Source organism: Simochromis diagramma, unplaced genomic scaffold, assembly GCF_900408965.1.
Source record: "Simochromis diagramma unplaced genomic scaffold, fSimDia1.1 OVJJ01000293.1, whole genome shotgun sequence".
Classification (NCBI taxonomy): Eukaryota; Metazoa; Chordata; class Actinopteri; order Cichliformes; family Cichlidae; genus Simochromis; species Simochromis diagramma.
In genome coordinates this window covers 23,726,444-24,014,801 of record NW_024386801.1, presented here as the reverse complement: position 1 = coordinate 24,014,801, position 288,358 = coordinate 23,726,444, and the positions used below count along the sequence as shown (strand labels likewise).

General features: G+C 39.5%; 9 protein-coding genes, 2 long non-coding RNA genes, 3 other non-coding genes and 1 pseudogene across 20 annotated transcripts in view; 7 read left to right on the top strand and 8 right to left on the bottom strand.

Annotated features, from left to right (window-relative positions):
- The window catches only part of LOC120730345 (aminopeptidase Ey-like), a 20,329-nt gene extending 1,955 nt beyond the window's left edge, over window positions 1-18,374 (bottom strand). Inside the window, exons 1-20 of the mRNA XM_040026693.1 lie at window positions 17,835-18,374; window positions 15,857-16,157; window positions 14,194-14,336; window positions 13,852-13,988; window positions 11,689-11,815; window positions 10,281-10,435; window positions 9,746-9,859; window positions 9,510-9,653; window positions 9,361-9,426; window positions 7,807-7,872; window positions 7,382-7,554; window positions 7,113-7,189; window positions 5,850-5,983; window positions 5,704-5,759; window positions 4,231-4,378; window positions 4,050-4,141; window positions 3,589-3,696; window positions 1,327-1,494; window positions 1,098-1,238; window positions 141-222 (exon numbers count right to left, since the gene is read on the bottom strand). Coding sequence (XP_039882627.1) covers window positions 141-222; window positions 1,098-1,238; window positions 1,327-1,494; window positions 3,589-3,696; window positions 4,050-4,141; window positions 4,231-4,378; window positions 5,704-5,759; window positions 5,850-5,983; window positions 7,113-7,189; window positions 7,382-7,554; window positions 7,807-7,872; window positions 9,361-9,426; window positions 9,510-9,653; window positions 9,746-9,859; window positions 10,281-10,435; window positions 11,689-11,815; window positions 13,852-13,988; window positions 14,194-14,336; window positions 15,857-16,157; window positions 17,835-18,129 — 2,727 coding nt within the window. The 5' untranslated portion in view covers window positions 18,130-18,374. The remainder of the gene's footprint in view (window positions 1-140; window positions 223-1,097; window positions 1,239-1,326; window positions 1,495-3,588; window positions 3,697-4,049; window positions 4,142-4,230; window positions 4,379-5,703; window positions 5,760-5,849; window positions 5,984-7,112; window positions 7,190-7,381; window positions 7,555-7,806; window positions 7,873-9,360; window positions 9,427-9,509; window positions 9,654-9,745; window positions 9,860-10,280; window positions 10,436-11,688; window positions 11,816-13,851; window positions 13,989-14,193; window positions 14,337-15,856; window positions 16,158-17,834) is intronic.
- A 16,444-nt stretch (window positions 18,375-34,818) lies between these two features.
- LOC120730487 lies at window positions 34,819-57,581 on the top strand (annotated as a pseudogene).
- A 3,852-nt stretch (window positions 57,582-61,433) lies between these two features.
- LOC120730344 (synaptic vesicle glycoprotein 2B-like) lies at window positions 61,434-101,873 on the bottom strand. The gene is made up of 16 exons (XM_040026692.1): window positions 101,614-101,873; window positions 95,477-95,687; window positions 95,102-95,313; window positions 93,695-93,921; window positions 90,773-90,953; window positions 88,016-88,167; window positions 86,816-86,949; window positions 86,481-86,570; window positions 83,314-83,427; window positions 80,967-81,055; window positions 76,719-76,794; window positions 76,270-76,358; window positions 68,858-68,991; window positions 66,387-66,587; window positions 65,636-65,795; window positions 61,434-61,719 (listed from the first exon to the last, which is right to left on the bottom strand). Exons 3-16 carry the CDS (start codon window positions 95,272-95,274, stop codon window positions 61,536-61,538), a joined length of 2,004 nt encoding a protein of 667 aa, XP_039882626.1. The 5' UTR covers window positions 95,275-95,313; window positions 95,477-95,687; window positions 101,614-101,873; the 3' UTR covers window positions 61,434-61,535.
- A 4,521-nt stretch (window positions 101,874-106,394) lies between these two features.
- cunh15orf40 (chromosome unknown C15orf40 homolog) lies at window positions 106,395-110,721 on the top strand. Its single transcript, XM_040026691.1, has 4 exons — window positions 106,395-106,645; window positions 108,056-108,188; window positions 108,267-108,394; window positions 110,426-110,721. The coding sequence occupies exons 1-4, from the start codon at window positions 106,442-106,444 to the stop codon at window positions 110,513-110,515; spliced, it is 555 nt and encodes a 184-aa protein (XP_039882625.1). The 5' UTR covers window positions 106,395-106,441; the 3' UTR covers window positions 110,516-110,721.
- Window positions 110,722-121,669: 10,948 nt separating this feature from the next.
- LOC120730342 (cocaine- and amphetamine-regulated transcript protein-like) lies at window positions 121,670-124,250 on the top strand. Its single transcript, XM_040026690.1, has 3 exons — window positions 121,670-122,098; window positions 123,500-123,583; window positions 124,015-124,250. The coding sequence occupies exons 1-3, from the start codon at window positions 121,982-121,984 to the stop codon at window positions 124,120-124,122; spliced, it is 309 nt and encodes a 102-aa protein (XP_039882624.1). The 5' UTR covers window positions 121,670-121,981; the 3' UTR covers window positions 124,123-124,250.
- Window positions 124,251-125,037: 787 nt separating this feature from the next.
- Window positions 125,038-137,223, bottom strand: LOC120730341 (40S ribosomal protein S17). 3 transcript variants are annotated; one of them, XM_040026687.1, is made up of 5 exons: window positions 137,211-137,223; window positions 131,337-131,512; window positions 130,189-130,294; window positions 127,888-127,953; window positions 125,038-125,486 (listed from the first exon to the last, which is right to left on the bottom strand). In XM_040026687.1, exons 2-5 carry the CDS (start codon window positions 131,492-131,494, stop codon window positions 125,409-125,411), a joined length of 408 nt encoding a protein of 135 aa, XP_039882621.1. In that variant the 5' UTR covers window positions 131,495-131,512; window positions 137,211-137,223; the 3' UTR covers window positions 125,038-125,408. The 3 variants fall into 3 exon arrangements, with proteins under 3 accessions (XP_039882621.1, XP_039882622.1, XP_039882623.1); XM_040026688.1 differs by lacking the exon at window positions 137,211-137,223 and adding an exon at window positions 132,871-132,881 and having other exon boundaries at window positions 131,337-131,522; XM_040026689.1 differs by lacking the exon at window positions 137,211-137,223 and adding an exon at window positions 132,734-132,862 and having other exon boundaries at window positions 131,337-131,488.
- Window positions 125,568-125,697, bottom strand: LOC120730545. The gene has a single exon (XR_005695123.1). It is a non-coding gene; the product is annotated as a small nucleolar RNA SNORA71 (small nucleolar RNA).
- Window positions 131,149-131,277, bottom strand: LOC120730561. Its single transcript, XR_005695139.1, has one exon. It is a non-coding gene; the product is annotated as a small nucleolar RNA SNORA71 (small nucleolar RNA).
- commd9 (COMM domain containing 9) lies at window positions 136,441-142,831 on the top strand. Its single transcript, XM_040026685.1, has 7 exons — window positions 136,441-136,462; window positions 136,982-137,047; window positions 137,350-137,466; window positions 138,730-138,869; window positions 139,147-139,181; window positions 139,649-139,752; window positions 142,110-142,831. The coding sequence occupies exons 2-7, from the start codon at window positions 136,994-136,996 to the stop codon at window positions 142,245-142,247; spliced, it is 588 nt and encodes a 195-aa protein (XP_039882619.1). The 5' UTR covers window positions 136,441-136,462; window positions 136,982-136,993; the 3' UTR covers window positions 142,248-142,831.
- A 1,651-nt stretch (window positions 142,832-144,482) lies between these two features.
- Window positions 144,483-189,444, bottom strand: LOC120730339 (proline-rich protein 5-like). 5 transcript variants are annotated; one of them, XM_040026682.1, is made up of 9 exons: window positions 189,204-189,444; window positions 174,067-174,197; window positions 161,819-161,899; window positions 161,546-161,594; window positions 157,609-157,675; window positions 156,183-156,274; window positions 154,469-154,606; window positions 152,909-153,026; window positions 144,483-146,876 (listed from the first exon to the last, which is right to left on the bottom strand). In XM_040026682.1, exons 2-9 carry the CDS (start codon window positions 174,183-174,185, stop codon window positions 146,437-146,439), a joined length of 1,104 nt encoding a protein of 367 aa, XP_039882616.1. In that variant the 5' UTR covers window positions 174,186-174,197; window positions 189,204-189,444; the 3' UTR covers window positions 144,483-146,436. The 5 variants fall into 5 exon arrangements, with proteins under 5 accessions (XP_039882616.1, XP_039882615.1, XP_039882617.1 ...); XM_040026681.1 differs by having other exon boundaries at window positions 174,067-174,200; window positions 189,204-189,443; XM_040026683.1 differs by lacking the exons at window positions 174,067-174,197; window positions 189,204-189,444 and adding exons at window positions 162,987-163,121; window positions 163,230-163,797.
- A 4,094-nt stretch (window positions 189,445-193,538) lies between these two features.
- LOC120730338 (G1/S-specific cyclin-D1-like) lies at window positions 193,539-203,570 on the bottom strand. The gene is made up of 5 exons (XM_040026679.1): window positions 202,917-203,570; window positions 199,532-199,747; window positions 198,884-199,043; window positions 197,706-197,854; window positions 193,539-195,421 (listed from the first exon to the last, which is right to left on the bottom strand). Exons 1-5 carry the CDS (start codon window positions 203,118-203,120, stop codon window positions 195,269-195,271), a joined length of 882 nt encoding a protein of 293 aa, XP_039882613.1. The 5' UTR covers window positions 203,121-203,570; the 3' UTR covers window positions 193,539-195,268.
- A 1,038-nt stretch (window positions 203,571-204,608) lies between these two features.
- On the top strand, window positions 204,609-219,041 carry LOC120730336. Its single transcript, XR_005695087.1, has 3 exons — window positions 204,609-204,710; window positions 218,927-218,934; window positions 218,999-219,041. It is a non-coding gene; the product is annotated as an uncharacterized LOC120730336 (long non-coding RNA).
- On the top strand, window positions 210,190-213,020 carry LOC120730337. Its single transcript, XR_005695088.1, has 2 exons — window positions 210,190-210,320; window positions 211,265-213,020. It is a non-coding gene; the product is annotated as an uncharacterized LOC120730337 (long non-coding RNA).
- Window positions 219,042-229,174: 10,133 nt separating the features above from the next.
- Window positions 229,175-229,246, top strand: trnap-ugg. The gene has a single exon. It is a non-coding gene; the product is annotated as a tRNA-Pro (tRNA).
- A 552-nt stretch (window positions 229,247-229,798) lies between these two features.
- Window positions 229,799-281,689, bottom strand: lrp5 (low density lipoprotein receptor-related protein 5). Its single transcript, XM_040026677.1, has 29 exons — window positions 281,426-281,689; window positions 269,123-269,323; window positions 268,743-268,959; window positions 265,725-265,793; window positions 265,428-265,556; window positions 262,569-262,765; window positions 262,294-262,425; window positions 258,869-258,957; window positions 258,565-258,783; window positions 258,128-258,216; window positions 257,605-257,776; window positions 246,321-246,537; window positions 246,061-246,214; window positions 244,645-244,780; window positions 244,240-244,484; window positions 243,339-243,523; window positions 242,244-242,392; window positions 241,479-241,656; window positions 240,871-241,067; window positions 240,448-240,653; window positions 238,736-238,926; window positions 237,686-237,895; window positions 237,472-237,597; window positions 236,779-237,015; window positions 233,464-233,574; window positions 233,122-233,361; window positions 232,890-233,032; window positions 232,711-232,808; window positions 229,799-232,428 (listed from the first exon to the last, which is right to left on the bottom strand). Exons 1-29 carry the CDS (start codon window positions 281,508-281,510, stop codon window positions 232,107-232,109), a joined length of 4,944 nt encoding a protein of 1,647 aa, XP_039882611.1. The 5' UTR covers window positions 281,511-281,689; the 3' UTR covers window positions 229,799-232,106.
- Window positions 281,690-288,358: the final 6,669 nt, after the last annotated feature.

Sequence of the window (288,358 nt, the reverse complement as noted above, 5' to 3'; positions counted from 1 at the left end):
ACTTGAAATTTGAGATTTTGAGACCAGAGGATGACTTGAGATTTGATAACGCTTAAAGTATCTACATTTAAAAGTAGTATAACAAAATGAACAAAAGGGAAACCACATTGTGGTAAAGTCATTTCAAAGAAATATCTAACCTGCTGAAGCTCAAATTCAGTGGAGAAACGTTTGGTGACACCGTTTACGAGGTTGGAGAATGAGAATGAGCCACCACCATACCTGTGAGAGGGAAGCACAGTTGAAGGCAAACATCAGTTAGCAGAAATTAAAGTCCAAGTCACTTAAGAACGGTCTTCTCTTTCATTGAGAACGTGATTATCATCTGTGAAATTACTGAATTTCTACATGCTTTCATAAATTACATATAATTCATTACAAATGTATATATACTGTATATTTAATGAGTATACAATAGATTATATTTTTTAAATACTCTGATCATTTAAGAGTGTAGTTCTATCCAAACTGTAACATATACAAGCTATTTGTGAGAAAAGAAAAGAAGAGAAGAAAAAAAAGAAAAGAAAAGAAAGTTAAGAAAACCGTACTAATGATTTTGCGGGATGAAATCTATTTATCTGAAATTATTTATAAAAATCTTGCTTAGAGTAATGGTTCTTATGAAGCCCTACAAACTGAAGTATGAGACATGTTACTCCTTTTTTGCTTATGAGAGAAATAAATTATTTGCTTTCCCTTTGGCATTTTAAGCAACTTTAATAAAATATCTGGCGATGTTTCTCCTAATGTCTCCTAGTCAGTTCAGGCTCTGCTTTAAATCCAAAACTTGGAATCACATGGAAAACAAAACCATCATCAGTCCCACACCAGCATAACACTGTGCACTAACCACAGTGCATCCACAACTGATGGTTGCATCAGTTATGGGTCCAATCATATAAAGATTATGTTATGATTATGCTGTAAGTGTTCTTTGGTTCATATAGATATGACACACAACACTTCATATATGTGTTGCAACCTTTTTTAAATTGTCACTTTGAAGATAAACTGTAATTCTTGTTTCATATTAAAAACTATCCTTCCTAAACTGAAACTCTGGTGCCTTTTTAGAGTTATCATGTTGTACTCACTGACTGAAGATGTATGACCATCGAGCCCTGACAAAGTCCCATGCCAGAGACTGACCAACCACATTACTGGCAATGTCGACAATGGTGGCGGTGGCATCCTGCTTTCGGATCATGTTTGGATCCAGAGTGTATTCCAGATACCTGAACAGTCACAGAGTAAATATGTGTGCTAGATAGTAACTTTAAGTTACGTAGTGTGGCATATTTATTAATAAAGCAATGAATGTACCTGTTGAGCAGCCAAGGTTGTTTGGTGCAGGACAGAGCATAGCGAAGTTTATCAGATTCAATAGCAGTACTGGCATTCTTAAACTGTGACCAAGCAAAATCCCATTCTTTCTTGCCACCTGCTGCAATAGCATTGCAGTACACAGTGGAGCGCAGGTTAGGGTGGATCCTAGAAAAAGAGCATATTGTTAGACTTCAGTACACCATAGATTATACAGAGTATTACTTTAAACTATAGGGGAATAATTATTTGATCCCCCTGCCAAATTTATAAGGTTGCTTAATTACAAGGAAAGGAAATGAACTGTCTGAAATTTTTATAGTTTCATTTTAAGTGATATTATTGGCTGCTGCTTCAGAACTTGAAACTTCAACTCCCTCCCAAGATTTTCTTTAGGATTAAAGTGTGGACACTTCCAAAGTCACTACATGACCTTATTCATGTGCTTCTACGTGTGCTCCTTCAGATTATTAACAAGCTCATCCCTGGCTCTATTGGATTAATGTCAGGCAAACATGAGGCCTAATCATGGGTATCGATTCCTTGATCCTCCTGGTACTGCTTGCATACGTACTCGGGCATTGTTGTCCACCAGGAGGAACCCAGGACTCACTGCACCACTGTAGACTCTGACAGCTGGACCAAGGATTTCATCCCAGTATACTCATATGACATGTATGACTCTATGTTGTACGAGTGAACATCTCATAATCCTGTCTTTATGTTTTTAATATGTGCTCAAGGTGAATGTTCATAGAGGGGATCTCTGCAGAGACCTCAGACTGGGTCTGCTGGCACCAGCTGGCTAGCTTGTCTATGCTTTTCTCTGCTCTCTCTCCAAAGATCGTGGTAGCTCTTATACCACCAGCTCCACAAACTGTGCCTGCTCTCCAGGGGCCCAGGTTGCAGCCACTGTGCACCAACGGCTCCAGTAATTCACTCCACAGGAGATTTCCCATTAGAGCAGTCTCATGAAAAAACTCTACACCCAGCCTTTGACCAAGTGATAAAAAGTGATCTTCATATGGTGCACCCTAATGCAGCGCTTATCTATCTGCATTTTGTATTGATTAAAGATTAAAGATGGGCTGACGCTCACACAAAAGAGGAACACACCCAGTTGTTGGTGCCAAAAAGCCACCAAGAAATTATTTTCCTGGTGGCTCATCATAACCCCATGGCAGAGCATATGGGATATGATAAAACTGGAGTGAATCATGGCCTGATATTATTGGCCTGGATGTGGATGTGTTCAAATGGTGTGCATCCTACCTGGAGTGTTAGCTGTTATTTCAAAAGTGCCCTTGTGCCCACTAGTGCCTACCTTAAAGGAGGTGCCATTTGAGTGCATTGGGATGGATCTCATCAGTTTACCAACTGACACTTTGTTCATGTCTCACACACTAAAAGAACTGTACCAATTACTGCTATTACATCTATTCAGACCAGGTTCTACCACCGTCAGACTGAAAGGCTGGCAGAGTGGCTGAATAAGACTTCTATTCATGAGGATGAACCCAGTTGAGATCACTGGTTAGACCCTATTTTGTTTGTAGTGGGAGATTTTCTCCCTTTAAGTAACTGTTTGTCAGGAACTTGTGTGGGTGTGTTGGACCTTATTAAAGAAAACTGTGAGCAAGGTCCAAGCCGAGCTAAAAATGAAATTCATTATGTTCTAGACCTGAGAGCAAAGCTATACACATTGGGGAGTAACACAAGAGCTCCAGGCCCAGGAACGTCATTAGTCCCTGTACAACAGAGGGGCAAAACTCATCTCGAGGTAAAGTGCTTGTATTGCTCCCTTCTTTTAGCTCAAGGTTACTTGCCAAGTGCCAAGGACCCTTTGTGGTCAAACATGGGGTGGCTGACACTGACTATGAAAAGGGAGGAGCCACACTGGTATATCACCTCAATCTCCTAAAAGTATGGCGAGAAGCTGGAACTGTTTCTCTGATGAGCCTGGTTAGGGAAAGAGATGAGTTAAGGTGCCAAATTCAACCATTCCCACCTTCCTCCATTATGATGACTATCTCACAAAGGTCTAGAGAGCAGATGTTGCTTGCATTGCAACACCAGCTCTACTTGAGGAACTGCCAGTATTCTGGAATCACCTCCATATATATATATATATATATATATATATATATATATATATATATATATATATATATACATACACATACACATACATACATACATGTACGTATATATATACAAACCCGAAGAAATCTTCTTGGCCCCAAAATTGACATGGACACACACCTGTTGCTGTCAGTATCCATCCACTCTTGAAACCATGTGGTGACCAGGTTTTGGCATTCCTCCAACCCTGTCCTGCAAGCCAGGCTAATTGCATTCACCTGATTATACCTGCAGGATAGACAAATAGAAAACAGAAGTATTGACAAGAACTTTTAGGGAAAAACTGGGGAGAGCAAAGAATAATGAATACAGATATTTCGGAGTTCAACATCATATAAGCTGAGTAGCAGAGTTTCTAAGTTCCAGCTATCACGTGTGCTGAACTGAATTTGTAGAATTACACATTTTAAATAATTCATTTAAAAACTGTATCCTGGGTCCAGAAAAGAACAACTTCTACAATTACATCACAACATAAATTATTTTTTATTGAAAAAGTCTAACCTATCTATCTGATTTATGAATGCAGTTTAGACTGGTGGCAGCTTTATGTTGAAAACTTAAAATGTGTTTTCACTCACTGGTCCATGTGTCCATCAGGAACTTTGCTCCAGTTGTCTGTCATTTGCTTGTAGTATTCAAACAGAGGGGAGACTTTTTTCACGAGATAATCCTGAAACAACAAAGACAGAACTCAGATAATGTGACAACTTATTTGTGTATTGTTTCTTTTGTATGTATATGTCGTTGGAAGAAGTTCACCTGCATGGGGCCATAGACTTCGCTGCGGTCAAACATGAGGTAGAAAAAGTCCAGGTTGTTAAGGGCTGCCTTCCATGGAATGTATTCTCTCTCATTATTCAGGTATTTGGTGGTATTAAGCGCCTGCACTGTAGAAATGATCTTGGCTCTAAGAGGTAGAATATAGTAAAAATTTATCAGATACTTCATGTTTATGTTTTCCATTGTTATAATTTTAAGATATTACCACAAGTACTATTAATTAATATCTGATAGGTAAGTATTTAAGCCCACAGCCTACCAACATATTTAAAATACATGGACAACTGGCTGGGATCCCTGGGGACCCCAAGAGAATTCGTAATATCAGAATAAGAATAATAGTAAGGCTTAATTCTTCTCATAGTATCGCTGTTACCACTTTAATGTCACCATATGAAAAATAGATTACAATTATTATTATAGTTATAAAATGTGCACAAGTTTTATTGTTTAATCAACTTGCAGATTTCATCCAAAGTACAATTACATAACAGCCTGATTCTGGTATTCAATTCAGTAATTTCAAGAAAATATTATTTTTTAATATTGTAGATAATTAAGCCATACTGAGGTCATATTGATCCCGGTATAAAAAAGCTGAAATAAATAAAATGGTAAATGGACTGGTTCTTATAAAGTGGTTTCATACTCTACATCAGCACTCAAAGCACTTTAAGCAACTTAACTCATTCACAAAGCACTTTTTCTATGCCTTTTCTATGTAGGTGCTTTCTATCTAATATTCACATACTCGAATGAATGCAGTGGAGAGCAACTTGAGGTTAGTACCTTGCCCAAGAATATTATGCATGCAGGGTGGCAAGGGATCAAACCACCAACCCTTTGATTACTAGATGACCTGTTATACTCTATTTATAGCCTGGTGATGGCTAACTGATTAGAAATAGTTGTGTCAGACAAGCAGAAATGGCTGTAGTGATAGATGTAGCTATTCCAGCAACATTAGGAAGACTGAACACGAGAAGCTCAAGAAATAGCAAGAGCTGAGAGAATGTGGAAGGCAAAAGCAACAGTGGTCTCCATGGTGATGGACTGAGGGAAGTGTCCCTCACATATATCAAACATTCCCTTTAGAAAAGACAATTATTCATGTCTTCTCCATTTGCGGGTAATGGCTCTCCCAGTGATTCACTGGAGTCCCAAAGCCTTAGAAACGGTTTTGTAACTCTTTTTAGAGTAACAAAGTCGGATGCAAATGACATCTGACATCTGTCTAATTGATATATCATTTAAACATGTCTGTTAATAATCAGGCTAGTGAAATTGAACTTATAATAATAATGTATTTAATCAAAGTATCGCAGTTGATTCACGTTTTAATGATCATGAAGTGACAAAGCTGGGACAGAAGTAAATAGTTTTTCACAGCAGTGTACATTTCGTAATTATAACAGTTATCATGTACATGTGAGACAACACTTGCAAACTTACCTGGCCAGATTGAAGGCATCATCCAATATCTGAGCTCTGTTGATCCGTGGAATGAGCTTAAAGAAACATCAGGAAACATCAAGAAACACGTTTACAATCACTGATAATCACTGATAATGACTGTGTGTTGGGCTCCTCTGTCTCACCTGATGATTACTCTCCAGAACATCTAAGAGTTTGGCCCAGTTGCCATCATCATAGTTGACCCTGTAGTAACCAACCATGTTGACATTGGCTAGCACCCACTGATCTTGTGTTGCTTTCATAGCTTCAGATGTTTCTAGAAAGCGAAGAAATAGAACTCAAAGTTGGTGCACAAGAATAAAATAAATGTAAGCTTTTCTTAAAAAGTTGCCTTAGTTTATTGAGGGTTGCAGGTATTCATGATCCACAGTTCTCTTAAGATCCTGCAAGAGCTAATGGTGGCAAAAGGACAGCTATTCTGCACTTAAGTAGAAGTACAGATACCAGTGTTAAAAATACTCCAGTAAAAGTTGAAGTAGTGATTCAACTACTTTACTCAAGTAAAAGTAAAAAAGTACAGGCTTTGAAATTTGCTCAACATAAGAAAGTAAAAATCAGCTTTTTGGAGGATGGTTCTACCCGCTATTTTTGTGAATAGCTAAGCTAAGTCTTGTGCTATAATAATGTAATAATCAAATAATATTAGACAACGGAAATACAAACTTTAGTCTAATTTTTAATTCTAATAGTCCTCAGGTTGAATCAGTACAAAAAGAAGGAAAATAAAAAAAATCTTGATTTTCTTAGGCCTACATTATAGAGTGTGACTACCTTAAAATGAAGGGAGTAATAGTAAAAAGAAAAACAAACTACTTAATTAAAGTACAGAGTGGTGCTGTGCTTTGGACAATTGTCCAGTTATATAGCTCAGTTTTGGCCAAGTTTCAGCTGTTGTCAGTGCGCTGGGTCTTTTGACCCAGCAGTTTGAGCTTGAATTGTGTTTTTTGTGACCTTTGTGTATTTGAAATGAAGTTCAAGTTTTAACTCTCTAAACTGTCAACAGACTGCAACTGTTTTATTTATGAACACAAAATCACCATCATGTTGTTTGCTCTATCTCAGGGACATTAAGGTACTATAGAGAGACCACAAGAATTTAAAGGTAATATATTTTTAAAAATACAAAATTTTGAGTCAATGTAAATATTTACATGTAAAAAAGAAACAGAACCAATTATTCAGTGGTTTCTGCTAACAGAGAATCAACTCCAACAAGCAAATTGTTAGAAGTTGAACATAAATCAGTGAAAACACAAAGATGAAAAAATACTTAGAAAATGCTTGTGTGATAATTGAAAGATTGTGATTAAAAGATTGGTGGACTGCAGAGGACCACCACATTTTGAAAATGATGTGCAGTCTTAAGCTGGGAATGGATTATCTACCTGATTTGGATGTTAGCCACAGTGGATTCTGCGTAACTCCAGTCATCGTCCATTTGATTGGAATGATCCATTGATAACTATGGCAGAACATTTGAAACATTATTTCTGCAGTTTCTTTTTCTTTATTTTGCTTTTCATTAACTAAAAACCGCCTGTAACCATTTTGCCATTTAAAAATTTAAAAATAATAAAAATTGAAGAACTGCATAAAGAATATGGTCTTCACTTGATATATTAGGAGGAAAAGATAAAAAAGGCAATGCAAATACTTGAAGGGGGATGGAGTTGTGACTACAGCTTCTGGATCCAGAAGGAAGTGCTGCTGGGAAACACTTCCAGTCGCAGTGTTAATGGTAACCACAGGAAAGCCCATCTGCAGCACCCAGGTGTTCATTATGTTATCGAGAGTATCAGGAAGCTCTAACTTGCTAGAATCAGCAGCCTGTGAAGGTCCCAAAAAATCCAAAAAGATAAAAAAGTAAATATGGTTTGTGTGTGTGTGTGTGTGTGTGTGTGTGTGTGTGTGTGTGTGTGTGTGTGTGTGTGCGTGCGTGCGTGCGTGTGTGTGTGTGTGTGTGTGTGTATGAATATATATATACAGCTGATCCTTTCTGATGTTTCGAAAGCACTAGAAAAAAAAAAGAGATCTTAAACTAAATATTCAAATAAAAAGAGCAGAGAGATGATAACATGCCTTTTGCAGATGATACCAAAGGTCTGTGTAGACTGCATTCCCAAAGCTAAATGCACTCAGATAGGACTGCAGAAAAAAACAGTGAACAGAGATATGTCAGACACACTGCTTTGGATAAATGAGGGATTACTGTGTTAGCAAAAGTTTCCAAAAAATTGTACAAGTGTTCAACATTTCGCTACAATGTCCTCCAAGTTCTTTCATTGAAAGGGATATCCTTTTCACAGATGACAGGATATGATTTCTTAGTTTATTTATATTTCTCACTCATCATTGGACAAATTGTAATTTGTAATTTGAGAAAGATAACTGGTGTATGAATGGGTTGTTTAAGAATATATAAAAGCATTTCACTAAGGAGAGATTGCTTGGAAGAATTAAACATGATTTACTGAGATATAAACATTCATGTATTTGGTGATTAGACTCTGAAGACCCATCATGGCAGAATGGAAACCCAGCGATGATAAGATTTAGGACAGGGCCCCCCAGAGTTGACACGCTGGAGGTGGTGAAGATGAAGACTGATGCTTGGATTGGACTATTACTGAAGTGTCCATAAGTTGCCCCTCCATATTAGACTGGCCCAAATTCTTGAAAATTTCAAATCACTTTTAAAAACACACCTTTTTTTTCCAAGGCATTTTAGGAGTAGTACCAGAGTCGGCTTGTAGTCAGTTTTAGTCAGTTTTTGGTCGCTTTTAATCTTCTTTACTTTACTGATTCATTTCTATCATTTTTTTTTCATTTATTTGTTTATTTATTCTATTGTTATTTAATTTTCTTTGTGTGTTTAATGTAAGATTTTAAACTTTTTTCACTGTTTTTTACTGGAAAGCATTTTGGTCAACCATGTTGTTTTTAAAGTGCTCTATAAATAAAGTTGGATTGGAAAGTTGGAGTGTCTGTGAGGTGGAGATGGGGAGTAGGTGGGCTGAACAGATACAACTCCACATGTGGCTGCACAAAACAAAACCTTTATAGAGGTTTGGCAGACATGTGACGGCTTACCACATACCATTAAGTTGTTACCCATTTTGGACACACAGATTTCCTAAATCATACTCAAAAACCTACTAAACCTCATGTAGATAAGATAAATTATGGAAACTATGGTTAAAGAAACAAGTGTATATACTCTCTCAGAGGAAGTAAAAAGCTTTCATCACTAGTATCTTGCTTGTTATGTGCAGAAACTGGACAAGGGACTTTCACTATTGCAGTGAACGTTTAAATAATTATTTGAGCGAGAAGTTTTGTGCTTTTGCAACAATCGTGGTAACCAGCATGACTGAGCTGGTGATCACCTTCTGCATACAGCGGTCTTCTGCAAGATGTTTAACTGTTGATATGGTGTTTATTTACTCCTTCTTGTTGATCCATGAACACTGACCTTAACTGAGGCAGTGCAGTTCTTTTAGTCTTCTTCTGGTACATTTTTAAAACAATGTAGATACTGTCCTGTTGTTACAGCAAAAACCTCTGCAAGGATGACTGGCTGGTGGACTCACCTTCATAGTAGCACACTGTGTTCTGTTATATTGTGGTCCTTACCCTCAGTCCCAGCTGGAAGACATCTTCAGTGAGGAAATCTGACAACATCCTGAGGACAGATGCTCCCTGATGAGGAAAAAACACACTGTTAGGTTTTTTTGTTTTTTGCTTTTTGTTTTCATGGTTTTGAGAGTCTATGCATGCTTTACCTTGCTGTATGAAATAGCATCAAACAGCTCACTAATCTGTGCTGGCGTCTGGATATCTTCTTCTTTAGATGACAGAGGGTGAGAAGAAGCCAGAGCATCAATAGCAAACACCCTATGAATGTCACCAAGCACGATGAGGTCTGTCTATTATAAAACAAATGAGACTGTATACTTAACAACTTTGTCGAGCACCAACACTTACATTCAAAACAATTTGGTGTTAATGAAATTCTTACCACAGTCCACTCAGGTTCAGCATTATTTGCTCCCAAGTACTCAACATAGGATGCAAAGCCTTCATTCAGCCACAAGTCATTCCACCATCTGAGTGTCACCAGATTACCAAACCACTAGAGGGACAGTTCAGAAAAAAAATGTGAGAATTGACTTGCGCATTTGAACTAGTTTACAAAGAAGTGAATAGAATTTGTTTTTTGAAGTTTTTTATTCACTTAAGTCTCATCTTGAAGTTATTTTCTGGGACTTCAACCCTTTTCTATGACATATGAATGGGTGTGAATGGGTGAATCAGCCAAGCTGTATGTGCTCAGGTAGAGTAGAAAAGTATGTAAAAAGTAAAACTATATATCCAGAATATCAACTATATAATATATATCCAGTTACCAGTTACTTGGAACTATATCTGAAATTGCTTTCGGGGGCCCTGAGAGTTGACATGAATGTTTTCCAAAGCACTTAAAACTTAATTACTGCCTATATTCAGCATCTCAAGAATCCTCTTAAACTTTATTTCCAGGACTTGAAACTCACCATGTGAGCCAGTTCATGAGCAATGATTGTAGCGATCCTTTCCTTGTTGGAGTTGGAGGAGAATGCTTCATCGTACAGTAGAGCCGTCTCCCGGTATGTGATCAGACCCCAGTTTTCCATGGCCCCTGCATTAAAGTCTGGGATTGCTATCTGATCTGTGTTAGGACAGAGATTATGTTAATGTGGCTGATTAGTTGCTTGAAGTGAAAGAGGTTACCAGTTTAAAACAGACGAAGTGCTTAAAACCTTTACCCAGTCACAGTGCAACAGTGTCAATTTAATCCACTATGGGTAAAAAAAAATCATTGATTAACATCCTACTTAATTAAAAGTACCTATAATCACGTAAATAAAAGTTTCAAAGGTGTCATAAATATCAGTTTATATATGCATAATAAAATGTCAAATAAAATAAGTGCGAGTACATCAAATCTTGGCCTGCAACATAGGACAGGCTAAGATTATATAACAATGAAGAATCACATTTTACCTGTTAATAATTGATAATGAAGATGACCTTCTCATAACAGGTCATAAAAAGTCACAACTGAAAGATGTGCATATGATAAGAACATAATGGAGCTGACTGGATGCTGCAGCCAAGGTCTTGTGCAATAAAACTATATATTTTACAGTTTTGCCATAAACATACACATGATGCCAATAAACATGAGACCAAAAACTGATCTGAGATCTAAGATTAGATCAGTACACTGAGTAGACACATGTCCCCACTTTACATGTGAGCAGAGACTTAGGTGCATTTATTAATGAACAAAATGAACTTCAGTCAGGACACCATAAAGATAAGGCATTTTTATGGTGTGTTTTTTTGTACACTAACAGAAACTGTGATGCTGCTGAAGTCTATCATATCAACTGGTAAAGGAAAAAGTATAGCATTTTTTGTACACTGTTTTTTAATTGCTTTGTCATTTTGTGGTAGTTTTTTGAAGAAATATAATCTCTTCCAAATGTTGTCCCATTTGCATAAAAGCAGCAAACAAAAAATAAAATCTTGATGTTATTTTGCATCTTTTTAATGAAATTTTGCATTTTGCTTATGGTCATTTAATGTCACTATAGGATAGGGTTTTCTTGCCCTCACAGTCTTTGATTTGAGTTTAGTCACTTATGACAAGCAAGAAATATAAAGTCACTTCATGACAAGGCCTCAGATCAGGTATTCACTTAGTACTTGATATGTTAGTATTGTTACTTATTAAATATAGACTTTTATCAAATTAAATGTACATAATAGATATAAGATTAAGATTTCATAGACTTGAGAAATCCATGCTGGTGCATCAGGACAGCTGTACTGACTCATGATACAGTGAAGCTAAAAAGTGTGCAGTAGTAAACGTGCAGGCATGTAGATGTCTAGCTAATTGTGTGGTGGTCTTACCAGACTTGGGTAGAGGGTACGTGGCATTGTAATACTGCTCAAAGAATTTAAGGATTGGTCCAGTTTTGTTAAGGGCATACTGTCCTTGACCAGCTGCAATGGCGGACCTCCGGGCGAAAATGCGGATCTAAACCCAGATTACACAAAATAAAATAAAATTGAAAAACACTTTACACCACTTTGCAAAATAACATTATTCTATACACTTGTATTTCAAATAGTTTAAATCTATAGAAAGAGTACAGGGTACAGTCTAGGCACCATGATCTTAAAAGTACAGTCAATCATCTCCAAAAGTTGATTCTGTTCATCTGGACGTAATGTTTTCAGTGGGAGAAATGTTTCGTCACTGATCCAAGTGACTTCTTCACTTGCTGACTGCAGGTTTCATCTTATAAACAGTACATCTGCATCATGACTGAAACCAGCCCAATGAAGGAACAAAGGGCTGGGAGGTCAGTTCCTTCATCATAATTATGCAAATTCTCATGACTATTGATCAACAACCACTGATCAAAGACCACTAATCAATGGCCATGAGTCCCATTCACAGAGAGTTGGGGAATGTCTGCAATCACAGCATTGTAAGATGGTGAAAGATGGACCCTTAGGCCCCCTCCTCGACTCAGAGATGGTCTTTCGCTTCTTAATGTAAATGGCCTCCTTGACTCAGCGCTCAAACCAGCGTTCCTCCCTGTCCAGCATGTGTACATCCTCATCCTGGACAGGGAGTCCACTGGCCTGTAGGTGTGAATAGACTGCAGAGTCCTGGCCTGACGAGGTAGCTCTTCTGTGTTGTGCCATCCACTTAGCCAGAGGTTGTTTGGTTTCCCAGATTTAGTGGTCTTTGATCAGTAGGGCTTGGTCAGTTGTTGTTGATCAATGGTCATGAGAATTTGCATAATTATGATGAAGGAACTGACCTCCGAGCCCTTTGTTCCTTCAGTGGGCTGGTTTCAGTCATGATGCAAATGTACTGTTTATAACACTGGGGAAACCTGCAGTCAGCTGAGACTGAAGAAGTCACTTGGATGAGTGACGAAACGTTTTTCCCACTGAAAACGCTACGTACAGATGAACAGAATCAACTTTTGGAGATTTACTTACCTGGATGATTGAGCATGCATCAAGACGTACAGTCAATATTTTTTTTTGCAGTTATAAGAAAAAAATAATAATGTTGAACTGACAAATATGCATTATTAGTCTGACTTATGTCTTATGTGTTCACTTATGTGAACTTAGAATGAGTCCATTAAAAAACAGGTGTGGGCACTGGTTTGTGGAAGCCACCAGGTTGCCCCGCCACTCTGGAATACAGTCCTCAAGATGGACATCGCTGTTCTGTCTAATTGTATTTTATGTATGCGGGTAGAGACCAACCTGACACTGGCCCGGTGGCGCCAGTGTCAGGCAGCCTCACCTCTGTCAGTGCGCCCCAGGGCGGCTGTGGCTACAATGTAGCTTGCCATCACCAGTGTGTGAATGACTGAATGTGTAAAGCGCTTTGGGGTCCTTAGGGACTGGTAAAGCGCTATACAAATACAGGCCATTTACCATTTTACCATTTATTAGTTGATGCTTTCCATCTCAGTCTTTTATTTCTGAGCATGTCTTTGTTTGTTGGGATTCTGTATCAGGCCCTGATTGTTTTGTGTCCCAGCCAGCTAATACTGCCAGGAAAAATCTGATTTTAGTGAGCTGACTCCCAAGACTCCTAAGACTGTGTGTTTCAAGACTGTTTATTCTGGGACTGTTTGTTGTTCGGCTGAACAGGGCTCCCTTGAGACAGAAACCCTGCCCGGATCATGGCCAGAGACCAAGTTTAAGGTCTTAGTTGACCCCCAGAGGTTCTCATTCCTGCCTTGCTCCGGGCTCAGCCAAGCCTGCCCAGCCTCTGGGGCCTCCTGGGGGCCAGATGTTAAATTGACTTGATGCTATTTACTTGATTAAAGTGTTCCTTTAAAGTTTCTGTATCTTCAGTTGGATGAGCACAAGAAACTTTTACTAATTAGTTTTCCGTTTTACTAATAACATATTTGCTCTACTTGATCGGAAGAAAAGGCAACTGTGAAAATTACTGAAATCCACGTGTGAAAGTTTCTTGGAAATTCAAACCACTTTGATTAAAGAATGTCAAAATTACTATGGGACAACAATTACCTCAACGCCATCAATGCTGTTACCAATACTGTCGTAGTCACTGACAATGAATGCCAGCAAGTAAGTCGACATTTTCTCTGTTCGCTCAAAAACTGTCTTAAGCAGATCCTGGCCATCAAGGTTGATTTCAGTTTTTTCTGAAAATAAATAAAATAAAGAGGTAACATTTTTATTTGATTGCTTTCCACTTCTTACCATTTTACTGACTAGACACAAAGTGTTTTTATACTTTATTGTTGTTGTCATATTTTATTGTTTAACTATGTGTTACATCCTCAATATTTAACTATGTAGTGACATCAATTTTTAAAACAAAAATATCTGCTCTGTTCTCAAACTAACCTATGTCCTTGCCATTGGACAGGGCTGTAGTTCCACGGTCATGGATCAGCGTAATGAAGAAGTAAGCTTTCATAGCTGGCTCATCAAAGCAAGGGAAAGATTTCCTAGCATCTGTAGGCTGCATCTGGGTGGTAGCCATGACCCTGACAAGAAGCAGATAAATTAGCTTTGTGTGTAAAGAAAGTGCTACACAATTTAAACAAAATGGTTGGATGAAGGTTCTCCAAAATCCAGAAGATGTAATAGCTATATGCCCAAAACCTAGTTGGGCTATATAAGCAAAATAACAACAACAACAAAAAAAACAAGTAATTTCAACCAAATCCCACTTTTTTTTTTAAGTCCTCAACTTTTCTTATCTTGTAAGCAGTGAGGGTCAAGTTACTTGAAAAAAGTAATCAGTAACTAATTACTGATTACTTTCCCCCAAAAGTAATCCCATTACTTTACTGATTACTTATTTTCAAAAGTAATTAATTACTTAGTTACTTAGTTACTTTTTAAAAACACATTTTCAACCTGAAGAGGTGATAAAGCGATAGATCTTCAGCCCAATTCTACTTTTTCTACATAATCCATCATACAAAATGTAATCAAATGGAAAAGTCTATTTTTAAAACTTATTTTATTAGTTTTAATCTTTTAACTTTATGCATCAAGCAAAAATTTAATTATATGCAACATTCTCTGACTGGAAGAAATTAGTTTAACATTTAAACCTATTTTCTACACATTCCAGCACATAACATAAAATATTCTTTGTGTTTACACTCACTCTTTCAAATAGATGCCAGTAAAACACAGCAGAAAATAAATAAAGTCAAAGACTAGCGGTCCTTTTGCTCTATTTTCACCTGTAAAGCAAGAGTGGGGTAGGCGGAGGTTTACCCTGGTGCAGGTGTGCCGCGGCGGTCAGTTGAAGAATCCGCGAGTTTCTCTGTGAGTTTCCCATTACGTCGTAGCGCACTCAGTGCTTGTTTAGGGGTTTTTTTTGCTGTAAAAATAAGTTTTCTTCCCACACACAACGGACGCTAATGTTTTTGTCACTTTTTATGGAAACAAACTCAAAGTAAGGTCAGTACTTCCACGTTTTAAACGCTGCACGCTCATACTCTCTCCCGCACTCGATATATTATCCATTGTTGATCTGCACACAGCTGTTGCCACGAATGTCGCACTTGCTTACGTCACTGTTGTGAGACACTCTCGCAAAAAAATCACGGTTTTAGTAACGCAGTAACGCAGCGTTCCTACGGGAAAGTAACGGTAATCTAATTACCGTTTTTGCAATAGTAATCCCTTACTTTACTCGTTACTCAAAAAAAGTAATCAGATTACAGTAACTGCCCATCTCTGCTTGTAAGACAGTAAAATTCTTATTTTCAGACACTTTGTCAAACAAAAGATATAAAAGTATGTACTGTGGGAATTTTCCGCTAATTTATGATAGTATTCATCAATTCATTATTGAAATAATTGTCAAACTGTAACCGTTGATTTTAACAACTATTTTGTAGTTGTTCTAGATGTGGTTGAAGTTTGGACAGAGATTAACTAAATGATTCAAACAAAAATGTAATTATTAAAGACATACTCTTTTTTGCTATTTTCATTGTTACCTATGTTGATATGTTCCAGGTTTGTTGACACTATATACACTTACCTTTTCTTTCCATCCTCCATGTATTCGCTCCTGTAGAAGCCTCCAAGGTCATCAGCTAGTTCTCCAATGAATTCAGTGTAGAGGCGATACTTGTGTCCCTTTTTCAGTGTACCATCCAGCTCCAGGACCAGGTACTGTGTGACACCTTGGAGCCAGGAGGACTTGATTGTGGGGGCTTCAACACTACTCACTGACATGAGTCTTGCCAACTGGTTCTCAAACTTGGTGTAATTCAATTTATTAGAATGGATAAGAATCAGGTCAGTGTCCTCCACACATTCAAAGTCCACAACGGAATTGCCTGAAACACCAAGAAATAATGTGCAGTTTAATCAGTTGTTTAAACGTAGAAACCTTCACATTATTTGGAGTCACATTAGGATATGTGACCAGTTTATCCAATCCATGATTTTGTTGCCAAAAAATATAAAAATGTCAACTCAGTTGCATCAGGTAATGCTATTAGCAACCCATAGCTAATACACTTTAGTCCAACTTTAAAAACACCATAACTCTCGTGCCACTAGAGAATATTTAAAAAGCACACTGAAAAAAAAAAACCAATTGACTGCACACCTAAAAAGGACTTTAAGTTTCAGATGCTTTATTTATTTTTCTTCATTCTCTGTTGTTTACTATTGTTACATTTAATTTTCTCACTTGTGTGATCAGATCTAAACTTTTATAAGAGATGAGAACTGTTTTTCAGTAACAGTTTTTAATATCATAGGTGTGATAGTTATAAGGTCAAACTCAAGCTTTTAATGTGTTTTTAATTTTTGCAAATACACATGTAAGAGTAATTTAAAAAATAGCAGCACTGAGTTGGTGTCATATAAATTCAAACTAATTTAGTTTTTAATACTTTTTAAAAAAATTTTTTAACTTCAAACTGTATTTGTCTTTTGTGTTTCTAAAGGACAGCATAATGTAAGACAAATAGTTTTGTGGCTTAAAAACTATCCATTCGCTTCTGCTTATCCTATTCAGAGTTGGGGGGAGGGGGGGTCTTAGGAAAAGAAGCAGGGTACGCCCTGGACAGGTCACCAGTCTGTCGCAGGATACAGACAACCATTCGCACTCATATTCACTCCCGCATTCATACCTACGGGCAATTTAAAGATTCCAGTTAACCTGTCCCTACTACCTGCATGTATTTGGTCTGTGGGAGGAAGCCAGGGTACGCAAACACGGGGAGAACATGCAAACACCACACAGAAAGACTCCGGCCTGATGGTGGAATTTAACTCAGGACCATCTTACTGTGAGGCAACAGTGCTCATGACCATGCCACCGTGCTTAAAAACTATTTCTGATTAATTCAAGTCCACATTTAGATTCACGTTCAGCACATTTATTTTTGACAATTTCTGACAATTCATTGTTGGAGCACCACAGGCTGAAAGTGTTGAGCTTAAGTTGAAATCTGATGTTAAAAGAAGCCAAATTTCCCCTCCATTGACTTGGTTTTGTAGTTTTAAATTAAAAGCCACCTGGACTTACCATTGCTTTAACTATATCAAAACTGCATGCATATTTCACTATACCATTCTAAGCCTTTCCACCTCAAATGTTCCTGTTACTGTAAGCATTGCTGTCTCTGTTGTTTAACTGCAACCTGTTTTTCCAACACAGTTTACCATTAAAATGTGCTTCATTTGTGCTTAACAATATTTTGCTTAATTTCTGTTCCATATAGTGCGCAACTGTTAGTTGGGCTTAGAATGGATTCAACAACTCTCATTAACTCTTCAAAGACATTTCAAGTGTGATCAGTGTTATTCATTCTATTGTCTGTTCTACATTATACATTTTCAGTCATCCCTTGGAAAACTAATAAAAAGCATTACAATCATACTTCTCTACCTCTGAGAACAATGCTGGTAAACACCCTTTGGCTTTAGTTCTTGCTGATACCGGAAGGGTCTATTATATGAACATTACAGAGAAAGAGAGAAAAGTACTCATAAAGCCTTACCTAAGAAGGTGTAAAGACCAGTTGTTGGGTCTGGAGTCAGTCTTGGCCATAAGGTGACATTATATGTCTCTGGCATCAGGTTCTTGGGCAGCCGATACTTGTCCCAAGGTTTATTGGATGGAATGGGTGTTGTGGTAGGGGGTTTGGAGGTTGTTTGTTTTCCATTTTGATTATTGTTTTTCCCCTTTTCCTGTGAGTAAACAACTGACAAAGCTATGATAGTGGCTAAGGCTCCCACACCTACGATGATCCCCAAAATCCCAACAGTTTTACTAATAAAGAAACCTTTCCCCATGTTGCCTGCCTACCCAGGAGCCCCACACTCAGACACTGAATTCAGAGGTGGAAGGTGAACTTGGATATATAGCTGTGGGTACCATTTCTCCTCCCATTTACAATAACAGGTGATACATTAACAATAGCATTGTAAATACCTATGTGATCTGCTGAGGATAGAGCAGACTTTTCTTGGAAGAAACAAAACTCAAGAAAGCCTGCCAGTTACCTCAGGATGATTACATTTGATTGTTGCTCACTCAGTCATATTTAAAATATTACTGTTCCTTTCTGATGAGAATTGATTTTGATATTTGCTCTTTCATTTAATGAAAAGAAAGAACATATTGAAATTTTTACATTTTTATTCTGAGTATGTCAAATCCATGTTAGAACATAAAGTTCATAAAGATCACTGAAATGCACTATTTGTTGGTATTGATATTTTACCATGATTCAACATAACTTTACCGCACTTCTAACTTAAAGCCCAGAACATATTACCGAGGCATGCAAAATAAGGTTAGATGTTTAAAGCTACATTTGCATTACTTACAAATAAAAGACAGACATAGTACACTAAGCCATACTACATACTACAAGAAAGTTTGCTAACTTCTCACTTGACTAAGAATCTCATAAACTACTGCATTTATGGTTTCATACCTAAAGTGCAGCATGATTTTTGTTATTTATGGTCCCATTTAGAGAAAACAGAAAACAAAACAAAATATAATTTAGGGCCTGGGTGCCTTGTCATCAGAGATGGGCAGTAACGCGTTACTTGTAACGCGTTACTGTAATCTGATTACTTTTTTCAAGTAACGAGTAAAGTAAGGGATTACTATTGCAAAAACGGTAATTAGATTACCGTTACTTTCCCGTAGGAATGCTGCGTTACTGCGTTACTAAAACCGTAATTTTTTGCGAGAATGTCTCATGACAGTGACGTAAGCAAGTGCGCCGTTGGTGACAACAGCTGTGTGCAGATCAACAATGGATCACATGTCGAGTGCGGGAGAGAGTATGAGCATGCAGCGTTTAAAACGTGGAAGTACTGACCTTACTTTGAGTTTGATTCCATAAAAAGTGACAAAAACATTAGCGTCCGTTGTGTGTGGGAAGAAAACTTATTTTTACAGCGAAAAAAAACCCTAAACTTCCAAGCAAGCACCGAGTGCGCAACGAGGTAATGGGAAACTCACAGAGAAACTCGCGGATTCTTCAACTGACCGCTGCGGCACACCTGCACCAGGGTAAACCTCCACCTACCCCAGTCCTTCTTTACAGGTGAAAATAGAGCAACAGGACCGCTGAGTCTTTGACTTTATTTATTTTCTGCTGTGTTTTACTGGCATCTATTTGAAAGAGTGAGTGTAAACACAAAAAATATTTTATGTGCTGGAATGTGCAGAAAATAGGTTTAAATGTTAAACAAATTTCTTCAAGTCAGAGAATGGTGCATATAATTAAATTTTTGCTTGATGCATAAAGTTAAAAGATTAAAATTAATAAAATAAGTTTTAAAAATAGACTTTTCCATTTGATTACATTTTGTATGATGGATTATGCAGAAAAAGTAGAATTGGGCTGAAGATCTATCGCTTTATCACCTCTTCAGGTTGTAAATCGTGTTTTTAAAAAGTAACTAAGTAATTAATTACTTTTGAAAATAAGTAATCAGTAAAGTAACGGGATTACTTTTTTGGGGAAGTAATCAGTAATTAGTTACTGATTACTTTTTTCAAGTAACTTGACCAACACTGCTTGTCATTGACAAGTGGCTATATTTTGGGTGGCCCTGGGCACTTCACTACCATGTTTCGGGGTCTCTAAACATAAATGGACAGTGTCTGTATTCTAACAACCTTTAAAGTCACAATTTGTTATACCTACTTATATTCTTCAACACATCCATAACTCTCTTTCTTCTTGATTCAAATTATTTTTTAATTCAATTCAGTTCAGTTTTTATTCATAGCGTCCTCAAGGTGCTTTATATTGTAAGATAAAGTCCCCACAATTATAGAGAAATCTGCTACACCTGTAAGAAAAAACAAACATACAGCATCCGGAATACAAAAAATAGAAAATACACAATACACAGATACATAAATCCAAACTTTTGTCGTAGTGTGAATCAGTGACAAAGAAAGAGATAGAGATAGAGTGCCTTTGTCACAAATGTACTTGATAATGAGGCAGACATAGATGGAACCAGGACAACCATCCGCAGCTCCCAAGAGTACCGAAGACCTGGGGCCACATGTCTCAGCAACATCCGTGCGTTCCTCCATTTCTTTACTAACTTTAACCTGTTAGCAAAGAATTTCCAGATTTATTACCATGTTCAACGTTCTCCAAATGCAGCCTTTGCATCAGACATTTTGTTCTCTCATTAATGATGTCATTTTATTCTAGTTTTAGTTTTCTCAGGTTGTTAATTATAGGTTCTTGAGGTGAGGCAACATAGGCTGATTCCAATTATTTATTTTTTGTCCTAGTTCTGATACAAGCATTTTTTCCTTCTTTTTCTTATATGAACATTAAATTTTGCTCTACATTCCTACCTTTCCCGTTTCCCATAGAACACATGGGGGTATTTATTGAATTCATTATTATCTAACTACATTATCTGCTTCTTTTTGAAATAATTAATGAAATCTTGTTTTTTTTAGCAATGATGTATTAAATCTCCAGCTCCTAATTGGTGATGTGACTCTTTGCTATGTCAGTGGAAAGATAGCAGTGCATGATCGCTGACAGTTGAAGGAATGTGTCTTTGACAAGTGTTATTGTTGATTTTCCCAGCAGCTTTCCTGGCAGCCCACTTAGCCAAATGGGGGCAGCTGCCCTGCCAGCCACCCTGGCATTGATCCATGAGCCCACTGCACCATCCCGCCTCTGCAGTGGAGCAGCAGACCGCACCTCTGTAACAAAAACAAAAACAGGTACACAGGCTTTGCTGGCTATTGCTAATTGTTTTATGTAGTCAATTCCATTAGATTAGTGGAAAAGGAGAGTGAAAACAAAAAGTGAAAAGAGAAAAGCAAAAGACAATCGTGTAAATACATGTCACCTGAGTCATAGCCATAGGGTGTTGTTTTGGTCCTGATAAAGCTGCCTGTTGACATACAGATTATTGACTGTGACAAAAGCTCAAGACCCTTCTTGGATAAAGTTTTTTTCAGATTGGGAAGGACCTTGTGTCTCTCCAGGATCTCCTTGGGAAACTGACTGTTTACACTGACGTCCGTTCCTCTGAACGTCTGGCTTCAGCTCTTCACCAGATGTTTTTTTTAAGTGTTTAAATTGGTTCAAGATTGGTCTGGGCCTGCACAGACAGACAGACAGACAGACAGACAGACAGATAGATATAACTTTATTAATCCCTTGAATAGGTTCCTATAGGAAATTAAGTTTTACTGAGAATAAGATAAAACAAAATGCTATGTAATTTGTATTTGGTAGCAAACCAAATTTTCTTTTCACTACAGTTTTATGGAAGAAAAACTATTCAGAAGAAATCTATGTAAGTTTTGTTTCAATACATTTCTTAATAAGTAAATTATAAAATTTTTATTTCATCATGTGTGGTCTCCAAGTGATTTGTCTTATATTTGAACCTTTAGTTATAGTTTAACAGAAACAATTTTTCATAACACTTTTACTTTATGAGTGCCATTTTATTGTCACACAGCTATAAAGCACAGTGATTATGAACAGGAGAGTTAAACACTTATCACATCCATGACATCCATTTGCAACCTTTGTACTTTCCAGTTTTCCAAGCACTATCTCTAAATCAACCTTCTGTTCTTCTTCTTAGTTTGAATAATTTAATAATTTACAACCTCTCGTGATCCTACCTGTGTATTTTAGTTCTCGGTGTTCCCCTGCTTGTTGTCACATTGCACCACCCTCTATGTTTTTTTTCCCTCGGTGCTCCTCATAGTTTCCTAGGTGTTTCCCAGTTTAGTTCCTTAGCTTCCCAGTGTCATAGTGTATTGATTTTTGTCCGTATTTCTAGTTCCTCACTTTCGGTTTGGTTTTCTGTATGTTTGAAGAGTTTTTTACAGCCTAAATAAAGCTGCCTCCTTTAGTTCACTCTTTCATTTTCTGTGAGTCCTGCATTTGGGTCCTGCATCCTGCCACACAGCAAACATGACACTACCTGCTGTACAGTAAAAAATTAGATACAGTTTAGTTATTTCTACATTTTACACGCCTCACTTAGGCATTTCCATTGTTATGGAAATGGCACGGGATGTTTCTCTCTGAAACTAGATGACAGAAATCAATTAGTTTTAACCCAAATAAAATATATCTTAGATGTACTCCAACAGGCATATGCTAAAGATATAAGAGGCCTGGATATCCTATAAAAAGAGATAGCTGATGCAGTTTAGCTAAGTTACAAATAAATGGCTAATCTTAGCTTGCTTGAATACTTTAAACCTCTAAGGTCAAAGTCAGCCTCAGTAATGACTTAATGACTACACTAACATAGTCTATGCAATATAATTTTGTCTTTACTAAATTATTCTACCAAAACTTGGCACTTACGATGATATGGAGGCAGTTGGTCTGCTGTGGTGTCCCCTACAGACAGTGACCAAAAGAAGTAGCTGTTCCCTATCCCCAATATCCTCCTCTGTTATCCTAGCCCTTCTTCAATAAATCTATAAATCTTCTCAGTGGTCTTCCTCCTTTCCTCCGGTCTTACATTTCTGTATACAGCCTCCTTTGTCCAATATATCCACTATACCCCTGCTATGTATGTGGAGAGACAAGACTACAGCTGACCACCCCCATTAAGCAATGGAACTGTTCAGTGGGGACCAAGTCTAAAAATCTAGTCTAAAAATTAGTAATATACAAATTGTGTTTTGATTTTAAATTTTAAATTATTTAAGATCTAGTGACCTACACCAATCAACAGAGGGTTTATTTGGGATCAGTAAAAACAAGTAGTTGATTATAGTCATAACCATCATTTTAATTTTGGCTACCCTCTCTGTGATTCATACAAGTATTCCAACGTGTGAGATCATCCCCTACTATTTGCAGTTGAGGAATGTGATTCAACCCTGACAAATCTGAAAACCAGGCAGAAAAATTTATACGTATTCCAGTTGATGGAGTATTCTGATATAGATGAGAACTTATCTATAAGTGTGATCATCTTCAGAAGAAAGATTTGTGAGTTCCCAAGGAAAAGTATTACATCATCAGCATATAGGGTTATCTTATGGTCTGCATTTTCAGTTTGAATTTAATGTTGTAGAAATATTTGAAACCAGAGGATTCTAAGGCAAATTCGGAAGCCTCTGCAATGATGTCCCATTAATCTGTTCAGTATTACATAGCTTCTATGATTTAAAAAAAAAAAAAAAAAAACCCAAAAATCTCAAAACGAGAATCAGAAAAGGAAATGCACGTCAGAATCTGGCAATTATAACTTTGGCCAAATTACTGACAATAAAACCTCCCAACAAAAAGTTGTCCAGTCTGCAGCAAACACATATAACTGCACATACACGACTGAATGGGAGTGCTTCAAAACATGCTCTAGAATTCTTGAATGTTGTTTAGTATTAAAGTGAAGCTTAGTGATAAATCAGCACATCCACCGCTGCACAATAGAAATAACAGCTGTAGGTAAACGGCAATTTCAAAAAGACTGATGTGTGGCACAGATGAGTTCTTTCATATTTAGAAATAAAAAATAACTACATAAATGGAAATATTTGATTATTGTTTGATTATTGTACAAAAAAATATTTAGGCAATGAGAACAAACAGCAGATAGATGTGTGATGTTTCCCTGTGGTCTTAAGACCCAAGAAGGGAGACCAGAGCGATGGATCTACAAAAGACATAACTGAACTTAAGCCAGTGATTAGCTGCAAAGAGATAACCACAAAGCATAAAAATGTAGCACACAGCAACTAAAAGTATGGTGCGTAATATAGTCAAAAAGAGCCTTTAGATTTACACACATTATAGCAACAACCTGAACTATTTATTAGACACTAGTTCAGACAAATCAGCTACTTACCAAAGACAGCCTGTCATATAATCTTCTCCTGTGCACCTCACAGACTGTCTGTTCAGAGAACCTGACACATTATCTGGATGAAATATTACAGTCTAGCCTGAACCCACAGTGAGTGGAGCTCTGCAGCTGTGTACAGCTGTACACCAGTGAGTGATGCGCACTCACTGCCAACAACATAAAGGCATTTTATATTGGTGCACATTTTGTAAAATTAAGTTTACTCAATTGAATAAGAAACAATTTTATTTTTTTCTTAGGAATGATGTGTGCTTCTCATTATGATGATTTTTTTAAATCATAGAAGCTATGTGATACTGCAAAATCCACTTCCCTGGATCCAACATTTTACAGGGTGCGCAAGGACAAGAGAAAAGACATGAAAAGTGACAAATGATGCCACCTGAGAGCCATTCCTAAGTGACCAAAATCAATAACAATAACAACAAAAAGAAAACATGCTTTTTAAGCCAGCATTACTTGTTCTATGTAGACATGTGTCTAAATCAGTGTCACTACTGAGAACAGGAAGGCTGTGCAGAGGGTAATTTACTGCCAAAAAATGAGTGGCTACTACCCCTGGAGGCAGCCCATGATCACAAGCTCCTCCAGTCTCAGGAAAACCAGGGCCATCACGGGTGACACCTTGCACCCTGCCAAACACCTGTTTTATGTTTGACCCGCTACCTCGTGTCAGCACCTCAGGTCACTCAGGTCCTGCACCTCCAGACTCACAAACAGCTTCTTTGACCATACATTTTATACAGCTTAAGCACATTATCTACCTCACATTTATGATGAGTTAAGAATTAATAGTTAAGCTAACATGTATGTCTTTGGGAGGAAGCTGGGGTGGCTACCAGCTGTGAGGCAGTATACTGCACCATCTCGCCGTTCAAATTTCCCAACTCTAAATGTCAGCCTTGACAACCAAGAGATAGGGCTAAAAGTGATGACTGGTAATGGGCCTTTGAGTTGTCAGTATCTTACAAGGTTTGACCTCTGAACACTGAGTCAAAGATGATAAGAGTCTTTATGTTATCCAATGAGTGAATTCTCATTGGACATGCAGTGTTTTATGACTGATATGTAAACAGGCAGTAAAACATTATTGTGCAGTTTACTACTACAAAATAGAAAGTCATCGTCAACAGCAGCACAATTCCCACAAGTGCCAACCTAATTTATAATCCATTTATTTAACACATTGAGAGGACTTGATTGTGGCAGAAGGGGAGGTCGTAGTTAAATGCTGATAGTCACCTCTCTTTGTCATTCACAGGAGATTCAGTTTAAACAGGGCTTTGCTAATTCACAACTGAACTGCCACTGAAGACTGAGATCAGGGTTTATTCAACAACTGGACTTGTTCCACTCTGCCATTTTGTTCACATCTATCTGTAGGACATCTTTGCAATGGGAAAAACCTGCAGAGTCAGTACTCTGTGTGTTTTGTGTGTAATCTTAGCCTTGGTCTCCATAGCAACCATTGTCACATTGTGGACTCTTGCCCTGACCGATCATGGTGATGTTACAGCTCCTTGGGACAGGTAGGATATTAATTGGCAAAAACATACCTTTTATTGTTTTTATTACCATTTTATAACCAGGGACCTTATAATTACTGCAACCTAGTCTAGCTGAATTAATGATTTCTGAAATGGAAGAACTAAAAAAAATGGTTTGATGTAAACAAATTATCTTTGAACTTGACAAAAACGAAATTTATGATTTTTGGAAATTGGGTAAAAGACGAGGAAGTAACTCTGTCCATTGATGGAGTTCCGATTGAGAGAGTTACCGTTTTTTGGGGGTAGTATTGAATGATGAATTAACATGGAAATCTCATATTGAACATTTTAGAAAAAAGATGTTTAAAAATATTTATATTTTGGATAATGTCAGATATATACTAGATTATAAGGCAATGCGTATTTTATATTTCTCACTAATTTTCCCCTATCTCAGTTATTGTGCTGAAGTGTGGGGGAATACATATGCAACTAATATAAATCCTCTATACTTGTTACAGAAGAAAAGTGGTACGAATGGTTCATAATGTTAAATATAGAGAACATACAAATAATCTGTTTATAAAATCGAATTTGTTGAAATTTGAAGACTTAGTGAAATTACAAACATTATTATTTATGTTCAAGGCAAGAAATAATACATTACCTCTTAAGTTACAAAGTTTGTCTGTATTGTGTTCAGGAAGTGGGGATAGCAGAAGGAAGTTTGACTTGAAGCATCAGTTTGCTAGGACCACACAAAGGCAAATGTGTCCGACAGTTAAGGGTATAAGAATATGGAATTCTCTTCAAGATAATCTTAGGAGTTGTACAAATATGCACCGTTTTAAAATGTGTTACATACTTAAAAGGGTAAATCAATATGAAGAACATGAAAGTAATTTGGGCTAAATGTGGAAGGAAAATTTTTCATTGCCATTTAGTGCTGTATATTGTGATTATACTGATTTGTTGTTAGTTTTGCATTGTTAAATAAAGATACATATTAGAGGGTTTTTTGGGTTGTTGGCGCCCTCTTGTAAGAATAATTAGATTGCAGATAGGGGGCAGGTGCTAATAAGAATTTATTCTTCTGCTCCTTTTTACCCATGGGTGCAGTGTTATATCAATGGGAAGGAGGATTTGTATGAAGGAAATGAAACACTGTTGAACCATGTGTGAAATAAATAAATAAATGAAATGGAATAAATGAAATTTAAATGTTTGTTTACGGTCCTGTACTGTTTGAGGTGTTTATATATATTTTTAATATTTCTGTTATTTAGACATACTGAACAGGCATAATATCATGGTCACTTCCCTAATATTGCATTGGTTCCCTTTTTGCTACAAAAATAGGAACACAACTGTGATGCACCATGTATTCTAACACCTTTCTATCAGAACCAGCATTAACCTTTTGGTAATTTGAGCCTACTGGATCAGACAACAAGGGCCAGCCTTCACAGCATGGATTAAATAGCCTTGACCAACCATGACCCTGTCACTAGTTCACCACTGTTCCTTCCTTGGACCACTTTTGATAGATACCACTGCAGACTGGGAACATCACAAGAGCTGCAGTTTTGGAGATACTCTGACCCAGTCGTCTCCCTATCATAATTTGGCATTTTTAAACTTGCTCAAATATTGATGCACAATCCTTTTTTCTGCTTGTAACACATCAACTTCAAGGACAAACATTTGTAAATGATCAAATATAAATAAAACAAGCTGGATAGCAATGTCTGAAATAAGTCCTATTATTTTTGTGCTTATTCTCCTAAGCTACCGTCTCTCCATGGATGTGATTCCTGAGTACTACAACATCACCATATGGCCTCGTCTCAGTCCTGACCCAAACAATGGTCTCTACATTTTCACGGGTGAGTAAAACCTTACTGTACAAATAGTTCCCTGTGACCTAAAGTAAGGTGTATAATATGAAGAGTGACAGTGCATTGACTATCATTTTGTATTAATTATCTGTTCTTCATAGTGGTTGAAATGGTGTTTAGGTCCTTTATTTCAGCAAAAGTAGGATAGGGAATATCAATCTGTATTGAAATTCAAATCCTACTTCAGCAAAAACATTTTAATTATGACACACATTGGATGTTCAGAATGTCATTCCCATCATGCATGTCTAGCAAGAGGACCCTAGAGTGTGTTGTAATCAGCACCAAAAGAACCAAGCCACATCAGATAAGCTGTCTGAGTATGTTTTTCTTATGCACTGTATGAAGTTGATATGTCAGTATGTGGTTATAAAGTGACAATGATTATGTGCATTATTCACACAAATATGTATAGCATCTGAGCACATGGTAGTATGCTTAGCAAGCTAGCAAACTAGACCATTAAAACAATGCTGACAAGGGAAATACATTATCATAGAAAAAAAAACTTGCTGAATTAGAACCCCTCTGAAAGTATTCAAAGTGAATGACCAAGCACTTTTGATACAAGAAGTCACATAGTTAAAACAGCAGCAGCAGAGATGGTTGTGGTGTATGACTGGCATGTTTATTTTGAAAAACAAGGCTTATCTGTTCTTGCATATAGTCATTAATGTGTGTAATTATAAATGCTGATTTGTAGTTATCTTCACTCACATGTAACATTGTGTTTTACAGTTATCTCCAGTAAGCATCACAAGGTTATACTATGGTAATAATAGGTTGAGATGTGATGTTTGAGATAAAATTAAAGGGTAAATTTGAAGATAATATTTTTTTTTATTGGATGAGAAAATTGTGCCGTTTTCTTAAGAGGGAAAATATATCAAAATAGCCTGTATTTGTATAGCGCTTTACTAGTCCCAAAGGACCCCAAAGCGCTTTACACATTCAGTCATCCACCCATTCATACACACATTCACACACTGGTGATGGCAAGCTACATTGTAGCCACAGCCGCCCTGGGGCGCACTGAGAGAGTTCAGAGCTGTGTTGAAGGCTGATGCTTAATGGGTAAATGGGTCTAACGGCAGAGATGATATAGACACATGTCATCCTTAAAATACTCAGTGCTGTAGATCAATTTACCCTAAAATATATAAAGCTCATACAAATCTAAAACAGTAATGTGCAGACAGTAATGTAGCAGTAATATTCATAAAATTTAAACCAAAAAGTAAGGCAACACATCTTTGCAACATCCCTGAACCCATCCCAGCAGAAGAAGGAGGACACCCAGATGGGTTGTCATGGAAGGCGCAGCAAACGATTGGCTCAGTAGGCATCCCCACTCCCCACATCCCACCACGGTGCGGAAGAAGTCGGCCTGGGGCCCACAATGTCATCGCCCTGGAAGACCAAGTAGTCCGGGGCAGAACCCTCAACACAAAGAGTAGACTGGAGTGTGCAGATGAGTTCCAAGGCTCATCTGTACACTGCGTCACAACACCAGACATTTCTTCAGTTACAGACAGTAAAGGGACTGGTCTGGGTCCAAGACAAGCTGCACCCGGCAACAGGTGCTTCCTTTCCTGGACACCCCACCCCACCCAATTGGCCTACGGGCACCCATGAGTCCTGGAGGCACAGATCAGACATCTCAACGTGAGCTGACCCACACCACATGGTGAGGTGGCCAGACCAACTCATCACAAGGAGAGACCCAGCCAGAGACTAGACAACCACGGGCACCGGGGCCTCAGACCTATCACCTGGCCCTGCCCAGATCAGGCCAGCCACCCTGGCCAGGAGCCAACCTCTGCCACCACAAGCACCCCAGCCCCACTACCTTACTAATGTTTAATAGTCTTGATATATGATCAATCATCCAGGTAAAGAAATCCCAAAAAGTTGATTCTGGACGTCCAGATGAACAGAAGAAACTTTTAGGGAATGCCTTAATAGTGTGTCATTATTATAAAGGGTTACCTTCAAATGTTTTATTCACTGTTATTAGTGATTTATTTTCTCTGTATCTGCATTTAGGTTTCTCTACTATACTTTTATTTCCGCAGAGATTTCATTGGTGCCTGTGTTAAACTACCGCTGCAATGGAGGTTGCATTAATATAAGTTAGCATTTTTATTTTTTTCATGTGTTTCAGGCCAGTCCACTGTGCAGTTTGAGTGTGTGAAAGAAACAAATTTGATACTGATTCATTCCAGTCAACTGAGCTACACCAGGCAAGACAACAAACACATGGCCAGTGTCACCACTGCAGGTACCATCAAAGTCTTGATACAAAGTAAAGTAACAATTCTTAATTTTATTAGGATCTCAGAAATCATTTTACTAGTTCTGCAGTTAATACTATTGCATACATAAAACTGTGAGAGCAGCAGAAGATGTATTGAGTTACAGATGTTTTCAAAGATATTATTACCTTTCTGATATTAACAAATTAAGTATTGCTGTAGGATAACACATTTTAAAAAATCAAAATTTTGAAGAAAAAACTCATTTATGCATGTTTAGCTTTTGTTTGTGAAGGTTCTCAGTCATCCAGGTCATTGTAGTCTAAGGAGCTGCGTCTGGACTTCTTTAAGTTTCTTGAAGACGTTTCAGCTCTCATCCGAGAAGCTTCTTCAGATCTAAGAGCAAGCCCTATTGGGAGTGTCCCTAAGAGGGCTGTGGACCCCCTATTGATCCTCTGCCTAATCACAAGAGCCAAAGTGTGCAAATGGGTGCGTGTGTGTGTGTGTGTCCAAGAACGGGTCTCCAGCACCAGGCACCGACGTGGTCCACGCCTAATGGCTGAAGAAGCTGACTGCACTCCATAAGCATCTGGCAGTACAAATAAACCAGCTGCTAGTCGATGATAGACACCCAGAATGGCTAACTGTAGGGCGGACAGTCCTGATCCCCAAGGACACCAGAAGGGACTGGTCCCATCCAACTACCAGCCAATAACCCGTCTCAGTACCACATGGATGCTCCTCTCAGGCATCATAGCGGCTAAGATGAATAGGCACATGGCACAATACATGAGAGGGGCACAGAAAGGGATTGGCAAGAATACCAGAGGAGCAAAACACCAGCTACTAGTAGATAGAGCAGTTGCCTGAGACTGCAAGACTAGGCTGACCAACCTTGCACTGCCTGGATTGATTAGGCCTATGACTCGATGCCCCACACCTGGATCCTGGAATTCCTAGAATTGTACTAGATCAACAGGAACATAAGAGGCTACGTTAGCAACTCTATGGGGATGTGGTATACAACACTAGAGGCCAACTTCAAGCCCATAGCACAGGTTGCAAACAAGTGCGGGATCTACCAAGGAGATCCTCTGTCCCCACTGCTGTACTGCAAAGACCTGAATAGGGATGGGTACCGGTATCCGGTGCCATCATGGCACCGGTTCTGACATAAACGGTAGTAACCAGACCGAAAAGCAGCGCACATTTCGGTGCTTTATTTCGGTGCTTTTTTTTCCTGAGCTGTGATACACTTTAGATTCTAGCCAATAATTTTACATTTCCGAGGATAGTAAGCGGGTCCAGGTACGTACGTTCTTTTAGAGCAGAGCTACAGATTAAAAATGCCCAAGGCAAAGCGGTCAAAACTCTGGCTGTACTTCACAGCAAAATATGCAAACTCAGCAGCCTGCAACAAGTGCTTTAAGGTGATACTGTGATACTGTCAAAGGAGGTAACACCTCAAATCCGATGAAACACCTGGCGACGCATAGCGTTTTTTTTAAAAGCCGAGAAATGCGCCGTATTTGATAGCTTGCTGTGAGACCTCACACCGAGCGCATCTACTGCGGGTGTGGTGCCTGTTATCGGACCCGGAGTTAGCAACATCCCCCCAAAAACCCAAAGAGGAGAGTCCTGGCCCCTAGCCCTGCCAGTGTAGCAGAAATGATGAGGATGATGATGGCAGCAGCAGCCGTTCTTCTCTGCGTGAGTAGCTTAATGTTGTTCGTGTGTAATTTACGTTGAGTAGGCTAACCACGTTATTAAATTAATGCAGTAAGGTGAACTAGCAAACACCATCATAGCTACATGCGGCTGTCTTCTTGTTTGATGGCAGATACTCCCTTCACCCTGGCCAACAAGGCTAAAATGACCAAAGAAAAACTGGAAAACAGTTAAACATGAAAGGTTTTTGGACAAAGTTTGTGTTTTTTCCATTGATTAAGCACTGCTTCCAGCCAAGAGTGATGCCATAAATCCCCTATAGCTGCAGAAAAGGCTAACATTGTTATCTTTTTACAAAAAAACAGCTGAACATGAGAGGTTTTTGGACCAATTTTGTGTTCTCCATTCTTTAAGCACCGGTTTGAGCACCGTTTAAGCACCGGCACCGTTTCAAAAGTACCCGTTTGGCACCGGTATCGGATAAAACCTAAACGATACCCATCCCTAGGCCTGAACCTATATATATATATATATGTATATATATATATATATATATATATATATATATATATATATATATATATATATATATATATATATATATATATATGTGTGTGTGTGTGTGTGCGTGTGTGTTGTTGTTACATTCTTGGAGATTATACAGAGAGGCCGTTAAAGATGTTTTGTTTTTTTCTCTCCAGATGATGCAGCTGCTCTGATTATAGAATCAACATGGCTGCAGCCAGAAACACAGTATCTGGTTATCAACTTAAAAAGTAAATTACGTCAAGGACAGAAGTATCAGCTGTACACTGAGTTCACTGGAGAACTAGCTGATGACTTGTCAGGGTTTTACAGGAGTGAGTATGAAGAAGATGGATTACAAAAGTAAGTCCTCTTTGTGTCCTTCTATGGCTGGATTTGTTTCACTGGTGTCATTTTAAACCTCTACACTCTCACTATTTGCATGTGTGGAATTTTTGATCATTTACAGGATAGTTGCCACCTCTCAGATGCATCCAACTTATGCCAGGAAGACCTTTCCTTGTTTTGATGAGCCAGCTTTGAAAGCCATTTTCCATATAACGCTCATTCACCCGCCTGGAACAGTAGCCCTTTCAAATGGCATGGAAAGAGGTCAGTGCACCTAAACACAGTGTCAAGATCTGCAACAGCAGATCATAAGGAGCACAGAAGAGGATCCAAATAAAGACACATAGACACAGGAGACAACAGAAGCTGAGTCGTTTATTTAGGCTGGTAGACAACTGTGACAATACAAAAACATGAGGGCGATTAGGGAAAGTAGAGAGACATGGGAACAGAGCTGGAGCAAACTACACATAACGAGACAGGGAGAACAACACTGAATACAATACATATGAGACAAGGAATACCAAAGTAAAACAGTAAACACGGCAGAGATGGAGACGAGGAGCCAAGATCCACAAAAATGTCCATGGAAGAAAACACAAAGCACATGATAGACAGACATGTCCAAGTGCCAGGGGACTAGAGATGGTAAAGACGTGAGAGACAGAGAGAGAGAGAACAAACAGAGACACGACTGAGGAAAAAGGTAAATAACTAGAGGGCACGACTAACTCTCACTGGAGACACCGGACAAGACAAAGACAAAAGGAACCTAAAAGAAAGGAAACCAGAAATACAAATAAACTAAGAGACAACAAAGGAACTAAACTCAAGACTAAATGGTACAAAACTTGGACTTAAATCATCTTTATCATGCAAGGAAAGAGTCATGAAACCAAAATAAACTCAAAACACTGGATTAAAGACCCAGGACCATGACACACAGTTCAAATAACACAGTTCTAAGTGTTTTTAGTTTTAATTCTGTTGAATGCATGTGATGCATTTGGCGTTAGCATAAACCCTTTAGATTCAAACTAATTTAGACGACTGCCAGACACAACCTAGACCTGGTGCTACAATTTGTGCTACGGAGAAATTTGCAGTCATGTGTTTAACTAAATGTCAATTATGAAAAAAGTTAATATCTTAAAGCTCTGTCATAATGACCAAATGCTGTAGCCAAAACAAGTCCGTTTTCTTAATACAGCTTCGCTCTTTAACTCTAAAACTTAAAAATAAAAAATCTTCGTGCTGCATGTGTTGATCAGATTAATTATGAGCTTCAGAATCAATAACCTATAACCTTACTAAATAGTAATTTAACAGAATAGCTCATATAAATATTCATGAATTTTTAGGAAATTTGACTAGCTGCTGGAAAAAGGTTCCTCAGCTAGACTACTTTAGTTTTAATTCTGTTGGATTCACATGATGTAGCTATAAAAGACTAATATGGTATTTTTGTCACCCTGATGGGCAGGGTGTGTGTCTATTTTAAAGTTTGTATGTCTCATATGGACAGTCATCATCGTGTTTAACAAAAAAAAAAAGTTGCACACAGTAGCATTACCAAAACCTTGTCTTCTATTACTTCATTCATAGTCACTGATAACTTTAGTTGTGTTCTTCAGATATTGCTAACATCACCATTGATGGAGTAAGTTGGACAAAAACCAAGTTTGAACCCACCAAGAAAATGTCCACCTATCTGTTGGCCATCATTGTCTCTGACTACACATATATCAATACCACACAAAAAGACCCTCAGGTAATTCTCTGTGTGCTTTGGTTGACTTGCTCCAAAACTGGAAGAACTGTGTCAAAAACGTTTGTGAAAGAGTTGGTTGCTGTTTTGTTTTTGTTTTCAGATTCGTATCTGGGCTCGAAGGAAGGCCATTGACCTAGGACAGGGAAACTATGCTCTCAATGTAACTGGACCCATACTGGACTTCTTCCAGTCATACTATAACATTGCCTACCCTCTAACTAAATCAGGTGACCCTGCTTTTATAACAGGTGTTGTTATAACATGATGTTAGTGTTTTAGCTTTTCCAATTATTGGATAGATATTGGGTGGGTGGGTGGGGAGTTCTTTTACCTATCCAGATTACTGAGAGAGAGTCTGTCTGAACAATTTCAGATGAATTGATATGATTGTTTATTAACCCCTTGTATGAAAGTGAATTAAAAGTCTTGTTGCAAATGGTAAACATACTGAGACCCGATTTGCATAAATTAATAGAAGCATTAAAAGAGGTTTCATCAAAAGATGACATTCAAAAACAAGTGTCTTTTTCATACATTGTTCATATTTATAATGAAGATAAATCCAGTTTCCACTTAATCTCTAGGCAAATCAGCACAACCTGGATTTTAATGAATGAATCAATTAATTCATTAATTAATTACCAAAGGTTTTGGTTGAAACCACAAGGTTTCACATGAAGGGTGGAAGCATAAGGGTAACAAGACACAGAAGAAACTAATCAAGTGCAGTGACACAAACGAAGTAAAACTACAAGAAGAGAGGCAAAAGAACCAAAATCAAAAACCATTAGAGTTCTTACTATAATTATAGAAATAAAGAAAATCAGAAAGCTATAAACTAAAAACTCTCATCAATAAAACTCACAGACCACAACAGTTTATACCAGGTGAGGGAATTAAGGAATTGTGTGGCTTATAACAAATTGTTTAATTACATTCTTAAGATAACTTGAAGCAATTCCTTAAACCTATATTAAATCTGCTCTCTTCCGCACAGACCAAATTGCTCTACCAGACTTTTATTATGGTGCAATGGAGAATTGGGGTTTGGTGACCTACAGGGAAACCAATCTTCTTTATGACCCTGAAACTTCCTCCAGTAGGAATAAAGAGAAGACTGCCACCATTATTGCCCATGAATTAGCACACATGGTAAGCTGTTTTGCCTTTTGATTTGTTCGCTCCTTGATAAATCAACAAATTAATTCATGCCATGTCTGGTACAGTGGTTTGGTAACCTGGTGACCCTGCGCTGGTGGAATGAAGTCTGGCTCAATGAAGGCTTTGCTTCATATGTGGCTTACCTAGGAGCAGACCATGCTGAGCCCACATGGAATGTTGTGAGAACAGACTTTTGCATTTGGACCTGATCTTACATGCATTCTTGTCATAGTGTAAAATCCTCTTAAAACATTCCTGTTTGTCTGTTTGCCCAGAGAGACCTGATAGTACTTGACGAAATTCATAAAGTTTTTGCTGTCGATGCCTTGACTTCTTCTCATCCTCTGTCCTCTAACGAAGACAGTATTGTCCTACCTAACCAAATCAGTGAACAATTTGATGTCATCTCATACAGCAAGGTACAGAAGCTGCAACACCGTACAGTATCACTACTCATCAACTGCTAATTATCCTTAATTGAATAAGATTTATGTATGCAAACATGCCCAAATTGTCTTTATCTGGCCTTTTGAGTTTATAAAACCTAAGTAGTTTAAACAAGATTAATTGTAGGAGATTAATTGAGATCTCTTTTAATTTAACATATCTCACCCTACTGAATAACTACGGTCCAGAGAGGATTTGGCCTCAGATTTGGAGGTGTTGATTCTCATTCCCACTGCTTTACACTTGGCTGTGAACCATTCCAGTGTGAGTCAGAGGCCATCACCCGATTAAGCCAACAGAACCACATCATCTGTGAAATCAGAGAGGAGATTCTGAGACCACCGAAGTGAAAGCCTTCCTCCATTTGGCTACGCCTAGAAATTCTGTCCATATATATTACAAAAAGAATTGGTGCCAAAGGGCAGCCCTGGCCATCACCCACCTGGAATTAGTCTGATTCATTGCCAGCTATGTGGACCAACCTCATGGAATGGTTGTATAAGGATCAAATGGCTCATAGCTCATAGCAGAAAACCCTATACTCCCGAAGGACCTCCCAACGGACACTCCCAGGGATACGGTCGAATGCCTTCTTCAAGTCCACAAAGCACATATAGACTGGTTGGGCAAACTCCCGTGTACCCTTTATCCCCTCGAGTATCCCCGAGAGGATAAAGAGCTTCTCCAGTGTTCCACGACCAGGACAAAAACCACCCCAGTCTGCCAATCCAGAGTTACGCCCCCGCCCCGATCTCTACACAACATTGTAGAGGTGTGTCAACCAAGACAGCCATGCAATATCCAAAGCCTTCAGGAACTCAGGGCAAACCTCATTCACCACAGGGGCCCTGGCACCAAGGAGTTGTTTAACTGCCTCAGTGACCTCCCCCCTAGAGATAAACGAGTCATCCCCCTTGTCCCCAGGCTCTGCTTTCTCCACGGAAGACCTCTCAGTGGGAGTAAGGAGGTCCTCAAAGTATTCCTTCCACCCTGACAATGCTCTCAGCTGAAGAACCTTAACACCACTAGGGTTCAGATCCGAGAGGTTGTTCCTCCCAATCACCCCCCCCCCCTCCAGGTCTCACTGTCACAGACATGAGTGTTGAAGTATCACAGTAGGACAACAGAGTCCACAGGTGGAGCACCATCAAGCACCCCACCCAGGGACTCAAAGAAGGCTGGGTACTCTGAACTTTCATTCACTGCATAAGCGCAGATGACAGTCAGGACCCATTTCCCGACCCAAAGGCACTGGGAACAAGCCCTCTCACCCACCAGGTTAAACTCTGACATACAGGCAGCTAGCCAAGGGGACACAATGGGATACCCACCCCAGCCTGCCATTTCTCATCAAGTGCAAATCCAGACTGAGACAGTCCCCTCTCCAGGAGACTGGTACCAGAGGCCAAGCCATGTGTTGAGGAGCGCCCAACTATATCTAGCCGGTAACTCTCAACCTCACACACTAACTCAGGCTCCTTCCCCATCAGGGAGGTGACATTCCATGTCCCAATCACTAGTTTAGGTAGTCAGAGATCGGTCTGCCTGGGCCTCTGCTCCTGGCCGCTGTCCAACACACATTGCAACCGACTCCTAGGGCGCCTCCTGTGGGTAGCGGCCCTACAGGAGGATGGGCCCATGTCCCTTTTTCAGGCTGTGCCCGGCCGGGCCCCGTGGAAGGTCTGGCCACCAGAAGCTCGACCTTAGGCACCTTACCTGGGCCTGGCTCCAGGGCAGGGCCCTGGTAACCCTGTCGTGGGCAGGGTGAACTGTTTCCTCGATGTTCTACTCATAAGAGTCTTTTGAATGGCTCTTTGTCTGGTCCCTCACCCAGGACCAGTTTGTTATGGGTAACCCTACCAGGGGGCAACCCCACCCAACAATATAGCCCCTGGAATCTCTGGGACACACAAACCCCTCCAGGACAATAAGGTAGCGATTCACGGAGAGGGGTAGCGATTCCATAATGATTGAATACAAAATAAGTAATAGCCCTGAAGATACTGACACTGTAGATGTGAAAGATCAGGAATAGTACCACTTTGAGATAAATGTACATGTCCTGAATAACTAGTGTTTTTCAGCTGCTGTACACTCTTCGATATATTGTGTTAATTTTTTTTATTATTATAAACTGAGTAACTGATAGAAACTTTTACCTCCTCAGGGTGCAGCAGTGTTGAGGATGCTTTCAGACTTTCTCTCAGAGCCAGTCTTCATCCAGGGACTGAGTGTATGTTTTTGTATATTTCTTTTAGTTAGTTAATGAGATACATCACCTTATCCAATATTGTTCAGCCACAGATAATTAAGAATTTTGGATTGTTTTCCTTTTTTCTGCAGACTTACCTCAATTACTTTGGATACAGTAATACAGTAGGGAATGACTTGTGGCATCATCTGCAGATGGTAAACTGATGATTTCTTTTTTTTATTTACAAAGGTTGTATGTGACTTTGGCATTTTGTTACAGTTACAAAACATGATTGTTTGGTATATTCTCTAAAAAAGGGATAGTTACATTACCATAATTTTTTTTTAACATTTTATGGCATTTTGAAATTTCTCACACTACCAGACTGTGCAGCCAGACACAAAATCATCTGCATGTATTGCCATATGATTCTGCAAAGGACTGAGGTTCTATTAAAACACACAGTACAAAAAATTTCACAAATTTTAAATTTCACAATAGCTGACAAATGTTATTACTGCAAACTTCTTATATTTTATTTTCATTTTGTCTTAAAGTTATTATCATTATGCCTCTGGTGTTTTTTTTTAACTAAATTCTTTTTGGTACTTTTTTTAATCTACAGGCTGTGAAAGAATATAATGGTTCACTTCCTCATTCAGTTGATCGAATTATGAGTCCCTGGGTGCTTCAGATGGGATTCCCTGTGGTTACTATAAATACAGCCATAGGGAAAGTATCCCAGAAGCACTTCCTGCTGGATGCAGATTCTAACGTCACAGTCAAATCACCTTACAAGTATGCAGAACTACAGCTTTTGAAATGCAAATATGCTTTGACTCATTGTGGCAGTATTGAGAAATATGTCATTTTTTTATATGTGCTTCCCACAGTGTTTAGATTTAGTCTAAAGTCAACTTAGATTTAGTTACGTTTTGTTTTCATAGCACAAGTTCACAGCAATAGTTATTTCAAAAAGCTTTGTATAGTAATAAAAAATACCTGGCAATCTGAAAATCTCAAATAGCCCTTTGCAATAGCAGGAAGAAAGAACTCCCTTTTAACAGGAAGAGATCTCTGGTAGAATCAGGCTCATGGAGGAACTATAAACACATCAGGAAAGTGTTTGCTTGTTTAGGGTTGTTCACCACATCCGAATCAAATTCCTGATGAAGGCTCTTAGGATCCTGTTGCATCCTTCTCTGACAGAACAATTTTTAGAGGGTATAGCAGACGTGGCAGTTGGTTGACTTGAAACTACAACGTAAATCTCCACATTTCTCAAAATAGTATTTCAGCTTTTTTTTCTCGAAATGGCCTTTTGGGTTTAAACTTTAAATTGTGCCAGCTCAAAATGGACAATAATAATGAAAGAAAATCTGAAATAACTGGCACAGGTAATGATACAGGGAGAAATCTAGACAGCAACGTTTGGTTAAATGAGAAATCAAAATGTATTCTTATAGTTAGGGATGGGAATTGATAAGATTTTCACGATTCCAATTCCATTTTCGATTCTGTTTAACGATTCGATTCTTTATCGATTCTCTTATCGATTTTCTTATCGATTCTTGTTTTTAAAAAAGGAGAACACACAGGTCGATTAGCTTAGAACTTTGTTTTATATCGTCTCTTTGAACAAGATAGAAATTTAGCAGTAACATGGCCTTACAAACCCAACTGTGAGATCTTAAGAGATCCAGCCTATGGCTCTTCCATGGGGTGTCACGGGGTCCCCAGAAAAAAACATTGTAAATGTAAAATAATAAAATAAATATTATTCTGTAGCAATAACAAAGTATAACATAAATTATTCTGTAGCAATTACACAAGAATATCCAGTAATGTCCCTGCCTACAATTAAACACATTCACTTACCGAAAATCGGGGCATCTGCTGTAGCAAATGGGTGCAAGCCTTTGACCACAAACTTAGTCCCTGCTCTGTGACATTCGTCTATCCTGGACTAAAAGGAGATGCTACCGGTAGACTGCAGCGAGAACTGCCAGCATCTGAGCCAGACTCTGTCTGTCTCTCTCATCATGGTCACCTAAATGCACAGTAATGGCAGGTTTTGTAATAAGGCAGATCGTGCTGACATAATATGCACTGTTAGTTGATTATTTACCTGCCGTATTAACGGGAGAGGACGTGCAAACGTTACCGCTGCTGCTGGGTTCGTCCAGAGCAGAATTAAAAACACGACATTCATTTAAGATTATCGCGTGTTTTATGAGCAAATGCTTTTGCATATTCATAGTGTTTCCTCCCTTAAATGAAAGATCTACTTTGCAAGTATTGCAAGTTGCCCTGTTGTCATCTGTTCTCGTAAAGTACAACCAAACTTTTGAGCGGTTGTGCCGCTTAGGCGCCGTGTTTCCTGCCAGGTAAATGACGCTCAACAACATGGTGCCGTCATTTGAGGCGACTGGAATCGATAAGGGAATCGTTGCAAAAATGACAAACAATTCCAATTAATTGAAACAGTGGGAACCGGTTCTCAACAAGAACCGGTTTTCGATTCCCATCCCTACTTATAGTATTTATAGAAAGTTAGACCCTTTCTAACTCTCTATTTTGTTCAAACACTTGACACATGTAATCACATAACATTATTGGATCACCTTATTTAAGGTCCATTTAAACAGTGAATTGCTAAACCGAATTAAATAGAAATATTAAATTCACTAGTATTTCTCAGAGCTGCACCTGTTAGTAACTTGTTTGGTATATGAATGACGCTAAATGTGTTGCCTTCCCCAGCTATGAGTGGCTGATTCCTATTCGATGGATAAGGGGTGGTACGGTCCAGAAAGATATCTGGTGGCTCATGGAAAAGGAAGGTAAAGCTGGTACACAGTTTTAATGTTTTTAAAGTACAATACAAATGTAATTAAACTTTTTGAAAATTTAAGCATGTGGGGTTTTTTTTCTTTTCCTCCATCAGTGATAAACTTAGAAATGAGGAGTGATGGTTTTTGGGTACTGGCCAACATTAATGTAACTGGATATTACCGGGTAAACTATGACTTGGGAAACTGGGAACGCCTTTTCACCCAGCTTAATACAAATCACAAGGTACACAGACACTCTCTGACATGATTCACATTTTCTCGTTTAATGGATGCAGGACATCAATTTCGTTATTTTCTGTTATCAGTATTTATGCATATGCATAATGAGATATGCATATGTACATATAAAAAATTCCCCTCTCATCCCTGTGGGCAGTCTTTATCCTTCAAATTCAGGTCCTCAACCAGATCTTGGATGTTGTTCCTGGGATTTGGTGAAGCCACACCTAGCTTGGTGGGAGTTTCTGAACCAAGTGCTCCGATTACCACTGGAACCACTGTTACTTTCACCCTCCACATCTTCTCGAGCTCTTCTCTGTGTCACAGCGGGGAACGCCTATGTATTTATGAAACGGACCCAAATGCAGACACAGGAGAGATGAACTGAGGTTTAAAGAAAAAGTGAGCCTTTATTGTGGCGGATGGCAAAACTAAACTAAGACCTACACTGGGAAATACTAAAATAGCCATGAAAACAATTTTCTTGGGGATAAATAAAGTATTATCAATCAACCAGTCAATCAACCAATCAAAACAGTTTCGATGGATAAGAACATGAAACTGAAAAGGAACATGCGACTATGGAGCTATGAAATGAACCAAACATGAACATGAACCTGAACAGTAGAGAAAACTCTGTGACTTGACCTGATTCAACATGAACGCAAACAGACGACCCAACAAAGACTGCATGGATCACACAGATCAGGGAAAGTGGAAACACATAGGGAAACAGCTGACACAAATGAACGTCATGACACCACAGGGAAGAGAAACACTAAGCACGTTGAACATAGAAACAGACTTTCAAAATAAACCAGGAAACATGGAGAGACAGAGACGTTACAACACTGGCTTGACAACATGAAACACACAGACAAGAAATACAAGTCATACTGACACAGAGGAAAAGAACAGACTCACACAAGGGAACATAGATGAAAACCTAAACTGGAATAACACTTAACTTAATCCTAACTGATAATACCAACACAAGACTTTTATTTTCACATATTTTCAATATAATATAAGAAATAAAAATTACAAAATGAACTCAAAATGCTGAGTCACAGACCCATCCCCTGAGACTCTGAGCCCCTGGTACTTCTCCAGCTTCTCATGTTCCTTCTTCCTGATGTTGTTATCATTCCGTATTGCTAAGGCTGTCACTACGGCTGTCTTCTTCTGCTTGTCCACCACTACTATGTCCGGTTGGTACATACCAAGCAGGAGCCCATCCTTCCATGATGGTTCCTCCTTGTTCTTGGGTTTCTGCTGCCTGAGGTATTTTTACCAATTACCTAGTGGTTAGTGGTAAGGAGAAATGACAGCCCCAATTTGACAACTGTAAGAATTTATATGATGGCAAGGACCAATCAGCTAAGTAAAGACAAATGACAGCCCATAATTATTTTAAGAACTGAAGGTCAGTCAGTCTGGAAAATTGCTAAAACTTTGATTGTGTCCCCGAGTGCAGTTGCAAAAACCATCAAGCGCTACAACAAAACTGGCTCATAACAGGACCACAACAGGAAAGGAAGGCCAAGAGTCACCTCTGTTGATAAATTCATCCAAGTCATCAACCCTTTAAAAACTGCAAGTTAACAACACCTCAGATTAGAGCCCAGATAAATGCCGCACAGAGTTCCAGTAGCAGACACATCTCTACATCAACTGTTCAGAGGAGGCCGCATGAATCAGGCCTTTATGGTCAAATAGCTGCTAAGAAACCACTACTAAGGAAAAGCAACAAGCAGAAGAGATTTCTTTGGGCCAAGAAACACAAGGAATGGACATTAGACCAGTGGAAATCTGTGCATTAGTCTGATGAGTCCAAATGTGAGATCTTTGGTTCCACTCGCCGTGTCTTTGTGTGATGCAGAAAAGGTGAACGAATGGTCTCTGCATGTGTGGTTCCCACTATGAAGCATGAAGGTGGTGTGATGGTCTGGGGGTGCTTTGCTGGTGACACTGTTGGGGATTTCTTGAAAATTGAAGGCACACTGAACCAGCATGCCTACCACAGCATCCTGTGGCAACATGCCATCCCATCCTGTTTGTGTTTAGTTGGACCATCATTTATTTTTCAACAGGACAGTGACCCCAAACACACCTCCAGACTGTGTGAACGCTATTTGACCAAGAAGGAGAGAGATGGAGTGCTGCACCAGATGGCCTCCACAGTCACCGTACCTTAACCCAATCGAGATGGTTTGGGATGAGATGGACCCCAGAGTGAAGGCAAAAGGGCCAACAAGTGCTCAGAATCTCTGGGAACCCCTTCAAGACTGTTGAAAAAAACATTTTAGGTGACTACATCATGAAGCTCATCGAGAGAATGCCAAGAGTGTGCAAAGAAGTAATCAAAGTAAAGGGGAATTATTTAGGAGAAACTAAAATATAAAACATGTTTTGAGTTATTTCACACTTTTTGTTTACTATACAAGTCCATATGTGTTCGTTCATAGTTTTGATGTCTTCAGCGAGAATCTATATCATTCCAGGTTATACCAGTGATAAACAGAGCACAACTTGTGGATGATGCATTCAGTCTGGCCAGGTAGGTCCATTAAGTTGCAGTTTTTCACTAATTTCCAGTTATAATAATTCTGGTGTCTTTTATATATACCCACTGATAAAAAAGTAACTATATAACTTTTCCTATTTGAGACAATGAAGTACTGACTCAAGTGCAAGCTTTAGGTTTTTACGCAGATCTTTTCTTTTGATGCCACCTTTTGCTTTTCAGTAACTACATTTTCCCCCCAGACTTAGTTAATTGCTGTTTTTCAATTTAAAGTTTTGGAAGCTTACATTTCTATTATTTATAATCAGGAAATACAGATGATTAGTAATGAAGAAATAAGGGCAGCTATGAAGAGAATGAAAAGTGGAAAGGAAGCTGGTGCCATGGTCCTGGATCTTTGAGCCAGTTTTTTTGTTGTGGACTCCTGGGCCTTTCTTTTGGATTTCAGAGATGATTTAAGTTCATGCTCAGTATTTTTCATTCCAAGTTTAGTATTTCCTTGTGCTTCTGAGTTTCTTATGTATATTTTCTCAGGATGTCTTGTTTGATTATGTTAGTTCCTTTAATGTCCTAGAGTCTGTGTTCTGTCCTCAGTGTAAAACCCTACAATTCCAAAGGAACTACAAGTAAGCCTGCAGTCTGAGAGCAAAGTGTTCTCTAGTGGCAGCATGGGACACTAAGGACTTTAAGATAAAATGGGGCCTGCTCATTCAAGACCTTTTATGTGAGGAGAAGGATTTTAAATTTGATTTTTGGATTTATAAAGGAGCCAATGAAGAAAATCCAGTATGGGTGAAATATGCTCTCCCTTTCTAGACTATGTAAGTACTCCTGCTGCAGCATTTTGGATCAACTGAAGGCTTTTTGTTGAGTTCTTAGGACAGCCTGATAAAAATGAATTACAATAGCCAAGCCTAGAAGTAATCAACGCATGAACTAGTTTTTCAACATCACTTTAAAAAAACAGGATGTTCCTACTTTTAGAAATTTTGCACAAATAGAAGAAAGCAGTCCTACATATTTGTTTAATATGTGCATTGACGGACATAGCCTGGTAAAAAAACACCAACTCCAGGACTTGTCACAGTCTTACTTGAGCAGAGGAAAAGCAAACTCTTTGCGTTTTGCGGGACGGCATCATGGTGGGGGCGGCATCAAAAAATTTTTTTTTTTTTTTTTTAAATAGCTCGTTCTCATGCTGCCCCGACGTCATGCCAGCGCATATTGTGAATGGCATAGATACCGATCGGCTTTTCTATCGCCCATTTGCTGGGAGTAAGGGCGCCCTCCGTTTGCGAGGTGCGCCTGCTGCTTGAGGCGCAGACAGGAGAGGGCGGGGCGGCGGGGGATTCTCTGGCTGGCTGGAGCAGCATCTAATAACCAACCCGCAAAATAACACAAAATAAAAAGAAACCAACAAACACGAAAACACCAGACATTATGATACAGACTTAAAATTTGCACCGATGTTTTTTCAAAATTCTATACGCGAAAAGTGAGCGCGAGAGCCCTCGGTGCGCGTGCTCGCTGCTGAAGTCAAAGTAAACTTTATTGTCATCTCCGCTACATACAGTCCAGTATATAGAGAGACGAGACGACGAGGCTCCAGTTACAGCAGTGCAAGTAAACGAACAATATATATAAGAAGAGTAATAAAATAAATATACACTTTAGGACCAGGGGTAAAGGGATCAATAACAATTTAAAATTTACAGTTTGATGATTTAAAGTCTCACACACAAGCCGTTGAAAGGGGAGGGGGGGCCGGCTCCTTCCAAATAGAGCACATTTCATTTATAATGTTGTAAATCCAAGTCCATTATGTATTCATGATTTGAATCCTGGGTTGTGCGAAAATCCCAGAAATAAACCCTAGACAAAGCGAATCTGTGAACTAAGGTTTAGGTCTATTAGGTTATGTGTTGTGGTGATCCTCGGGTTGGGGGATTTGTGTTCATACTGGAGGGCAAAATTAAAACCAATGGAAGATGGACGAGAAACGTTCAAAGCCATCAGGTCCTCAGTTTAGAAAAAAGAGAAAAGAAGAGGAGGAGAAACGAGCAAAAAATACAGGTAAGCAGATGTGTCATTGGATAATGGCAGGTCATGTATCCTGAAACAATCAGAATCAGAATACTTTATTAATCCTTAAGGAAATTATGTGGGTTACAGTTGCTCCAAAAAGAAATGGTAAAAATAGTAACAGTAACAGTTACTGCCATAAACATACAGCAATGTGCATAAACAAACTTATTTTAATGCAGATATTGTCACAATTAATTATCAGCATATTAGACATGCAACCCTCCTATCTGCAGACAGATGTCAAGCCAGCTGCACAACAACAACAGATTATGAGCTAACATTACACCGACTAATTTGAGGTTCAAGTGTTCTAAAAATCACACTCTCCCTTTAATACACAGTTTTATTACCTTCTCACATTGTATGAGAGTTTATTTGCTAAGTGTCATAGGCAGAATCTGGGCTCATCACTGAACATAATATTCCTCCACATGTTCATGATGCACCAGTGCACATGTTGTCAACATCAGTTCAAATGGGCCTGGTGGTGAAGGGCACCCATGGCAGGCTTCCTGGCAGTACTGTAAGGCCAGAGTTCGGCTGTGTCCAGTCTGTTCTGGGTAGAGAGCCACCGGCTTCATCATCCTGCAAACTTTGACTGCAAATCTGTTGAAGACTAACTGCGGTCCCTGGCCTTCTTGCAGTGTCATCTTCTTGGGGTGCCCTGTGTCTGAAATTCCCTGTTATATGGAATTTTGTGTTCAATTTGGAGATGATACTAGGGCTCATTATAAATACGCTGGAAGCTGGGTTTGGAGAACACCACCTTAAAGTTGCTTTATGGCATGGGCCATATCCAGATCAGTGAAATAGGGTACGCTTAGAGCAGACATCAACTGACAAGAATCAGAATCGCATTTATTGGCAAAGTATCTGCACAAACACATACAAGGAATTTGGTTCCGGTCGATGGTGTCTTTCAAGCACAACAATGTAAAAGCACACAATATGTGAGCAACACAATGAACAATATACATAAACCACAATATAAAAACATCTAAATCCTTATATACAAAAACTACAGGATTACAAAAATGAATACCACAGAATGTACATAAGGTGCAGTTGCAGTATGGCAGTGTGAAGCAATGTGACAGTTCAACTATTTAGGAGGGAAATAGCAAGGGGAAAGAAACTGTTCCTGTGTCGGGTGGTCCTGGTCTGCAGGCTTCTATACCGTCTGCCAGGAGGCAGCAGGTCCAAAACTCTGTGTCCAGGGTGTGAGGGATCTGTAAAGACCACTGTAGAAGGGTCCATGCTCACTGGTCCTGTTAATCAGATACCTGATTGGCACCTGATCGTCAGCACCTGGGGTACCAGAAATTCAAAACAAAGAGTCGGTAGCAAAATAAGTTATTTGGCAATGTCAAAAAAGAGATGGCAAGTTTTCATGGGCGCAATCCACATACTCAATTCCGCTGCTCAAACCACAAATGTATTTTTCTCACAAATGTGGTGAAAAGAGGTTTTCCAGTGTTACAAGATTTATTGAATAAAGAAATTTGTTTGTGGTCAATTCTTTGCTGTAATATTGTTTCTTAGCAATAAGTTATTTATTCCCATGTATTCTTTCTGCAGGGCTCAGCTGCTCTCCACCTCTCTAGCCCTCAGGACAACCTCTTACTTGTCAAAGGAAACAGAGTACATGCCCTGGCAATCTGCTCTCAATAATCTGGACTATTATTACCTCATGTTAGACCGTACGGATGTCTATCAGCCTATGCAGGTGAATACTTTCCAAAGTTTAGCTTTTTAAGAAAGGTTCCTTTACTCTCTATGACTGTTTACCCAACTGTGACTTTAGACCCATTTGGAGGAAAACATTTTCTGCAGATAAACTCTCCTTAACTCTTGATTTTTAGGACTACATAAGAAAGCAGGTGACTCCACTATTCCTATACTTCAAGAACATGACCTTAGACTGGAGCAGTGTTCCTGTACAACACACCGATCAGTAAGTATACTCACCAGGATACATAGTCCACCTATAAACGCAAACAAAATATAAAGATGAGTATAGGTTACAAGACATCAGAGAAACAGCAGCTTATATAGATATAGAAAAATAAATAAATAAAGAGTTGAACCACAATCCAAATGGGTTATTATAGTCTAAAAATCACTTTCCCATCTTATTCCTACAAAATAATCAGCAATCCACAAATGACATATATTGACATATATTCCACCTTGTAATCAGTGTGTCAAAACAAAAAAAGAGATCTGATTTAGCAGTTGGCTTGAGTGCTGGATAGTAGTTTCATTTATTTTTTGTACTTAAGTTTTGCTAACCACAATTTCCATTAGTTTTAGATTTCTCCTAGACTGCATTGTAGTGTTAGTCTAGTTCTTACTCTAATATAGTAATGTATCACAGATCAATCTTGGTCCTTGTTCCAAGAACAAAGTACTTTTATTTATAAATGCATGGCCGCATGAAAACATTAAAAAAAATTCTAAACATGTACTGAGAAAGTGGGTACAGAAAGTATTCAGACCCCCTTAAATTTTTCACTCTTTGTTATAATGCAGCCATTTGCTAAAAGTTCATTTTTTTTCCCTCATTAATGTACATACAGCACCCCATATTGACAGAAAAACATAGAATTGAAAAACTGAAATATTATATGGTCCTAAGTATTTTAGAATTTTGAAGTTACCTGGATGAGCCTGCTTTGTAGTGCAAACCTCAGCTGGGGTAAACAGCAGACTGACAGCCTACATTCACTACAGATGAACGGCACCCAGAAATAGTTGTCCTTCAGTGGCCACTGTAGGTGAACTGTGGAATGAGAGTGGTAAGAAAACAGAACTCAGTTGACTGCAATCTACAGTCTACTGACATCTAGCAGTTGTATTTTATACACTTTAATGTAGAACTTTCCAGTTCTGTTATGACTCGTCTGCCTCAGTTTGAGCATCACTCTTGTGGCAAAACTCTTAGTGCTCTTGTCCTTTTGTAAAACAAATATATATATTATATGGTATAGAAATCAGTTAGACAGTAAAAAATGCTTGTATGAATGTGTGTGAATAGGTGATTGAGACATGTTGTATAAAGTGCTTTGAGTGCTCAAGTAGAGTGAAAAAGTGCTATATAAGAACAATTTCATGAAATTATTATTATTTTTTATCTAGCCTTTTTTTATATTAGCAAAAAGCTAGTAATTTGCTAAGATTTCAGTGCTTTTTCAAAGTCTTCATTCCTTATTTAGTGCTGTTCAAAGAAAATTCCATGGTGGATACAAATTTTGGTGACCACACAGGCAATGTACAATGAATGAAACACGTGAAACTACTTATGAGATAAATAATCTATATGAAAATCAAAAGAATTGACACTTTTGACAGTGGTTATGCTAAGTTTTGTGTAGATTGGCTTACCCATTAAGGAGGTGATGGGCTATATACACTACTTTACACCAGTCCAATGTGTCTCTGAAACTGACTCTAGTTTTATGAAGACAAAGAGAAAACAAAGAAAAATTCACTTAAGTTAATAAGAAGAACCTGGGAATATAAAATAGTTATTAGTCTATATGTCATGGCTGAGCGGCCAATGAGTTTTAGAAGCGGTCCCAAAAGCAGACACGGAGGAGAGGAAACTAAGTGTAACAAAAAGCAGTTTATTTGGCTAACAAACATCAGCACAAAGCAAGATGAACAGGGCCCGAGAATTAAAACCTAAACTGGGAGAAACTAAAACATGAAAACTGTGACATGAGCGTGGCCTGAACAAAAACATGAGATAAACAGGACATGAACCTGAACAGGAGCTTGAGGGGAAAAACCTGAGACATGAAGAGCCGAAACTCACAGAAACATGTAGCCAGACAAACAAATAACCCAACACTGATCAGAGGAAGACAGAGGACTTAAATACACAGAAGGGTAATGAGAGGATGGGGAACCAGTGGGAACACAGCTGGGACAAATCAGACCTAACGAGACGAGGGGAAGCAAAATTAGACACACTGCACACAGGACAGGGATTATCACAATAAACAGGAAACAGCATGGAACGTAGACATGACAACACAAACTTACAATTAAAACATGGAACATGCAGACCACGCAGCTCACAGACCCAGCCCCTGACACTATCAACACCAGCAGTTGTTTCTGGGATTTTTTTTTTACCTTTAACTAATTGTATCTAGTCTTAAATCAGTAAAGAGGAAGATGGAAGGACATAAAGGGAAACAGCCAAAAATTTCTACAAGAGTCATGATAAACAATATATACACGCCGTTTTTTCCTCAATAGTTTCGCCACATTTACTGTCTAAGGACAGCGCTAGCAAGCACTCTCTGCTTATGACCAACAAATAAAAAACAAAAACAAAAAAACTGCCCTTTCATTTTGGTGGGAAAATGCACCATGTCAACCAATCAAAAAATGATATGGCAACATGACATTTGGTTGTTTAGGAAGAGGGGGAAGTTTTAGGAGTGACGGCGAGAGAGAGAGAGAGAGGAAAGAAAGACAGCAGTAAAAGAGAGAGAGTGAGTTTTGAGATGTGAGAGATTTGTGACGTTTAGCGTGTTTGGAGTGTGTAGTTAATGTGTTGTCTTGTGTTGTGTGTCAGAACAATGAGGCGACTGCTGTCTCCAGGTAAAAAATAGGAGTGATACACCTGCTGCTGTCAGACTTGCAGGTATCAGGCTGTGATGTTCTCCTTTATAGTGGACAGAATTTTTTTTTTTTTGGAGTGGCACAAATAATTTGTGTGGCATCTTATTGAATGCAGAACAGCTGATTGTTCTGTAAATAGTTTGAAATAGTTATTTTAAAAAGGGGTAAAAGGTAAATGGCTGCAAATAACTTTGTTGTTTGCAAAACTTTGTGGTTGTTACAGTAAAAATGTAACTTTCTACTTGGATTTTGTGTTTTTTGTCTGACTTTAGATCAATTGTGTTAATACAGTATGTCAAAATGAAAACTTAATGGTAAATTCAAACACGTGAGGTTGTGCTGAAAAGGATGAGACCAAACAAGGCAAAGTAAATAGTTTTTAAAGGTAAAATGTAGAGGAAACATCAAAAGTAGTTAAAAATGGCCAATTATACCCTGGACCCCAGAGGGTTAAAGATTTTTTTTTTTTTAAGTAACGCAATAGTTACTTTTCAAGTAATTAATTACTTTTAGAATATTGTAAGTCAGTTACTAACTCAGTTACCTTTTTGAAGAAGTAACAAGTAACTATAATTAATTACTTTTTCAAAGTAACTTGACCAACACTGCTGATGTTTCAGATGTAACGATGCCTGTCTCTTCTTGCAGATATAACCAGGAGAATGCCATTCGTATGGCGTGCAGAAGTGGGGTACCAGAATGCAACAGCTTGACAACCACATGGTTCAAAAAATGGATGGAGGAACCTCAACAAAATATGTGGGTCAACTTTATAAACTACTTTTCAATCACTGCGCTTGAATGAGATAGTTTTTTTTTACATTGTAGAAATTCTGGGCAACAAGGAAATTCATATATGGCATATTCCATAGAGCAGGGGTCTCGAACTCCAGTCCTCGAGGGCCGGTGTCTTGAAACTTTTCCATCTGTCCCTGTTGCAAAACATGTGAAAAAGAGCAGTAGGTCATTAGCAAGACTCGAAAGAACTTGACTGCATGCTGAAGTGGCAACCCCTAACCCTACTCAAGTCAATTTAAGTAAATGTAAACATTTGTTTGGGAAAATGTAGTTCTAAAGTTACTTTTATTGCACCATGTTCATTCACTCATGAGCTGCTGTAACATGAATCAAATGGCTGAATTGCCAGCTCAGCATACAGTCAAGTTCTACAGAGTCTTGCTAATGACCTACCAATTGTATTCACTTGTGTTGCAGCACGGACACATTGAAAAGTTTCAGGACAGGCCCCCTTGAGGACTAGAGTTCAAGACCCCTGCCATAGAGGTTATCAAGGCAAAAAGCACACATGTCCAGGACCTTTTCAAAAACACAATATTTATATGAGCCATCTTAAACATTTATTTTTAATCTAACTGAAAAGAATTAGCCTGTTAACTTGGTAATGCTAGCTTTGTTTCCATGTGCACTGTTTCCACACAATGCACACATTCTTAGTATTAAGAGAAACTTTAAACGGTGCATATGTCTGTGAAGGTTCTCAGTCATCCAGGTCATCGTAGTCAAAGGAGCTTGCAAAGAAAAGCGTCTGGACTTCTTTAAGTTACTTGAAGACGTTTCACCTCTCATTCGAGAAGCTTCTTCAGTTCTAAGGTCAAATGGTGGAGAGTCCCAGATATAAACCTAGTGGGAGTATCCCCCCACAGAGGGACAAAAGGACCCCCTGATGATCCTCTAATCGCCTGAGCCAAGGTGTGAAACTGGGTGTGGGTCCCAATCAGCCAGAGTTTCGGGTGAGTTCATTGTGAACTCACATATTGCCGTACATTTTGGGAGGAACACCCTTCAACTGGTGCGGGAGTATGAAACGGAATCAAGGAAACTAGCGAATTATAGAAACCATCTCCGTTTCAACCTAAGACGTAGACAAAGCAGAGTTGTTCCTAAAAACCTGCGCCTTGGATCCACTGTCAGGGGATACAGAGCAGACTTGATTCTACAGAGAGCACAAAATCACCTTTTAGGTGAAAGGATAAGACAGGTCCATTTCACTATAGATGCCCTCCAGATCAAGATCAGCCAGACCCTGCAGGAACTGGAAACCCTTCTACCCTCTCCAATCTTAGAAGAGGTTTACAAGTTTGTGGACAAGGCTCAGCGGGCCCAACACTCTAAAGGAAAAGAAAGACAACGCAGGAAATTTCACACCTTGCTTTCAAAAACACACACTCCTCATCCTGAACCTACACAACCCAGAGAAGACACAATGAACTCACCCGAAACTCTGGCTGATTGGGACCCACACCCAGTTTCACACCTTGGCTCAGGCGATTAGAGGATCATCAGGGGGTCCTTTTGTCCCTCTGTGGGGGGATACTCCCACTAGGTTTATATCTGGGACTCTCCACCATTTGACCTTAGAACTGAAGAAGCTTCTCAGATGAGAGGTGAAACGTCTTCAAGTAACTTAAAGAAGTCCAGACGCTTTTCTTTGCAAGCTCCTTTGACTATTTAAACGGTGCAGTAATGCCTGCAGCTGTTGGAAGGCAGCCCCAAGCTCTTTAACAGCCTGACTCACAGTAGAACTAGACAACTGCTGTCTTATTTACATTAAGGTGTAGTGTAACTGCCAGCATAGTATTCCCAATATTATTAATAAAAATAGAAAATAAAACAAAGCTTAAAATTGAATTTTGAACCTGAACTACCCAATTCCCATTACTCAACCCAATATCACCGAGTCTAAGAGCAGGTCATATTCAACTGAATCAAATGCCTTGGACATATCAACAAACAGCTGCACAATACCGCTTCTTGTCCAAGGCAAAAATGAACTAAATGATATAAAGATCTTAATTAAATGTCCTATCCGCAATGGTACCATTATACTTACCCATACACCTATATTTCTAGCTGATGAAACCTATTACAGCCTGCAACAGTAAAGAACCTTGGATGTATTCACTTTAACAGCAAGCAATTCAGAGTGCTGTTGTGATTGGTGTGGGGGTAGGGATAGGCTTGGGACCCTCCCCTAGCCCCGCTGCGGAGGGTCTGTGCTGATGGACGTGGGTTACTGACCTGAACTGCTGCTGAACGGTGGGCCTGGGCCCCCTTTCCCTGGCGGGTTGCGGAGTATGGGGGTGCCTACTGGGGTGGCTGCCGGTGGAGCTCACGGGCACGTCACTGCAACCCCCCCTGGCTTCTGCTCCGCGGCTGCTGAGTGACCCCTCATCTGGGGATTTGTAAATATTGTAGCTATCAATTACAATCACACAATTGGGCATTAACTTTTTAAACTGCATCTCTGATAGAACCATGATATTATTATCAGTTGTGATAATGTAGATATTTATCATGTCAGTTTTAGGGACAAGACTTCTAACATTAAAATGTAAAAGGCAAAGACCTAATCTATTTTTAAAATCTGCTGGTCTGAGAATGTTTTTTATTGGACCAGGGTTTGGTTGCATGTTCCCAGATAACGGCAGAGCAGCATAACAGACTTGAATCTATTAGTTTTATAATCAGCATCTCTGGCAGCAGAGTACAAAAGCTCTTTTTGCACTTTGAGGATGTCATTCAGAGCTTTCAGAGATTGTAAATATAGCAGAATCCTCTTGTGATCTTGTGACTTGTGATTGTGTGATGTAAGTCTTTTTCTTTTGCATAGGATGAATTTCTCAATGAAGAATAAATGAATCACTGACAAATATTCAAAAACATAAAAAAGGAGACGGTAAATGCCCTCTTGCAATTGAGTTCAGATCATCCAAAGAGGCAAATATTAATGAACCAACAGATGCGAGTGGCCAGCTTTTCCTGAAAAGTCAGTCACTCTGCTACTTGTGGACAAAATTCAAGGAAGTAGGTTCAACAAACTCTGAGTTTAAAAATAAACCAAGTTAAATAACTCTGAAATCATTCAAATTTAAATAATTCACCATATTGAGTGGCAGCAAGTATGAGTAGCTCTTGAGAGAGTGTTCAGTTTTAAATGTGTATTTTCCAAATATCGTGATGTGCACAACTCTGGGAAAAGTAATGTCCGCAAGAGATAATCTTCTTGGCTTTTTAAAGGACCGGATATGGGGTTAGTTTAGCCTTTACCTTAGCCCTTGTTCGTCACCCTCAGAATGGCTTCCTCAACTTCAGTAATATGTGGTGTCTAAAGGCTAGTAAGTAGAAGTACACGCCATTTTTGCCATCAGTTCTGATGGGAAATGTCAACTCACTAGTCGACAAGTGTGACGAGTTGGGTTAGACTGGTTGGGAAGCACTGGTGAGAAATCAGTGAGTCTAACAGCGAGTCTTTTTAAGAGGATGCATTTTAAGATACTTACTCAGCAGTGTGTTAACTGTAACCTTTTCAGGATCCACCCCAACCTGCGTTCAGTGGTGTACTGCAGTGCCATTGCAGCAGGTGATGAGGCTGAGTGGGAGTTTGGATGGTCACAATTTAAGATTGCTTCTGTAGCAAATGAGGCCAACAAACTCATGTTTGCATTGGCCTGCACAAACAACACAGAGCTCCTAAACAGGTATGTGTGTCCTTCCTGTGCACAAATAAATGGAACATATAGTGATGTAACAAGTCAGTAAGAAAATCCCTTATGTGGCCCATAAATCAAGTCAGGGAATTTGCAAACAAACAAAGCAGATTTTTTTTTAAGCCCCTTGGGTTAAAGCCTTAGAATTAACAAACTGATATAATGAAAAGAACTGTTTTTTAAAGCAGTATTGTCTCCCATAAAAAAAAAGTTATAGAGGAACTCATTATAAAAACTGAAACTATTTTTGCAATCTATTGTAGCTTTAAACCTTTTAAGAAACACTGAGTTGAGTGTGGATACAGCAGAGACTCCAAGAATAAACACAGGTGAAGGAGCTTTAGTAACTGCATTTCTTGTTTTAACTGTTTTCACAGGTATCTGTCTTACACTTTAAACTCCACTATCATCCGGAAGCAGGATGCCACCAGTGTCATCACATCTGTCGCCAGCAACAGAGCAGGACAAAAGCTGGCTTGGGACTTTGTCAGAAACCATTGGGAATACATGTTCACAGAGTTAGTATCACACTGATAAAAATAATTTGCATGTGTGAGGTGGAGCAATAACTGAAAGTACAGAAAACATCAACATGGAGTGTGAATTTTAGTACAGTAGCATAAGGTTGTTAAAATATAATTTTACCCTTTTTTGATTGACAAAATAATAATCAGCACTTCTTTTATTCTGAAAGCATTTATCAACCATCAGTTTAAGTCTTGAATGAATATTTTAATACGGTCAATTGAAGTCAGAATGGATTGTTATATGCCAAGTAAAGGAGGGTTCAAAACTTGAGCTGGTACAGGTGTGGTCAGAAGTCTACAGGGGCATGATTATTATGGTAATTTTTCAGCTCTTGATGATTTCTATTAACTTTATTTTTCCAGGAAATGGTTGTACAGCATAGCTCTATAATGACTTTTAAAAAGGGTATACAAGTTTGAATTTACTTTGGATTTTCTCTAATGCCATAATGGCACCGGATACCGGTACCCATCCCTATTCTTCAGTGACCTTTTTCACTCACTATGTGTTTATCCAGCACTCCATTTTAATCTGTGGCGCTCTTCCACAGCATGTCTTTGTCCCGTCTTCCCCCTTTCACCCCAGCTGGTGATAGTAAATGGACCAGGCTCAGCTCCTTCCTTAACCTGGTTCTGCTAGAACTTTCTTCCTGTTAAAAGGAAGTTTTTCGACCTTATAATATAAAGTGCTTTAAGGCAACTTTCGTTGTGCTTTGGTGCCATATAAATAAAACTGAACTGAATTGATAATTGTTTTATCATTTGTTCCTTTGTGCTTTTGAGTTTTGTTATTTCATGCTTTAGGCCCTTGCCTAGCTTTTGTTATAGTTCGTTAGTTCCCTTTTCTGATTCCTCTCTATTTCCGCATGTCCGTCTGGTTGTCTCTGTGTTCTGTCTCTGTGGTTTCTGGTCTCTCCCTGTTTAGTTGTGTCAGATGGTCTTTTCTCTCTAGTCTCCGTGTTTCTTTCCCTTTTTTCTGTCAAGTTTGTATATCTTTGTCTCTGTCTCAGTGTTATGTTTCCTGTTTTATTTAGACAGTCCCCTGTCTTGTGTGCATTCTGTTCACCTTTCTCCCTGCTGTCTCATTAGTCAGTTTCTGTTCAGGTGTGTTCCCTAGGTGTATCTAGTCTGCTTTGTAACCTCCTGTGTCTGTTTTAGTCTTCCATTTGCCTCAGTTCATTTCCCTCATTTCTCCTCATGCTGTTTTTTCACTCGTCCTGTGTGTTTCCTAGTTTCCATGTTCCTGGTTTCATCTGTGCCTGAGTATTTAGTATTTTTGATTTCGAGTACTAGCAGTAAAGCTGGCCTTTAAGTTTATGTTTAGTCTGTGGAGTCCTGCATTTCGGTTTATTCCCTGCTTACCACACTGATGATCGTAATGTATACAGTTGTAACTTGGCTTTGGTTTAATAAAACTAAAAAATAAACCATAAATAAACCATGATATTCATTCCCATGAATGTATGTTAATTTCTGACCACAACTGTAAATATGCCAAATTTTATGTGTGCAAGCCGAGACCATCATATCAAAGCTTCCAAGAATCTGTGAAATAAAGCATTCTCGTGTTCTTTCAGATATGGCGTGGGCTCTTTCTCCTTTGCTTCTATGGTCACTGGGGTAACAGCGAGGTTCTCCACACCTGCTGAACTACAGGAGGTATACATTGATTAGGTACAATACAAAACCAATTTTTAAATGTTAAGCTTTTGTCTGAAGTCTTTTCCTATGATTTCTCTCACAGCTGAAGGAGTTTGTCGAGGCGCACAGTGCAACAGGGTTTGGTTCTGCCACACTGGCTGTAGATCAGGCCCTGGAGAGGACCAGAATGAACATCAAGTGGCTGCAGACAAACAAACAGGAAATCCTGAACTGGTTCAACAGTCAGAACAGAGATCAAATGCAGTAACAAAGGTGTGTTTGGAGATTTAGTGTTGTTTTGGTTTTTTTCTGGAAAAAAAAGAGTGACAATTTTATAAACTACTGGTGTTAAAAATGAAAAACAGCATGCAGTAATAAAGTAGTGAAAGATGTCTGTCCAAATTAAATTTGATTTGACTGTATATGAGATGTGTTTTAATAAATAATAAACTCAGATGATCCCTTTATTAAACTGACTGACAAATGCAAATAAACTAAAATGTAACCAAACTGTAAAAACATTTTACCCATTTTATTTTAGATAGATATCAGATTTGATGATATCCTCACATTAAAAACTAAAAAAATGTATTTCATAGATGTGTTATGGGATCTGACAAAGTCTGATTTTAATGGTGAACAAGTCTTCCTTACTTTTTATAAACTTCAAAACCTCTGTCAGTGCGCCCCAGGGCAGCTGTGGCTACAATGTAGCTTACCATCACCAGTGTGTGAATGTGTGTGTGAATGGGTGGATGCCTGAATGTAGTGTAAAGCGCTTTGGGGTCCATAGGGACTAAGTAAAGCGCTATACAAATACAGGCCATAGGGTCTTTGCCTCAGTCTGTCCTTCTGTCTCGTTAATCTCTTAGATCATCAATTTTCTTTTTTCAGTAGCTGATGCAGGGAACCTCTTATAAGCAATACTTTTTCCACTGCGAGATTTCTGCTGCGTATTCAGAGAAGGACAAAATTTGCTGTGACTTTTGCCTTCTCTCACAACATGTTGTTGTAATGCTGTTCATTTCAATGCCTTCATTCATTTTAAGTCCAGAATACGTATGAGTGAAAAAAAAATAACTAGGAAGGTGAAAATTGTAAGAAAGAGAAGTCAACCAGCAGATTAGATTTTACCTAACAAAGTGTCTTCAGGTCAGAGAGAGAGAGAAATAAAAGTACACAACTTTGGTCACATATATTTTGTACTCCACTGTATTGATTTTGTCAAGGTCTGCATTGGCAGACCATGTGGAGTAGAGAATTGAGGACCCAACATAGGACAATTTTAACTGAAAGTAAGACATTTATTGTGTTTGATAAAAAGTATGAAACAAAGGGCTAGGCAAACCAATACGACACTAAACAAAAACCTAAACTGTGGAAACAAGAAAGTAAACATGAAACCTGGTGAGAATTCGTAAATACCTGGAAGCATGAAACCTTGATAACATGGCATAAACATAACAGACGACTTGACAATGAATGCATGACAGTTCATACAGACAGGACTACACAAGAGGGTGACGAGGGAAAAGGAAGCACACGGGCAACACAGCTGGGACGAATAAACATAATAACAAGTCAGGAGGAAGCAAACTGAACACACTGAACATAAGACGCGAGAATGTCAAAGTAAAACAGGAAACACGCAGACCAAGACACACACACTTGACATGGCAATAGGGAAATAGAAACTGGAGATGAGACATGGAAATAAATAAGCAACAAATACAGAGAACATGATGGCTAGGGAGAACACACATGACAGATGGAATGGGAGACAAGGGGAAACATGTAAATAAGAGGTGGAGACAGAGGGAGAGAGGGAGCGAGACACGAAGGGAGACAAAGACATCGCTGAGACACACAAAGGGCGAGGGAGACTTAAACACAAGGGACATGACAGACTCACACGCTGAAGGCACGGCACTATAACCAACATAGTGGGAGAGACACCTACGTGGGAGGAACCTTAACAAGGAAACAGAGAACTCAAACAGAACTAACTGAAGCCTAAACTATACAAACAACATCATAATACAAAAAGGCATGAAACTCAAAATGCTGGGTCAAAAGACCCAGCACATGACAGTAATCCAGTAGAGTCCAGTACAGTACTCATGCGGAAACATCAAAAAGGACAAAATGTTGGACTTCAATACACAGATAAATATTCTGTTAACTTTAAATAATGTGACTGCAATATTCACTGATCATAAGCATCTCTGTCAGGAACCGGCTGTGTGCTGGCAGGAGAGGACCCAAAGGCAGGACTAACAACATGCAGGGATAAATTCAAAACACAGCTTTATTAACAGAATGGCAAAGGGCAATATAAAACTACACTGGGATGAACTAAGGCACAGGGAGGCCACGGGGAAACACACACAACACTGATGGATGACGCACAGAAGGTAATGAGAGACGTGGGAACACACGGGCAGCACAGCTGAGGACAAACACATAACAAGACAGGGAGGACACGGAACTGAAAATACTGACCCAAGACGCGGGCCTTAAACGTAACACAGGAAGGACACAGAGGCAGACCGGAGGGGAGAGAGAGCACAGGGAGAGCATAATGGGCTGTGGAAACATGGAATAAAACTCAAGGGGAAACAAGCCACAGGAACTGAGAACTATATGAACACAGATACACAGAGGGAACACAGGAGCAACGACACGGGGAAATCTAACAACCAAAAGCTAAACATAACAACCTAGGGACTAGAACTAAACTTTAAACTAACAAGGTGGACTAAAACCATAATACAAAATGACAAAACACAAGAAACTGAAACCGCTGGGTCAGAAAACCCAGGATCGTGACAATCTCAGTTAATTGCAATGAGCTGTTAAAAACTGCAGGTGAATTGATGCTGCAAGAATGACCATCCAACAATAACAATCATCCAATTTTTTTTAAAAAGAGGTTAGTGCAAAGAGGTGTCCAAGCAGAATGCTTGAAGAACCATTTTCCTAAATATTACATTTTCAGTATGACCAATATATCTCTTGTTAGGATCCTATTAAAGGTTATGTATTTCTTCAGTCTAGGGGATGTAAGTTCAAATGTTCTCTGTCCCGCAGGTCAATAAAATAAATTTGTCTGCTTCATCCAGTCTCACAATTACTGTTTGCTAATGATTAATCTCTTAAAAACAACAAGTTTACGATGAGGGTTATATTTAAAGGCTGTATTTTATCCTTATAATAAACAAGTACATTTTCAGAAACTGGAAGGTACTACATTTCATATAATGTTGCATACATTTGTGCCATACAGTTATTCACTTAATTCTGTTTACAGGTGTTGGTGGGCCAAAGAGGCAACAGTTCTTAAAAAACATGCAAGTTACCAAAGTCTACTCCTGTCCTTGACCCTAATCCTAGATGGTTCTTCATTAATATACTGGATGTTAAGAGGTTGATCTGAAGGTTATTTTCACAATGAATCAGTCAAACATCTGGTTAAAAATATTTGAAAATAGTGATCCCCATATCCCACTGCCTTAAAACTGACACCAACAGTTCAAAACAAAATAAACTTTCAGAAAAGGGGATTTCACTTATGTTGCTAATATTTTCAGTTGAACTAAGAATCACCAGTGAATTAACTGATTGTGTATTACAGATGACATATACAGACAAGTGCAGTATTATCAGATGTGAAAATCCAAACTAGAACAGTATTAACATTACAAGACATAAAGACACATGGGAACTGGAATGAGTGAGATCACCCCTGCAAAACTTCACAGAGCAACAGCATCACATTTCTGTCATCAAAACCTAATCTTGACGTTAATATGTAGAAGTATGTGATTTAATCACACTGATCACATAAAATCTGTTACAGTCCGGGGCTAGTTTGTTAAGCTAGGTTATTTAGCCACTGTTTACAAGGACTAGCTTATTTATTTAGTATAAAGAAAAGCTAAAGCAGATTTTTAAGCTATGAAATATTGATAACAGAGCTTACCCAAGTCTGTCTTTGCTGCCTTAAGTCACTACAGTTTTAACCACATGTAGTCACAAATGTGAAGTCACTGTGTATAAGCTTTAAGGCATGGTGTAAACAGTTTGGGTTACATGTTTGTAAGTAGAGTTTGTTGAAATCGGAAAATCTTTATTCAGCTTTTTGTCCCATGATTTCAAGCAGGTTATTTGCTAAAAGTGTTGGAAAAACTTTTAAGGTGCAAATTACAGATAACACTTTTTTTACCCTGACATGCATGTAAATAGTGGTAGGAAGACAGAATATATTACAGCGCGTGCTTTAAACATTCAAAAAACATCTGTCCACGTAAGTCAAACAAATCATTAAATGGTTAGTATGCCAACTGCCTTAGTGGATTCATGGCATCAATAAAGACTCATACAGAAATACAGAAAAACATAAACCTGCTTTTTCCTGGTCTAAAACCTCCAACCTGAAAAAAATTGTTCTAATGAACAGTTGTGAGTTGTTCCAAGTCTTGTCTTTTTTCAAGTTCAGAGTCAAGGTAAACTCATTAGCCTCCAACAAGAAGTAGATGTGTTTTGGCCTCTTCCTTACCCCCTCATTCCCACCTCAGCACACTCGTATCACTTCACTGGAGAATTTTCTGTTGCGTGTCAGGCAGGTTGAGGGCCACAAGGCCGCCGCACACCAGCGCAGTAAAGGATAGTAGAATAGGGATGGCTTTGGTGATTCCCACACAGCTAGCAAAGATGGAGCTGCCGAGAACAGCAGCCAGTTTACACAGAGCATTCAGCACACCAGAAGCTGTTGCTCTAAGAGAAAAGATTGACAACAGAATGACATTTTGAAGCAGCCTTATTGAAAATAAAGCTGTCACCAGGACTTTTCATTTCTTAACATTTTAATGTCCAAACAGAAAAAATATGGTTTTGTGTTTTTTCAAGACTGCTGTGCAATCTTTTTCACACATAAACAATATTATACATAAATCATCCTTAAAAAATTAAAGAAATGTGAACAAGGATCCAATGATGAATCACATAAATAATAAATAAATACTGAATTATTGATCTATGGTTTAATACAGCGGTCCCCAACCTTTTTTGCGGCACGGACCGGTTTATGCCCGACAATATTTTCATGGACCGGCCTTTAAGGTGTCGCGGATAAATACAACAAAATAAAACTAGTACCGGTACCGAAAAAAAGACAATTTATTCATAACACACGTGAAAAGACCCAGGAAAACCGAGTAAACGATAAAAACGATAACAAAATAACGCTGAAAACCGATAAAAACCCTGAAAACCATACATTTCACACCTGAGCCTCAACTCTCGCGGCCCCGGTACCAAACGACTCACGGACCGGTACCGGTCCAAGGCCCGGGGGTTGGGGACCGCTGGTTTAATAGGTGGAGATCAGGAACTTTTTGATCTCAAAACTTAAAGTTCACATACAGTTTTTAGTTGCAAGTAAAAAAAAAAGTGATTAAAAAACACAGGCTTATTTTAAATCTGATCCCAGTAGCATATTTGAGCAACAACAACAAAAAAAGAAGAAATAAAAGATTTAAAAAAAGAAGTCTTTGGAATAAAGAAACTTTCAAAATTAAATATTTTAATGTTTTATGTTTACCTATTGAATTTAATATAATGTGTTCAAGTGGTCAGGGATATGTGATATGAGGATATTGTAATCTGCGGTTTTAGGAATGGGAATTTCTCATCAGAAGCACTGATCCATATTTTGTTTGTCCCAAAACAAAATATATATATATTAGGGGTGCAACGATACACAAAATTCACGGTTCGGTTCGATACTTTGGTGTCACGGTTCGATATTTTTTCGATACAAAATAAAATGTTCATGCCTTTTTAATTTGTCATTTATTAAAATTATAAATATATATTTTAACTCAAAAGTACAGTTTTTAAATTTAACCCTAACCCTTGTGCGTGTTTTTTATTTTGACAGCGAATGCGCACCTGCGGACCACTTATGTGCAGCCCTGGTTATTTAGCTCATCATATCGCAGCCACAGAAATTATTTTGTCCATGAAACCATAAAGCTGCACTTTCTTTTTGCCTTATAGTCTGATTTGTCATAACTTTTGTTTTGTGGTAAGCTTTTCTTTGGCTGTCACTTCTTCACCCTGACCTGTCTTATTTGGCTCAGCAGAACTGAAATGCTTTTACACGCTCACTCACATAAGCTCAGCGATTCTCTGCGCGATCAACCTCTCACATGTTTAAGCTTGCTGCGGGAGATTTCACTTGTCATGTTTGCGTAGTAAGCTAACGATTAATAAGACGATGTCAGAGGAATTGGTGCACAAATTATCATCACTCACCAATCAGTACTGTCGCTCTCTATACACAGTTCACGCGATTGCAAAGTGAAAGCAAAAAAACAAGCGCAAATTCAAACGCGATTTATAGAATTGCACCCCTAACATATATATATATATTAGGGGTGCAACGATACTCGTATCGATATTGAACCGTTCGATACAGTGCTTTCGGTTTGGTACGCATGTGTATCGAACAATACAACATTTTTAATTTATTTTATCAACTTTCCTTCTGACGATGCTGTCTGTGTTGAGCGCTCAGTGGATCTGCGCTTGACAGTGCAGCCTAGGCGGAGTAATCGAACGCAGATTCAGTGAGCGCAGGGCAAGCTAGCGAGACAGAAGTTAAGCTCTCCTTGCAACATGGCAAATTGAACCTCCCCCACCCTCATTCAGATCTGGCGTTTGGAACTATTTTGGTTTTCATGTGACGTATGACCCTGAAGGTAAGCGCGTCATGGACTAAAGTCAGACAGTATGTTGGATGTGCCACGCAATGCTCAATTACATGGGTGGGAACTAGTGTGTTAGCGCAGTTAGCTCGTTAACGTGTTGGCCGTCCAGCCCCACGCACGGGGCGATCCGTGGTAGCTCGTTAACGAAGATTTGCCGTGTTGTGGCGTCAACGTCATTTCAACGAGATTAACGCTGACAGCACTAGTGGGAACACAACGAATATGACTGCACATTTACGCCGACATCATCCTAGTGCAAAGACAAGTGGAAGCAGACAAAAACAACAAACACGCATGCTACAAACTTTACCCGAGTCATTTAGACAGCTGTTAGCACATGATTCTCCTTATGGGGACCTGATATGTTTAATATGCTGCTGAGAATATAGCCCAGAAGAAGCGTATAGTATAGCTTTTATTTTGGAAAGAGCCATTTCTCTGTAATAAACTCTCTTTTCCAAAGATGAGTGATTTAAAATATATATTTATAATTTTAATAAATGACAAATTAAAAAGGCATGAACATTTTTTTGTATCGAAAAAATATCGAACCGTGACACCAAAGTATCGAACCGAAACCGAACCGTGAATTTTGTGTATCGTTGCACCCCTAATATATATATATATATATATATATATATATATATATATATATATATATATATATATATATATATATATATATATGTATGCATACATACACTACCATTTTCACTGGTACTGTATGTATGGTTTTTCTTTTTTTTCATGAGTATTTACATTGTAGATTATTACTGAAGACATCAAAACTATGAATGAACACATATGGAATTATGCACTAAACAAAAAAGTGCAAAATAACTCAAAACATGTTTTATATTTTAGATTCTTCAAATTGCCCCCCTTTGCTTTGATTGCTGCTTTGCACACTCTTCTCTCAATGAGCTTCATGAGGTAGTCACTTGAAATGGTTTTTCCAACAGTCTTGAAGGGAGTTCCTAGAACTGGCTCCGGGAGCACTTGTTGGCCCTTTTGCCTCCATCTCATCCCAAATCATCTTGATTGCATTTAGGTCAGGTGACTGTGGAGGCCAGGCAGCCTAGCACAGCACTCCATGACTCTCCTTCTTGGTCAAATAGCCCTTACACAGCCTGGAGGTGTGTTCGGGGTCACTGTCCTGTTGGAAAATAAATAATGGTCCAACTAAACGCAAACTGGATGGGATGGAAATTCGCTGCAGGATGCTGTGGTAGCCATGCTTCAGTGTGCCTTCAATTTTCAAGAAATCCCCAACAGTGTCACCAGCAAAGCACCCCCAGACCATCACACCTCCTCCTCCATGCTTCACGGTGGCAACCATGCATGTAGAGACCATCAGTTCACCTTTTGCATCACACAAAGACACGATAAAAGCCTGATTTGTGCAGTCTTTTCTGAACAATTAAAGTAGAGATGGGTCTGCTACTGGAACTCTGTGTGGCATTTATCTGGACTCTAATCTAAGGTGCTGTTAACTTGAGATTTCTGGGGCTGGTGACTCACATGAATGTATCCTTAGCAGCAGAGGTGACTCAAGAAGTGACATTCAAAGTTTTAGAAATTTTCCAGAGCGACTGATTTTCAGTTCTATCACTTCTGTCAACAGAGCAAATGGTGGCTACTTTCAGGAATCTAATCTTGCTACATAATTCCATATATCTTGCTTCATATATTTGATGTCTTCAGTTTTTAGCTACAATGTAAAAAGTAGTAAAAATAAAGTAAACCATTAAATGAGAGGGTGTGTCCAAACTTTTGGGCTGGTAGTGTCAAAAGCAAGACACTTGTAGTGTGTGTCACACTTTTGACACACACACACACACACACACACACACACACACACACACACACACACACACACGTATATGTGTGTGTATATATAAGAAGAAAAATACTGGTACCTCTTTGAAGCTGGATACAGTTCCACAGTCACCACTTCAATTCCATTCCATGCAGCTGCACTAACACCACAGAACAGACACTGTAGTGCAATGATTGCTGATTGGCTGAAGCTTAGAAACAGGAAGAATGTACAGCCTGCTGAAATCAGCATGGAGCCACCTAAGGAGATCAGAGTTTTGTAATGAGTCCTGTAGAATCAGTATTTTAAATAAATTGATACATATTTATAGAATGCATTAAGAGTTCATTATAACACAAGTTCTAAAATAATGTAATGTGAAGTTATGGCCTATATAAGATAATCAAATATAGATGTGAAGCTAGGTGATATTATGTCCAGAAATGTTTGGACAGTGACACAACATTGTTTCTGAATGCCACCACAGGTATGCAATGAAACAATGAACTGAAATGCAGACTCATAGATTTACGCTCCCTGTAAAAAGAAAATACCCTCTTTAAATTTAAAGTTTAATGTATCAGGATATAATAAAAAAAAAAAGAATCTGGTCCTTAGGAGGTCTTAAAATTGGGTAAACGCAATCTCAGATGACAACTAAAACACCTTATTATTACCTTTATTTAACCAGGAAGCCCCTTTGAGACTCTCAGAAACTTTCAGAAATGCAATAAATACAACACAAAATACAAGCTCTACAACATTACATACGGTACGAAAATATGAAAGATATACATAGTATTCCTTGACTGCATTCCTAACTCCTTTACAAACAAACTTCCATAATTTACCTATGATCTTTACTCTGCCAATCTTCTCCATGTAGAGAGCTGAGATGATGTTGCCTGGCAGCACTGCCAGACTGCCTAGGAAGCTGACCAGGTAGATGAGGACATCATTCTCCTTAGCAGTATCTAGGTGGCAGCCATGCTTGTTGTGTTCAAAGGTGGTGTTCTCCATCTTACAGTCAATAAACTTTGCCTCCCACAGGTCTACAGAGAGCAGAAAGGCTATTATATAATATACTTTACTTATTAGTGTTAATATACTTTAAATGGCTTTTGTGTTTGCAGATGTTTTCGAAACTAAATTACAAGAGCCATTAACTGACACCTCATCATATCTCTAAAAGGTTTATTGACTTGTTTTTACATTTGAATACTGCTATAAATACAATAAATAAACAAACAAAAACCGGAAAAACTGTCTATAACTTTGGGATTTATCAGTCATATTAGTAGTCTCAGATACACGGTTCTACACTATACAGATATAGGAAAACAGTTTTACAATACACAACTGGTAAAAAGTTTTAGCCATTCTGGGTGTGTCTCATTGACTAGCAGCTGGTTCATTTGTGCTGCTAGACACTAATGGAGTGCAGTCAGCTTCTTCAGCCAGTAGGTGGGAATCATGTCAGGGCCTGGTGCTGTCCAACTGTTTCTTGGATCTCTGGATCCTGTTCAGGCAGGTTGCTATGGTCTGCTCTTGGATCCATTACCCCCAATACTCTTGCAGTGCTCGTCACTTCATACCTTGAGTGTATACCTTGAATAGTTTTGTGGAGAACACCAGGTTTATTCTCCTGCCTTCAGTACCTCTTCAGGTGAGTCTTTGCTTGGCAGTTCACAAGGCCTCAGGTATGGACAGCTTGCCGTACTTCTATGGCACCTTCTTCATTGCACCTTTCTGCAACTCCCTTTGTGCTACCTTGATTTTTTTATCTAGTCTCCTTCTCCATGGAGGGTACTGCTCCTTCTGGCTGTTCGTCTTGTATTCAAGCATCTCACTGATTACTGCTGCCGTGGTGTAGATCAGCTGATTAGTCTTGATGATGGTCACAGTAGGAATTGTCCATAGTGCTGCATTCACATCATCTAGTAGACCTTCAGAGGTACTTCACATAATCTACCAGCTGTGGAGGGTCCAGGTTTTAAGCTTCTCCACGATCCTATAATTCAGGTCAATTTCTCTCACATTCAACGATCCTTCTTCCATCGTACTTGGCCCTTGGTACACAATCTCGGGTGGGGGTGATGATGTTATCTCCCCCTGTTGTCCTGGCTCCCTCTTGCCATAGAATATGTGTTGTAACCCATCATTTTCTAGCCATGACAACAGTTCCTTCTTCTGAATGTTGGAACACAGAGCTACATATATTCATTCTTTGCATGTTGTTCTGGGGTCTTTTGTGACATCTTGGATAAGTTCATGGGGTAAATTTCTGTGTCACTTCTGGGAATGTTCACCACTGTTCTATGTTTTACAACAGTGCTCACTCTGGTTTGCCGGAGTCCCACAGCTTCAGAAATGGCTTTGTAACCTTTTTCTGACTCAGAGATTTAGAAACTATATTCTGTGTTTACTTGTATTATCTTTGTCTAATATTTACATTTGTTTGATGACCTGTGTGACAAACATACACAAAAAATAGAAAATCAGGAAGGGGGCAAACACTGTAGTTATGAACTGCGGCTTGAATGACAGGGACATAGAACCTCACAGTTTTAATTACTGTAATTATTATATACATTTTGGTGATAAAAGATTAAAATGTTTAGCTGAAGCCTGTGACTGTTCTCAAACTAATGAAAAATGTGGAACCACATTTCTAAATGAAAATCACTGGAGGCAGACAATTGGAAAGCAGTAGAGTAAACCCTGGTTTAATATTTTCAAAATCGCTGGGATTTCTGTCATCCAAAAAACAAATATTGAAATTATAAATTGACTGGTTCTTACATAGCACTTTTCTACTCCCTCTGAGCACTCAAAGTGCTTTACACATTTTCCTCATTCAACCACACAAGCATTTTTTTTCTATGCAAGTGCTTTCTATCTAACATTCATACTCTGATAGATGCATCAGAGAGTAACTTAAGGTAGGTTTCTCACCCAAGGATATTTGGCATGGAGACTGAAGCAGACAGGGATTGAACCACCAACCTTCCCATTAGTAGGTGACCTGCTGTTCTTCCTGAGCTACAGCCCTCCCAAAAGATTAACATTATATTAAAAGAAAGAAAATGTAGGTATAACGTTCAATAAAGACACCCTTTATAAAAATGTAAAGTTCTCTAGTTATTGCATTGACGAACTTGGATGACGGTGCTGCCTATCCACCTGCCCGCCCAGCAGAGTGACGATAATGCCCTATCAGCCTTTCATACCTGAGGGGTAGAAACCATTTTCACTCACATTCACATTCGTTTCTATACCAAAGCTGCAACCAGTTCCAACAAATTGTCCCATTCAAACTTACCTGTGTTGTAGAAGACAGTGGAGTGGATGGTGCAGTTCTCAAACACTGTTTCAGAGGACCTGATGTTCTCAAAGTGACAGTCTTCAAACAGAGAGTCTTTAAATTTCACTGACTTCATCTCTATATTGATGAACCTATGAGAATGGGATGGACAAAGAGCCTTTCTCAAATCAAAGCACTGACTTGTGTTCTTGAGTTCAAATTTACCTCAGAAATATAAATCCTTAGGGACAGAAGGGCAATTTCAAAATAGAACCACAGCTTTCTTGGTAAATGTTACATATCAACACGTCAGTACCTGACTGCACCGAAACAAAATTATCTACAATCAAAAACTCCACTACAGGTATGTTTCCTTAACAGGTACTTAAACGAGGGAGAAGAAACTATTTAAGGGACTCATTTTATCAGTTTCTGTTTAAGCTGAATAACTAAATAACTAAGTGGAATAACTAAAGCAGAGTTTTGTCTCCAGAGGGTCCCTGCATACAGGGTAGTGTTTCTGAAGTTTCAGGAAGTAAGAAGTAAGCATACATTTTATGTGCCTAGTTTTTTAAGTGTGTTGTTTGTAGGTGACAACAATTTAGAAAGTGCTGGAAAAGAGTTTTTAAAGGGATGAAATGATGACCATAAAGTCAATTTTTGAAGAAGACAATATTCACATAGGGTGTAGGTATGGTTTCAAGCAGCATTGTAAATACATAATGCACCATACTAACGTTGTATTTTCCTGCCTAACCCTAACCCAAATCCATGAGCATCACAGCAAAATTTATTCTAGTTTGCATTTCATCTGTTCCTGTTTCAGGTAGGTCATGACCAGTCGTTCCTCAAGCTTAGCTGTTGGCAGATTTCTCATATTTGAATCAGAAGAAGATAATGATTTAATTAGAACTTGGCTATATATAAGTTTTAAAGGATGCTATATAAAGGATGCTCAATAATCTACAAGAACACAAGTACAGGTGAGAATACAGATTGAGAAATGGAAAACATGGACTCTCACTTCTATTGCTATCAGCACAGAATCAGAATGGACAGTGGGCATAAATCCAAAACTGACACAAGTTGAAGCATGCAAAAGCATGTTGGAGTGAAAATGGTGGAACAATCTTCATGGCAATACAATGTATGAAAAAAGAAGCCCTGTTATAATCATGTGGTTCATGTCAAACTGAAAGTTAAACCCGATTCTGTGCATTTTATTCTAAAAGAGCATAGAAGTTTGTAAAATATATAACAAAATATACATTATATCTGTACTTAAAACTTGAAGATGCATTCCCTTATTTGGGAATGCTAAGGTTCAGCTGTGAATGGTACCTGCACAAGTGTAGAGCTCTAGCTCTAACCCCTATGTTAAAATACCCAGAGTTAGAGTATTAAGTATAGGTGAATATTGGTTTGCTGTTGTTGTTGTTTGTTTTTTAATATATATTTGGTAATACGAACAAATTGCAGCGATATGTTTTGGCAACAGCTGTATTTGAAGCTTTAGCTCAACTCTGAAGACAGATAAAAACATCCGATGCCTGTGGATGTCCTTTTTAATAACTTGTCCTTCAGAGTCAGAGGTACAGCCCAAATCACAAATTGCCCTTAATTTAACCAAAACATATTACATCTCAATCCCTGTCCATTCCAAGCTATTTTTATTCAGTCAAATACCAACTCACCCTTTTTAGTTTTCACCTGTAGGAACTATTTTATGACAAACTGAGCCAGGAATCACACGGTACAGCAAGGGTTCTGTGGTTCTTTAGGCTTATGCCAAGAAAGCATACCAGTAACAAGCCAGAAAAATTTCAAGACTAAATCATATTCTTATATTTATCGCTGTGCAGGAGGATATTAATACTTATCTATCTGAATCATTGTAGGGTCTTTACCTTACAATAATAAAGCACTTTGAGGCAACTGTTGTTGTGATTTGGTGTTTAAAAAAAATAAAATTGAACTGAATGTTATTGAATTGATTTGAAAGTGTGTCAAATAAATATCTAAACGAATCACAAGCTGACCCTCATCCTTACTAGCAGAACTAGCTATTGCCACACTGGTGCTTAAGGTATCCACTAGATGACATCTGAGTAATAAATGGTGCAGCCAGTAGCATCACTGGTGCAAATGTTAGCTGAAATGGCTGTGTGGGACCCAGAGCAAGCATGGGTTGAAGCACCTAGAGTCGCTGCAGGCTTTGTTGGACAAGTAGACCAAGCTGCTGCAGAGCCTGCTGTCCCGGTTGGGAATGGCAACCTCTCCACCTTCGGTCTTCAAGGTCATAGTAGTAAAAGGTGCTTTGGTTGTTCACTTAGAGTAGAAAAGGGCTATATAAATACCAGTACATTTACCATTTTCAAAGCAGACAGGACTGTGCGTTTTTCGCCCTACTGAAGGATGCTGCCAAGGTGACTGGAGCTGGGGGAGTCTGAATGAGAAAAATGGCTGCTGGAGCTGATGGTGACAGATATTCATTTATATGCTTCCACTGCAGACATCAGAATAGGTGAGGATGTGGCCATCATGCTAGCTACCATGTACCCGTACCCAACCTGCAGAACAAACACCTGCCACCCGTCCCAGGCATTTCCAGAATGAGTGTACACTCAAAGAGGTTGGTCAGGTGGTCTGGGCCACCAGCTCTCCAAGGCTCAGGATGAACATACACCATCCAGTAAGAATGCAATGAGGTATATGGGGTATACACCAAATCTGAAGAAATCTCTGGAGATCTACCTTTGGCGGCCCATACCCTGGGAGGGGTGACGGGCAGTAGTAGTATACGCCAGGCATGAGTGGATTCAGGCTGTACACAGTCACTAATCCACCAGAGCCTGGTTCAGAACCTGAGCTATGGTGGAGTTATTGTGTGTGGATTTTAAGCATGAACATAATAATGTTCACAGTTGTCCCATAGTGCCGGTGAAAATTAAATAGAGGGCCAAAACAGAATCAAGGCCGCAAATAGTTCCTGCCTTGCGCAGCTGCTGATTTTGTAAATAGACTGGCTGGGGTCTACCGGTAGCGTCTCCTTTCAGGCCAGGATAGACGAATGTCACCGAGCAGTGACTAAGTTTGTGGTCAAAGGCTTGCACCCATTTGCCACAGCAGATGCCCCGATTTTCGGTAAGTGAATGTGTTTAATTGTAGGCAGGGACATTACTGGATATTCTTGTGTAATTGCTACAGAATAATTTATGTTATACTTTGTTATTGCTACAGAAGAATGTTTATTTTATTATTTTACATTTGCAATTTTTTTTCCTGGGGACCCTGTGACACCCCATTGAAGAGCCATAGGCTGGGGGGCTGGGAGGAGGTGCTGGCCGTTAGATTGGGGTCTGGGATGCGGGGCCTCCCTGCTACTGCAGATAAGGAGGTGGTCCGCTTGCCTCCACCCCAGAGAGAAGGGTTACATCTCCTGGGTCTAGGTGCGGCTTGCCCCTCTGGGGGCGGTGGTACCTGGACCTGGGATATAGAGTATGTTTGGGGAGTGTGACTGTCTGTGCAGTGTCTATTTGTGTCTGTCTACACGTTGGGTGAGTGCCGAGTATTTGGTTGTGCATATGGGGGTAGGAATGCACGTCTGTGTCCGCGTGTGCCTGTTCGTCTGTTCGTCTGTGTCTATATGTCAGGTTGGGTCTTAGACTCAACCTCTCTGGGTACATCTCAGGCCCTCTAAAGTACGGAGGCCTATCTCCCCTCACCACACTCCCTTCAGGTGGCTGATGCCCTCAGACGTTGGTGTGTTGGTGGTTCTTGTCGACTGGGGCTGGGCGCTCATGTATGTACCGGCTCACTCCTGGTGGCTGATTGGCAGGGCCTGGCGCCTGTGACCCGGCTGGGCCCCTTCCGGGGGGTGGGGTGCCCTCAGGCCTCTGGGCCTGAAGCTCGGTCCTCTCTGGCACAGCTGGCTGCCGGCAGAGCCTGCGGGCACGCCACTGCAACCCCCTCTGGCCTCTGCTCCGTAGCTGCGGGGTGACCTCTCATTTGGGGCTCTACTCAGCTCTTCCCAGGAGGGTGGCACGGTTCCCCCCCCCCCCCCCCTTTTTGGTGGTCCTCCTCGGGTCCTTGTACTCTGGGGCCTCTGGATATCTGGGGCCTGGATCTCCTCCATACCTGCTTCATACCCTGGTGGACGGGGCTATGGCTCCCCACACTCCCTAGCAGATCGTTACATGGAGAAACCTTTGGAATACAAGCATGCTGATCCACACAGGTGTGCACACAGGTGTACACACGGGTGTTCACAGACGCGGACTACACCTTTCTTGGCTGCTGCCTCAAAGCATATTGTGCGCTGTCTATCTTGCGTACTGCACAATAGCGTTTAATATTTAGTATCTACTGTTATCTACTGCTAGCTAGTTTATTGTGATGGTGTTATATTTATTATGTTGCTCTTTTTTTGTTTGCTTTGTCTTCTGTTTTTTTTTCTCCATACAGGTGATCCAGGTGTTTTGTTTGTTTTTCTTTCTTTCTTCCTGTTAGGATGCCTGGGTCGTTGACCCAGGGTTTTGAGTTTATATATTATTTATCATTTCTATGCTTTGGTTTCTTTGTTAGAGTCATGTCTTATGGGTTGTCTTTGTGTAATCCTTAGTTGCTGTCTCCCCTGTCCGCTATATCCCCATGTCCAGTCAGTGTCTGTGTCTGCCCTGGTCCCACGTCTCTGTTCCCTCTGTTGTAGTGCCTGCATGTGAGTCTGTGTCTTTGGTTCAGTCTGTGTTATGTGTTTCCTGTTTTACTTTGAAAGTCCATGTCTGATGTTAATGTATCTGGTTTTGCTTCCCCTTGTCTTGTTAGGCCTGATTTGCCCCAGCTGTGTTTCCCTCCTGTTACCCATTCCCTGATTGCTCCCTCTGTGTATTTAAGCCCTGTGTTTCTCTGTGTCTGTGTTGTGATCTACCGTTTACCTAGCTGTGTGTTCTGTCAGTCCTCTGGTGTAAGTTTATGTTGATTTTTTCCAGTTATGTTATATTTGAGTTTAACATTAAAGCTGTTTTGAGTTCACATCTGTCTCCGGAGTCTGCACCTTGGGTCCTTTTCCTGTCTGCACACAGCCACTCATAACACTTCCCCCCCTTTCTCACCGTCTCTTCTCCCCTCTGGTTTTCTCTCTCTCCCTCTCTTTCTTTCATTCTTTCTCCCTGTCCTATCCCCCAGTCATGTCTGTCCCGTTTGTAGCAACCGAAAATAAAATAAATACATAATTATAATAAAGGTCAATCAAATGGACCAATGTGGCAAGGCCATGACAATCCACTTGGTAAAATAAATCCGCTTGGCATCTTTCTTGGTCTTAAGACAACAATTCTGATGGCTAAAGATCCAAACGGGACACAAAAAAAAAAAAAAAAGAAGAGCCATAGGCTGGATCTCTTAAGATCTCACTGTTGGGTTTGTAAGGCCATGTTACTCCTAAATTTCTATCTTGTTCAAAGAGAAGATATAAAACAAAGTTCTAAGGTATTCGACCTGTGTGTTCTCCTTTTTTAAAAAGAATCGTTAAGAGAATCGATAAGAGAATCGATAAAGAATCGAATCGTTAAACAGAATCGAAAATGGAATCGCAATCGTGAAAATCTTATCAATACCCACCCATTATTTCCTCTCATAGGAATCCTGAAAGAGATTCTGATGGACCAGAGCACATCATTCATGTTCCACACACTGAGAGAGCTTTATGAATTCCTGTGTATTATGTCTATTCTGACCAGTGGATATCACCCCTACACAGATGGCCTGTTGAAGCAGCTGAATAAGACTCTAAAACCCACAATTCATAAGTTCATTAGTGATGATGAACACTACTAGGACCATTGATTGTATTGGTGATTGGATCTTCTGTTGCTTGCAGTGCAGAAGGTACTGCAGGCCTCCAATTCCCTTTCCCTGTGAAATGCTATTTGCCTGGATACCACAAGATAAAGTGCTTATGTTACTCCATTACTCCACCACTAAATTATTTGCCAAGTGGCAAGGGCCCTTCAAAGTCACATGGCAAATGAATGATGAAGATTATGAGGTGATGCCAACTGACAGGGCAGGAGCAAGGCAAATTTATTATCCCAATCATGGAGACTGGTGAAGACTGTCTAATGAGCCTGGCGAATGATAGATTGATCGATTTACAGGCAGACAAACAAATTCTATCAGTCTTGCTATGCTCCTTTGTGATGGCCTACAGAACAGATGTTTCTGAATTGCAGCAGCCCTTTGCTGATGTGTTCTCCCCTCTACCAGATTGCACTAACCTCATACACATCATTGTGAGACTGCCTGGGTGCTTTTTCACATCACTGGATTTAAGGGCTACTGGTAGATTCCCTTGTCTCTAGAGTTTGCTTTTACCTATACCTAAGTAGTTTTATCTAAAATTCACACACTTGCACTCCGATGGATGAATCAGGGGAAGCTCGGGCTTCAGTATCTGTCCAGAAGGAAGTGAGGATAACATCACCAAGCCTCTGATTGTTAGGTTACTGGCTCGATCACTTTAAGCACAGATGACACAGGCAGTGTCCACATGGACCGTCATGCACACAGTCTCTATGACTATGCATGTGAATTATTTAGAATTTAGTGATTCTGATTTCCTTATCGATCACTTAACAATTTCCTCCCAGGAGAAAGTAAGTTGTTGCACTACTCATTACATCACTTTGCATTTCTCCATAAAATGATCTAAAATGCATTGTCTCATATTTACCATTTAACAATATAAACTTATCAGCTACAGTCCCACACACCAACACAAATCCCTATTTTAATGAAGATCTTTCTCTTAGACCGGACAGGACAAAAGAAACCATTCTTTCCTTAGTTCAGACAGGAGATCATCTTAGAAGAGCCACCTCGACGGGACAAGTCTCGGCTGTCCATCTGCATCTAAACGACAAAGGTCACTCTTTTGAGGACGTCAATGTTCACATTTTGGACAGAGAAGACAGTGAAAGAGGAGTGAAAGAAGCCATCTATGTCCACTGTGAACAACCATCTTTGAACAGAGGTGGTGGTTTACAACACCAACTGTCTGCCATCTATAATCCAGTTTTGAGATCCCTTCCCAGACGGAATAACGCCCACTCACATCCTGGGCCATTTGACCTCAGTACATCCCATGATAAGGTGGGGCCAGGTTTCACAATGGGTTCACACGAAACCTTGGCTGATTGTGACCCACACCCGTTTTCACATCTTGATTAGGTAGAGGGTCAATAGGGGGTCCATGTCCCTGTTGGAGACACTCCCATAGGCCTTAAAATCTGGGACTCTCCACCAGTTGCTCTTAGAACTGAAGAAGCTTCTCAGATGAGAGGTGAAACAGCAGCGAATGAATATTAAATTACAGCATATTTAAGTAGATAAACCTCAAGCCAGCAGTGAATTTAAGCAGCATTAAAGCTTACTTGTCACGGATGTATTCTACTTCTTCATGGATCTGGTTCTCCAAAGGAAAGTCAAAAATCATGTTCTCCACTCGTTTTTTATGGATAACCTAGAGAGAAACAAAACAATGAAAATCTGTTTTCTGTGCTCAAATCTTGTTTGATTCATTTTGACTTAACCCTTTAAAGCCAAGTTTATTATATTCAATATGTGAGTTTTTGTAAGTGGTTTGCCTTCTGTGTCATCAGGGTGAATTTTTGTTGTTGTTGTTTTTACCCCCAAAAAGCTGAAATAAATGTTAAAATATATTTTGCAAAAAATACACATAGCTAAAAAAAAACAAAAAAAAAAACGCCTGATGTAGCATATATGGTACAAATTAATATATAAAACACATATACAAAATAATACATCAACCAGATTTGAAATGATATTGTATTAAGACTCTTTTATGAGTAGATGACATTACCTGGACCTTAGACACATACTCTTCATGCTGAAGGTGTTTGATCATGTCAGGGAACCACACAGACAAGCCATAAAAGCTGTAAAAAAACATGAGACGCTGAATTAACAAAAGGTTAAGAATAAAAGTGACTCGTCCTCATATCACTTTAGACTCTAGACTCTATTTTGGATTCTGACATGTGTGTGTGCAATGTTGCCATATTTCATTCCCATATCTGTTGTGAGGTAATACCGTATACAATTCATGTTAGGGTAATTATTTCCTCAGTGATCTAAAAACCAGGGAGCAAATATTTAGAACGAATTCTCTGCTTCGCTGACCCACCTGTGGGTGGAGTTTCTCCTGGAGGCTGTCCTTTCTATACCTGCTCATCAAGCTCTTGGTAGACAACTATTTAAAGATTTCCCAAATTATAACTCTATTAAGAAACCGTGCAGGTAAGCTACCTGAACCCTACTCCCACAATAGTATTACATCTTTACTGTGACTCTGAATCCTGCTGCTCCTCTGAAAAAGAAAGTCTCTAGTAAGAAGTACTTGACTCCCTGGTGTAACTCTAAGATGTGCACCTTAAAGCAGATAACCATAAGCTGGAGATGAAATGGTGTATCACTTATTTATCAGATCTTCATTTAGTCTGGAAAAATGGATCGCTGCTCTTTAAAACAGCCCTAAACCTGGAAAATCTTACTATTCTCAGTAATTGTCAATAGCATAAATCTTACTAATCTTACTATTGAAGAAAAAACAACACCAGATTTTTCTTCAGCATTGTAGCCATGGTGACAAAATGTCAAAGGTCTGTTGAGCGAACCATTCCTTTAACTTCCTAGGACCTGGCGTCCACATATGTGGACATCACATTTTGGGTTGTTTAGACCAAAATACTATATTTTGCTCTACAAGGGCCTGATATCCGCTTACAAGGACATCATGCTGCCACTGTTCTATTGAAATTTTAAACAAATATCCTCATATGTGGATCTCATTTTTGCCAGAAACAAAAATCAGGTAAAAAAAAAAATCTGGCAATTCTTTGTTTTTACATTCATCAGGTCCCAATCAGCCCAAATATCAAAGAGAATTAAAAGATGCATGCCATTGGAAGAGTTCGGATCTTAGGAGATTAACCTTAATTAGTAACAACTTAATGAATTTCTTTACAAATAACTTATTATCACACCTTTGGCAGTTTTAGCCATTTTGACCACGTGTCTCTGTCTTATCTGGGGCAAATTGTTACCCAAATCAAGTCTGGCTCTCCCAGTGATGTCCTTCGCCATCGCTTTTTTAAAAGAAGTTTGGGACACTATTGGACCTTATATTCAAAGGCTTATGAACAGCAGCCTGACTTTAGGTGATGTACCTGTAACTTTTAAACAGGCAGTGGTCCAGCTTCTGCTGAAACGCCCTGGCCTGGATGCCTCTTTGTTGTATAATTTCAGAACTATTTCAAAGCTTCCTTTTGTTCCTAAAATTTTGGAAACGTAGTGTCTTCACAGCTGCAGACTTTTTTAAACAGTCAAAAAAAAAATTGCAGTATTTCAATCAGGTTTTAAAGCACTTCACACCACAGAGTCTGCACTTTTGAGAGTTTTTAATGATATTTTACTAACTGCTGACTCTGGGAATTCCGTGTTATTTGTGCTTTTGAATCTCACAGCAGCTTTTGATGCCGTAGATCACAACATTTTAATTTCTCGTGTAGAACATCATGTTGGAATTAGAGGCACAGCCTTGGAGTGGTTCAGGTCATATCTGTTTGACAGAAGTTTCTCAGTCTCACTTGGTAAATTTTATTCATCCTCTGCCCCCCTCCCATGTGGTGTACCTCAAGGATCCATCCTCGGGCCCCTTCTTTTTAGCATTTATTTACTTCCTTTTGGCCATATTATTAAAAACAAACAAACATAAAGTGTCATTTTATTGTTATGCAGATGACTGTCAGATTTATCTACCCCTGAAACTGTCATGGTCCCCGTGTCTCTCTGGCTGGCTCACACTGGCTACAGGTTTTGTTTTTGTTTTTCTCTTCCTCTCTGCCTCTCCCTCGCTCCTCTCTGCCTGGGCAGAGCTGGTTACAGGCTCTCGCGCTTGGCCCACACACCTGTGTGATTGTCACCACTTGCTGCTGATCTGGCTGATTTCCCAAGCTACTATTTAAGGCAGTGGCACAGAGCAGTTCGCCGCTGGAACGTTGAATCTCCTGAATATCCCCCTCCTGGACCAGATTACGGACCCTTCCTGTGTGTGGTGGTGTGAGTGAAGATTTGGGAGCCAGTGTGGCTGATGAGGAGTGAGTGTGTGGATTACCCCCTCTCCCTGGAGCCCTGGACCCCCCTCCCAGTTCACTGTACATATATATAGCACTGAGGTGTTCCCCGTTGTTAATAAACTGTCTTCTTTTGACTGTCTTCAAAAAACTCTGTCTGCTTGTAAGTCTGTCTGGTAGCCATGACAGAAACATAATGACCCTAACTCCCTCAGGCCTATTTTAGAATGCCTCAGAGCATGGCTGGCTCTGAATTTTTTTTAAATTTTAATGAAAAGAAGACTGAGGTCATTATATTTGGGCCGAGTGGCCCTGGTGTCCCACCACCTAACTTAGGTCCTCTTACATCCTGTGTCAAACCAATTGCCAGCAACCTTGGAGTAAAAATTGACACAGCACTTAAAATGGCCAAACAGATAAGTAGAGCGGTGAGAAATGGCTTTTTTCAGCTGAGGCAGCTCTCTAAAGTCAAACCTATTATCTCTTTTTGTGACTTAGAGTTTTACATGCATTTGTGACCACTCACCACTTGATTATTGTAATGCACTTTATATTGGTATTGATCAGGCTTCACTATCCCACTTGCAAATGGTCCAGAATGCTGCTGCTCGCCTGCTGACAGGTACACACAAACACGAGCACATTAGCCCTGTTCTTGCCTCTTTACACTGGTTTCCTGTCCATTTTAAAATTCATTTAAAAATTTTATTGTTTGCTTTTAAAGTTTTGAATGGCCTGGCTCCTACTTACCTGTCAGACCTTCTACACCTATACACTCCACAAATGTCTCTCAGATTAACTGACCAGCCACTCCTTGCTGTCGAGACTGAAACACCGGGGGGACTGAGCATTCCCATATGGAAAAGATATATATAAATCTTATAAAGTTTGTATCTGTCTTGTGTGAAACTTGTATGAAAAGCATATAAGAGTGAAAACAGATATAAGATCCCTTGAAAAATTATATAAATGAAACTTGTATGTTTTGGATACTTCCTAAAACAATATATGAAAGTAATGAGAAAATGGCCACTTTCACGAGTAAATCATATAAGCCTTATATGATTCACTATATGAAGTAGGCCAAATCTGATGCAAGTCTTTTATAAGTTTTTTTCTATTTCTTTTCCACATGGGTTCGCTGTTGTGGCCCCCAAATTATGGAATAAGTTGCCCCTCCATATTTGACTGGCCCCAACACTTGAAATCTTCAAATCACTTTTAAAAACACACCTTTTTTCTAAGGTTTTTAAGGAGAAGAACCACAGTCAGCTTGTAGTCAGTTTTAGTCAGCTTTTGGTTGCTCTTAGTCTTTTTTTACTTTGTTAATTTTATTTATTGTATATTTTATTGTCTATTTTACTCCTGTTTTAATATTTAATATTTACTGATTTATTTTATCCCTTTTTTAATTTATGTATTTATTTTATTGTTATTTAACTTTCTTTGTCTGTTTAATGTATGGTTTTTAACTTTTATCTGTTTTTCTTTTACTGGAAAGCACTTTGGTCAGCCATGTTGTTTTTAAAGTGCTCTATAAATAAAGTTGGATTGGATTGGAAATAAGAATTTAACCATTAGAAAACATGTTTTCCATGAGTTTCTTCTTCATTCACCTTTTTCCACTTACTATGCATCTATACACCACTGCTTTCATTATGCATAAATTATTATTCATCTCTAGCTGTCATCCACAGTGTGCCTTTTATCCTGTCTTCCTCCCCTCAGCCCAACCAGTTGTGGCAGATGGCTGCCCGCCTGGTTCTGACTGAGGTTTCTTCCTGTTGAAGGGAATTTTCCCTCCCCACTGTTGTCAAGTGCTTGCTCAAAGGGGGTTGTGTGATAGTTGGAGTTTTCTCCCTTTTATTTTTGGGTCTTTACCTTACAATATAAAGTGCTTTGAGGCAACTGTTGTTGTGATTTGGCAGCATATAAATAAAATTGAATCAAAAGTTGAATTGAAATTGGGAACTTACCTGAAAGCCATGCAGAACCAGATGACAGCCATGAAGAGTGTAGCAAATCTCAGCTCTGCAGAAAGGAGAGATGCCACGTTCCTCAACACCTGGTTTACATATACAAACACAGAATGAGCCTAGAACCATGCAGTTTTTATTTATTACCACTGACTGCTTTGTTTCCAAAACAAGGAAGTTTTCCCTCACATCACCTAATTGCCTCGTCTTTATAAGTGGCGACTGAAGACAAGGAATGTGGAGCTTGTTTTCAGCACCACTTGCTTTTCCACATTTTTGTTAACCCATTTCCACTTTTTCAAAAAAGAAAATTTTGATGATCAAACACAGTCGGATGAGCATGTATCTTGCGTGGCTGAGAGTGGACAGCCTGAGTTCGAGTATGACCCGAAATCTTTAAAAAAAAATTTCCATCTGGGATTAATACAATTTCTCTGATTCTGAAACAAAACAAACAAAACACATAATAAGAGGCTCTAATGTAATCGTCCTGTTAATGTTGGTGGCGCCAGTTATACAATGGACCCAGAGCCAACAGTGCACGGGCAGGAAAGCATTCCGACACCTAACCTTTACCCACTCTTCCTCCAACAATGCCCAGGGCCCAACCAGGTTTTGGTGGTGCAGGATCTGCACACATACAAGCCAACCACAGCCTCATGTACACCCTGAACCCATTCCTCGGCCACACACACCTGTAGCTCATTTACTCTGGTCTGAATCAGTTAATGAGTTTGTAAACTTGTAGCTTTTGTCTTGGTTTGTTTCATTTTCACACAACAAAAAATCCAATTGAACTCCAAATAAGCCAAAATCCATAATTACAAACCACACAATAATGTTCAGTAAACTCATTGGCCAGATGTGTTTGGGGAAAGAGAAACAAAAGTAAGTACAGGAAGAAAGTGCAGTGTTCTGTACTGCTGAACACAGAGAATTTATAGTTATTTCATGGCTAGCTGCTAGCCCGTAGAGACACAACTATAGTTCCCGCATTGAGAATACAAAGCATACAGCAGGATGTTTTTTTAGCTCAAACCTGCAACACACATGATAGTTGGCTGGGATCGGGGTCAGCACATGCTCAGACATTAAACAAACTGCTCTGGAGGGTTTTTTTTAACCGTACCGAGACCAGCCTGTCCAAAGGATCTCGGTGCGGTTATTTTGGTTTAGGACACTTAAGGACACTTAAGGACACTTTCTCTGTTTTTTGTTTTTGTTTGTTTGTTTTTCCATAACTTGTGTATCTGCAAATATACACATTCTGTATTTTTCATATGAAAGAAACTATACTGTGGTGGGGCTTGCTAATTTCTTGTTTTTGATTTATGTATGTTTTGTTTTGTTTTGCTTTACTTTTGTTTCATATGTTGTTTGTTTAATTTAAGACTTAAAAAAAAATTAAATGAATGAGAGGTAAAACTTGAGGGGGTAGGGACAAATAAGTAAATACTTCTGCCTACTCCTTTTCAAACAAATAATGGAATGATATTTTGTAATGATTGTGAAGGCACATGTTTGAAATGTTTGAAATAAAAATGAACTGAACTGAACACCTGCACAAACAAACTTCACCAAATGGGAGAATACAGCAGAGTCCCATTTGAATGGACTAAACACTACAGGTGTGAAAAAAGACTCTTTTTAAACCATGTGGATCAAATCTCACCAGTAAAAACATGACAAACTTTTACACTTTATATTTTAGTCTATTAAATCAACTTTAGATTTAGTCTACTAAAAGTATAACTAAACTAAAAGACTTAAGATGTGTAAATTATGTTTAATAAAATTTTTTAGTCAAAATTTGCTGTCAAAATTAACACTGGAGGTTTGTGTCAAGCAAATTCGAGCTCTGGTGCCAGAGTGTCATTCTCTTTATAGTGTGTGCTGTTTGCTTGTAACTTTCCTCCTAGTCAGCGGAGAAGAGTGTGTTTTGATCATTTATAATTGTTTTGACCAAACTACGTGTTTTGTGTTCTTCCTTGTTGGTGGTGATAGTAGCTTCTGTCTCTTTTAGTTAGGTTATTAACAAATAAATAATTAAAGTAATAAAAATAACAATAATAAATTCATTTGTGTCATGTCCTTTGACACTTTCAACCTGGAGAGTTTTATTGTTATTTCTTGACATCCCTTGAACTATCTGGGGGAACATAACATTTAACTAGGACAAACCCACATTCACCCTTCTCTGACCCCTCAGTAAATTCAATTTTATTTATATAGCGCCAAATCACAATAGGCACCTTATATTGTAAGGTAAAAAACCTACAATAATACAAAATAAGTCCAAGCCAGATTCTGAGCTAGAGATGGTGCTCCAGTCTGTGTTCCTACATACCAGTTTACAGAGTGTCAGTGAGCGTACAGCCCATCGTTGTACAGGTGTTCTTGTTGCACTCTGAACCTCGAAAAAACCATCTTCAGTTGTTTTCGGTGTCTTGATGTGCACCACCTATAAAAAAAAACAAAACAGGAAACTTTTTGAAAAACACTGCGAAGTAGCTTTTTCTTAACATAACAGAATTAGGTGTATTTACTTTACTTTATACATAAATTTATAGCAGAACAGACTTGGTTTCTCTCTCCTCATTTAATGCTTTTTCTTTATTTTCATGACTATATACACTGTAAAACTACAAATGAACACATGTGGAATTATTTATGAAATAAAAAAGCGTGAAATAACTCAAAACATGTTTTATATTTCAGATTCCTCAAAACAGCCCCCCTTTGCTTTGATTACTGCTTTGCACACTCTTGGCATTCTCTCCATGAGCTTCATGAGGTCATCACTTGAAATGATTTTCCAACAGTCTTGAAGGAGTTCCCAGAGATGCTGAGCACTGACGCTTTTGTCTTCACTCTGCGGTCCATCTCCGTCTTGATTGGTTTTAGGTCAGGTGACTGTGGAGGCCAGGCCATCTGGCGCAGCACTCCATCTCTCTCCTTCTTGGTCAAATAGCCCTTACTCAGCCAGGAGGTGTGTTTGGGGTCACTGTCCTGTTGAAAAATAAATGATGGACCAACTAAACGCAAACTGGATGGGATGGCATGTTGCACAGGATGCTGTGATAGCCATGCTGGTTCAGTGTGTCTTCAATTTTCAATAAATCCCCAACAGTGTCACTAGCAAAGCACCATCATACCTCTTCTTCCATGCTTCATGGTGGGAACCATGCATCTAGAGACCTTTTCTGCATCGCACAAAGACATGGCGAGTGGAACCAAAGATCTTAAATTTGGACTCATCAGACCAAAGCACAGATTTCCACTGGTCTAATGTCCATTCCTTGTGTTTCTTGGCCCAAACAGATCTATGCTGCTTGTTGCTTTTCCTTAGTAGTGGTTTCTTAGCAGCTATTTGACCATAAAATCCTGATTAACACAGTCTCCTCTGAACAGTTGATGTAGAGATGAGTGCTACTGGAACTGAGTGTGGCATTTATCTGGGCTCTAACCTGCGGCACCACAGGGAACTGGGCTGTCCCCTCTTCTCTTCACCCTGTACACCTCTGACTTCTGCTACAACTCTGAATCATGCCTTCAGAAGTTTGCAGACAACACAGCCATCATGGGGTGTATCTGGGGTGATTAGGAAGAGGAGTACAGGAGTCTGGTGAGGAACTTTGTTACATGGAGTCGCACAAACCACCTGCAACTCAACACCTCAAAGACCAAGGAACTGGTTGTGGACATCAGGAGGTCCAGACCAGGTCCACTGCCAGTTCAGATAGAGGGAGAGGAGGTGGAGGTGGTCAACAAGTACAAGTACCTTGGATTGTGGGTGAACAACAAACTGCATTGGTCATGCAACATGCAGCACCTGTACGTCCTCAGGAGACTGAGTTCTTTCAACATCTGCAGGAAGCTCCTGAGGATGTTTTACCGGGTCGGTGGTTGCCGGAGTACTATTCTATGCTGTGGTGTGCTGGAGGAGCAGCACAGTAAAGAAGGACTCATCCAGACTGAAAAAACTAATCAGGAAGGCTAGCTCTGTGGTTGACATGAAGCTGGACACTCTGGTGACAGTGGCAGAGCAGAGGATTAAAGAAACTGCAGGACATTATGGAGAAAGCCGGGCATCCTCTGCATATGGTCATAAACAACCAGAGGAGTCTGCTCAGCAACAGGTTGCTTCTCCTAAAGTCTTGGACCAACAGACTTAAAAACTGCTTTGTCCCACATGCCATCAAATTGTTTAACTCCTCGCTGGAGGGGAGAGGGAGGGGAAACAGGAGGATAAAGGAGGGCGACTAAGCTGTAGTGTTTTTTCACTGTGCAATAATCACTGTGCAATAGTCTTGCAATAGTTGAAATGTACATTAGACTTTGGCTGTCTACATCTCAATAATGAGTATATTTCACTAGTATTCCTATTTATTTCTATTATATATTCTGTATTTATTAGTGCTGTCAGTGTTAATCTTGTTAAAATGACGTTAATGCCATAACCGCATTAACGTGACAAATCTCCGTTAGCTCATTAACGCGGATCGTCCCGTGCGTGGGGCTGCACGGAGTCAACGTGTTAGCGTGGTTAGCTCATCAACGCATTAGCATTGTGCAGCCCCACGTACGGGGCAATAATGCGTTTATGGCGTTAACATCATTTTAACAAGATTAACGCTGACAGCACTAGTATTTATATATGTGTATATATGCTATATTTTTATACTTATGTTCGCACTCCCTCATTCCCCTTTATTTGATATTCTAACTCTGTAATATGCAACTTCTGTTGGTGTTCTGCAACTGGAAACTGAATTTCCCAGAGAAACCCACCAGATGGGTTAACAAAGCTCTATCTCATCTAATCTAATCTAAAACTGAAGAACAGATTGTGGGTCTGGATTCACCGCTTTCAATGTCTGAATGATGAAGCCCAACAGCATCTCATGAGAAATAAAGCCCCAGGTCAAGATAGTTTTCAGCATCATTTTTCAAAGAATTTTGGCCTACACCGGCTCCTACTTTTTTCAGAATGGTCACTCAAATTCAGAACGATTAGACTCTATCTGCAAACATCATTAGTCTACTACTTAAACCCGGCAAAGATCCTATGCTCCCATTCAGCTAGAAAAAATCACTCCATTCACAATATATTCTGACCAAACAGTTTTTTTTTATCAAGGGCAGACACTCAGCCAATAATACAAGCAGATTGATAAATATAATAGATTATTGCTCCATCAACAAATTAGAAGCCACAGATGTCTCTTTAGACACACACACACACAAAAAGAAGAAGCAGGAAACCATGACAGTACCATAATATATTTACATGTCAGTGCATGGGTAAGTAAAGGTAAATTCAGATATGACACTTATAAAAAAGTGGAAAATCTTCACTTAACATTAATGCGTGCCGTAAGCTGTTAGTTATCCTTGAGCGGTTTCGTTTTATTGTTGAAAATAAAAATTTAAAAAGTTACCATCAAATAAGAAAATCAGTTTATTCGAAAGTGCAATAAGAATCATTATTATTAATTAAAATCATTTACTTACAGTGAAGACTTTTTCCGGCTGCCCCTTGGCTCTCCAGTTAGTGTCATGGACCTGTTTTAGGATCATCCACGCGTCATCATGTTTGCCATTCTGCTCCATAAACAAACACAGGCAGATGTATTCAAACTTACACACAGCCATGGAAAAACGTTACAAAGAAAAAAAAACTGTTGTCAGTGTTCATCTATAGTGAATGTGAACTATCTCGGTGATCTCCAACAACACTTTCATCGTCTCTTTTAAATTGATTAACAATTGATTAACAGCTATGTTCTTTCCACATGTGTACACTTTGCAGGCAGGTGTACAAAGAAACACTATGCTAACAGTCTCACCTCCAGGAGGAAACGTGGGCTCTCGGGCATAAAGGTAAGTCCAACCAGAGAAGCAATTGCAGGGAGAGCCGCAACCAGGACGAACACTCGCCAGGCGTGGAACTGAAATTCTGTGCCCATACTGAAGCCCCAGCCTACACACACACACACACACACACACACACACACACACACACACACACACACACACACACACACACACACACACACAAATCACTGTTTACAAGTTTCGAGAAAAATACTAAGGTTTTACTTCAAACTGTCAGAAGTAGAAATGTATCATAAACAGTGATTCAGAGCAGCATTAAGCAATGCAGGTGGTAAATGATGCATGTTTCCTCTCTGAGTTTACCGTAATTGTATGTATTTGCAGCTGAGACTGTTCAGGGTATTTAGTCCAGACAGAACAGAGGAAATCTTTTGTTTTGGTTTGTTTTTCAACAGCTAGCTCAACTCAGAAACTACAGGATAACGTTGTGCATTACTTTGAGGTTTGAATGAGCCCCAGCACTAAAAACCTGCAGAAAGCCATAATCTACAGAATCGTATTGGTGTGAAATTGTAGAGCCATTCAAAATAGAGACTCCTATTGCACCTTTAGTAGCACAGTGCCTTGTCACTGGGATAGTTCTCTTAACAAGTACTAGCCATAATGCTAACCACTGCACTACTGTGCTGCTGATATGTAAGACTGATAGAAAATAAAACTTAACAGGTTGCACCTCTAACAATGAGGTTAGGTCACTGAGATTAATTTCATCCATCTTCATTATCCTATAAATAAAAAGTCTCATTGAGATTAAAATGTCTTTCCAAAGGAGACCTGGCCAAGAGGGCAGCAAAAGTTACAACTGATTAGCTTTTTATGGCTGACAAAACAAAACTATTGATTCACTATTGAATAGACAGTTGTGAATAGATTCACAACTATCTATTCACAAGTGTGTCAAAAATCTATCTAAAGAGCAATGAATATATCAATATTTTTCCACTCTTATTCAGAGGTTGCAACCAGTATTTAAAAATATACATGGCATGTAGACTGGCATAGTAAGGGGCTGAACCACAGCTCTTCAATAAGAAGTCTAGCTCCATTTTCTCCTAAACCACATCCACCAAAGGTGTGAATGCACTCACTGGTCAGTATTGCTCACGAGCAAGAATGTAAAGTATCCTTTTTCATTTTTAAAACAGTCTTACCATATCTGGGTATAATTCCCCAGGCAGTGAATGAAGCATAGATCCCACCAATCATCCAGAACATACACAACCAGGACAGATGCTCTCCTCTCTTGTTCATCTGAAGAAACTCTGAGAAGTATGAGTACACGATCGGTGCTGTGCCACCAATACTGAGAGCAAAGACAGAAAAGAAGATAGTAAGGATTATTATTTAAATAATAATCATCCACAACATTATTTTAAAGATTATTATATTCCCCCAGAGCAAAAAAATGAAGAAAACAGATGCTACACAAAAGCAGGTTGTGTTTTAGAAAACGTCCACTGAAAATCACAGAGCAAAGATATGTAAAGATATTCTGAGCAAAGCTGACGTTTTCTTGGAGGCAACAAGAGTTCATTTGAAATTTGTATCACATTCTAAACCGCAACAAGGTGACATTTGATGGCACTGCCACCCCAGAATTCAGTTTGGCCTCCTTCAGCGTCACTGGACTTGAAGTGCTGTCAGTCTGAAAACATGACCAACATCACTGTAATGGAACATGGATGCAAGTCGTGTGGCGAGAGTCCGTGTGGAGACTTTGTCCTTGGAGGTTATGTGCGTATATGTGTATGTAAGAAGATTGGGGTGGGTTGTCCGACTCTAAGGTAACTCTAAAATAATTCTTGACTTTGAGGTGAATGATTTAATAAAATAAATTATATTTACAGAGTTTTGAAGAGAAAAATTATTCCCAAGCATTTGAAATAAAAAGATGTGCAGATGGATGTTCATGTGAGAATGAGCTACCGATAAATCTAATTGAAGTGAAATTGCATAAAATGAATGAAACATGAAGTGAAGTGCATCCATATGTAACTGAATGGTCAAATGGGAATTACTAAGAAGTCATGTTACACGACAACATAGAAAAGAAGAAAATGTAATGAAGTGATTTTAAAGTTTCAACTTTGTTTTAAATCGTAAGAGAGAGGATAACAGGATGTAGCTGGACATCGGGTGATAGATGTGAACAACGGTGACTAGACGTCACAATGGGTTGTTCAGAATAGATAAGTGGTTCTTCCCTTTGTCTCCTGTCAGATGAGCAGTTCAGAAGATTTGATCTAAGAAGTTCATATTTAGAAATTCCAGAAGAGACACCAGAGGGATCAACCAGTGCTTGATTATTGTTGCACACACAAGACACTTAATCCAAACTATAACTTACCCGGATGCTGTAGATACATACAAACAAAAACTGTCCCATTGTTCTACTAGAATCTGTGTTTTGCTGCTCAGTCTTCCCAGCATTTTCCCACATGCCACATTTTCAGTCATTCTCTCCCTCCACACATTCAGGGTTGAGATTCTTTCAATGGTGTTAAAATAAGATGAACACATGTCACTTTATCTAGATGTGGCACCTCACCCCTGTCCCCCAGTAGGCACAATCTTGGTGATTTCTGTAATTTACATTTGTCCCAGCTCTCCATGTATTTTAAAACAATTTCCCATATTGGGAAGACCACTGGACATTCCTACAAAGCATCCTTTTGCTTCTTGGCATTTCCAACACGTCATCTTTACTCATGCACATTTTATGAAGTCTTGTTGGTATGTAATAGTACCTGCTGAGAATTTTATATCGGATAAATTTACCTCTAGCCTCCCTGATTTAAAGCCCATTTTCAGAAATAATTGAATTCCATGCTCCCTCATCAAGAGTACAATCCAGATCTCTTTCTCAAACACTTTTAAGTCTTTTACGTGTATTGTTTTTAACCCAATGACCTAAATTACACCATTTTGACACCTTCGTAAGTTAAAGCACAGCAACTGCAAACTTAATTTAACTTAATTTGACAGAAAACACACTTGTCTTGGCTAAATTAGAAAAGATAGCCATGACCATTATAAGAAAAACATTGAAAACAAATGTGTCCCATGTGAATGCAATTTGGCTCAATATGGAACCTCATTTATTTCTATATTGTGTAAAAAAATGTTCTGCACTTGGGTTGAGGAGATTCCAGTCAACTAAGGTGTGTTTTACTCCAGCTTCAGTTGATAATCTTCCCTATGGTAGCTGCTATAGGACAAATATGTTTTAGTTAACTAAGAGAGACCAAAATATTACATTTACACTTTAGCTTATAAGGCTGTTTAGTGTGTTTCTGCTGCTGTCTGAACCAGCTCTAGATCCAACAGCCATCCCTATCTCTGGATGGCTGTCAGTCCACTGTTTACCTCAGCTGTTAATGTGGGGTAAAAAGCATCCACCCTAATTTACTTTGAAAAAGGCTTTAAAACTGTGTGAAAGGAGTCCGACAGTCAGAGAGTCAGACAAGCTCAATTCGGCTGATGAGAGCCATACTGAGGTGAGTTGTTGAGGATATGCTGAACTGTTGGTAACGCTGCTGTTAGCTCCTGTTAACCAGCGTCAGTGAAACTGTCTTTGAAGCCAATGTAACTTTGTTGGACTCTGATGCTTGAAAATGTAAGAATCAAAGCTTTTAGAATCAAAGTCCCAGAAAGTTGGTTCTGTTCATCTGGATGTAACGTTTTCAGTAGGAGAAACATTTCATCATCATCAGGTGACTTCTTCAGTTTCAGCTGACTGCAGGTTTCCCCCTTATAAACAGTACATTTGCATAATGACTACATCTCATCATTGAAAGAGTGTCCACTGGCCTGTAGTGTGTGTGTGTGTGTGTGTGTGTGTGTGTGTGTGTGTGTGTGTGTGTGTGTGTGTGTGTGTGTGTGTGTGTGTGTGTGTGTGTGTGCATTACCCAATGCCAGAAAGAAGTCTGAAGAAGAGGAAGAAGCTGTAACCCTGAGCTAAGGAAGACATAAATGCGAAGATACAGTTTATAGATAATGCCAGAATCAGACATTGCCGACGGCCAACTTTGTCTGCCAGTCCTCCCCACAGAAATGCTCCCACCATCATGCTCAGGAAAACGATGAGACCTGCACAAAGAAGAAGTAATAGAGGATGCCATATCAAATTATTTAATACTAAGGATATGTTGCAAAACCTCAATATACTCAAAATCAAAACCACATCTGATTGGTTTCATCTCTGTTACCCTGGTGTTTCTACTCCTCCCTGATTGCCTTTTGTGTCTGTGTATATCTAAAGCCTCAGTTTGTCGTTTGCTTGTGTCTTCACTGTGTATTCTGGCTTTTTGTTCCCAACTTATTTATTTAACTTTCTCTTAAATTTGGTTTTGTTTTCTTTCCCATGGATTTATACCAGCCTAAATAAACGGATCACTTTTTTGCTTTTTCCTCACTTCATCACACTCTACCATGACACACCTATTATCAAACATGCTGTGCAGAAATATATGAAATCAAATTCCTTCTTTACCTTGTTTGGTATGGACTTTCATGAGCAGATTGCTTTAGCCTTAGGCAAGCATTTAACATTGATTGGTGCCAGATTGGCATGCTGACAATATTTTAAACCAGTGTACAGATGGCCATGCAACACAGGATAACTGTGACTCATCATACTGGTCTCCAGTATTTTACACCACGTGTAAAATATCTGTTTCACAAAGGTCCAGGGACACCTGGGCAGCACCCATATGCTTTTTTCAAGGTCAGTACAAAAAGAATTGGTGTGTCACTCTACTGATTCAGAACACGAACACAGACAACCACGTTTAAAAATATCGGTTTCAATTCAGTTTTATTTATAAAACACTAAATCACAACAGCAGTCGCCTTAATGTGCTTTATATTGGAAGGTAAGCACCCTACATTAATAAATAGAAAACCTTAAAATTCAGACATCAGGGAAAAAAGAAAAACTCTCTTTTAACAGGAAACATCATTTCTGATGTTATGAAACCTCTGGCAGAACCAGGCTCAGGCAGCAGCCATATGCTGTGACCAGTGGGGGATAAGGATGGGAACTGATAAGAAGTTAGCAATTCCGATTCCATTATCTATATCACTTGTTGATTCGAGCATTTATTGATTGTCATTCTCATCAATGAGAGTTACCACCATCACTAAGCAGCATCTCGTTACATTACATTTGTGTAAATTGACTGCATACTGCGTTGTCAAATGTTTGTGTGTGTTGGAGGCATTTCCCCTCTTTTGTTGAGATTGCTGTTAAGGTTATTACTCAAAAAGAAAAAAAAGTAAAGTATTACATATATTACACGATAACCTTTCTTAAACAAAGTGTAGTACTTTACTTGACTACTAAATTCACTGCGGAGAAATTAACTGACCTACAAACAACTACAGACATGAATAACTTATTCTTCCTGTTTGCATCAGTTCACACAAACTAAGATTTTATTACTTTTTAGATTTTAAACTGATAGAAACTAACAAACATCACAAGCGAAAACCTGATTCACATGGTGACTTTTCCTCAGAAAAATACAGTTTTCATCTCGAGTCATTTGGCTCAACAATTACCAGAGGTAAAAAGAAAGCCTCACTTACAGCCCAGACATTTTTTGTTCACGAACAACTTCTTGTATCTAATATATTATCTTCCCCTGCAGGTAATGCAATTTCTGCATGCAGTAATGCAACTTCTGCATGCGTATTCATTTCACATTTTAAGGAGGCAAAGCGTGAAGTGGACTCGGTGGACTGGCGTGTCTATTACACGTTCAGCCTTGCTACTGGGGTGAAAAATTGCATCAGTAGCTGAAAGGGTCACAGCAGAGGGAGCTACATGAGATTTCTCATCAATGCCAAATTATCTTGGTATGATACCTGGATATAGTGTTGACTACTGCAAAGTCATTTTCAGGTTTTTCTCATCGGTGATATAATAACTAACACCTTCCGGTACATCTTAATCTGTTGCCACTGAAACATTTCAATATATATAAAAAAAAATCTATTGTGGTGCCCATTTATCACATCAACATCTTATTGTGATAAGGCAAACAGACTTACTGTGTTCATGTCCCTGGGTTGACAGCAAGAAAAAACTACCAGCTAAAAGCTGCAAGCAAAAAGGAAAACGAATATTCTCCAGCTTAAGTAATAATGCTTTTGGTGAAGCATTAGAAAAAAAATCATTTCTGATGTTATGACACCTTGGCATTGTTTAAGGCACACTGTTGAAGTAGTACAAGCATTTAAGAACCTGATTATAAAATGACTCCTATAAAAAAGCTAGCAAATACACTTAATCGATCTGGAATATACTCCAGATCTTTTATTTTCTACATTTTTGATAATATAAAGGGAACAGGCCTCATCTGGGTATGAATCCCTGAGATGTGGAGCTTTTTATGAAAATTAATGTAGCTCCCTAAACAGTTAATGAAATGCTTTTGTTAAACCCCTTGAATTAGTCCTCACTTCAATTACATATTCCACTTTTGATTTAAAAGCCACTATACAAAACTGCCTCATTGTCCAAATACGGCTGGACAAGCACTGCTTGCTTTGATAGAACAACACAGATGTAGTGCACCTGTGGGTAGAGTGGGTCATCTACCAGTTGGAAAATTGGAGGATTCCTCCTTTCCTGTCAATGTGTCAAAGTATTCAAGATACTGAATCCCCAGTTGTCCCTGATACATTAACAGGTGAGTTGGGTGTGTGTGTGAAGGTAGATAAAGGCAGTGTATGAATGTGTGAAGTACTTTGAGTGCTCAAATTGAGAAGGAAGGTACCTCGGATTGTGCTTATTCTAAACAACAATCACTACAGCTAATGCTTACCCAGCATTCCTTTCTCTGCATTGGACAGACACAGGTCCTTTTCTGCAGACGGTAGAACAAATGCAACCACAAAACACTCAACTCCATCAGCCATTAGAGCCAGGCCCAGCACTATGAAGAGCATCCACTGGAATTTCCCATGACCACATTCTTCCATGATGTACTCATACTGCTCAGATAACTCCTCTAGATCAGATGCTGCACTGCTACCTGTTTGAGGTTTAGCCCTGGAAGAAGCCATGAAGACAAAAGAAAATGTGAATCTTTGATTACACTGAAAACCAGATCTGATTACACTGTCCTGAATATATAATAATACTGTATACTTTATTGATCCCTTGAGGAAATTACTCTCTCTGCAGAGGGCGCCCACAAATCAGGCACCCGGGGTGCAGTGTGTATGGACGCTACCTTGCTCAGGGGTACTTCAGGGTAGCCATTCAGTGGATTCAAACCCCCTACCTTCTGATCATGGGGTGACCACGCTACCTACTGTGCTATCCCTGCCCTATATCTGGTTATTATTGCTGTCACTCTCAGATATGCTATCATGGAAATTATTAGGTTTTGTGCCCAATTTTTGAGTTTTTATTTTTGCATTCCTGTATTTACAGTGTTTTGACTTTTTTTTCTTATTTAAGCTTAAGCCTTTCATGCATAGTGGTCACTACAGTGGACAGCTATTCAAAGGCTGTTTTCTTGTACTTGTGTCAGTGTTGATGGTATACTTTGCACATAAACCACTACACTGGACACTGATGTGTCACTCCATACCCTGCCACCCACTGGTCGTTTAATGTTACTATAGATGTATGACGTGTTTCATTGTAATTATTGTTATTTAACCTTGTCATGCATGAATTATGACAACCTCAATCAGGATTATTTTCTCAAGTACTTTATTCACCTTTTCATGTCTAAAGATGGATAAAAATACTTAAGAAAAAATCCTAATTGAGGCTGTCATAATTATGCATGAAAGGGTTAAGTAACGTTTAGTTTGGGGGGGGGGGGGTGCTGATTTTAATGATATACTATTTATTATTACAGATAAACTTAAATAGTAGTATATTCCCTCTGCAACATTAAAGAAATACGCACAATAATGAATCAATAATTATAATCCAGTATTATATATGATTCTGCATTTTAGTTCAGACACTTTCAGTATATTTTGATACTAAAAAATGTACACTAATATTTAAACAGACTGTAAAACAATTATTAAATATAAAACAAAGTTTAAACTCTAGTGCATTGGCCCTTTTTATTTCGTTTCTGCGATATGGCACAAACTTGTAAATCCATTTATGACTGATCCATTTTTCAGATTTCCTGAGACCCCTCACCACCAGCTACCACTCTACAGTGAGAGTGCCCAGAAACATTAAATATGCAGTGCCTCACCATGCAGCTCTCTGTGCAGCCTTTGTGTCATCAGGATGTGGAATCCCTTGATATTCTCCTTCATACATCTGATCCTCTTCATCATGTCCTTCAGTCACATCACTTGCTGCATCGTCTTCCTGAAGAGAGTAGTCTCCTTGGTTGTATATGTTGTTCTGGTAGTGGTCAGCCATCTTGGCCTACTAGACCAGCTTTTCTAACTGTTAATATAACTGTAAATAAAAGGTTTTGTTTGGTTTGTTAATTATGTCAGTTCTGAATTTTAGGGAAAAATATAGTTGTCATAAAATAGCAGTTGGAGTTCTTAGTTAATCATACTGACTTACTACCCTTAAAAACTAGTTTCAGGGTCATTAGTCACTTTACTCCACTTACTGGTTTTTAAACTTAATAGCAAATAAAGGTCTATTAATGACATCACACCATCAGTCTGTATGATTTGCAGTGCAGCCTATTCAGGTGTGACTGTCCCAATAAAACAAAACTTGTCTGTTTCATCAGTAACATCTGCTCCATGTTGCGCTTCTTATGGTGCTGTTAGTGGTAATTCCAAATTCCTGTAAGGTCTTCTCTTCAAAGTTCACTCCTGAAAACAAAAAAACTGGTTAGTTTATTGTACACTGTGACACTTGGAACACAGAAGACCTTAACTACCAAAATATGCTTTTTTAAACGTATTTATTTTTTCTGCTGATTATGGTGGTGGTGATAGTGGTGATGATGGAGGTGGTTACTGCTGATGAGCACTCTGCTCTGCGTATTAAGTTCATTTGTATGACTGTGTTTCCCCATTTGGTTTCTTTTCAGACTTTCTTCTTTATTTTAAAAGTTTGTTGTCCCTTGTGCCTTTCTTTTAGATTTGCTTTCCTTGGCTCATTATCCATCATTTATGGTGCTTTCCTGAACAACTCAGAAATTGGAAATTCTGACTTCCCAGTTGAAAATCAACTCAGATTTGAAGTGAGCTAGCAAGCCAAGATGGCAGCATGCAACATAAACAGTATTAAAACGTTTTTCTTTTTCATCTGTACTGCCACTGTTGTGTATTTTTGACTCACTCAATAAGCCATATGCAGAGCATTGATCAGTCTCTATCCGTAGATGTGTTTTTTAAGCACCAAAACATAAATATTATGGTGTGTTGTTAGTGATAGTGAATTTATCTACCCTGCTAGGAATCAAAACAAAGGCTAGAATGATGGACAAGCTGTGGGTGCTAATAAGACATGAGAGAGGAAAGTGAATGCAGTCTGCTATACTTCACAGAGACATGGCTGCGTACGCAGGTTTTTCATTATTCAGGCTGACAGAGACGCCAAGCTGAGCAGTAAGAAGAAACAAGAAGACATTGTAGTGCTTCTTAATGAAAGGTGGTGCAATCCAGGACATGTGCACGTAGGAACATCTCTGGTTGCCTGAAACTGAACTTTTAGCTGAGGCTATTATTTACCACAGGAATTCTCCTGCACTATTAGTGAGCAGTATTTACATTACCACCATGGAGCAGTGGCAAGCGACATCAGTAATAATATTATTATTATTATTATTATTATTATTATTATTATTATTATTATTATTAACTTTATTTATAAAGCGCTTTCAAACAAAGTGTTGTACAACTAAAGGGATAAATAAAATAAAAGTGATACATAGCAATACAGGTAAGAGACACAATACAAGTTAAAAACAATAAAAATTTAAAAACTAAAAGCCGTAGAATTAAGACATATAGAAAAATCTTAAAATCTGCTCAAACCTGACAAGGTAGCCAATGAACAGAGTTCAGTACAGGGCTAATGTGCTCAAATTTCCCAGTTCTTGTTAAAATGCGAGCAGCTGCACTTTGCACCATCTGTAGACCTCTAAAACTCAGACGCACAACTGTCACGACCTACAGTGTAGGCATCCAGTGGCATTCATCACCATCAGCGCTGATTTTAACTATATAAATATGACTCCACTCTGCCAACTATCCAGCATACCTTGAGTTAGCAAACTCAACATGGCAGCATTCAACATAAACGCTAGTAAAACTGTAAACGTTTAAGGTTTACTGTGGACTGCAAAACACAGGAAAGTAAAGCCCTTTTTCAATTAGGACCTACTTGGATTGGCTCGAGGTTGCGCTACTCAGCTTCTCATTTACATTTGAGTACCACCTAATGTGCATGGAGTTGTTATAGCAACGTGGCTGAACATCTTGTGATGGGACATAAACACTACAACAAAGGTGGACGTTGAGCTGATGGTATACCAGCTGCTCAGTCTGTAGCTTTTCGTCAGACGGGGACCATGGTGTTGTTTCTGTGCAGCTGTTTACTTCATTGCCAGGTTTCAAAATAGCGTTTTTGATTTTCATAAAGAAAATGCACTCATAACTCATTGACTGACGCCACTGACCAGCCAATCAATGGCATAAAGTCTGTTGATGTCACATTTTCAGATCGCTTGGAACCCCAGCCAGTAGCTGCTAAAAAGGTACCCGGTACTTTTGACCTAATGGAAAACCCCAAAAACCTCATCGATCTGTGCCGAGCTGACCTGAGTAGGTACTAATGGAATGCATACATGCAAGGATTTTATATAGAGCCACTGCCCTCACCCCACTTGTTACTGTTAACAGGACCAGGTTGTGGTACCAGGACCAGGTTAACAGCATGCTCCTGACTTCCTGTTGCCACTCAGTTGTGCTTTGTATGTGCTCTGTGATCCACATGAGGATGACATCAACAACATAGCAAACTACATCACTGATTATATAAATTTCTCTGAGTATACAATTATCCCAATCAGGACTCTATACTGTTTTCTCAGCAACAGGCCCTGGATCACCAGTGACCTGGAGATCCTAGTGAATGAAAAGAAAGGAATCTTTAGCTCTGGGATCAAGGATATGTTGAGAAGGATACAGTGTGAAGCCGGAGCTGAGTAGGTGTGAAGATACCTACAGAGAAAGGCTGGACACCAAACGCTAGCTGCCCTAAAAAGTTAATTCTGTTAGTATTTTCAGTGGGAGAAACGTTTCATCGTCATCCAAGTGAATTCTTCAGTCTCAGGTGACTGCAGGTTTACCCAACAATATAAACAGTACTTTTGCATAATGATGAAAACTAGCACCACTGACTAACAATGGGCCATGAGGTCACTTTCATGATCATTAATATGCAAATTGTCATGACCATTGATCAACAACCACTGACCAAAGCTCATTGATCAATGGCCATGAGTATCATTCACAGAGAGTTGGGGAATGGCTGCAATCACAGCATCATAAGATGGTGAAAGATGTACCCTTAGGCCCCCTCCTCGATTTTCATGTAAATGGCCTCCTTTACTCCCCGCTCAAACCAGTGTTCCTCCCCGTCCAGGATGTGTACAGTCCTGGAGTCCTGGCGGGACAAGTTAGCTCATTTGTGGATGATTGAACGTGTATCAAGATGTTAGCTAGAAAGCACTTAAAGAGAAAGAGCATTGGGGGGGAAGTGCTTGTGCAAATGGGTGGGAATGGGTGAATGAGGCAAGAGGCAATGAGTTGCTTTAAGTGCTCAGAGAGTATAAAAACCAGTCCATTTACCAAACCAGAGTTTCCCTCATCTCCAGTTTAACAGACTCAGAGTTGTTAGCAAAATCTACTTCCTGGAGTAGGGCCATGGGCTCTACCTTCCTACCTATCTCTGTGAGATTCAGCAAAATGCTGCAAAAACAGTGCTTTGCAGTACAAATGGATAATGACTCAAAGCTTACTGCAATTGCAACCCAAGAATTTCTCAAGGGAAAGAAATTATATATTCTTCAGTGGTCAACTGTTTTGAACCCAGTAGAGTTTTTCAGTTTTTAACAAAACTAAATACAAGAAGACCCACAAACAAGCAGCAGTCACTGACTTCAAGTAATCCTTTTCGTCCAAGTCTTTATATTTAAAATTTAATAACCCATGCCATTTTATCATATGGTGTGTACACACACACACACACACACACGTTCAGTGTGCACTCTGTAGCTTTTCAAGGTCAGCAGAAAACACAATGCAAGCCTCTAAAACACTCTACTTCCTGTAAAATGAGATCAGAGGATGAAAACACACACAATTCTCTTCCCCTCAGGGCAGTGGAGAGGCGTCTAACAATATAATATAGAAGCTATCCCTCTTACATGGCAAGCATCCTGTCATCATGACAACCAAAATAAAGATATAAACTGTTTAACTGTGATAAGACACAAACATAGCTATGCTCAAACCTGTGATGACAGATGTGAGGAGAGGGAGCTGAAGAGGAAGCTTCAGCATCAAGCCTAGTCATTTACACCAGATTAATAATGCATCGCGTGTCTTTGTACAGCAGGAAGCCACTACACACACACACACACACACACACACACACACACACACACACACACACAGAGAGAGAGAGAGAGAGAGAGACCCACAGACTGGGTAAAACACACTCTACTGATTCAAAACGGAGGAGACTTTTTTTCCTTCTGACTTTCATTTTTATCTCAATTTTCAACTGTTACTGGTGTCCCACATCTCTATTATCACTAAGTATTACATGTACAGTATTACAGCTTTTTTTATGCACATAAGCATCATTATATATGTGTATAAGTTTAACTTTGAATCTGTGTATGTTGCATGCAGATGATGTACATAGGCAGTTGTATGCAAAAAAAACTACATAAAGTTAATTGAAAGTAAAGCACAGAGAGAAACATTTATTTAAATTTTTAAAAGAAATAGAAACATTGTTTTGTTTTTTGTTTTTGTAGATTTCAAAATAACTGAACAAGGCTGTCACAAATTAAATATTTATTGAATATGTTATTACAACTTCACAAAATTGATTGCAAATTTTTAATAAGCTATTCACTAAACTTGTTTTAATGCAAAACAGAATTCTATCTGGAATTCATTTCATTATTATCATTATTGTTATAATTATTATCATTATCATTATTATTATCATTATTATTATAATTATTATCATTATTATTATTATTATTATTATTATTATTACTACTATGGGGGTTTTTTTACATCATAAGTCCCAGAGTGTCTACTTCTACATGCTTCTCCTTTAACCTCCTAAGACCCGAACTCTTCCACGACATGCATTTTTAATTTCTCTTTGATATTTGGGCATATTGGAACCCGATGAATGTAAAAACAAAGAATTACCAGATTTTCTTTCAACCTTACTTTTGTTTTGAAGAAAATTAAGAGCCACATATGAGGATAGTTGTTTAAAAGTTTGATAGAACAGTAGCAGTATAATGCCCTCGTAAGTGGATATCAGGCCCATGTAGAGCAAAATTGAGTATTTTAATCTAAATAACCCAAAATGTGATGTCCACGTATGTGGATGCCAGGTCCTAGGAGGTTAAGGGTCAGACTTTTTTTTTTCTCTCATTATAAAACTTCCTACTACCTACTACCGCTCGTCCCTGCAGGCAGTCTTTATCCTTCAAGCTCAGATCCTCAGCCAGAGGCCTGAGAGCTAGAGGGTCCTGCAGGGTATCTTAGCTGTTCCTAGGACTGCGCTCTTTTGGACAGAGATCTCGGATGTTGTTCCTGTGATCTGCTGGAGCCACTCGCCAAGCTTGGGAGTGACTGCACCTAGTGCTCCGATTACCACTGGGACCACCGTTACCTTCACCCTCCACATCTTCTCAAGCTCTTCTCTGAGCCCTTGGTATTTCTCTAGCTTCTCATGTTCCTTCTTCCTGATGTTGCTGTCATTCGGTTCGCTACATCTATCACTATGGCCATCTTCTTCCATCTGTCTACCACCACTATATCCGGTTGGTTAGCCACCACCATTTTGGAAGTCCCACAGGATCTTAGCTCAGCCGTTCTTCACCACCATAGGGGCGTCTCCCATTTAGACCTCGTGACTTCCAGGCCATACTCGGCACAGATGTTTCTGTACTGTGTGTGTGTGTGTGTGTGTGTATGTATGTATGTATGTATATATATATATATGTATATATATAGTTTTGGTGAGTAAAATTCTAGTATCTTATTAGTTTCCTTGTTAGCACTAATTAGAGGGCGTCTGTGTATGTGTGTTGCACCTGTATAGCTTATGTATAACCAATGCAAACCAAGCTTGAAAACAATATTTGATAACTTTGTACTGACACTGAGCATTTAAAACAGTCCAAAGCCACAAGGTGGTGTCATGTCGTAGATGCACATATTTTACATACAAATTATGAAATAAATAGAGTGTTTGTGCTGCTCAGTCTGGAATTTGAAGGAGTACTGTAAGTGATTGTGTTTCAGTTTATCTGAAAGAAAAATAACTATACCAAGAAGAGGATAATTGTAATATTTCATATTAAATGCAATAAAAACATTTTTAAAAGATTGCTAAGGTATTTTTTAGTCCAAACCTCAGTTGAAAATTTCTATATTTGGAAATCTTACTTTTTAAAATGAACAAAATGTAAAGCTCTTCCAATCTAAGTCAATAACATAAAGAAACATTCAGAAAAATGACTTCTCTTACCAGGACAAAACGAGTTGAAGCTCCCAGTCACACATCAGATCTTTCTTTAAAATTCACTTGTAGCCTGAAAAAATCTAGTCTAGTCTTTTTGCCCTAAAAATGTAAAGAGCATCAACATACACAGGCACGACTGAGGGATTAGGGCTGGGAGGGATTTACTAGCTGCCCCGTCTCCTCCTTCTTCCTCTCCTCTCACTGCAGCACTCCTCCCTGAAGCCTCCCGCCACATTCACAGTGGTACAGTCCACCTCTGTTGTACAATACACACACGAAGATGCCATTTATTCATCAAAAGGGGAGAGCAAGGGCTGGGGCGTGGGCTGGGGATGGGAAAAGGGATGGGCGTGGAGGGGGTTTTGAAAGAGGCATATGGGTGGCCAGTGAAAAAGGAAATGGAGACAGGGAGGAGGAGGTGATGTGATAGTTGTGTTGACTTAGTGTGAGATGCTTGATAAGATGTTTTCTCTGTGATGATGTGAAAGTCCTGCAGCTTTACAACCATGAATCATAATTCATTTCTTTTTCTTTCTTTCTTTGCTTCCCTACTCGGCTACTAAAGCACTTCTATCATTATGCATTTAAGCATCATGATTAAGTAATGAAGGAAGCACAAGATTAAGGAGGACAAGGAAAAGAAAGAGACAGACATGGCCATCTCTGACCCAGATCTAGATGAAACTATGGAAAAATCGTGAATGGATTTTATCGATAATACTGTCGGAAATCATGAAATGTACCACAAGGTAGTTGGATGTTCTGCATGCTTCTGCTATGTTGAGCCTAAAGACCATGAACATTAGTGCCCTGTTCAGGGAAGTCAGAGAGCTGTATTGTATTGCAGTTATTTTTGCAGTTTTGTGATTTTCAGACAAATGTATTTATTCTGATGGCATTAACTTGGCCTCCAGCAACACTGTGAGGAATCTTGGAGTCACTGGTTGTTGTTGTTTTGTTTTGTTTTTACCAAGATATGTACTTCAATGTGCAAATATGCAGGTGCTTTCATGCATTTGTGCATTTCTCTAAACTTACAAACATCCCATCTCAGAGTGATCCTGAAAAACGAGTTCATGCATTTATTACTTCTACACTGGACTATTGTAGTTGTCCTAAAAACTGTGAAAAACCTTTATTTGTTCCAAAATGCTGGAGCGAGAGTATTGACAGGGCAAAAAAGAGAGAGCATATTTCTCCTATACTGGTAAATTTTCTTTTTCAATAAGGTTTATAGTTGTTGCAATACGGGCTCATTAGGAGTGTTTCTTCCACTCCTCTTTTCTTGATTCAATTAGTGTTTATACACCACTCTGCATTTAATGATTAGTTATTATTAGTCTCTGGCTCTCTTCCACAGTGTGTCTTTTATTTTGTATCCCTCCCCTCACCCTCAGCCATTTGCTGGATATAGCTGGTCTCCCTGAGCCTGGTTTTCCTGGAGGTTTCTTCGTGTTAACAGAGAGTTTTTCCCTCCTACTGTCATGAATGCTTGCTCATAAGGGGCCATCGGTTTGATTTGAAGTCAGAACATCAAAAGTCAAAAGCAAAATATGTTCACAAACAAGTATGTATTCAGGCAATGAAGAACGTCCTTAATCCTGTGTAATGATGATGACATGAATATCATTTTAGAGGCAGTCAACCACACTGGAGAAGCAGGAAGCACATAAAAAATTTAAAAAAAATAAATAAATAAACAGTGGACTGTAATATCATGCCAAAAAAACCCCAAAAAACTCCTGTCCAACACACCTAAACTGCTAAACTAAATAAGATTTCATGGATTGAAGAACAATTTTAGTCAGTTATATCTGGATGTGCCCAAAGAAATTATTGATGGGTATTAGGGTGGTTTGCATAGCTCAAAGATTAAGCAGATGAGTAGTCTGAATACAGGTGTTTAAAAGTTAGATGCTGGCATCTTAGGCCGTAGTTTACCTGCCGTAATTAAGTTTTTTCAAATTTTCAAACTTTTCCAACATCTCGTTCTGTGTATCTGTATGTCCCTGTCTCTGTACTGGAATATCATTAAAAAGTTGGTCAAAGCTGACTCGATCATACACATCTGTCTTCAACCCAGCTTCAGCGGACACAAAGCCAGATTACAAAATGTGATTTTGTCACACAACACATGATGTGATGTCAAAATTGATGTGCGACACAGGCAATATAGCAAGCATAATAGCCCCATTATGCTCTTCCTGAGGTGGAGGATTGTAGAGTTGGCAGCTTCAATACTAGCTGGTGGCTACCCAATTAGAATTTTAAATCTATGTTGCGAATCTTTGTGCTTTTGGATACACTGATCACTTATTTTTGATCAGATGAGTGTGATGCAGCCTTTCTAAGTTTTACACACACATTTGCACTCTTATGGATGCATTGGGGGCAACTCAGCGTTCACAATCTTCACTCAAGATACTTTAGTATGTGGACTGGAGGACTATTGCATTTTTTTTTATGATATTAGGAATTACAGCCATTTTTATACAGTCCACTACTTTCTTAGCTTCAAAAGTAACTGGACAAGTTAAAGGTAAAGTAACAAGGTCTTTCCCTAAAACTTGTTGGAATACTTCGTGGTCATTCCATTTAAAATAAAATGCTTAAGGCTTTCTTATTAAGTAGGACAGATTTTAATAAGAGCCTCAGTCAATGACCCAGCAAATTACTTCATGAACTGGATCCAGAAGGATTGAATTTACAAGATTGATCTTCCTGGTCTGGCACAGTACAGCAGATTTAATTGAATTAGATTGGCCTCGTCTACCAAACAGTGACTGTTCACTTTTACAGCTTAAGCAGACTAAAGTAAATATTAATCAGCAAGAAAGGATGCTGATGTAAAGCTGACTGCTACGCCCCAACCTCTGACAAAGGACCTTTGCTGTGAGGGAATAGTGTTAGTGCCTGCAATGCCAATTTTATTTCCTGACATATCAAAATGTGTTGTAGTGCTACATAGAGAATGAAGGAAAATGATAAAAAAAAAAAAAAAAGCAAATACATCAATTAAAAACATCTTCAAGACACTAAAAACAAAAACAATCAACTATAATACAATAAAAAATAAGGTCATAACATCATACACATAGTAATAAAGTCAATATCTCAAGACAAAAATTATAACTGTGTTTTAAGATGACTTTTAAAGATGGGCAACACAAGTTATTGTTGTGCAAAGGCAATTTATTTATTGCCCCTTATAACTTAGGGGCAGCAATAGAGAAAGCTTTGTACACTTTGAGGTTCTGCTTAGATTTCTGTATATGTACTGGTCAGATGACCTAAGAGCTTGGACAAGAGTGTCAGGCTAAAGCAGCTCGAAGGTAAGGTGGGGCAAGAGCTGCTCAATTTTACATGTTCTTGTCAAAAGACACTCAGTGAGACTTTGAACAAAAGTAAGACAGAAGACTGGCTAACTTCAATATAAAGTGGATTACAGTAATCCAGCCCAGACATCATAAAAGAGGATTCAACTTTGCCAGCCGCCTTAAATGAAAGAAGCTAGATTTAACTACTGCACTGTTTGGTCGAGCCAGGTTTTGCCTTTCTGCATGTTTAAAGTTTGAAGGGACCAAACCAGAACACAAACTGATATTAATAATGGCAATAACCAACTGCACTAAACTATACAGAGCCTCTGAGAGATGAAGAGGAACAACATCATGGGGAGAACCCGAAGGCTCAATATGTTGAATTACATTCTATATGAACGCCGGATTCACAGGTTCAAACTGGTTAAAAATAACAGAGCAAGAGACAGAGACAGTTGGGTCAGAATCAGGAGCCTATATGAGAGCCATTGTGGCGGCAGCCTGATCAATAAAGTGCAAATATCAAACATCAAGCTTTAAAAAAGACAGACTGTGAGGCACTAAGAATGGAGTTGATAACTTGGATCAGAGTCAGAATCAGAATCAGAGAGACTTTATTTATCCCCAAGGGGCAATTAGGATACAATAATGCTTGATAAGCTATCTCTTATAGCCTCTGTAACAGTGTTCAGATAGTGTTCCTCCCCTCACCCTCAACCCCCACTGCCCCTCCCTGACTCTGGTTCTACTGGGGGGTTCTTCCTGTTTCTTCCCAATCTCATCAAGCACTCACCCCTGTTCAGCACTCAGCCATGTGTGGTTAAAAAAAAAAAGGAAAGAAAGAAAGAAAATACATTTAATGGGAGCCCCCCCAAAATCTCTAAGGATAAAGGTTTTGATTCCCTGGCATCTAGCAAATAAATAAATAATTAATTAAATGGGTCATTAATTAGATAACAATAGAAATAAATAAATATATTTTATTTAATGAAGTGAATTTGCATTTAGATGAAATGAATGGGCATTTAATTCATTATTGAACTATTTATTTAATCAACAAATTCAAATGTTAATTAATTAATGAAACATTTAATTATTTAATGGCGTATTTAATTAAATCATTTTGTCACTCCTGTTCTTCCATTACACACGAGCACAGATTGTGCTGCAGGAAGGAAGAGCAAGACAGGACGTATATGTCGCACCACCCCAATACTTTTTTAAAATATTATTTATTTTTGCTAAAATATGCAAGTCTATTAAATAAATGTGTTCCCTGGCTCTGGTATGAATTAAATGCTTACATTTGTCAATTCATTTTTTGTAATTACATTGTGCCAACTAGCCCCATTATGCATTTATTTGATAAGTAGCAGAAAATGTAAGTATAAAAAAATCTATATATTTATTATAATTTATAACAACTCATAATTTAAGATTGTGATAAGCGGAAGAATTTATTTTGAAAACCGGAAATTCATCAAAAAGCTAGCAAGCTAACAGGTAGCCGGTAGATGTTTTCCTGTTCAGGTCTTGCCGTAGCTTGTCTTTACCGTGTTAAATTTATACCGTCTCTGCAGCAGGCTAGATCTGTCACTTTAAACGCTGTAACGTTACCCAACCTTGTGCTGGTGCTCAGCTGCCGGTACAGAGCCCCTCTGCCCGGTGTCGCCCTGCACAGAAGGCACTACTCCAGAAACAGACAAATGCCCAAAAAGGTAAGAGCGGTTATTCCACTTTTGTGTATATAGATTTTTTTTTATTTTTTTTTTTACTTCATTTTCCCATTGATATGAGTCAATTAAAGTAAAGTAAGTACTTCTTTCAACCATCTTTTGATGGACATTGTTTATGCTAAAGGTCCAAACAGTTTAATTTGAATTTTAAGGAGTTTAAAGATTGAGTGCAGGGCTTCTTCGTTTGTTGCGACCTTTGTTATTAAGTGTGCCAATATCTTCTTCTTCTTCTTCTTCTTAGTATTATTATTATTATTGGTAGTAGTAGTAGTAGTAGTAGTAGTAGTAGTAGTAGTAGTAGTATTCAACCCTTACAAAAGTAGGTTTTGTTTTTTGTTTTTACTAATTCATGAACAGACAAATACCCAAAAAGGTAGAACAGCTCCCATATTTAGGATGAGAAGAAGAAGAACATGCTGTCTATTGTCTGTCTGTTGAACATGTATACTGGAACTGTGTCCTTATAATACACACTGGAGAAGTGAAAAATGTGTATTTTGTACTTGGGAAGTTGCTGCTGCTGCTGCTCACACAGAATACTTCTTATACAACTTCTAGTTTTCACGTGGTAAGCTTTTCTCTGAGATTGAATTTCTAGTCTTCTATCCTTTCTGTTTCTCTACCTGATGCAGACAGCAGGGGTTTTCACTCCTCTTCATTTTACTGTCTTTAGTCGCCATAGAAACACTTCCCCACAGCTGTGTGGTGATGGCACACTTACAGTGCATTCCAGATTAGAATGGAATTTCTGAGTTTCCAGTCCCAACAGCTAGAATGACCAACTCTGAAAGAAGGAGCAGCTCCACCAACCCCGTGTTACTGATCCAATATGGCAGCAGTGAACGTAAACAGTAGTAAAAGTGTAAAACTTGAAATCTGTTACAAGATTACATTGATGGGGAAACCTGCAGTCAGCTCAGACTGAAGAAGTCACTTGGATGAGTTATGAAATGTTTCTCCCACTGAAAACGCTACGTCCAGATGAACAGAATCCACTTTTTTGGATTTCTGTACCTGGATGATTCAGCATGCATCAAGACTGGCAAATAATGAAGCTAGAAGATGGTGGTGTGTTATAGTCTTTTGTAATGTTCCTAACAGGATATTTAAATGCAATGTCTGGTATCAGCTGCATGAGAGACTTGGATAATGTCACTACTATAAAAACACTTGTGAACAAACTCCCCTATAAGCGTAGAAAGCTCATATGATCTGCAGGAAAAATCAAAAAGGAAGGTTGAAGATTTTGTCAAGTGTGTTACTTATGGTGTAAGCTATTTCTAGATTCCCAATTGTTTTACTGTAAGATGACTTAAAGGTAGAAAATGAATGGAAAAAGCATGTAAAGAGCCAGTAATGTTTGACTTAAGCCCTTTTGTGCTGTTAAACCAGGTGAAAGAACAGCTGGCAGGTTGTGGAGGAGCGGCCGTAGCAGAAGCCTGTGGTCCAGTAACCAAAGACAAAAGTGGTGCTGTAACCATAAGAGTTCATGCAAAGCCCGGCTCCAAACACAGCAGCATCACAGGTGTTTGTATAACAGAATTGTTGATATGAACAAAGTGAAACACAAATCACACTGCTATCTCTTCTGCCATGCTTTCAGAAGTTTCTACAGAGGCAGTAAGTGTTGCCATCTCAGCACCACCTACAGATGGAGAGGCCAATGCTGAGCTTATTCGCTACCTGGCTGAGGTTCTGGGCCTGAAGAAAAGTCATGTGTGTCTGGACAAGGTTGCTGAAACTTATAAGTGGAATCTTGGTGCAATCTCAGTACACATTTGAGTATTTCTGTATACATTGACATTTGTCACTAAGCATTTCTCACTTAATATTTACTTAAACCGTCACTCATGTACATATCTCACTACATACAGTGGTGTGAAAAAGTGTTTGCCCCCTTCCTGATTTCTTAGTGTTTTGCATATTTGTCACACTTACATGTTTCAGATGATCAAACACATTTTAATATTAGACAAAGATAACCCAAGTACATACAAAATGTAGTTTTTAAATGGTGATTTAATTGATTAATGGAGAAAGGTTATCCAAACCTATCTGGTCATGTGTGGAAAAAGTAATTTAAACTCTTGCTAAATGATGACTTAGCTGTGATTTTGAAAGCTGAGTTCAGTTTCACTAAACAGACTCAGGCCTGATTAATGGCAGACTTGTTGAATTAAGAAATCAACTAAATGGAACCTGTTTGACAAAATGAAGCAGGCTAAAAGATCTCAAAAAGCAACACATCATGCTACGATCTAAAGAAACACCTGAGACACAAAGTCACTGACATATATCAGGAAAGGGTTACAAAGCCACTTCTAAGGCTTTGGGACTCCAGTGAACAACAGTGACAGCCATTATACACAAATGGCGAAAACATGAAACAGTGGTGAAGCTTCCTAGGAGTGGCCAGCCTACCAAAATTACTCCAAGAGCACATCGACAACACAAAAGAACTCAGAATAACATTAAAGAACTGCAGGCTCAGGTCAGTGTTCATTGTTCAACAGTAAGAAAGAGACTGTGCAAAAATGGCATCCATGGGAGAGTTCAAAGAAAAAAATACCACTGACCAAAGAGAACACAAAGGCTTATCTCACCTTTGCCAGAAAACATCTTGATGATCCTGAGGACTTTTGGGAAAATATTCTGTGGACTGATGACACAAAGGGTAAACATTTTGGAAGGTGTGCATCCCATGACATCTGACATCAGACTGACACATCATTTCAGAAAAGGAACATCATACCAGCAGTAAAATATGGTGGTGGTAGTGGGATAGTCTGGGGCTGTTTTGCTGCCTCAGGACTCCTCCAATGTGACTGAATTACAAAAATTCTGCAAAGATGAGTGGGCCAAAACCCCTCCACAGCGCCGTAAGACACTCATTGCCAGTTACCGCAAACGCTTGATTGCAGTTGTTGCTGTTAAGGGAGTTGTTGATAAAGTTGTTGCTGCACCAGTTATTAGGTTTAGGGAGAAATCACTGCACTTTGTGTTTACTTGTTATGTTTTTCTAATATTTAGATTTGTTTGATGATCTGAAACATTTAAGTGTGACAAGCATACAAAAAATAGCAAATCAGGAAGGGCAAAAACACTTTTTACACCACAGTATTCACATTCTATACTGCATTGAGTATGTGTAAGCAGCTGTAAGCAGGCAGCAGTAGATGGCACTGTGTCACTGTTACTGTCTGTCGGGGGCTTCACTGCAGAGATTGCATGTTGTGGGTATGGTAGGGTTTGAAGAACGAGCTCGATAGTGGTCGTAACACTGAACAGCCATTACTGTAGTGTGACTTGTCCTGTGCACTGAGAATTTTAAATGGTGTCAGCTCCAGGGGTGTAAATTAACTTTGTACCCAAAAGTACACATGTGTACTTTGAAAATGTAAATATATTACACAATATATGTTTTATATAGATACCTTATTATTAGATCTAAATATGCAGCAGGGACCATATAGAGGAGTGACACTGACTTTGTTTTTTGTGCTCCTAAACCTTTAAGCTGCAGCATAGATGTCTATATCCACTGAGCTCTATTGAAACAGCATAACAGCACTGGGCAGTTCTGCATTTACTCTAAAACAGTCCAGACGTGACAATACATTTGGGCCAAATTGTCATTGTCATTCATTCTGTGGCTTCATGATGGTGCACTGTCACAGTAAGAAGGTTCTTTTTTTTAGGGTGAGCAAAGTTTTATCCCATTGTATCATATATTGTTTAAGTCCTTTCGTCTGTATTTTTTAGGGGTCCAGGTCCAGAGACAAAGTCATCAAAGTGGACTCTTCTCTCAGTCCAGAGGAGGTGTTGAGGAAGCTCAGACAGGCTGTAGGCTGACAAGAGGGATGTCAGTTTCCAGCAGTCATCCAAACTTACCTGGATCTGTGTTTAAAGTAATTGTCCCTACAACTAATAAACTAATAGCTGGTTGTGCCACCTTTGACAGCAGGAACTGCTAACCAAGTTTGGGATACATGGGAATGAGTCATTTACAATTTGCTGTGCGAAATTTTGGAATGACATGAACAGCCTGTTTAAGGTTATGCCAAAGTGAGTTTTCCCTTGGAACTCTACCATGGATGCTATTTTTATGTAGTCTCCTATTGGTGTTTCATGAACGGGAGGGGGTGGGTGTTCTGTATGAAGTTGGCAAAAGCGGAATAAAAATGAAAATTTTGAAACCACTGTATGTTTTATAAACAGAAATTAATTCTCCCAATCAATATAGCAGTTATTAGCAAGCAATAGAAAGAATGCAAATTGAATTTTAGTAAAATAAATGTCAGGATGATCATCAACAAAATCTTTTTTCCCCCAACTTAAATCATTTAACTCAAATGTATTATGTGTTACGTCCACCAGCTACAATATAGGATGTTCAGCCCAGTTTTGAATGTTAACAGTGGTTAACATTTAATTCAATTCATACAAAGTTCATACACACACACACACACAGGACTGAAAGACAGCACAGAGGCACTAATCATGGCAGCACAGGAGCTCTGAGCACAAGATCCACAGAGGCTAGGGTCTATCACACCAGGCAAGACCCCAGGTGCAGGGTTAGGGTTAGGGGTAAAGATGCATCTGAAACAATCCAGCACATAACAGCAGGGTGCAAGATGCTAGCAGGCAGGGCATACAAACTGACGGACAAACTGGTGATGGCTAACTGGGCATAGTAGTGGACAAGCAGAAGAATATGGGCATAGTAATGTATAGCAAAACCGAATAACAGCAACATCAGGAAGAAGGAACACGAGAAGCTGGAGAAGTACCAAGGGTTTACAGAAGGGCTCAAGAAGATGTGGAGGGTGAAGGTAACAGTGGTCCCAGTGGTAATTAGCACTCGGTGCAGTGACCCCCCCAGCTAGGCGAGTGGCAGACCTCAGGACCAACATCTGAAATCTCTGTCCAAAAGAGCGCGGTCCTAGGAACAGCAAAGAGACTGCACAGGAACCTCAAGCTCTCAGGCCTCTGGTAGAGGACCCGAGCTTGAGGGATAAAAGACCACCCACAGGGGTGTGTGTGTAGGGGACAAGCCATCTGAGCCACAGGTACCACATAAATGCAGGAATTTATGTTCTATACATTTTGAAGTCATTAACCATGGGTCTGTAAAGGATTCTTTAAGGTTTCAATATAACAACATAAAATCAAATTTAAAAAGCCCAAACAATGAAACACTCCAAGACTGTCCTGTGACGCAATGTGAGCTACCATATTTTCAGGTTTGAGAACACACCGTCATGCACATCCACGTGGATAGTCCCTGGAGAAACAAGAACAAAAATCTCATTAGCATCAGCCACAGAATCAGGAGTACAGTGAATTAGCACTGCAGTAATGATCCTTGCTTTGTTCTAGTTAAAACTGAAATGCTTCAAAGAGATGGCACCACTGCTGAATGTGAGCTGACATCAAAGCATGGCAAGATAATGATTTCGTATCAAACATCACAGCTCTTATGAAGCTCTATCATCAAAACGCTGACTTATTTTATATTCCAGCTGCGCAAGCAACATTTCTGCTTCTTGATGACTGTTAAATGAAGTTTATCTTCTCAGACACTGAGATCATTATATAAGAAATACCTTGTGCAGGGCTAAAGGGAGTTTGTTTTCAAGTTGGACTAAATCACACTTCACTTTCATGCTGTTTTCTGCTAACTGAAGTCACTTTTCGTGGGTTGTCTCCTCTGCTGAGCCTGGATCAGCAGCTTTATATCTGCATTTGAGTCCCACTGAAGCTCATGTCAGCCTAACGGAGGTTTCAAACGCTGCATTAAGCCTCTGCTGACTGGACGAGCATTTTCCCTCCTAAATTCAAGAGATTCATAAACTTAAATCCCCCTTCCCTTCACACTGTGTGCTGGAAGATCTCTGTGGTCAATTTTTGAAGATTATAGTCTATCAAAAGTGCTTTCTGCAAAATCAAATCAAGTGGTTATAAGCAAACACACAGTAATCACTCAAAGTTCTGGATAAACTGTGAAGTACAACTTCAGTAATCCTGCTGATATTTATTTAGACTGCTTTACACCTATTGATCTCTCTGAGGTACCGTCAATAGTTTTCAAATCATCAACATGTCTATTGGATACTATCCCTGCAAGACTTACTATGTTTAGTAACAGGTTACATACCACAAAGTGGCTGGAATTCTGAAATTACAGAATTACTTAAAAAGTTTTTACTTAATTTAGCTTCCTTAGCTAACTATAGATCTCTAAACTAACTTTGATTTCAAAAGTTCTCGAAGGAGTTGTAAATCAGCTGTGTGATCATTTGCAGAGGAAAGATTTATTTGAAGAATTTCAGTATTTAGATTACATCATAGGACAGGAATAGCACCACTGATTGTTACTAATGATCAAATGATCTACAGTGTATGACAATAAAGTCTTCTCTGTGCGTATCCTGCTAGACTTCAGAATTTAATTTATCTGACAGATTCTTGCAAAAATCTTGGAGTCATTTTTGACCTGGACTCAGTTAAACAAATGTCTAGGAATGCCTTCTTTCATCATATTTTTTCTGCAACAAATCAAGATTAGAAATATCCTGTTTCAGAGTGATACCAAAAAGTAGTTCATGCTTTTGTTACTTCTAGGCTGAACTACCATAATTCCTTATTAACTGATTCCAAAGATTCCCTAAGAAGTCTTCACTGGATCCAAAACACAGCAGTTTTTACTAACTGGTAGGAAAAAAAAAAAGATCATATGCAAATTACCATCCTATTATCATTAATCTAAAAGAGCACTTCTCTCCCAGACTGCAGGCTTATTTGTGGTTCCTAGAGTTTCTCAAAGGTGAACCTGTACCATTATTTAGTTTAGCTGCTATAGGCTGAGGCTGCTGGCGGGAGTTAACGTGATGCACTAAACATTTCTTCTCCGCTTCCCTCTTTTTTCTTTTCCTTCACTGCTATTTTCTTCAATGCCATGTGCCAATGGAGTGCAGAGCAGATACTTGAACTCTACTCCCACAGAGATCAATTATTCTGTCAATAGTATTACATCTATTATATCACGACATTGGTTGTCCGATCCCTTTGTGTACTCTTCCCACACTAAGGGTAATTATGGAGTTCCACAGGGTTTTGTGCTAGGACCAAATTTGTTTACAACATACATGCTTCCCTTAGGCAGCATCATCCGAAGGTATAGCATCCATCCATAAACTGCAGAGATGTCATAACAACATAAGACCTGCATAACCTCTAATTTTCCAATTAAACTAAGATAAAACTGAGGTTGTTGTACTCAGACATAAAAATCTTAGAAAAATGGCATCTGGAACGTGTGCCAAAAGCCAAAACAACACCAGAAAACACTGCTGGCTAGTAGATATAATATCACTTTTGGTGTGCAAACATGACAATGGCAAGTATAAACTGCAATTGATGTTTCAATTATTGAATGTTATCAAGCTTTGTCTAATCTCTGAAGTTTAATTGTTGTCTCTTTGTGGTCCTCTCTTAACACTTCTCTTTCCCCTCATCCCCAAGTTGCAAGAGACTATTGCTAGTTGGTGTTGCCAGGAGAAAGCTTCTTCTCTCTCAAAAAACCATAGCAACATGGGTTAGGATTGCAAATCAGTTAAAACAGCTCTTACCTCATTCTCATAGTGGTGGAAGGATGTTGAATTGAACTTGCTTTGCAGCACGTCTGTTGTAGATCTGTAAGTGTGTGATTGGGATCATTGTCCTATTGCATGACCCAATGTCGGCCAAGCTTTTTCTGTCGGACAAGAGGCCTAGCATTTCACTGTAAAATGCTTTGGTATACAGAAGAGTTCATAGTCGAGTAACAATGTGTTGCAATAGCTCAGTCATAGTCCAGACCTCAATCTGACTGGAATGATGTGGTGGGGCCTTAAAAGAACTGTGCATAAACAAATACCCGCAAGCCTAAATGAACTGAAGCAACATTTTAAAGAAGAGTGGGCCATAAATTACTCCACAATGATGTGCGAGACTGATGAAGTCATACAGAAAATCACATTTACCAGCAATACTTCAGGTTATTGTTGCTAAAGGTGGTCATGCAAGTTATTGAATCTTAGCTACTTAGCTTTGCACACACTGCTTCTGCTTTTTTGTTTAGTTTTTGCAAAATAAATAATAACATGGTATCATGGTGTCAACTTATTGTTCATCTGAAGCTTTATTTATTTAATTTTAAGACTTTGGCCCTAAACTTGGAAAGCGGTTTAGCTAACAAAATGTTTTCATGCTGAATAAGGAAAACTTTAGGTTTTCCATTCAAGAAAGAGAGTTAACGTCAACTCTAAATGAGTTACTGTGACATAACAGACTGTGCAGAGGTGGGAAGTCAGGAGATACAAATCCTCGAAAAAGTAGGGGACTTCTTTTTTTTTTTTAAATAGGTTTACTGCTCATGTTTCATGAGATGTCTTGGATGTTTTTCATCCTCTATAATGACAGTAAACTGTTTATACTAAACTTGGTTGTATGACAACTTAGATGGTTTATACTAGACAGTATGAAATTAGTGTAATGGTGGAATTCAGTGAATGAATAAGCATCAATTAAAAATCTTACTAATCTCTGCTACATTTTATGTAACCTAGCTATAACCATAAACACCACAGCCACTGTGCACCAGTCCAACTCACTGTTCTTTACTGTAAATCCATCTCACAGTACAGCAAACAAACCATTTTATCCTGCACTAGCCTGCAGAATATTGTCATGCAACCTTTAAATAACACAGTTAGTCTGCCTCAGTTTGTTTTGCAGCAGGTTTCACAATATACATAAATATAACTTCATAACATATATATAGATCCAATATCTGATTTTAAAAAAGATCATATTGCATGTAAGGTTTAAATTCCCGGTTTATTAAATACCACTGAGCAGCCCTTACCTTTTACTCTAACCTCCCTTCATCCTCTACTGTCTGTCTTTCTTATCTTCTCATCTCTGAGTGAACTGAGCTCTCTTTCTTTTCTCTCCCTGTGAAATACAGCAGCTAAGCCTTCAGCTAGCAAACACACAAACAGTTTGTGTGTTTGCTGCTGTTTTTTGCATTTGGGTTGCATTTGCGTTGTATTTGCCACTTAAAAAAAATGTTACCTCCCTTTATGGTTGCTGAGTAGGGCTATCTAGATACTGAGGTACCACACTATGATGCTATAAATTATGCATAAATTAGTACTAACAGAAACGGCACTCCAAAAATCTATAGTCTCCATCTTTATAATGCTGTGACTTTGTGGACAGTTTCCTTGCATAGCAAACATTTACTGTAGATTACTTTAGCAATCATTGTTCAAATAAAAATGATCTCTATAAAGCTTTACACACAGAACAAACTCATCAAGGATCAGTCATTTGTTGTGTTGTTTTTGGTCACACAGATGGAAAAATGACAGTTGAAGTTGGATTTTGGAAACAATCTGTTCTGTCTGGTGTTGGACTGTCTTTGTTTTTTTGCATTTTTTGCACATTGTATTCGATGTAGTCCTGTGTTGATTGTCTGTTATATGTCATTTGTAGCACCATGGTCTTGGAGGAATGCTGTGTCGTTTCACTGTGTACTGTACCACTGCACGTGGTTGGGATGGCAATAAAGCCATTGACTTGACATTTAAGTGAAGATGAGACTGAAAAGATTTGAAACATGAAGGCTTGAAAACGTATATAATGAAAGCTAATCAAAATGACTCTTTCCTGCCCTCCTGTTTAAATATCATGGTAGGCATTGACATATATTATATTAAAAAATATTACTTGGTCCACTAGATTACTCATTGCCATGGTGAATTGTTTGTGACAAGTTGATTGAATTTACTCTGATCAGCTCTTCTGAAACTGAAAATGCCAATCTCAGAGTTAACCAACTCAGAATTAATTTTTTAACTCTGTTTGTTGAACATGCCTCCTGGAATAGGGCGCTTTGATTTTTAAAAAATATATTTTTTGATATATAAAACCATATACTTTCTTTTTAGTTTCTAGATTTAATGCTTCCTTCCAAGTTTTAGAAAATGACAATTTCACCATCAAAGCCTCAAGTGTTGCCTTCAGATTGCAACAGGTCAGTCATAGACAGCAATTAAAAGATCACTTTCTGCACAGAGAATGATAAAAGTTATTTGGCTTAACTACGGGTGATGGAGCTGCTGTTTCTTGAGAGGATTAGAGGAAAATTGAGGAGATTAAGGGATGATAATGATGCCCAACTCTGATCTAGTCTGTGGGATTATGGAAATGAAGCGGTTTAAGATGTTTCCTATCAGCTCAGCCTCATTTTTTTACTCTTCATTTTCTTCCAGATAGTTCTTGCAGCCTTATTTTCATTACAAGTGACACAACAGACTCAACACCGCATTTACTACTTAATGAAAACTTGAAAGCAGCGAGGTTCTAAGGGGTAGGTGGGTGTAAATGAGAGGCCAACTATAATTTGGCCATTTGGCTCTCAACAAAATTTAGTGGTGGGTACCTGTTGCCAAACCTCTACCTCCCAACTAAATCAACTTTGGCAGCTTGGGTTCAAGTTTCCTTTACTACAGTCAGACTGTCTAAGCAGTACTATGTACATGAAAAATAAAATGCAAGGGATTCTTGGAAGTTGGAGGCTTGATGTGGTGCTAAAACAAGATTTTGTCATTAATTAATTAATTAATTTAAAAAATCAGTGACCTGCAGCTATAAACCCTATATGCAACTGAAGTAGTTCAATTTGATACTATCAGTGTTAACCTACTGCAAAAAAGTTAGGAGCACTGTGATGCATCACTTTTTCTTTAAACACTGTGCAAGCATTTAGCAACAGAGGAGACCAACTGCTGTAATAGACTTTTTTTTTTTTTTTTTATTCTTGCCTGATATATACATAGGCGCTTGCCCCGCGATGGATGGATGGTATATACAACGAAGTGGGAGAAGAAGAGTCAGATGGCAATGAGTATTAGACCCAAAAGGTTGATTCTGTTCATCTGGACGTAACTTTTCCAATGAGAGAAATGTTTTGTCATTCATCCAAATGAATGACAAAACATTCCCCCCCAACCTTATAAACAGCACATTTACGCAATGACTGAAACTAGCCCACTGAGTGGGCTACGTCCAGATGAACAGAATCGACCTTTTGGGATTTACTTCCCTGGATGATTGAGCATGAATCAAGACAATGAGCATTAGAGGGGCTCAACCACTCGCAGAAGAAAAATATATGAATGAAAAGATGCAAACTGCATCCTGTTATATTTTCTCTTCTGTCTACAGTAAAAGCCAACAGCTTTCATCCTCATTCTCACTACCACTCAGCAGGATTTCTGGGCAGCTGACATAGACGGGATATAGTTGTTTATGTCTTTATCATGAGCCCATAAGCAGACAGTCACACACTGAATCATGGCCTGGAGCAAGTGGAACAACATGGCAGGTTTTAAACCTCTTACTTCATTCCTCTCTGCAGGTTTATTTATAGTCATCTGCTTCCTTAAGCATCTAAAATGTCCTGAAGCAGCTGACATAACACACACTTTAATACCAATACTGTTTATTTTTTAAAGTCTCTATTTTTTGTGTGCCCAGCGCTGACTTACTATCAGCAAAATGCTCTTAGTCCGACACTAAAGCCTTGCTGACAGCGGGAGGATTTGATGCTGCGGCTTGCACTCAGCAGACAACAATCCAATCAGTTTCTGGTTGGTAATCAAAAGTCTATGAATCTGCAACTAAACAGCACTTGCTATCAAATGCTATCATGGCTTTGTTCATGAACAGGGAAGCATCTTGAGGTGACTGTTGTTGTGACTTGGTGCTATGTAAATAAAATGCAGTTGTACTGTGGGTTTATAAGTGGGTTTGTTAGCTTATTTTGGGGCTCCTACTTTATCTATTCCATGCAAACCTGCTGTTGAAAGCTGTTGTTATGGGAGATATATCTTTCTAGTCCCTATCCCTACTTTCACTGCAGTATTTTATATCACCACATTTTTCTAAGATCTTTAGGGCTGAGTACAGTAGTCTCTGTTTTATCTGCATTTAGAAGCCGGAATTTAGAGGTCATCCAGGTATTTATGTCTATTAGACATTCCTGCAGTTTGACTAATTGGAAAACATTCTAGGTTTTGGCAACTCTATTCTGAAAAACCTGAAGCTAGAGACACAAGCAACCCCAAATCATTGTTGATTGTCTTCCAGAGGAGACACTGAAGGAACTCTGAAACACTGCCAGGGATAACGTACACTTGCACTGTAACCTTGGTTCTCTGACTGAGAGACTATCTCTCCACTCTGTTACATATTCCTTATGTATGGGGTAACTCTTTAAGACACCCTGTGAAGAGACAGTGCAACCAAAACCCCAGCGTGAAAGTGTACAAAACAAACAATGTACAAATGTACATATCAAGGGCGTAGATTTGGTTTTGGCATTGGTGGGGACGGATGATTCAACCACCGAACCCTGCCGTTTCTTTTTTTTTCCTTTTTGTCTTTGCTTCTTGATGAAAAAAAAGGAGAAATATACTTGCCTACATATGATATTCTACATGCTTTTAAACCATTTAAAATAACAATTCATAGTTTTATATCTGAATTATATAATGTTAAATTACAAAATACATGCAGTCACACATGTGCACCACCAAGTCATCATCCAATTTCACCTGTGATCTTGTATCACCATTACTCTCTGACCTTTGTGTTGGTTCTTCTGTCACCTGACAAATAGGACATACATGACAATAAGAATAAAATGTGAAGCTGCTTCAGTGTTTCTGTCAAATTGTGCAGATCTTGACTCGTCAGTAATGTTTGTAGGGTGAGTGCATTTTTAGAACAATTTGTGCAAACTGCACTACAAGGTGGAATATTTGCAAAATAATGACTAACTCATGATATTTTGTCTCAAAAATTAACCCTATGAATATGTCAGTACCATTAGGATGAAATTATTGTTTCACCAACATTTTAACGTTAGACATATGATTCTAACAGCCTCTGTAAACTAATATCCTGGCTTGCTCGAGGCTGCCGTTTTCTCTGACAGTTTCAATCAAAATTAGAAATGCTGCTCTGAGACTGAGATAACGAGTGCTGCCTGTTGTGCAGTTAGTTTCCCAAACACGTTATTCATGGTTACATACAATTTTAGACTGATGTGGGCCAAAGCCTAGCATAGCCTGTAACGTTATTATTACGGACACATTTTATGAGTGAACTTGACTTTACGTGACTTACAGGTTTCTTTGAAAAATACTTTCTTATGTCCAGGTTCTTCCTTTGTGCTGCCATCCTCCTCTCCTCCTTGCAGGTCTCGCAGCGCAGGCTTGCCGCTGCTAAAACTAAACAGAGCTCCCTGAAAGGCCCAGCCAATCACATTGGCCATATTTGTCACATGAAGTAGGACTCCGGTAGAGAACGTAACTCTTTCTGCACCGCTGGGTGAATGAGACGTTGACAGATTGTTTTTTTTTCTTTTTATCGGTTTTGTTTTTCTTTACTCGAAGAGATCAAATTATTGGTGGGGACATGCCCCTTCCGTCCATGCCAAATCTACGCCCTTGGTACATATGTACACACCACCCTGGTCAAGGCCCCGCCAGATGCAAAGGCCGAGCTGGAGGGAGGAGGCATCAGTCTGCCAGACTGGCCTGAGTGACTCCCACAAGACACACAAGGTCCACACCTAAACAGCCGCTCATGGTCAGCCTGCAAGACACTAGGCCAAGCGAACAGACAAAGGCTACCTCAGAGGGGCACCCACCACCTCCTCCCCAGAAGAGGGGCTGGCTGGCATATTCAAGCGGTAAAACCTATTAAAGGTGGTAGCCGAGGACCATGATTCCGCCACACCAATGGTAGAGAGAGAGGAGCCCCTCAACAAGAGGTGGCCACCCCATGGGATGAGTGGGCCCGCACTCCTGAGAGAAGGGGAACCCCTGCAGTGGCATAAACCTGCCGGATTTAAAAGACTGCTTATTTTAGTTAATACTTTGATCTGAAATAAGATTAGTCTTTATCAATCAATTACGTCCCACATGTGTTTAAGGTGGTAGTAATTAAACCAGTATGTAAAAAGCCATCACTTGACCCATCTGTCTTAACTGTAGGTCAGCCTCCAATCTTCATTTTACGTTTAAAAATTCTTGAAAGAGTAGTTGTAAAACAGCTATCTGATCATCCGCAGATGAAAATAGTTTATCTGAAGAGATGGAGTCATGTTTCAGAGCTCATCATTACAAATGACCTTTTTATGGCCTCTGACAGTGGACTGATTTTTCTGCTCCTTCTGCTAGACTTTAGTGCAGCATTCAATACTACTGACCACAATATGTTATTACAGAGATTAGAGCATGCCATAGATACTGAAATTACTACACTGGAGTGGTTTGAATCATATCTGTCTAACAGACTCCAATCCAATTCAAAATCATTCTGATTCGGCACTATATAAATAAAAATGAATTGAATTGAATTAACTACAAGTGCCTTAGTATCTCACAAGCCACTCGGAAACATGATAAAAATTCATGAAGGTTAGCCACGTCCAAATATCTAAAAGAAGTGCTGAGTGGTCAGCTGAAGTGCAGGAATATGATCCAAGCCATCAACGCATACGCCCTACCTGTCACCTGATACCCAGCAGGAGTGATAAACTGGTTACAGGAGTAGACAGATACCACTGATGTCAAGACACAAACACTACTCACATTGAACTGAGACCTCCACCCTCAGTCCAGCATCCTGAAAGCAATTCATGATAACAAAAGGAGCAAAATTTTCACACAGGGCCAGGTGGGTTTAGACAGCTTGTTTCCTTTAATAAATGGCATTACTATTTAAAATAATTTTGTATGTGCTTGGGTTATCTTTGTCTAATATTCAAATTTGTTTGCAAATACTTATGTGATACCTAATATGCCATAATGAGATAGCTGTTCTTTTGTTTTTTGTTTTTTTGAAAATGACAACAACAAATAAAAAAATAAGGAAAGGCAAAAAAAAAGTAAGATGTCTTCATCAGTGATGTTTAGAAGTTCTTATAAATACTACATATTTCAGTGCTGTATTTTAATCTTCTTCTGATAGAAGCTTTGCTGAAAGCAACAGGAGTGAACCAGTCAGGGTCTTTGCTACATTTTAGCCCATTGGGAGATGCTCCGCGTCATACCTGGAAGGGGCGGAGCTGTTTTTCTAAAGATCCCGCGCTGTGCCGAACATGCAGAGAGTGCGTGAGAAACGCCTGGAGGAAGTAAGAGGCAACTGCGACTGTTGGAAAATTCAACACTGCGCTTTCTTTGCTGTGTTTTTAAAATGTGGGCACGAGCTGTGTTGTGCGCGGTGCTACTATCTGCGCTGTGTCCAGCGGGGAAGACGGAAGCCGAGAGGGACGAGAGAGAAGTGCAGGACTACCACAACTCCAACAGACTGGTAAATCCGAGTGTGGAATATTTACAATATCTAATATTTTAATACACACACACACACATGAAGGTATTTTGTGATGAAAAGGGGGTTCATACGCTTTGCTTTAATAAAAGTTATATTTCTTTGGATATGATCTGAAATTTCTTCTGTTCAAGTATTTAACATATACTCTCCAATGTATGTTGGACAAACTTCTTATGCAGAACTGAACCTGCAGTATCAAAATAAAAACACTCATTCTGTAGTGAAATCTCCATTAGTGTCAGCTTTTTTGATCACATTTTGGAAACTGTAATAATAATAGGTGGCTAATGTTTTTCATTGCAACAATGAATTTGTAAAATGTAAATAAATTAGTAACTATTTGTTAATTGATGTATAACATTTCTGGTTGCATTATGAAGATTTGCTTATTTTTGTGTTTGACTGATTTGATTGCTCAGAGTTAAGAGGACATTTTCAGCATGAAAAGTATAAATGTATGAGGGTTTTGTTTTTTCATTCAATTAATCAAACAATAAATGAACATCAGATTAGTAAATAATGAAAATGAACCCAAAACATCTTCAGTTAATCTATTTATATTGGCACCAAACTCATAAAAGCTGTCAGGTTCCATGTTCTTCAGTGACACAGCGCAGCATGGTGATTTAAATTGGTTCAAATCTGATTCATCTCTTCTGTACTGAGTTTGCGCTTCAGCTTTCCCCAAAGTACAAAGATATGCATGTTAAATTAATTGGCTATTTGAAATTGGCAACTGATGTGAGATAGACAAAGTGCTTGAAGTGTATAGAAAAGTGTAAATCTCTATATGAATGTATGGGGGGGATTTGTATGAATTTAGCAGATTAATAAAAAGCTGTTACTGCATTTCAAACCAGATGTCATATCAAACAGAAAAATGTAATCCTATAGATCTGGCTGCCTAATTAGTCCACTCAATATCCTTTAGCTCCTATAATTGTACTGCTTCTAACTAAGGCAGTACAATTCTAAAAACATGAGCCATAAGACAAGTCGATAATGAGAAATATGTGGAATATTTTTTGCAAGAAATACTGACAACACATGTAATTTATGTACTCATTTTCCTCAATTAAAATACTTTTGCTTGAAATATGTTCTAAACAGAAAGGTGACAAAGTGAGTGTCAAGCTGGAGACTTTTTTAATTCTTGTCTTCTTTTGCCTAAATTCAGTTAATACAATTGCTTATTGTTAGTTTTATTATTGGCAAATTGATGTTTAAAGCCTTTGTCATAGATGGAGCAATGTTGTTGGACAGAAAATGACAGAATGGCTGGATGACAGTGACTGATGCACTAAAGTGTTCTCCTGTGTTTCCAGGCTTAATTTTGACCACACATTAGCTTCATGTCTGTTGTATTTTTGTTTTTCTCAGCTTGGCGCGCTGCATGAAGTGCTGGAGAGACTGCAAACCAAGAGAATTAATCCCTGGGAGAAGAAGTATGGACAGGTCCCCTCTGTGAGTTACTAACACTATACTCTGATTTAACACTTGTGACGAAAAATGTTTAAAACATTTATAATTTCTCCAAAAGTGTATAACATTCTAAACCTCAGTGCAAAGGTGCTCAAGAATAAAGGTATAACAAAAATGCAAAAATGTAATGAAAAAAATCAAAAACAGCAACAGTGCACCAAAGCTGAAGCAGCATTTTACTGTTTTAATGATTAAAGGTATGATTCCCTCTGGAAAAGTGCTTTTCTCGGCATCAGAGATCGTCCTTGCTGTGCCTTTCGTTTTTTTTCTGACAGCAGTTATGAATGACTTCTTTTGGACTGCAAGAAAGTATAAATTAGCAGAATGGTTGTGTTAACGTCTTAGTGATACTTTGTGAATTTTCATTCCATGAAGTCCAGAGTTTGATATTAAAAAGTTATTTGTGTTCACAGTGTGATCTTGGGGAATACTGTGCCATCAGGAAAGGATCTCGGATTGGGAAGATGTGCGACTGCCCCCGAGGAGCTTTCTGCAACTTCTTCCTCCTTAAATGCTTATGAGCAAATTAAATCATGTCACAAAAGTCTATTTTAAATTGTAGATTTAACCTTTAGAATGGAATGAATCCTTTGTCAATTTTTATGTGAAAACATTTTTGTGCTGCATTAAAGGTGTTTTATCTTGCTTTTAAAAATGTTGTAGAGGGTTTTTTTTTTAATAAAGTACACAGACCTTCTCATAAGTTTTCATACACTGCAAGATGTGTATATAAAATCCTGACTAATCAGGCAAAAGACAGGAACCCTGTTCAAGCTTGCAGTCCTTGTATCAACACACATATGTAGCATAAATGTAGCCTTTTGGGATCTGTGAGAAGTCATATTTCCTCTGATGATAAAAGCCAGAGTCTTGACAAAAAGTGTTGAGGTCATGTAATTTCAAACTATTAATGTTAAACTTAATGAGAAAAAGTAGATCGTAGCACAAACGAAGCAGAAAAATCTTTGGATAGCTTTTCACCGTGTGTTTGTGACATAAACGTTTGACTTGCTTTTCTACAGGTCCTTTGACAGTTATTTTCCAGTCTCCTAACAGTGATGCCATCATGATTATGGTTATGGTCACCATCATGGTGACAGCCATGATGGTGACCATAACCCAGGCTTAGAAGACACACAGCTATGCAAAATTTTCATTACCTATTTTTTCCCCTCTTTTGTCTAAAGCAGCTGTTTTCAGCCTGTATTGTTTTTACGCTTTTCCTACTAATTTTTGTCAAATCAGCTGCTCTGCTGCCAGTAGACTTTACCCTTTAACCTTTAATACTATCAGGACAAACGTAAAGTTATCATGACTTAAAAAGGCTACATCAAATTATGTAACACATAAATATAACAGATTCGATGAAGTTTAAAAAAAAAAAAGGCAATCCACCACAATTTGACAGGAAGCAGCACCTGATCAATCAACCATTATTTGTTAGTAAATGTAGAATGGGCTGTTTATTAAAAATGACTTTCAACTGTGTGTCAAAACAATGAAATCAAAGGACAAACATGTTCCTAATATTAAGCAGCCTTGTGTGGCCTCTTCTGTTCCTCCACATAATTACTGGCATGACTCAGTTTAAAAGCATCAAATTTACAAACATAATTGTATTTTCAGCCAATAATTGATGGGGTTTATTTAGTTTCACCCAACTGGTCCTACACTTATGAGAAAAGGATAACTTAACACCTCAAGTTTGGAGAGGGAAAACACATAAAACGGATGTCCACAAATCATCAGTCCTACAGCAGAGCTCTTTGTCCCAAATGGATTTTATTGGGAAGATACTGTACAGAGCTTAGACTCCTCGGGGCTGCTTGAAGTTCATGCCGACAGTAGGTTGGGTGACCTGCAGGTTGGACAGGCTGCCAAAATCCTGAGGGACATAAACAAGACACTGGTTTAAGAACTGATCTGAAAGGAGGTGACTGCAACTCAATATCAACTCAATACTCAATGTCTGAGAGCACCAGGGTCTGACAGGAACAGACAGTCCAGCAAACACAGGGAAGGCTCACATGTTTATATGCCTGTAGTTAATAAATGACCTGGCAACAAAGGCGCCATGATCACCTTTCGATACAGGCTCAAGGGAAATGCAAAAGCAACAGCAAAGTTACACAGCTAGCTGTCTGCGTCTTCTTAATGGAATGGTCCTTCAAATATTTTGGCCTGCTGTGTAGCACGACTACCCGGCTGGTTTGTACTTCAGCTGTGGTGAGTACATTTATATTCACTTATTACCAGGCATGTGTGGCTGCACCAGCATAAACACTCATGGTTTTTTTAAATGCTGTGTCCTGAAATAAATACGTGATGTGAAGGTTTTAATATAGTGATGTTAAACAAAATGGGTGGGGGATCTAAATACATCACATGAACAACAACACACTTGACAAAAACTGCCAAAATCAGTGTGAAAAACTAAGTACACCCCCATGATTCCCAATCAGGTTGAGGTTTGAACTTTGACTAGGCCATAGTTCCCTTCTTTCGCTGCATCTCTGTTGGAGATTTGCCCCCGTCCTGTTTCCTGACCAAAGCTGATCATTTTGATATACAGAGTACAACAAGACGTCCTGTGGCTGCAAAAGCAGCTCATATCACTGGTCTCCTCTGTCCATGGGGCGTAGTTTTAGAAGTGCGTGGTTCATCAAAGCCAAGTAAAGGCATTTGTTGATAAATGACCGAAAAGAGAAATCACTACCTTCATCTGTTACACATTTACAGATTTATTTCAGCATCGTGTAATTATTTGTCTTCAAACATCAGGCCTAACACAGTTCCCTTGTACATTTTAAGTAGTAATACTATTTTTACTTCATAACAGTGAAAAACTTATTGTTAAAATAATTTAACATGAACACTTAAATTTATCATGTAAACATGCCAGATTTAGCCAGAGACTCATTTTCATCTGCAGTCCCTGGAAGGCTGATGGTGTTTACAGACAGAACAGAGCGTTTGTCCTGGAAATCCTTCAGTATTTTTTAATTATACTGCTATCAATTTTAACATTTACATGCTATCTGAGGCCCGTGGAATCTAAGGTGCAGGGTTTGTTTGGTTTTTCAGTTTATCTGAACACTGCATTGTCTGACATTGGGCTGAATTTGCTGGGGTGTCCACTCCCAAGAAGGTCGGCAACTGTCTTGAATTAGAAACCGCTTTAGTTACCAAATACATGTACACGTGCATGGAACTGGATTTGGGCTATTTCTTTGCCTGTAGTGTACATAACAGAGTAGACAACAGCACATATAGCATACTTATATGTGTTTAAAAAAAAGAGGAAAAACACATGTCCCGTTATCTAATTTTTTTTCTGTCTACGACATTTCAAAACAAGTTTTAAGGGCATGATGCACTTTGACTCTCTGGTTTGAGTGGCTGTTTTTAAAAGCTCCCTTCTTGCTGCTGGAATCGGACCGTTACAAGCTCAGGTTGATTCTAGTAAAATCCTTTACCTGGAAATTCTGCCATTTAAAAGCTGAACACAGGGACAGAGGCAAATATGTCCCAACAAACTGATTTCAGCCATTTAAATGCTTCTGTGCTTTAAATAAAATCTTCTGGTTTAAAAGGCCTGAACAGCAACCTCCACTCTGACAGTTACACTGGTTACACAACAACTGCCAGTTTTAATGAAACACTAAAATGGATCAAAGTTTTCTGAAGTTTTCAAACCCTCTGGTTCCTCTGAAGGCGATTCGTGACCTCCCTTGATGTTGCTTGATGAGATGTGCCTTCCTACAACTCCTCTCTAGAACTACACAAACTTTTTCTAAAGAGCTCCACTGGCTGGATAAGATTCAACACTCAAACTCCATTAACTCCAACCATCTTTTTTATTTCCCAACTCAAGACCAATTGCTCTGTTATCATTAACAAGATTAGATGCCCGTGTCTGATCTAAGTCATTCCACCATTAAACATCTAACAAATCAGCTTCTTATTTCTGTCATTACCTTTGTGAGCCTGTTGCTTTTACATCTTTTTATTTTCATTTGTAGTTGGAACAGGCCTTTAATTCTAAGATTTATGTCTGATCACATAATTTTTCAGTAGTTTGTTTTTGTGTTTAAAAGGTAAAAAAAAAAAAAAAAATAGCATAACACGGCACACAGAGGATTCAATTTGTGAGAGGATTTGTTTACTGTATAACAGAACCTTGATTTTAATCAGTTAATACATTAACCGCTAAGCCCCAGCAGAGTAAGATGAACGTAAGTACCGCAAAAACTGTACTTGTTCTGTCCTGTTACAGAAAGACTTACCAGCAGCTTCAGCATCTCCTTGGTGTCGGGATCAACTTCAATCAGCTCCTGGTCCAAAGCAGACACCTGGACAGATAAACACACAGGAATCACATTAGCCATTATCTCACACCTCAGTTATTTCCACAGTTACAAAGTAACACCGTATTATTTTGTTTACTTATATCCATCTGTTGTTTAAAAAAAATTGTACGAGTGCACAAAAAGAACAGAAAGTCCTTCAAAACTCAAGAAAATTTGTATGTGTTGTTTTTTTTCTGCATTGTGAATCACCTGCCTACAGACCATAATCACAAAACAACTGGTAGAAAGAAAGGTGTTCGGTTCAGGCAGACTACCAGGACACAAAAAACACATAACAGGCACAATTTGGTTTGATGTGTCCAAAAGCCCCATCATGGCTGGACACTCGACTGTTCCAGCTCCTGACCATGTTTGCACTTCTGAGATCACCTGTGGATAAACTGGTTGAAGCAAACACTCACAAATATATAGCTCTGTCTTGCAGCCAGTAACAAAATGTATGAAGCCAGTGGTACAAAACTACAGTTTTATTCAAATTTGCAACGTAGATGCACACATACTGAAATATTGGCACACTACAATGCAGACTTTTTTTATTTCTTTTAATTTTATTTTCTACTTTGTACATTCTCTGCTATTACTCTGCTCTATTACTGTTAAGCTCAACTATTTCTCCAATAGATGAAACAAATCAAAACCCAAACGCCAGATGGAGTGAAGATACTTTCTAATCCTAATCAAATGTTAATGGGTAAAAAGGAAATCAAAAGCTTCAAACACAAACAGATAGGGATGGTATAAAACATGGATGTAGATTCCAGGATAGGGAAGATTAAGCCAATGTGGAAATATCGCCAACCTGCATTCTATCTGAGAGCCACCAGATGGCATAAGCTGTGGTTGCAAAGAGACTCCAGATTCTATAGAATCCTTTTATCTTGGCCTCTGTCCTGTGGAGTTTATGGTCTTAGTCTCTTACTCTGTATTACAATAAATAAAAGAAACGGTCTGCAGTGCTCACGCAGAGCAACTTTCAAGTGTCTTTCTTTTACTGCCTTCAACAGGCATCGTTACATATGTCTTGAAAAATGTTTGTTTAGAAATTAGAATAATTGTATTACTCTAGAGTGATTGTTGCTTATCCCTAGTGCAACTGTAGCCTTACAGGCTTGTGGGATGAGTTTTGTGCAGCATGTTGAGGTGCCTGGAACAATAATTGAGATCCATCATACAGTTTACATGCAACACATTAATATTTATAAATGTGAAACATTTTGATGTTTTACACAATTAAATGTCAAATTTAGAAATCCATGAGTTTAAAAGTGCAAATAAATTGATCTTCAGAAAAATTAGACTTATTAAAATGTACTCATTCCACTCCTTTACCCAAAAATAATATCCAAGCTTTTGCTTTATTTCTTAACATTTGTTTAAAAAAAATAAATGTGCCAAATTTGCCAAAAGAAAAGAAGTTTACTAAGGTAAACTGGAGCAGTTGGCAATTATAACGACAATACTGTAACACTACAGCAATATTTTTTTTTAAAAAAGTCAGTGGTTCCCCTCAAAGCTGTGTATTTGTAGTTTTAATTGTGAAGACTTAGCACAATTTAACCCCACATTTCACAATAACAAAAATAGTTTCAAAAACACTCTTAAAAACAGACTTATGTTTTAGGCTAATAATGCACAGATTTGGCTATTATTCTGTGGTTGACCCATTTAATCAATCACATAAGCTACCAGACCTCAGTATCAATGGCCTGCTGATGCACTCTTGATGCTTTTCAGTTCTATATTGCAGCAAATAAATCCACACATTCACAAACAAAAATAATGGGGACAAACAGTGATCTGTGCACAGTGATGTGTTGATGGACGATACAATCTTCATCTGTATGTAAAATGAAAATTACTGATGCAGCAATTTAGCCATTCATTCTTCACTTTTTATCTAGTTGTAAATTGCTGTAATATTGTATGATTACAATAGACTTGCCCAGCACATGAACCCTGTAGTACCATGTACGTTTAGTTACGTGACCACTTGTGGATCAGGCTCAAACTTCAGTCAACAATCAGCAGATCGTTCAGCACCTCTCACCACAACATTTACAAACATCTATGGCAAAATTAGAAAAAGATACAACAGGAACTATACTAATGGTCCCAGTGGTTCCGGTAGCATGCTACCAGAATCAACAAGTTTTACAAGAGCAGATTCACTGCTTTTACCCGGTCTGGTATAACCAACACAGTGATGCGTTCACTGACCTCTGGTACATAGTTGTCTCTCCTCTCTCTCTCTTCCTCCTGCAGTTTGATGGAGATTCCTCTGACTGGACCCCTCTGAATCCTCTTCATCAGATGTGTTACATACCTACAAGTGGAGCAACGCACACAAAGCTGTCATCACATGGAACTGCCATGATAATACCATAGAAATTTGTACATATTATAGAAATGTCATGTAGGGACATGGTTACTATAGCAACACCATATGTTAAGATTCCCAAATGCATGCAACATCGAGACAAGCCTGGGCTTGTCTGAGAGCAAGGGCCAGGTGCCAAGGCACCAGTATACCCTCCATACTGGTTGCTTTGCTACCGCAACATCATTACACAGTCACTTCTATTTGTGCCATATAAGCACTGATATAGAAAGAGAAGAAATCAAAACCAGAAGCAAAGACACTGCCCAGTGTTTTTTTCCCCTCTCACAAACTCAGGTTTTCAAACTGTGCAACATCTCCCTCATATATCTGTGAATCTCTACGCTTCTGTAGTGAATACCATTAAAATGGCGGTAAAAACGGACACGATCATATCCTGGTGTCTTCAATCCGGCTGCAGCAGCCGCGGTGCAACACGCCAGGCTACAAAAATAGATAACTGTAGGTGGTGTACGACACAAAAACGGCGGCCCACACCAACAGTTATGACCTTTTTTAATTTGCACGTGGTGAGCATACAAACATCACCAGTCTCTGATGACGTATTTTCATGAAATACCACTATAATTTTGAGGCTTTTTAACCCACCTCTAATCTAAAAACACTGATGGTTTTGGAGTGTGTTTTGGTACAAAAGGGACTTAAAAAAATGATGAAATAAATGCTAACTCTGCTGCGAACTCAGATTCCACACCACAGACCCTCCATCAATATCTGCCTACTTAACAGAAAAATGTATTTATTTAATTAATGTCTACCATCCCAGGAATTGTTTGCAGTGTCTTAGAGCACCAGGGTCTGATAGGAATTGGCAGTCCTTCAAACACGGGAAAGGCTCAAAGGTTTATCTTCCTGTAATTTTTAATGACCAGGCAACATAGACGCCATGATCACCTTTCGATACAGGGTGGCAGATAAGCAAGACAAATTTGTGGTTGTGGGCTCCACTTTGCAATAGACAACTCACCCAGCGATCTTGTTGCGGAGCTTCTTGCTGGGGATGATGGCTATTTCTTCGCACACCCTCTTGTTGGTGTGGAAGTCATTTCCCAGCCGGGTGTAGTATTTTTCGATGATGACCCTGGCAGCCTTTTTCACCGTCTTGGTCCTGACTCGTCCCTGCATGAAGAGAACACGTGTTTACTCGTTACTCCTAGCATTTGGGTAAACTATCGGAACAGTCATTCTGGCACCATTTCTTTAAAAAACATCCGTTTGCCACCATGAGTGGAATCTAAATCCTATTTTAGGCCTGGCCAATCTGCAGGCAACTCCCTACCTGCAGGCTGACCAGGTCAAAGCTGTGGCTGTCCTTGATGTTACATGGCTGATTTTGCACACAACCTCCATTTCCATCATCTTGGACTGTACCAGGCAATGCTAGTCCTTGTTCTGCTCTGCAACGTCAGTGAGCTCAGTGTAGAAGCACATTAAGCAGTTTTCCTCCTGCTGCAGGTTCTGGCTGGAGCGGTCCTCCTGATCACAGTGGGTCTCCTGCACAGCAGAACAAGGACTAAAGGCATCAGCTGCTGCCCAAAATGGTAGAGTTGGAGTCCATCTGACTGGAAGATTACACTAAACGAACAAGCGGCTAAATGAATTCCTGGACGAATACACCGAAGACATAAAGAACCAATTTTACAAACAGGATGAAGAGGCCGAGGTAAACGTACCAACATCCCAAAGTAGTATTCTTGATAGCACCATCTATATTTGTTTCTTAGAGCCTTATGTGAGCCTGTGCTAATTTTGTTAGTTTTATCTTGTTAATGTTTAATATTATACATTTTTGCCTCTGGGTTGCTCTAACTTCCTTGGAATAAAGTTTACCCTTAAACTTGTGTGTCAGACGTTGTTTTTGGATTAATGTGGTGAAGTTTTGTCGCGCCACATAACATCTTCAGTATTCTGAAATCACTTGACCGAAGCACTGTGCGGCTGAAGACAAGCTCCCAACTAGATCAGGGACTGCAGCCTCCAGAGCAGCATTAGCTTCCTCAACGACACACAAGCTAACACCTGAGTTGGCCATCAAGCTAAGGTGAGCTATACTTTTCGGCAATTTAACCATTTTAACGGTTCGTGAACAAACAAATACCGCCTAGGTTGTTCTGTCAGTCCTCTCGATATTAACCGATAAAAACCCGAACAAGCACCGCGGCTCATTCAGCCGGTCGCTCCGTCAGCAGCAGCGTTACAGAAGCGCCGATAAAAAGTCGCGTTCGTATCATCTAACGTCAATACAGCGGCCACAAGGAAAGATTATTGATCTGCTGCTTATTGGTAAGGTTAAACGGAATACAAAACATTTTAAACGACAGGATTAGAATAGATAGTGTAGGTAGTCATATAAAAAACACCCACCATGTTGGATCGGCCCTGGTAAAAGAGAACAAGCACACTTCCGGTGGAAGCTTGAATCCTCGGGCGGAAGTTGAGAACAGAAACGTTCTGTCCCTGCAGCGACCCCTCCGACCGTAAGCTAAACAACAACCTCCAACATGCACATCTCTACAACAGACAAAAAACGCTTTCTTAAAATTTTGTGTTGTTCACCAGCTTTTCTCCTCACTGCCCTGCCATGCTGTTTGTATGTCAGAAATTTTCAGTGTGTGATCTTGAAGATGCTTCCATATATGAAAGAGAAATATGCATCTACAGGCGAAACAGAAAGTAATAGAAGAGAAAATGAGGAGACCTCAACTGTTTCTTTGACACTTGGTTTGATAAACTCACTACGTTAATGAAAGCGGTAAAATGGTGGGAAAAATCACAAGACCACAAGGCCAAAGCTCAAGAGGAAAACAACGTTTGATTGTGTATTGTTGGTTAAGGTTATGTATGGAGGAAAGCAAATAAAGTGTGTCTTGCGATATATGCCAAATAATGAACCTAACCTAACAATACAAACAAAGAAATACTGATAACATGACATATCAGATGGTATATAGCCTATGTTCCACAGAGGTGAATACAGGTTAACTTGTTCTATGATGTGCCACCACTTTGACAGATAATGATGGATACAATTGAAAAAATGGCAAAAATCAAAAACATTGATTAATCGGGGAATACTGTTTTCATGAAGTGGTGTATATATATGGTCTGCAAAAGTGCTTAGGTCAAAGTAACATCTTTGTGGATGGCACGACCCAAAGTTGCCCAACAGAACATTGCCCAAAACATGCCTCTGCCAACTTGCCTGCATAGGGAATGCCTAGGGAACACCTGGCACCAGGATGCAGGTGTTCCCTAGGTAAGAGAAAATGTAGCTTACACCAGTTGAGGTATGTAACATGTGACATTATTGTGATAATAAAATAATACCGTTATTGATCCCAAGGGTAAATTTGTGTCTGACATGGCCCATCTGCTATTTGTATGAAAATTAAAAAGCCTAATCGCTGTGGGAGCAAATGTTTTTCTGTATTGCTCTGTTGTACAACAGACAGAGAGGAGTCTTCTATTACTAATCTTCCATGAAAATGTTGTACAGTGGGTGATCAGAGTTATTCACATCCCCCAGCATGTACAGTCTGGCTCCAGCGCCAGCTTTCTTCACTAATTTGTCTAATCTCTTTGCATCCTTGTATCTGATGCTGCACTGCAGCATAGAACGGAACACTTGCCACCATAGACTGATAGAACACCTGCAGCAGCTTACTGCAGATGTCAAGAGATCTTAGTTACCTTAACAAAAATAGGCAATTTTGCCCCTTTTTTATAGTTCATCTTTATTCGGGGACTAGTCTCCTTGACCAATGTCTCAATTTCATTTGTAGATGACACCTAAATGGCACAATAAAGGTTTAGTCTGCTAGGTGGGTGTTATTTTTAAATAAAAGGTCACAAAGTTTCATGTATGATGGTATAAAACAATCTCAAGAGATAAGATAAGATAAGATAAGATTGTTGGACAACTCATGAAACATCTGCTCACATCTGGTTGAATTCAGTTGTGTAAATCCAAAAAGTGCAGTAAACCTCAAACCAGCAGCAGCACAGGTCAGCTGATCACAGCTTGTACACTAAGAAAATCTACTGGAGTGCTCAGTAGAAATTATTGTGAGTTGTGATTATTTTCCCCACACTGAGTCTCTCCATGTGATTTTTGGGTTCCCCCAAACGCTGAGTCCCACTTTTAAAGTCTTCCCCACTCATTTTCCTCACATCACCCTCTCCATTAATATAACAATAAGGTTTTGTTAGTGTTGCATGAAAGCGTTGCACCTGGGCTTTGCCCTCACCTCAGAAAATCTGGAAAGAGAAATGAGTGATGTGTGTCTTTGTGCCTCTGATAGTGTATTATGATGTGTATTTCAGGTTAGCACACTTTTAGAGAAGCCCATAAAGAGCCTGGGATGGTGCTACAATGCAGAACTCAATGATACTTGACAACTAGAACAACCAAGGCAGAACTTGGCTAATGACCTCAAGCGGATTAACAACACTGCACTCCCAGGGAAACTGAAGCGCTGGTGCTTCCAGTTTGGGTTATTACCCAGACTACAGTGGCCGTTGACCATGTATGAGGTCTCACTCAATCATCCCAATCGACTAGAGAGGCTAGTGAGCTCCTACGTTAAGAAGTGGCTCGGACTTCCCAAATGATTCAGCAGCGTTGGACTCTATAGCGACGGGATACTGTCATTGCCTATCCCTAGTCTGGTGGAGGAGTTTAAATGTGCAAAAGTGAGGCTTAAGATGTCACTCACGGACTCCCAAGACCCCATAGTGAGAGGCAGTGCTCCCACCCAAGCAACGGGGAGGAAGTGGACCCCAGCCACATCTGTGCTACAGGCCAAATCTGCTCTTCGGCATCATGATGTGGTGGGTCCCGTCCAACAGGGTAGAGGAGGATTTGGTCTTGGAGCAGTAACACCTCGGTGGCAACAGGCATCTGTAACCGAACGTCGAAAAATGGTGGTGGAGGAGGTGCGTCGACAGTAGTAAACAGCCAGACATGTCCAAAGCCGTAGTGCTGGCCAGGCAGGGTCGCTGGATGAATTGGGAGAAGCTCTCATGGAATGAAATCTGGAGGATGGAGTCTAATAGACTGTTTCGTAATCCGAGCGACATACGATGTGCTACCTTCCCCAATAAATCCACAGCTGTGGTTTGGAAAGGACCCATCCTGCCCCCTGAGGGCGTCTAGTGATAATGGCTGAGACACCCGATGAATCTAAGGTCCACTACTGACAATGTGTCCCAAATCTTAATATCTAATCTAGATCAGATCTCTAATCCCCCAAAAATGGCAGATTAGGTTGGGTAAAAGTTTCTGGGCTGCCTTTCCTCATAACAGCCATCCCTCAAGATTCTCTCCATTTAGAAGTATGCAATTTCAGGGACTATAACATCTAGTCCTTTTACTGAATCAGGTTAGCACACTGTGAAACCACACAAAAAACCACCTCTGTAAGATAAATGCATAAGGCCTTTTATGGACATGGTTACTTGTTTTTGTGTAGTTTGCCACCAGTAAAAAGGCAGGAGTTATGAACATGTTATGAACTGTGTTATGAATTAATTTTTATTAATTTTTAAAGCTTTGTATTGTACCAATATTATGATTGTGGATATTTATTTTCAATGCTGGACCCCTGAATCCTTGGACCACGTGTTGTAAGTTGATATTTTTGTTGATACTGTGCTAAAACCAATGTTAAAAAGGTTAATCATAGAAAAGGAATGATTAAGGGTTTAAAATGCGGTTCATTTGATTCGTTTTATAGTTTATTTATTGTCCTAAACTTATAAACCTTTGCTTGATTGACATATTGAATATTCACCGGTCTGAAAACCTCTAGTGAAAGACTGATTTTTGCTGTTAAGTGAGATAACTGGGATTTCTAATTGGTTGAATTATACCGTGTGATTGAGACCATAAGAGTAAGAGGTTCAATATTGCTTCAATGTTTATTTGGTTTATACCATTTGAAACTGAGTATGTTTAATATCTAATGCCAGTGTTCCGTCGTCGCAGCCCACAAATCAGTAGCATACATTGCGTTGAGTCGCATGTGCGCGCATGCGCGTTTTAGAATAATTCCACTATGTCAATAGGAGCCGTCAGTTCACAGACGACAAACGGTAAGTAAATTATCTTTCTTTTTACTTAAGCAAAGTTTTCTATTTAGTGATATACGGTTAGGGTGACTGCTGGTCTCACGGCTAATGGCTGTCTAACAGATATAGCTGTCAGTTTGTGCTTTGCGTAAGCCGATCTGACAATGTATGTTTAACTCCGACATACAACAAAAGGATAGACATTTATACAAAGAGACACAATTGAACAAGGGAAGATTTGCACATTTATTTTGTGTTTGTTATTTGTAATAACAGAGAAAATCTGGCAAGATAAATGAGTAGTTCGTGTCTTCATTTTTCTGACAATTTCAACTGAACATTTCAGGGATTCGTATATGTGGCATACATATTTGGCAATACTGTTTGTTAAGAATTACACAATTCATATTTCGATTATTTAAAAAAAATCAAATTATAGTTTGTTTCATTTAATAAAGATTTATGCTGGTAGATGCTGCCGATGTCATTTTGTTTGCACTTCATTTCCCATGCGGCATTCTTCTCTCACGTGACTTGTCACAGTCACATGTCAACATGGCTGCCACTGTATGCAACGAAGATTTCACCAACTTACAGCTTCTTCTGAAGGTATGTCAAACATTAACATTTTGTAAAACAGTCAGCTTTCAGAGAGTCTGTTAGTCTGCTAGCTCTTTGTATTTCTCATTCTGTAGACATAAAGACACGATTTTTATCTAAATACTGCAATTTTATTTAAAAACTTCAGTGAAGTGGAACTGACCTTAAAAACCTCCAGTGACAGTAAATTGAACCGCATTAGCAGATTTGAGGACATCTTAGGGCTTCACGTACCAACTCCATGTTCAGATCTGAGAAATTGTTACACGTTAGTTTTAAGTCACTGAGAGTGGATTGTTTTTTCTCTGGAGGCTCCTTCTAAAGATGCAGTGAGAGAGGTTTGTGTGCAGAGTCAAAGAGGTCTGAGTCAGCGGCTAACTGAGAGCACTGCAGCAACACTCGGCATTTCGGAAGGCCAGGCTGCACAGGTAACACAAAAACATCAGTGTGTGTTGGTCCTTGCAGTGTGTGTGGACATACAGTAGTTTACTGACCCGTGCTGCAAGCACTTGACTGTGTTTTGGGGGATATAAAGAAAGTTCCACTAAGTTCAGTCGTTGTATTTTAACTTGAGGACTTGGTTGAAATCGATTAATATAATTTTTTCCTACCAATTCGCAACTTTAAACGACAGTTCTACATGTAGAGACACGTGCACTCACTAGTTTTATTATTATGACATGTGTCAACACTAAAAAACAAACAAAACAAAAAAACCCTCCATATCAAAACTGAAAATATTGTACATTTATGATTATACAAAAAGGCCCTTTTCAGGGAAATGGGTCAACAATGTAAAGCAGTTCTGCAGCTATGAAGGTTTATCAAGTCTTGAAAGCTGGTGCTTCTAATTCCTACAGGTGTTCCAACTTTTCTGGATTACTTACAAAGCCCCCTCTGTCTGCATAAAACCAGTATTGGAACAGACTGTGGTAACATACCCTCGTGAGCATCAGTTGAACAGTAAAGTACTGCAGAAAGTAGTGTGTTGCTACAAAAATGGCAAGAAGAAGGCAATTAACAATGAAAGGGAGACAGACCATCATAACACTTATAAATGCAGGTCTTTCCCACAGAGAAATTGCAAAGAAAGTCAAAGTGTCGGGAGTCCAGTTTCCTTCACCATCAAAAGTAACTCTGGCAGACCCAAAGCCACAACTGAACCACGCGAGTTGCAGCAATAAAGGCATTGCTAAGACATCGGAATAAGAAAAAGAGGCTTTCCTGGGCCATGAAACACCATCATTGGACTACTGAAGACTGGAAGAAGGTATTACGGACTGATGAATCAAAATCTGAAATCTTTGGTTCATCACGCAGGATCTTTGTACACCGTAGAGTAGATGGAAGGATGGTTCCACAGTGTGTGGCATCAACTGTCCAACACGGAGGAGGAAGTGTGACGGTCTGGAGCTGTTTTGCTGGATTTGACAGGTGGTTCACTTGTAGAACTGGCTTTGGGTGGCCAGTAGAGGAACTACAGTTTTTGACATTTCCTAACTGGGTTAATTTTCTTGATCCTCAAATTTGAGAACACGGAATCATTAAAATCTTGACATTCTTACTTTGAAAATTACTTAAAGTTCAGTGAGCATTAAAATAGTTAACTATTGCTGGCTTTGATCGAGGACTTTAAATAGCTGTAAAACATGTGTTTCCAATGTGAATCTGAGTTATTTTCTGTCCTTTAGCTGGTCCAGTCCCTCCATGCACTCTCCCATTACGTCCTTTTCTACAACCTCAGCTCTCCAGAGCAGATCCTCGCTATCTTCCCCGAGTCCTTCCATTCCAGTCTGAAAAACCTGATCACCAAGATTCTGTTAGAGAACAGGTCAGTCCCAGAAAAACCTTGAATGCTGCACGCTATTCATTTCTTTTAAATTAGCAGTAAACTGTTTTTGTTATTCCCTTCAAAAACCTAAATAAAAATGTTGATTAGAAAAAAAAACGTTATACATGAAAAAAGTAATGTGGGCTCGAGAGGGAGATAAAGGTATTAAATGTGTTTAACAGGATGAGAAATGTTCTTTCTGTTTTCCCTATCTTACTATTTGCTGATGATGTAACCATAAGCTGTAATTATGTCTGATGTCTCTGCTGTTTTGCAGTGCAACATGGAGGACAGAAGCCCTCAGTAATCAGAGTGAGTAGACTCGTCATTTATAGCTATGCACATATGTGTGTGTTTACGTGTGTTTGTATGCATGTAATGTATGTCTCTCCTTCTATAAACCATAACATGATGGTAAAAGCTGAATTATATGAGACATATATTGTACCTCCGCCTGTAACAGCCAACCCAACAAAATCAGACATGTTTTTGCCTTGTTCATTGCAATAATGTAATTTATGTTGCTTTGTAAAAGCAATTTAGCTGGATCACCATTATATGTGGAAAACAATGGGGATGATGTCAACATCTGTCCATATATTTTGCAGTTTTTACCATTATACTGCAAGAAGATTTGACTGGGAGTTTATCTTGCCATTTCAACCGCCTGTGTTAAAAGACTGTGTCTGTAGGAGATTATTATATCTCAATGTAATGTCCCCTGAAATCATTGAGGTGTGTGTGTGTGTGTGTGTGTGCGTGTGCATGAATGCACCCAGTCTCTCTCCCTCAACTGAAGGACTTGGATTGGAGAGTTGACATGGTGACCAGCTCAGACTCAGTCAGTCGGATGTCGGTGCCAACCTGCCTGGTTCAACTCAAGGTCAGTGTGAGACCACCTGCTTCAGAATATTTTTTTTGCATAAATATGAGCTAAAGCATTATCAGCTACAAAAGTTGTGAAAGTAGTGTCACGAACCGGGCCGTACATTCATGACAAAGAAAACCCCAGACATGGTTAGGAATGTATTCCAAGCTGCTTTATTCTTTTAAAACAAATAAAACAGAAAAGAAACCCTACTGTCAAAAACAAACAGTGGTGTGAGTAATCAGTACCATCCGTAGTGTGTGAAGGAATGGATGAGAGGAAGATGATGCATGTAATAGTGTCAAAAGCAGAGTCCAACCTGGAAATGTTCATTTACATTTCCCCCCACACCCCATCCCTGCTCAGCCACTTAGCTACCTGAGCCATGGTCCGAGTAACCCTCATCACTTAGGCCACTCACACGCGAACTTTAGTCAGACCAAGTCCTTTGCACTACTTCTGAGCACTTTTCATGCACAGTTGGTGCAGAGCACCTATAATTTCGTTGTACATGTACAATGACATTAAAAAGCTATTCTGTTTTATTCTAGTGGACCCAATAATGTTTATTTATTTTTTCCTGGAAAAAGTGGCCAAATATTAATTATCTGCGACTATCTGGGATCAACAATCAAAGACAGGTGGCTCTTTAATTTAGCAAAAAAGGGTCCACCAAGGCCACTTCTTCTGTAAATTTCTGCTTCTTGGTCTACTCAGGCAGTGTTTGAAAAATCCATTATGTTCCAGTGGTGATGTCATTTACTACTCTCAAGAGATCACTCTGACCTGCAGATCTGACCCTGCATCACCCTGCAGCTGGTCTGAGTGACATATACCATTGACACATCAACCACCATCAGCCCAGATACCAGCCAGTTATTTATCTCTCTTGCATCAGATCCAGGAGCCGTCCGTCTCCCACGATGTGCAAAGAAAAAATTTTGGACATAACAATAAAGTGCACATCATGCGCACATATTCATTTATCATATAATCATATATCGGATGTGTTATAACATACAATGCAATACTACTATATTATATGAGGCATTATATAAGGATTGAAATAAAGTATCTTACATCAATCAATCAACGGGATATTCCAGTGTTTTAGCTTTAGTATAACTGAGATTTTAACACAGTTTAGCAAACACACTCATTCCTAAATAATTGTTGAGTAAACAGTGATACTATTCACGTTTCATACTGAAGGTATGGTCAGAGTGGGTATATTCATAAAATTCTCGACATTCACAAACATCCAAACAACATAGTGCATTGACTCATTTGTGTTTGGAGGCAGAGTAAACAGAGGCGGCAAAAGTACAGACTTTCTGTACTTAAGTAGAAGTACAGATCCTAGTGTTAAAAATACTCCAGTAAAAGTTGAAGTACTGATTCAGCTTTTTTACTCAAGTAAAAGTGAAAAAACACAGGCTCTGAAATGTACTTGAAGTTAAAAAGAGTAGCTCCTTGAAGAACAATTCTACTAACCATTTTTGTACAAAGGTAACTGAACCTTGTGCTAAATGAATATAAACAATATCAGTACACAAGAGTGCAAATATTTTTCCAATCTAAATTCTCATAAAAGATTCAATCTGTTATGTAGACGAGAATGTAAAAAAAAAACCAAACTATTTTCTGTTGCCTGCAGGGTGACTTTGTCTCCACACATAAACAGTAAAATGAGTACAGTCAGGGGTTACAGTCGGATTTAGCAGGTGGGGGAACCCTAAGATCTGTGTAGTGGCTCAGCAAAAGGAAATAATCACAACTCACAATTATTTATAGTATGAGCTTCAGTAGACTTTCTAAGTGTACATAATGTGACCATGTACACAAACACTTGAGTGACATTAGCTCTCCTTCTTTTCTCTCCCTGTGAAATACAGCACCTGGAGCAACACACTGTGCGACAAATTGCACACAAACAGTTTGTGTTTGCTAATGTTTGCAGAGCTGATAGCAACGTTGAATTTTTGAAATAACCTGTCACTTAAAAAAACATCACTCCCTTCATGCGTTCTCCTCTTCTGTAGCGCTAGCTAGATGCTGAAGTACTACAACCACAACATACCTGCACTCCTTCCAGCCCACTTTAATCCGCCCAAGTATAAACACTATAAATGAACCTAAAGTAACAAGTCTGTTTTGAAAATGTGAGGAGAAGAAAGTACAGATATTTGTTTTAAAAATGTAGGGAATTAATGTAAAAAGTTGTCAGAAAATTAAATACTCAAGGACAGACACCTGAAAATTCAGTACAGTACAGTAACAAAGCATTTGTTACCCATGCTGCAGATTGCTGCGTTGAAAGTGAAATCTTTATCTAATCTTGTGAAAAATGTCATGCACTTCTTATTTTTCAGATGGTGGATCCATGTTCATCAGCAGACAGTGAGTCTGTTTCCTCTGTGACTGTGGAGCTGAGTAGGGAGTCTCTGGACACTATACTGGATGGACTTGGACGCATCAGAGACCAACTGTCAGTAGTTGCTGGGAAGTGATCACTGAAAGCTCAGAGACAGTGCTTTGATTTTTACAGTGTGATGCTGATGTGTTTGGACTATCATCTGTGTCTAACAACTGCCTGTGTGTCCCCACTTTGCCCCAGTACAAAAGTCAAGATGAATTATGGTGGAACTATTTCCATCCATGTTGAGTTAGTGCTTTAAGAATTTCTCCAGTAATGAAGGTAAATTGAGACATACGGTCTCACCTCCTGTCTCGTCCAGTTGGTAAACTTGTATACCTGGAACTTGATATAACCCATCAGATTTAGTCCTCACAGTTTTCAAGATAAAATTTATTGCCATAGGTCTGCTCTTTACTTTGTATAGAGGTCCCAGTAGTGGAACCATGATAATATGTGTCTACTTCCAGTCAACAGTGAAAAAACTTTGGTTGCAAATGATTTAACCAGCTGAAATTGTCACAGGTTTCATGTCCTATATATCTGTGTATTAATTTGGTGATTTAGAACATATCTGAATGTTGTTTAACTAATGGATTAGAATGAAATATGTCTTTCATTCTAACTGTTCAATCAATAAAAATTAATTTCAATTGGATCTGCCACAAGTTGAAGCAATTTCCACGTCTTTTTTATCAAGCAGTTTTAAATTGAAGACAGTAGCTTTTGCAGAAGCACTCAATTTATTCCCATTTCTTTCACTAGCTCTATAAAACGTAAAACATACCAAAATTGTATTTTTGCACCAACAAGGTGATTCCCATAGCACTTTTAGCTGAAATCTTGGCATATCTTGGCACTGTTGGGCAAACCAGATAAGTTCAGGACAAAAGAAATAGCAAGGTCTAAAAAAACAAAACGATGTACAGCAGATAAAATGTCTTTAAGTAATAGGGAAAATGCCAATTCTGTTCGCTCCAGTCTGAATGCCAAATGTCTTTGGGCAAGATACTAATCACAAGTTGCTCTCTGGTGCATCCATCGCAGCATGAATGTGAGTTAATGTTAGATGGAAGCAATTATATAGAAAGAGCATAGAAAAAAGCGTTTGTGTGAATGAGGCAAGTTGTGTAAAGTGTTTGAGTGCTCACTTTGAGTCGAAAAGCTATCTAAGAACCACTCAATTTACCAATTAGTCTAATACAGCTAACAGGAACCACATTGCAAAGGTGCCCCACAGACTAACAAACACATACTAGGAGGATGTAAGATGGGACAGTGTACACTGAGAGACACAACGAAGTTGCTGGAATAGTGTACAAAAACATCTGTGCTGCATATGGACTAGAAGTCTCCAGTTTCCAATGGCAGACGCCACCAAAGGTAGTTGAAAACTACACGGTTAAGGTCCCGTGGGTCTTCAAATTCCAGACAGATAAGCAGCTGGCTAAACATTCAGATATAATGGTGGATCAGAAGGCTCATAAGACTGCAGCTTGTGATTTGATTTGGGTTGAAACTTAAGAATTTGGGGGTATTCCAAATTCTTAAGTTTCATCCCATTCACTGCATACATTGTATCAGTACCACTGTTGCTAGCTAGCTCCAGAGGATTATGTTACTACCACCACCATCCTTAAAATGGTCAGTGTTCTTAGGTATTAAAGTCTCCTCTTTAATCCTCCAAACATATATCTTGTTAGTGTAGGCAAATAGCTCAGTCTTTGTGCTGATGTGGCCCACAAGTTCTCTACAAGAACTGGTTCTCGAGATGACCAAGGACCCAATGGTCACTAACAGAGTTCCACTTTTCCTCTATGGAGAGAGAAACTTGCAGAAGGATGATAATTTCTACAGCACTCCACCCAAAGGTCTGTATTGTAGAGTGGCCAAATGGAAGCCACTTCTCAGTAAAAGGCACATGACAGCCCACCTGGAGTTTACCAAAAGGCACCTGAAGGCAAAAAGTTTTTTCTTCCAACAGGACAATGACCCTAAGCACATGGCCAGTATTAAAAAAAAGAAAAAAGAAAAAGTGGTTTTAGGACAATTCCTTTGTCCTTAAATGTTCTTGAGTGGCCCAGCCGGAGCCCAGACTTGAACCCAATTGAGCATCCTTCAAGACTGCTCAAAGAAGTTCTACCATTAATTGATATTTTCACCTATCGTTATTAATTGGCTGTGAACTACAGGCCTTTAAGGTTGAAGTAAAAAGCATTTCTTAAAAAGCCATCACTTGACCCAGATTTGTTAGCTAATCATTGGCAAATCTTCAACCTTTCTTTTATCTTTAAAACCAATGTTGACAGAGTAGTTATGAAACAGCTCATTATCTGCAGAGTAATGGTTTATTTTCAAGAGTTTCAGTTAAATTTCAGATCACATCACAGTACAGAAACAGTGTTAGTGAAGGTTAAAATAATGTGGCCTCTGACAGTGATCTCATCTCGGTACTTGTCCTGTGAGACCTCAGTTCAGTGTTCGGTAATGTTGACCACAATATTTTGTTACAGAGATTACAGCATGGCATAGAAATAAAAGGCATTACACTGCAGTGTTTTAATCATATCCATCTAACAGACTCAAATTTGTTCTTGTAAATGGAGTTAATTACGGAGTTCTGCAGGGTTCTGTATTAGGAACAATTCTGTTTACATTATACACGCTTCCCCTAGGCAGTACCTTTCGAAGGCATAACATACATTTTTTCCGATTATTATCAAGCTGTCCTAAAAACTAATTAAAAACCCCTCAGTTGATCCAAACAGCAAGAATACTGAGAGGGATTAGAAAGGGCATTTTTCTCCCATACAGGCTAATCCCCACTGGCTCTCTGTTAAATCCAGATTTGAAATTAAAATCCTTCTCATTACATACCATTTTCAATAATCAGCCCCCATATTATGTTTAAAAGCCTTGTAGTACCGTATTCCCCAAAAGAGCACTTTGCTTTTCAGACTGCTGGTCTGCGGTTCCTAGGGTATTTGAAAGTAGAAGGGGAGTCCGAGCCTTCAGCTTTCAGGCCCCTCTTCTGTGGAACCAGCTCCCAGTTTGGATTTGGGGGACAAGTTTAAGATTAGGCGTAAAGCTGTCCTTGCTGATAAAGCATATAGTTAGGGCTGGATCTGGTGACAATGAATCCACCCTTAGTTATGCTGCAAATGTCTTTGCTGCTGGGGGCTTCCCATGATGCACTGATTATTTCTTCACTTAACTTTTTTACTCACTCGGCATTTAATCGTTAGTTAATAATAAATGATTAAACAAATGTGTCTTTTATCCTGTCTTCCTCCCATTAGTCCCAGCCGGTTGCAGTAGATGGCTGCCTCTCAGCGAGTCCGGTTCTGACAGAGGATTCATCCTGTTAAAAGGAAGCTTACCCTTCCCACTGTTGCTAAGTGGTCACTGAAAGGGGGTCGTTGGATTGTTGGCGCTTCTCTCCATTATTATAGGGTCTTTACTTAACAACATAAAGCATTTTGAGGTGACTGTTGTTTAATGGCTCAGTAGAAATAAAATTAAAACTGAATTGAACATCACTGGAAATAACTGAAAATGGCTGGCAGTGACGTGTCCCATCAACCCTGAACTTGAGAGGTTCTGAGAGTAATAATGGGAGAAACTGCACTTTAATTTAGTTTCTTTTTGAATGAGGCTGTAACATGTTAAAATGTGGAACAAATTAAGCACTTTGAATACTTTCCAGATTCATTGTATTCTAGTTGACAGGCTCTTTATTTAGTTTTGTGTTTCTTAGCAAAGTTGCTGAATGGTACCAAATTTGTATGTAATTTTAATAGTTAACAATGACAAGGCTGGCTGGCTAACTAAACACCTCTCCAACCGAGTGACAAACTGATGAAGATAAAAAATGGTGACATCAGACTAAATTTTTGTATTAACTATAAACATATCAATGTGTCATTTATTATTTTTATTTTTGAAAAGTAAAGAATAATACAGATAAAAACAAATCTCAAACATTTTGAAAGAGTAGAAGTGTCCAATGTCTGGACTGGTATTGTACTGTAAAGCACATGAATTTGTTTTATTAATCAATTTTGCTATTTAATAACAGTCTTAAAAGAGAACCTCCTGATATTAGGAGACATACAAAGACAAAGAACCTCATAAGTAGTGAGGAACTTGACAGCAGCTCTTAGCTGATGCTAAAACATTCATTGCAGTTAAGACCCTGAGCAGACCTTTCCATCCTAGATGAACAAGCTTGGTACGGACGTTTCCTCGTGATTCCTACACAGTTTCTTGCTTTTTCTTCAATCTTAATAATGTCCTGCGAGTTTCTTTCTGCAGTTAGTTTCATTCGTCATCCTGAAGTTTTTCATCTTGTTCTGTCTCACATATCCAATGTCTTCTGAGCAATTTGGAGAATCTCCCATGACCAGTTGGCGGCAGAAATTCATGGGACTCATAGGCTTGGCCCCCACCAAAAACCCAACAACTCCCTGTTCCTCTTCCCCTCTGCTGTTCTCCATCCCAGCATGCATCTTGTTTGAAACTGACAGCAGATGGACATCAGAGTGTGCATTAGCCACTGTGTGGCGCCGCACACCGCCAACTTTCTCCAGATATGCCTCTCCTTCTTGTTCTACCAGTGGAGAAAGAGATGAGGAGTCTAAGGAGCTATGATGCTGTGTGATCATAATCTCAGGCTGGGACTGGTCACCTAGCAGTGCTTCAGATGAACGTAGATGACAGGGCTCTGGTTGAGGAGAAATAAAAACAGAAAACTGATTTCAATCGACAAGTCATTTTTGTTTCATGTCATTACTTCCAGAGTCTCTTTTTTTCAGTAAGTGGATTGCACATTCAGATTAGATCAGACTTCTTCTTCTTACATGAAGCTTAAGTTACAAAACATAATGCTGATTTCCATCAAAACCTTCTTTTTCAACTATCAGCTATGTTACATATTAAAAACCGTTACAACATTGTCAAAATACAGCTTTTACTGTGACTCGGATTAAAAGCGTGTTGGAAAAATGTTTTACTCCAACAGCATATCATTCAGGTGTCACCAAACAGCAGTTAATTCAGATTCTTTCATTTAACTTTAATAACTGCAGCTTCAAACTGTTTAGCAAAATATAAATAACACTAACACATGGATGCAGGGTTAAGTCACCCCATAATACCAGGCCATGCCCAGAAAAGTACAGTGTACTTAAGTAAATACTGTTTTTCTGAAAAATCACCAGGTAACGACTCAAAATTAGTTGTGCCGTACGCAAAAAGGTCTCAGTCTAAGTCTAAACTGTGATTACACCACTAAAAACCTTCATTTTGTTTGTGGACTTAATGATGTTTTTCAGCTCATTGCCGTGCTGTATAACCCAAGTGTGCTTTTGTTTCAGACTCAAATTCATGGCTCCTTCGATTACAGCAAGTCCTCAATGTCCTGAAACAGGAAAGCTGCCCCAGACCGACACACTACCACCATGTTTAACTGTTGCTATGATGTTATTTTTATGAATTGCTACGTTAGTTTTGTCAACCCTTTATATCTAACCCTATATTTGTCTCCTCAGTCCAAAGAATATTTTCCCCAAAGTCTTGGTCCTGCAATGAGCCCTGAAATTCTTTAGATGTCATTCTAGGTTCTCTTGTGACTCCAGTTGTCAGTGTGCTCTTAGAGTAATTTTGGCAAGCTTGCTGCTCTTGGGAAGGTTCACCACTGATCCAAGTTTTCTTCATTTATAGATAATTGTTCTCACCATGGTTTGCTGAAGCTCCAATGCCTACAACAATACAGAGAAACCCCCAGTGGTGACAATCATGATGTAAATTTCCTGTTCACTTGCTACTGCTATGTTTCCAAACATGTCTGCACATGTGTACAATGACATTCAGACTTTACTGACTTCAGATCAGTGAACAGCCAGGGGCAGCTGGTCTAGCATACTTGCTTCTTGTTAGTGTTCCACATAGTGAAAACATACTGCAAACAACCAGAACAGGATGCTGGCCTTTTAGCTTGACAAATTCCAGCCTTTAGCTGCGTCCCAATTTATCCTGCAATGGATGCAGCCCCTAAATGGGAAGTGGGACAGAGCTGTTGTTAACAGGACACAAATCGTCAATGAAATGACAGAAATGATCAACACCGATCACAGCCAGTACAAAACATGGATATAACTTCTGGGTCAGACTCTAGTGGTGCAGCCCAGAACCCTAGTGGTTATAGTCAAGTCTACTTAAACTGCCCTCAAGAAACAATAGCCAACTGTGACCACAAGATGGCAGACATTTACAGGGTGCAAGCAGAAAGGCACTATGAGATCCTTTCCTGAATAGAAAGCTGTTCAGAGGTGTAAGGTTGTTTTGATAGATGTCCATTTTTCCATACATATCTGACAGAAATGAATACGGTGGCCCTGAGAGGCCAAACGGACTTCAGAAAACACTGCCAAGAAAATGCTGCAAAAGGAAAACGCTGCAAAGAAAGAGCTGCACTGCACTTCAGAAAAAAACACTGCACGAGAAAACGAAAAGAAAAGCGCTGCAAAAGCAACAAAGCCAACGAAATAGAAAAAGACAACGGAAATGTTCCTGGGACACCCACGGACCAGTTGCACGGTACCCCCATGCCAATCTGTCACTTTCTCTTGCCAACATGCGACATTCATGATTGAATGACACGGTTACTCGACATTTACTCCTATTCTCAGCCTTTTGAAAATAAACAATGGATATCCGTACCGCAAAAAGTTTTCTTTCTCCTCAACGAGAGCTTCCCGATTGAACAACACCCGTCAATAAAAGAATGGTGCTTGACAGAGTTAATATACAGACTTATAATATGTCAAGTCTCACCAGATGAGTGTTATTGCATTAACACTCAACTATTCAACAATCTCGACAAGACAAGCATAAACACAACTCGATTATCTAAATGTCAGTTGTGAACGCTGTCTGTTACGAATAGAGCTCAGTCAGCAGGTGGCGTATCTCGTACATCTGCCATTAAACAACAGAAGAAGAAGAAACCCCTGTTCACGTTCGGTTTCCGTAGCAGACAGACAGCTGTTTGGTAAGAAAAAAAAAAAAAAAAACACTTTTTTGGTTCGTGCACTTCCGTCGGTATGTATCCCCAGGAACATCCTTGTCTTTTTTCCTATTTCGTGTGCTTTTGGATTTTGCAGCGCTTTCTTTTGCAGCACTTTTTGCCAGCGTTTTCTTGAAGTGCAGTCAGCAGCGTTTTTCTTTTTGCAGTGCAGGTTTTCTTGAAGTTGCATGCAGCGCTTTCTTTTGCAGCGTTTTTTTCGCTGCATTTTCTTTTTGCAGTGTTTCTGAGTTGCATCCGTTTGGCCTGGGCCACCGTAAAGGAAGGAAAGCGAATGTCTGACTGTTTTAAATTCTGTGAAGAATTATGACTCATAGAAAATATCTTTGGTTATTTATTTCAGTTGCACTTTATTGTAACAACGTGTCCTGTCTGCGTACACACTGTCTAACTGTCAGTAGCAGCAGCATTGGACTTTGAAATTTATATCAACGTGTTGTGTATGTGTGTAAAACATTTCAGATCTCTCCAACTGGTTTTTATGAAGTAACTGTTTGCTGGAATGAAACTACAATGCAGCAGGAGCAGATTAAGCGGCCAACCTCTGAGAGGATTTAAACAGCACATTGCCTCTGACCTCTGAAACAAGCTGACTAAGTTCAGCAGGCACTTTTGTTGCAAACTTACTAATTATTTCTTAAAAACATAAACATTACTTTCTTAATGTAATCCATCTGTCATAGTAAAGACATCTATACCATTAGATTTGTATTGAAAATCAACTGCAGATGTATGCAGAGGTCAATGTAAAACAATGCACCTTTTTTATGTTTGAGCAACCTGAAATCAGAAATCATTGGTTAGCTATTGAAAAGTTAAAAGGACGATAAAAGATTTTAAAAAGTCATGCAATCACTATCAGTACTGGTTAATGTGTTAGGAACACAGATAAGCTACATTTTTTGATGGAAATGAAAATGATCAAGTGACAGAAGGGTAAATTCAAAGACGACCCAAAAAGTGAAAGATTGATGCAGCAGACTAGTCCATTATGCTGAAATGTCTTTACAACAACTCAAAATGGTACTCAGTAGTTTGCATGGCCCCCATGTGCTTGTCTAACAATAGACAGATGCCATCCTGGGGAGTTTCGTCTCAGATCTGGACCAGGGCATCACTGAGCACCTGGACAGTCTGAGGTGCAACCCAGCATCACTAGATGAACTGAAACATTATGTCCCAGAGGTGTTCTGTTGGATTTAAGCCAGGCGAGCAAGTGGACTAGTCAATGTTATCAATTTTCTTCATCTTCCAGGAACTGCCTACATACTCTAACCACATGAGGCCTGGCAATGTTGTGCACCAAGAGGAACCCTGGGACCATCACACCAGTGTAGCATCTGACAACGGATCTATGGATTTCATTCTGATACCTAATGGCAGTCAGGGTGCTATAACCTGTAGAGCCTGTAGAAGTACAGTGGGGCAAAAAAGTATTTAGTCAGCCACCGATTGTGCAAGTTCCCCCACCTAAAATGATGACAGAGGTCAGTAAATTGCACCAGAGGTACACTTCAACTGTGAGAGACAGAATGTGAAAAATAAATCCATGAATCCACATGGTAGGATTTGTAAAGAATTTATTCGTAAATCAGGGTGGAAAATAAGTATTTGGTCAATAACAAAAATACAACTCAATACTTTGTAACATAACCTTTGTTGGCAATAACAGAGGTCAAACGTTTACTATAGGTCTTTACCAGGTTTGCACACACAGTAGCTGGTATTTTGGCCCATTCCTCCATGCAGATCTTCTCGAGAGCAGTGATGTTTTGGGGCTGTCGCCGAGCAACACGGACTTTCAACTCCCGCCACAGATTTTCTATGGGGTTGAGGTCTGGAGACTGGCTAGGCCACTCCAGGACTTTCAAATGCTTCTTACGGAGCCACTCCTTTGTTGCCCGGGCGGTGTGTTTTGGATCATTGTCATGTTGGAAGACCCAGCCTCGTTTCATCTTCAAAGTTCTCACTGATGGAAGGAGGTTTTGGCTCAAAATCTCACGATACATTCATTCTGTCCTTAACACGGATCAGTCGTCCTGTCCCCTTGGCAGAAAAACAGCCCCATAGCATGATGTTTCCACCCCCATGCTTCACAGTAGGTATGGTGTTCTTGGGATGCAACTCAGTATTCTTCTTCCTCCAAACACGACGAGTTGAGTTTATGCCAAAAAGTTCTACTTTGGTTTCATCTGACCACATGACATTCTCCCAATCCTCTGCTGTATCATCCATGTGCTCTCTGGCAAACTTCAGACGGGCCTGGACATGCACTGGCTTCAGCAGCGGAACACGTCTGGCACTGCGGGATTTGATTCCCTGCCGTTGTAGTGTGTTACTGATGGTGACCTTTGTTACTTTGGTCCCAGCTCTCTGCAGGTCATTCACCAGGTCCCCCCGTGTGGTTCTGGGATCTTTGCTCACCGTTCTCATGATCATTTTGACCCCACGGGATGAGATCTTGCGTGGAGCCCCAGATCGAGGGAGATTATCAGTGGTCTTGTATGTCTTCCATTTTCTGATGATTGCTCCCACAGTTGATTTTTTCACACCAAGCTGCTTGCCTATTGTAGATTCACTCTTCCCAGTCTGGTGCAGGTCTACAATACTTTTCCTGGTGTCCTTCGAAAGCTCTTTGGTCTTGGCCATGGCGGAGTTTGGAGTCTGACTGTTTGAGGCTGTGGACAGGTGTCTTTTATACAGATGATGAGTTCAAACAGGTGCCATTCATACAGGTAATAAGTGGGGGACAGAAAAGCTTCTTACAGAAGACATTACAGGTCTGTGAGGGCCAGAGATTTTCCATGTTTGAGGTGACCAAATACTTATTTTCCACCCTGATTTACGAATAAATTCTTTACAAATCCTACCATGTGGATTCATGGATTTTTTTTTTTCACATTCTGTCTCTCACAGTTGAAGTGTACCTCTGGTGCAAATTACTGACCTCTGTCATCATTTTAGGTGGGGGAACTTGCACAATCAGTGGCTGACTAAATACTTTTTTGCCCCACTGTATATGCGTCCTTCGCCAGACCATCACTAACCCACCACCAAATTGGTTGTGCTGAACAATGTTACATGCAGCATAACACTTTCCATGGTTCTCTGGAACCCTTGACATCTGTGAAAAGCACAAGATTTCTGCCATCAACCTGCCAATTCTGGTATTTTATGATAAATGAAAACCAGGATCCATTGTTCCAGGCAGTGAGCACAGGGCCCATTAGAGGCCACGCTGTCATGAAACCTGAAGCCAGGTTATTTTGTTCGGTTCTGGCAGTGCTCAGCCTGTTCCTCCTTGCACAAAGGAGCAGATACCAGTCCTGTTGATGGATTAAGGACCTTCTACGGCCCTATCCAGAGTTACTACCCGTCTCCTGAAATTTCCTCCATGCTCTCGAGACTGTGCTGGGAGTACAACTAACCTTCTGGTATTTTATCTTTAATACAATGTCATATCCAGATAATGTGGAAAAAAGTAGAACCACAATGAGTGAAAAATATAGCTCAAAAGCACATTACGTTAGTCCTCAACTCAGAAGGTTAAACCAATAACCTCTGCGCTCAGGTGACCCAAGGTGATGTAAGCCTTAAAATCTGTAACTTGTAACTTTAACTGTAACAAATCAATGTAATGTAAAAGCAGTATCAGTGATCAGTGGACTGACCTAATTGGTGGCTGTTTCTATTGTGCAGGACATTGCAGATATATGGAGACACAACAATTTCCACGAGACTCTCCAAACGGTGATACTCCGAACTTGGAACACCCGACTCATGGATACCCTGGCAGAAAAAGACAAAGATGTTCATACAATTTTTGATGTTAAGTGAGTACCTTTGGGCCTCTGTATGATATTTTAAAAACTGAAGACATTTTTTTCTCACTTCAAAATACTAAGTAAGGATGGATACCAGGACCAGAGTGGTCAGTAGTAATGAGAAGCATCTAGGCAAACTGTACTGCTACTGGAATTCATGCAGTATTAATGCAATCTAATATACCTGATACTTTCTCATTTCTAACTAACCCCCAATAAAATGTGCCAATTTCAAGGGATTACATTTGACATCGCTGTGCGTTAATATTTTGTTTTTTGCGGTCAAAGCCGACAGGTCAGAATGTTCAAAAGACTGGGCTCATTTTACAACTAATGAAAAATTCAGCTAAATGCAATCTTCTATACAGGATGTTAGTTACATTTGCAAATATAACATTCTTCACAGCACAATATGTTTACTTTAGCAAGCAGTCAATGCTTTATATCAGCATCTTCAGGGCAACCTCCTGGTCCCACACTAAATGAACCTTTAGTAAGTATTTCTTTAAATGTAGACAAGCAGCAGGCATAGTTCTGTCAGATCAAACGTACAACCAAATTCTTAAATTGCTTAATTATTGTGAAAAAATTCCCCACCATTTATTACAGTGGAGTCAAGTTGATTTGGGTTGATTTAGGTCCTGAATGCTTGGTAACAAATCATCACAACAGCAACAACTACCATGTAGCTAGCCTAAGTTTACACTAAGTCTGAATTTAGTGTAAACTGTCATGACAATGAAAAACAATTTAGTATTGTAGTAATATTGATGGCAGAAGTACGATTATTTTGGCCCCGTAATGTGTCAGAATTATAACGTCTGTTATATCTTTATTTTATATAAAATATAGAGAATGGTATCAACTAGTGTATTGATAAGTAATATCTGTATCCAAAAATCAAAAACCTATTGAAGGTCTTTGTGTTAAAACTGTTTAGATCTAGGGGTATTACTGATGATTAGTACTTTTAAATAGCCTGTTTTTTTATTTTTGCATTTTTATCTTTAATTTCACCAACAACAACACCAGTACGTAGCTCACATAAGAGTCAAATATGTTAGCAATAAACCCAAAACGAAAACTTTTATGGACTCACAGGTACTTTCTGTTTAATAATGGCCACACCTCTGACCTAACTGCATTCTTATGTTATGCTCATAGCTTTTCTTTATCTTTTGGGACATTAACATTTGATGCAAGCTCAGTTTTAGCTGCATTTCCAAATAATATGATTAAGCTAACATGGACAAACTGTTTCATATGTATCTGATTGTATTTTCTGGGTTTCTGGGTTACAGTGATGTTGGCCATGAAGAAATATCGTGCTAATTAAGAAATAAAGGCTGTAACTGACTTGTAATTAACTTAAATAGAGCGAGTGATTGTGTGTGACTGTGTGTTTACCTGTAACACCAGTAGCATCTGTGTGACTGATGGAGGAATAGAGGTTGCATTTCCCAGAGTGTCCTCCAGGTGAAGTTTTAACAGCACCAGGTCTCTGAAGGCCAAGAGAGCCATCTGTCTCACAGTCAGCTCCTGACCCTGGAATGCACAAAGTCATATTTAAAAATACATAAACACAGACTATTATTAAAGACAACATTTCAGTATTGGTTAATTTGCTGGACACTTGCCTTAACCATAATCACTGCTACCTGCGCCCTACTTTCACTTTCAGCCAAGTCTTCCCATTAAAATTTACATTACGGTGACCTCATGTGGGCTTTTCATCCCAATATGATTTCAAATCCAGATAATGTGAAAAAATACAACCAAAAAGAATGAAAAATATCGCTCAGAAGCACTTTACTTCAGTCCTCAGATCAGAGGGTTAATCTAATAACCTCTGCACTCAAATGACCCCAGGTGATGTAAGGCTTTAAATCTGTAACTTTAGATCTTCTAAAACCACGCACAGACACAGACTAAGCCCATGACACAGCTGTTTTGGACACACAATATTGTGTGTCCAAAACATTCTTTGGACAAACAATTTTTTTTTTCCAAAACATTTTTTGGACAATTGAGCTATGAAAATAACAGAAAAAACTTCTGACTGTTCTGATACCATTATGGTAATCTCACAAATTCAAAAATGTAGCAAGAAAAGAAAAAGATTTACTTTTATGAACATCACAGTTTTCATTTGTTCACCCCTGCGCCCTGAGCCTGGTTCTGCTGTTAAATGGGAGTTCCTTTTCTTCTTCCATATCTCAGTGATTACTCATCTGATCATCAGGGTTCTCTCTCTCTCTAACATTTTTTGAGTCTCTATCGTACATTATATGGCATCTTGTTGTTAACTGGTACTATACGAATGTCTTCTTTCAGCCTCTCCTTTTAGGGGCCTACATCTCCAGTCACACCAACCCTCTGCATGTCCTCAGTCCCTACATTAATGAAGTTCCCCTTTGGTCTTCATTTTTTCTTCCTGTCTCAATACCCTTAGCTGCTCCTTCAATATCCTTTGCTTAATTTATCCACAAGCCCTTATCTCTACATGTTCACACAATCTCATCCTTGCCTCTCTTATTTTGTCTACAAACACTGAGCATGATCTGCCACTCCTGACTCATCTAGCTCCTCCCCATGTTTTTTGTAAGACTAACCATCTTTAAACTCTATAATATAGTTGGTCTCACTACCATCCTTCCTCGCCGCTTCCCTTTTGTCACAAATTGCCCACTTCACCTGCCTGCAACCTCTTCTTGACTTCTCTCTTTTACACTGTTCCTTCAAATGGTTATCCCCAGGTATTTAAACTCATCTGCCTTCACTACCTGTACTTCATGCATCTTAAACATTACACCTCCCCAACTCCAATTCACACAGATTGTACCTGTCTTTCTTCTACTAGATTTTATTCCTCTTCTTTAAAGTGCATACCTCATCTCTCTCTTTCACCTGCTTCCTACTGTCACCACAGATCACAACATTATACAGTGAGTTTTGCAGACAATCATTTTTCTGGATTGACAGCCCTATTTTAAAGTAACATAACATAAGTAACATAATATAAAAAGGCTCCAGAAGTCTTGGTTTCATTGAATGCCGTATTATTAAAGTTCGGGAAGAACTGAACTATACATTTTTGTAATGTGGATGATGAACACTTTACCTGGACAGGGTAGAAGATGGCCTGCAGTGTAGGGAGGGTCTCTGTGAAGAACTGGTCCCACATACAGGCAAGGACATTAAGCTGGTTGTCATCTGTGGGGACACGAATTAGAAATACAACCAATATTACAGTGATATGCTGAGCTTTTCCCACCATCTGAGGACTTACTCGTACTGTTTTTCTGTCTGTATAAACAAACAGGTTAACAGAAGATAGACACAAGCATGATGTTCTGCTGAAACCTGTTACTTTATAACAGATCAATATCCTTTATTTGGCTGCAACATAGTGGCAACATAATCATATATGCAGTGATTCCATGGTCCATCAGACAATATCAGACACGGCCACTACAGCAACCTTTGGAAAATGTGGGGTGCCATCAGAGTCACAGTCTAACACATTTTTATTTTTTCACATTTTAAATCAGTCAAAATTATTAGAGAAACAATTATTAGTTCAATCCTTTCAACCAGTTTTTACACACAATAATCACAATTTACTAAACCAGCTAAAAAAAACCAACATAATAGAATTCAATAACTTCTACAGTGGGAGTGCAAAAATATCAATACAGTTCCCTTTAATCCAAATTCCACTAACTTACTCTGTTCAGTCTTAATGGACAATTAAGAGCAGATTCAGCTAAATATTTTCCCCAGCTGATTGAAAACATAATATAATGTTAGAGTGCTATAAACTTCAACATTTCTTGGTGGGATTAACTGGATAGAGACGCATACATAGCAACATAAGAAATTCTAGTCTTTTGGAGGAATTGGCCCACTCTTCTTTCCTGAATTGTTTAAATTCAGCCAGACTTTAAACAGGCTGCTCATTTTTGAGAGAACGGCTTGTGTAAGCTCATGTAAAGGCATCTTAGCTTTAGTCTAAAATGTAATTAGGCCAAGTCAAAACCTTTATTTATTTTTTTGAGTCATTCAGAGGTTGCTGGCGTGCTTTAGATCATTGTTCTGCTGCACAACCCAAGTGTACCAGAGCTTTGTGTACTTGAGCTCCGTACCCCCATCCTTGCTTTTTAAAGAGTTAGAACAGAACTTTATTAATCCCTTGGCGAGGTGGCCTGGAGGACTGAGAACCTTCACAGACATATTGTATCCCTATTTCTGTAAAACAGTTTTTGAATTTTGTTCTTGAAAAGCACTATGTAAATAAACCTTACTTATTTGCAAATGACTTCATGCAGAATTCTCAGTGGCTTAAATACCACACCACCTAATCAAATTTCCCTTCTGTCATTTTAAATCCTATAGTTACAAGAATGTAGTCATTTTCTATTTTATGGGCAATATGAGACAGTGCTGATCCAGGCCTGTTCTCTTCTACATTGTTCTGGGCTGATAGTAAACATAGGGCGAACTAAACATAAGAGATTCCAGCTTCTTTATATTAACACCCTACTAACCAGTGTCACTGTTTTGAAGAAGGATCTGTTCCAGGACTCCAGATAGACCTCGACTCAGCAGCTGATTCTAAAACATCAACACAGACAGACAAAGATTTGAACTGTGTATCCAGGACAATCAAGCCAATAAGTAGGTCATCATCTACAAGCTGATGTCTTTAAATTTCACGCCACATTTCATGCAACTGCCATTTCAAATTGGGACAACATAAAACAGAAAATAATCACACATTTAATCTTACCACATGTCACATTAGAACAGAAGACAGGATTATAAAGAGATTCCCAAAGATTCAGACTGAAAGTTAACCAGTCCAAATACTGTGTGATCCTGTGTTCAGCGCTGTCTGAAAATCATTGTCAGTGTCCTACCTGCTAAATTAACGCACTAATACCCAAACAAAAATCCATTCATACATTACAAAAGAACTAATCATATTATAAATATTGTGGTTGGTACTTTTCTACTCAATTTGAGCACGCAAAGCATTTTAATACTATGAGGCTCATTTATAAGAGTACTTTTTTCTAACCTAAGCACTTTCAACCTGATATCACTATAATAACACTCACATGGATGCATCACAGGCAACTCAGGGTTCAATATCTTATCACTGACCTTCCAGCTAGTCGATGACCTGCTCTACCTCTTGGGCCACAGCCACTCTAGCTTGTATTTATGTAAAAATATCACTACTGAAGCAGTGACCAACAAGGTATTATTGTTATTATAGCATGCATACAGGTGTTTTAACACATGGGTCAAATATTTTAAAGGCAGAGTATAAAAAGCATTGCTGTTCTTCCTTATTTATTGTGTTAGTAAGTAGCACAGGAAACTATCATCACTGTAACAGTGAACACATTTACACAGCACACATTTCCTTTCAGATAATGAGATACAGCAGAGATTGCTCTTTAGTTTTGCAGCTCTTTTCGCTCGTCACAGGAACCAGGAGCCCTGTGGTTTCTCAGTTGCGCAGGGCAACCAGACTTGGAGCACTCACAGCGCTTTTTTGTTTGGTTTGCTTGGCTCTTTTGGCAACGGCTGACACTGATCAGGGACTGCAGTTCTAGTACCATGGATTGTTCCTAGTGACACAATTTTTAAATTGAGGTTTTCTAAGAATTTCAGTGTTATGAATTGAATTCTGGTGTTAGTGAAAGTAATTCATAAAGTATCTTAGCCACTGAGAGAGATCTAAAGGTGAAAAATGTTTATTGACCTTGAGTTCAGAGCAAATTCATTAAAGCTAAATGACTGAAGCAGTCATATCAATTAATATTAAGAGATTCAATCATTGGTTCTCTTGTGCAGTGACTAACATTAGGTAACTCAATGTACTACAAAGACATTAAAAAACAAACAGATAATGAGATTCATTTACAAATATTTGTATGGAAATGTTCTTATTCTGAGCAAAAAAGAAAAGGAAATTACGGCTGGATTCATTAACCAAATTTGGATTCATTTGTTTTTAGGATCTAACAGTGTGCAAATCTGATCGGGGTTTTCTAACAGTCTCCACTGCCTCTGTTGTAGGTATGCAAGTGAAGAGAGAGACTATATCAAATGACACCATAGTTTCATCTGGCTCAAGTGAAAGTTCCTGCGCTTTGTCGGTAGAGTCACCTCCGACTTCTAACAATGCTTCTTGGTAGTAAAGTGTATATAGCTGCAAAGCCGGTTTCTTTCCCCCTAAATGGAGCCACATTTGATTCAAACAAACAGGCTTCAAAAGCATGTGGAAGAAGCATCCACAGCCACTGCAGTCCTTCACCTCTGCTCTCTGCTCCTCATGTGGATCACATACTACTGCGGGATGGCATTCCATTCTTCAACCAGCATTTGTCACAAGTTAGTGAATCTGTACAAGAAGAGCACACTGAAGTCCCACAGGTGCTCGACGGGGTTGAAGTCAAGACTACAAGCAGGCTAATTATTCCATGCTTTACTCCCAAGTTCTGAAGGTAATCTCTGATAAATCCCACTCTTTTGAGGCGAGCATTCTTGTTTGGGAGAATAGAGTTCAGTTCCAGACTGTGGAAATATTGTATTGCCACTGGTTGCCGAGTCTAATCTCGATATCTCCAGCCCTAACTAAAAGCCTCCTTATAAAAATGAAAGTTTTAAGTCCAATCTTAAAAGCAGAGAGTGTGTCTGTCTCTCCAAATCCAAACTGGAAGCTGGTTCCGTAATGAAGGGCCTGTCTCCCATTCTACTTGAACAATGAACTAGGAACCACGAATAAGCCTGCAGTCTGAGAGCAAAGTGCTTTTTAAATAAAGCACGATGAGGTGAATAACTACCTAAATCAGTGCCCAGAGGCTTTTCAAGCAGCTCTGTAAACATATTGGCTTTTAGAAGGACTTAGTACATGTCCAATATTATCCACATGAATGCTTGATTGCAAGGTTTTCCTAACAGAACATTATAGTGATTTGTAATGTTCAGTATTTTTCACTTTATTTGTCTAATATGTATTATAATATGATTATAATGCTGTGGCTGTTTGGTGCATATATAAAGCAGAACTGTACTGTTGATAATAACACTGGATATTTAAATATTACATTTTTTTTTACTGAAGTCCTTCAGAATAACCACAAAAAATTTAATCTGAATGTCATGACAGAATGAAAGCTAAGCTGCTTCAGGATGTGAAGAGGAAAGACATTTCAGCACAAAGAAGACCAGAAACTCAGTGCTGACATAACATGCAGATCATTTAAAAAACAAAAACAAAAAAAAAAACAGAAAGAAAAGAAAGAAAAATTAAAAAGGACACAAACACATCCGAACACAAAGGGCATGTGCTGTCAAAAAAAGCCTGCAATTTCATAATAAATGCCTTTCCAATTTTAAGATCAGTAATACAAGCGAGACAGAACTAAAATACTACAAGTCTCACAAAAACTACAATGGCAGTGATACAGTAGTTCCTGTGGCTCACAATCCATAACAATTTAAAGGTTATTTCCCATAAAATAACAAATTTGACTAACTTTAAAAATGCTTAACTTTAAAAATAATTTCGGTGATCAACATATCAGCAAAAATCTATAAAATTGTAGCAACTTTACATGATGCATTGAGAACTTCTACGCTGCTCCTCTCTTTTCACCACTCCACCTACATGCCACTATTGTACGTTATTAAATTCCTTATAATAATAATAATAATAATGGATTGCATTTATATAGCACTTTTCGGGACCCCTCGAAGCGCTTTACAATGCCACTATTCATTCACTCTCACATTCACACACTGGTGGAGGCAGCTACAGTTGTAGCCACAGCTGCCCTGGGGCAGACTGACAGAGGCGAGGCTGCCATATCGCACCATCGGCCCCTCTGGCCATCACCAGTAGGCGGTAGGTGAAGTGTCTTGCCCAAGGACACAACGACCGAGACTGTCCGAGCCGGGGCTCGAACCAGCAACCTTCCGGTTACAAGACGAACATTATTGTTCCTGATATCTCTATGCAATACGTTTTTTCTATTCTTTTCCCCCTCATCCCGTCACTATCTCTTACTGAGCCTGGTTCTGCTGGAGGTCTTCCTACTGGCAGTCACCATGTAAGATTCACTTTTGATCATTAGTGTTATCTCTCCAAATTTGTAGTCCTCTTTACCTTAATATATTAAGTTCTTTGAAATGGGTGTTGTTGTGGTGGCAGTGAATTGAATTGAGTATTGGTAAAATGCTCAAAAATCCAGTACCAGTACTACAAGACTAATGATAAGACAAAGTAAGGACAGCGCCCAACATCGGCAACAGTAAATGTTGCCGATGTAACATTTACTGCCCACCTACCGCCTCTGCCCACTGAAAACAAACAGACCTTCAGATGTTTCTCACTTAGAGACTCCTGCTGACATGAACTCTGTTACTTTACTCAGGAGTAATAAAAGGTAAAAGAGGAAGAGAAAATACCTGGAAGTACTCTGTGATGAAGGAACCCATCTCAGTTTTAAGGAGCCACCTACAAAGACACAGAAGACTTGAGCAGTGAGGAAGACTGGCAGCTACCATGTTCCTTTTTATCTCACTCACACAGTCCAAACCGGTTTCTTCTTTAAGTTCATTTAAAGTTAAATTAGTTCTTCACGTATTGTTTCTGCCGACTCTTTCCACTTCTTCTGTCTCTGCATTTTGTTCTGTTCTGATTCAACAAGGCTACTTTGAAAAGAAAAAGTAAAGTGTCACCTGATGCTCTCATTAAGTGTGTAGAGCTCATTAGTCTGCAGAGCTCCCCCCTTGAACACCTTGATCACAGCTGATTGGACCCTGAGAGAGAAATAAAACGGGTCAAGCAAATAAATTCTAGCTTGTATCGATCATAACTTAAATATAGAAATCTTTGTTTTATCATACCGAGTTTCTGAAGAACTAAAAAACAGCAAACTGCATTATGTCTCCAGTAAGCTAGATCTTAGGCATTTTAGAAACTCAGAATGTAATACTTAGATTACTTATTTCCTTAGATTTTCAGTTGAAGCTGAAGGCATCATAACATTTATACCACCAGGGTCAAATATTTCAGGTAGAATGCCACAAGCTCCAAACAATAAATTACTGTGAGTTCTTCCCTCATTTGCATTGGTCAGGTCTAACCACAAATTTTGAACTGGACTTGGGTTCATTGATTTGTCACAGCAACACCAGGACACTTTGTAGTTATTAAACCTTTCTGCCACAACTTCTGAAGTATAGTTGGGGTCACTGACCCATTTGCAATCACTTTCTAAGGGTTGAACAATTAAGTTATCACAAAGGCCACATGAAAACCTTAGACTGCTGTGAAGGGCTGCACTTCAGCCCTGAATAGAGATTATCACGATCTGAGATTCTGAGATTCAGATTACTGAATTCAATAATCTGAAAAGATTTTCAGAAAACTTGACCTCTGACCCTGACTTTGAGGTAAGTTTCACAGATATTAAAACTTGTCCAAGATTTTTAGTAGATGCACCTATAGTATCAATTTGAAAATCCTACGTCACCCCACTGGTCAGGCACACATGGTAATACCTGATCAGCCTTTCACCACAGAGCAGTAAAGATCAAAGACTTTCACAAAAATATCAAAAAATATAACGTTTTAACCCTCTACTGCATGACTTTTTTTGGGGGGGGAAAAAAAAAATTCCACCCTATTTTGGGGAAGCTTTAGGATCCGTAATAATATATCAATCATAAAATCTGACCCCCCCCCCCCAAACAGATATTGGTTTGTTGCTTCAACGCAACACTGTGCGACAAGTGTAGTCAAACACCAAGTTATTCTATAATAAGTTTTATTAGTACGACAAGAATGAACAAATAAACAAACAACAAATAAACAATTTCACAGAACAATAAAACACCAAAATACATCCAACACTTGATCAGGGATCTCTCAGGGTGTCTTGTGCATTCAGTGTTGAACCTCAGGAAGCAGTTGGGGTCGGGGTGAAGCTGAGGTGCACATTGCTTTTGCGGCACATTGCTTTTGGTGTACCACTGCACCCTGGCACCATGCATCGAAAAGAAAAAAGTATTAGAAAGAAAGAAATGCAACAGGAAGATGCGCATGCACGGGTGCACACACACACACACAATTACTTTACCAGCTGACCTCTGACCTCTTGAGGGATCCACTCCTCTACTTCACTGTCACTCCCTGAAAGCTCACTGTCCTCACTTTCTGCACATTCCCTTGGTTTCCTTCCATAAAAGGTTTTAACGTCCATGTCCTGTAATTATCAGTAGATTGTAAAGTAAAAAAACATTGACTATGATCATACAAATGCACACAAACACATCTCTACACACATATGCTAATATATTATATTGCCTGAAAAAAAACTGGGCTAACTGCACAGTGTTGCCTTGAGGAAACAAATGAAAATTAACAGTTTTACTCTAGAAATAAATTTTAAAAAGTAAAACAATCAATCAAATGCTTCTTAACATATTCATGCACATACAAGTATTTTTATATACACTTATTTCACTATAAACATGTAAAATAGTGATCTGTATCTTACCTCCTAATGGAGATGTCTCTCATGTAGTGCAGCTTGCAGAAAGTCCCCCCTCCCCAAATGAAAGTCACACCACCTTCAACTCATCATTTTATTGGCCTGGTAGCATTATTTGAAAAAAAAAATATATAAATATAAATAAATAAGGCGGCACGGTGGTTAGCACTGTTGCCGCACAGCAAGAAGGTCCTGAGTTCAATTCCACCATCAGGCCGGGGTCTTTCTGTGTGGAGTTTGCATGTTCTCCCCGTGTCTGCGTGGGTTCCCTCTGGGTACTCCGGCTTCCTCCCACCGTCCAAAGACATGCAGTTTGTGGGGATAGGTTAATTGGATAATCCAAATTGCCACTAGGTGTGAATGTGCGAGTGAATGTGAGTATGAATGGTTGTCTGTCCCTGTGAGTTGGCCCTGCGACAGACTGGCGACCTGTCCAGGGTGTACCCCGCCTCTCGCCCTATGACAGCTGGGATTGGCTCCAGCACCCCCCGCGACCCTGAAAAGGATAAGCGGTAGCGAATGGATGGATGGATAAATAAATAAATATAATGCAAAATGTGCGAGTTTTCAGAAAAAGTGACAATGTGTGGAACAAATTTGAACTTTTGAAATTTTCACTTGTAACATTTTTTAAAATTTTATTTATTTTATTTTTCTCACACACACACACACACACACACACACACACACACACACACACACACACACACACACACACGTTACAATTACAGAAAATAAATTTATACACAAATGTGTCCATATTGAGAGCTGGAAAGTTGTAACTCAAATTTCTTATATTTATCTTTTTTACTACTTACAGTCACAACTCTGTGATTACAACCTCTCCAATCAGTGACTATAATAGCATAAATGAACTGTAATATATGTCATCTTTGGAAAGCAGAGTTCAATTTCTGTGGCCACTACTATACTAATACAATACTCTGTAGACTGACGAGACAAAAGTTAAACTTTTTGGAAGGTGTGTGTCCCATTACATTTGGTGTAAAAGTAACATCATACCAACTGTTGGGTCTGCGCTTCCACAGGCCCCGCTGGTTCAGAAACGTATTCCCGTTAACAAAGCAAGACGAACAGCTCAACCGGTTTTTCACATGCTAGCAAGGGAAGGATCTCAGAGCAGCCCTTCTGCCCTCGGTGACAGACCACTTCAAAGAACCAGCTTCCCCTGCAGCCTCTTATTTCTGTGACACACAGTTTCACAAACACTCATTGTAAACCCCCCCCTATGGTGTCAGGCACTAGGTGTGTGTGTGTGTGTGTGTGTGTGTGTGTGTGTGTGTGTGTGTGTGTGTGTGTGTGTGTGTGTGCGCGCGTTTGTGTGACCTCCTGCTCACCAAAGGGTAATCTCCCCCACCCTGTATATGGCTTAACCCCTCTAACGTTCTCACCATCTCACCATACACAAGCACAGGTGAGGTCATAAATGGCAAGTAAAACATCCTCACTAAATAAGAAAGCAGAAACAGAAGCTTCACATACGATGTCCCTGTAGTTAAACACTATAGCCTCCCCCACCTTTCAACAGGCTGGGGAGGACAATCCGGTCGTTAAGTGATGACGTGACGAATCCTACTTCCGGGTCTAAAGTAGTCTGCGTTTAATATGGCTTTTGTGTTATAACATGTTTAATGTTTTGTATTTTCTTCTATTTAATCTCAAAAAGCTCCTAAAACAGTCAGTGATCACTGTTGACCTCCCTCAGCTTTTATTACCGCTAATCATTTATTTAAGCTCAGTTTTTAAAACCTTAGGATGTAACTACAGCCCAGCCCATGCAGCAGTATATGAATGACTAACCTCGTATTGTGGATGAATTATCTCAGTTGTTCTCCTGACTGAAGTTTGGTCCTTTTACAGCATCCTGCCATGCGATTACATTTGTTCCTGACCACCGAGAACACTCACGTTAACTTTTATCGAGTGGAAAAAAAAGTTAGCTTGTTTATATTATGCTAACATAGCTGTGTCGCTAGCGGTCAAGTAGCACATCATTATGTACCAGCTAGCCAAACGTCAGTAATCCTACAAAACAGCAATAACTTGAAGGTTCCAAAAAGAGAGACCACATCACTCCGGACCTCTGCTCTCTCCACTGGCTCCCAGTTGCTTTTAGGATTGATTTTAAAATTTTACTGCTGGTTTTTAAGGTTCTTAACGGTACTGCACCCCCTTACCTGGCAGAGCTTCTTAGCATTTACTGCCCCAGGAGATCTTTGAGGTCAGCAGACCTGATGCTTTTAGATGTTCCCAGGTACAGACTAAAGACTAGGGGAGAGAGGGCTTTTGCTGTGGCTGCACCCAGACTGTGGAACAGTTTACCTCCTCACATCAGATTCTCCACAAGCCTAGGAACTTTTAAAACTGCTCTTAAAACTCACCTCTTCTCATTGGCTTTTAGCAAGGTTTAACTTATTGTTTTAATTTTATTGTTTTATCAGTGAGGTGTTTTATGTACTTGTGTTTTATTGTATTTTATATTTGTATTTTATTGTACAGCATTTGGTCAGCCTCGGTTGTTTTTAAATGTGCTTTATAAATAAACTTGACTTGACTTACAAACGTCACTGCTGTTTAGTTTTCTGTCTTCATTTATGTTGGAAGTGATAACAGAGCTGTACGTTTTAATTTGTTTCCAAAACCCCGCAGTCAGGACATGTTATATTGTATTTAGATAGAAGCTAGCGAGCTAACTCCCTGCTAACTTCTAACTCCGTTAAATGTCATAAATTCCGTTTTCATGGATGCCTGGATGTTAAACTCAATTGTTACACCTGGTAGAGCAGAACGCTGATCATTTTATTAAAGATGAAAGACTTTAGACAGTTTTTCAACTCTCAGTAATGCCATAGTGATCGTTTGATATATGGACCTGCAGCGGAGTTTAGGCCCAGACACGGCTAGTGACGTCAGACTTAACGTCCGGATAGAAACAAAGGAATGTCCTTAATCATATAGTTTGAACCAAGACTTACAAATTTAAGTAATGGCAACATTTAACAATTTGACTCTAACACCAACAGTAAAATGTGGTGGTAGTGTGATGGTCTGGGGCTGTTTTGCTGCCTCGGGACCTGAAGACTTGCTGTGGTAAATGGAACCATGAATTCTGCCATCTAACAAAACATCCTGAAGAAGAATGTCCAGCCATCTGTTCTTGACCTCAAGCTGAAGCGCACTTGCGTTCTGGACAATGATCCAAATCACACCAGCCAGTCCACACACACTGGCTTAAGAAGAACAAAATGAAAACTTTTAAGTGACCCAACCAGTTATTAGGTTTAGTACTAACCAATGAAAAAGACAAACACTCTATACCAAGAGTGTTACTTAAATTGTAAAAATGTCTTCCCTCTAATGTCAGATGTTACATTTGAGATGGAAGGAGAGGAATATCCCAGTGGGAGTTTCCCCCCAAAGAGGGACGAAGGACCCCCTAATGATCCTCTACCTAATCACATGAGCCAAGGTGTGAAAACGGGTGTGGGTCACAATCAGCCAGGGTTTCGGGTGAGCTCATTGTGAAACCTGGCCCCACCCTATCATGCGATTTCCTGAGGTCAGATGGTCCAGGAGGTGAGTGGGCGTTAAGGCGTCTGGGAAGGGCTCTCAAAACTGGATTATAGATGGCAGACAGTTGGTGTCGTAAACCACCACCTCTGTTCAAAGATGGTCGCTCACAGTGGACATAAATGGCTTCTTTCACTCCTCTTTCAAACCATCTGTCCTCTCTGTCCAAAATGTGAACATTGGCATCCTCGAAAGAGTGATCTTTATCCTTTAGATCCAAATGGACTGCTGAGTCTTGTCCTGTGGAGGTGGCTCTTCTATGTTGTGCCATGTGCTTGTGAAGTGGCTGTTTGGTCTCTCCAATGTAGAGGTCTGGGCAATCCTCACTGCACTGTACAGCATACACCACGTTGTTAAGTTTGTGTTTAGGAGTTTTGTCTTTCGGGTGAACCAGTTTTTGTCTGAGCGTGTTGCTGGGTCTGAAATGCACCGGGATGTCGTGCTTGGAGAAAACTCTGAGTTTCTCTGATACACCGGCTACATAGGAGATGACAATGTTGTTGCGTCTGTCTTTCTTATCCTCCCTCGCTGGTGTCTGGTCTTCTTTTCTGTGCATCTTTGCTGACTTTACAAACGCCCAATTAGGATAACCGCATGTTTTAAGTGCTTCCTTTACATGTGTGTGTTCCTTCTTTTTCCCTTCAGGCTTAGAGGGAACATTTTCTGCCCAGTGGTGTAGGGTCCTAAATACTCCAAGTTTGTGTTCCAGAGGGTGATGGGACTAAAAGAGGAGGTACTGGTCCGTGTGTGTGGGTTTCCGGTAAACTTCAATGTTGAGGTTGCCATTCTCTTCAATGCGCACGGCGCAGTCCAGGAAAGGCAAACAGTCGTCCTTTGTGTCTTCCCTGGTGAACTTGATGTTTTTATCCACGGCGTTAATATGCGCAGTGAAGGATTCCACTTCTTGTGTTTTGATTTTGACCCAGGTGTCGTCTACATATCTGTACCAGTGGCTGGGTACTCTCCCTTTAAAAGAGCCAAGAGCCTTTCTTTCCACTTCCTCCATGTAAAGGTTGGCTACAATTCACAATGAGCTCACCCGAAACCCTGGCTGATTGTGATCCACACCCATTTTCACACCTTGGCTCATGTGATTAGGTAGAGGATCATCAGGGGGTCCTTTATCCCTCTTTGGGTGGGAAACTCCCACTGTGTTTAAATCTGGGACTCTCCACCATTTGACCCTTAAAACTGAAGAAGCTTCTCGGATGAGAGGTGAAACGTCTTCAAGCAACTTAAAGAAGTCCAGACGCTTTTCTCTCCAAGCTCCTTTGACTACGATGACCTGGATGACTGAGAACCTTCACAGACACATGAGTTTAAGGGTAAATCTGTGTTGCTGAAAATAATTGCATTAATAAGAATGAGACATATATACATACAGATGGAGACAACCTAAAATATAATGCCTCTAGGTAAGGCTGTTTCTCTTTTCCTTGGGTCAGTTGCATTTAAGTGTATCCTCTCTATGTCCAATGTCCTTGCATGCAGCTAAGCTGGTTCTCAGGATATGACCTTGCTGTTGCCTCTATTTCCTATTAAACATCCTGCTCTGAGCTGTGGAGTGCAGGAAACAGGCCACAGATTCAGAGGTGTGAGCTCCTCCTGTCAGTGATAAAATAATCTAAACACCCTGACAAACTGAGCTGCAGTAGGATAAAGAATTTTCAACTGTAACTTCTCCATCTCATTTTAGCCACTTCCTTTAGAGGAAGCCACAGTAGCTCATCTTCATCTTTCTCACCCCATCCCCTGTATCCGCTCCTGTAATGCCAACACTGCCATGTCCTCCTTCATTACATTCATAAATCTGCTCTACCTCTTTTTCTCCTGCCTGGCAGTTCCATATTCAACACCCTTTGTCCAGTTCTATGAAATGACATAAAAAATGCATTGTTAGTCTGAAGCATTTAGGTATGCGAATGCCAAGTGAGAAACTGATAAAATCATTCAAAAAAAAAAAAATTACTTCAAGTTATTGCTGTTAAAAGTGGTTCTACAGGCCACTGCATCATGTGGTGTACTTCATCTTTCACACCTTGGCTTAGTTTCTGTTAAAAAATAAAAAATAAAAAATAAAATAAATGATGAGATATGTCAAGTGTTAATCTCAGGTTATTTCAATAATCTGTGTGAATTGTGAAGGACACAATGATTTTTTTGTTCTGATACATAAAACCTCAGAACTGAAAGATGGTGTACTTTTCCACTGTCGCTCTTCTGCATAATTTCGAAACAATCTTATCTCCAGTTCTTTCTCCAAACTGCACAACCTGAGCCATCCCTCTGAAAGAGTCATTTTGATTCCTATTAGGGCTGCACGATTAATCGTTAGAAAATCGCGATCTCGATTCATACTTATGTGCGATCTCATTTACAAATGACAACGATTAAAAAAAAAAAAAAAAAAAAAAAGACGATTGTACCGCATTTTGATCCAGGACGTAATCTGCATGAAAACAAGTGCTCACTCTTCCTGCTCAACAAATGACAAGGGCGGAGCCTTATACCACGTGATACAGAAGCTGTGCCGTGTGATGCTAAAATTAGCAGGGAAAAAACAACGGAGAGCACGTCAGGGATGACGAGAAAGTGACAGGAGAAAATCCGTCCCGGTCAACCACCCAAACATCAATAACGGTAACCTTGTACAGCGCTTCCCTATACCCGTCGAACTCCCGCAGGCACAAAGAAATTACGGAGGCTATCACTTATCACCTGACCAAAGATATGGCTCCCATCAACACTGTGCAAAACGAGGGATTTAGGAAAATTATCAACACCCTAGACAAACGCTACACAGTGCCGTCCCGCAACTATTTTTCTGTTGTTGCACTACCTGATCTATACACGCAGCGTCGAGCAACGGTGGAGACGGAATTTCAAGCAGTACAACATTTTGCGACAACAACAAAACGTGAGACATTTGTTGTTTTTATGTTTATTTATTGTTTTTATGTTCAGTTTCAACTGTTACGAAGTTGATGTGCAGTTAATAAGTGCAATAAATATTTATACTGGAAAAGAAAATCGTGAGAGAATCGTGATCTCAATTCTAAGCAAAAAAATCGTGATTCTCATTTTATGCAAAATCGTGCAGCCCCAATTCCTATCCATCCTGGTCGCTTTTGGCACTTCCACCAAATCAGCAGAATCAGAATAGCCTTTATTTGGATAAGTTTGTACACACAAACGAGGAATTTGACTCACCCTTGTTGGCATCCTGTTGTCACAAATCGCCCCTGATACTTTTCTCCACCCATTCCACCCTGCCTGTACTCTCTTCATTTCTCTTGTACACCAGTCATTGCTTTGGATTGTTTACCGCTTCCTCCTTCTCTACATCTGTTTCTTGCAAATGAACCTTCCTTCCCTCTCACTCTTCTTTACTCTTGATCAGAGTATGCCTCCACCTCTCCAGGCTCCCTTCCTAGTCAATGAAAACTCCTGCTGGTCCACATCTGTTTGTTAACCCCATTCCTGATGCAGTCCCATTTATTACACCAGCGACACATCACACCACTGTTTTGCTGTTCTAGTGCATATCCTGCAGCACCCTCATGCACTTCTTGGTAATTCCTGACTCCTTCAAATCTTCTTCAGCAAATCGTGTGATAAGGTTAGGATATTTAAAAGCAGAATAGGGCAGAACCTTCAGCTTCAAGACTCTTCTTCTGTGGAACCAGCCACCACTTGGGACACAGGAGACAGACATGCTCTCTATTTTTAAGATTAGGCTTAAAGCTTTTGACAAAGCATATAGTTAAGCATATTAGATAGAGCCCCGCCTTAGTTGCTGAAATAGGTCTAGGCTGTTGGGGACTTCCCATGATGCAGTGAGTGTTTCTTCTTCACTCAACAACCCCCTCCCCCTTTATTGTGTGTTTATACACCTCTCTGCATTTAATTATTAGTTATTACTAATCTCTCTCTCGCTTCCACAGTGTGCCTTTGTCCTGTCTTCCTTCTCTCCAGTCAACTGGCCGCCCCTCCCTGGTTTTGCTGTAGGTTTCTTCCTGTTAAAAGGGAGTTTTTTCTTTCCACTGTTGCAAAAGTTCTTGCTCATAAGGGGTCATTTTCTCAGTATTTCTCTGTATTATTGTATTATTCGACCTTACAATATAAAATGCCTTGAGGCAACTCTTGTCGTGATTTGGCGCTAGTAAAATTTAACTGATCTGAATTCAGATGTCAATGAGAGTTCAGAGGTAAATCCAAGGTGACCGTCTTGAGCTCTTTACTAGTTCTTTGAGGCAATTATGAGCAGTTTCAGTCTTGTGATGTCACACATCATCCTGCTAGAAAACAACTGCTGCCAGTGAGTGCAGTTGCCATCATAGCAAGAAACAGATGGTAATGATGTGAGTCACATGCTATGGCATTTAGCAGTCACCAAACCTAAATACAACTGAATGCCTAGAAGAAATTTACAAGTCCGTTCTAGACTGGCAGTCCTACCTCTGACTTGATTTCAACTAGTACAGCGTGCAGCTCCTTCATGTTCCTAGTTGGGACAAACCAGCCAAGCATTCTCCACCACCCTCAACATTTCCAACCCTCTAGTACAGTTCCACAGGGATGAAGAGTCAATGCAAAGGAGCAATTTAAGCTATGTTGGGACCATGTCTAGGCCCTCCACATTCCTCATATACTTTCCAAAAAGTTGATTCTGTTCATCTGGACGTAGCGTTTTCAGTGGGAGAAACATTTCATCATTCATCCAAGTGACTTCTTCAGTCTCAGCCTATGCAGGTTTCCCCAACCTTATATAGAGTACATTTGCAGATGAGCAGAATAAACCTTTTTGGATTTTCTTACCTGGATAATAGAGCACGCATCAAGATACTTTAGGGGTTTTTCTTTTTTCTTTTAACCTTTAATACCCTATGGGCTTTCTGGGGTTCCTGCTTGAAAACATCATGCCCAAAATGAATTGAATATTTCTCTAAAATTATAAACTCCATTTTCACATTAAAAAAAACAAAAAAAAAAAAAAACTATCTTGGTATTAAAGCTTACACATGTGAGAAATAATCATGTAAGCATCACATCAGATGCAATTGTGTCAAAATAACTGAGGATGGAACACCGAAAAAAAAATATGAAAAATTATTTTCCCGGAATAATGTTTTTTTTTTTTTTTTTTTAGCTTTTATAGCATATAAACCCTTTGAAAATATGCTGGAGTAGACCAAAAACTGAATGAATCAACATATAAACATTACCTATGGAAAGAACAATGCTGCTGAAGTGACACAGAGCAAAGTTACACAGGTTTAATTAGAGGGTAAGCTAAGCATAGGAATAATTTGGCACCATCTGTGAAAGTTGAAAATTTTGTTGAACAGTATAACTTAGGTCATTTTTGTAAAACAAAAAGCGGACACCTCACTGTACACAATGGTAGACTGGTGCATAATGCATCTGTGGATAAACAAACGAATAAGGTAGAAAAGAGTGATTTATGAAACTACTCTTGAAGCTGGGAGAGGGAGCTATGCAGGAAATGTGTTTTTATCTGAGTTTTTTTTTTTTGGAAGCCAGACAGAAAAGGTAAGATTAAAAAAAATATTAGCATAAATTCTAACGTGAAGCATAATTTTGATCTTCTTTTGCTGCTTTTTCAGTGAATTTTGGTTGGAGCGTGATAAAACTTGTGGGTTTGAAATATCCGTGAAGACAGCAGAGACATTGTTTGTCCGTGTAGATCCGTGTAAATATCACTGGGTGAATGTGGGAATCCGCACTTTGTGTTGACATCTTTTCGCAGAATCTGTCTACCTGTTGTTGATTGTTTGTTGTTTTAGCTGTGTTTGGTGGTCATAAAAATGGTTTTGTGAGAGTCTGCCATTTCTCTGGATACCAGTTGCTGTTATGTTAAGTCTATAGTTAAATCACAGACCTGGCGGCACAGCCCATGAACCCCCAGGGACAAAGGGGCTCAACAGATTATTTAATCAGCTATCTGTTAATCAAAAGTAAGTAAGTAAGTCAGTTCTTCCTGCTCTGGCTGCAAAAACAGGAATCAAGCATTTGCAACAACCGGCAATGACTCTTTCATGTCGCTGTGGAAGAACTGTGGCCCACTTTTCTTTGCAGAATTGTTTTCATTCAACCACAAACACAAGTAACAAAGGTTTCAGGAAAATGGTCAGTCTGGAAATAAAAAAGACTTGTTATCATGATAATAACTCTAGACATAACCACGCAGCCCTCATTAGGCCATTACCAATATAGATTAAATCACTAAAATTAGAAGCTAATCAGATATGAAACCAAATAGAAAATTTCTAACCTCTGGAACTTTCAATATAACCTCTTCTTCTCTTATTATATTTTTCTGTTTTTTTTTTAAACCAATGTTTATACACATGACAAAACATACCCCAGTGCTAAAGGTAGAACAAAAGTAAGATAATATCTGTACATTTTGTTTTGGGATTATGGAGTCGTGCTGTCTAGAACTGATAACGTCTAATATTTATACCAATGAACTGAGCCAATGTAGTGCTCCATTCAGGCAAATTCTTGTTATATTCTGTATTCCAGCCTGACTTGTTAGTATATATGGAAACTTCTAACTGCTGCCTATTTAAAATTTTGAAGTGTAACAGGTCAGTGCAGGCCCTTTGACATAAATTACCGACTTTGAATAAAAGGGGAAGATGAAACTTGCTGATGGAAAAGTGACTTCATAAAAATACTAAATTACAACAGAACAAAAACACTTCAAATTTTAGCTTACAGTCACTTTCGGCTTTAGTTTTAAATGTAAATTAAATATGGATCACAAAGATCAAGCTAAAGTACTGTGGGATTTCTTGTTTGAAGTCAGCTCACCTGTTCCACACAGTGATGTTGGAGATCTGTAGAGCAGGTGTGCTTGCATGAAAACGGGTAAGGTCTGACAGAACTGGAGAGCTCATAAATCGAGGTCTGGGACGCCGAAAAGATCCCATTATGGAAGCTGGCTGCTGTAGAGAGAGGGAAGCGCAGCTGAATAATCAGCGTACTAAAACACAGTTTCATCATTTTACAAATATACAAAACTGATCTCCTTGGAGACAGGCGTGAATCTGAGATTAAAACATTCAAAGGTGATGAGCGCATTTAGCTGTGGTTGAGTTGCACAGTAATACTTGTATATAGAACTGGAAGATTGCATTGTGACTTTGCTAGCATGCAAAGGAGGAAGAAGGTGAAAGGTGCTGCAGCTAAACACCACATCTCTTTGAGGTTCTGAAAGTGGGGAACTTGCATGATGGATGATCAAATAAGATTAGGCTAACCAGGATATTTTGATAATGTATTATTATGTTGATCTTGATTCTTTCAAGTTACATACTGGGAATACTCCCCTGTTCTAGGCTGCTTTAACTTCTGTTGATAGCTGATGCAGCAAAGCGGCTTTAGCTGCATCGGATTTATTTAGAACCAGAGAGACAGACTTCTATCAACCCACAGCTTCCTGTGCAAAGATACAAGATCAACCTGTCTCTATAAAATGCAGATCTCCAGGTACTCTGCTTTCCAGAAACTACACAGACTTTCTTTCATTGGATGTAGCCCTTTTTTGTTGGTGACATGTCTCTCTTTCTGTACAATTTTCCACACATTGTACAAATCAGTTTCTTGTGCTATGACTCATAGTGCTTCTTTTTTGGCCTTAAATATGACCCCAAAATGAGCCTCTTGTGATTCACAATTAAAAATTAATTAACAATTAATTAACATGATGACCAAGAACCAGTTTGCAACTACTGACCTACACTGCAGGTACATGAGTAAGGAACCAATGCAACAGGAAACACCTGGGCATTTAACCTGTCAATTCTTTGAAACTGGGCGCAATAAACACAATAATTTATCAGAACAGTGAAAGGCATGACAATAATTCAATTATTAAAAAAAATCCTACACAAATATTTTGGTTTGATGATTCATTTAACGCGCAGCTCTGTAACACGCTGATGTTCTAAATGATGGCAACACAAGCAATTCACCCAGATTTGCAAGTAAGAACAGACCTGCAACAGAACTGTAAAACTGTATTGAGGAGCAACATGTAAATAAAAAGTCTGACAACAGTTTTTCAACAAAAACACTGACAACTAAACATATAAAAGATCCTTCACAGTTCTGAAGAAAAACTAAAATCTGAAATCTTGGAAATCAAAATTTATTTATACCAGGTTTATGTGGAGACAAAAGCATGAGATGGAGAGAAAAGAAGCATCATCTGTCAAAAATGGTGGAGACAATGTTGACACTGGCATGTATGGCTGCCAAGAGAATTACTGACCTAAAGCGTAGTGCAAAAGCAACACAAGAGTTTCTCAGAACAGTGACTTCAGTTACTCTTGAAAAAAAGTACCTGGTACTACCACCTAATGGAAATCCCTAAATAACTGCAGCTATTTAATATTTTAGTAATCGACAGTGTCATCAGTGCTGCTCTTGTGTTATCATTCTTTTAGTTCAAAGACTGGAGGCTGCATTGTCCTAATGTTGTCATATATTTTAGTCACAAGCCGCTCCGTGATATGTCTCAGGTCTTTTTTTAGTGGAAAATGCACTTGCATTAAAATGGTGACAACTGGGCACTACGGAGTTGTGCATTAAAACGAAACATCAAAAAAAAAAAAAAAAAAAAAATTGCAGTGAAAATGAGTTCTGTCAGCGTTAATCTCGTTAAAATGACGTTAACGCCATAACTTTAACGCGGCAAATCTCCGTTAGTGAGTTACCACGGATCGCCCGTGCGTGGGGCTGCACGGCGTCAACGTGCTAACAAGCTAACCGCGTTTAGGTATGCCGCGTTAATGCTGTTATGGCGTTAACGTCATTTTAACGAGATTAACGCTGACAGCACTAGTAAAACTGTATTATAATTTCCAGTGTGAAATTATAATAAATCATTGCTGTAGCTACTGTGTGGGATGGAGCACTATTGCAAATCCTTCATCCTGACAGCAGTCAGACTGCACAACTCCCACACAGGGAATATCAAAACACTGTACATATAAATATATATTATATATATCTGTTTATCTTTTGGTAACCTTTTTGGCTTTTGTTTGTTTTTTAAAATTGATTTAAATTTCCTATTTATTTTTCTAATATATGTCCATTTCACTTTTTTCTTCCTGAACCTTACTGTACTACTAACAAGTGACTTTCCCCAGTGAGGGACAGATAAAGTCAATGTCTAAAACTCCCTTTTCAGTTACTGAAGGCAGAGAGACTCACAAATAAGGAGCAACTGAGCATGGTAGCAGTGAAGGCCTCATTTCAAAGGTCTCAAGGAAAGAAATGCCACATTTGGTGATCGGGCAATTACTTTTAAAATCTTGTTTTGTCCTCTGAAAATCGAGGACTACACTTCAACTTTACTTACATAGTGCCAAATCACAACAACAGTCTACATCTCCTCTGCAGTTGATGCAATACTTTTGGTTTAACTCTTTGAAATGACGCTGAAACTCTGCACTTCAGTCTTCACTGTTTGATCTAAAATCCGCTGTGGTGGTGGTACAGAGGCAACATCACAAAAACTCTATGACTGTCCCAATACTTAATAATACTAAAATTAACAGTCCATCACTTGTTTTATTTTAACATCAAATTTGAAAAAACAGAAAAACAAACAAACACATTAACAGAAAGAAAAAGTGTAAACATTTCCCACATGTGTCTGAAACATAACTGTTTTCTTTGAAATGAGGTCAGTTAATAATTATTCTGCAAAGGAATCAGTTTCTTTCCCTTCTAAAATCAACACAACTATACTTTTAATTTTGTAAATATGGCTGTCACGTGTAATCACACTTACACACCCAGGAAATGCAAAATATAGCTTTCCCCAAATGCGAGCTAGTTTCATAGTTGTGTTCAGTGAAAGAGTAATCAAAAGACAGAGCAGCCAGGGTTATGGTTATAAATACACAGGCACTGAGAGGTTTGTCGTACTTTGGATGCAAAGAAAGCAAAGGACTTATCTCTAACCTTTGGTCAATGAAAATTAAAATTACCCAGAAAAGTTTGGGTTTTGGTATCGGTCTGGTGTCTGTGTATTAATCTCTATCACCATGTGAGAAATGATTTAGAACTGGTTGTGTCACCACTGGCAGCAAGAACTGAAATGAATCATGTGTGATAACTGGCAATGAGTCTTTCACATTATTCATTATTGGCCTACTCTTCCTTTGAGTTTTAATTCAGAAATATTGGACAGTTTTTTTTTACAACTTGCCTCAGTAACCCATTCACACAACTATGCTTTCTTTTTTCTAAGTGCTTTCTATCTAACGTTCACACACAACATTCATACTCTGATGGATGCATCAGAGCACAACTTAGGGTTCAGTATCTTGCCCAAGGATAATTTGGTGTAGCCAGGGATTAAAACAACCTTCTGATTAGATGACCTGCTCTACCTCCTGAGCTGTATCCCAAATACTCAGCGTTTGACATGTTTGACCAAAAGAAGAACCAAATGGATAACAGCTTATCATCCAGATACATGTGGGAGAGTGAGACGACATTCCAAATGCTTCAAAAAGGTGTGTGCCAGGGACCGCAGGTTGTGTGTGAGAGTGAGACCATCTGTGCACCGTTCACCACATGTGGTGTTAAAAGGATTTGTTGGCATTAACACACACGTGTGCATGCATACACACGCACGCACGCAGAAGAATTAAAAAGCTGTTCAGTACAACTTGAGCTGTGCTGAATGTCTCTAAACATGTGTTACCCACAGTCAAAATCAACAAGCGTCTATATTTGACGACATGATTCACTCAGGAAGAAATCTGCTGGGTGTCACTGTGTGCATAACTATCACCATGACAATCCATCTGGTACACACCAAAAATCAACCAAAAGGTCAACCCACCTCCACTTCACCAAACCTTCCATCAGATGCTTCCCCACCGTTACAGCTTATCAGTCTGTGATGTTGAGTGTAACTTGCATCATCCAACTTCAATGAACAAAACATGCCATAGGCTTGGATGGTATCAAGATATTTTTACACAAACCACCACATGTCAACAGAAGTCAGCTTTGCCTAATGGAGCAGGCAACATAGTGAAGAAAAGTGGAAACTCCAAACATTAGTGACAATGCTACTGCAAAAAGAAATATGCCTCCGTCCATGTATTTTGGGTTTAGTGTTCTTTAAAGTAAACCAGCTGACACTGAAAACTCAATTAGGTTGAAGTAAAGATCATTAATAGTTCATTTAAAATAGGCTTTTACAATGACACCAAATCATAAGCTTGTGATTTATGTAAATAAATATCAGAGTCATGGTTCAGAGATATATTTGTACAACCAACAGTTAACAACAAATACATTTTACCAGAAGAGTTACTGAAGATGCAGTTTAGCTGAATTGGAAGCAATTTTAGGACACAGTTTTGCCAGGTGCATGTGGCTTTTGATACATCTGGGTAGACTAACTTGCTGTTTCCAGTCTCAATGCAAAGAAAACCAAGTGTTCATTACAAAAACAAACAAAGACATACCAAAATCCTGAAAATATAATGGTACTTATTCTTCTGCTGACCTACAGTGAAAGAATAGCAGTCAGTTTTCTTGTGCTTGTGTATTTGTGTGCAAGTGTTGATTTGTGCTAGCATGACGACTAATCCTATAACAGAAGCCCTGTCATGAGAAAGTACTCAGACTAATGCAATTACAAATCCTGAGAGTCAGAGAGAAAGAAATAGATAGGCATGCTTGAGCCCACAAGACAACATATATTAGTTAATTATCCAGCCAGAAGCTTGTTGATGGCTACTGAAAGCATCTTACTGAAGTGCAATGTTCTAAGGGACAAAAATAAACCAACTATTAGTAAGAAATTCCAAAATACATTCACATTTGTGCACAAAATTATTGATTTTTAAAGTCATTAAAGATGTCAACCTTTAGGGAAGACTGTGCTGTATCATATTGTCATAATAGCTGCAATATACAGCTATACATTTTTACATGATATAAAAAAATGTTAGCAATAACTAAAGCAAGATGACAAGCTAAAGTGTTAAACTTCAAGGGAAAACAGTACCTAGGCTTTTTTTGTGTGTAACTTGCACAGTGTCACTAAATATAAGGTGTATCACTACCTTTCCAGTCAAATGCTGCTGCCAACACCTTGTTTCAGTAAATTCACACTTCACATTAGGAAATGGGCTATTATTGACAGTAGCTTATGAAAACAAAAGGATGGAAAATGCTCCTAATTTACTTATACTTGTCTGCAAGCTGCCTGCATTAATAAACTTTCTTCCCTATTTTCTGTAACCACAAACCATGTTAAAGTTTAAACTAATATCACCCAACCCTACTCTTTGGGCTATGAAGCCAAAACCCAGGGATCCTTTAATAAATCACACTACACCAACCTCTGTCCAAGTCTAATTTAGCTAGATGACCTATATTTTTGAGACACGAAGTTCATCTGTGTAGAGCTAGAAATCTATCATTGTGCAGGTTTTTTTAGTCATTAGCCTACAGAGTTACACTGGGGAATTGAGTATGTTCCACTGAAATAACTTTTTTCTAAATAAAATTCAATAATTTCCTAGTCAATTTCTTACAGTCTGCCCCTCACACGATCATCACCTGTCTTGGCCTAATGTGAATCATCTCAACAGGTATTAGGTGTTCCCACATTTTCTTTAACCGTTAGTCTTTCCAGATCGTCTACATGCTGAACATGGAAGCAGATAAAAAAAAGAAGAAAAAAAAAGGTTGAAAGTCATACTGATTATCCACATACAGTTCTGGTCAGAATTTTATGTACACTCATCATGGGCATGAATGCCATGGTAATTTTGGGTTGGCTCCCTTGGACTTTGCCATTGTTCTAAGAATTGGTCAGTCCAATGAGTGCTATCCAAGAAAAATCACCAGTTGTACTGGACATGATCACTAACCAGAATTTAATATGGCTCTGCCTCGTCAACTTAAAAGCCATCTTAGAATCTTCAGCACCACTTGTTAAAAGATTTAAGTAAGTGTATGTAAATATATCTATATTTTTCAGAATACTTTATTAATCCCGAAGGAAATTATGTAAATTATTGAGCCTGTATCCATACTTTTGACACTGTGTTGACTAGGGCTGGGCGATATGGCCTAAAATTCATATCGCGATATAATTTGAAGCATGTGCGGTAACAATATATATCACGATATATTCTTTTCTTCTGTATAACATATTTTCCACACTATAAGGCACACTTAAAATCCTTTAATTTTCTCAAAAATCGAGAGTGTGCCTTATGTATGAATTCTGGTTGTGCTTACTGACCTCGAACCGATTTTGGCGTGCAGAAATGTTTTAGTACAACTTTGGTAAGTGCACTGCTTGATGGATTGTCAGAGCATTACGGCTGCCGTAGTGAGGAGCTTTGCGGAGTAATCTGGGTCCAAAACTCCGTCCGCTTCAGGTCCCAAAGTCAAACGAATACTGAGAGTTAAAAACGGTCTAAATTCTTTAATCTTTAATTAAATCATCCGCATTGCTGCTTTACCAGCTGTAACAATTAAGTTTAACATCCAGGCATCCATGAAAACAGAATTTATTAAATTTAACGGAGTTAGAAGTTAACAGGAAATTAGCTCGCTAGCTTCTATCTAAACATGTTGTGCTACGTGATTGCTAGCGACACAGCTATGTTAGCATAACATTAGCACAGTAAAGCTGGAGGATGAACACCAACTTTTTTCCACTCATCAAAAGTTAACTTGAGGGATTCTGGTGGTCAGGGACAAATGCAATCGCATAGCATGATGCTATACATGGGCCAAACTTCAGTCAGGAGAACAACTGAGATTATTCATCCACAATACGAGGTTAGTTATTAATATATTGCAACAACATGGGACTAGAACAGCTGCGAGAGAATTCAACATTAATGAATCAATGTTACAGAAGTGGAGGAAGCGCAGTTTTTGGCTTTCCCCTTATTTCAAAAGTGCTTCATCTCTTTGCTATGACTGTCGCCCGGCATAACTTGCAGATGATAATGGTTTTAGCCGCTGTGATGCTTTCGACCATAACATGTGCAGCTTGATGACATCATCAACATGCGCTATCGCGATAGAGCAATATAGTCAAAATCTCTATCGTTGGCCAAATTTATATCGTTTCTATCGTATACCGTTTATATCGCCCACCCCTAGTGTTGACTTCTAAAAAAACTTCTAAAATCTAAAAGAAATTTAAAATTGTGCACCCAAATTTTGTTTTTTTAAAGTAATTAAGGATGTATAATGTACAAACATTTCACTCTAGAAAAAGTACGGTTGAAGGAAACCATTAACCTGACACTCATACCCAGGATGAATGCATTTAAACTTCTGACCACAACTGTACCACCAATGTCAACATTGTAGAGGGAGCAGCAGTTTCTCCCAACAGAACTATGCACTCCGTTATGCAACAAAAATTACTCTGAGGGTGACTCCAGGAATGTGACAAATAGCCAAAGTGTAAACCTAGATTTTAAATTCCCCGGATACCAGTCCATCCACGGGATAGAGCCCTCTGCATTGAGGAAGTCCCAGGGTTAACATATGGATGATCTAACAGTTTAGGGTTTACTACTTTGTGGTATAAGGATGCCACCAGAACCAATACTTACAGAACCTTTGATACCTAAATTCTGAAAATGCAATGGTACGTTTTTGGTTTTTTTGCACTAAAGGCAGCATAAGTACTGAGTAGGTACTTAAGATACTAATTTATACTAACAATTAGTGATAATTGTTAATTATTAATTAAATAGATTAGACTATTATGCTTTTGCAACAGTAATGACATCGTCGGTACCAACTTCGCCTCCTCCATCTGACACATAACAAAGGGACTGCTGCAGATTTTCAGGCAGCCCCTCCCATCACCAGCAGCTGAAGACGTGAACACTAACTCACCAAACCCACACTAACACTAAACCACCATCTTGAAGAGTGTAAAAGGAATTTTGAGGTCAGTAAAGTTCTTGTTTCAACAACAATTAATAATTAAACAGTTATCATAAATGTTAATCTGGCTGGCACCCACATTAATGTTACCCATTTTACTATTATTAGCCATCAGTTAAGTTATCATTAACTTAGCAGCTGTGGCTAATAATAATTTAATTCATTCCAACTTTATTTTATTTACATAGTGCCACATCACACACTACAATAATATGGAGAAACCCCAACAATCAAACGCCCCCCCCCTAAGAGCAAGAACTTAGTGACAGTGTCACCTGCTGTGACCGACAAGGGGTGAGTGTAGGAAGAGAGAAGACACACAGTGGAAGAGAGCCAGATATTAATAGCAACTAATGATTAAGTGAGTGATGTATAAACACAAAGGTGAGTGAAAAAATGTGACTGAAGGAGGAACAGCCCCCAGCAGCCTAGGCCTATTGCAGTGTAACTAAGGCCGGGTTCAGGGTCACCTGATCCATCCCCAGCTATATGCTTTATCAACAAGGAAAGTTTAAGCCTAATGTTAAAATAGAGGTAACCTGTCACTGAATCAAAGCTGCGAGTTGGTTCCACCGAAGAGGGGCCTGAAAGCTGAAGGCATTGCCTTCTATACTGCTTCAAAATATCTTAGGAACAACAAGTAAGCCTGCAGTCTGAGAGCAAAGTGCTCTACTGGGGAGATATGGTACTATGTCTCTGAGATAAGATTGGTCCTGGTTATTCAGACCTTGTATGTAAGGAGTAGGATTTTCAATTTGAATCTGGAGCCAATGAAGAGACGCCAATATATAACGTTAATGTTGGAGCTAGACAGAAAAATATTACCACTCCTTCCTATCTGTAACATAAATACAGTTTTAACTTAGCAGAGTAATACTTATTTGTGTCAAAAATCTGTTACAGATCTCTTAAACTCCCTAACCGAAGCTGCACAACATCTGCCAGTAAATAGAAATAAGCAGTGGCAGTCTACCACCTCTAATCAGCAATGAAAATATCACACCAAGTTATCAGAAGCACAGAAAATATACCACAGAAAATAAAGCTTTGTGTAGTATATTAAAGGGCAACCAAGTTTGTTTTGTGATGTGCCTTCCTCCCCCCCCCCATTTGGGACAACTATCTGATTACCGTATTTCCCGGACTACAAAGCGCACCTGAATATTAGCCGCACAAGCTAAAATCAGGTGAAAATCCTGTTTTGTACATACATTAGCCGCACCTGACTAAAAGCCGCTGGTGTTTCAATGTTGACTTATCATATGTAAGAGAATATGCACAAAGGGAATTGTCAGGAAAGAGATGGCTGTTTGAAGACACACCCCTTTTATTAATATTTTGAAAAACAAGTTATGGGTACATATCACATGCCCTTCCGCCAGGCAACGTAGTGCCGTACAACAGCGGAACAAACAAAACAAATCGTCTTACGATATGACAAAAATCATGGACAATCCATAGAAAAGCCGCACCTGACTAAAAGCCGCAGGGTTCAAAGCTTGTGCAAAAAGTAGCGGCTTATAGCCCAACAATTACGGTAACTATGAGATAATTCTCTTGCTCTAATTCTAAAAGTGTTCTATTATATATACAAATAAATATACCGTATGGAACTTGTTCACTTTTAGAGTGGCCAATTGGCTTTGCTCATAATGTGTAAAAGTTATTGAGCCAGTGCTCCAGTTGTAAATAAAACAGGTAAATTAACTTCATCTAAGTAAGCTACATGTTCCACTTTTTACAGACATAACAAGGCAGCCTTTGTAAATACAGTTTCAGGGAATTCCCCCAACTACATGCAGTGAATGTGGAAGTATATTGCACCGATACTGAGAGAAGTACCTGCCTGATATCACAGATGTTCTTAGGCAGGTAAAACAATCCAATTGAGAACCTTTGGAGATGGATGGCGAGGGAAGTTTATAAAAATGGACAACAGTTCTGGACAGTAGATGCCCTTCTTGCGGCTGTCTTCACCACTTGGAGAAATGTTCCCACTCACCTCATAGAAACACTTGCATCAAGCACACCGCAACAAATATTTAAAATGATCAACAATAACGGTGGAGCTACTCATTTCTGAGTTCATTTTTGGAACTTTGATTTCTGTTTTGTGGGGGTTTACGGGGGGTTTTTTTTGGAGGTGTGGTCCTAAACATTTGATCAGCTGTAAAACAGCCTGTTTCAGTTTAAGCGTTGTTTTCAATAAATAGCATGCCCCAAAAATGTTTTGTCTCAATCCCATTTCTTCTTGTTACATGTTGAAACTCTACTTGGAACCTTGTTAAGATCCAAACATGCCAAATAAATTTTTTTGCCATTTTTCAAGTGGTCTTAAATATTTGATTGAGACTGTATGAGACACCAATGGGGGTCATTTTGAACCTATTGCATTTTAAATGTCACGTAACTTAAATTAAAACACCATTATCTCTTATAACTTTTCCTAAAATGGTTTTATTCATCATACAGCAAATTTTGGGGTTTGTGGGATAAAAAGGAAAACAAACAAAAAAAAAACCCTTAATACTTATAACCCCCAATGATTTCATTTTGACCATATAGAAATTAATGCAAACAACAGCTGTGGACAGATTGTCTAGAACAGGAGTCCCCAATGCCAGTCCACGAGGGCCGGTGTCCCTGCAGGTTTTAGATGTGTCCTTGATCCATCACAGCTGATTTAAATGGATAAATTACCTTCTCAACATGTCTTGAAGTTCTCCAGAGGCCTGGCAATGAACTAATGATGTGATTCAGGTGTGTTGACCCAGGGTGAGATCTAAAACCTGCAGGGACACCGGCCCACACAAAAGGGTATTGCAAAAGAAGCTGGCTGTTCACATAGCTCTGTGTCCAAGTAAATTAGTAGAGAGGCGAGGGGAAGGAAAAGATGTGGTCGAAGAGAGGAAAGGCACAGAATCCACGTTGCTTGAGGTCCAGTGTAAAGTTTCCACAGTCAGTGATGGTTTGGGGTGTCATCTGCTGGTGTTGCTCCACTGTGTTTTCTGAGGTCCAAGATCAACACAGCCGTATACCAGGAAGTTTTAGAGCACTTCATGCTGCTGAGCAGCTTTATGGAGATGCACACAGTGCCAAAGCTACCAGTAGCTGGTTTAAGGACCATGATAGATGGTTGCTCTCATGGTGTCATGAGAGCAACCTGGGCTCTCATGACACCTGAGCAGTGCCACAGACTGATCAAATCCATGCCATGCTGCACTGGTGCAGTAATTCAGGCAAAAGGAGCCCCGACTAAGTATTGAGTGCTGTACATGCTCATACTTTTCATGTTCATACTTTACAGATGGTCAAGATTTCTAAAAACCCTTTCTTTGTATTGGTCTTAAGTAATATTCTACTTTTCTTAGATTATACACCCCTAATAGAGCACTAAGATCATCTTCCCAGTCACTCTTGGTACTCCCGAGATCCCGGCTGAAGACTAGAGGTGACCGCGCGTTTGCCTTGGCTGCACCTAATTTATGGAATAACCTCCCCATCACTATACGCAAGTCTGATTCCATCCATTCCTTCAAATCGCGGTTAAAAACCCATTTATTTAGCCTCGCCTTTTCTACCAGTTAACGCCTGCTTGTCAGTTAGCTTAATGCTTATTCTTATCTTTGGCTTATTCTTAATTACTTTTAATCATTTTTAATTTTTTTGACTGTTTTATCCTTTACACTTAGTTTCCTTTTATGCAATTCTTTTGCTTTTGTTTTAATGCCATTCAACCTGCTAGCATGTTTTGGTACCTTGCCATAGCCTTCATCCTTCCCTGTTACTTCATCCTACTCGCTTGCATGTTAAGCACTTTGGTACACCACTGTTTAAATGTGCTATATAAATAAAGTTTGTTGTTGTTTTCTGAGATACTGAATTTGGGGTTTTCATTAGTTGTCAGTTTTAATCATCAAAATTAAAAGAAATAAACACTTAAAATATATCAGTCTGTGTGGAATGAATGTACCGTAATTGTCGGGCTATAAGCCGCTACTTTTTGCACAAGCTTTGAACCCTGCGGCTTTTAGTCAGGTGCGGCTTTTCTATGGATTGTCCATTATTTTTGTCATATCGTAAGACGATTTGTTTTGTTTGTTCCGCTGTTGTACGGCACTACGTTGCCTGGCGGAAGGGCATGTGATCAGACACACAGTATCGGGGTTCAAGAGTGGTATGTTGGCCACATGTCCATCCGCCAGGCAACATAGTGCCGTACAAGTAGCGCGAAAAACAAACTTGAAAGTAGCGCTACGCGTTCAGCAGGAGGCGTGGATGATGAGCAGCGATAAACTTGCGAAAAGCAAGTTATGCTCAAATCCACCGGTGGAATCTGACAGCGTGGAAAAGTGTGAAAACATCCATGATCACCAACGGATTTCGAAGGGGTGGACTGCTGCATGATGGAGAGGACACTGCCACGGCCCTTCTGAGGGTGTTCGACTCCGACACTGACAACGAGGATTTGTTTGGTTTTGAAAGTGACAACAAAGGAAAGGAGCTGAGAGTGGATGACGTAGCCATCCTGAGCCTGTTCGTATCCGACACTGGAGAAGAGGACTTTGGTGGTTTTAGTGCGCAGGAAGATGGTGGTGAATGACTGACTTTTCTTCTTGTTAAAGCCGTGTCACTGCACCTGAGCCTAAAAGGTAGTCCGAATCTATTTTTCTGGTGTGCTGTAGGTTATTGTTATGTACGGAGCCCCGCAGGGGACATGGGAGAAAAAAAAATTAAGACGGACTTTTGCGAGATCTCGCAAAACTAACTCGGGATCTCGCAAAACTAACTCGGGATCTCGCAAAAGTCCGTCTTAATTTTTTTTTCTCCCATGTCCCCTGCGGGGCTCCGTAGTTATGTACTACATTTGTTACTCATTTATGAAGCACAGTACATGTTTTGTACTTGTAATTACCAGTACTTGTACATATACCTAAAAAGTTATGCAAATATGTACCCATAACTTGTTTTTCAAAATATTAATAAAAGGGGTGTGTCTCCAAACAGCCATCTCTTTCCTGACAATTCCCTTTGTGCATATTCTCTTACATATGATAAGTCAACATTGAAACACCAGCGGCTTTTAGTCAGGTGTGGCTAATGTATGTACAAAACAGGATTTTCCCCTGATTTTAGCTTGTGCGGCTAATATTCAGGTGCGCTTTGTAGTCCGGGAAATACGGTATACATTATACAAGTTTCACTTTTTGATATTGTAATTCTATGACCAGCACCTGTATAGGCAAAGACCTGTTCAATGTTTCACAGTGAGTGCTCTTTTTATATAGTAGGGTAACCAATATCCAAAATTAACTTTTCATTGATCATCTTCTCCTAAAATAGTTACATTATTCAGGTGTGTAAACTATTGTGTTGTTTGTTGAACTCTATTGATTCTAATAATAATAATTCTAATAAAATAATCATTTAAAAAAAAATCAGTATATCAAAATAAAACAATTCGTAAAACAAAAACTAATGAAACAAAATCTTACATATTTACTTTGTTAGCTCTTATTAATAATTTTTAAAATTAGATGAAAATTAACAACCTAATTTTCATCTTGTTGTAGGATGGGTTAAAATGACCCCTCTGGTAGTTTTATGGTGTTTGAAATTCTAACAAACAAACAACTGTAATATTTGATGACAAATTTGTAATTAGATTCAACTGTTCACAGACTTCCATGCTATTGTATACTTTGGGAGACACTGGCTGAGGGCTGTTCATCAGTGCCCTTTGAATAAATTAAAAAAAAAAAAAAAAAATAGAAAGAAATCAGCCAAGTGCCAATTAGTGAGCCCCTAATCCTAATGTAATAAACTGAAGTGTAAGAGTGCACAGTACAGAGTCTCCAAAAACCCATGAGGGCATTTGTCAAACTGGAATTTCTCCAAGCAACCAATAGCCAAGTGAGTTCTCCCTGTACCAACGTCCTGTCAGTCAGACAGTAAAAAGTAACAGGATCTACAAAGCTCTGTATGCTACCTACAGACTATCACCACACTGCAAGGCCAAGCATCAGCCTGCCTCTGCTGATCCTTGCCCCATAAATGGCCCTCTTACCTCTGGCCATATTATACACACAATACATTATTTTCTTTTACTTTGAAAGTTACTTGGTGTTAAACAATTCTGGTTACAAAGTAACAGGTGACAGTAGTCACTTGCTTGACATCTGCAAACTGTGAGCTATTTATAGGCCTAACTTGGTAAAGTTATCTTGGCATCCTAAAAAAAAACAAAACTGTACGTCTCTGTGACAGGTCGATCCCCAGATATTTGAGGAACTCACATAAGTGCACTTGAAAATTACTCAGTCTATCTAGAGCTGCAGCAATAAGATCATTAAATAATGCTCTGAGAAGTCTGATCTGCCCGTGTTCTAAGAATGAAATAACGTATTACTGTTTCCTCCATCCGCTTCATGTCATTGACAAGTACAACTGGTATCAAGAAAAATCGCCTCACGAACGGTTAAAAACGTATGTACCAACACAACAATGATAGTTATAAATACATCTACTGACCCAAAAACAAACACTGGGTTAGTATGCGGTGCAGTTATCGATCTTATGCTTTAAGTTGGCATACAGAATTACTGGTATAAGATCCACGACGCCTCCCCAGAGTCATTACATGTAACTATACGTAAAGAGCTGAACTGTCTGTGACTGCATACCTATTTACATGAAGTTCTGTGGGTCATTCCACACACGTAACTACCAGCAGGTATCTTCACTCTCCCCTTTTCAGTGGGCTGTATCTATTTGACCTAAAAAGGGGTTTTCACTTCTATTTTAAAGGATCTCTTCTTCGTAAGTTACTTTTTACTGAATTCCAGCCCGAGAGGATATGAAATGCGTCCGGTCACAAAAACACAGTAAAAGAAAAAGAAACACGCCACAGAGTTTGGCCGCTGTTCTGCGTGAACATCTTGACAGGATATAAGCCTCGTGGTATTCGTGCGTGGACTCACCTCTGCAAACTGGCTGCACCTTTTGCTGCTGCTCTGAGTAATAAACACAGCCGCGGTCTTTAGGCGACTCAATAAAATGTGCCGCTTCTTGTTATCAGCAGCTGTGTGTGCGCATCGCTTGGGTTTCCGTTCTAAAAAAAACAAACACTTCCTCCGCTTAAGAACTCATACTGAGAAACGGAGCTCACACAGGTTCTCTGATAACTGGAAGTGAGAACAACTGCCTCTTCCCGCTGCCTCCATTCAACAGGCTGCAGTACCGGCTGCAACCGACGCTGCCACGCGTGACCTTCAAAATAAAAGTCGAATTTGTTAGAAATCAAGTTTTGTGGTGGAATGGATTCACAGTACAACCTCACAACACTTGCACCTGAAGTTTATTCGCAGAAAACACGTTGCACAAAGCAGAGATATGCAAAGGTATATAGTTAAACCTCTATATAATTCTATATATAATATAGTGTTGGATTATTAATTGCCTTTTTCAGAAGACCTTTACGCCTGATTCTGTGATTTACATGAAATTATTAGGTTAATTAGAAAGCAATATAAGAATAAAAGTGGTCACTATTACTTTTTTTTTAATTCTTAGAACACATAACCATTTCAAAAGCAACCACAGTTCATGATTCAGTAGCTTAAAAAACATGTTTAGCAGCAATAACTTGGAGTAATAATTTTCTGTATGACTTTATCAGTCTCTCATGTTTTTGTGGAGGACTTTTGGCACACTCTTCTTTACAGTGTTGCTTCAGTTAATTGAAATTTGCAGGCTTTTGTTTATACACAGCCCTACAGTATTTTAATTATGTTGAGGTCAGAAGGCTATAGTACAAAGCAGTATTCTGGCTCATCCAGCTAAGTTCAGGGTTAACCCTGGGCTTTCTGTACTATGCCAGTGGTAACTTCTTACCAGGATGTATAGGTATGGTAACTTATGTGGTGACCTTAACTTTCTCTGGAGCAGTTTAGATAGGATCCAGATAAGGATCAACAGGTACGAAATCACTGCCTACTGAAACCTACACTGTCCTTGATGACCTCATATCAAACTTGTACACAGACGATGTTTGAATTTTGTTTTCAGAATTAATCTTTACTCTGAACCCCTTTAATAGCACCAAGTCTTCTACTGAGAGAATAAAAACTAGAACATCAAGAGCAGACGAGTTTCCGAGTTTCAGTTTTAAATTGTCTGAAATTTCTTTACAGCATGTTTTAAGTATGATTGTTAATTTTTGACTTTGTATATTCACATTTAAGCATAGCCCCAGTGTGTGCTGGCCCTGGTAGAGCCTGGAGACCTGTCTACGGTTTGTGCTGGTATGCTGTATTTGGCTGCACCACACTGGCAACCTGGCGTCCAGGGTGTTACCTGCCTCTCAACCTATGGTAGCTCTTCATAAAGATAGGACTCGCAACCCAGTCTGCCAAACCAGAGGCACCGTCCCAGATCTTCTACAGAAGGCGTATTAGCAGGATTGAGGGGATCCCTCCATGGTCGATTATATCCTCAGTAGAAGTCTGCAGCACCCCACTTCCACTGTACACAGTATGAGCAGAGTTCTCCTACTGAGTTTCCTGAGGATTTGCCAGAATTACATCAAGACCAACTGAAAGTCAAGTCCAGTGGCCTCGCAGATTTAATCCCACACCTGAGTTTTTGCTTCAGCTACTTCCACAGCTCAGGAACTCAATATTCCTGCTGTGGCAAGGATTGCCAAAAAAAGGTTGCATGATGGGTCAGGATAATGTTTTCTAATAATAGCAACAGGAAGGTATTATTTTCAGTGTTTTGTGCCTGTTTTTGTTTTGTTTTGAGCAGTACAGTGTGATTTTTTTTGTTGTTGGACATATTACTAAATATAAGCATTAAAGACTGTTTGTTTAGGATCTTGACTGCCTTTCTGCTGATTGCTATGTAGTTAGCAGGACTAAGATGCTATACAGCGGCATCAGCAAAAGTAGTATTGGATAAATATTAATAACCATTCAGAAAAACCGTAGAGTATCTATGGACAGACTTGAGACTTAATTACTACTATAGTGATGATGTCAGAAATCCTGCTTGGACTGAGACTTTACTGTTCTCACATTCCCATCCTTGGGAGCCAACATGGGACTGAAGGCCACATGACAAAAATACTATGATGACCAGATTTCTCACATCAGAACTGGCTTACTTGTTTTTCAGCTGTTTGTACAGTAACTTACTGTGTCCATGGCTGCAGCACACAGAAGGTACTGGGTCAGGTTTAGGCCACACTGCACATCACTTTAACAAAAGAGGAGGTCAGAGAAGTTGGTGAAACGCTGGATGTGGGGTATGAATATCTTAAAGAGACAAACATCCCCATCTGCTGGATAACCACAAGAAGTACAAATAAATATCTGTCCTTGACCAACTAGAATCAAAGACTTATTTCAAATGATCTTCACTCATTAAATGCCTAAAAATATACTTTTTACACCTCAAGTGTACTAAATTGTAAATTAACTGTACTGTATATCATTTTTACACTTCCATTAAACACTTAAAGAGCCCTAAATACACCACTATGTGCATACACAATGTGACTATAGGGTTTATGTGTGTGATTTTTTTCTTCTTTTATTTTTCTGCCAACTGGCAGAATGTTGTACTGTTGCATTTTGGGATTATTTTGCACACGCAAATTGTGTGAGAAAAAATAAATCAATTTGGAAGAAAACATTCCCTGTTCTCTGGACTAAAGAAGAAAAAGACCACCCAGCTTGTTAGTAGTGCTCACTTACTGCATCTCTGAGCTTTACTGTTTGTCAAACCTTTAGACATGGCAGCTTGCTCATTTGAAAAGGTACCATCAATTCTGAAAGGTATATACAAGCTTTAGAGCAACATACGTTCTCTTACAGATCACATCTTTTTCACTGAAGACGTTATTTTAGCAAGATAATCCTAAACTGTACACTGCATCTATTATAACAGCATTGCTTCACAGAAGACTCTTGGTGATGAAGACTTGCCCCAACCTATCTTTAAGATGTGTGGACAATATCTTTATAAATATATTTCTCAGTTTTAACATTTCATATCTTTGGGTTTAATAGATTTATAAATTGTTGCATTCTGTTTTTACTTACATTATACTCAGTCTCTCAGCCTTTTGCAGCAGTTTGACCAGGGCGGACATCACATTAGCAGTTTGCATCCTAGACGTTTCTTGCTCAGGCAAATGTGAGTTATGGCTAAATTGTCCTTTTTCTTCTGAGCTTTAAACCAAATGAAATCTCCCAGAAGTTTCTGAGTCTCACCCATGATAAAAACTCCAAATATTAAGGAATGGTGCTTTAATTATTATTATTATTATTATTATTAGTCCTGTAGTTTAGGACACATTGGACCATTCTTTTGAAAAGGAAAGGAAATGATAATAATTTGCTAATAACATCTGAGTCTACTTGTTACAGAAAAGCGTAGATTCAAAAGGTCTGATTATAGTAAAATGGTTCAACCACAAATGTGTCAGCCTACTGAAGACATCAAATATATAAAGCAAAGCGCTTTACACTGTAGCCACAGCTGCCCTGGGGCGCACTGACAGAGGCGAGGCTGCCGGACACTGGCGCCACCGGGCCCTCTGACCACCACCAGTAGGCAAACATGGGGTTAGTATCTGACCTGCTCTGCCACCTGAGCTACAGCCACCCCTTCTTAATGGGGTTGGGACCATCAATTGTGTTGTGTAAAAATCAGGATGGTGCACAGCTGACAGCCCTATTTGACAACTGTTAGAATTCATATTATGGCAAGAACCAAACAGCTAAGTAAAGAGAAATGACAGTCCATCATTACTTTAACCTCCTAGGACCTGGCGTCCACATATGTGGACATCACATTTTGGGATGTCTAAACCAAAATACTAAATTTTGCTCTACAAGGGCCTGATATCCACTCACGAGGACATTATACTGATACTGTTCTATCAAAATTTAAAATGAATGTCCTCATTTGTGGATCTCATTTTTCTCAGGAACAAAATTCCGGTTAGAAAAATTGTTAAACTTTGAATGGGTCCCCAAGTGCAGTCGCAAAAACCATCAAGTGCTACAAAGAAACTGGCTCACATGTGTACCGCCCCAGTCACCTCTGCTGCTGAGGATAAAGCAGCAGAGGTGACTGGGGCCAGACTGGGGCCAATTGAAATGCAATATTTTGTCATTTGGCACAATATTTTCCTTTGATGGAATGAAAACCAGAAATGTTCTGTGGCATACTGCTGGAAATAAACCATCCAATGCCCTGGATAGTTTTTATTATTAGTTTAACTATAATTTGGCACTTAGTTTTTTTTCCCCCAACCGTATTATCTACTGTACTTGCGTTTGGCATGAAATTTCATTCAAAAACCATTAAGTGACTTTTTTTGTTTTTAAGCTTGTGGATGTTTGCGTCTCTCTAATGTTTGTGTGTTAGCCCTAGCAACCTATCATGGGTTTGCCAGAGTTTTCAGTGTCATTGCTCTTTAGCCAAATCGTCATCATGAGACCTTATGGACATTAACCTGTTCCAGTAGAAGTCATGTTCAATTTTGGGTTAAAAGTTGGCTGGTTTTGCTTTTATAGTCTTCCTATTTAAAGCCTATGCTTCAAGTTGTTTTAGTCTCTGCTCTCCATTAGAACCGCAAATCTACTTTTGCAATAGGTAGCGCTGACCTGCAGCCACAGCAAACGGGATAATGTGCGTTTCAATGGAACTGAGGCACGTTTTACCAGAAAATTTCACCCCCCCCCCAAAAGAAAATCTGGTACCTTTCTACATTTCTGTAGAAGAACAGACAGGTTTATTTGAATGAAAAAATAAAAATCCGTGGGACTTTGCTCATCCTTTGGCTTCAGAGCTAGCACCAGCATGGAATTGTTAGTGTGTCGTGCATTCAACATCATATTATAACATTAGTGGAGTTAGCCATCTATATATTGGTATACCAGAGGTACAAAATCAACACCAATTTTGCACCAAGTCATGAGATCATCAGTAGATATAGTATATTTTATTAGCCAAATACAATGGGGGGCATTTTAGGCATTGACTCAAGAAAATCAGTGTTCACATGGAATTAAAGCTGAACAATAACTTCATTCGTCATGTCTTAAAGCAAATAACTAAAGATCATATTGTAAACTACTGGTATTTACCACTTAGGTGGCCATCAAAGGATTGCCCTGTAATAAACTCGTATTACATCTTATTCAGAATTATTATTTGTATGAGTTTATCAGACTGTCAAAGATACATGTGGATACCTTACGTTTAAAACCTGAATGTCGAAGTCATTTCTCATATTACTCTACTTAAAATACACTCACATTTAGACAACCTCTCTAAATTCACCTACTGAATTCAACAAGAGAGACCCATGACATCAAATTACTGTATAATGCAGTAAAAGACCTTAATAAATAACATGTAATGTGAAGGAAATATTGTAATTTGAAATAGAAACAGTCTGAAAAAAAAGCCATGAAAACTAATTTCCACACATATTTAAAAGGATGTTTCATTTATATAAACAGACTGATTTACAGAGGTGCCTTGATGTGTTTTTCTTAAAATTTGGATACATTTGAGCTTCATAACTGTTTAAAAGAAATAATTAGTGTTAGCCCCTAAAGCTCAAATTCTTTACTTTGCCAGGAGGTGCGAGTTCAAAAAGGCCCTGTAGGCCTTTGTGGATCCATCTTGAATTTACTCAGTGCTTACAAGCCCAGGTTTTAAAGGGAAATATTCACCCCGGTTGAACACCTACCTGCCTGCATTCATCAACACACTGTTTGTAACACATTACTTTTTCAGCCTTTTCATCTGCATTAGCATAATTCCAGTTCTGCAAATAACGCCATCTGCTGAGAATCTCGCTATGGTTGTTGCCACAGTTCATACTGACTTCACATGAACAGCTGTGACAGACTGTTGAGTCCAGTTACTTGTAAATGCTCCATGGCGTGTGTATTTTTATGCATCTTATACGATCATCAAATTCATCTGCTTCTGTTTCTTCATCCAGCAGCGTTACTGCTAGAGCTCAGATGTTAATGTCTCGTACATCTGTGGGCGTCGCTGAGTGGTCCTCTCCCATTTTCTTAGTTTCCATGGCAAATGAGTGCTGCTGCTGCGCCTGTCTGAGGCTGGTTTCCAGCAAAGACTCGATCTGTTCCTGACATGCTCTCAAACAATCCTGAAAAGTGAGCGTTCAGAGTAATTTATATATAATTTAGACAGTAATACATAATTTAAAAAGATAAGGTCTCAGCTTAGGCTTACAGTCACAATAAACAGTGGTCGAAGACTGAGAACCTACATAGAAACAAAGACTACCATGACCTGGATGATTGCTAAGGAGCCTGGAAAGAAAGCAGGAGGACTCCAATCACTTTCTTTCCAGGCTCCTTAGTTTGGAGATTCAAATCTATATGCAACAGCTGATGATGCGTAGAAGAGTGTGTGTGTCATCCATGTGCGATACCGTTTGCTGTGTGTAAATGAGAGCAGTGTCTGAAACTGAGAAAAATATACCAGGGCTGCTGTCTCATATCCTGCCGTTAGAAAACTTTGCTGTGAGGGCGTCTTTGAACAAATGTTATGTGCAGGGTTGCGCTGCAATTGACGGTGCAGCTGCTGTGATGGGCCGATGGAGAAGCAGCCACATTTCCCAGTAGAGATTGAAAATGTGACGTCATTCAGGGGTAAAACCGCAAAGGATTCTGGGAACTCGTGGCAAGAGGTACTAGCGCACACAGACTTTCAATTTAAATCAGTTACACAGCGATAAAAAGAAACAAAAAAAAATGGCAAGAAGCTGTTGTATTATTAACTGCAATAGCCGGTCGCATGACAGCCATGGGAAGCCGACGGGTAAAGAGATCGGTTGTTATCAGATTACGTCGTTGAAGAGAAATTGTTCGAGCCATGTTTTCGAAGTAACAAAGAGGCGACTGGATTGCAGCCATTCAAAGACCAAATATAACGTCCCAGAACACTCCAGCTCACAGGTTAGTCTGCTCCAAGCATTTCTACAAAGGTCAGTCTTCTGTTGTAGTTAATGCGTCATTTTTCTTAACATAATTGGTGATATAGGTTACAAGCAAGTCTGGCGCTGAACAGAAATTGTCGCGCTATGCTCCTTTGTTTATTGTGCATAAATAGTGAATTGTCCTGACACAATATTGCATTTCGCTTCTGTTATTACCATGGTACATTGACAAAAACATATACTTTTATTCACAGGATAAAACAGTTGTTTTGTATCACCAATCAATTACAGCATTATTGTCACTGCTACATTTCTGTGATGCGTACCAGAAATTATTTCCACTACTAATTAATTACCGTTGAGCTCAAAGGTCCTATTAATAAACGGTTAACGAATGTGTATTTATGAAGATGATTTGTGAGACTGGTAAACTTATGATATGTACGATGGTCTTTCGTTCTACACGGTGCATTTCAAGGTCCTGCACCCATCCGTCGGTAAACTGTACCTGGGCTTGTTGCAGTGACCTGAAGTTACTAAACTTCATGAGTGTATGCACTCACTCCAAGAACCGTATAATTATAAATATGAGCGTGGTGAAAGTTGGGCAGCACGCTAACGTCTTTTGTCCCTCTGTGTGCTTGTAAGGGTCTGACCCTTTCACTCCTTTGATTTTTCCTCGTATCTTTTCTTTGACTTTTCATCAAGTCTGTCTTTGTTCGGACCGGCATTGTTCTCCTTCGTTTTGTACATAACTTTTTTGGGGGACAAAGAACAAGCAAGAAGGTATTGGAACCGGAGAATGAACGTTTTGCGGTGCTGCAAATGCTTGCATTTGATGCGGTACTTGGATTGTTTTGCCACGAGTTCCCGGCATGCAATGCGCGAAAGTCACGTGGTCTGTCAATCTCTGTAAAGAGAACCCAACCTGATCGTTATTTACTGCATCACTCACATCAAACACTTGTGGTCCAAGATGCCATTTAAAAAACAAAAACAAACAAACAAAAAAAAAACCCTTCCAATATTAATTGCCTCGAGGCAGCTATTGTTGTGAATTGGTGCTATATAAATAAAACTAAATCAACTAACACGAAACTTGACTGTTGATATCAGTAAATGGAACGCGATGACTCCCTGTATGGACTCATCTCATGACCATTTCTATTGTTGTGTTTGAAGAGGGATTCATTAGACTGGAAATACTGGATAAGTTAACCAACCTGAACGTATTATAAACAGTCCAACACAGTCCCATTAATAGCTGCATTTTGACAAACATTGTTTTCTAATAGCATCTATTGGGTTCCTCAGGATCCTTCTCCCTCTCTTCGACACACTGTTAAATTCAGTTCTGCTCTTTTTCAGTAAATCAACAGTATTAGTGCGGAGCAGGACTAATTACACACTCGTTCTGCTAACATCTTTCCTCTAATGTGACTAAGTGAATGTAATGTGTACCAGTCATGCTGTGAACAGATGTACCCACCGGGTCACTTTTGATGGTCTGAGCCAGCTGTTCTGTCAGTTTTTGAGACATCATGGTGTTACCCACCATTCTCATCTGTAAGCCCTCTACTGCTGCCACCATGCTGCCTGCTGCCACCATGGATGGGGGGCTGGCTATGAATTTGACATCTGGAGAGAATCAAAGGAATTTAATGTAAATTTGTTAGTTTTTAAATGGGGATTAATAACAAACAAAACAAAACATTCAAAACCACAAAAAAATACAGATGCTTGAGGAGAATTTCTGTTCAGTGTTAAACAGGAGCATGCATTGATGGCAATGTGTTTCATATATGAAGATGCTTTAATAAAAGCAAGAAATTAAGATGAAGTTATAGGGGCTTTAAAGGTTTAGGAAAACCCAAAGATTGCGTACAGGACTAGTTAAAGCAGACAAGCCATAATCACAGCAGACCAGCTGACCCCAATCCCATCAATCATCATTTAACAGCTCAGCTGATGCCTTTCTACACATTTTTTTCTTCTTTCTTTCGACACAAAGTCCACACAAACTAGCTGCTTTGGCCTGCCCACATTACAGACATGGAAGCAGCTCCTCCTTTTATGACCTCTCTCAAACAATGCCATACCTGTTTTTAACCATCCAGCCACTCTCTAAGACATCAGGTCCAGGGCTCGCAAAAATCGCTAGCCCAACGTCCCGGAGGTAGCGATATCTCCGGTGGGGCGACCAAAATCTATCTCAGCCCCGGGTTATCATATTCAGACTCCCAAAATAACTAAGGCCCAAGCCAGGGTTAAAAACCATGAAACCTTCTGTGAGGTGACAGTGCGAACCACGACACAACAGTTTCACCAGGGAAGGTCGAGTCAGACAGCAGGGTTGAGCTGGTCTGGCATCTACCAGCTCTATGGATGGAGACTGCAACCTGATTTGTGCTCCAAAGCACTGCACAGTATAGTAGTCAGACAGCAGTGGATCCATTGTCTATTTATGCATCAAATATGAGCAATTAGGAATAAGTGAATTGTTATGCAATTTAGTAGAGAAAACTATGAAGTTGGGTGTTTAAACATCAGTTATTTGTTGGCATGTACTAACCCAGTGAGTCAGTCTTATTACCACACTCTGCTCAAGAGAAATTTCAACCACAATATATAAAGACAGTGATGCATGCGATGTAGCCTCATGCATACCTGTGGCACATAGTGCAACAAAGGTCTGAGCGTGCTTCCTCAGTATCGACTTGTTCTCTTTGTTGACAGGCAGCGGAGACAGGAAGTGGTCGATGAAATCAAGAGGGGTGGGTGAAGCCAGGTCCCACTTCAGCTTATTCAAAACCAGCAGCTCCATCTGCTGTGAGTGGGTGAAAACAAAGATGGACAGAAGGCCAGGTTCAAAGTGGGATTTGACACAGACAGACGGAGGGATTAACAGATATCTTATGGTCACTTTTGGGAGATTTGGGGCTTAAAAGTAACACTGTAAGAAAAGGGGTAACTGAAATGATTAAGGAAATACTCTCGTGGGACAATGAGACACTACAATAACTGTGCTGATATTTAGAGATAAAAGACCTCATATGTTGGTGGAAAAATAGTGAAATTAATTTTTTTTTTAATGCAAGGTGGAAAATGTTAGGAGGTTACTAGAACTATTACAAGTCATTCTCTGGGACTATACATTCTACAGCATCTGGGCATTAGCTACTGAGATATCTTGTTTTGAGACAGACATCCCTGCAGGATGGATGTTACATGAAAAGAAAAAAAAAAGTCCTCAGAATCTTAGCTTCAAAACAGAGAGAGCACTTTAATGAAATAGTTTACTTCAGAATGCCATACCAGCAACTGAGAAGGTGTGACTGAATTATCAGTGTAGATGCAGAGTTTCTCTGCAGTCAGTGGGATTGTCTCCTTTAGTTTAGATGCCAGGAACATGCAGGCAGCTCCCAACAACTGCAGATGGTTCTTCTTCGTGGGTTCCACTGACAAGATGCGATCCATGTAGTTCATAGCTAAGGGGAAAACCTCCTCCTCACATTTCTGCTCCTCGCACACCTGTAGCAACAGTCAGTGAATACCACCATTAAATACTGTCTAGTCGTATGTAAAAATGTTGTATTAGTTTAAGTCCCGGAGAAAACTCCCTAGAAATGTTACCAGATTCAAAATTTGAAGAAACAGAGTTCAGGTATTGGAAATGTGAGATATAAATGTATCCAAGTGATAACCTTTGGGGAAATATAGTCAACTTAGATGCATAATAATGGTCACTTGAGTCTGGCCCCAAAATGAACCCAGTCCCCATTTGGGCCTGTGTAAAAGTGCCCAACTTTACAGCATTAAAAACACATGTTTACAACCTGATACTCTAACAGATGTCCCGGCACAGGCAAGGGTAGCGGAAAGCCATTTGCTAGGAGTCACTGAACTGGACCTCTAAGTAGTGTTTGTGCTGTTTTAGGCTTTTGGGACACTAATGTAACTAACAAACAAATGATATAGTAATATTTTATAAAACACACATTTACACTTCACTCTGTGGGAATGAATTTCTAATATCTTATTAGCACTAACTAGCAGATATGTATGTAGGTCATTGTGGCAACTTGAAGGTGCATCTGCCTTCTTGTTCAAATATGGCCCCTTTTGGCTTAAAAACACAAAAGGAGAGTGAAAGGGGGGGGGGGGGGGGGGATAACTACAGGCTAAATGCTACCATTGAGGTTTTACATTGAATGGCTTTTATACACAGTACCTGTATCTCTATCAGCAAGTGTCACTCTATTTTAATTCTCAGTGTACAAAGCTTTAAGGAATTCAGAGTTACAAATGATTCTGATACTTTACACGCTCTATTGGTTTGTAACTGTTTTAAGAATAGACAGAAAAAGTCTTTGACTGCACAGTACAGTTTTTTCGAATTGTAAAAAAAAAAAAATTATTGGATTATAGAAACTCGCAGTAACTTAGATTAATAGATTTAACACAAAATACCTTTAGACACTGCTACTTTAAATTCAACGAGTATATTTTCCTCTTGAAACATCTTTAAAACTTCTTCAGTGCAAACAAAATGTGTTTTACAGCCAGCATTGTCAAAGTGTTTAATCAGGGCCCAAGCACTAAAGTGCGAAGGCCCTAATGTATCGGCGACATTTGTTCTTGTTATTCGGGCAAAATAATTGTTTATAATAATTGAAAATAGCAATTTTGACATTTCCAGGTGTTGTAATTTTGCAAATTCCTCCTAGGGATTTATTAGATCAACTTCATATTTTGGCCTTATTAAACTGTAGAGCTTTTGAGTCTTCATTGCAGGGGGCGTCCATGACACCATGGCTAATTTTGATCATGTGCCATGAAAATTTCATTTGTTGTCGTTGACACATACATTATCCAATCCATACCAAACTTCTCATGCGTGATAAGGCTCCAGCTTGAACACATTCTAACTGTCAATACGATGAAGGCTTTCATGTCTTATGGTCCTCGTGATGGAACACTGCAAACTGGCTCCACGGCGCCATCTACAATATGTCCAGGTCATATTTTTCAAAAACAATAATTTAGTAATATAAACTAAGATATTTTATGTAAAGCCTGAAAGAGGCTGACAGGATTAATTAATTTTGTCATCATTTTAACACAATTTCACAATCATTTAACCAGAATTCTAAGTGAATTCTCATTATCAACATGCATCTGGATCCATTTTTCTACTAATTTTGTTAATGTCATAAAAATTCCTTATCATATAAAATAAAATTGCAAAGATGTCTATAATATGTCTATAAGTCTTAATATATAGACATAAGTCATAATATAGACATGTCTATAATTATGCTTAATATTAATATATATGATATTTAACAAAAGAAAATATTTAAAACTACCTTGTCCACACTAAATGTTTCTCATTACCATTTCACCTGCTCATAAAAAGCAAACTGATGAGCAGTACCACAATGCATCTCCTCAGACAGAAGATTCAAAACGGACACAAGGTCAGCTGCTCGCTCTTCTCTCGATTTGTGATATTCTTGTTAATCTTACTGAATCTTCTGCCTCTTACACTCCCTATTATCATTACACTCAATACTTCTTAAAATAGAACAACATTTTTTATAATTATAAATACATTTTAAAGCTTTAGCATGAAGCAGAATTAAAGGTTGTGTACCATACTAGCATTTTAGGTCATTAGCCCAGAGCATTTCATTACAGTTACTCATAATTCTCATTATCATGCACTCAAAATGGCCATAAAGGTATCGAGAAGCCTTGATGCAGTGATGAGAGCCTGATTCATTTTAAAAGCAGTTAACAGATTGTGTTTAAAACATTTCATAAGTACTAAGACTTTATTTCTATATTACAGTTCTCTATACTGCTCTATATTAACTGTAATTACAGAGTATTTTACATGTTTAAGAGGTAGGAATTGTTTTTGACCAAGGTCATAAGAAAAAAACAAACAAAAAAACTCCCCAACAAATTGATAATGTTGAATGTATGAAGACTGACAGACAATCATCCCACAGCCATTGCCTGCAGCGTCCTCTGGTCGCCATTTCTGCGTCTCGGCTGAAATTCGGGCAAAGTACCCCCCAAAACACAGAATGATCCTGTTTTAACAGTAATAATAGCAACATTTGAAAAATTTATAAAAAAAAGTTGACAAAAAAGACCCCGTACTATTTTAAAATTGGAAGATGTTATGACAGGAGAAAAATGTTACCCCACCACATCTTTTAGTGATATGAGTCTGTGATGACAAAAACAATGGCTGAACAACATGCACTGACAGGACAAGCTCAAGATTACAAAAACAAACAAAACAAAACAAAGAAACCCGCATTTAACTCTGAGCATAAGCCAAGGAAATGCAACAAACGGTGGGTCGGTGTTAATGAACATTACCGGACAAATAGACTGAAGTTCTCCGCGAAGCCCCAACACAAAGGCAGCGCGTGGCCGCAGGACTGGCAACTCGCCACTAACATAGTTTTCAGCTTTCACGTCACGGAACTGTATGTAAAATCTATCGCACTAGAAAAATGACTATCAAGTGAAACGAGCTTGTTACCGCGTGGAAATCAGGTATCAATAATCGGTAATTGAAGCCACGTGACACGCAACAAAAACACAAACTTTAATGGAAAGTTGCAGAGCAGAGGAATTCTGAGTTCTGTGAATGCGGTTAATGTGTATCGGCTCAACTCACCTCTAACATCCAAGCAGCGACTATCCTCCTCATGTACGGAGATATCTCTCTCTGGACACATTTAAAGTAGTTAGGAGCGGGGAGGTACATGTCTTCTACCCGCAGCAGAGCGTGCAGGACCCGGTCAGTCAACAGGTTGGAGTCTCGGTAGGCTCTCGGTATAGGAGGCCCATCCCCCTCGCAGCACCACAGCTGAGGCTCCATGCCTTATTGCGTCCGTAGCACTGTGAGTCTGTACTTTTTAAGTCACTGATGTGCTCGACTAAAGCTAACTACTTAGCTAACAGCACAAAATTATTAGCCGCTACATACTTTGTTCACAAAACCGTCCAAATGCTCCAGTTTATTCATGTTTGTATGTAAATTTCAGTTTCCTGTTGGAATTAAATCTGTAAATAACTTAACCTTTTGATTTCCTCTACCAAGTTAGCTTATACCTTTTCGACGGTTTAAAAGTTACTTCCTTTTGTTGGACAAGACAGAACTACAGGACAAACCAGAACAGCAAGGCTTTCTCCACCGGCAGACTACATCCCTGTCCTGCTGCGCCCTTTTACTGGCACATTGTTCGGCGTCAAACAACGCGAGATAACGTACACTTCCGAGTATACGCTTCACAATAAGACAGCAGTAACGGTCCTTTTACTTACTATTGAAGATCACGTCAGTAGGCTGTTGGTTTACTCACGGAAATGCACTCTGACAAACATGACTGCTTTTGCGCTTAACTTAGGTAACTTTGCTCTCAACATAAACACGCGGAGAGAGAGAGAGAGAGAGAGTGTGTGTACTAACAATATGTCTAAAGATAGAAGCGGAATGGAAAAATGGAAAATTATTTTTTAATCATTTTAAAGAAAATTTACAAAATGTTAAGCAGCATTGTCCATCCATCTATCCAGCGATGCATCTATTCATCCATTCTTTTTAGCTTTTTTCCATTTCTGGGTCAAAATGTAAATCATATACTAGAGTAAAATGTAGAGTGTTAACATTCATGTGACTTTCTTACAGGACTGGACTGAGACAAAAACTTGGCCCACCATTACATACGATACGAACACACATATATTTATATATATATATAAAGTGTCTGTATGTGTGTGTGTGTGTGAATATAGTATATAGTATTTTATGTCAATAGCACCTTCAGAAATATATTCAAAATTGGTAACATATTCAATACTTATTGTACCTGCTGTATGTCACTAATAAATCAAGGAATCTCTGTATGGCTGTCCGACAATCGTTCAAATGCTCTACAAATGTTCTTCAAATTTAGTGTTAGGATTTGTTTAAATCAATAATTGCATGACAGTTGGAGCCAATTAGGTATCTTTTTTTCCCAATTCAATTCAATTCAATTTTATTTATACAGCGCCAGTTCACAACAACAGTCGCCTCAAGGCGCTTTATATTGTAAGGTATAGCCTACAATAATACATACAGAGAGCAAGCGCTTTGGCGACATAGGGAAGGAAAAACTCCCTTTTAACAGAAAAATAACTTCCAGCAGAACCAGGCTGCGGGAGGGGCGGCCATCTGCTGCGACCGGTTGGGGTGAGGGGAGGAAGACAGGACAAAAGACATGCTGTGGAAGAGAGACAGAGATTAGTAACAAGTATTATTCAATGCAGAGAGGTTCATAAACACATCACGAGTGAGAAAGGTGACTGAAGAAGAAACACTCAGTCATGGGAATCTCCCAGCAGCCTATGCGTATTGCAGCATAACTAAGGGAGGAGTCAGGGTCCCCTGATCCAGCCCTGACTATATACTTTAGCAAAAAGGAAAGTTTTCAGCCCAAAGCCTCATCAAATGAAAATGTATGTCATGTGATGATGTTGGACTTCAGAAAGTGGTTTACACACTTAGGTTTGCTTTATAACCTCACAGATCATGTGACACTCCTCTGTGACCTCAATATGGTTCCACCACTTCAGATAATACTTAATGAATAAACATCCACTGACTGTGACATTGTTTTTTGTAAATCAGTGGAACACTACTACTTGTCCAGTGTTCAAAGTGTCAGCTTTAAAAATGTGAAGGATCTGGGCTTCCCTGACTCTATACTTTCTTTTTAGAGTGGAAATACTATTGTGTGTCTTAGGCAGTGAAGTTACCGCTCTGTAAACAAGATAATCAGCTTGTGTGGGAGGAAAGTTGGCACACCTGGCCTTGACAAGCCGTTTGGGTAAGGCAGGCCAGGAGGGTCATTCACTGATGTACTTGAATTTCTTGTTGTTAATGTTACCAAAGGGTGTGTTTTAAGCCAAGTCATCATAATTTCCTAAGCCTAAACAAATAACAACAAACGTATATGTTACGCACACAACAAAAATGCAATAATAAGGCAAGAGCATCATAAAAGAACAGTCCCACATGGAACACCACCTCAGTCCTGTGTCCTGTGACTGACCTATGTCACCACCACCCTTTGTTCTATATAAAAGAACTATATCATTGTTCAGTTTCCTGTCTCTAACAAACGCAGTTGCAAATCTCAGCTGTAGTACTCTGCATGCTGAAAAATGACCCTAAAGAGGCACTGTGGTAAAATGTCACCCCAAGGGGTTGTGGGTGAAGAACTGAAAGTGAGAACGTGTTGAGCCCAAGTGAACTGTTCTTTAGGTGTGGATGCTTTTGGAAAGGCGACTGAGACAGAAATCTATGTAGTGATGTTTCATTCTGTCTGTGTGTATGACCTTTAACCTCATTATCTCAGGGTGGCCCAGTTTAGGGTCATACTATGGAAACTGCATACAATAGCGCCTGTAGATTCTATTGAGTCACCAAGACCGAGCTCTCCTACAACAGAGATTGATCTGTGATGACCAGTTTTGCTAGCCTTCTGCTATGTTGTCTGTTAAAAGAATTGGATAAAAAGTGCCCGGCAAGCTTTAGAAGAGGTTAAGGAACTAGAAACACTTGTAATATAAAACAACTTTATGTCTGTCTGACTTCAGACTTCTCCAGGCACTTTGGACAATGAGCCTTCACATTCTGGAGCATTTGCATGTGACTGCAGGGAAGGAAGGACGCTTCCATAACCTCTCAAGTGCGTCAGCGTCTTTTAAGTCCTTGAAAGGCCTGTTTATTATGACAATCAAATATGGACAACAGAACAGAGAAAGGCCCAGAGTGCCCCCAAAGAATCTGGCCTTCATCCCCCACTACTAGCCCCCAACACCTCTTCCACATCTAGGGGGGGATGGTACTGTGCTGTGCTTCCACTGGGCATTTACAAGTGAATTATTTACTGCTGCATGTTAGAGAACAATTTATACCTCTAACATTTAGAGAATAACAGTTGGGCTCATTGCAATCAGACAAATTATAATCTCTGTAGTTTTGACAATTGCAAAAAACTGTGTTGTAAAACATTGTACCACCTACTGAATCTAGAAGTATGTCTGTTAGCAACGAAACAAAACACCCTCATAAACCTACAGCGAAGGAAAGTGCTTTAGATATGCAACAGGATGTACCATGACTAAATCATTACCCCAGTTTACTTTTTTAATCTTTTCTTAATCAAAATATAAAATACCAATATATCAATGATATTGTCCATTATCTTCTAATAATTAATAGTTTTTAGAGTGCTCTAACTGTAACAGTAATATGCTCGATCTTATGTTAACACTGAAATCAGCTGTTATGGATAAATATTGATAAAGCCATTGGTCTGAAGCATATATTTACTTTTACGAAACCAAATGTAGTAAAGCATAAAACTAGCATTTATTTGACTTTTGATAAATAAAACCAAGAAGATTACCCCGTATCTCAGTCTTTCTTGAGAAAAAATATTTCTAGAGATACCTTGTTGACAAGAAAAACTGTTATTATGCTTTTACTAAGCTTATGAAGGCTGCAGATGAAGGCTTAGAATAAAATGAGAAAATAATGTAAAAGGTAAAATAAAAGGTAAATGGTTCCTCAAAGAAAACAGTATGTAAAATTTAAAAACTATAAGGCATGCATTGAATACTCCACTATGAATAAAGCATTTTACTGATCCTCCCTGAAGATCCTAAATCAGTATGATCACTGTGTTAAATTATACAATGTGAATATAACCATAGAAACAGAAAAATATTTCCTTTCCATAAACACTTTCTAAACCAAGGATAAAAACACAAAGGAGCATAATGAAAAGATGTCTAGAGTAATTGTCCTGTTAACTGATCCGAAAAGACAATGTATGGAGAGGGTGGAGTGTGTGTGTGTGTGTGTGTGGGTGTATGAGAGAGAGAGAGAGAGAGAGAGAGAGAGGGAGGGAGACAAGAAGAAAGGTTCAAGACAATACACTCTGCAGTGGGTGCTTCTCATTTTTTCTCTTTACCCCCAAAATGACTGATAGAAGTAAAGCTTTTAAAGTGAAATGAAATGGTTAACCAGATGCCAGATGAGCCCTGTATTGACTTACTCTCATATATACATATATATGTGTATATATATTTATATATAGATGTAGAGAGATAGACACAGCTCTCAACTGAAATGAAACAAATGGTCTCTCGACTTAAAATTTAAAAAAAAGAAAAGAAAAAATCTTGAGAGGTAGAAGAAACATGACTGGCCAAGTCAGCATCTTAGTGCTGTAAAATTTACAAGTGTAACAGGCTAATGCAAAATGTTGAAATGCAAGACATTAAAGCATACTTTTATATGATTTTACTGGACAAACATTTCTTACAGTTATAGTTCCCAGACAGTGAGGGAGGCTGGTGGATACTGACAGGCATGTAGGGTTCTTGAGAGGTGAGAATCTGAAAATTTGTTAAGGTATACACTACAAAGGAAGATCAACACAGCATGGCTTTCTTTGCGTTGACTGGCTTGAGAAAACCTAAAACCACAATAGCAGGTATCACCACAGTGGTTCTCATCTTTCTCTTTTAACTTGGGCTTTCTGCTTCAGGCATATGTGTGAGCATACTCACATAAAAACATGTTTAACATGTCAGACGAGTCTTCTTTAACACAAAATCACCCAAGGTGATTTTGATCATTTATGGAGTATATAGTGTAGGTGGCGTGTACTCTAGTATAAATTCCACAAATGGTGAAAAAGCCACCAAAGATAGATTGAAATGTAAACGCTGTCTCCAGATGAAAAGCAGGAGATGAAATATTAGAGCCAATATTTTATTTTACAATATGTTGACCCATATTTAAATATTTTGTGATGATCTTTAATCTGTGTTACTTGTAATTTTGATCTTGATCATTTCAGTTTATGTTGTAATTTAATATATTATGCTCCGTAAATTTGTCCTGGCTTCTCTTCATTCTAGCCTTTAGCTTCCAGGCCGCTTTTCTGTAGAACCTGCGCCCAGTGTCACAAGGCCTGGAGGCCACCATGAGAGATGGACCCAAATGCAGATACCAATATACTGACAGAGATCAGATTCACAAGTCTTTATTCTAAACACAGATTTAATACAAGGAACACCACGCAACTAGTGTGGGAAATCACTGGGGCAGTGGGTTTGCAGCACGGGAGAAATGGGGTTAATGACAGTGATGGAACCTTTGAGCCTGAGATACTAATGGGAGAGAGCAATGGCTTACTTGCAGGGGGAGGCTTTTCTCCGACTAGGCGAGGGACAATGTGCACCAAGTGAGTGGCAGAGTAGTGTGCAGAAAGAGAGATTGTCCAACCTGATGCTGTGAGTTTTCTAGAGAAGACAGAAGGCAGGCAGGTCCCAGATATTGACGGTGGAGCAAGATGGATGAGGTGAGATTTCCAGCACCAGGCTGCAGTTTATTGACAGCATGAGTGGTTAGACAGAACTGTGAACACAAAGAGACAAGGTAAGTGAAAGACAAAAAATGAAAGAAACACTAAAAGCATGTGGCCTGTTAGCCACACCCTACGACACACACATATACACACTGTGGCGAGATGTGGCTTTGGCGTGGTTGCAGAGGTGGATGAGACGCATCGGAGCTCCATCAGCTCATCACGTCTCCCCAGTTCAAAGGACTGTGTCGGGACCTGGGGGTTGTTAAGTGTAGGATACAGCTGAAAAGCTGCGGCCGTGTGTAAGAAGCGACAGCCGAATAAAGAAGTGTCGAAAGAGTGAAGTATGCGGTTGGGTCCATCGTTACTGCTAGACACACACACAGATTCAAATCGAGACAAAATGGGAAGGAAAAAAACCCTGGAATTTTTAATTGATGTTCACAGGATCCTTCTAACAGAAAAAGCCTTTGACACCATTTATAATCAAATGAAGACCAGTGTCTGGTGTCCCCAACCCTTAATTTAATATTTTGCTTGTTTATTTTTATGATTTTGAGGAATTCTAGCCTTTTCTGTTGGAGTAATGTGTTGGAGTAATGAAATATTAAGAATTCCTTTCAACTCCTGAAAAACAACCCCACACCATAATCACCAAACTTTACACTTGGCACAACACAGTCAGACATGTACCATGCCCTGGCAGCTGCCAAACTGAGACTCGTCCATTGGATTGCCAGACAGAGAATTATGATTCTTTATTTCAGAGAACATGTCTCCATGTCTCTGGAGTGCCGTGGCAGCATGTGTTGAAGAGCTATCAATCGGTGATCGTGGCTCAAAGAGTTGGCAGTTCGTCTTGTAGCCGGAAGGTTGCCGGTTCGAGCCCCGGCTCGGACAGTCTCGGTCGTTGTGTCCTTGAGCAAGACACTTCACCTATCGCCTACTGGTGTTGGCCAGAGGGGCCGATGGTGCGATATGGCAGCCTCGCCTCTGTCAGTCTGCTCCAGGGCAGCTGTGGCTACAACTGTAGCTGCCTCCACCAGTGTGTGAATGTGAGAGTGAATGAATAGTGGAATTGTACTGCGCTTTGAGGGCCCCAAAAAACGCTATATAAAATGCAATCCATTATTATTATTACATCCAACACTTTGCATTGCACTTGGTGATATAAGGCTTCAATGTAGTTGCTCTGCCACGGAAACCCAATCCATGAACCTCTCTATGGATTGTTCTTGAGCTAATCTGAAGTCTACGTAAAGTCGGTAATGATTGACTTGAAGAAAGTTGGCGACCTCTGTGCATTATGTGCTTTAGCATAAGCTGACCCCATTCTTTCATTTTACATGGCCTTCCACTCTGCAGCTGAGTTGCTGTCATTCCCAATAACTTCCACTTTGTTATAATACCACTAACAGTTGACTTTGGAATATTAAGTTGTGAGAAAACTTCATAACTGAACCTATTGCACAGGTGGCATCCTATAACGGTATCCTTACTGGATGCCCTGGTTGGGAGTTGTTGTGATGAAGAAATGAGTGCCTAAGAAGTATAGCAAGCTGCCTATACCTGAGGCCTTAGAAACTGTCAAGCAAAGACTCACAGCCTTGGCCAGCTGCCTGAAGAGGTACACCAGAGAGATAGAGGCAGTGTTGGTCAAGTTACTTGAAAAAAGTAATCAGTAACTAATTACTGATTACTTCCCCAAAAAAGTAATCCAGTTACTTTACTGATTACTTATTTTCAAAAGTAATTAATTACTTAGTTACTTAGTTACTTTTTAAAAACACGATTTACAACCTGAATAGGTGATAAAGCGATAGATCTTTCAGCCCAATTCTACTTTTTCTGCATAATCCATCATACAAAATGTAATCAAATGGAAAAGTCCCTTTTTAAAACTTGTTTTATCAGTTTTAATCTTTTAACTGTATGCATCAAGCAAAAATGTAATTATATGCACCATTCTCTGACTTGAATAAATTAGTTTAACATATAAACCTATTTTCTGCACATTCCAGCACATAAAATAAAATATTTTTTGTGTTTGCACTCAGTCTTTCAAATAGATGCCAGTAAAACACAGCAGAAAATAAATAAAGTCAAAGACTAGAGGTCCTTTTGCTCTATTTTCACCTGTAAAGCAGGAGTGGGATAGGCGGAGGTTTATCCTGGTGCAGGTGTGCCGCAGTGGTCAGTGGAAGAATCCGTGAGTGAATTTCCCATTACGTCGTTGGACACTAATGTTTTTGTCACTTTTTATGGAATCAAACTTAAAGTAAGGTCAGTACTTCCACGCTTTAAACGCTGCACGCTCATACTCTCTCCCGCACTCGATATATTATCCATTGTTAATCTGCACACAGCTGTTGTCACGAATGGCGCACTCGCTTACGTCACTGTCATGAGACATTCTCGAAAAAAATCACGGTTTTAGTAACGCAGTAACTCAGCGTTCCTACGGGAAAGTAACGGTAATCTAATTACCGTTTTTGCAATAGTAATCCCTTACTTTACTCGTTACTTGAAAAAAAGTAATCAGATTACAGTAACGCGTTACTTGTAACGCGTTACTGCCCATCTCTGGATAGAGGGCAGGAGAATAAACCAGCTGTACTCCACTGAACCATCCAAGGTGTTCTCTCAGTGGCAGGTGAACAATATGAGAACAGCCTAACCAAGGCTGGAAATGGAGCAATACTGGAAGAGCATATAGAAGGCCGCAAGACATAACAAAAATACTGAGTGGTTAGTGGATCTAAAAGCAGAAACATGTTCCTAAACAGGCTGCAGTAACCACCACAGTGGCAGACATCCAAAAAAGAGTCTCCAGTATGAAGATTTGGACAGCACCAGGCCCTGACATGAGTCATGTCTACTGGCTAAAAAAACTAACTGCACTCTATGAGTATGAGGCAGCACAAATGAACCAGCTGCTAATAGACGAAGCACATCCTTAATGACTTGCTGAATGCCAGACAGACCTGATCCCCAAAGATCATCAGAAGGTTCCGGTCCCATCTAACTACCAACCAATAACTGCTTCAGTTCCTCATGGAAGCTCATGTCTGGCATCATAGCAACTAAGATCAACAGGCAAATGGTTCAATACATGAGCAGGGCTCAGAAGAGCTTATACAGAAACAACAGAGAGGCAAAACACCAGCTTACGGTTGATAGACCGGTCACTCAAGTCTGTGAGACCAGACTGACCAACCTGTGCACTGCCTGGATTGACAAAAAGCCTCACACATGGATCCTGGAGTGCCTAGAACTGTACAACTGCAACAAGACTCTAACAACCTTTATTTGGAAATAAATGGGGATGTGGCGAACAACACTGGAGGCCAATGTCAAGCCAATAGAGCAAGTCATCATTAAGTGTGGGATTTACTAAGGAGATACTCTGTCCCCACCGCTGTTCAACACATGCCCCTTCACTGAGATCATTAACAAGACTGCCACATTCCAAGGTTGGTATCCATAGCCAATCGTCAGCCACCAGCAACCGTCTACGTGGATGACATCATGCTGTATGCCAAGAGTGAAGGACTGACCAATCCATAAAACTAGGCTCCAATGTCATCAGTATGTCATTCAGACTTGAAAAATGCAATCAGATGGTAATAAAGAAAATAATGGTATTCAGAACTGAGTGGATTGCACCACCAGAAGGTGACATTGCAGACACTGAGCTACAAGTACCTGAGAAAAACCTGGGAATTTCAGAGATAAATGGGAACCACGAAGAGGCTGCCAGGAAAACCACCACTACCAAATGCCTGCAGAGAGTAGGTGTCAGCTGAATGGGAAGAACAAGATCCGAGCAATCACCCTTACCGGTGATCAGATACACTACTGAGATAATCAGTTGACCGAAGGAAGTACTAGAAGCCACTGACATCAAGACAAGGAAGTTCCTTATCATGCATGGAGGGTTTCACCCCAAATCCACCACCCTGAGACTACGCTAAACAGAAGAAATGAGCCCGAGGACTAGTGAGTGTCAGAACTACTGTCCAGTAGGAAACAACAAAGATCAATGAGTACATCAGGAAGATGGCCACATCTGATAGTGTGCTTAGTGAATATCTCAGGCAACAGAAACCCAATGAAGAAGAGGAGCAACAAAAAGGAACCATCATGGAAGGACAGGCTTGAGCATGGCATGTCCCACCAGCAGATAGAAGAAGTGTCCAATACCGAGAAATCCCACCAGTGGCTGGACAAAGCTGGACTGGCAGCACAGGAACAAGCTCTGAGGACAAGATCAATAGAGGGTGGGGTCTACCACACCAGAGAAGACCCCAAGTGCAGGCAGGCTGTTCAAAGATGCCCCTGAGACAATCCAGCACATAACAGCAGGGTGCAAGACGCCAGCAGGTAGGGCATACATCTAACATCATAACCAAGTGCTTGGCATAGTATACAGGAACATCTGTGCCAATATGGTCTGGAAGTCCTGAGGTCAAAATGGGACACACCCCGTAGGGTTGTTGAAAATGACCGAGCAAAGATCCCGTGGAACTTCCAGATAATGTAGGACAAACTGGTGATGGCTAACTAACTGGACATATTAGTGGTGGACAAATAGAAGAAGATGGTCGTAGTAATAGATGTAGGCATACCAATTTATAGTAACACCAGATAAAAGGAACATGAGAAGATGGAGAAAACCCAATGACTGAGAAAGGAGCTCAAGAAGATGTGAAGGGTGAAGGCAACAGTGGTCCCCATGGTAATCTGACCGCATGGGGCAGTCACCTCCAAACTGGGATGTGGCTCCATCAATTCCCAGGTGCAACATCCAAGATCACTGTTGAGAAGTGTGCAATCCTAGGAACAGCAAAATACTGTGCATTACCCTCAAGCTCCCAGGCCTTTTATAGAGAACCTGAGACTGAAGAATACAGAGCGAGTACGGAATTCTTTTCCTTTTGTATTTAGTCCACATTTTGTGTACACAGCCAAACTATAGCCAGCTGTACAGTGAGTTCTGGGTATCCGTGTGTGTGTGTGTGTGTGTGTGTGCGTGTGTGTGTGTGTGTGTGTGTGTGTGTGTGTGTGTGTGTGTGTGTGTGTGTGTGTGTGTGTGTGTGTGTGTATGCATTTGGCTGTCGAGGTGATTAGGAGATGGGATGTAATTAAACAATATAGAGAATTTAGTGAACCACTAAGAAGCGAGGGTCTCTGGACAACCTGCTGGGCTTAAATCTACTAAAACACACACACACTGAGGCATACAGCACACTGCAACTTACACCATTGTTCAGTGAAAGCTGTCTGGCTTGAATTGTCATTATGTGTTGGTATTGTTGCTGCTATTGTTTAAGCCAGTAGGATTGTACTGAGTTCCTATGTATCTTGATGGCCATTATGCTGCTGTAGACGGGGCCATGTCAGATCAATCCAAGCGTAGGGGAAACAAAGAGACAACATAGCTTGGCTTGAACCGTGTGGTAATGGGCTGAGAAAAAGAATGGCAGTGAATATGAAAAAACTCAAATGCTGGCGCTGGATGGGCTGCATGGTTTCACTTGTATTCTACCTAGGATTGCAAGACCGTGTTGCAGAAAAGGCACAGGAGAGATGGGAGAAAGAAAGAAGAAAGCTGACTTTTGTTAATACTTCTACTGATCAGTGAGCTAAATTTGACAGCTTGCAGCTAAAATGAAGAGGGCAAAAAAGGAATCACATTTACTAAAATGCTATCATTAAACCATTTGCTATTGTGATTTCCTTCTCTTTGAAATGTAACTACATTTGTATCCACAGGTTGTTGACCCAGTGTTCTGTGTTTCGAACCTTTTGAATCTTGTTAAATTCCTTTTTGATTTGGAGAAGTGAACCTATTTTCTGGATTTTATTATACTGGGTTTTCTTGTTTTAGTTCTTGTGACTAGAAATTGTAGAGTTTGGTAATCCCTGGTAATTTCCCTGCAATATTATTAGAGGTCTCTAGTTTAGTTTTAAGTTACTTTAGGGTTATCAGTTTATGATCCTGTTCCCTTGGTCTGGTCTCTATGTTTTGTTCCTTGGTATCCCCTCAGGTCTGTCATGTCTCTCTCCCTCTCTCTCTCTTAACCCAGTCATGTCTCTCACCCTCATGTCTCTCTCTCTCTCTCTCTCTCTCTCATCCCTTTCATGTCTCTGTGTCTTCTTTCCATTTTCATCCTTTGTATACCCCAGGCTGTCATGTGTTTCCATGTTTGTTTATCTTAGTGTCAAGCCTTCATGTCCTTGGCTGTATCCCAATTCAGGGTCTGCAGCCTTAAAGACCGCATTTTAAGGCCGATTACGTCACAGTGGCGCACCGAAGGCTGTCCCAATTCAAAGGCTGCTCGAAATGCAGCCCTCAAATGCGTCCTTCATTTCCCTGAATTTTAAGGCTGTGGCAGTGTAGACTTCGTGGTCCCATATATCCCACAATTCATAGCGCGGCAGTCGGTGTGGATAATTCTGCCGCAGATGGCAGAAGCGGAGCGGCCGAAGAGTAAAGTAAGTACTGAATATTATGTCACTTATTTATGTGCAAATGATTAATAATGAGGAACATTAAAATATTACTGTTGGCCACATGTCGGCAAAGTTATTTGCCATTAGCGATGTTTGTACGTTCAGCTTTTACTTGCTTTTAAAGCCTTTAAAATATAATAATACAATAGTCGACCTTAATCTTACAGAGAATGTGATGATTTCGTGGATAATCAAAGTCAGTCATATATCCACAAACACAACAAGCTGTAAGTCAGTGATGCTGCTCGGTTTGCAGTCCTGAACATCGCGGCACAAGCAGGATTCACATGTTAGTTGTGTTATATTGCTGCCTCTGTTCGGTGGTGTCGAGCCAAACGGACTTTAACGTGTGTTTGAACGAGCTGACGGTTCACTCGTTAAGCTGAAAGAAAGATGCTTTAATCACAGGAGTCACACATGTGTCCACTGTACCATCTGGGAACTCTTCTTGTTTAGCACTCGTAATAACACAAACACTAAATCCTCCTGTTTGTAGCAGTGTGTACACCTGAGACTTTCACCTGTCTGTCTGTCCTGCACTCTCTCTCTTTTTCTTTCTTTCTGATTGTGTAATAAAAGTATGAACATGTATTAATAAGTTACACTTGTGTTTGAATCCTGTAGCTTATCACACATTTGATTTCCATGTGTGACAACTGCAAGTGTCCAGAGTGAAGACAGACTGAGGGACCCACTGCTGCACATCATCTGTGAGGCTTTGCACCCCTGATGATCCACCAGGACAAACTCAGCAGTGTGTGAGGAAGAGGAGGAGGAAGAGCCAGCAGCAGCTGACAGATGGAGAGAATAGACAGACTGTTCCCTGTTTGTGAAGGACTGCTAGAAAAGTTTAAAATAATTAATTGTCTGTCCTGAATCAGTCTTATTAGGTAATGTTCAAATAATTTTATCATTCCAGTGTTTGCAGTGTGGGAGAAAGTACTCAGGGCCTTCAAGTTACACACTATGAAAGGCAGCAACAAGTTTAACATTCAGAAACCTAAAGTATGTATCAGCAGCAGAATGGACCTAAAAATAAATGTTTGTTTCGGTTCTATGAAGCTTTGAGTATTTTGGATTAGTAGCACTGCTGTGTTTGTTGCATCATATTGATGTAATTGTTTATAATCTTTATATATTCTGAGGTAAGTTGATCTATAGTGTTACATCATATTCTATAAGGATGTTATGTGTTTGGATACTTTCTGCCCAGTTTGACCCATTTAGCAGAAGTCAGCCTGTTTAAGGCTCTGATATCTATTCTGTATGACTTAAAGCAGTTATGACATGGTCTGATTTTCTCACCCAATAAAGGAATATTTAATATATCAGTCTACTCTTCATTCTATCAGAAACAGTTATCACAGCTCGTACATTTGCTTTTTACACATATATGTAAGCATTGAGCCAAATGTAATAATGTCAACATACTGAAGGAACAACATTTGTCTCTTATATATAATACTTCTATATATACACTGTCAAAAATACTTGAGTGTCTTTGAGTGAAGATTTAAGGTGATAGGACATATAAATAGCTGCAACTTGAATCTTTACTGAAGCTCAGTATTTGACACAGAGTTCACTCACATGTGCTGTACCAGTGTACCTGCACATGTGATGTGACAATAGAAGTGATTTGATTTGAGAGTTCAAACTCACTGCTGTAATAACTAATAATGATTAGTATAATAACTATAATATTGGCCATCTCATATTTACACTGACTTTAGTCTCATGAACAACATTAACTATTTGTTATTTACTGGCTAATCTTATATGACTGTTCAGTACAGATATGAAGCCCAACAATCATGTTTTACAGTCCTGTGGTCTCAGCCTCAGATACTTATTAAATCACACAAAGCTCATGTAGAAACAAACAAACAAACAAAATATGATCTCCTTCATTTCTGTCAACCACACGTTTCCAGCTATCATGGTTGCTAGGCAACCTGGGCAGCGCAACGGAGGCTAGACCGTCCCATTTCACAAGCCTCACGCTTCCGGCCTTAGCGGTCTCTGAGTACGCGGCCCTTGAGGACCATTGAGGCTGCGTACTTTAAGGCTGCAGACCCTGAATTGGGATACAGCCCTTGTCTGAGGCTTGGTGTGCGTGCTACTTCCTGTTTCATTTTGACAATCCCTTGTCTCTTGTGCATTGTGTGCGGTTTCGCTTCCCCTGTATTGTTATGCCTGATTTGTCCCTCCTGTGTTGCCATGTGTCTCCACTTTCACAAATAATCCTCATGTGTACATATACTGTATCAGTTCCCCTTTGTCCTTCGCAGGAATGTCAGTTCACCTCCCTCCATGTGTCTTGTCCTTGTTCCAGGTTTAATGTTCTATATTCTGAAGACTTTGTTTTGCCTAGTTCAGTAAAGTCTAAGTCTCCCTTTGCCTTTTTTGGGGTCTAGTTTGGTTTTTCACCCAGCCTAAATAAACGGCTGGCTTTTTGTTAAGTCCAATCTTGTCTCTACACGTCTGCATTTGATTCCTCTCTCCAACACAATCTGCGCATGACACATGAGACAGATCATGACACATGCATACAAACTTAATTATAATCTTAACTCTAAGTCGTTATCCATTGACAACGTATCCAAGTGTACACACACACACACACACACACACACACACACACTGTTACGGTTCAACGTGGGGGACTCAAGCGCAGGACTCCAGAATCAGTTGAACACAAGAATTTATTTACAGAGTTTACCCGATGTATATACAGGAAGTGCAGGGCAGTGCTATATACAACAATTTGGGGGACGGGGCTCCAGGGAAATCCAAAGGGGGGAATCACTCGTTCTCCAACTCTCCACACTCACGACCGCAGTTCCTTTCTCCACACTTGACACAAAGATTCACACAGGGAAGGTTATCCAGGAGGTCTGTAAGCGAGGAAACAAGAATGAGTTACAACGTTCACAATAGACACTTGACTTAGCTTGAGCTGTAGCTTGACTCTCACTGACGCGTGGTAGACAACTATCCAGCGAAAACCAGCAGACTCCTCCTGGCTTAAATGCCGATTGCCTTGATGGGCATCAGGTGTGTTCCCCTTCAGTGGGCGTGGGCCGAGGGTGTGAGCCCACAATGAGTTCTGCCCCAGCAACAGAGAGGAGGAGAGAGAGAGAGCAAGAGAGAGAGAAAAAGGTGGAAATGGCCGATCAGCGTCTTGCTGATCCCCCAGGCCGTGACACACACATCGTATACAAGTGTACACACACACACACACACACACACACACACACACAGACACACGCACACACACAGATTTATGAGTTGTTTTGCTCATTTCAATTTTAAATCAATTTCAATTTATTTAAACAGCGCCAAATCACAACAACAGTCACCTTGAGGTGCTTTATATTGTAAGTTAGACCGTACAATAATACAGAGAGAACCCAACTATCAGACGACCACCTATGAGCAAGCACTTTGGCAACAGTGGGAAGGGAAAACTGCCTTTTAACAGGAAGAAACCTCCAGCAGAACCAGGCTCAGGGAGGGGCGGCCATCTGCTGCGACCAGTTGGGGGTGAGGGGAGGGAGACAAGACAAAAGGCATGTTGTGGAAGAAAGCCAGAGATGAATAATAACTCATAATTAAATTCCCCTTCACTCACTGTATATAAACACACAGTGAGTGAAGGGGTGAGAGAAGGAGAAACACTCAGTGCATCATGGGAAGCCCCCAGAAACCCAAGTATACTGAAGCATAACTAAGAAAGGATTGAAGGTCACCTGATCCTCATGTGTATATAGCCCTAATTATAAGCTTTGTGACAAAGGAATGTCTTCAGCCTAATCTTAAAAGTAGAGAGGGTATCTGTCTCTAGAAACCAATTTTGATTGTTGGGTTCTTTTCTTTATGTATTATTGTATGGTCTACCTTTCAATAAGGAGATAAGAAGACTGTTGTTGTGATTTGGCTTTGTATAAATAAAAATGAATTTAATTGAATTATGTCCAGCTGTGATGAGTCAACTGCATGAAGGATGCACTGGGATCACCCGGTGGCATCTAGAGCCACCCATTTAAGTTCAAGGTAGTCCGTAGGCCAGGGGCATAGATTGCCGTGGCTGTGGAGGTGGGAGGGGTGTGTGTGGAATAGGGAGCAGGGGGTGTAAGGTCAGCCGGATGGCTCTCCAGCTTAAGTTAGGGTGATGGGGGTATGTGGCGGGGTGTGGTCTGCGACTCTGCTTCAGAGAAGGGGTGGTGCAGTGAGTTCATGGGGGCAGTGCCAAGGAGGCTGGCAGGGCAGCTGGGACCAGAGAGTGGAGAGCTAAGCACCAACAAGGTTGCTGGTGCGCTCCACAAGGAATTGTAGACATTGTAAATAAATTGCCACTGTCCTTGCAATATTGTGTGATCATTTGGTCATACTTGCAAAGTGTAAATATCTAGAGATAAGATGGGATACATTGCTGTGTCAGACAGAAAGACAGTTCCAATGATTTAATTAGAGAAATGATCACTAAAATATTAGAAAAATGATGTTGTCCTGATAGCCATTATTTATTTTTTCTCTGAGCCCCTACATTCACCCCCGACTCTGCTCATTTTCTATCTCCCAGCCCAATTCCGCTATCCTTCTGTCCTTCACACATTCTCTGTATTCTCCTTTCCCACAGCCTTGAGTCTATGTGACCCCTGGTGTGTCTATTGTTCAAAAAGTGGGGCAAGATGGACCAGCCATCTCCTTATTGAACCAGTAGTTGGGAAAATGAGGCCATGCTTAATGCCAGTTATTGTGTGTGTGTGTGTGTGTGTGTGTGTGTGTGTGTGTGTGTGTGTGTGTGTGTGTGTGTGTGTGTGTGTGTGTGAGAGAGAGGGAGAGAGAGAGAGAGAGAGAGAGGGCGCATGAGCAGGCAATGAACGATATGCTATTTAATTCTAATCCTATAAGGATATCCTGTCTATTAAAGGATTATGGGTAGAAAACATATGCACTGTTGCATAATCACAACATAACAGTCTGTAATGACATAACTAGAGAATAATCACTTAATAATATTTTAATAGTGCACCGCAATCAGTGTGAAATGTTCTCCATGTAGTAACTGAACATTACTACATAGAGAAAAATATCTAAGAATAACTAAAATAACTAAAAATAACTAAAGTATCTGTCATCTTGCATAAGACTGGCTTGGGTTGAGAGGACAAAGACAGTACAAAGGCATGCTTTGGAAGAGAGCCAGAGATTAATAAAAACTAATGATTAAATGGAGAGAGGTGTATGAACAGAGAGTGAGTGAAAAGAAGTGAATGAAGAAGAAACTCTACACAGTACATTACGGGAAGCTCCCAGCAGCCTAGACCTATTGCAGCATAACAAAGGGAGAATTCAGGGTCACCTGATTCAGTCCTAACTATATGTTTTGTCAAAAAGGAAAGTTAAGCTGAAGGTGATTCTACAGAAGAAGGGCCTGAAAGCTGAAGCTCTCCCTCCCAGTCTACTTTTAAATACTCTGGGAACCACGAGTAAGCCTGCAGTCTGAGAGAGGAGTGCTCTAGTGGGCTGATAAAGTACTATGAGGTCTTTAAGATAAGATGGGGCCTGATTATTCAAGACTTTGTACATGAGGAGCAGGATTTTAAATTCAAATTCTGGATTTAACTGGGAACCAATGAAGAGCAGCCAAAACAAACACAGATATGGGTCAACTGTCAAAGGCCATAAGAAGATCAATGCTGTTTCTGTACTGTACTCTCCTTTCTAAAAGGAAAAAAGGACGGTTAGCGATAGAGGCCTATATTTAGTGAAAACAGGTGGGTCAAGAGATGGATTTTTAAATAGAGGCCTAATTGCTGCCACCTTAAACATTTGTGGTATGTATCCCAATAATAGATGCATTGATCAGATTGCAGCATTAATCAATCATAGGACTTCTTTGAGCAGTTTTATTGGAATGGTGTCTAAGAGAGACACTGGTGGTTTGGAAGAAGTGATTACTGAAGTTGAAGTAGACGTATATGCATATAGAGTGTGTATACACATGCAGTGGACCCAGGGGTGGGTCCATTTCATACATACTGTAATAGAAGAGTTACAGCTCTTTTTAATTTTGAATACTTAATCAGTGTTGCAAGAATAATGTGATAGTAATATCCTTGGATTAGCGTTATAAACAGAAGGCACAAGGATTTTTGCAGGATTATATCCCAAATGAAGGTCATTGTCTGTAAAAACAACTATCAAGCAAATCTTTACCAACTTAAAAAGCCTGAAAACAACATCAAGTTAGTGTAAGAAAATCCTTCAGTCAGTCAGCCTGTGTACATATATGCTACACACACACACACACATATATATATATATCGCACACATTGGCACAATTGGCGTTTTATGGGCGACCGTGGCTCAGGGGGTTGGGAATCGCATCTGTAACCGGAAGGTCGCCGGTTCGATCCCTGGGCTCTCTGTCCTGGTCGTTGTGTCCTTGGGCAAGACACTTTACCCTACTTGCCTACTGGTGTTGGCCAGAGGGGCCGATGGCGCGATATGGCAGCCTCGCTTCTGTCAGTCTGCCCCAGGGCAGCTGTGGCTACAACTGTAGCTTGCCTCCACCAGTGTGTGAATGTGAGAGTGAATGAATAGTGGCATTGTAAAGCGCTTTGGGTGCCTTGAAAAGCGCTATATAAATCCAATCCATTATTATTATTTATACCTCCTGAGCTACAACCACCCTGGTGTGTGCAATGGGTAGGATCATTTCCGCACGTGCGGTGGCATACCATCTTTGGAATTTGGATTAATTTCCTGGCTTAGAGGATTTTTGGTTCAACAATACATTTATGTAAAAGATCCTAAGAAATAAGTCTTCAGTTGTGTGGTATCAGCTATTGGATCCACTAAAGAGCTTTTGTCTCAACTATGACTGTACATGTCTGTGTAGGTTCTCAGCCATCCAGGTCATGGCAGTCTGAGGAGCTTGAAAAGAAAGCAACTAGATTTCTTTAAATTTCTTGACGACATCTCACCTCTCATCCAAGAGACTTTTTCAGTTCTAACACCAAATGGTGGAGAGTCCCAGGCATTTAACTAGTTATGTGCCTAATCACATGAGTCAAGGTGTGAAAAAAGGTTTGGGTCATTGCCACTTGAGTTTTGCGGTAAAACCAGTGTGAGACTTGAAAAACATTGAACAGAGGGGGTTGAAGTTAAGAAGCTTCTTGGATGAAAAGTGAAACGTTTTCAAGAAATTCCCTTAGATTATGACTGTACATGGTACCTGACCTTAAATACATCTTTTAAGTAGATTTTCATTAAAAACTGGCTGAGACTAAAGCTGAATTAAAATCAGATGTCAGTATATGTTATCAACAGTGTTGGGAAGGTTACTTTTAAAATGTATTCCATTACAGAATACAGAATACATGCCCCAAAATGTATTCTGTAACGTATTCCGTTACATTACTCAATGACAGTAACGTATTCTGAATACTTTGGATTACTTAATATATTATCATGCTTTTTACAACAACGTGAATGTACTATTGCTGTGTGATTTATTACTATTACTGAAGGTCTGCGACTCCGAACTGTAGTAAAGGGACCTCTGACTAACACGGCGGGGTCCCTGTCGGCTCGTAGCCGAAAAATAGCTTTACTTTGTTGTCTGGGTCAACTTTTCTTGCGAGAGACAGAGAGAGGCGTTGAAAGGCTGCTCCAACGGAACTTATTGTTTTCGGAGGAAAACACGAACACGGTGTACAGTCGAGTCTTAATAGCTTACTTACAACTGGGCTCGTCAGGCACTCTTCTTGGCTGCAGTGGTTATTATTATATTTACATGCTTCCAGCTCCCGTTTTTCCTCGATGACAACTCGTACTTTTCCACTCCCCTTTTTCTCCCTCCTCGCGCTCACAGACACATAACGTGTATGGCAGTCCATTCTCCCTGCAGCACGGACTACACTGCCCATGATGCTTCATTCTTTAGAGCTATGCTTGTAGCATTCTGCCTGTTAGCTTAGCACAACAACAACAACAACAACAACAACAACAACAACAACGAAAAGGCGCTCTCTCACCCAGGAAACACAGTCGCAGAGAGAGAGAGAGAGAGCATCGCCCTGTAACCATGGCAACCGTAACGCTGCCGCCTGGAACAACAGAACGTAGCTGTCAAACAAAACCCAAACAGTCCTGACCCACCACAATATGAAACAGGAAAGTACCGCAGTGTAATCCATTTATTTCAACAAAGTAACTGTATTCTGAATACCACCTTTTTAAACGGTAACTGTAACGGAATACAGTTACTCATATTTTGTATTTTAAATACGTAACGGCGGTACATGTATTCCGTTACTCCCCAACACTGGTTATCAATATTATTAGGCATAGTAACTTGTTACCACATCACAGCAGCCCTACCCAGCAGCCTTGACCCACACCAGTTTGCCTACAGAGCAAACCGATCGACAGAGGACGCCATAGCAACAGCACTCAATGTAGCATTAACACATCTGGAGAGGTAAGGAAGCTATGTGCGTATGCTCTTTGTGGATTATAGCTCGGCATTTAACACCATTCTTTCATACAAACTGGACGCCAAGCTAAAAGACCTAGGGCTTCCTCACAGTACCTGTAAGTGGATCAATAGCTTCCTCACCGACCGCAGACAGAGAGTGAGAGTGGGATGTTACACATCTCCAGCCCTAAATCTAAGCACTGGGTCGCCACAGGGCTGCGTGCTTAGTCCACTGCTCTACTCGCTTTATACACACGACTGCACCCCCGCCCACCAGAGCAACACCATTGTAAAGTTCGCAGATGACACTACTGTGGTGGGGCTCATATCTGGGGGAGATGAGTCTGCCTACAGAGATGAGGTGGAGCGGCTGTCTTCATGGTGCAAGGATAACAACCTTCTCCTAAACATGAAAAAGACCAAAGAACTCATAATTGACTACAGAAGACACAAGACAGAAATCCAACCACTAATCATCAGCGACGACTATGTGGAGAGGGTGGCAGACTTCCGCTTCTTGGGAGTCAGCATAGAGGGAAAACTATCCTGGAGTGTGAATACCTCTGAGCTACTGAAAAAGACACAACAGAGGCTGTACTTTCTGAGAGTGCTTAGGAAGAACAACATCACACAGAGACTGCTGGTGTCTTTCTACAGAGCCTCCATCGAAAGCATACTAACGTACTGCATAGGCATATGGTACGCTAGCTGCACAGTGGCTCAGAGGAAAGCACTCCAGGGAGTAATCAACGCTGCCCAAAGGACAATCGGCTGCCCTCTCCTCAAACTGAAAGACCTACACAGTTCCCGCTGCCTCAAAAGAGCCCATAACATCATAAAGGACACCTCACACCCTGGACACTCCATGTTCGAACTGCTGCCTTCAGGTAAACGGTATAGAACAACATACACAAGGACTAACAGACTCAAACACAGTTTCTACCCAATTGCAATATCATGTCTCAATGCTACTAAAAGTAGATGACTTTCATTGCCCCTGTTGTCATTTGTGCCCTGATGTTGGAATGCTTTCAGACATGTTTTGTTGGATGCGCTAACAAATTGACTGAGTGATTGATTGTTTGAGTGATATATTAACTAGGTCGTACGTTGAGTGTCTGTATGGGGCCTTAGGCCTGGATTGCTTGGGTGTATTTACTGTATGAGAATACTGTATTTTATATGTATTTCTATCTTTTATATCCTATCTATTATAGTTTTTAAGTATTTATCTTTCGTGATGTTGTACTGACCGGAGACATCTTTTAATTTCATTGTACTTGTGACAATGACAATAAAGAATATTCATTCATTCATTGTTCTGGTGCTCCTAGTGGCCCCAGAACACCACCATCAATTTAGCTTTGAAATGTTCTTTTAAAAACTCTTTTAATATCAAACCAGCTGCTAATAGAAACACCAAGACATGGTGCTACACAAATTTATTGGAGGTAGTGGGTAGTGGCTTGCTCCTACTTTGTCTGCATCATGTAGGCATTAGATCCATTTAATAAAACAGGATAACTGACTGTGGGATGAAATGGTGAAATCTTTCCTGTTTTATATCTGAATAGAGATCTGTCCTGTGGTATCTGCCCACCTGTTTTTATGATTATTGCTTTGTCCATTTGATCTTTCTAGGCCTCCTATCCCATTTGAATAACTGTAAAGGATTCACAAATCACTTAAGATGATGATTGGCCATAAAATGAAAAGTGGTCAAAGGTTATTTAGGGTGACTGGTTCAGGGGTTCCAGAGAAGATGTTGGTATTTAACAACCTTTGGGGATAACAATCATAATAATATTTATGTAGTGCTAAAAGCATTTGTCAAAGACCTTTTTGATAATCATTAAAACCTTTATCATTTAAAAGCTTTTCTGAATTATTAATCACAGAAATCTATGATAAAGTGTAAAAAACAAATTGTGCAACAAAAAAAGGAGGAGTCCACTGTGGGCGTGGTTTGTGGCTCACCTGCAGGGGTGGAGTGGACCAGTAGATTCAGAGGTGAACTGGCTGCTCCAGTTTGCATGCCAAATATCCATGGGTATGATACTGCTGTCCAATGCATCCATTGGATGCATGTGTGATGGATAGAAAGCACAAAAGCATATAAGAAAGTACTTGTGTGAATGAAGAAAATAAGAATCAGACCATCTGCCATCACATTACTCCAGTGTTAGCAGCCTAGTATAGTATAAAGTATACTTTATACTGTGGCACTGTTCAAGTGACCTCAGGCAAACATCAATTGTAACAGTTTTTAAAACTAAGCTGAACACTCGGCTTTTCTGTCTTTTCTGTAAGCTTATGGAAACTGCTGATTTCTCGATTGGTTGCTGTTGGGTTAGTTCATGTAAACATTGTGAATGTATGTAGGAAGTTGGGTTCCTAAAATGTTCCTAAAATGTTTTAGGAACCTTTTTATTCTATTTTACTTTAGTGTGAATCACCTCAATTTTATATGTACTATAGAAGTCAAATTTATTGAATCAACACCAGTTCCTTTCAACTCCAGCTACTTGCAAAGGTGAAGCCATTCCTCTGTTTCAGAGACTTTGAGAGAGATATCCATGCCTTCATTTCATCTCGTCTCGACTTTTGGAATAGTAAGTCTGTCATCAGTTAGCCGACTGCTGCTGGTCCAAAACGCTCCAGCACGGTTACTAACAGGCACACACAAACGAAACCACATATCTCCCAAACTAGCATTCTTACACTGGCTGCCTGTGAGTTTTTAAATTGATTTTAAGATTTAATTATCTAATGCTCCTAGCTGTCCCAAGGTCCAGATTAAAGCACTGAGGAGACCAGGCCTTTGCTGTGACTGCTTCTAAATTGTGGAACAAATTGCTCCTTCACATCAGGACCTCCCCAACATTGGACACTTTCGAAACCCATCTGAAAACCCACTTTTATTCTTTGGCTTTTAAATCAGAATGAGTTTGTACTGCTTTTATTTGTCTTATTTCTTACTCAAATCTTCCCATTTTATGCTTCTTTTCCTATATAATATCAGGTATATTGTCTACATTATTATCTGTTTGGATGATCTTAAATGTACAGCATCTTGGTCAACAGTTGTTGTTTTAAATGTGCCATATAATTCATTTTGACTCTGACTACAACAATGAATCATTATGAAGGTGTTTATCAGCTTGGTAAAATAAAACCTGGGTTTTGTGGCAGACGAACTGTCACAAAACAGTTCGTCTGCCACATGTTTAAAAAATGTGCACATTTTTTAAACATGCACATTTAAAAAATGTGCATGTTTTTAAAACACATAATGACTTGCTAACATGTGTCATTGCTTACAGGAAGAAAAAAACCTTTGGATGTCAAAGAATCAAAAACTCGGAGAAACCTAGGTTAAAATAATGTAAAAATACCACAACAACTGGTCCCACATAAAAGTAAGTGCAGGTCGCGTTATCATTGCAGAAAGGATCAAATTACAGTTCAGCTGTGGATTTGCACATTCCTGTTCATTCTGTGATTTTTGAGGCCCCTTTTACTGATATATTCAACAAGTCAGCACAAAACATTTTGCAATCTGTGTGGTATTTCAGCAGGTTGAGCATCTTTTTGGAGGGAAAAGGGAGTGTGAAGGGAGAGAGAGTAGAGCGAGCATTAAAATAATGTCAGGTGCGAGGGAGCGAAAACAGAGAGAAAGAGAAAACCAACCCAAGCAGCTGGTGTAATTACAGAGCGGCAAACACAGGGAGAATAAAGGGAGAGAAAAAACAAAAAAATGATATAAGATTGAATGCTGGGCTCCACCTCTTGCTGCCTCTGTACAGCCCTCAACACCTGTCTACCAGCTGGACTAACTTCACTGGACCAGTTTGCTGTTTCTCTCTTAGTATTTTTAAACTTTTACATGCATTCTCTTAGAGTCCTGTATTTATGGCTCCAAGACTTATTCCCAGCACAGCACAGCACATTACCTGGGCTGTAACATTAGCAGACCCTCAAAAGTTTGGAATAAAAACTTTTTTCTTTTTTTTTAAAATCTACAGCTTCTATAAACTATTACTGTCAGATGAATACAGGTTTTTATCATGAATATGGTATTTCAGATACCATTCCGTTCTGGTAGAATATAACAAAGGATTTCCCCCTATTATTTCTTTCTTTCTTTTTTTTTTAAACACATCGTCACTGCAATGTCAAACACAAAGAAAGCTCAATAAACCAGGAATCCAGGATCAATCAGTGACCCCATTCCTGAGTTGCAGTTTCCAGAAGTTCCAGGTGTCGAGAGTGCCTACATGACTGAAACATGACCACTGCTCAAATCGGTTCATATGATGAAACATCACTGGCCCTAAGAATACTTAAAGAGAGATTTTTCATAGATTTTCCAGAGAGATAAAATGAGGAAGACTCTTGATGAAGTGGATATACTGGATCACAGGTTGACCCAGGGCACTGCTCTGTGTCAGCGGTGGTCTTAAAATGTACTCCCAGTTTCTAGATGATACTTCCTTCAAGCAGTGGTACAGGAAGAAGCTCAGTCAACAGAAGTCAACATGATATACAGAACAAAATTCCATCATATCTGCAGCCAACTACATTACACTACATTGCTCTCTCTCTCTCGCTCTCTCGCTCTCTCTCTCTCTCTCTATATCTATATATATATATATATATATATATATATTATATTCATCTGTAAATTCTGCATGCTAATAATATCTATGTATAATATAATATTACAATAATATAATATGCATTATATTTACCATTTTTCTGTTTAGAAGTAAAAATCTTTTAAACTTTCCCTCTGCTACATGTTCAGGTTTCAGATGTGGTCATTATGCTATCAGGGAATATACAAGTATAGGCTAAAATTGTTATTGCAGTGGATCAAATACTTGTTAAGATTGATTCATTTGACCCCTTTAAAAGTCACTAATAAAGGCTTTGGAGCAGCACTCGTTTTGCTCTGCTGTCCCCACATGGGGGCAGCAGAGCATTTTGTAAAGACGACTAAACGTGATCAATTGTTAATGTTATTAAGGTGTTTATAGGAAACAGAAAAGGTTAATTAAATGAATAAATTGGATATTTGTATTTTTTTCTGTAGTAAGTAATCTCCAGCCAAAGTTTTGAAAAGTGTTTTCTCTCCTTTTAGGTGACTGTTGTTCACAGTCCAACAAAACACATGGACCCTGATGTTCACATATAGCACAAGGTCTACATATTATAGATTATAGATAGATTATTGATGGATGATCGTATGCCGTGAAAATGTCTGATGCAATTGAGAAATGATTTTAGAGATTATATCAAGTTATATGTAACATTTGTTCCTCGCGTGATATAAAATATTTAAATACGTTTAGACAGACAAATCAATGAGCAGAGATAAAAACATACACAACTCCAAGGACCGAGTTCATTTACTATATCTACCAATAGGTGTCGCGCTCTCCACACGAGGCCGAACAGCCTTATGAATACGTTTGGTCAGATGCTTCAATCGGCGGCTCGTTGGTCTAGGGGTATGATTCTCGCTTTGGGTGCGAGAGGTCCCGGGTTCAAATCCCGGACGAGCCCTGTTTTCTTTTTATTTGTACATTTCCTTGTTTCTTCAGAAAGGCAGTGACTGGAAGCAATTACTGCATGATTTTTCTTTTCTAACATCTACATGTTAGAGCAAGTTATACATTTCTTTCCATGATTTCTTTTAAAGCATTGTGACCGTATGTGATTTAATGGTTGCCTTGTTATAGCTGAACTCCTCAGCAGCTCAGAGAGACACAGTGTTCTGGTTCCTCTGACTGTATCTACCTCCAAAGAGCTTTAAAGGATATGCAGAGGTAAAAAAGCCCACATGGGTTTTGCATTTGTTGTACTGTATGTAGTTTCTGTGTGCTTCTGTTTTGTATTTTCCATTAACCAAACCTTAGTTGTTTTCCCCTCCCTGATTCTGGTTCTGCCACATTGCCTTCCTGTTGTACAGAAGATCTTGCTTCCCACCTTCTGCATCTGAATGTTGGGATGCTCTCCAAAACTAAAGGGTCTTCACCTCATATAAAGCAACTGCGACTGTTGTAAATTATATAAATAAAATTGAACTGAAGTGAACTGAATAACCTCAGACAACACTTTCCTTAAAATAAAACCTTTATTATATAAAAATGCTTTTGATACAAAAAATGTCACAAGGGTAAATTACGCAAAGCATTCTTAGCAGAGACAACAAGTACAGGGTTTTACTGACACAGTGGTTTGAGGTAGGGCCTATAGCCCTCAACATAAATGTGTTGTGCTGCTAAAAAAGCGCCCAACTTCAGCTACCTAAGCTGGAAATCTATTTTAGCTGTAATGTCACCTGACTGGAGATAATTTAATCAGGCAACAGGAACAAAGCTTACTCCAAGACCATGCAATTCCTGACCTTTACAAAGTGCTGCCAAACTGCACTTCCCTCTAACTCATCTAACACAGGTGAACTTCTTCCAGGCACAAAGGGGCAACAAAGGACACTTTCACCTTGATGACTGCTAAAAGAAGCACTTTTCTGACCCACTATCTGTCTTTGAACTTGAAAATGGTTATTCTCGTGCCAGTCTTTACGGTTTAAAGTTGTGCCCTCTGGATCAGCATGAAATATCGTTGGAGAAAATTCTTTCTTTGAAGCAGGACACAACCAAATTAAAACAGGTCATTCGTAGGTTTAAAAGTGTTCATTCTTTTAGGAGCATGATCACCAGCTGTTACTACGACATCAATTTCTTGTATGTAACGAGCAAAGATTAATGGGTCAGCAAAGTCTCGAGATTTCATCCTCAGTGGACTACTAATAGACATCTTCTTCAAAATCTCTCCAGTAATTATTATCTTACAAAATGTGGCAAAGCTCAGAGGCCAGAAAGTTTGTCTAACCTGAGGCAACTGCTACCTTTGGTTTAATTTAATCCAATTTAATTACATTTTATTTATACAGTTCCATATTAAAGCAACAGTTGCCTCGAGGTGCTCGGGATTACTCAGGATGCTTCAAACTGTGTGTGACTCACAGCATATAAACCACCCTTCAAGCTCAGGTTATGCAGTGATGAGTTCATTGTATGAAAACACACAAAAGACTTTGTGGAGAGATCAGGGAAGAGTCATCTGAAGCATGGAGGTTTTCAACCTTTTAACTTCCTTCCAAAAATAACTCCTTCAAACCAAACATTTCAACTGACACAGAGACATACATAATGATCTACATACAAAGTACAAAGAACAAACATGGCTATAAGAATAATTTGCTATTAACTGTAAAGTAGCTTCACGATCTACTGTCAGTATAAGAGTGGCAATTTTGGCCTTTCTGTGTAATGATAGTAACTGATATCGTATGTACACAATAGCAGCAAACATATTTTTGGTAAACAGGATGATGAGAATATAGAAAAAGTGATGGAAGAGGTTCTTAGTTACACCAAAAAGCATTAATTTCTCATAACTCAATCACTGACTTCATTACACATATTTACAATAGCTTTACATGTTGGCATTCGTCTGGTGTTTGCAGGCAGGCGGTGACTTTACTCAATGAAGAGACTGTTAGCATTCGCTTTGTTGACTGGAGAAGGCTCTACTTCGTCACAAGGCACAGGGTTCAGCTATGGAGGATTGAAAGTTTGAAATGGAGGAACACAATGTGGGAAAAGAAGCAGACTTGACCTCTGTGATCATCCACTCTGTCACTTTTTAGTGTACATAATATAAATCAGTCATCAGATTTTTCCAATTCACCTAGCAAGCCTTCACATACCTGTATGCTCCTGTATATTCATTCATCCTTCATTCACACACTCACTCACTCCACTGTCCTTTGTTTTCTGTCAAGCTGTGGATCACCCACTATGAATAAAGTATGAAAAACATTTCCATTATTTGTTGTTTGTTTTTTTTGTTTTGTTCATGTGATTTTTAACATTACAGTATATACAGTCCTGCTGACACAGATGCCGTGAGGAAGGACAAGACAGATCTGTGAAGATTGGGGGAGATGAGGTGGTGGTCTTTTGGATGCACTGGATCTGTGGTTTTCACACTCAATTGGTGAGGTCACTGCATGCTGAAGAGGAAGTAGCATGAGAAATCAGGATCCTTTCTGGACTGATGGAAACCCAAAACCGGCCCAGCACAGGAAGGTTTCTTCATTCCATGGAATGAAACTTAAAGAGGGAATGCCCTGAGGCATGGCAGGGACAGCCTTGAACCTTCAACCTGTTCCATGCGAGTGAATGTTCAAGCAGGGCATTTGGAAGATTAGACAATGGCCACCCTGAGAACTCCTGGATGACTGGAATGATAAAAGGACCAATAAGGCACTTGAGCCTAATCAGCTGATATGAAGCTCTCGTAGCTAGCTGACTTCATCCCTTTCTTTCTCACAGGGGTCCCAGGCTGTTGAGGGTCATGAAGAGTCAGTGCAAGGAGAGGGAGGAGGGGGACATAGGTGGAAGTAGGAACGCTCTGTAGAAGGGGATGGAGGGCAGCTTTCCTCAGCTGACATATACTGGGATCGGGGCGTGGGGGGTGGAGGGTATGGGTCAGAGTCTGAGTTGAGGTCCATGTAGTACTTGTGTTTGGTGTGGCTGCCATGGCCAGAGCCCTTCCAGCGACCCACTGACAGCCCCAGCCCAGCCGGCGGGTGGTGGGGAGTGTAGTCGCTGTCGCAGACATCGGTACTGCAGGGAGTGGTAGGTGGGACGGTGCCACGGACCGGGTTATAGGGTCTGAAGGAGAGATGACACAAACTTAGTTTCATTGCAGTTTACATACAATTAATCTTTGTTTACATCATAATAACCGAAAAAAGTAAAAAAAAATAAATAAAAAAGATCGCAAAATCAACAGCAGGAGATGTGAACGTCTCCTGCTGAGGAGGAAGTCCAAAGCCCAGTAAAATAATTACAGTGTCATAAAGTTTGCAAGTGTCTGGTAAACACACACATGACAGACACTTGCATCTCTGTCATGTGTGTGCTTGGAGATAGGCAATGATAAGACTGTATGACCTATATGATCTGGTGGTAGATGGACTGTTGGAAGAGTAGAAGATCTCTGTGTTGTAGAGAGAGCGGTCAGTGGCTGGAGAGGGAGGAGGATTCAGGATCTACAAAACAGAACAAAAATCTGTAAGTAAACCGGAAAGTAAACCATAAACAGCCTGTGCACTGTGTGTGTGTGTGTGTACCTGAGGATAGAAGGCTCCCTTTGTAGATGAAGAGCTGCTGGATGAAGCTCCAGTCACATGATTTCTATCATAAAGAGGAGCTCCACTGCTGCTGCTGCCCATCAGACTGACAGAACTCATCATGGACTTCCCACAGGAGATACCTGCACACAATAGTTTACAGGTATTATTAACACCTGTGCTGATAAGTAGCAGTGTAACCATAGCACTGCTGCTGTGTGCTCCAGCTTACCTTGATAGGTACCATGCTGAGAACCGCTGGGGGTGATGAAGTTGAGAGGTACATGGGGTGTCCCGCTGATGTACTCATGAGGAAAAGTCCCACTGGGGCCTTTGTATCGTCGACACACCACACGCTGGCAGACAAAATAAGCTCCCCCGATGATGAAGACGAGCAGGATGATGGCAATAACTGGGCCGATAGTGTTGGGCCCAGTGCTAGGGATGCCACTGGAGGGAGGTGACACATGCTCTGAACATGGACAAGAAAAAAAGAATACAGAGTGTAAGACAGGAAGTTTACCAGAGAATATACAGCCATGTTTCTGCAGTTTGAATATCTCAGTGTTTTTACCGCAGGCGAGCTCATCTGATCCATCAGGACAGTCGGAGTAATTGTCACACTGTTGTTTCTTTGTGATACATTGATTGTCACCACAGCGGAACTGGTTGGGAGGGCAGATAGCTGGAGTAGAAGAGGAAACGTAGCAAGATGTTTCAATGGCATTTTTTGTTTAAAAAAGACAATAAAACCAGAAGCTGTCGCATTTATGTACATTTTATACGCAACAGGAAGAAGAACGATGGAAAATTATATGCCAGTGATTGGAAATTTTCTTTGTTTAGACCGAGCATGGGGGGAACTGTTACTGAATGCAACACAAATATGAGGTAGACAAGATAGCAGAACACATACGTGGAACCTCTGCAAATACAGGGAGTGCAGAATTATTAGGCAAGTTGTATTTTTGAGGAATAATTTTATTATTGAAGAGGATGGTGATAAGAGGAGTAGACATGGCAGGTCAGTGCTGACAAATGAACTGAAAACCAACCATACAAGCCTTTGCACACTTCAGTGTAACGACACAGTGAGACATACAGTCTTAATCAGTAAGCAAAGAAAGTATGATCTGAAGGTCATTAAACCTGAATCACAGTAATACCAGACACTGTAAATATGCCTACTTCATTTAACATCTACAAACTCCAGTGTATTGGTGTCCTCTGGGCCATTGTACAGGGAGTGCAGAATTATTAGGCAAGTTGTATTTTTGAGGAATAATGTTATTATTGAACAACAACCATGTTCTCAATGAACCCAAAAAACTCATTAATATCAAAGCTGAATGTTTTGGAAGTAGTTTTTAGTTTGTTTTTAGTTTTAGCTATTTTAGGGGGATATCTGTGTGTGCAGGTGACTATTACTGTGCATAATTATTAGGCAACTTAACAAAAAACAAATATATACCCATTTCAATTATTTATTTTTACCAGTGAAACCAATATAACATCTCCACATTCACAAATATACATTTCTGACATTCAAAAACAAAACAAAAACAAATCAGCGACCAATATAGCCACCTTTCTTTGCAAGGACACTCAAAAGCCTGCCATCCATGGATTCTGTCAGTGTTTTGATCTGTTCACCATCAACATTGCGTGCAGCAGCAACCACAGCCTCCCAGACACTGTTCAGAGAGGTGTACTGTTTTCCCTCCTTGTAAACCTCACATTTGATGATGGACCACAGGTTCTCAATGGGGTTCAGATCAGGTGAACAAGGTGGCCATGTCATTAGTTTTTCTTCTTTTATACCCTTTCTTGCCAGCCACGCTGTGGAGTACTTGGACGCGTGTGATGGAGCATTGTCCTGCATGAAAATCATGTTTTTCTTGAAGGATGCAGACTTCTTCCTGTACCACTGCTTGAAGAAGGTGTCTTCCAGAAACTGGCAGTAGGACTGGGAGTTGAGCTTGACTCCATCCTCAACCCGAAAAGGCCCCACAAGCTCATCTTTGATGATACCAGCCCAAACCAGTACTCCACCTCCACCTTGCTGGCGTCTGAGTCGGACTGGAGCTCTCTGCCCTTTACCAGTCCAGCCACGGGCCCATCCATCTGGCCCATCAAGACTCACTCTCATTTCATCAGTCCATAAAACCTTAGAAAAACCAGTCTTGAGATATTTCTTGGCCCAGTCTTGACGTTTCAGCTTGTGTGTCTTGTTCAGTGGTGGTCGTCTTTCAGCCTTTCTTACCTTGGCCATGTCTCTGAGTATTGCACACCTTGTGCTTTTGGGCACTCCAGTGATGTTGCAGCTCTGAAATATGGCCAAACTGGTGGCAAGTGGCATCTTGGCAGCTGCACGCTTGACTTTTCTCAGTTCATGGGCAGTTATTTTGCGCCTTGGTTTTTCCACACGCTTCTTGCGACCCTGTTGACTATTTTGAATGAAACGCTTGATTGTTCGATGATCACGCTTCAGAAGCTTTGCAGTTTTGAGACTGCTGCATCCCTCTGCAAGATATCTCACTATTTTTGACTTTTCTGAGCCTGTCAAGTCCTTCTTTTGACCCATTTTGCCAAAGGAAAGGACGTTGCCTAATAATTATGCACACCTGATATAGGGTGTTGATGTCATTAGACCACACCCCTTCTCATTACAGAGATGCACATCACCTAATATGCTTAATTGGTAGTAGGCTTTCGAGCCTATACAGCTTGGAGTAAGACAACATGCATGAAGAGGATGATGTGGACAAAATACTCATTTGCCTAATAATTCTGCACTCCCTGTATTTCTGTTGCAAACAGGCAAATCCAGCCATAGCAGTGGAGAATCAACAAAAGAAGGGTGACGTTTCAAAAAGTAGGTGGGTTGGTTTTGTGACTAAGGAGACCCAGGGAAGATGCTCTTTATATATTCTATGAATGATCAGATCGATGAAAATAAACACTCCAAGACAGACACGAACAGTGTTGCTGACTTATTGTTTTTATCTATGCAACTGAAATTTTAAGCAGTTTAAAAAACCGCAGACATCTTTAAGCGGCAGTTGTGAGCCTGTATGAAAATGTGAAAAATGGCTGTTTGGTGCTGGCGCTACTCATTAGACCAAACACAACAATGCAAGACTACAAGGAGTCACTTTAGTAACTGGCTGTTTTTTTTGGTCAGGCTTCTGTGGCTGTAAATACAATAGTCTTCTATTCTCCCTGTAGTTTAATTTAAACACAATCTGCATTAAGAGGAGCCAATAATGCTCCAAGCAAGCACTTGGCAAGAGTGGTAAGGAAAAACTCTTAACAGGAAGAAACCTCCAGCTCAACCAGGCTCACACATGGAGAGCCAACTGATGTGAACAGTTGGGGGTGAGGTTAAAGAGAAGACAGCAGAGGGAGGTAAGGTCACAAGATCCAGCCCTAACTATATACTCTATCAAAAAGGACGTTTTTTATAAAACAGTTTTTGAAAAGCAGAAACTTTTTAGAAAGAAGTGCACTATTTGGTCAGTACAGTCCTATGGGTTCTTTAACATGATAACTATATACACTGATAGAGCTATAGAGGATGTAGAGAGGATGATTTTTAACCCCACGACAATTCTGGTCCTAATGAGGAAAAAATGACTTAGAAACTTCGTATAAAGAGTATTTATACATTTCACAACTGTAAGGGTTTATCTTACAATAGAAAGTGCTTCGAGGCAACTGTTGTTTTGATTTGGTGCTATAACTCATAGGTAAACTCAGGCTATTATTTGTTTAGTAGAAATATCAAGCACCCTAAAGAACACTGAAAGTAAAACCTAATTTATCAGTCACAAAACTTCCATGCATAATGCTGCAAACATCTGTGCCTGAGTTGAGCGTGTAAACCTACTTTCACAGTCCTGCTCATCAGAGTGATCAGCACAGTCCAATTCACCATTGCAGCGTCTTTGAGCATCAATGCAGCCTCCTTTGTCACATCGGAACTGGTATGTAGAACAGATGGGACAGTTGTCTTCATCACTGCCATCTTCACATTCTGGAAAGCCGTCGCAACGCCAGGCCATAGGAATGCAATCAATCTCCCCTGTGGAGCAGGTGAATTGCTCTGTTGAGCAGGTAGGCGGCTCTGAGAAAAAACAGAGAAGACAACATATAAGAAAGAGAATGAAGCAGAGAGACAAGTCACAATTATCTGTGGAAGGGAGAAGCACTGAACTTTAGATTAGACCCTTCAGACTAAGAGGGACAAAACTTAAACAACAGGAGTGAACATGCATGCAAATGTATATACAGTGTATGTACAGTGTGTCATTAGACATTTAAACATTCCTATAAAAAACCTCTGTCACTGTTAGAGTAATTACAACCAGCATTGCTTCCTCTCTGCTGCCTGTATTGATCTGTTGTGCAACAGTATAACTAAAACACAAAGAGTTCTTGAATTGGAGTTTTAGAAGAAAAAGCCTTGAATGTCCTTGTACTTCTGAAACTCAATCAGATATGCAGGTCGGACATGTCTGCTTCTCTGAATTCTCCACCCAGAAATGAAAAGGCACCTGAGTGCTGTTACTGTGTTGCTCACCTCCACAGTGCAGCAGGTCCTGCAGCAACACCAGGTGCATGGGACAGGAGCAGCGAGGTGTTCCATCACCCTTAGCAATGCAGATGTGAGAACAGCCCCCATTGTCACGAGAACATGGGTGGGACGCTGTAGAAAGAAAAACAGCCATTGATACAAAGGCCAAACCATAAAGCCACACTAATATAGCTAATAGTTCTGTGGGAAAGATCTGTACCAAACTCCTGTGGGTCGATCTCTTCCACAGCGTGGATGGAGGTAAGGTATGATATCCGTCCTTGTATGCGTGTGCGCCCATCTCCAGTAAGTTTGTCCACCCTTTCAATCATCTGCTGCTGACGGTCAATCCAGTACAGATGGTCACCCAGCACTGTCAGCCCCATAGGCTGGAGAATGTTTGAGTCCTGTAGGACAATGCGATTTGCTCCTGGGATAGATGCAATGATATAATAAGAACAAGAAAATAGTTTTTCCTGGTGATGATAATTGAGAGTTTGTAAAATCCAACAACCCTACGTTGTTTTTTCCTCACTTCTCTAAATAAAAATATTGATTAACGACAACTCATTGCCACCAAACTAAATGTGTCAGTGTCTCTGGTGGACAACCTCAGGGATGGGAACAGTAAGCTTGGAGTAATAACCACTTATGTGATATATTTGAGCAATGTAAATGAAGCCTATGCATAAGTTCAATGAGGAACATCTGTAATCATTCATCTGCCTGCTTTCCTGGGTGTTCATCTGCTTTTCTGTTGTAAACACAACTACCGCATTCCCACGCCGTCAATCACAATACTGACAACATTACTCTACTCGCCCGCCTTGTTTGAGCCAATGGCGCATGGTTTAAATCTGTGCTCTCCCTCATTCTCCCTTTCTGACTTTTCGTGCAGCCCACCGCCTCCCCATCTGCACCTCAGACACCTCAGCGCACTATCCAAGGCTCAGTCTTCATCTTCACCACCACCAGCGTCTACACTCCAGTGGGCCCTGTGCTAAATCTGATCATCACTGGGATTTTGTTTTGCCATGATGGGTCATCTGGGTCTAATTGCCAAATACATGAATTTCTCTATCTCAATAAATCATGTTCACTACTTCCAAATGATCTCTCCTTGTTTCATATTTGTTCATATTTCTATTTTATTTTCAATATTTACTGTGAGGCAATATTTGAGTCATATTCTGGCACTGTTCTTTGTTTTATCCAAATGTGTATGAAAACATTTCTTTCATATAAATTACTTCTTTTTATGGTGACTCACCTGTCAGGTCACTGCTCTCAATGCGTTTAAGGTCGGCATCAACCCAGAATAGTTTTCCCAGCTTATTGTCGAGTGCCAGAGCTACTGGTCTGATGAGACCAGTGGTGAACAAAGACTCCCTCTCTGTCCCATCCAAACTGGCACCTTCAATCTTAGCTGAGCGCTCCTGCACTGTGGTGAAATACATGTACCTGTAGAAGTGGACATGTGTCAGCAGGGTACAACTCAAGTTTATTAATAAAGCACCTTTGACGGACCTGAAGTCTCAAAGCACTATATAGCAAAATAAATAAAAAATAGGGATAATCACAATAAATTGTAATAAAAACAGTTAATACTGATATAAAAACAAGGTTAAACAGAATAAAATAGAATAAAAGAAAACTGATCATTTAAAACAGTTAAAATGAATTTAAGCAGTGTACAGAGGAAGCTAAATAAAGTTGGAGTTGGAAACTCGTCCAACTTCCAAAGTGCTAAAGACTGAAAGGCTCTATTCCCTCACTCTTCATTGTCATACGAGGAAAAGCCAATTGATTCTGAGCTTGCAACTGAAGACTGCGAGCAGCATTGTGTTGGAAGGAAATGTAAGAGTGGACTTAGTAAAAAGTGGCAGAATTCTGCCCATGGCATTTTGTATAGCCAGGAGGTGAGAAAGAGGTGATTTATCTAAGCTGGTAAACAGAACCGCGGAGTTACAAATGCAAGAGCAATTTTCTCCTGTTCAACCAAAAAACTACAGCTCTCAATTTAGAAAATCTCCTTAATTGGAAAAGGAGTATGCAACAAATGTCACATGCAAGTCAAAGCCCAAAGAGGAACCAAATATTATATTACATTATATAACCAAAATTATGACTGGTGGACTTTCCTTGGCTGATTTGTGAATGTAGTTCGGGAAGAACAATAATCATGGTCTCCTGGTCTTTTAAAAACGAGACTGAAAATGCCCCAAATCAGCAATTTGCACGATAAAACTCTGAATTGACTTTACAGAACTTTTTCTCAAAATTTGCTTATAAACAGCATGTTTGAAATAGCCTGCCAACAGAAATGGCATGAAAATGAGCATTTTTGAGTCACCATTTTCCTCTGTAACTGATGATTAAATGCAGAGAGGTGTACTGTCTAAGGGAAGCGTGTATAATGGAAATGGTCCTAGCATGGAAGCCTGTAGGACTCCATAATTAACGTGTGTGTTAAGAGGACTCTCATCTCTCAGGACTTTCATTCATTGTATTATGAAGCACTTTGTGATTTTCATCTGTGAAAAGCGCTACATAAATACATTTTACTTACTTACTTACTCCATTTACATGGTGGAGTCTCTTACATAGATATGATTAAAACCACTGAAGGACCGTTGACACCCACAGCATGCTCTACTCGCTGTAATAAATTATTATGGTCAACAGTACTGAACGCTGCCCCGAGGTTTATAGCAGGACAAGCACAGAGATGTACAGTGATGAGCTCTAAAACCTGACGGAAGCTCTTCAAATAAACTCTTTCTCTACAGATGATTAGTTAGCTCCTTCACAACCACTCTTTCAATCATTTATGAGATAAAAACAATATTGGAGATTAGCTTATAATTAGTTAAGATAACTGTCAAGTGATGGCTTTTAAGTAATGGTTTAACCTCTGCAAGCTAGAACCATCAATCTTTCCAACTGAGCTTAGTAGAGTCACTGTCACAAAAATGAGCTTACCCTTTCTCAGCATTGACCACAATGGCCCTTGGCTTGTCTGTGTCATCCTTGATGACCACGCCCACAGTGTGACCATCCATCCTCTTGACGTTGATGGTGTTGGTTGTCTCACAGGTCCAGTAGATGTTCCGACTATAGGCATCCAGGCTCAGGTCATGAAGCTGGTTGTCCACTGGTTGAGCAGTGCTGCTCACTATCATTGACGACTGAAAACAAACACAGTAAGGTCATAAGGTCAACATTTGACCTGTTCTGACATTCACTTTGAGTCACATGAAGCATGAAAATAATATAATAAAAAGGTCTTAATCATGATCCTATTCTAATTTCTAAGTCAATGTTTATTTATCCTTTTTTCCACAAAAACACCCAATGGTGTCAAATGCTGTGAGTATGTGTTTTAAGAGGGTGATGTGGATGTACCATGGCCCCATCATCTCTGGCTCTGCGTATATTCTGTCGCCCATCGAGCCAGTAAACCAGTCGTTCCACCGGGTCATAGCTGACAGCTCGAACATTTCTCATTACATGGATAGGAAGGATGATGTCGGGACTCTGCTCTCCTAAAACCATTCTGCTGATACTAGCCTTTTGACTGAAGAGCAGGAAACTTGAAGGAGCTGCAGACAGAGAAACAACAGAGAGGGGTGTGAGATTTACAGGGTGAACAAATGTAGAGAAAGGGTGTGCCTGGTGAAAAGACTCCATGTTCTCTCTGGCAAAAGAAAGCCGAAGTTTTCTCACACTCACGCACACACACACACACACACTAGAGGAGCTACACTCATGGGAAACAACTAAAGTATGTTGGCTTTCACAGTCTTTCTGTTGGCTGTTGAGAAAGAAGCGGCCGAGGTTTATCGTTTTACCTTCAGTCATTTCTGTTCCATTTGTCCTAACTGTAGACGCATAGTCGTATAACACCAGCAACTATTTTAATGATCATATTTTTCATTGACACTCTGTTCAAGCCACTAGCCTGCACTCTCTCTTACTTGTGTATATGTGTGATTCCCATCAGCTGTACTTACAGCTACAGTTTCGTCCATCTGGGTTCAAGGTGTAGTGGGAGGCACACCGGCACTGGGCACCAGCAGGAGTGGCCAGGCAGAGGTGGGCACAGTTGCCGTTGTTGTGTGTGCACTCATTAGTGCCATCCTGGCGAGAAGAGTGGAAGACCAGGATGTCTAGCATCAGCTCAAGCTGGCCCTGAGGAAACAGTGTGTTAAAGCTCAGCAGTTTCAGATGGAATATGAAAGGACCAACAACAAGTTAGCAGTGCCAAAAAACAAATACACTAGTTAAATGCACAACAGTAAAAATGAGATTATATTTCCTTATTAGGAATACAAAAAAATGTTATGGTCTTAAAATGAGCCGTGTCCAAGTATATGCAGGTCATTTGGAAAACAAAACCAAAACAACTGAGCACAAATTAGCAATCCAGTTGTTAAACATATGACTGAAACTTGGTATAATGTGGGAAAATATTTAAAAGAAATAGAAAGTATCTAGTGAGAAGATTTTAAAGTACAAACATGGAATAGAACAGAATAGAATATAATAGAACAGCTCTAAACATGAGGTTATTTGAGAAGGCTTGTGGATGTGGAAAGTGGACTGGCTTAGTTTGATGTAAACTGTGGCTTTGAATAAATGGGTCAGAGTGTTGTTTAGTTTCTTTTCATTCCAGTTGTTTGGTTCTTGTCTGTTTGTGTTGTCTTGGTTATATAATAAATTGTTATATTAGTGTAAAAAATGAACACATTGTTTATATAATTAAAGTGGTTTCATACCTGCAGCACCACAGTACGGTTGTATCCGCTGCGTTTGTCTGCACGTTCAATGCTACGCAGGTTAAAATCAGTCCAATAGATAAAATCGCGGTACTGTGTGAGACCAAAGGGATGAGGGAGGTCGTCTACTATGATCTCTCTCTGAAGGCCTGCAGAAGATATGACAACATTTTTACATCTACTCAAGAGTTCTTCAACTTTCCATTATGTCATGCTCCAAACATCAAACAGCGTCCACTATCTCTAAAGACTTGTTTACAAATAAGAATACTTTTTTAAACCACCATTCAGCCCAGCAGATAGCTCTGAATGTTAATTTGTTAAGTTTTATACTGGGTGTCTTTTCTGACTCAACCCCAAAGGGGGATTTGCATCTCTGGCTAGAATCACTGGAGACCTTGAATTGGGACAACACAGGAAAACTCATAAAGGCCCTAAAATCAATACTTTTTTCTTTTTGCTGTAAGAATTTCTTGTGTAAATTTACCAACCAGCCACTGGAATTCAGTGGCTGCCAACCAAAAAAAAATTGTCTAGAAAAAGCTAGTGATTAATCTTTTGCTTTTAAAATTACTAACACATAAACAATTGTAAAGTTGTGTCCAGCAGGCTCTAAAAATACAATTCTGAATATGAGGAGGAAAACAAATTGATGAGTTGACCCATTCAACAAGTACTGGAAAATATGGTCATTTTCTTAATTCCTGGTCACTCCACAGTTCTGCCACTTTCGCCTTCTGTCTTTGCAAGTTTTCTAGTGAAGCACTGCCAAGTGTTTAGGATGAAACCCACACAGGCACAGTGCAAACATGCAAACTACACATAAAAAGGCCTTAGGTAACACTGATATTTAAACAAGGCATTTTCTTGGCAACTGTGCTACTTTGCTAGTTTCCCCCTGGTCTGCCCCACCTTCAACAGTTTCTTTTGTTGTACTCGTGTTCCTACTAGATCGTCTATCTAACTTTATGGACTGGTTTTTGGACTTTGCTTGCCACATTGCTGCTACAGTGTATTTTTGCTGACTATTGAAAGTTTAAGTCCTCTTTCCCGTGAATCATTACCATGGTAAGTTCTTGGTGTGTGTTTTCAAACCTTGCATGTTGGTGCTTTCAATCATGCATGTGTCTAGGTCAGTCCAGTAGAGACGATGGTCTACATAGTCAATGGTCAGTCCATTGGCACGGCCCACTTTATCCACCAAGGTTGTGATGGTGCTGCCATCCATGTAGGCTCTGGCTATGCGTGGCCGACCTCCCCACTCTGTCCAGTACATGTAGCTGCAGACAGAAAGAACTGTTATGCCTTGTGATACACATGACCAATGTAATCACATCTGAACGTAAAAGGATATAAAAAGTTTTGGTGGTTTTATTAAAATCTGTTTCTTTTTGTTTTTTGGGTACATTATTTATCTAACTGGCTAATCTAATCCAAACAGGGAACACGCTTCCACTTTAAGAAGACAACTTTGTTTTTCCTGTTATCAATATTTGATCATGGAATGACATCAGCTGGCTCCAGGCAAGTGTGTTGAAAGGTCTGGCCCATGACAGCATGAAGACATCACCAAGTGTGTAGCAACTTGGCATGCTGACACACGTACTTAACAATCAAACAGAAAGACTCACACAGGCACATCAGTATGTTTTGGGGTGATCTGCATACAATGTAATAATGCAAGGTTTGTTAATGAACAGGTTTAACAGCACCATCCCTCACAAACTGAAGGTAACTGAGGAGAAGGCAGTGGGATGCAAATGTTGTTTTATTTGACTGTCCATTTGTTTGATGACATACATTCGTCTCACACACATATTCATTAATAAAATGTAGAAAATCAAGTGACAGACTTTTCTGCAGATTGTATAGATAGATAGATAGGCCACAGGCACCTGGTAAGGCCCCTGTACTATGAGATAGTGGAGGAATTTTTATATCCACAGCAGTGAACTGGGCCAATATATCAGGTATTTTTAAAACTGTATGGTCTTACCCATTGGCTGGGTCCAGTGCTAGTGATCGTGGGTTGTCCAATGATCGAGGATTGTCAAGATCCTTACAGACCAGAACCTGTCGATACTGGCCATCCAACCGGGCCACTTCAATGCGGTTAGTGCCTGTATCTGCCCAGTAAATGTTGTGACCCATCCAGTCAACTGCCATGCCTTCTGGGTAGTCCAGCCCAAACTCTATAATGTGTTCTACAGAGCTGCCATTCATGTAGGCTCTGCTGATTGTCTGGCAGGAAAACGAGCGGAGAGCAAAGTAAGAGATAGACAACAGGAAAGAAAAAGAGCAAATTCTCCTTTAACTGATAGAAGTGAAGAATTCCCAGTTTCTCTTAATCTGATGCAAAAAAAACCCTAACACATCAGGACATTTCTGTTGCAAAACATACCTTTGCCTGTATGTCTGTCCAATATATTCTTCTTTCATAGACGTAAACATCAAGAGCAGAGGCCTCTTTAACTCCTGTCACAGGAATGACCACATCATTGCTGTTGGTACCTAAAGAAATACTCCTGATGTTGTCCCTGAGGAGAAAACAACACAAAAGAATCCCTAAAATTCCCGTGCAAGTTACATTCTCACCTTCAAGGCTGATGGTGAAACAAGCCCGAGGTCAAAGTCAAGTCCAAGGTGACAAAAGTTAAAAATCAAACAACGAAAGAATGAAACAAAATAAAACTTCAAACTTATGTCCTACTGTTGTTCAAGGTGCACTACAACAGTATGAAACTCCTATTTCTCAGGTTTGTGACATTTGTGACATTTACAAAAACACGAGATAATAAAATGCGAGAGTATAAATGTGGGGTGCATTTAGACAATTATAGAACCTGGTAAGGACCAGATGATTTTTTTATTGTGTCCTGATACATAAAAAATTAGTACTCAGTATTGTGTTCACCGTCTCTAATGGCAAGTAGTTGTGGAAGGAGCGCTCACATCAGGCCACCAAACAGTCCACTACCATTTGATACAGTGAAACGTCCTCCCCACTGATGCATGCATGTTGTGATAGCTGCTCTAGCCTCACTGTGTTAGAGCCATTTGTTAATACTAAAACTATAAAAAGTAAGAGGTTACAGTTGGACAGTGCTTAACAGCGTAGGAAAAGATGAAGGAAATTTGATGGCTGCAATACAGCAAATCTTCAGAACCCCCCAGCAAAAAAACCTTATGACACTTCAGGGGAAAAAAGAAAAAAATCAGCTGAATTTGTTTGAAACCAAATACTGTAGCATGAGGTCTGCACAGACTGCCAAGAAGTAGCCACTTTAGTCCTCCTTCAGATGGCGCATTCAGGCACACTACTGAGTGTGGTTCACCCTCATTTTGAAAGCACTCGCATTCCAAGACACAGTGAAGTTAGACGTATAAAAACAGAACAAAACAGATCTGAAGCATTAAAATAAACTGCATCCATTGTGTAGACAGCTGGATTGATTTAAACTGACGTGTATCTCTTCCTTCAAATACAGAAAAGAATGAAAAATGCAGCTGTTATAAGCTTGTATAATCAGAATTACTGACACAGATTGACACACAGCAAAGTCAAAGCACCTACTAGACTAAATCATGTCTGAGATAGCAGACACTTTCTCAGGACTGAAGCCTAAACCCAAACTGAAGTACTACAGTCAGGTAAGGAGAATGCTAATCCCCTATGCCATTCATGTTTGTGAGCTTTTCCTGGTTTTTTTGTCATTTGTTTTTGACATAATAATAACAGAATGACTGTAATATGCACCAGTTACAGATAACAAGAGCAGCAGGGCATTTCATGCTATTGATTGAAAGGCGGACAGACCTATTAGTGAAGAGCAGGAAGGCTTCGGGCACCACACAGGTCTGGAGGTCTGAGAGGAGCTCCATCCCCATTGGACAGGCACAGCTGACAGCCTGCTGACGCCAGAAACACAGATGGCTACATCCACCATTATCACCAGCACATCCATTTGTACCTAAAAGAAAAAAACGTTTTTTTATATGCCATTTGATTTTTTTTTTTTTCTAAGTTCTGCTTTGTTGCTGCATGTACAGAACTCAGAGGAAAATAAGCTTACTCACCAAAGGTCTCTGTCACTTTAGTTGCCTTCAGCCCCATTAAATCTGGCAGCTGATCGATAATGATCTCTCGTACAGCTGTGGTTTTGTGGACCCTCTCAATGCTCCGTCTCTGCCAGTCAGTCCAGTAGATATAATCCCCCAATAGAGTAAAACCAAAGATATGAGGCAGCTTGTCCTCTAGTAGAGTCTGTCTGTTACTACCATCCACACTGATCACCTGAAACAGAAACAGAAATGATGATCGGAAAAAAGCGCAGATTAAAAGCTCAGTTTCTTTAATCCATCATTACAGTTGTCATCATCCTAACCTATAGTTAGTTTTTATAGATTAAAGGTGAAAATATAGTTTATGTCCATGTTTTAACTAAATGTAAAACACACAAATGATATAGATTAAAGAATTTGGTCCATATAAAACCATCAACCATTCACCAAAGTGTTGCCAAGCAGAATAATTAGTTAAAGAGGTTTGAAGAGTGGGATTTGAGTTTGATGCATGTTGTAGCAGCCAAAGAAAATACTGCTGGCAAGGTGAAACCCTTCCTGCTCCTAACAATATGGTGACACGTCACATGTGTGTGTGTGTGTGTGTGTGTGTGTGTGTGTGTGTGTGTGTGTGTGTGTGTGTGTGTTTCTATAAGCAGAAATTGAGAGCTACAATTGACAAGGCTGCAATTAGAACTTGTGTCCAACCCTCCTCCTCACCGCCTGTGCTATTACTGGACTGGCCTCAACTGAAATAGACACGGGGTTTTATTTTAGACACACTACAGTCATTTGCAGTCTACATGAAGGTTTGCGAGCGTGTGTGTGCATGTGTGTCTGGTCACATGTTAACTACAAGGTCTCTAATGTGCCATGGTAGACATTTCGCAAACTATGAGCATGGTGGACAGATATATTAAAAATGAGTGCTGGGAAGCGGTTTAGCATAGTAGAGTAAAGCCTGGAGCTGGGGAGGGATCTACCGTTTTCAATATAACTGAAGAGATTATAATAGGCTATTGTTAATGCCAAGTTGTAGCACAAAGAAAATGATCTATGTTGAGACTGAAGGCCAGCTTATGAAAGGTAACTGCTGTTCTGGTATGTACTTTCTTACTACAGCCTAGGCCACACAGTATTAAGTACTGGGGAGTACATGACCGTGTTCACACTTCCGTTTACACTAAGCATTTGTTTTCACAACAAAATCCAGTATAACAGAGGAACATACTGCACTTTCTAATTAATTACAAGCAAGCAAAAAGTTTACAGTTCACTGGTTTCTAAATGGGGTCCAGGTATGCTGTGGGATTTTGGAACAACCGTACATTATTGCAACATACAGCTGCACAAAACTTTGGGAATGATTTATTAATTCACATTTCCCCTAACTAACCACCAGTGCAGATCACCAACCACCAGTCTAATGACTTTAACTGCACCAGTGATGCTTACAAGCACGCAGGCTAGATTAGAGTAAGTCCATGGCCTAAAGGCTGGTTGGCGACGCCCAAACAATCTATGGTTGCCAGGAAAAAGAGTGTATTCCCTGAAAGGTTGGTTGATCGCTTTCCCAAGTAGTAAACTTCAGTTTAATTCGGTTTTTTATACAGCGTCAAATAACAACAAAGTCGCCTTGAGGCACTTTCTATTCCAACAGACCAAAATTTTACTGTGAAGGTTAACGTTCTCTGTTTACAGTTTGGATAGCACTTGCACAGTTTCTGCACATATTGGCTAAAGTAACATCAGACACCTAACAAGAAAACACTTTCAACAGAAACTTTTTTTGTTTAAAAGTGTGTTGCATCTCAACTGGAGGCAGCAAGACTGTGTTGATTTGTGTGAACATGCATAATAAGGCAGTGGAAGCAAAGTATTTACTACAAGACCACTGACATTCTTGCAAAATAATTGCTAGGTTGTGCTTGATCAAGATGAAGCAGAGAGGCTGTCAAAAACGTATGCGTTGTCAGATCACACAGGAACACATCTGGGGGCTGATATATGTGCAGGTGTACCCTTTGGTGTACCTTCAGCTCAAGTTTAAAAATCTCTGACTGAAATGACACTAACATGATCATTTTACAGGGAGTGCAGAATTATTAGGCAAATGAGTATTTTGTCCACATCATCCTCTTCATGCATGTTGTCTTACTCCAAGCTGTATAGGCTCGAAAGCCTACTACCAATTAAGCATATTAGGTGATGTGCAACTCTGTAATGAGAAGGGGTGTGGTCTAATGACATCAACACCCTATATCAGGTGTGCATAATTATTTGGCAAAATGGGTCAAAAGAAGGACTTGACAGGCTCAGAAAAGTCAAAAATAGTGAGATATCTTGCAGAGGGATGCAGCAGTCTCAAAATTGCAAAGCTTCTGAAGCGTGATCATCGAACAATCAAGCGTTTCATTCAAAATAGTCAACAGGGTCGCAAGAAGCGTGTGGAAAAACCAAGGCGCAAAATAACTGCCCATGAACTGAGAAAAGTCAAGCGTGCAGCTGCCAAGATGCCACTTGCCACCAGTTTGGCCATATTTCAGAGCTGCAACATCACTGGAGTGCCCAAAAGCACAAGGTGTGCAATACTCAGAGACATGGCCAAGGTAAGAAAGGCTGAAAGACGACCACCACTGAACAAGACACACAAGCTGAAACGTCAAGACTGGGCCAAGAAATATCTCAAGACTGGTTTTTCTAAGGTTTTATGGACTGATGAAATGAGAGTGAGTCTTGATGGGCAAGATGGATGGGCCCGTGGCTGGATTGGTAAAGGGCAGAGAGCTCCAGTCCGACTCAGACGCCAGCAAGGTGGAGGTGGAGTACTGGTTTGGGCTGGTATCATCAAAGATGAGCTTGTGGGGCCTTTTCGGGTTGAGGATGGAGTCAAGCTCAACTCCCAGTCCTACTGCCAGTTTCTGGAAGACACCTTCTTCAAGCAGTGGTACAGGAAGAAGTCTGCATCCTTCAAGAAAAACATGATTTTCATGCAGGACAATGCTCCATCACATGCGTCCAAGTACTCCACAGCGTGGCTGGCAAGAAAGGGTATAAAAGAAGAAAAACTAATGACATGGCCTCCTTGTTCACCTGATCTGAACCCCATTGAGAACCTGTGGTCCATCATCAAATGTGAGATTTACAAGGAGGGAAAACAGTACACCTCTCTGAACAGTGTCTGGGAGGCTGTGGTTGCTGCTGCACGCAATGTTGATGGTGAACAGGATCAAAACACTGACAGAATCCATGGATGGCAGGCTTTTGAGTGTCCTTGCAAAGAAAGGTGGCTATATTGGTCGCTGATTTGTTTTTGTTTTGTTTTTGAATGTCAGAAATGTATATTTGTGAATGTGGAGATGTTCTATTGGTTTCACTGGTAAAAATAAATAATTGAAATGGGTATATATTTGTTTTTTGTTAAGTTGCCTAATAATTATGCACAGTAATAGTCACCTGCACACACAGATATCCCCCTAAAATAGCTAAAACTAAAAACAAACTAAAAACTACTTCCAAAAACATTCAGCTTTGATATTAATGAGTTTTTTGGGTTCATTGAGAACATGGTTGTTGTTCAATAATAACATTATTCCTCAAAAATACAACTTGCCTAATAATTCTGCACTCCCTGTACTGTTCATCATTGGATTAGCCAACAATAATTCTAATTTCACATCAATAATTCAACATTTGTCAGACTCCAAACTGAAAATAAGGAGTACAGACTATATGATACATTGACTGAAAAACTTGCTACAAATTTGAATTAAATTTAGTCGTCAGTATTACCTTTCAGCTCCTGCTTTTATATATATTTCGAACACAAGAAAAAAGCAGAATTAGAATGAGTGTTTTGCTGTGACGGGCATCTGTTTAATGAATACTCATTTAAATATCCATTCACAGGCCGAGGGGGTGAGCAAACAGAAATAAATAGAACATTCACTTTAATGGGCCTCTGATCCAAGGCAGGCTCCTAACCCCTCCACAAAAAAACCTATTCATTTATCAGTGTGAAACAATTAGACATGGACATCCCAGTGAAAAGATGGCAGAGAGACTCCCTTTATCTCCCCTCTCGTCCTCTCTTACTCACTCTTTCTTTCCACTGACTTTTTCAGGAAGAATTATGCACTGGGAATGTGATTTTTTTTCTCATCTTTTTCATTTTGGGTGTGAGAATGTCGCTTTTCTTGATGGACATCCGGGGGGGATGGGAAGAGGGGGCAAAAGAAAGCTAGCGGAAAAGTAACAAGGTCTCATCAAGCACACAGTGAGACATCAGAGCATCGGATGGTTCACAGACGCTCACACGTGGATTTTCTCTGATAAACATAAAGACAGACCCAGGATGAATAGAATCTACACAAAAAACCAAAGAAGCCACAAAGCTTATACCAATCACAAACCACACCACAAAAGCTTTGACACAAGCAGTGTTTTCCATTAGGAAAAAAAACTACCAATGCATTCACTGTAAATATCGGGTCCAACATTGATGCTGATATGAAAAAAAAACTGCCAGGAAAACAGAAGCACTAAAGGAAAAAGCAAGAGTGATTTTAACGACTTCCTTACATGTGTCATCAGCACTTCTGAGACTGGTTAGTTTCCCTGAGCGCACTTGATCGTAATTAATTAATTTACACTTGCGTTCACATAAAATACTGATTGTCTAATGTTTTCTGATTGTATGATCTGATTTTTTCCCCCAACATAGTAGAAATGAGCACATTTGACTTCACTCTAGTTTTAAACCTTAATTTCTTTAGTCTGGTAAAATAATCTTTACTTATACGATCCATATACTGTCTTATTCCAAAGCTTTTCATTCCAACTTTTGGCATATACCTAGCTATTAGAAGTTCCACTACACTGAACTACACACATGAGAAAACCAGATTATAAAGACTTTGACAGGAATACATAAGAATATTTATCAGTCAGATGGTCAATATGATGCCCTCACTGGAAAGCGTGATGTACCATGTCTCTATCTATTCTAACACTTTATGCACACATCTGGGGGGGGAAACAACTACAACAACATGTTAGACCTGTTGCACACCAGCAGATGGGAGGCATACAGAAATTCCACAAAGGCTAAAAATTTGCTTTAATTTGTCACTCATCAGGAAATATATAGACTGCTGATAGATCTATCCTATCCATTTTGGCATTCCCCCTATAAAGTTTTCCTGCTGCTTAGTCTATAGCCAGTCCATTTGGCCAGCCCAGAGAGATTTGGCACATACAGGGAGTGCAGAATTATTAGGCAAGTTGTATTTTTGAGGAATAATTTTATTATTGAACAACAACCATGTTCTCAATGAACCCAAAAAACTCATTAATATCAAAGCTGAATGTTTTTGGAAGTAGTTTTTAGTTTGTTTTTAGTTTTAGCTATTTTAGGGGGATATCTGTGTGTGCAGGTGACTATTACTGTGCATAATTATTAGGCAACTTAACAAAAAACAAATATATACCCATTTCAATTATTTATTTTTACCAGTGAAACCAATATAACATCTCCACATTCACAAATATACATCTCTGACATTCAAAAACAAAACAAAAACAAATCAGCGACCAATATAGCCACCTTTCTTTGCAAGGACACTCAAAAGCCCGCCATCCATGGATTCTGTCAGTGTTTTGATCTGTTCACCATCAACATTGCGTGCAGCAGCAACCACAGCCTCCCAGACACTGTTCAGAGAGGTGTACTGTTTTCCCTCCTTGTAAATCTCACATTTGATGATGGACCACAGGTTCTCAATGGGGTTCAGATCAGGTGAACAAGGTGGCCATGTCATTAGTTTTTTCTTCTTTTATACCCTTTCTTGCCAGCCACGCTGTGGAGTACTTGGACGCGTGTGATGGAGCATTGTCCTGCATGAAAATCATGTTTTTCTTGAAGGATGCAGACTTCTTCCTGTACCACTGCTTGAAGAAGGTGTCTTCCAGAAACTGGCAGTAGGACTGGGAGTTGAGCTTGACTCCATCCTCAACCCGAAAAGGCCCCACAAGCTCATCTTTGATGATACCAGCCCAAACCAGTACTCCACCTCCACCTTGCTGGCGTCTGAGTCGGACTGGAGCTCTCTGCCCTTTACCAATCCAGCCACGGGCCCATCCATCTGGCCCATCAAGACTCACTCTCATTTCATCAGTCCATAAAACCTTAGAAAAACCAGTCTTGAGATATTTCTTGGCCCAGTCTTGACGTTTCAGCTTGTGTGTCTTGTTCAGTGGTGGTCGTCTTTCAGCCTTTCTTACCTTGGCCATGTCTCTGAGTATTGCACACCTTGTGCTTTTGGGCACTCCAGTGATGTTGCAGCTCTGAAATATGGCCAAACTGGTGGCAAGTGGCATCTTGGCAGCTGCACGCTTGACTTTTCTCAGTTCATGGGCAGTTATTTTGCGCCTTGGTTTTTCCACACGCTTCTTGCGACCCTGTTGACTATTTTGAAGGAAACGCTTGATTGTTCGATGATCACGCTTCAGAAGCTTTGCAATTTTGAGACTGCTGCATCCCTCTGCAAGATATCTCACTATTTTTGACTTTTCTGAGCCTGTCAAGTCCTTCTTTTGACCCATTTTGCCAAAGGAAAGGACGTTGCCTAATAATTATGCACACCTGATATAGGGTGATGTCATTAGACCACACCCCTTCTCATTACAGAGATGCACATCACCTAATATGCTTAATTGGTAGTAGGCTTTCGAGCCTATACAGCTTGGAGTAAGACAACATGCATGAAGAGGATGATGTGGACAAAATACTCATTTGCCTAATAATTCTGCACTCCCTGTATACAGCAGGTTAAATAAGTACTGACCATGTCAACAATTTTCTAAGTAAATATATTTCTAAAGGTGCTATTGACATTACTTTTCACCAGATGTTGGTTACAACCCAATCCACACATGCAAAGAAACCAAACCATAGATGTCCATAAATTAAGTTGTTTGTAATAATGAAAAATGACTCAGGGAAAAGTATTGAACACACAAAGAAACAAAGGTGCAAAAAAGCAGAGAAAGTCATGACACCAGCTGAAATCCATCAGTAATTAGAAATCCTGCCATTTGTGCAAATTAATATCAGCTGGTTCAGTCCCAACTAATGGCCTGTAAAAATGTGTCATGTGTGTCACACAAGAAACACAACCTTGTTGTTGCAAAACATACAGATGGCACTTGACACACAAGAATTTCTGAACAACTGAAGGTTCCAGTGAGCACTGCTGGGGCCAAAATCAGAAAGTGGAAAGATCATTTTACCACAAACTGACCACGACCAGGTTTTCCGACAGAGCAGTGAAAAAAATTACGAGAAGCTATCCAAGAGCCAAGGAGCACTTGTAGAGAGCTACAGAATGACCTGGAATCAGCAAGCACAATTGTTTCAGAGAAAACAATAAGTAATGCACTCAAGAGCCATGGCCTATATGCACGCTCACCATCCAAGAATCCAAAGCATGTTGCATCATGTTTAAAGTTTGCAGACAACATTTAGACAAGCCTGTGAAATGCTGGGAGAAGTTTGGTCAGATGAGACCAAAACTGAACTCTTTGGATGCCATAAAACACACCGTGTTTGGAGGTCAAAGGTCAAAAGGCACTGCACGTCACCCCAAAACCACCACATCAACAGTGAAGTTTGGAGGTGGGAACATCATGGTGTGGAGCTGTTTAGGCTGTGCGGAGGCGTTCTAAAGCTGTCATCACCAACAAAGCCTTTTGTACGGTGTTTAAATAAATTTCATTAAGTGTGTTGAATAATTTTTCCCTGTGTCATTTCTCATCATTACACATAATTTATCATTTGATTTCTTTGCATGTATGGATTGGATGGATTGCGATCAACCTCTGCTGAGAATTTCATGTCAGTAGCGCTTTTACAAATATATCGACTTAGAAAATTGGTGACGTGTTCAATCCTTATTTGACCCGCTGTAACACCCCTGACATTCTCTCATTCTATACAGCATGAAGCAGTGACACTAGACTTGTTACTTGTAAAAAAACGCGCAGGGCCTTAAGCAGGGGAAATTCCACTATATACACCTCCCCATTTTCTGAGTCCCACATCATTCACTCACACACAAAAAAAACACAGGCACACATATCCACAAGTAGTAACCATATGGCTCAACAGAGTGGCTGAATGGCGCTACGCACAGTCAATCTGCATAATCACAACAAAGCAGCCGTTTTATGCATGTGTGCTGAGAAAGCAACACATCAGTCAACGCTTTCTCACATGAACACATGCTCGTTTCAAAAGGAGGGGGCCAGCGCGGTAACTTCAGAGGGGTTTTTTCCACAAAGAAGGAGGCGAAGGGGGAGTCAGATTTCTTCAACAAAAAGAGTTGAAAACACTAAGACAGAGGAGGGGCATGGGTGGGGGTGGGGGCAAAGAAGAGAAGCAAAGAGAGGGAACCTGAGGGAGTGAGAGCATTCCTCCAGTGTTCTTAGAGAAGTTCTTCACTTAGCCGAGGCCTTTTGTCGTTCTCTCTTTTAGAAGCTAAAAGGCTATGTGCTGTTAGGCTTTCAGCTGTTTGGTAGGCTTGCTACAACCGCTAACAGTTATGTTTCCAACACTTCAGAGGAGCTTAAATGCTATGATATTAATCTCCTGAAAAGCAGAACTACTATTCAACCCTCTTGTGGTCATCACACTAAAATTTGCTGGTTGCATTATGGGGACTTTATTCTTGCTCCACAGTGTAGAAACACTTTTTATCTCTTCACAACAGGAGTACATATACACACACATGCCTGAGGTACAATCCATAATCAGTTAAAACAGTTAAAGTGTAAAAGAATGGTGAAACCTTTAACCTCCTAGGACCTGGCGTCCATATTTGTGGACATCATATTTTGGATTATTTAGACTAAAATACTCAATTTTGCTCTACATGGGCCTGATATCCACTTACGAGGACATTATACTGCTACTGTTCTATCAAACTTTTAAACAAATATCCTCATATGTGGCTCTTATTTTTCTTAAAAACAAAAATAAGGTTAAAAAAAATCTGGTAATTCTTTGTTTTTACATTCATCGGGCCCCAAATATGCCCAAATATCAAAGAGAAATTAAAGATGCATGTCGTGAAAGAGTTCGGGTCTTAGGAGGTTAAAGCACTGTCCTGATCTGACCAGCTTTTCCACCCATCTATCGAAACCATTTTCTGCTGTTAAGAATCCAGAGGGTATAATAATAATGGATTGCAGTTATATAGCGCTTTTCAAGACCCTCAAAGCGATTAACAATTCCACTATTCATTCACACACTGGTGAAGGCAAGCTACAGTTGTAGCCACAGCTGCCCTGGGGCAGACTGACAGAAGCAAGGCTGCCATATCGCGCCATCGGCCCCTCTGGCCAACACCAGTAAGTGAAGTGTCTTGCCCAAGGACACAACAACCGAGACTGTCCGAGCTGGGGCTCAAACCGGCAACCGTCCGATCATTAGACGAACTGCCAACTCTTGAGCCACGATCGTTACGATCACTGGATTGGCAGAAAGCATCACCCCAAGTGATGGTCCCCACATTCTGCTTCCAGTACAAAACCTGTGTCAGCTACTTGTCGTCCTTTGGCATTTGGTTTTGAGGTATTGTATTAGACCAGTGAATAAGCAATTGATAGAGAAATTAAATTAATGACCAATTTACTGCAAAATACAAATATTTTCTACCTGCTCTACAACACTAAGAATGTCCCCATCTAATCTGAAATGCTCTGCCTTGGCACCAGTTCTCTATCTGTGGTGAAAATCTAAATTAATTAAAAGAGGGAGTGTCTCTTCCTGTTTTTTTAATTAGTGAATGGTCTTAGTTCAGAAGCATATTTTATCAGTCCTGAATATTTTGTGAACTGTGTAAAAAGTGGATTTTTAATTGACAAATGTCTACTTTAAGATTAAATGACAGGATTAACACCACTGTTTATAAATGGGACAGACAGCTCAAAACCCACACATGTAAAAAAATCTAACCCAATAGTGTGTAAGCCCATCCAGTAATGATTCTACATTGGGTGGCTGTTTAAATGCACATGCATGCACACATCTACTATCTCCATTTCATTTTATTCTTTATGTTGTTTATCAGCTGTTTATTAAAAGAGCAGACATATAGACAGTTCACAAATTAAAAAGAAAAATCAACACACACTATTTTAGTAAGGTATGTGTCAGCTAAACACCTTCACTACGCCCTGGAATTGATTTTTCAAGTCTGCTGTAGGAGTGAACGCTCCTTTTCCTGTCCCTAATAATGGTGGAGCATCTAATAATGTCCAGATTCTCCCATGGGTATTCAAAATGACTGAAAGACTTCATATGAGTCACATCATTTTCACAGCATTCAGCGACATACAGCATACAACAAAGCACTAAGGAACTCCTCGTGCCCATGGATGTTTGCATGGTTAATCTGGAGGATACCAGAGGGACACTAAAGGGGCTGCTAAGGCTTAGGAGTCACACTGGGTCATCTTAAGGTTGGTGGTTTGATCACAGGCTAAGCATCTTTGAGCAAGATACTGAACCCCGAGTTTCCCTCAATGCATTCATCTGTGCATGAATGTAAGAACAGGTGTGTATAATTAGAGTAAAGTAGTGTATTAATATGTACAAGTTAAAAAAGTACTATATAAATACCAGTATATAAGTATACAAATACCAGTCCATTCATCTGAGCCTCAGTCATCGCAATGGCCACGTGTGTTAGGTTAACTGCTGATTTTAAATTGGTTATGGGTGTGAATGCAGGTAGATAAAGCATTAAATTACATAGTCTAATGTACTGTATGAAACTGTGTGAAAAAATATGTGTGACCAGTGTAAGTGGTCAATAAGACCTAATTTCTTTAATTTCCTGCTTGTAAATTCAGATAAAACTGAGGTTATTATACTTGGCTCTAGAAATCTTGGAAACATGACGTCCAACAAGATACTTACTCTGGATGGCAATGCCTCCAGTGACACTATGAGGACTCTTGGAACTGGATATGTTCTTCAAAGTGCATATTAAACAAATATGTAGGACTGCTTTGTTACACTGTTATATTTCTTGTTTGATTGTTGGGGTTTTCTCTGTACTGTTAGTCTTTACCTTACAAAATACAGCACCTTGAGGTGACTGTTGTCGTGATTTGGCACTATATAAAAAACTGAACTGAATTGAAACTGACAAGGAGTAGAACAGAAATTCTGTAAAGGCTAGAAATTTTACTTTCATTTGACACACATCTGGAAAAAGACAACTGTTGAACGTACCTCTATCTTATCCGTTTTGGCATCTCCCCAGTAAAGTTTTCCTGCTGTATAGTCTATAGCCAGTCCATTGGGCCAGCCCAGAGAGCTATTGACCAAGACCAGCCGGGCTGTTCCATCCAGATTGGCTCGCTCAATCTTCGGATGCTCACCCCAGTCAGTCCAGTACATGTAACTGTAATAAACAAGAGACAAAAAAACATTTTAGTTCCACTGACAGGAGAATATTAGATTAGGCAGGTATTCTTTTTGAAGCTTGCAAAAGAAATTTCACATTCCTCACGGTAGACAATTATTTGTAAAATCTAATGTTATGATATAAAACAGTTTTTTTCTTTCTTTCTTTGTTAGGCCATATGCTTTTTTCAACATCAAAATCAATATTTCCCAACTTGGAACACTTGGGACTGCATTTTGATTTGCATGCTATAAACTCTCATGAATTTGGATTAATATATGGATAAGACGACTTTTGTATGTCGGATGACAGCTGTGTTCAGGTGGGAGAGCCAACTGAAGTACTCACCCATTAACAGGGTCCAGAACAATGGCTCTGGGTTCTTCCAAGTTCTCAGAAATCAAAATTTTCCGAGAGGTTCCATTTAGCCTGGTAACCTGCAACACCACATAACATTCCAATGTAAAAATGTAACACAACAATGCAACATATTTTTTAGATTTATTCAAACGGTTTGTTTGCATATATGTTTAAAATTTCATAGTCTTTTCTTTTTGAGTAATAATCACCAGAAGCTGTCTTGTCAATTGCACAGGCATAAACTTCAAAAGTCTGATTGGTAATCGGTTCACACAGATCCAAAAGTATGCAGACAGGCATTACAAGTGACCCAGTTAGACTTTTGTGTTCAGTTCTTTTTAAATATAAACCATGCAGCCTAAGAGTAAACTGTACTTAGAGTTTTACAATTTAATAAAATCTCTAATGTAACAAATCAGATATACCTCAATCCGATCAGTGCCAGTGTCAGTCCAGTACAGGTTTCTGGCAACCCAATCTACAGCAATGCCATCTGGGTGGTTGATCTCCGTGGTAACCAACATCGTGGCATTACTCCCATCAATGCTGGATCGTCGAATGGCCCGAACCTCATCATCCGTCCAATAGACATAACCTTCAACTGGGTCATAATCTATAGCTATGGCATGGCGAATGTTATCAACCTGCATAATTAGAGGAACAGCAATGACCCTCAGGAACCCTAGCTCAGGTAATTCAGGAGCAGTCAATCTTCCTATGTCTTTTTACCTGCAGTACTATGTCTGTGAAATCTGGCAGGTCCAGTGAGATCCTCCTAAGGTCCGTCCGTCGAGCCAGCAACAGAACTTGCTCTGCTCCTAAACAAGACCGACAGTTATTAATAAGTAATTAGTAATTTATTATTACATTATAGAAATAATGCAATGTGTTCTATATACTATAAGCACTCCATCTACTTCATATCCACGGCTAATATAGAATCCTCAATTAACCTAACATGTATGTCTTTGGACTGTGTGAGGAAGCTGAACCTGAAATAAACTGCGTACCTGAAGTAAACCCATGCAACCATAGGGAGAAAATGCAAACGGCATAAAAAAGTCCCAGCCAGGGTTCAAACCCAAAACATTCTTGCATGTCGCACAAGCACAAGGACAAAGCAGCACAATGGCAAAAATCCCAGTTCAAGTCATTTGTGTAGCATGTTATGTACTGCCTTCTAACTTGGACACTACACACTGTTTCATTGAAAACTACCACAATAACCCCTGACATCAAATAAGATGACTCTTGAAGGAAATTGATACCAGAATTTTGCTTTTTATAAATGGATTCAAAGAACTTTTAAAATTCAACTCCTACCCCCCAATCCAAAAAACATATGTTTAATATTGTTAATAATATTAGCTGTAGTTGTATCTTAAGACAATGAGATGGCATTAAGCTTGAGGCTTCTATCCTGCATATGTAGGACTAATCTGCTGTTCAGTCATAGTTATTATGCACAAATACCCATCAGACATTTCTGTCCTATCTGGAAAATCTAACATTTTCCAAAGCCTCCGTTATTTAAACATTTATATCAAGAAGCCATCCAACAAACCAACAAAAGTTGGAGTATTTGGTATCTGGGTTGGAGCCAAAGCCCACAGCCCAATATAAATCTGTCTGTTGTCAAAAAAGATTTCAAGCCTGAGCCAAGCTTGCACTATTATCAGTTTTCTTGCCTCCTCCTTACTCCAACCAGTCTGGAAACAAAGGGCTCTGCTATCCTGGGGGATTCTCCACTGTGCTTGGCTGTTGATTGATTTAACAGGAGCCAAACTCACCTCATGGGAGACAATTAACTATTTTTCTTTGTGTCTTACACGTCTGATTCTGAGGTGCTCGGATTATAAAAAGTTAAAAGTGTTTCTTTCTATGTTCCTATTTGATTTATCTTTCAAATCAATTCACTCAAATCATAAGACAAAACAGTTACTGTACAGCACGTCTGTAAAATAAATTACAAAACCTACAGACAATAAAGATATGTAACTGAACGTTACAAAATACACACCACGCTGAATTTTACTCTATCTGGATAAATCTCTAACAAGTGAAATCTCATTTTCGAGGCCTCCAAATGTCAGCCTAAATATAAGCTCAGATAAAACACACTTCTCCAACGTGTCAGCAAAAGCTTTAATCTGTGTTCTTTCAGCTGCACAACCAGCCAAAATCTGGCATCTCTCAGCCTTGGCACCAATCAGATTTTACAATGAGAGTTATTCATCGTTACTTAAATGTCTGAGGCAAGGCGGGATAAATAAAGGAAGAGAATGAAGAGAAAAGAGGGACAGCATCTGTGATTCCACTCTTCTCTTCGCTTGACTTCATTTTGAGACACTTAAAGACCCCTAACAAACAGTCTTACACACACACACACACACACACACACACACACACACACTACAGGCAGCGCAATAACAAACGCCTTCAATTTAACCAGCCAAGCAAAACAAATTAGAAGCACACACAAAAACACAAAGACACACACACACACACACACACACAAACTGCAGCCTGACACAATAGGGCATTGTTGTTTTTATTGTCAACAGTGGCTAAGTGATTGGTTGGCATGCTTCATTCAAATTTAATACATTCCCATAACACAGCCTAACAGACACAGAAAACTCTAATACAGTGTTGTGCTATTATAGAATAAAGCTCTATTGTTTTAGCCTCATGGGAATCAGCATGGTGGCCGGTCAGCTAACTGTTAAACTACAGGGTTCATTTTACTGGTCATTTTACTTGTTTTCTAGCTGATGCTCCCCACTCTGCATCACTTTTCACACACCAAACGCAGTGGTAAATGGGGTCGGCAAGAGTACACACTAATTATTCTAGGAAACTACAAATAGAACTGGGTTACTATAGACTGAATATGATTAGCACAGATATGAAGATGTAATTAATGATTATATAATTTATACTCACTATATATTAATTGCCCTTCATTTGTGGTAACATATTCAAAACAATCACGTATTTATTAAAGAAGTCATTTGTTGTTGTCCACTCAGTAAAATTTCATGGTGTTGCTGATCATGGCATTAAGTTTTTATTTAAACGGTTTGCTAGCATTGCTACCATTCTCTGAGCTTTTTACTACATTTCGCAGACAGCTTGCTATGTCACAGATTCTGATTAACTTTATTTTTTATAACTTTTATCTAGAACTTCATTAATATGACATTACTCCTCCACATATGCTAATTTCTCATGAGCAACATTTAAACCCTTTTTAGGCAATAACTTACTCATGTACCTGAAATACCAGAAAAGTCCACAGTTATTATGTTACAGAACACAATACATCATTTTTCAGTTCAATGGAATTAATTTTATTTATATATTTATATATTTTGTCTACTCTCTCCAGTAGTTTGTGTTTTGTCCTTAGCTCTCTATGCTTTAATTTTTTCCCTCTTCTCTTTCCCCTCTGAGCCTGGCTCTGCCAAAGGTCTCTTCTTTTTAAAAGGGAATCCTTCCCCATTGGCACAATGTTCTTGCAATAGGAAACTGTTTGAGTGTTGGAGTCACAATATAATAATATATCTATCCTGAAGCAACTATTATTGATAACTACCATTGCAAAAAAAAAAAAAACTTTATTTTTTATTTGTGCACGGCACGCATACTGAGTTTTTCACAATAAATTACTGGATTTATCTGTGCTAAACAACTAAATGCACTTCATTCCTATACGCAGACCAACAATGGAATGGATTTTTGATTTTAAAAAATGCAGCCTACCCTACCCCCTGGTTCCCCTGTGACATGCAAACACCCCAAACAAAAATAAAGAATGCCAAAGAGCAGAGAAAATGGACAAACAGACCCAGTATAGAAACTAAACTTAAAAACTAAAACTGAAGGAATAGAGCCATTCCTTTAAAACAAATGGTAAGTAGACTGGCACTTATATAGCCCATTTCTACTCAATTTGAGCACTAAAAGCACATGCTTTTATCCGTACCTAAGCACTTTTAACTACACGTCCATTCTTTCGCTCTCTCTCTCTAGTGGACACATTGGGGGTAACTTGGGGTTCAGTATTTTACCCAAGGACACTTTGACACATGGACAGGGGAAGACAAGGTTTGGTTTATTCTGAGGTTATAGTAATGTAAATGGATCCATACCTGGTTTGCATGTCTTTCTGTCTGGTTTAAGCTGCACGCCAGTGGGGCAGGCACAGCTATAGAAAGGCTCAACTGGAGAGAGTAAGCAGAGGTGACTGCAGCCTCCATTATCGGTACTACATGGTGTCTGGACTGCAACAAAAATACACGTTGGGGTGAGAATAAGCAGAGAGATCATTAAATAATTACCAGAAAGTAGATCAAAGTTGGCCAGAATTACTCCAGCTACAACCCTAATCTACAAACACAAATGTAAAACAGTCTGAAACACGTACTGTCTGGTTGGCGGTAGGGCTCCAGAACCTGTATGTCCATGGGAGAGTAAATCCCACTGAGGATCTCTCTGGTTTTGTCTCCACTGTGTTTGCTACAGGCGTGGATGGAACGAGTCTGCCAGTCGGTCCAGTATAATGTCTCCTCAGACAACGTTAGGGCAAAAGGATGGGTCAGGGTGCCTTCCACCACCGTTTCTCTGCAGGATGAAATGAAAGCTTATTATTTATGTTTACTCATGTCATTAAAAACACATTTTGAAATGCTGATACAGGGAATTAATGAATAAATATAAACAACGTGATTTATTGGGTTTTTTTGTTTGTTCTATAATGTACTTAAAAATCAACATTTGTGTTAGCATTCATGTTTGCAAATTTATCTGCACTTCCATTAACACTTTAACCGATCTTACCACTGACTCACAGGATTATATTTCTCAAACCATATAAATGCTCAACCAAACCATTTTCAAGACCACAGACAAGAAAAGGATTCTTAGAACTGCAAACTCTTGTGTACAAATGAAATTTTGGTTCAATGGAGGCAACGTAGGAATGAAACTGTCCTCTTTAGAACATAAATATCTAAACCACATTCAGGTACAACCTCACTCACTCTCTCCATCGTTAATATAAAAAAACTACATAAAACAAAGATTGGAGAAGTGTTTGAGGAATCACTGATAAGGAATAAATGTTTCATTTCTGAAACACAATCATGTAAAGAAAAATATAAAGAAAACACAAAGAACTGGCTGTAACCAGTCATCATTCTTAGTTACATGCCTGAGTGTGTTTGTGTGTGTGTGCATTAGGAAACAGGAAAAATGTAACTAACTCCAGATTTCAAAGCTTTGTCCAGCTTTTGTATGTAATTGAGGGCGTGAGCAGATATTGATTTGCAGACAAACATTATCCACTCTGATAATTACTACAAGTTCTACAGTTACTACAAGTAAAAGGCCTGTGTGACTTGGCTTGTTCTAGACAGAAACATCATCAATCCAAAGCAGTGCTGGTAAATCCTGTGACGCACAAAAATCCAGGATCTATGTTCAGGGATGGCCAGGATTTTATCAAACCAGGAAATTAAGATGAGCACTTTTTCTGTTTCTCTTAAAGAAAGTATGTCTGTTTGTCTAGTTCCTTCTCCTTGTTTTTTCCAGTCCTCATTTTCCCAGTCTCTGGTACATCTGGTCGAATTCCATTAACTATGTTTAAAAGGTCAGTAACTGGAAATCTTTTACAGATGGACTGAATGTTGGTGGGCTAACTAACTATCAGTAATATAATATAGTAACTATCAGTTATATGTGCTTTACTGTGCACTATTTGGTACATTCGTTTTTTGGATGGAAACAAAAAGAGAAAAAGAGTTAAAGAGCATATGTGGAGAAAAAAGGCCAATAGAAGGAAAAAGAAACAAAAGAAAATCCTGAGCTGTGAGCAAAATGCAGTGTGTGTGTGTGTGTGTGTGTGTGTGTGTGTGTGTGTGTGTGTGTGTGTGTGTGTGTGTGTGTGTGTGTGTGTGTGTGTGTGTGTGTGTGCTTTGACTGGGGAATGCACACCACAGCTCTGTTTGTCTTGGACTATTCCATCTATTTTTTTATTCGGTCTGTGCAGCTATTTTTCACTTCCCACCTCCATTTTTCTGTTCCCAGTGAAAACTCAAAGCGTTATTTGCTGATCGTTGATGTTTTTATTCTTGATCCTGATTAAGAATTTTGAAAAGCACGTTTTATTTCTGCCTTAATTAAAGAGATACTGTCATAATAGGTGACTGTTGACAACTGAAAGAACTATATGAAGTAAGACATCAGTAAATCTCATCTCTCTTGTACGGTGACAAATATTGTTCTCACATAAAATGTCATTAGTGCTTCAAATCAGTGCTACACTGAGCTAGGGTTTTCTATTTCCCATTCAATACTGATACCTTGGTACAAAGAATCAATAAATACCAGTGATAAGACAGACAGGGAATGTATATGTTTAAGACATCCTCAAACATTGATCTTCTAACTTTGGCAAGATACACTGAAAAAAAAAATATTGGTGATGTTCATCTAATTTATTTGAATTAGCTTTCATGTCTGCTCTAAGTGAGAGTCATCATGCTGCAGCACACTGCTGTCATTAAAAGTTGCAGTACTTTCTTTGTTTCCTGCACCTCTTTATGCATTTTAGGTAGATAAGACAGCTGGAAAGAAACATTAAAAATTCAGTTTATGACAATATATTACATGCCATTAGCGTACTTAAAGTATTTCAAACCTCCTTCTATCTTCTACCATGTACATTGTAATTTAACCCCTAATGCGTGTAGTGGATCTGTCCTGTCTGCCTCTCCTCGCCCAACAGGTTGCAGAACGAGGCCCAGGGAGGAGCAGCCGTCTGCTGCGACCTGTGAAAAGGGAGTTTTTCCTTCCTACTGCCAACAAAGTGCTATTTTCTCTGAATTCCTGCAGGGTTAGGGCATGGGGTTGAGAGATATTGGCTTGATATAACTGGGCTCCTCTCAAAGCACAAGCTTGGTTTGAAACCAGTCTCCTGCAGAGGGGCTAGCTTCTATTCCACTCTAAAGTTGTACTCAGTAAGAGGCAACAAAAGGGGATTTGGTTATACTGGCTTATTGTCTTTGCAGTGTAGTTTTTACCACTGGACCAGAACAACAGTCAGGGTATGCGGTAATGTTTTTGGTCTTGGATTACAGTATATGGATCCCCATATACTGAACTGAATGAAAAGGAAGGAGGAAAAGCATACATCATTACACTCTTGGTTTGAATTCATTCTAAGACAGTCTTTTACACGCACGCACGCACACACACACACGCAGATGTACATAAAGCTGCATACCGTGCTGATCCATCCAGATTGGCTCTATGAATGAAGCTGAGTTTGGCATCAGCCCAGTACAACTTCTGTTCCACCAGGTCTATGGTGAGACCGTTGGGCCAGTAAATGTCCTCATTCACTATTACTCTCCTGATACAAGACAGAGATGCTTAGAATTGAGATTTTAAAAAAAACATTTTAATGTGACTTTTTTGTAACACATCTAAACAAAAAGTCCACACTACAAAAGTAAAACTACAACTAGTATACTACTGTAAACACAGAAGATCTGAGTGCAGTCTTATGTAGTTACCGTACCTGTTGCTGCCATCCATGCCGGCACGCTCAATCCTGGGTTCCTCCCCCCAGTCTGTCCAGTACATGTAGCTGAGGGGAAGAGCAAAGAAATATATCACTCATACATATAACATTAAAACCAAAAGGGTTTTGTTCTTTTTTGGGGGGGGTTAAATTTATTTATTTAGTTAATTAGTTAGTTTTTTGTTGTTGTTTTTTACGTTTATACAACTTCTCAACATGTGATGTTTTATCTGTGTAATACGAGTTAATGAGTACTGTGCTAGTAGAGGTTATTAGCATCTATTCCCCAGTCTCCAGTAGTACACAGGTCATCCAGAAGGCTGTGGAAAAGTGTTTTTGTTGGTGGATGATATCAAATATAACTTTTTGGTTTAAATGATAAACTTTCTGTTGGTAACAGGAAAATCCTGAGCTCCATCAGGACCTTATCCCATCTATCCATCCATCCATCCATTCGCTTCCGCTTATCCTTTTCAGGGTCGCGGGGGGCGCTGGAGCCTATCCCAGCTGTCATAGGGCGAAAGGCGGGGTACAACCTGGGCAGGTCGCCAGTCTGTCGCAGGGCTAACACATAGGGACAGACAGCCATTCACACTCAGATTCACTCGCACATTCACACCTAGTGGCAATTTGAATTATCCAATTAACCTATCCCCACAAGCCTTATCCCATCTTTGAAATATGTTTTTATTGTCAGGGTTTGGAGTTATTTTGCTTAATCTAAACCACCACTGATGGAACAAAGTTTTACATTTTAAGTTACTGTACATAAAGAAAAATTTCAGGAAAGGTGCAAGTTTTGTATAGTTTCCCTTTCACAGATACTAATACTAATACTGGATAGTAATACTGGATAACTAAAGTTAAGTAACTAAAGTTAAATTTGTACTTTTCATCTGTTTTAGTAATTGTTCTTATTATACTGACTTGATATCTATATGCTACTCACAGTGGTGGTATGGTGGCGCAGCGGCTGGTACTGCTGCTTGACAGCAACAAGGTCCTGGGTTTGAATCTGCAGTTTGCATGTTCTGCCTGAGACAATGTGGGGTTCCCTCCAAAGGAATGCATCTTAGGTCATGTGGTTATTCTAAAATGGCCTTGGGTGTGAGGTAGATAAAGTGTAATAAAAGGCACGTATGAATCGATGGTTAAATGTGGTTTGCAGTCTGAAGAAGTCTGAGTGGTCAGTATGACTAGGAAAGCATTATAAATGCCAGTCCATTTGTGCAAAAACTATTCTTAAACTCCTGCAACTGTAGCTAAAGAATTGAAATGAGAAATCTGGGAATAATGTGTATATATACAATATTGTCTTTGCATCTCAATGTTGTCTTTTATGTTTTTTTAAATATGATTCCATATATATACTGTATATATACTACAGATTCAATGACCCCACCTGTAGTAACATTTCACTGGCACTGTAATGTGAATGCAGATGCTTCATAAGAATTTAATCGATCTTTTCTCACACCACCAATGATTATTTTCTTTATAATGAAAAACATTGGCCTGAAACTCCAACACAGAAACACCGCATGGTTCTTGTGCTCTATAAAAATGTTATCTGTGCACACTGACGATCTAACTTTTTCTGTCATTGACATGTTTTTTAGCCTGTGGTGAAAAACTTTTCTTACTGTGAAATGTGTATTTAAGGGAAAAACACATTTAAACATAAAAAGGTCAAATGCCTTTAATGCAATAACAAGAAATGTGATTTCCAGCTCCACTGTTCTAGTCAGGCTGAATTTATCTGCAACATAATATGTGTCGTCTGATGTTCTCAGGTGCAAACAAAACTGACCACGGCAGCTTTTCATTTTTTTAGTCATAATAAAAAAAAAAAAAATAAAAAAAAAACAAGCCTCTGAAAAGGGAACTTTGTATAAAAATGGCTGTAGTTCATAAAAAATGTTCTTAACCCCTTGAATTAAAGGCAAAAGCAAAAAACAAACAAACAAACAAACAAAACAACAGTGTCACAATCCATACACTTAAGGACCTAATTGTATGTACAAGCCGCCGTTTAGCAGGGGTTTTTTTTTTAACCTTTATTTATACAGGTATTCCCATTGAAACTCAATGTATAATGTACAAGGGTTTTGGCTCTTAACCCTATTAAAACAGTGAAAGTAAAGTGCAAACCATAAAGCTCCTAAATGGGACACAACCTGTCTGGGTTGGAAACCCTGTGACTTCTTACATTACAGCCAAAGAACAAAGGCGAAGAACACCTTCTGTGTACATTTGGGACCCCACTGGCTTCTGACAATTTTACTCTTTACTCTTTGGATAAGAAAGCTTTGCCTACCTGTCTTTTTTTTTTTTTAAATCTGGGTATGTGCAGCATTTCCAGCAACATTTTCAGTTGCCCTTAGCTCAATTGTTCAGTAACCCAGTGTGTTAAAGAATGATCCTCATCCTCTCTGAATATTTGTGGTAGCATATAGATATAAAATTATAAAAACTGTGTCACTGTCACTGTATCAGTGTTTTTAGGTTGTTGTTTTTTTTAGATGAATTGCTATTTCTTAGTGCCCTAAACATGTTTATCTCTGTGTTCAGCTTGCCCTGTCACTCATTCAGCCAGCCAGACTCATTTTCCATCATCACTGATTGTAAGGTCAATATAATCATAAAAAAATAGTACAGCTTTTTTTTCCCTGTAAAAACAACAGTAGTTACATTTTGAAGTGTTTCTATTGGCATTTATAATAATTAGTGAGCTTTCCAGTTTCATTGAGGACAACATGAGCTATAAGAGATCAAATCAGCAGAATCAGTAGAGCCAAGAAACTAGAAACTAGGTTATAAAATGTAAAAAAAAAAATTTTTGATATCCATATCAGTTTTACACCCAATTATTAATTTGATGTAGAATCTGGTCTGTGGTTTGATTGTGAGGATATTTTACATAGCCTACACCCCACACAATATCTGATCCATTCAATAACAAAAAATGAATAATGTCAGACACATCTTTGCACATTTCTGTGTGTATTTTGTTACCGCTGGCCAGGGTTGAGAGCGATAGCCCTGGGCTGGTCCAAGTCCATCCAGAACAACACCTTTCTTGAGGTTCCATCTAGGTTGGCCACTTCAATGCGATTGGTCTCTGAGTCCGTCCAGTAGAGCTTTTTACCCAACCAGTCACAGGCCAGCCCATCAGGACTGTCTAACCCTGATACTACCACAGTCTGGCCTGTTCCCAGTGCCTCTTTAAGGGCTGTAGGTAAAAAAAACCCCAACAAACTCAGTTGAAACTGTTACATGAAAAAGGGTGTATATTTCAATAAATCATTAACACATGCAGCAATAGTTATTTTAGCTTTTTACGAGAAAGTCCTCACCAAGTAGAAAAATTAAAAGTAAACAGTGTCTAGTCTTACAGTTAGAAGACTGATTCCAGTGAGTCTGTTTGATGGCTTCTTCACTGACATCCGTCCAAAATATCAGGCGTTCAGAATACAAGAAGTCCACAGCTGCTGCATCTTCCAGGTCACTCACGATGATGGCGGACTCCCCTCGGACACCATCTGCATCTACCAATCGCACGTCACGCCGATTGGCAAAAAGAAGGAGCGGTGACCCTGGAATGGAAAAGATCCTTTATGTAACGTTTCATATATCACTCAGATTTCTCACAATGTTATTTCATACAGAGACGCAAAGATGCTTATATTCGAACAGTTATTAAATTTCACTGGTTTGCTAAAAAACAAAACAACTATTGGATCTGCCTCTAGCAATCTGACTAAAGCTTTCAATTGATATCACAGCAATTCTCTCAAAAAATGAATAAACTTTTTCAAACAAAATGCTGCTTTATTTCTTCTGAATATTCTCATTTTTGTCTTTTTACCAAGTACAGACTGGAAATATGTGGGAAACATATCCAATAGACTGACAAACACTCATTTCAGGGAGTTACTGCACTGGGGAAAAAAATGCATTTTGGAGTCTCCATACTCTAACCTTTCGTGTCTCCTATAAGATCAGCAGAGGGGGAAATTAATGCATTATGCAATTATTACGGTACCACTATCCACCTTCTCTAATGCAGAGACACACACCTGGGGGTTATTTTGCAGTTCCAGCACGTGTTACACCAGCGGAAGCCTTTTCTCTGTACCTACAGTTCTACTGACTCTCTAATCAGTCTGCTTTTATATGTGTAAACTGGCTAACTGTTCTCTCCTCCTCTCTGCACGGCACACACACAGTGGTGTCTTTCACATGCCCAGTGAACTACAATCCTTTTCTGAGCTCAGAATTAAATATACATAAAAAACAAACCTATTCTCAGATAAATACTGACACTGAGCACAGTGCTGATTCTAGACCCACACACAGTCAAGTTCACAATAGAACATAAAACAAACCAGGGCAATATAAGAAAAATGTTTGTACAAGAAAGCATTCCCACTCTGTCCCAACCATGCGGTAAGTATGCAAATGTCAGGGTCCAGATTCCATAAACCCATGTCTTTGTCAGCGCGGTTCAGTAACTCAAGAGATGTTGTCCTCCCACTGTTGAAGCCAGTAGTGATCACAGCAGCTGCCACAGTGCCTCTGGGGAATCCTGTGGTTTTGGCCAGGCAGGGTGGCAGAGCTACTACGCTGTGGTTTGGCACAACCGTGCCTCCTATAATCCCACAGAACGAAGCCAGTCTGCCTCTGTTAGTACGAACGCTGCCCAGAAACAATACCCAAGCCCTAAAAGACACATGGTACTGCTTTTATTAAACATACTGTCTCCATAAGGCAATGGTTTAAACGTTCACTTAGCAAGCTAAAGCTCTCAGTTCCAGGACGAGCAGGGATTGCACCAGGAAGGGTATCTGATGTAAAAATCTGCCAAGTCAAACATATTGCTCTACCTGTTGTGGCGCCCCAAAGTGAGCACTGAACGTAGTCTCTACTGCTGTTATTGAAATCAAATTACATAGGTAAAAGCAAGCACAGTGGTGCGGTGGATAGCACTGTTGCCTCACAGCAAGAAGGTCTGCGTTAGATTCGAGTTCAGGGCCTTTCTGTGTGGAGTTTGCATGTTTCTCCCCATGTTTGCGGAGGTTCTTCCTCCCACAGCCCAAAGACATGCAGTTAGTAAGGTTAGGTTAACTGATGATTCTAAATTCCCCATAAGTGTGAATGTGAGTGTAAATGGTTGTCTGTCTCTGTGACAGGCTGGCGACCTGTCCACGGAGTACGCTGCCTATCATTCATGCTGAAACACACTGCTGATTAATCAAACCAATAATTCTTTAAAATATTCAGTTCAAACACAACGTTGTTATGTTACTAGAGAGGAAATAGATAGCTTTACTGTAACAGTAATGAAACAGATACATTAAACAAAATGACAGGAAATTACAGCAATTCACATCAAGTGAGTGGGCATCACGTGTCCATGCTCATCCACGCTCAGGCTACACCCTTGACATAAACAGTGTGCTTCCAGTACTGAAAACAAGTCTGAAGCGGTGCTGTTTGCTACATGTCAGAAATGACAACTGTGGATAATGTCCAGAAGCAATTCTCCTAACAGAAGTAGGATTTCATGTATGAAAACAACTAAGCAGAGCGAGGCCCCCCCGATGGATGAGGACAGGGATAACTCTGGGAATCAGAGAGCTGATACATTTAAGTGACTTTCAACACACTGGCAGTTTTTTAGTTGGTGGAATAACACCTGGAAATGAATGAAATGAATGTTAAGCAACACAAAGTTTAACACAGGTTACTCCTACAGTTTCATTGAACTGTGTTTTCTCTATCACTTATTTATTTTGTACAAAGAAAACCAAAACAATAACTTAAAGACCAACTTCCAGTTTGGTAACCTCAGTGAAAGAAATATGCTGGAAAATTATCTATACATGCTGAAATAACAACTAAAGTAATTTTTATAACAGTGTTTATTCTCTCCTCAAAACACACAGGGCTGAGCCGTAAGAATGAGAGTGCCATTCTTATAATCCTATGAGTGAGTGCTGCTTTTTCCTACTGTTGCTTTTTTGCTAAGAAAAATGGAAATTAATGTTGCCTTTATACAAGAAACCCATCTTACTGCAATAGAACAAAGTAGGTTGGCCATGTTATGTCATCTTCATTTCATTCTACAGCCAGAGGACTGGCTATACTGATGAATAAAAATATTCCAGTGACAATAAAAGAAACTTTAATTGACCCTTCTGGTTGATTAGTTGATTGTGAAATTTATTCAGAGCAATGGATCCCCCCCCCCCTAAATTAATACAACCCAGTTATGATCATAGTTCCTTTTTCAAGATATTCTTCTGATAATAGCAGAAGGTCAGCAAAACATACTGGTACGGAATGATATAACTTTTTTTCTACTTCCTATTTTGGACAAATCAACTACAACTGTATCCAGTTTAAAACTATTCCAAATAACTGTGAATAACTGTGGCTTTCTGCTCTTGTTTGCGTAATTCCCATATTAGAATAGATCGTTTTTTTTGTTTGTGTCAACACAACTATTCCACAGAACACTGGATAATCCACAGCTGCCCAGGATCCTGTCTGACCACTCAGCTCGTGATTCCAGAAAAAACAGCTGTTTTATACAGACAGCCTTAAAATCCCACAATTCTCCAAAAACCTGTTTTCTTTGTAATTTATTAGAAATCAGATTAAAATAATCTGTGAAATGAATCGCATTTCCACTCCCAACAGCTTTATACTATGAAACACATTAAAAGCATATTTGAAAGGTCAAATAATATCATTAACAAAAAGTATTAAAAAATATAATGCAAATGCAAACAATAGAAGAATTGAACAAAGCAATGTCTAAACCTGTAAAGGAATTTCAACATACTGGCTGCTGACACAACAAAATGCACATCATATCGCCTATTTCTTCATGAACACAGACTATAAATTCATTTCTAAGGCACTGGCTAACAGGCTTGGTAAGTATTTGCCACGCCTGATATACCAGGATCAAAATGTATTTATTTATAATCGCTCACTATCTAACAATTTATGTAACCTTTTTAACAGTGTCCATCTTTCAAAATCCCAGTAGAGCCCAGTACAGCAGTAACTCGTGATGCCAAAAAGCCTCTGACAGACTGGAGTGGCCATATTTGTTCAGCCCCAGGCGAAGGCTTCCACTAATGCACAGATTTCAGCTGAACAGGTCAAGTCGACAGGGTTGCCCTCTGTCTCCGGCACTATTTGTTTTAGCTGTTGAGCCTTTGACAATGTCGATCAGATGGGATCCTGATATAAAAGGCTTTGAAATAGATCACAGAAACAAAAACACTTACCCTGGTAAGTTCCTCGTTAGGCTACAGACATTGGTTAATGCCTCCACTGGTATTTCAGAATGCAAATTAACTTGATTGGAAGGGTTAATTGTGTCAAAATTTAAATTTTACCAAGACTGTAAAATTCTTTTTAGTCAAGTTTTTTTCTTTTTTTTCCAAAAGAATCAATAATTATGTCAGACAGTTTCTATGAAAGGGTAAATCATTAAGAGTCTCCCTTGAAAAGTTAACTTGGGATCATAAATATGGGGAGGCTTCAACTACCCAACTTTAAAAAAGTTTATTTAATTGCCCAGTTGCAATTTATCTCCTCTTTCTTTTAGGCTGATAGATCCGTGTGTGGACTCAAATGGATCAGGATTCTTTGAAAGAGAAAGTTGGCAGTGAATTTGTTTATAAATGAATATCTAGGTTAATAGTGTCATGGTCCCTTAATTAAAGCTGCCTCCCTTAGTTAATTCTTTTAAGTTTTGAGTCCTGCATTTGGGTCCTCATCCTGACTGCCACAGGACCGTACTTGACAAATACCTAGAAAATCTGATAACATCATCATAACATCTGTTACACTTAATTCAAATCTGGTATGACGTTCACAAAATGCTTAGACTGGAAATTCTGGATGCATGAAACCAGCAAGTAAACTTGTTCAACCGGAGACAGAACAAAAATGTATTCCCAAAGCATATTCTCTATTGCAGAGTCCAAAGATCTGTTTCCATGAACCTAAACAGGTTCATGCAATGTCAGATTTAAACAAAGATTTAAGCATAAGAACTGATGACCATCTGTGATCAGATTTATGCTGGAATAGCTGAATTGTCACATTACAACTTCCTTCACCAACTGTAGATCCAGATCCAAACCTGAAATCTCAGAAATGTGTTTTAGATGTGATGTAGAAGGTGGTTCCTTCCACCACTGAATCTGGCTTTGTACAAGGGTGCACTCTTTCCTGCACTCTTTATAGTACCATGACCAATATTATGGGGATTAATATTCCATTAGATCCTGAATTGTGTTTACTGGAAACAAAGGTCAGTGGATCTATGAATAAATATCAAGTAAAACTTATGTTTTATGTCATTTCTCCATTTGGCATTCACATGGACAAGTCTTGGTTTGGCAGTCGCCAGGAGAATGATACTTGTCTTCTTGTCTGACTGCATAGTATCAATTGTAAAGCTTGGTGTTAATGGTATGAGGTTGGTTTTCAGGATTTGGGCTCAGCCCCTTAGTTCCAGTAAAAGGAAATCTTAATGCTTCAGCATACCGAGACATTTTGGACAATTTCATGCGCCCAACTTTGTGGGAACAGTTTGGGGATGGCCCATTCCAGTTCCAACATGACTGTGCACCAGTACACAAAACAAGGTCCACAAAGACATGGATAAGTGAGTTTAATTTGGAAGAACTTGAGTGGCATTCACAATCTTGATTCTCAAAAGTCAGAAGAAATAGTAAAAAGTAAAAACTGGATTTTCTAAGGAGAGTTCTTGCTAGCTGAAAGTACTTGCGAAACAAGAAAAAAAACAACAACCAAAAACCGACTGACGGAAAAGGAAAAAAACAGCAATATTGATAGTGAGTTGTGAGATTTGTCTGTCTGTCAGTGTTAACTATGTTAGTCTCTTTTTTTTATAAACAAATCGGGGGTTTCTCCAATGCGTCATCTAGCAGGCTATTTGAGGAGCAGCTGGACAGCTCTCAGGTGTTGGATTATTGTCTCAGTCTTAAGTGGTAACACGTCAACTGTCTATTATGTAGAACTTTGATTAGCAGGACATTCACGGATCGTGACGCTCACTGCCCAGCTATTCTCAGCCTGTGATCTCTGCCTACATTTCCGTACTACCTCAGTTCCTCTCTTCCAGACCTCAGCCTCCCTGCTCACCTGCACTGCCACTGGTCCAAGCCGTCCCCGTTTCAGTCTCCATCCTTACATACCTCGCCCAAGACTGCAGTAAACATGTGGCAAACAGTTCGAGTTTCTCGTTCTCATTCCAGTGTTATGTTTATCATTTCATCCTCACTGTAAATAAACCTGCCTTCACTGCAGCTGTGTCTGTCTGAGTGATCTGCCACCAGGGTCCACTAGTGTAATTCCTGACATCCTGGTACATTTCTGGAATGAACTCCTGATTCAGCTGTTTCCTCAATGTGCTTCATAAATGGGAGGTGAACCTAACCCGCAGAATCAGTGAGCGAAAGGGATACTAATGCCAAGTTTTGGCCCAGATGTGCCAGAGGTCAGTTCGAGTTGCTTCCTTTCAGGCATTTTCCATTCTGAAAAATTTGGGGATATTTTTTTAATATTAGTATAATGTGTTTAATAAGTTTAAAAGAGCATTTGCATTACATATGGTTCACTTTTTGAAGTATTCTGTTTTACTGTGAAGAGCTCATGATTGTAAGAGGAAGTCAATGTGGTTGTGATCGGTAAATCAGATATTGCATCTGTACATATGAAATTGTGTTTTTTCATATTGTGAAACATGTTGCAAAACAGTAAGGCAGACTAACTGTATTATTTAAAGATGGCATGAATATACTCTGCAGGTTAGTGCAGAATGAACAGGTTAGTTTGTTGTACTGTGATGGGTTTAAAGTAAACAACAGTGTGTTGGACTGGTACACAGTGGCTGTGTGGTCGTGGTTAAAGTTTGATTACATGAAATGTAGCATTGGTTAATATGAACTTTAGCTGATGATGCTTCATACCAGCTGTATACTGTCTAATATGAAGACAGCATAAACAGTGTACTGTTAGTACATAGAATGGAAATTGGCCAGGACAACTCATGAAACATCTGCTGACATCTGGTTCAAGTTTATAAATCCACAAAGGGCAGCAGGTCAGCTGATCACAGCTTGTACACTAACAAAATCTACTGAAGCTCTCAGTTTTTATTATTGTGAGTAGTGATTCTTTTCTTTGCGCTGAGCCACTACAATTGATTTTAGGGTTGAATCCCACTGTAACCCCTGACTGTGCTCATTTTCCTGTTTAGAGGCAAAGTCACCCTCTATAATGTAGGCAACAAAAAATGTGTTTTTCTTTTTCTTCTGATTCAAGCTGCCTACAATACTACTTTCTTACTTTGAGTCCATTTCACAGCCTGTACTTTTTTACTTTTACTTGAGTAAAGAACATTACTTCAACTTTTGCTAAAGTAATTTTTTAAAACTAGTATTTGTACTTCTACTTAAGTACAGAATGAAGGTACTTTTGCCACCTCTAATGTTAAGAAATGAGGATGTCATAGGTACAGCTCAGGTTGAGTGGATTCAGGCAAAATTACAGAAGCAAGGCTGAGATGGTTTGGACATGTGTGGAAAAGAATTTTAATACAGAGCTGCCAGGCTGGAGGGAAAGAAGAGGACCAAAAAAAAGATTTGTGGATGTCGTAAAGGATGTTATGCAGAGGGTTGGTGTAACAGAGGAGGATGCTATGAATAGGATCTAATGAATCCACCGTAGTGATCCCTAAAGCGAGCAGCCAAAACCCAAAGAAGAACACTTAATGTAATGACCACGCTATATCTTGACTAAATTTTTACCCCAGATAATCCTCCTCCGAAACAGCAAATCAGCCCGTAAACTTATCAGGAAAGTCTCTAAAGATCTATTTTCCCAAAGACCTCTATTTAACTTTTTCTATACAACAGGCAGGTTTAAGGCACTTCTGCACTAGCTTTACCTTTCAGGCCCAAAAGCTACATACACCTTTTATACTGTCATCCCTAATAAAAAGTTCTGAAAGATCCTACACCGTGACTTTACGTAGTAGGATCAAACTAAAGGTGCAGGGTATCAAAAATCTCCTGATGATTCCATCATTGGAAAACTGTTTATTTATATTATAAGATGCCAACGCCCTGTGGCAGATTCCAAGTAAGGACCAAGTCTCTCTGTGATCCTACAGCCAGCAGTGTGTGTTAAGTCTGAATCAGTACATTATGAATCCAGTGTCAGTCAAGTCAGTAGAAGTCCTGAGAAAGACAGGGTATGCCTGTGTGTGTGTGTTTGTGTGTGTGTGTGTGTGTGTGTGTGTGTGTGTGTGTGTGTGTGTGTGTGTGTGTGTGTGTGTGTGTGTTGGGGGTGGGGGCTTGAAAACAAAGAAGGGCTCCAAAAGAAGTTTTGAAAGAGTAGGCAATGCACTGCTGAACTCTTTTCCATGCATACACGCTCATGCACAAATGAACACACACAACTTCTCAGCTCTCCTGTTTTGTTCTGCCTGGAGAAAGCCAGCAGGCCCCCCTCACTTTACTTCTTATCAGAACCCATCTCAACAAAGGCGTCTGTGTGTTTGGTGAAGGGCTAAAAGGAAGGAAGAGATTTTCTTCACACCTCCCCAATCGGGACGAGAAAAATGTGCATGATAAGAGTGGGGAACATGGTTAGTGTGTGCATGTGTGTTACAGAGTGGACCCCAGAGAAATCAAGGTAGACTGCCACAGACTTCCTCTGTCTCCACCTGTGCGAGTTCTTTCCTATTTTCTCTCTCATTCTTTCGTCCTACCTACTTCTCCTGCTCTTCTTTTCTCTCCATTTGTTACATCAGGCTTTTACAAAATCCAAACAGCATAGAGTCTCCAACCAGGCTAATGCAAACACGAAAAGTCATAAACCCAGTACTTTCATTCCTCCTCAGTGCTGTTACCATACCCCTTCTCCTCACGTTTAGCTCCTCAGATTTCCCTTCCTACCCTTAAACCATTTTCCCTTCCCTTCTCATATTCTAATGCATCTCATTCAGTGAGTTTCTGCAAGGCTGGAAATCACATCAACTTTTTAGTAGTAACAGATCAAACATATCCTAACTTGTAAATCTCTGAACATGAGTTTGGTGTTAAAGTGTGGATTTGCAAAACCCTGATGTATGCCACACCAGAGAAGGCCCAAAGTTGTTGCCTGAAAGCTTCTTTATATTAATTGTGAATATTGGCAAAACACACAGCCTAGCTGTTTTCAACTGTGATCATCCGCTTTTTATCCTCACAACTTAAGCATAAAACAGTTTCGATGTTGTGCCACAGTAACTTGCTAGCATGTGGCATTTATGAGGTTCAATTACAGCAGCATTTCATTTTCCATCCAATATTGTAATAATGTCTGACAACAGAAACACAAAAAACATGTGAATGAGAACAACAGTATTATAAATGTAGCTGTATTGTTGCTGCTGGGATTTAGCTGTTTTTGGTTTGTATTATTGTAGGGTCTTCACGTTGCAATATAAGGCACCTTGAGGTGAATGCTGTTGTGTTTTGGCACCTTATAAATAAAACTGATTTGATTTGAACTGAATTGCTTCAGCGCAGGCAGAGGTCCATACTAAAACATTTTAAACATCAGATATGAGTGCCAAATCTTAGAAACATGGTGTCTAACCACATGCTTACTGGAGGCCAGCATTACCTTGGCCTCCAGTAACACTGTGAGGAAAAGACTGAAAGTAGCTTTTGACCAGGATTTGTTCTTCATTGCACATATTAAACCAATATGTAGGACTGCTTTCTTCAATTTGTGCAGTATCTCTAACATTAGAAATCTCCTCTCTCAGGGTGATGCTGAAAAACTAGTTTTAGGCTGGACTACTGTAATTCATCATTATCAAGGTGTGATCTAGTGCTATATAAATAAAATTGAACTGAATTAATACACAATCACTGCTGTGCTGCAAAATGCTAACTATGGAATGCTTGATACTCTGTATAAATATTGCTATATTCTGTTGTCAATCACCATATTAATAGTTATGTCCCTAACAGGCAAAGCTATCTCAGTGTTTCCTACACATAGAGTGTACTTATTATGCCTGGGTGGCCAGCCAGGTATATTATCTTACATAATCTGTAGCTAATGTTGCTATTGTGGCAGTCCTCTATGTCTTTCAGTGGCCTCCCAGAAAGGATCTCATCCTGTGGTTCTGTGTATGTCAGCTCCAACTGTTTTCCTCTGGAAATCTGCTAAGCACCACACTAAGAAGAACCTGCGGCAGGTGGTGAAGGGGTTCATGGTTACCAAAGGTAAAGAGCTAAACAAGGACAGTTGAAGCCCAAAACCGGAGAAACTGAGTTCAGGATGAGAGATTTTCTTGAAAGGCATAGACTCATGCACATACAAATACATCCTAGATGTGGATCTGTAGGAAACCTATACATGATTTGGATGAATGTTCTTATGGTTAATGGTTAATTTGACAGTACTCTGTTCAACTCTAAGTGATAATGAATAGTGTCATGCTTTCTCAAGGGTATAAGATAAATATGATACTTTGAGCAACAGGTTCTTGTTGGACTTTGTTACCATTTATGACACAGCTGAAAGTGTGTGAAAGATTTCATTTGAAAATAGTACAACAGGCCTAAGGAATTTTTCAACTGGCCTACTGTGCTGTTAGAAAAAAAAACTGTTAAGAAAAAACTGAAGTCCTAACTAAATATGCTTCACTTTAAATAAGAGGACAGTTAAATTATAACAATGACACAGTGGTGCTCAGGCAAAAAGTAGCAAAATACAACTTAAACATACTTGAACAGAATTAGAGGACCTCTGTTAAAAGATTACTGAATGAAAACGATGTAAATATTAGTAAAAAAAAAATGTGTTTAAAGAATTATTTTTTGCTCACAAATTAGGCTTCATTAGCATTTTACTGGATGCATTAACATGTTTGTAGTATTTAAGTGCTGCAGACGAATAATATAAAATGCATGTTTTATATACTGCCGCAATTTATTTTATTTTCTATCAACTATTAAACCACGACATTGTTTTTTAGTCCCTAACCTTTAAAATAATTATTGCTGTTAGCTACATGTCATTAAATAAAAAGCACTGTGCTTTCCCTACAGTTAAACTGAAGTGAAAACTAAAAGAAAAGAAAATTACTCACCCAGCTCTCAAGCTGAGAATTGTTCCTTACCTAATACCACAGTTGTAAGGTAATCATGAAGGACTTACTACTAGAAGGTTGGCAGTAGTTGGAGTAATAAGTAATGAGTGAGTATTTACTGCGTTTTCTCTGGCTGTGTTTGGTTAAAAGTTTATCAAAAATAACTCAGAGAAAGCGTATGAGCTACTTAGCGATCATAAAAAGGAATGATGAAATCTGAAGAGTCAGTAATACAGTGCCTTTCAGTCGGTTCTCTATTATCTACTATCTAGTCAAGGATTAAGAACGATAAGTGAAGTTCTTAAGAAATGTCACTATTGTGTGCTTGAGGGCTAAACCCAATCCAACAAACACAAATACTGTGGACACATTTTGTTTTTTTTGAACCTCATAATATACATTTACACAGTCAGCAACTACACTTCATGCTCTTTGTTTGAGTAGTAAAACCAGTAAGATTCTTTTAACACATAATTGACCAGCTAACCAGCTCAGTGACGACATGATGAGGTAGCTGACTCAGTAAAATTGTAATGATAAAATAGCTGAGTAGGTGCGGCATATAGCTCAAACTGTTAAGTTAAAATGAAGTCAGAGATAACCTCCACTTTGGTCATTCTTCTTATGTAAATTATTGTTATGCAAAGTTATAACTAGCTTTCCGTCAGTGGCCCGGTGACACTGACGGAAAGTAGAAAATCAAAGATTGCAACTTTCATCAACAAATCTGGAATTGGTCTTATCTGTACCTAAAAAAAACAATTGAGTGAGCTTAAAGGGAGCTAGAGTTTTTAGAAGTTAATTTTATATGAATTATTGGAGCATGAAATAATATGCCTGAGCTGTAAGTGGCCGCATAGAAAGCACCAGGACCTGCAAAAATGTATCCATATGAGAGAAAACTAAGCTCCGCCTCTCGCTGAGCAGTTTCAGGCGATTAAATAGTAATAGCGCAATTCAGGCGGTGGAGAAGGGAATGCTTATAAAGACATCGATCCTCATTGGAAAATGTTTGCCTGGTTCTCTGGTGTGCTCTTTCTCAAATAAACATACCGGCGTATTTGCACCATTACAGAAGAAAGACTGGCTGACATCCGACACCGAGCACGAATGGCTGGAGCTACCGAGGCCCGACAAAACAGCCAGGCTGACTTTAAAGTTAATTTATTTTCCTGTAACTGTGACGGCTGTAAAACTGAGGGGGAAAGCAGGGGTCCGTTTGGTTACACAATCCCTCTCATAGAGCGTGTCGCCAACACCAATTCAAAGTTTAAAGACTTCCATTGTGTTGGTTTGCCCTTGGGATATAAAAATCTAAAGTTTGACACAAGAAATCGCTGCTAGACTCAGACTGACCAAATGTGGTAACATTTGAGGGCAGTGAAGTGCACAAATGCGCGGCAGGCTCGGACCGTGTTCACCAGTGTTCTTATCAGCTTTCGTGCTTCCACCTTTCTTGAGGATCCATGTTGTGAACAAAAAGTAAACGTACCGTCAACCGCCGACAGAAGGCAACTCCAGAGCAGCAACGCCACCAGTAGACCGCCCATTTCAAGTCCTCTGCACTTTAAATCCATAACTCCGGGTCCATTTTCTTATATTTACTCCTCAGTCGAGTTGTGAAGCCCTCCACTCCTCAGTGCTCACATGTACACATATGGTCTGTGTTCCACTGTAACGCCAGATGTGGCTGCATGCAGGAGTGTGCGCTTCTGTGTGTCCTCCGCTATCGACTACATTCCCCCCCACCCCGTCCCACTTAAGGCGCTCGCGCTACTTTATACTTTGGACTCTCGAGCTCGCGCACTGAGAGAAAGGGCAGGCGGGCGTGGAATTACGTCACTCAACACGAGGCTGTCCCATTTTTTATTCTTACTAATTTGACTTTTGTGTAAATGTCATAAATATCAGATGTTGGACAGCAGTTAGAGTAAACGCTGCTCTGTTGCTTTAAGGACAGACTTTTATGTCCCTGCACATGAAATTCTAAAACAAGATGTAAAGTATGACTTTTAAATGAAGTGAACCTCTGTAAAACTAGGATGAAACAAAGGAAATTACTAGTTAAGAGACTCCTTCCACTTGTTGTTTATGTCGAGTGGGGCGAGACACTTAAAATAACCTGGATTTCTCTGTGTATGCTAATAATCCACGTCATTAAAGATGATAGCAAATGAAAAAATCAATCACAGAATTTTATTAAATCGGGAGAGTCGGATGTTTCAACACGAATCAGGGATGGTTGCGACATATTAAAATCCCCCAAGTTAAGTTTTGCTTTCTAATAACATTCTAGCATCTTTAGAAGGCAATATTACAGTTTTGAAGTAAAATTCATCAAACAGCAGTTATTGTTTGTTGATACATAGGTCTGTCGTAAATGGCTGCAGATACAGATGAAATTCACAGACACGAAGAATGATATGTTTGGGAAGAATAAACATTATTAAAATATTTCTTGTACAAAAATACAATCATTTCAAAAGCCGATTTTTTGTCACACTTGATTGAATATCAGCTGCAACTGATTTTTTTGGAAATAAAGCTGACTTTTTTCATAGGTTTGCAAAAAGACATGCTGCAACAGGTCATTTTAGCCTACACTTACAGGAATTTTTAATGGATTTGCCGATTTTGTTATTCATAAGTAATAAATTATCCAGTTAATAAGTAATAAAAATCATTAAATGTCTCCTTAGTGGGGACAGTGACAGCAAAACCTTCTAACAAACCTCACCCTGTCAGTCATGACAGAATATGATGCCCTTATTAAATACACTGATGTTGATACAGGATAACCTTGTAAATTAAAGTAACCAAACAACCATTCAAATTAAGCAAGAACTCTAGCTTGTTTTTGTCTGGACTCCAAGCATTTTTTTTTTTTAATCAAACTGACTTCCAGGATGTATTGCAGCATACCTCAGTCGTCCCCAAATGTGCTTGGTTTTAAACGCAAAAGCAAGTAAGCCATGTAATCATCGACTAGTTAAAGTAATATCGTACACCAGTCTAACGATATCTCCTCCTCCTTCCCAGACACCACAGATCCGCTGCAGTTCGCCTACCGATCCAACAGATCCACAGAGGATGCCATCGCCCACGTCCTGCACATCACCCTCAGCCACGTGGACAAGAAACAGGGTAGATATGTGAGAATGCTGTTTGGTGATTACAGTTCAGCGTTTAACACAATAGTGCCCTGCAGACTGTTCACAAAGCTCAGGGATCTGGGACTTAACAGCCGTCTGTGTGCATGGGTGTTGGACTTCCTCACTGGCAGAACTCAGGTGGTGAGGGTGGGTAGATGCGTCTCTGACAGCATCACCATCAACACAGGAGCACCACAGGGATGTGTCCTCTCGCCACTGCTCTACTCCCTCTACACTTCAGACTGTGTGGCCACCCATGGCTCCAACACCATTGTGAAGTTTGCTGATGACACAGTGGTGTTGGGTGCCATCTCCAACAACGATGAGGCGGCCTACATGGATGAAGTGAAGAATCTGGCATCATGGTGCCAGGACAACCACCTCCAGCTGAACGTCGGCAAGACCAAGGAGCTGGTGGTGGACTTCAGAAGGAGTCAGCACAGAGACTACAAACCCATTATCATCAATGGAGCTCCAGTGGAGAGGGTGCAGTCCTTCAAGTATCTTGGTGTCCACATCTCCTCAGACCTGACATGTCTGCCCACATTCAGGTCCAGACCAAAAAGGCTAGGCAGCGCCTGTATCACCTACGACAACTGAGGAAGTTCAGGGTCTCTCCAAAGATCCTCAGGATTTTCTATACAGGCGCTGTGGAGAGCATCCTCACACAGAACATGACATCATGGTTTGGGAACAGCTGTGTGAAGGACCAAAAAGCTCTCCAGAGAGTGATCCGTACAGCAGAACGCTGCTGCAGGATTGCTCTCCCCCCGCTTCAGGACACCTACACCAGGAGATGCCGGACTAGAGCAGCGCAGATACTGAAGGACCCGTCCCATCCTGGCAACAAACTGTTCCAACTTCTGCAATCTGGTAGAAGGTTCCGCATCTTCCGGGCAAGGACAGAGAGACCCAAGAGGAGCTTCTATCCCCAAGCCATCCGGGCCCTAAACACACACACCCGCCCTCTCACATCATCTATAATTGACTGAGACAGGACTCTCTTCCAGACACTATCTATCTATCTATCTATTAGGGGTGCAATGATACACAAAATTCACGGTTCGGTTCGATACTTTGGTGTCACGGTTCGATATTTTTTTGATACAAAAAAAATGTTCATGCCTTTTTAATTTGTCATTTATTAAAATTATAAATATATATTTTAACTCAAAAGTACAGTTTTTAAATTTAACCCTAACCCTTGTGCGTGTTTTTTATTTTGACAGCGAATGCGCACCTGCGGACCACTTATGTGCAGCCCTGGTTATTTAGCTCGTCATATTGCAGCCACAGAAATTCTTTTGTCCATGAAACCATAAAGCTGCACTTTCTTTTTGCCTTATAGTCTGATTTGTCATAACTTCTCCGTTTTGTGGTAAGCTTTTCTTTGGCTGTCACTTCTTCACCCTGACCTGTCTTATTTGGCTCAGCAGAACTAAAATATATATCTGTCTGTGAAGGTCATCGTAGTCAAATATATATCCTGCTGCTTTTACACACGCACTCACATAAGCTCAGCGATTCTCTGCGCGATCAACCTCTCACATGTTTAAGCTTGCTGCGGGAGATTTCACTTGTCATGTTTGCATAGTAAGCTACCAATTAATAAGACTATGTCAGAGGAATTGGTGCACAAATTATCATCACTCACAGATCAGTGCTGTCGCTCTCTATACACAGTTCGCACGATTGCAAAGTGAAAGCAAAAAAACAAGCGCAAATTCAAACGCGATTTCAATATGTCACATATTGACAGTGGCTCACCGATGCCAATGACATAATTACCCAGCTACATTTCCGAAAGAATGCAAAAGCATTGACATATATTTTTCCTTCCTACGCTAGCCCGACGGGCAGGGCAGAGATAGATTTTGGTAGCCCGACTGAAAAAAAATCGCTAGCCCCGGGACTAGCGATATTGCGAGCCCTGTATCTGATTGAGGAATCACTCATCTTTGGAAAAGAGAGTTTATTACAGAGAAATGTCTCTTTCCAAAATAAAAGCTATACTATACGCTTCTTCTGGGCTATATTCTCAGCAGCATATTAAACATATAAGGAGAATCATGTGCTAACAGCTGTCTAAATGACTCGGCTAAAGTTAGTAGCATGCTTGCTTGTTTTTTTTCTGCTTCCACTTGTCTTTGCACTAGGATGATGTCGGCATAAATGTGCAGTCATATTCGTTGTGTTCCCACTAGTGCTTTCAGGTTAATCTCGTTGAAATGACCTTAACGCCACAACACGGCAAATCTCCGTTAACGAGCTACCGCCGATCACCCCGTGCATGGGGCTAGACGGCCAACGCGTTAACGAGCTAACTGCGCTAACACACTAGTTCCCACCCATGTAATTGAGCATTGCGTGGCACATCCAACATACTGTTTTACTTTAGTCCATGACTCGCTTACCTTCAGGGTCATACGTCACATGAAAACCAAAATAATTCCAAACGCCAGATCTGAATGAGAGTGGGGGAGGTCCATGTTGCAAGGCGAGCTTAACTTCTGTCTCGCTAGCTTGCCCTGCGCTCTTCCTTCTGATGAGCATCGTCAGAAGGAAAGTTGATAAAATAAATTACAAATGTTGTATTGTTCGATACATATGCGTACCGAACCGAAAGCACTGTATCGAACGGTTCAATATCGATACGAATATCGTTGCACCCCTAATATATATATATATATATATATATATAAAAATGAAAAATATCCAGATTACATCCTCACATTTCACAGACACTTGTATTAACCTTCTTGTTTCACTCTTGCAGAGGACACACGTGTACAGTAAAGTACACTTTACTGTAGCAGATTCTTAAATTTTGCAATATTTTGGCAAAACAAAAAAAATATTTAAACACAATAGTAAATAATCATGCAGAAACAGAATTGCAGTCCCATTAAAAAGGAAAAATTGAAATATCACATAATTGAATAGTTGCAGTTTTTATGTTTTTCTCTGTAGATTTGTTTCAGACTCTGATAGGATAGATGGGAACCGTCAGTAGACAATTCAATTCTGTTTTATACCACCAAATCACAACAGCAGTTGCCTCAAAGCGCTTTATGATGTAAGGTAGAAATCCTGCAATAATACTAAAGAAAACCACAACAATCAAACTAGCTCCTCTGATAGAGTACTTGGCAACAGTGGAAAGAAAAAAACCCTCCTTTTTACAGGAAGAAACCTTCGGCACGTCCAGGCTCAGGGAGGGGCAGCCATCTGTCATGACTGAAATATGGCAGATGCGCTGATGCTCAAATTCTCAATATAAATTTGAAGTTAAGAATAGAAAAGTACTGTATTTACACTGTTCATTTACAATTTAAAGCTTTATTATCATCGGTGAGACAAGAAAAGGAGTACAAATTCCAGCCTTTTCTATTTCATATCGAAAGCAATAGAATGGACCTTTGTGACAGCAGCATTGATGTTCATGAATCGTGCATGTGCCCTCAGATTACTGTACATTTAACTACAAACCGTGTGTGTCAGTGTTTGTACTGCAAAAGAAAAAAGAAATAATGCGAATGGAGCTTTATATGTCTTAACTTCTCATCCATTGCTCATTGGCCCCAAAGCCATGCTGTATATGCATACTGTATATCTGCACAACATAATGACATTCCCTAACATCTTCCAGGAGGAGTACACAGTCCAACAATGAAAAATCTCAAATAAATGATGAATTATTCTGGTCAATACGGTCTTTGCGTCAGTAAAATAGACCAGAGGAGAAGGAAACTTGGGGACATATTGTTTTCCAAACAATAGAATAACTCTTGGTCTTCAAACACACCTAAACCTAAGCCATGCTCTCATTTCTTCTCTATTTTCTCAGTACCTTGCTTCTCTGTTCCAATTGGCTCTTCACTTTAAAGGCCCTGAAAACTCAAAACACATGTTTCTCTCCTCTGTCTTTCCAAGCACATGTAGAGAGGCTGGCAGCTTTCGTAACATAGAATATGGAATACAGAGTAGGTAGTACCTGTGCCCTGTTCACAGCTGTGTCATAATGTGTCCCCCATGTACATACATTTGTCTTCCACTGTGTCTTTTGTCCCGTGTGCATCTCCTGTGTAAGTGGGTAAAAGCTTCATTTGTTTTCTCAAATTCATTTTTCCCTCCTTCTTACATTCATATTCATAGATAGATAGATAGATAGATAGATAGATAGATAGATAGATAGATAGATAGATAGATAGATAGATAGATAGATAGAGAGTGTCTGGAAGAGAGTTCTGTCTCAGTCAATTATAGATGATGTGAGAGGGCGGGTGTGTGTGTTTAGGGCCCGGATGGCTTGGGGATAGAAGCTCCTCTTGAGTCTCTCTGTCCTTGCCCGGATGATGCGGAACCTTCTACCAGATTGCAGAAGTTGGAACAGTTTGTTGCCAGGATGGGACGGGTCCTTCAGTATCTGCGCTGCTCTAGTCCGGCATCTCCTGGTGTAGGTGTCCTGAAGCGGGGGGAGAGCAATCCTGCAGCAGCGTTCTGCTGTACGGATCACTCTCTGGAGAGCTTTTTGGTCCTTCACACAGCTGTTCCCAAACCACGATGTCATGTTCTGTGTGAGGATGCTCTCCACAGCGCCTGTATAGAAAATCCTGAGGATCTTTGGAGAGACCCTGAACTTCCTCAGTTGTCGTAGGTGGTACAGGCGCTGCCTAGCCTTTTTGGTCTGGACCTGAATGTGGGCAGACATGTCAGGTCTGAGGAGATGTGGACACCGAGATACTTGAAGGACTGCACCCTCTCCACTGGAGCTCCATTGATGAGAATGGGCTTGTAGTCTCTGTGCTGACTCCTTCTGAAGTCCACCACCAGCTCCTTGGTCTTGCCGACGTTCAGCTGGAGGTGGTTGTCCTGGCACCATGATGCCAGATTCTTCACTTCATCCATGTAGGCCGCCTCATCGTTGTTGGACAACCGTGTTGGAGATGGCACCCAACACCACTGTGTCGTCAGCAAACTTCACAATGGTGTTGGAGCCATGGGTGGCCACACAGTCTGAAGTGTAGAGGGAGTAGAGCAGTGGCGAGAGGACACATCCCTGTGGTGCTCCTGAAGACACCTAGGCGGAGGAGAAACAGTCCCTGATGGATCTTTTCTTAATAACTTTGCCTCGACCTTGATGGAAAACATCATGAGGTGAAGGAAACACGTTAAGGAGAATTTATAAGGACTTACTCAAAGAATCCAACTCCAGGCAAGGCTCCTAATGTCACATCGAATGCTGGTGTTGCTTTGTTGTACAACGATGGATT

Excerpts from the sequence above, each read along its gene's own strand:
- LOC120730339 (XM_040026680.1), bottom strand. The coding sequence starts at position 163,186 with ATGCGCATCTTCCTGTTGCATTTCTTTCTTTCTAATACTTTTTTCTTT. Across the intron at positions 156,275-157,608 it reads TCTTCAAAACAGTGACACTG|ATGACAACCAGCTTAATGTC; the intron begins GTTAGTAGGGTG and ends GTGTCCCCACAG. Across the intron at positions 154,607-156,182 it reads CCATCTTCTACCCTGTCCAG|GGTCAGGAGCTGACTGTGAG; the intron begins GTAAAGTGTTCA and ends TGTGCATTCCAG.
- LOC120730342 (XM_040026690.1), top strand. The coding sequence starts at position 121,982 with ATGTGGGCACGAGCTGTGTTGTGCGCGGTGCTACTATCTGCGCTGTGT. Across the intron at positions 122,099-123,499 it reads ACCACAACTCCAACAGACTG|CTTGGCGCGCTGCATGAAGT; the intron begins GTAAATCCGAGT and ends TGTTTTTCTCAG. Across the intron at positions 123,584-124,014 it reads AGTATGGACAGGTCCCCTCT|TGTGATCTTGGGGAATACTG; the intron begins GTGAGTTACTAA and ends TTGTGTTCACAG.
- commd9 (XM_040026685.1), top strand. The coding sequence starts at position 136,994 with ATGGCTGCCACTGTATGCAACGAAGATTTCACCAACTTACAGCTTCTT. Across the intron at positions 138,870-139,146 it reads AAGATTCTGTTAGAGAACAG|TGCAACATGGAGGACAGAAG; the intron begins GTCAGTCCCAGA and ends GCTGTTTTGCAG. Across the intron at positions 139,182-139,648 it reads AGAAGCCCTCAGTAATCAGA|TCTCTCTCCCTCAACTGAAG; the intron begins GTGAGTAGACTC and ends GAATGCACCCAG.
- lrp5 (XM_040026677.1), bottom strand. The coding sequence starts at position 281,510 with ATGGATTTAAAGTGCAGAGGACTTGAAATGGGCGGTCTACTGGTGGCG. Across the intron at positions 242,393-243,338 it reads TGAAAGCACCAACATGCAAG|GCCTTCAGAGAGAGATCATA; the intron begins GTTTGAAAACAC and ends TATCTTCTGCAG. Across the intron at positions 232,429-232,710 it reads TCTACCACCAGATCATATAG|ACCCTATAACCCGGTCCGTG; the intron begins GTCATACAGTCT and ends TCTCTCCTTCAG.
- LOC120730344 (XM_040026692.1), bottom strand. The coding sequence starts at position 95,274 with ATGGCTGACCACTACCAGAACAACATATACAACCAAGGAGACTACTCT. Across the intron at positions 76,359-76,718 it reads AGTATGTGTCTAAGGTCCAG|GTTATCCATAAAAAACGAGT; the intron begins GTAATGTCATCT and ends GTTTCTCTCTAG. Across the intron at positions 66,588-68,857 it reads CACTGTCTTCTACAACACAG|ACCTGTGGGAGGCAAAGTTT; the intron begins GTAAGTTTGAAT and ends TGCTCTCTGTAG.
- LOC120730338 (XM_040026679.1), bottom strand. The coding sequence starts at position 203,120 with ATGGAGCCTCAGCTGTGGTGCTGCGAGGGGGATGGGCCTCCTATACCG. Across the intron at positions 199,044-199,531 it reads TCACACCTTCTCAGTTGCTG|CAGATGGAGCTGCTGGTTTT; the intron begins GTATGGCATTCT and ends ACCCACTCACAG. Across the intron at positions 195,422-197,705 it reads AGACCATCAAAAGTGACCCG|GATTGTTTGAGAGCATGTCA; the intron begins GTGGGTACATCT and ends CTCACTTTTCAG.
- cunh15orf40 (XM_040026691.1), top strand. The coding sequence starts at position 106,442 with ATGTTTTCCTGTTCAGGTCTTGCCGTAGCTTGTCTTTACCGTGTTAAA. Across the intron at positions 108,189-108,266 it reads CAAACACAGCAGCATCACAG|AAGTTTCTACAGAGGCAGTA; the intron begins GTGTTTGTATAA and ends CCATGCTTTCAG. Across the intron at positions 108,395-110,425 it reads GTCATGTGTGTCTGGACAAG|GGGTCCAGGTCCAGAGACAA; the intron begins GTTGCTGAAACT and ends TGTATTTTTTAG.
- LOC120730341 (XM_040026687.1), bottom strand. The coding sequence starts at position 131,494 with ATGCAGGGACGAGTCAGGACCAAGACGGTGAAAAAGGCTGCCAGGGTC. Across the intron at positions 130,295-131,336 it reads CTCCGCAACAAGATCGCTGG|GTATGTAACACATCTGATGA; the intron begins GTGAGTTGTCTA and ends CTCCACTTGTAG. Across the intron at positions 125,487-127,887 it reads AGGAGATGCTGAAGCTGCTG|GATTTTGGCAGCCTGTCCAA; the intron begins GTAAGTCTTTCT and ends TATGTCCCTCAG.